The sequence below is a fragment of the Mus musculus genome, chromosome 6, assembly GCF_000001635.26.
Source record: "Mus musculus strain C57BL/6J chromosome 6, GRCm38.p6 C57BL/6J".
In the NCBI taxonomy this organism is placed as follows: Eukaryota; Metazoa; Chordata; class Mammalia; order Rodentia; family Muridae; genus Mus; species Mus musculus.
This window is the reverse complement of record NC_000072.6, coordinates 18,148,169-18,357,806: the sequence shown is the minus strand read 5'-3', so window position 1 is coordinate 18,357,806 and position 209,638 is coordinate 18,148,169. Positions and strand designations below refer to the sequence as shown.

The window sequence follows — 209,638 nt, the reverse complement described above, 5'->3', positions numbered from 1 at the left end:
CAGGATTGTACAGTCTTATCTTTAGCAAAGATATTTAAATTTTGATTATTGATCATAATGAAAAGATGTTGTTACCGTATATGTTAACTTATCATCAGCATATGTCTGTGTAACACAGTACTTCTGGGTATTGACAAAGAGGGCTACCTGGTCATAAAGGCTGAGCCACAGTAGTATTGATGAGAGTGTACTATCTGACTCATTCAGCTTTCCCTCTTTAGGGTTGAAGATACAGTTGGAATTCTAGGCGAGGTATACGGGGGCAAAGTAGAAAAGGTTTGGGATAGGGCTGGCCCTGGTGCATCAGGGCTTAGAGAGAAGTGCCTTGTCTCTCTAACACGTTGCTATGGCTACAGCATCCTCTTAAAGCCTCTGAGAAGAGTCAGAACAGCTAAACTTCCTTGAACTTACATTCATGGGAAATTCCCTTGACAGTTTCCCAACTCTATGCACTGAACTATTTACTGAATTACAAAGGTCTCCCCAGAAATAAAGAGGAAGGGAGGGATTAAGTTATCTAGGGCATGCCTTGAGAAAGGTTGCAGTTAAATTTGGAGATGAAGCAGCTAGTGTATTCCAGACTAACAAATTCAGGACCTTGGCCAAGCAGTACTTCCCTTCTGAGTTAGTTTGTAGGTGAGAAGGACACTTACACCTAAAAATAAGCCATTGGCCCAATGTCACAACCGATTTAGCAATCATAAGCAAATTTTTGAGGTGGTTGCAATTGTGAGCCACCCACAACCATGGGGGCATTCAACTACTCAAGTCTCCAATGTTTCCCTGCCAAGGCAGAAGGTAAACATTTGGCTCTATGTATTCACCTGGCATTTATCTAATGATTGTAAGTACTGTTTGGAAAATATTTTGGAAACAGCTGCCAAATATGGGTTCTGGAGGATTACTGAATCAAAAGTACAGTTCCTTGATGAAATAGGTCTCTGAATTGACACTGTCTACAGATTAACTGGCCAGAGACTGGGAATTTTAGACTTAAAACCTGAAAGGCCTGACTCAAAAGAAAGCAAGCTCCCTTCTCCAACTCTCAAAGGAAAACTAAAACAAAAATAAACAAACAAAAATACAGAAGTGCAAAGTAAATGCTTGGAGTTTGATCTCAGAAGAATGGACAGAGTTTTCTTATGAGTATTCTCATATGGAATTTTCCAGAACATCAAAAAGGAGAAGACGCTTTCCTCAGCAACCCTACGTCCTTGTAAATCATTCTTTATGACAGCAACTTCCCTGTCTAACCCAACACACTAGGTACTTGTTTTATAAGTAGACATCATAGCCTGCTGCACAATGATAGGTACATTTTCATAATCCTGAAGATAAATATTAGTAACACAAAGGATTACACTACAGCAAATCCACTCTGTTCTGTTCACTTTGACAAGACTTCATAAAAGGTGATATCTTTTTCTCTGTGAGAGTTACCTTAACAGAACCAAAGGTCAGAGCTTCAAGTAAAGATTGGCACTGATACTCCTGTCTCCCAAATTACTTCTAGAAAGAGAGCCGAAAGGATGGGAAATGACTAATTAAAAAATACCTAAGCACATAAGGAACTTTACCATGAAAGTCTCCTAGGGACATTGAGTACTGTTGGATAAAGGTTCTCTGATTTTTATTTCTTATTTTTACCTCTTTAATAGAGCATTAGAATACTGAAGCAAATGAATAGACCATGCAAGATTTTACATGCCTTATCTTGACCGAAGTTTGCTGTTTAACACCGATAATGAAGATAACAACATGGGGAACAGTTAAATAATGCAAAATGTAGAATTTGTGCAAAGGACTTAACAACTTGTTTTAATAACCTCATTAGACAATAGGCACATTTAACAGAATAACAAATAAGAGAAAGTATTTGTTGTGTAAACATGAAGATCTGAGTTAAAAATCCACTCTTCTCATTAAATAAATGAACAAACAAACAAACAAACAAACATGGACACGACCCTATAGGTCTGTTATTATAGTATTGGAGGTATAGGCACAGATAGGTTCCTAGAGCTTACTACACAGCCAGTCTAGCCAATTGGTAACTTCCAGGTTCTATTAAGAAACATTGGCTCAAAAGATAAAATAGAGGGCTAGAGAAATTGCTCAGTGGTTAAGAGCACTTGCTGCTCTTGCAGAGAATCTGAATTTGGTTCCAAGAACCAACTTTGGGCAATTCATAACCATCTGTAACACTAGTTCTAGACCCCCGATACTCGTTCTGGCCTCCATATAAATCTTTATGCATGTAGTACATACATAGACAAGCAGATGTGTATATATACACACATACACAAATAAAATTAACAATTAGGCTGGAAAACACCTGACATGGACCTCTGTCCTCTATGTAAAACTCCACCTGTACACGGTCACACCACACACACACACACACACACACACACACACAATCACACACATACACACATTGTAAATAATTTTATTTTATAAAATAAGTCTCTAGTTATGCAATGTGTCTTGTAATTCCAAGAAATTTTTTTCCTGTTAATGAAATGATAGAAGATAAACTCATTACTGATTCCTGAGAGATGAAAATATCATTCAAATAACTCCTTAAAAACCAATAAGGGAATTAAAGTTAGGAATCGGCATTTGGAATCAACTGCTTTATTGATCAAAGAGGAAAATAATATAGCATGGCTTTCTCCATCTCCAAGTCAAACCCCTGGCTGAGAATCTAATACCACTATGCACTAACATTACTATATACAAGCAGGTGTAAGTTTCTGCCCAAGATTATAACCTGGTAAGGAGATCACAGCTTAGCACAGGGAGGTACTTCAGTGCAATAGGTATCATGCTAATATGCTAACTCTGGGGATGTACAGACAGAGCAAACACGGTGGTATCAGTCATACCCAGGAAGAGAAATTCTTGGAAGTGTGTCACATGCACACTGTGATTTATTCAGCTGTGTTTATAAGTAAGCATGTGACAAAGCAAAGTCAGACCTTACCAGCCTAGGGAGGGCAGAAGCAGCAGCACTGTCTGATAGTATTTTATACAATGAAGATACCTGATTCATCACAGTTACCCCCTCCCTATAATAGCCCTCACCTCTGTGTTTGTCTCCTCCCCTCCCGAGGGCTGTATACTTTCTTTGAAGTTCTAGAGACTGCTCTTACACTGCCAATCACAGTTTCCCTTGAAGCATATTTATGGACTCAGAAGTTCAACCTGTTCAAAAAAAAAACCTTATATACCAATTTTGATTCTTCTTTCTTTTATTATATCCTGACTGAAGGTTCCCCGCCCTCTCCTCCCTCTCCTCTCTCTCCTCCCACCCTTCTCCTACTCTCCCATCCCCTCCAGATCCAACCATTCTGCTCTCAGAAAAAAAGCAGGCCTCCCAGGGACATTAACCAAACACTGCATAACAAGCTACAATGAGACCAGGCACTTACCATCACATCAAGGCTGGACAAGGGAACCCAGTAAGAGGAAAAGGCTCCCACAAGTAGGCACAAGAGTAAGAGACAGCCTCCGTTTCCACTGTTAGGATTTCCACAACACCACCAAGCCTCTCAGCCAAGATATATATGCAAAGGGTCTAGGTCAGATCCTTAACAAGCTCCCTGAGCTCTGTAAGTTCCCATGGTTCAGGTCATAGTCATGGTTAGTTGATCCTGTGGGCCATACTATATTCTCATAGCATATCCCTGACTCCTCTGGTTCCTCTGATTCTTCCTTCCCCTCTTCAAACTCTGCTTAATATATGGCTGTGGAACTCTACATATGCTCACATCAGTTGCTGGATGAAATTTCTCTGGTCTTTTTTGTTTTTTAATTGGATGTTTTCTTCATTTACATTTCAAATGTTATCCTCTTTCCCAGTTTCTTCCCAGAAACTCCCTATCCCATATACTCTCCCCCTGCTTCTATGAGGGTGTACCCCCACCCACTCACTCACTCACTCACTCACTCACTCACTCACTCACTCCTGCCCCTCTCCTACACTGCGTCATTGAACCTTCACAGAACCAAGGGCCTCTCCTCACATTGATGCCCAACAAGGCCAGCCTCTGCTATCTATGCGGCGGGAGCCATGGGTACTCTTTGGTTGGTGGTTTAGTCCCTGGTAGCTCGGGGGCTGGGGGTTGGGGGGCAGTCTGGTTGGTTGACATTGTTGCTCTTCCTATGGGATTACAAACCCCTTTAGCTCCTTCTGTTCTTTCTCTAACTCCTCCATTGAAGACCCCAAGCTCAGTCCCTTGACTGAGAGCGTCTACCTCTGTATTTGTCAGGCACTGGCAAAGCCTCTCAGAAGACAGCTATATCTGGCTCCTGTCATCAAGCACTTCTTGTCATCCGCAATAGTGTTTGGGTTTGGTGACTGTATATAGGATGGATCGCAAGGTGCAGCAGTCTCTGGATGGTCTTTTCTTCAGTCTCTACTCCACACTTTGTCTCTTTAATTCCCCCCATGAGTATTTTGTTCCCCCTTCTAAGAAGGACTGAAAAACTTACACTTTGGTCTTCCTTCTTGAGATTCATGTGGTCTGTGAATTGTATCTTGGGTATTCTGAGCTTTTGGGCTATCCGTTTACCAGTGTGTGCATATAATGTGTGTTGTTTTGTGACTGGGTTATCACACTCACGAAGCTATTTTCTAGTTCCATGCAATTGCCTACATGAAGCCATTGTTTTTTAATAGTTGAGTAGTACTCCACTGCGTAAATGTACCACATTTTTTGTATCCATTCCTCTGTTGAAGGACATCTAGGTTCTTTCCAGCATCTGGGATGATTCTGCTAGGCTCCTGCCCCAGCACACTCTGCAGGCAGGACAATCTGTAGGTTGAAGGTTTTGTGACTGGATTGCTGTTTCAACCCCTTGAGACCTTGCCTGTTTACAGAAGATGGTTATTCAGGCTCCATGTCCCCCACTACTAGGAGTCTTTGCTTGGGTTAATCTCAAAGCTTCCATGGAGTTTCCATAGCAGGAAGTTTTCACCTTCCCCCGGAAATGCCCCCAATGTCCATTTTTAAAAATTCTTTATATGTTTTATATATTAGACTCCTGTCAGGTGTGGAGTTGGTGAAAATATTTCCCATCCTGTAGGCCGCCATTTTGCCCTATTGACAGTGTCCTTTGCTTTACAGAAGCTTTTCAGTTTCATGAGGCCCTGTTTATTAATTGTTGATCTTAGTACTTGTGCTATTGATGTTCTCTTTGGGAAGTTGTTTCCTGTGGCTATGCATTTAAGGCTATTCCCCACTTTCAGTGTATTTGGTTTTATGTTGAGGTATTTTATCCACTTGGAGTTGACTTTTATGGTGGGTGATAGATATGGATCTATTTATATTTTTCTACATACAGGCATCCAGTTAGACCAGCACCACTTGTTGAAGATGCGTTCTTTTGTCCATTGTATATTTCTGGCTTCTTTGTAAAACAACAACAACAAAACAAACAAACAAAAAAACAACAAGTGTTTATAGAAAAGTGGACTTACATCTGGGTCTTCGGTTTTATTCCATTGATCAAAGTGACTGTTTTTATGCCAATACCATGCAGGTTTTATTAAATTGTTTTGTAGTACAGATTGTGATCAGGGACAGTGATATCTCCAGAAGTTCTTTTATTGGTAAGGATTGTTTTAGGTATCCTGGGATTTTGTTGTTGTTGTTTCCAGATGACATTGCATATTGTACTTTCAAGGTCTGTAAAGAATTACGTTGTAATTTTGATGGGGTTGGCACTGAATCTTTAGATTGACTTTGGTAGGATGGTGATTTTACTGTGTTAATCTTAAAAATCAATGAGCTTGGGAGATCTTCCCATCTTCTGACATGTTCTTCAATTTCCTCATTGAAAGACTTGAAATTCTTGTCATACAGATCTTTCACATGCTTAGTTAGAGTTGCCCCAATATAATTTATATTATTTGTGACGACTGTGAAGGGTGTTGTTTCCCTGATTTCTTTCTCAGTTTTTTGTCATTTATATGCAGGAGGGCTAGAGATTTGTATTTTTGAGTTAATCTTGTATCCAGCCACTTCACTGATGGTGTTTAGCAGTTGTAGGAATTCCCTGGTAATATTTTGGGGGTTGCTTACATATACTATCATATCATCTGCAAATAGAGATACTATGACTTCTTTCTTTCCACTTTGTACCCACTTGATCTCTTTTAGTTGTCTTATTGCTCTAGCTAGAACTTCAAACACTACATTGAGTAGATACAGAGAGAGAGAGAGAGAGAGAGAGAGAGAGAGAGAGGGAGAGAGAGAACAGCCTTGTCGTTTCCTCGATTTTAGTGGAATTGCTTTGGATTTCTTCTCCATTTAATTTAATGTTGGCTATAGGGTTGCTGTAAATTGCCATTATTATGTATAAGTATTTCCCTGCCTGATTCTTTCTATACATTTTCAAGAAATGTATTTTTGTATGTCCGTTTAATTAAAAGAGGCACAACTTGTTAGAGATTTCAGAATTATAAAATGGAGGCAGTCTTAGAACCAACAGTAGTGAGGATAATAAAACATCACTTATAAAACGTATCTCCTTTATTCTTGATATGTCCATCTGGAGGAAAGCCATGCCCATGCTAAGTTCTTGGTATGAATCTATCAGCATCCCTCACAGCTTCCAGTCTCAAGGACATCTAGTACAATATAAAGCTTCCCCCTTTGCCTCTGTTGTTTTAAGTCTCATAACTCAAGCCCTTCCTTATTGTTTTATGCTTTTTTATTCTCTTATCCTTCCCAGAATAACCCATAGTCCTTCTTGTTTCCAAGATAAGTGTGGCTATATCTCACAATCATGTGTTTTCCTTTAGATTTCTTCCTTGAGGTCAAAATACAGTGACATGTACATCACCATTTTCTGGAAATGTGTCACTCAGTTTCCTGATGTGGCAAACACGGTGGATGGCTCCAGCTACTCCCTACTGGGTCAGTTTCCACTCTTGTCTTCTTTCTGCATGCTGTTACCTGCCAATGACTGAACTTGGATGGTGACAGCTGAGACACTTTTAACCAGACTCTGGCACTCCATTGTGCTGGCCAAAATTTCTTTAGAACTATATTAATCCTCAAAATATAATGTACCTGGCCCTCCTTAATCCCCATTTCCTTCACAAGTTTCTACTTCCCACCTAGATCTGAAGGACACCCCTCTACACACACCACCACCACCAACATTGTTTATTGCTGTGCCTCCTTATCCTTCAAAATATTCTTCCCGAAGAAATCTGTAACATATCTGGCCAGATCTTGTATCTGCATCTTGGACATCACACATTTAAATCCTTGCCAGGCTTGATGGTACAAGCCAACAATCCCTTCATGAGGGAAAAACAAAAGGATTAAGAGTTCAAGGTCAGGCAGGATTACACAGCAAGCTCCAGGCCACTGTGAACTACATGGAAATCCCTGTTTCAGAAAAGAAAAGGTTACAACCACACAAAACCTGCTTATCATGAAAGATCTGAGTTTCCCTTTCATCTTTTTAATTACGCTAGGACTGCACCCTTCAATGGCTTGCACAACTTCATATCCCCCCCCCCACACACACACACTTTGATTCTTTCCATTAAGCCTATATGTAAGCTTAGAAAGTCCCAGTGGAAAAAATGAAAAGGATCCTAACCTTCTAAGAAGGGGCATTTCTTTCCATGTCCCTTCATATAGTCATTCTTTCCTCTCATTGATTCCTTAATTAGTAAAGTGTTCTCTGGGTACACGCTATTAACTCCTAACAAAGAACTTAAATGTGTTCCATATATTGTAAACTTAAAAGGGGAAAGGCTCTTTATCCTTTTCCACTTCTGGGCAGTGTAGAAATAGCATCTTTGCCTCTAATTTAGAGATGCATAGATTTCACCCAGAGTGTTTAATTCACAGATGCCAAACAAGTCTGTTTTGAAGGTGAAATGGTTACTGTTTTATATGTGACACTATGTCCAGCTACACAGAAAATGAGTAAATTCAAGGGAACTCATGTTTTGCAACAAAGGCCGTCCTTCAATCCTGGGACATAGAGCATTTAGAGAGAGAACTTCTTCTCATACCATGGAGCTCTCACAAGGTTCACCTCAAACTATCTGTGACAGCACAACACCTGAATAAACACATCAAGTGTAACTTAACCTCTCTATCTGTCACGTGAAAGAATGCTGCCTCCTCTATCTCCAGTGTGACAGGCCATTCATGGTGAGTCATCTCGCTGTCATCTACAAACATTTATGAGAATCTTTTTGCCAGAATTACTTCATTGCTACAGGGAAACTGGTGGAGGGATTGTTTGCTGCTTTGAGTTGACACAACAAAGCTCAGATAACTGCACACAAGCAGACAAAACATGGTGATTGTACTAGGATATTGGAGACAGGGTGCTGATTCTATTAAGAAATTCAGTTTTTCAAAGCTTATCAAGTCACAAGGTTGAGTTGTGAGATTGCCACATAGTCTAGACCTGCAACTCCTCAAAGAACAATATCTACACAAGTTGTGCAGATAAGCACACAACAATTTTCTTTAAGTTACTCAGAAGGTACTTTAGGTTAAAGGTGGAAACATCCAGAAAGATGAGAAGGAAACTTTGACCTGTTCAGTGGCACAGAAAACAAATTCTTCCTGATATTGGAAAGAGACATTGAACTGATCCACTTATGAGCCAAGGAATACAAAGCCACCCAAAGTAAAAAGTATAAGGGAAATTATTCACAAGGTACATGGTCCTGCTAATACTTAATTTAGTTTTGAGCTACTAGATCTATGAGAGGATACCTTTTTGATTATATGATCCTCTTAGTTTGTGGTTTTTTGTTATAGCAATATGTAGTGTACATAACAGTGAAAAGTTGTCGTGTGCTATCTAAGCTCACAATGAAGCTGACTCCCTCTCCAAGCTTGTGTGTCTCAAAGCACTCTCCAAGATTCTTTGCCTGGGGCTGGGCAAATCTAACACAGTGATTGGGAGGGAAGGGAAGAGTAAAATTTCTATGTTGAATCCAAAGTGAAGATCCTTCTTAGTGTGCTTAGCATTACTAAATAAGACCTATAGGCTTCGATTTTTCAAAACCTACTTTAATTGGGATTCTTAAATGCCTCAACCTTCCTTTTAGCCCACTGACCTGAGGTAGCAAAGAAAGGTTAATAGGGAAAGAGAGTTGTGGACCTGTTTAGAAGTAGTTTTTTGGGGGTAATTCCAAACCTTGTTGTCAGTATATTAGTAGTCCCATCTAATAGAAAACACCAAACTTGAATTAGTAGCAGTGGCTTGATCCAGCAGAAACCACAAGGCTCAACTGAACTGGCATGAGTCACCAGAAGTGGCAAGGATCAGTCAGAATACCACAAGAAGTTCTTTGGTGTGTTTCTTTCTATGAAGTGAAGACCAGCGAAGACCAGCAAAATGTTGCAAGGTGTAAGCAATGCAAGACAATCCTCTCACTCTCTGTGGGGTTATATTTACATTCTTTCTAAACCTGTGCCCTTCCATATGTCTGCTTCAGCAAAACATCCTTTCATGTGTCTACTACAACAAAACATCCTCTCACAAGACAGCTTCCTACAAAAAGTCAGGTTTGGAAACTGAGTTTCCAAAGAAACCAGAAATTTCTACTTCAAAGACCCTTGGGTTAACCATGGGTTAACTCTTTCCCCTTTCCATAGTGTTCTTGAGTGGGGGCACATCAAATCAAGCTAAGGTGACCATACTCCTCTAATTTTGTTTTCTCCAACTCATGTTATGGTTATTAAGATGTAGTCTCCCATAATGCTGACACTATTTTTGGAGGTTTGGGGAACTTTAGAAGTCAGGCCTCAGTGAAGGAAGTTGGTCTCTGTAAACATGCCTTTGTGAGCTACACACACACACACACACACACACACACACACACACACACACTGTTCTTTTTCTTATATATTGTAAGTGACATCTGCCACGTGCATACTATCAACATATTCTGCCTCATCACAGGCCAGAATCAGTTGACTCAACTATTATGGACCGAAAGCTCTAAAGCCATGAACCAAAGCCAGATCTCTACTACTCTAGGTTGTTTATGTCAGGTAGAGTGTCACAAAAAAATAAGGAAACATTTAAAACATCTTTGAAAACAGACAAGTCATATACCATGTTACTTTTACTTTATATTGTATGTATATAAGTGTTTTGTCTACATATATGTCTACATATATGTGTACCACGAGTAGTCCTGGGAGGCCAGGAGAGGGTATACACTCACTGTCTATTGGAGTTTCAGATGAATATGAGCTGCCAAGTGGATTTGGGAATAGATCTTTGAAGAGCCTATCAGCCAGTGCTCTTAACCACTGAACCAGCTCTCTGGCTCTATGTGATTTTTGTCTTTAATGCAATTGTTAGTTTACAGTATCGTTTTTATGAAGATGGCTTTTAGATCTTTGGAACATAATGGTTTCTTCCCCTCAAGCTCTTCTTCCACTAAAGTAAGCACAAACAGATGTCCCCGTCTACTTGGTGCAGCTCTCCACAGGCAGACAGCCTATCTAAGAAATCTCATTGTTACATATATTTGGTTAGCCCATACTGCCCTAAGCAAGGCAAAGTCTTGTTGTTGTATTTTTACTTGATGTAGGAATAATGTCATCGACATAGCTAGTTGTTGTGGCTGTTCACTTTTGTCTTCGGATCCAAGTATTGCTAGCAGTGACCCATTTGATATAAGGGAGTAAGAAGGCAACCTCCCATATGTCAAAAGGATGTGGATGACAATCTTATGGATGGGACTAACATCCACGAAGTAGCTACAACAGAGCTATTTCTTCTATATTTGTTACTAACACTCTGATAATCACTTAGTTTAGTATTACCTAGATGCTGAGCTACAGTATACAGATCTTGAAAGAAATACCAGTCATTCATACCCACAGCCAAACAGTGGATGGATCTTGGTGACTCTTATGGAAGAATAGGAGGAAGGATTGAGGGCCCCAAATGGGATAGGAACTCCTCAGGAAGACCAAAAGAGTCAATTCACCCAGACCCTTGGGGCTCTCAGAGTCTGAACCAGCAACCAAAGAACATACACGGGTAGGACCTCCTCGCTTATATGTAGCAGATGTGCAGCTTGACTTTCATGTGAGTACCAAACAACTGGATTGGGAGCTATTCCAAAAGCTGTTGCCTGTACTTGAGATATGGTCTACCAGATGGACTTCTGTTTCTGGGTTTAGTGAGACCGGAAGTGCCTAGTTTCACAGAGACTTAAAGTGCCAGAGTGGGGAGATACACAGAGGGGTCCCCTCCCTCACACTCAGAGGAGAACAGGAGAGAGGTTGGGGAAAGGATTGTGGGACAAGGTGACTGGGAGCGGGCCAGCGAACTAGGTGTAAAGTGAATAAGTAAAAACAAAAAATTAAATAATTAAATTTAAAAAGAAGAAAGGAATATCAGTTATTCTACAGGACCTCACCCAGGCCAGTTGACCTACTCTTTGATTCTTTCCCTAAGGCAAAGTTTCACTCTAACCAGGGCAATACACTTACAGGAAGCAAGAACCACAGAAAGACAATACAAAAGTAGGGGTGACTAGATTATTTAATGGAAGATGCTTTTCTAACAAAATAGGATGTATGTTCAAATAAAGTGAAAGAGCCAAACTTCCCTGAGGGGGGGAAAATAATGGCAATATAAAAGGCAAGACTCAAAGAAAAGCCAGAGTCTCTGTAAAATGTTAAGAGGATAGTTATTACGCCAGCTGGTTGTGTTTGATTAACCCTTGTCATACCTGCCATCTCCTGTTGTTTCAGTTAGACCTCATTTGAGCCTCTTCTAATCCCACAAGTAAAACATAATCACCAGGCATTATGTGTCCTTACTGGATTCTATTCCATGTTTATATGGGAACATTAAGATCTATATCTGCACATTACAGGATACTGGCCTCTCTTAACTTCAAAGGATTTAAAAAAAAAAGATTTATAAGTCTCTAGGCCTAGAAATGTAGATAATGCAAGGAAAAGTCATAAAGGCACTTTGGTTAAAAGAGAAAAGAGGAAAATTTATTTTTTAAACAGTTTAATCCTCTGAGATGTAAACAAGGGCATTCTCTTGCAAACCCTGTTTGAGATAGGCCCTAGGAGAATGAGAAACAGTCCTGGATTCTAGTGGACTTGAACAATGATCATCTCTGTTCTTAATGTCTTTGTCTCCAAAGCTGTAAGACTTGTGATATATTCTCATCACAATGTCTCTGAAGCTTTTCTTTGTTGACTAAGAAATAAATGTTGTTTCCTTAACTTAATTTGTGCAGCTGTTGCTATTTAGTTCCATTACACAATTAATTACATCAGGTTCAATTTGAATTCCATACTACAAATAGTCCATCAATCTCCTTTGCTTTTCTCCAACTCAGCACCTTAAGGCTCCAGCATCTACCTAGTTATAAAGGTCATTGACTTATATTAAAAAGCTGAAGGATGTGATATATATTAACTGACTTTAGTAAATAAGATACATTCATGTCGCCTATGTTACTTTAGTGTCTGGAAACTCTTTTGTTAGTGATGCTGGGCATTTGGTGTAATTTTGCTGTTGCGTGGGACTGAGTAACCCTTGCAAGCAAAGAGAAATGCACTGAAGGGGCTGGGATGTATCTATGTCGGTAGAGCATGAACAGAGTTCTAAGCACCCCATGAGCCAGGAGTGGTTGTGAATGCCTGAAATTGGATCAAAAGCTCAAGGTCACTGATGAAGCCAGGTTGAGACACATGAGACACTCAAAAACAAGTGAAGATCATTACAATCTGATCTCAAGCAGGCTTGGACAGAATCTTGGATATGTTTAACTCTTCTACAGCCTTCAGTATTTTTGTAAAGAATATTTGTCAAGAGGAGTTACAAACATATCAGGTCACTGAAGAGCCATAAAAAGAAACCTAACATATGGAAAGAACTTTTAGGAGACCTTCCATGACATATATAGAGTTAAGGTCACATATATCCATACCAAAGGCTCATGTTCTGACATGAAATATGAAGATGGAATGATGACAGCTTATTACTTAGAACAATGTTAAGGTCAGAAAAGGAGATTGACAGACTACTTTCGATGGGAGTGTCTTGCAGCGAATTTACCAAGGTAAGTTATCTCAACACACAGGATTAAGACTGGAGTCTCTAATTTCACTTCTTGATTTGATCGTTTTGTGGAAAGTCTCAGAAATGGTTAAGGAAAGGGCAAGGAGTTTTCCTGGCTAGATTATTGAGAAAATGCTTTCTGTGTCTAATGAAAAGGGTTCTGCTAACACCAAGGTCAGACAGCCCCAAGGTTTGTCTGGAGTTGTGCATGCACCACTAACCATAAGGACATCAATCATGGTTGACTCCTTCTTCTATTATATCCTGCTAATGAAAAGTTTACTCCCATGAGGATATTTTCTTCCTGGGAGGATATTTTCTCAAGTGGGTTGATTTCTTCCCACACATCCTGAACCACCAAAGCCTGGAGGTGGAAGATAATAGTCTGCGAGCTCCTCAACATCACTTGCAAACATTCAAGCTTCTCCACAATGCCCTCAAAGTTCTTACATCAGAATTGATCACTACGCTGTTAGCTTTGACTCTCTGAAATTGTCATGGACTATATAGATTTAGGCATCCACTTTTGTTCATATGTTAAAATTTTCATTTCCAAAGTTCATTGTCACCACCCAATCATATCATTTTTGGTGATTTTAACACCAGTGAGGATAACGCCTTCAAGAAATTCCTTTCCTGGGGCCTGCAAACCATCCATGACTTCAATTTGAAGCATTTTATTCTAGGATCATTTCCTTCTGATACCCTCAATGAATCAAACAGGCAGCAAATGATGGAAAGTACAGCCATCTATGCATCTCCATTGAACTCCACCATCCTCCCTTTCTTCCTGTTTCAGTTTCTCAGCATAATTCCAAAGCTAGTCAAATCCACTTTACTTGTTAGGTGACTATAATGATTAAACAACCAACCATTTTGGGCAGTCTCATCTTAGAAACAAGAGCTATATGTACATGGGTCCTTTCATCTTTCTACCTATCTCTGCTTCATTCAGTGACATTCCTTACTCCAAATTTCTCCAAACCATGTGCCAAGCAAAACCAGGATGATGATACTGATTTCTTCAGTTATGTATGCCCATAGGCAGAACCTATGTCAACCACACCCCTGTGCAGTTTCCAGTACAACAGCAACATTCTTCAACACACAAACATGCCTTTTGGAGACACAGTCTCTCTGTGTAGCCCTGGTTGTCCTGGAATTCACTATGTAGACCAGGCTAGACTTGAATTCACAGAGATCTGCCAGCCTATGCTTCTGAGCGCTGGCATTAAAGATGTGTACTACTGTACCCAGCTTCAGGTGCCCCTCTGCCAATCACATGGTCTTATTTCGTGTGTTGGTCATGGCTCTAAAATGTCGAATTTGTTAAAGATAGCAGACCCTATTTCCTTCTTAACTTAATGACTTCCTTCCATCCTTATTCTCAATTGATGACCTTTATGTTACTAATAAAAATCAATTCTAATCAGGGTAAACTTTTTAAAATGAGAAATCCTCATTATCTGTCACTTAACATAATTGTACCCAGCCTACCTTCTGTCCAACTTCCTCACTACAATTGATAGCCCTGCACCCTGTGTCCCTTCTAACCATCACAGTTATTCTGAACAGCTCTTGACTCTCTCAGCTCCATCAGCTTCCCTCTCCCTGTAGATGATTGTTCTCATATCCATTAAACAACTAAGATGTTAACTTTTTCCACCTTAAAACAAGTAAGTCACATTGGCCATTTTTCTATCCACTTCTTCCCATTTCTCTCCTTTCTTCCAGACAAAATTTATAAACACCTAAGTTGGCAGTCTTTAGGTTTTGTTTTTGTTTTTTCTTCCCTAAGTATCTTGAATTCCATTCAAGTGTTCTTAGAGAATAAGGGATGACACTCATATTGCTAAATCTAGGCAACAGTCCTTGCCTTATTTAATCAATCTACAACATTTAAAATTGGTCACTATTATTTTTCTTAAAACACATTCTTAAACTGGATTTGAACACCTTTAGAGTTTTCCTCTCTACAACACCCCATCTTCCCTCTCTTTCCAAGTTACATTGCTTCATACTTTCTCCACCATATTTACCCAAAGCCTCAATTATCTAATCTAGCTAGGCTTTCTAGGAATTTAAGTTGCCTACAGTACACTTAGGAATCAGGACAAAATATCAGTGCTGAGGGCTGGGGCTATATTCCAGTGGAAGAAAACTTGCTTAGTAGCCATGAGGCTTTTGGGTTCAATCCTTAGCACCACATCTGTGTATATCCATGTACCAATAGCTCATTTTGCATGCACCTGAACTGCACAAAGAGATATCTCAAAAACCAAACTGCCAAGGTTGAGTCAATGCTCTCCAACAAGCACCAGAAGTTGTCCTATAGTTCTCATTGGCTCCATGGTAAAACTAATAAATAAGACGTGCCTCATGCCTCCTGTGTTAAACACAATCTGTAGGTCTTCATTTTGGTAATTTATATTTGATGTTTTTGTATTTCTGGATTCCTCTCAACTTCAGGCTCATATGTCAACTGTCTGCTGTTCCTCTTTGAATTCCCAAACTTAATGTCTTTAAAACATTCCAAAATCTCAAACTGCAGCCATATTTTCTCCTCCATTCTTAACAGTCTCAACAAAACATTCAATATCTATAACTTTTTAGACCAAAATTGTGAATATCTTCCTTACATCCTCTTCTCTCTAGTCTGCAATGCATTGGCAGATTTTGCTGTTTTAGCCTCGGTATTGCTTCTATTTGTTGCGAGCTTCTGTGTTCCCTCATATCCAAGACTGGCATAGCCCTGATTAGCTTCCAAGACAAGTAGAGTTCAGTGCTATGGTTGTAGATTGCTGTCACTATAGACTATTACAGTACACCTGTCTCCCTGCTTTCAACACCCCATGGTGTCAGCCTGGTCTTCCAAATGGGGCTGCAAAAATGGGTCCTACTCTTGTCTCTATTCAAAATACTTATTTCTTTAATCACAGCGAGTAAAGCTACTGGTCCTACGGAGGGCCATGTCCTCTGAGGCTGCTTTACTCTCTGACCTCCTTGCTGGTCCTTCAGGACACCCAGCTTTTACATCAGGACATGCCTCACTCTCTCTTCTTTCCCACCCAGTGTCCAATTCATTAGAAAATTCTGACTAACCTCAGGTTATAATTTGTTATGTCAAATAATTAATTCCCTCGCTTTCCTTTTCTCTGGTGTGCTACAGAACATGCCTTAATTTTCTCCCACCTACATTCCCCCTCTCTCCATGAACTAGAGTGTGAGCTCTCTGAGATCAAGGACTCAGCTACTCTATTCCAGCCCCTAGAGCACAGAAATGGGAGTCAGTTCATTCACTGATTATTTGGTTTACAATTCCTGCTTGAAGTCACCATCACCCTTGGAAAGGAAGATCGTTAAAGCTCTTACCAGTGCAAAGCACTGGCCTATCTTCTTTGTGTCTGACCAGCTCCAGACTCACCAGTAAAATGATGGCTTTATTTACCAGTTGGAAGCATCAATAGCTCTTCCAGCCCATCTCTAGCCCAGCCTCTCACAAGCCTCGCAGGAAAATCTCCTCGGTGATTTTTCTGCTAGTCAGTAGGTCAGCCTCATCAACTTCACTGTCCCCCCACCCCCGAGAATTCTTTAACCAGTTTGGAATGGAGCCTTCCATCAGCATTTTCTCAACATGTCCTGGCTTCCTTATCATTCTTCTAGGCTTTAGCAACACTGTTGGGGTGATTATCTCCTTGGTATCAGAATGACAGCCTAGTTCAATGGAATTCAAATTTCTCTGTAAGACACACCTGGATGCCTGAACCCCCACTCCCTAGCAGAACTCTTGCTTAACAATCAGGGGGCCTCAGACTTGATCCTTAGCACCTGAAGAAAAGCGCCTGGAGATTTTTCCAGAAAAAGATTTCTGGGAAAAAGAGATTCTGATTAACTTTGGTAGGTTGAAAAAAAAGAGAACACAAATTTCTAAAAAAGGTCACAAGGGCTGTCTGATACCAAGGGTCCTAAGGCCACACTCAGAGCCACCTTTCTAGTTCTTCCCAGTTAGAAGTATCTCTGTGAAGGGCTCTTCTGCATCTCAGTATTAGGTGCTCTGAGTCAGGCAGCACTTTCTGTACTTACTGCTGTTCCCATCTTCTTATAATTAGCTTTTCCTATTCCATTTTCTTACATTATGCTGTATCAACATGGACATTTGTTAATATGTATATATATTGTGTGTGTGTGTGTGTGTGTGTGTATAAAATTGAATAGATACCACAAACAAGAGTAAACACACAGTTTTTTCCCTTTGAAAATGTGTAAACTCATTTAATATTATATGTTACAAATCTATCCATTTTTCTTGCAAAAATTTAACTAAATTGTTCTTTAGAGCTGAATAGTATTCAGTTTTGTATACACATATATGTGTATGTGTGTATGTGTACATACACCAAACCTTCATTACCCATCTTTTGAAGGAAAACTAGGTCGATTCCAATTCTTTGCTATAGTGAACAAAGTAGAAATGTTAAGCAAATGCTTAACAGCTTCAAATGTCATGGAACGACAATACATTTTCTCACCAATTATTTATCTTGTACAGTCACTTTTTAATGTCCTATGAAAGGTTATATTACCTGAACTCTGACATTTATACAGAGTATGAGTATTTAAGCATATTAAATACTTTTTTTCAAGTTGCAGTAATGCCAATGTGGGTATGGTTTTAAAAAGTCAGAAAGGATGCATTGAAACACACATGTGGTTTAAGTTTTTTTTTTTCCAAAAATAAAATAGGAAAGGGCTATAAAGAAATACATTGTCCTCAAATTTATAAGTCTGAAGCTCCATGGAAAGACCATGAACCTCCATGTCTGCTCTTGCAAATATTCAAAAAATGTTGAGGAATAAAAGTTTTAATTGATAATACAATGTAAAACAATGAAAGAGGCATCTTGGGCTCACTTTAAAGGGTTTTACTCTGGTGGATCTGATCCTCTCATTGAATGGAGAAAGAAAATAGATTTTTTTTCTATATAGGGATTACATATGATTACAAATTGGCTTATTTAACTTGTTTTTCAGAGTATTAATGAGATCCTGGCACCTACTAGCTAGCCTGAAGGTACAGAGGGGAAGAGAGATGGCTGGGTAGTTTACAGAACCTAGTCTAAAAGATGATGGCCAAAGAGTTGTAGTCATAAATATTGGTTCTTAATTTTCATAAAACAGGATATATTTCTTTATGTCACAGAACACAAGGAACAGCTAGACTCAAGGGACATCTGAAAGATAATACGGACAAAAAAGTATTGGTTCCTTATTTTAATAAAACAAGACTTATTTTTATACAGTACAATAAAATGTTTCCATAATTTCATAGGTTAATTCCAAGATGCCTTTTTTTGCTTTTCATTTTAAAAGCATTTTTGCTAATATTTATCAACCAATTTACAATTCAGTTTTGATTTCATTTATCAATCTACCTAGTATGTGGTAATAAAAAAAATCGTTCTTCTTAGTCCTATGTCAGTGACACAGAACATAAAGAGAAATTTATTACCCCCATAGCTATTCATGCTTTGTTCTCAATGAACAAGATGGCTCAGCAACAAGCCATGCTTCAAACTCATTGTACTATGTGTGAGAGATTCTTTATACACTTTTGAGCCTGGCATATACTCCTCTGTCTTTAACAATCGAACCAAATCTCCACTAGGGAGAAGTTCTGGAAGTTAGAACTGTACATTTTGTATAAATTTTGTAGCTTGATCAATAGAAGATGTATTTGACTTAGGTGGAAACCTTTGACCCAGAAACCATTTAAAATTATTGCTGCATTCCTCTATTCTTTTCCATGTATGAAAAGATTAACATTAGCACATTCATTTAAGAAAAAAAAATCTCATTTCTTCATGAGCAGTGTGCATGTTTCACAATGTGGGACACCACTTAACAAATAGAGAAAATGATCAAATGAAGAGTCCCAGTAAGGAATGAAGGATAAACTGAAAACTTTGCCAAGAAACACTTGCTCTAGTACCCAGCCAAGCTCCCTATCAAAGACAATGACTCTGGCCTCAGGTTTCTTACACTGAAATCAGTTCATTATACCCAACCCATGGCTTCAGAGTTCTCAAGACCAAATCTCTCTCTCTTAGACTTATATATGTTTTTTTTTTTCCTTTGCAGCTTTTGTAAGGGGTTAATTATCCACACCTTCCTTAACAGGTCAGACAGGTTTTCACACTGAGTTCTTTAGAAAGCTCACTCTAAATTGTCTCCCACATATTATTTGAGAATCTTTTTCTAGTCACCTACTAAAATATTTACTTTGGGGGTTTTATTAGTCTTTCACTCAAATGGGTAGCAATTTCCCAACCCTGGAATGCCCCTAGTTGCTGAAAGAAATGTATTAGTTTCAAATTCTCCCCCCACCCCCATAATGAGGATGGAGTGAATTTTAAAAATATACATTAGTAACAAAGTGAGCGAGTCAGCCAGAAACTCAACACTCAAGAGAAAGCAAATAGATAAAGCAAAAGCAAGTATACAATTAAAGTTTTATTTAAAATGAAAGAGAGAGGGGGACATTGAAACATTGAAACTGGCCTGGTAGAAATGAAATCTAAAGAAACACTTGAATCTTTTAGTATGACTGGCAGACTATTGAAACAATGGACTCCACGGGAATGAGAGTTTCCCTAGGAATCTCTTGAAGGAAGTCAGCCCAAAGGAACCATGTCTCCTATTCAGAGACTTCTTGTAAGATCTCCATACAGGCTGAGACTGAGACCCTGACAGCTCTGTGGTGGACAAGAGCATACTTCCACATGGAGTGCTAAGATGTGCCTATTCTCTATTTAACCTTTGATTTCACCTCCAAATCCCAAACATCAACTTGGGGTTTCGCTGGATCTCTTTGTCCCTCTTCTAGAACAGATTTTTTTAAAAAAGCATAATTTATACATAGTAGGAATGTTAAAAGAGAAAAAAGAGTATTCCTTGAAATTTAATAATGATTAAGAAGTTTCCTCAAAGAGGCCTTTGGTCCTGTGAAGGCTCTACGCCCTAGTGTAGGGGAATGCCAGGGCCAGGAAGCAGGAGTGGGCTGGGGAGCAGGGGAAGGGAGTTTTTGGAGGGGAAACCAGGAAAGGGGATAACATTTGAAATGTAAATAAATAAAATATCTAATAATATAAAAAAGTTCCCTCAAATTCATGTTAGATAGCAAGCCACAAATCCAAGAGGTTCAAATAATATAAAACAGGATAAACACTATTTTAAAAATCCCTCCAATTATACATAGCCATATCATCGTGGAACCACTGAAAGTGGGTGTTACAAACAGACAAACTTGAAAGACTCCAAAGGATTTAAAAAACAAAACAAAACAAAACTCATCTATGGGAAAGCAAAGAAAGGCTTGCACCTGGCTTCTCAGAAATCATTGCAGCAAAAAAGAGAGCAGTGTGACATTTTAGGGGGGGGGGGGAATCTTCATGTGGTTTTCTGTACCCTGTGAAATAATTCTTTAAAAGTCAAGAAGAAATGAAACTTTGGTCAAACAACTTATGAGAACACGTCAGTATGCTACTCTTGCAAAACATGTTAAATTAAAGATATTCTTTAGAGGGAAGGAAAGTGATAAAAGTCAGAACTTCATTTACTACATTATAAAGGAGCAAACCCATCAGAGAATCAGAGAATGAATGTTGAGGGCAAAATAAGAACTTTTACTTTTTCCAGTAAATTGTTTTTTTTTAAAGCATAGTGTATTCATATGTGTAAGTCTTTATGTATGTATAAATAAGAATTACAGTAATGGTAGTAGGGACAGAGAGGAGGAATTAGAACCACTTGGGGGTTGTTGTAAATACATACTTGTGTGTGAATGTGTGCAGGTGCAGGCATGTATGCATATATGTGTACATCGAGGCCAGAGATCAACATCATGTATCTTCCTCAGTCACTTTCCACTTTATATTGAGACAATCCAGCAATCTGCAGGGACCCTCCTGTCTCCACCTCCCCAGTGCAGAGATGATAGGTCCAGAGAAACCGACCTAGCTTTTTATGTGGGTGCTGGGAATCCAAACTCAGTACTCCATGCTTGCATGACAAGCACTTCTCACTGAGCCATCATCCCAGACACAGTGCTTTGCTATCTTAAGGAACTCACACCACAGGCACAGTGTTGTTTCAGTTGACATAGATTACATGTAAATGCTTGTGAAGTTTAGAGCAACAATGTTAAAACTTTAAGAAGAAACAATATAATTGCTCTGCTAAGGAGGGACAGCAATGGAAAAAATATAAAATGCTCAGTTTAACTTCAAAAGTCCAAAAGAATAAGGAGAGAAAGATGAAGAGGAGGGGAAGGGGAGGGGGAGAAGCCACAAGCAGAAAACAGAAACAAATGCAGTAGATATTAATTCAACTATATTAACAATCATGTCAAAAGTCAGTCATCTAAATATCCTCAGAACGATGGATTTTAGCGACGAATCAAACATCCACTTCAGTTCTGTGATCTTTCCAAGTAACACACTTTGAACCCACATACAGATTCATAACAGGTTGGCTATGATCATACCACGCTTACACTCACTCACCGGAAGAAAGTGGGAGCAGCTGCATGCATCTCAGACACAGGAGACTCAGATGAAGCTACAAAAACTCAAGCGGAGCATCGTACAATGAACAAGGGATGAGTCCTGTAAGGAAAACCACCATGAACAAGTATTCCCATGACAAGAGGTGAACTTCATGAGCACCTGAAGGGGCTGGAAAGGTGGACGGTTCCACTCTTTAGAGACTTAGGAGAGCAAAGTTAGAGGGCTAACAATTCTGACAGGATGACTAAAGCTTCTAGTTGACTTCACCCATCCAGGAGGCAGCAGATCCTCATCTGGGAACTGTCTGCAGTTTCCTTACTCTGTGATCTAAGAATCTTTCTAATCCTCTTCTTTCCTCCTTCCTCAAAGAACTGCTTCTCCTTTGTGCAGTGAAGAAGTCTCTATCTTGCCTTAGATTGGATTGCATCATCCCCATGGACCAGTGATCTTAAGACTGGATGGTTCTCCCTCCTGGACTCCCTACGCCCTGACCCTCACAGGCACATTTTGACCTTCCCTCCTTTGCATCAAATGGTTCCTTGCACTTGGAGGGTAGACACTGACAGTACCGGGAGGAAGCTAAAGCACACATCACTGCCCATATCATCAAAGTTTCTCATCCTGTCAGTCAGGCTAGGACTCAAGAATGTGAACTTTGTATAAATTCTCAAGTGAGGCAGAGACCACATGCTACGACCCAGTGAGCTATGAGGATTGCAGACTGCTCAATAGAAAATCTACTAGGATTTAAAAAATGTGCTTTACAGCCTTATTGTAAACTTGAAAGTTGGAATTAAATTACAGACCCCCATCTTCTTGTTCCTTTTTTCCCTCAGATATCTTCCAGTCCAATGGAAGCCTTGGCTGCTTCTCACCCCTCTACTTGTTTTAAGTCATTCAATTCCTTTCTCACTCTAACCCCTTCATCCATTAAAGGGCCCTTGAGGAGGCCAATTTTTCACCAATGAGCAGTATCTTTCTCTGTATTCCCACCTCTTTTTCAAGGACATGCCAAGTGCTTCCCCCCCCCCCCCCAAAAATTATAAAATACCCAAATGGAGAAAATACAGAGGTCATGATTTTCTGAGTGTTTAATGTTTACACTGTCTTATTTCATGGCACACTACTCCAAGGACATCCACATAAAACCAGATACACTGAAACTAGCAGAAATGAAAGTGGGAAAGAGCCTCGAGCACATAGGCACAGGGGAAATTTTCCTGAACACAACACCAATGGCTTATGCTCTAAGATCAAGAATTGACAAATGGGACCTCATGAAATTGCAAAGCTTCTGTAAGGCAAAGGATACTGTCAATAGGACAAAATGGCTACCAACACATTGGGAAAAGATCTTTAACAATCCTACATCTGACAGAGCGTTAATATCCAATATATACAAAGAACTCAAGAAGTTAGACTCCAGAGAACCAAATAACCCTATTAAAAATGGGGTACAGAGCTAAACAAAGAATCCTCAACAGAGGAATGCCGAATGGCTGAGAAACACCTGGAAAAATGTTCAACAGCCTTAGTCATCAGGGAAATGCAAATCTAAACAGCCCTGAGAGTCCACCTCACACCAGTCAGAATGGCTAAAATCAAAACCTCAAGTGACAGCAGATGCTGGCAAGGATGTGGAGAAAGAGGAACAATCCTTCATTGTTGGTGTGATTGCAAGCTGGTACAACCACTCTGGAAATCAGAGTGGAAATCAGTTCCTCAGAAAATTGGACATAGTACTACCTGAGAACCCAGCTATACCACTCCTAGGCATGTACCCAAAAGATGTTCCAACATGTAATAAGGACATATGCTCCACTATGTTCGTAGCAGCCTTATTTATAATAGCCAGGAGCTAGAAAGAACCCAGATGTCCCTCATCAGAAGAATGGATACAGAAAATGTGGTACATTTACACAATGGAGTACTACTCAGCTATTAAAAACAATGAATTTATGAATTTAGGCAAATGAATGGAACTAGAAAATATCATCCTGAATGAGGTAACTCAATCACAAAACATGTGCACACACATGGCATGCACTCACTGATAAGTGGATATTAGACCAGAAGCTCAGAATACCCAAGAAACAATTCACAGACCACATGAAACTCAAGAAGAAGGAAGACCAAAGTGTGGATACTTCGGTCCTTCTTAGAAAGGGGAACAAAATACCCATGGGAGGAGATACAGAGACAAAGTGTTGAGCAGAGATTGAAGGAAAGGCCATCCAGAGACTTCCCCACCTTGGGATCCATCCCATACACTGCTATCAAACCCAGAAACTATTGTGAATGCCAACAAGTGTTTGCCAACAGGAGACTGATATAGCTGTCTTCTGAGAGATTTTGCCAGTGCCTGACAAATAAAGAGGTGGATGCTCTTAGCCAACCATTGGACTAAGCACAGGATCCCCAATGGAGGAGCTAGAGAAAGAATCCAAGGAGCTGAAGGGGTCTGTAGCCCCATAGGAGGAACAACAGTATGAACCAACCAGCAACCCCAGAACTCCCAGGGAGTAAACCACCAACCAAAGAGTACCATGACTCCAGTCGCATATGTAGCAGAGAATGGCCTTGTTGGTCATCAATGGGAGGAGAGACCCTTGGTCTGTGAAGGCTCGATGGACCAGTATAGGGGAATGCCAAGACCAGGAAGCTGGAGTGTGGGTTGGTGAGCAGAGGAAGGAGGGAGAGGATAGGGGGTTTTCGGAGGGGAAACAAGGAAAGGGGATAACATTTGAAATATAAATAAAGAAAATATCTAATACAAATAAAAAAGAAAAAAAGAAATGCAGTGATCAGAATGTCTGCTCCCTCCGCAGTGAGACTTGAAGCTGAACCTTGACGACATTGAACAAGATACGCACAGAACACAGAGGGCAAACCCAAACTTCAAATGAAAGCGATGAAAATCCAAAGGAGCCAAGAGAACAGGCTTTGAAGGTGCCACAAAGGTCCAGAGAGCCCCAGACAACCTGTAGTCAATCACAGAGGAAATGAAGATGCTCAGCGCTTAACCTTAGGACAGGGGAGAAACCCCAAACTAACAAGGAAACACTTCCAGACAGATTTCAAGTACAGACTTCAGGGTACTTCACTCTTTTTCTCTGGAAATGGGTACTAAGAGTGTAAATATTTTATATTTTGTGAGGGGCAGGATTTTGTCTCTTTTTAAATGGTTATGAAACTACCCGTACAAGATGACATGCAGCACCTTGATGCTAAGGTATGTGCTAAGTTGAACTCATAGTGTGGCTAATACCACAGTACATCCACCTTAGCTCTTGCTCTCTCCCAAATGTTTCCTTTCAGATTGTCCTCCCGGAGCTCCCAGGGCTCATCCTTTCTGCCTTTGCCTTGTTCTTTTCTACCTCTCTGCTCTCCTTCCTCTCAAGTCTCATGTCTCCTCATGCCTCTCATCTTTCCTCTTTTCTAGTACCTTTCCTTCCTTATGATCTTCTTCTTTTCCCTCCTCCTAGCCTTCTCTCCTCCCCTCCCACGCTTTCTCTCCATCTCTCCCTCCCTATACTTTTAGCAGCTTTATTCAAGATTGTCACAATGAATAAGAATGAACCAAGGAAAAACATGAGGTCCTTCAGTAGGTGAATAAACGTCAATATATCCAGACAGGGGCATGTTATTCAACAACAAAAATCAATGAGCCATCATGCAGTAAAACCACATAGAGAAACAGTGCTTATTGCTATGGGAAAGAAGCTGGCCTTAAAGGACTGCATGCAGCTCAATGCTATCATCATCATACCTCGCAGAGCAAGGTCTAAAGCAGGAAGACACCAGAAGTTACCAGGTGTTGGGTGGGAGTGATGAAGCACACTGAGGACACAGAGAACTCTCAGGGCATAGAAAATAGCCAGTATGATGGCTGCACATCTCTTTACACATTGGCCAAAACTTGTAACAGTACCTGTCTTAGTCAGGGTTTCTTTTTTCTTTTCTTTTTTTATTAGATATTTTCTTTATTTACATTTCAAATGTTATCCCTTTTCCTAGTTTCCCCTTCGAAAATCCCCTACTCCATCCCCTCTCCCCCTGCTCCCCAACCCACCCACTCCCATTCCTGGTCCTGGCATTTCCATGCACTGGGGCATAGAGCCTTCACAGGACCAAGGGCCTATCCTCCCATGGATGACGGACTAGGCCATTCTCTGCTACAAATATAGCTAGAGCCACATATTCCACCATGTGTTTTCTTTGATTGGTGGTATAGTTCCAAGGAGCTCTGAGGGTACTGGTTAGTTCATATTGATGTACCTTCTATGGGGCTTCAGTCTCCTTCAGCTCCCTGAGTATTTCTCTGGCTCCTTCATTGGGGACCTTCTGCTCTCTCCAATGGATGACTTCTGTATTTGCCAGGCATGGCAGAGCCTCACAGGAGACAGCTATATCAGGGTTCTGTCAGCAGGCTCTTGTTGGCATCTGTCTAGTGTCTGGGTTTGGTTGCTGTTTATCGGGGGGGGGGGTCCCCAAGTGGGTCAGTCTCTGGATGGTCATTCATTCAGACTCTGCTCCAAACGTTGTCTCTGTAACTCCATTAATGGCTATTTTATTCCCCATTCTAAGAAGGGGCGAAGTATCCATACTTTGGTCTTCCTTCTTCTTGAGTTTCATGTGTTTTGCAAATTGTATCTTGGGTATTCTGTTTCTGGGCTAATATCCACTTATCTCTGAGTGCATATCATGTGTGTCCTTTTATGATTGGGTTACCTCACTCAGGATGATATCCTCCAGATCCATCCATTTGCCTAAGAATTTCATAAATTCATTGTTTTTAATAACTGAGTATTACTCTATTGTGTAAATGAACCACATTTTCTGTATCCATATTTTTCTGTTGAGGGACATCTGGGTTCTGTCCAGATTCTGGCTATTATATATAAGGCTACTATGAACATAGTGGACCATGTGTCCTTATTAACAGTTGGAACATCTTCTGGGTATATGCCCAGGAGTGGTATAGCTGGATCTTCCGGCACTACTATGTCCAATTTTCTGAGGAACCGCCAGACTGACTTCCAGAGTGGTTGTACCAGCTTGCAATCCCACCAGCAATGGAGGAGTGTTCCTCTTTCTCCACATCCTCACCAGCATCTGCTGTCACCTGAATTTTTGATCCTAAACATTCTGACTGGTGTGAGGTGGAATCTCAGGGTTGTTTTGATTTGCATTTCCTTAATGATTAAGGATGTTGAACATTTTTTCAGGTGCTCCTCAGCCATTCGGTATTCCTCAGTTGAGGATTCTTTGTTTAGCTCTGTACCCCATTTTTAATAGGGTTATTTGATTTTCTGGAGTCCAGCTTCTTGAGCTCTTTGTATATAATGGATATTAGTCCCCTATCAGATTTAGAATTGGTAAAGATCCTTTCCCAAACTGTTGGTGACCTTTTTGTCTTATTGACAGTGTATTTTGCCTTATAAAAAAGCTTTGCAGTTTTATTAGGTCCCATTTGCCAATTCTCAATCTTACAGCACAAGCCATTGTTGTTCTATTCAAGAATTTTTCCCCTGTGCCCATATCTTCGAGGCACTTCCCCACTTTCTCCTTTAGGGGTGTCAGAGTCTCTGGTTTTATATGGAGTTCCTTGATCCACGTAGAAAAAGAAAAAAAAGAATGGATCAATTCATATTCTTCTACATGATAAGCACCAGTTGAGCCAGCACCATTTGTTGAAAAATGCTGTCTTTTTTTCCACTGGATAGTTTTAGCTCCCTTGTCAGAGATCAAATGACCAGAGGTATATGCTTTCATTTCTGGGTCTTCAATTCTATTCCATTGATCTACCTGTTGGTCACTGTTACCAGTACCATACAGTTTTTATCACAATTGCTCTGTAGTACAGCTTGAGGTCAGGCATGGTGATTCCACCAGAGGTTCTTTTATTGTTGAAAGTAGTTTTTGCCATCCTTGGTCTTTTGTTATTCCAGATGAATTTGCAAATTGCACTATCTAACTGGTGAAGAATTAAGTTGGAATTTTGATGGGGATTGAATTGAATCTGTAGATTGCTTTTGGCAAGACAGCCATTTTTACTATATTGATCCTGCCAAAACATGAGCATGGGAGATCTTTCCATCTTCTGAGATCTACTTAAATTTCTTTCTTCAGAGACTTGAAGTTCTTTTTTTTTTCCATTTTTTATTAGGTATTTAGCTCATTTACATTTCCAATGCTATACCAAAAGTCCCCCATAGCCACCCACCCCCACTCCCCTACCCACCCACTCCCCTTTTTTGGCCCTGGCGTTCCCCTGTACTGGGGCATATAAAGTTTGCGTGTCCAATGGGCCTCTCTTTCCAGTGATGGCCGCCTAGGCCATCTTTTGATACATATGCAGCTAGAGTCAAGAGCTCTGGGGTACTGGTTAGTTCATAATGTTGTTCCACCTCTAGGGTTGCAGATCCCTTTAGCTTCTTGGGTACTTTCTCTAGCTCCTTCATTGGGGGCCATGTGATCCATCCAATAGCCGACTGTGAGCATCCACTTCTATGTTTGCTAGGCCCAGGCATACTCTGACAAGAGACAGCTATATCAGGGTCCTTTCAGCATAATCTTGCTAGTGTATGCAATGGTGTCAGCATTTGGAAGCTGATTATGGGATGGATCCCCGGTCCAGTCTCTACATGGTCCATCTTTTTATCTCAGCTCCAAACTTTGTCTCTGTACCTCCTTCCAAGGGTGTTTTGTTCCCACTTCTAAGGAGGGGCATAGTGTCCACACTTCAGTCTTCATTTTTCTTGAGTTTCATGTGTTTAGGAAATTGTATCTTATATCTTGAATATCCTAGGTTTTGGGCTAATATCCACTTATCAGTGAGTACATATTGTGTGAGTTCCTTTGTGAATGTGTTACCTCACTCAGGATGATGCCCTCCAGGTCCATCCATTTGGCTAGGAATTTCATAAATTCATTCTTTTTAATAGCTGAGTAGTACTCCATTGTGTAGATGTACCACATTTTCTGTATCCATTCCTCTGTTGAGGGGCATCTGGGTTCCTTCCAGCTTCTGGCTATTATAAATAAGGCTGCTATGAACATAGTGGAGCATGTGTCCTTCTTACAAGTTGGGGCATCTTCTGGATATATGCCCAGGAGAGGTATTGCTGGATCCTCCGGTAGTACTATATCCAGTTTTCTGAGAAACCGCCAGACTGATTTCCAGAGTGGTTGTACAAGCCTGCAATCCCACCAACAATGGAGGAGTGTTCCTCTTTCTCCACATCCTCGCCAGCATCTGCTGTCACCTGAGTTTTTGATCTTAGCCATTCTGACTGGTGTGAGGTGGAATCTCAGGGTTGTTTTGATTTGCATTTCCCTGATGATTAAGGATGTTGAACATTTTTTCAGGTGCTTCTCTGCCATTCGGTATTCCTCAGGTGAGAATTCTTTGTTCAGTTCTGAGCCCCATTTTTTAATGGGGTTAGTTGATTTTCTGAAGTCCACCTTCTTGAGTTCTTTATATATGTTGGATATTAGTCCCCTATCTGATTTAGGATAGGTAAAGATCCTTTCCCAATCTGTTGGTGGTCTTTTTGTCTTATTGACGGTGTCTTTTGCCTTGCAGAAACTTTGGAGTTTCATTAGGTCCCATTTGTCAATTCTTGATCTTACAGCACAAGCCATTGCTGTTCTGTTCAGGAATTTTTCCCCTGTGCCCATATCTTCAAGGCTTTTCCCCACTTTCTCCTCTATAAGTTTCAGTGTCTCTGGTTTTATGTGAAGTTCCTTGATCCACTTAGATTTGACCTTAGTACAAGGAGATAAGTATGGATCAATTCGCATTCTTCTACACGATAACAACCAGTTGTGCCAGCACCAATTGTTGAAAATGCTGTCTTTCTTCCACTGGATGGTTTTAGCTCCCTTGTCGAAGATCAAGTGATCATAGGTGTGTGGGTTCATTTCTGGGTCTTCACTTCTATTCCATTGGTCTACTTGTCTGTCTCTATACCAGTACCATGCAGTTTTTATCACAATTGCTCTGTAGTAAAGCTTTAGGTCAGGTATGGTGATTCCACCAGAGGTTCTTTTATCCTTGAGAAGAGTTTTTGCTATCCTAGGTTTTTTGTTATTCCAGATGAATTTGCAAATTGCTCCTTCTAATTCGTTGAAGAATTGTGTTGGAATTTTGATGGGGATTGCATTCAATCTGTTGATTGCTTTTGGCAAGATAGCCATTTTTACAATGTTGATCCTGCCAATCCATGAGCATGGGAGATCTTTCCATCTTCTGAGATCTTCTTTAATTTCTTTCTTCAGAGACTTGAAGTTTTTATCATATAGATCTTTCACTTTCTTAGTTAGAGTCACGCCGAGATATTTTATATTATTTGTGACTATTGAAAAGGGTGTTGTTTCCCTAATTTCTTTCTCAGCCTGTTTATTCTTTGTGTAGAGAAAGGCCATTGACTTGTTTGACTTAATTTTATAACCAGCTACTTCACCGAAGCTCTTTATCAGGTTTAGGAGTTCTCTGGTGGAATTTTTAGAGTCACTTATATATACTATCATATCATCTGCAAAAAGTGATATTTTGACTTCCTCTTTTCCAATTTGTATCCCCTTGATCTCCTTTTGTTGTCGAATTGCTCTGGCTAATACTTCAAGTACTATGTTGAAAAGGTAGGGAGAAAGTGGGCAGCCTTGTCTAGTCCCTGATTTTAGTGGGATTGCTTCCAGCTTCTCTCCATTTACTTTGATGTTAGCTACTGGTTTGCTGTATGTTGCTTTTGTTATGTTTAGGTATGGGCCTTGAATTCCTGATCTTTCCAAGCCTTTTATCATGATTTTGTGAAACGCTTTCTCAGCATCTAATGAGATGATCACGTGGTTTTTGTCTTTGAGCTTGTTTATGTAGTGGATTACATTGATGGATTTGTATATATTAAAGCATCCCTGGGATGAAGCCTACTTGATCATAATTCATGATCTTTTTTGATGTGTTCTTGGATTCTGTTAGCGAGAATTTTATTGAGTATCTTTGCATCAATATTCATAAGAGAAATTGGTCTGAAGTTCTCCTTCTGTGTTGGGTCTTTGTGTGGTTTAGGTATCAGAGTAATTGTGGCTTCATAGAATGAATTGGGGAGAGTACCTTCTGTTTCTGTTTTGTGGAATAGTTTGAGAAGAACTGGAATTAGATCTTCTTTGAAGGTCTGATAAAATTCTGCACTAAACCCATCTGGCCCTGGGCTTTTTTTGTTTGGGACACTATTAATAACTGCTTCTATTTCTTTAGGGGCTATGGGACTGTTTAGATAATTAATCTGATTAATCTGATCTTGATTTAATTTTGGTACCTGGTATCTGTCTAGGAATTTGTCCATTTCATCCACATTTTCCAGTTTTGTTGAGTATGGCCCTTAGTAGGATCTGATGATGTTTTGGATTTCCTCAGGTTCTTTTGCTGTGTCTCCCTTTTCATTTCTGATTTTGTTAATTAGGATACTGTCCCTGTGCCCTCTAGTTAGTCTAAGAGTTTATATATCTTGTTGATTTTCTCAAAGAACCAGCTCATAGTTTGGTTGATTTTTTTGAATAGTTCTTTATGTTTCCACTTGGTTGATTTCAGCCCTGAGTTTGATTATTTCCTACCTTATACTCCTTTTGGGTGAATTTGTTTCTTTTTGTTCTAGAGCTTTTAGGTGTCCTGTCAAGCTGTTAGTGTGTGCTCTCTCTAGTTTTTTTGGCAGCACTCAGGGCTATGAGTTTTCCTCTTAGTACTGCTTTCATTGTGTCCCATAAGTTTGGGTATGCTGTGGCTTCATTTTCATTAAACTCTAAAATGTCTAATTTCTTTCTTAATTTCTTCCTTGACAAGGGTATCATTGAGTAGATTGTTGTTCAGCTTCCACATGAATGTTGGCTTTCTATTATTTATGTTGTTATTGAATATCAGCCTTAGTCCGTGGTGATCTGATAGGATAGATGGGATCATTTCAATATTTTTGTATCTGCTGAGGCCTGTTTTGTGACTGATTATTGATCAGTTTTGGAGAAGGTACCAGGAATAAGGTATATCCTTTTGTTTTAGGATAAAATGTTCTGTAGATATTTGTTAAATCCATTTGTTTCATAACTTATTAGTTTGACTGTGTCTTTGTTTAGTTTCTGCTTCCAGGATCTGTAAATTGATGAGAGTGGTGTGTTGAAGTCTCCCACTATTATTGTGTGTGGTACAATGTGTGGTTTGATCTTTACCCAAGTTTCTTTAATGAAAGTGGATGCCTTTGCATTTGGAGCATACTCAGAATTGAGAGTTCATCTTGGAAGAGTTTACCTTTGATGAGTATTAAGTGCCCTTCCTTGTTTTGGATAACTTTGGGTTGGCAGTTGATTTTATTTCATATTAGAATGGCTACTCCAGTTTGTTTCTTCACACCATTTGCTTGGAAAATTGTTTTCCAGCTTTTACTCTGAAGTAGTGTCTGTCTTGTCCCTGAGGTGTATTTCCTGTATGCAGCAAAACATTGGGTCCTGTTTATGTAGCCAGTCTGTTAGTCTATGTCTTTTTATTGGAGAATTGAGTCCATTGATAGTAAGAGATATTAAGGAAAAGTAATTGTTGCTTCCTGTTTTTGTTGTTGTTGTTAGAGTTGGGATTCTGTTCTTGCAGCTGTCTTCTTTTAGGTTGGTTGAATGATTACTTTTGTGCTTTTTCCCTCCTTTTGTTGGAGTTTTCTCTTTATCCTTTGAAGGGCTGGATTCATGGAAAGATATTGTGTGAATATGGTTTTGTCATGGAATACTTTGGCTTCTCCATCTATGATAATTGAGAGTTTTGCTGGGCTGGCATTTGTTTTCTCGAAGGGTCTGTATAACATCTGTCCATGATCATTTGGCTTTCATAGTCTCTGGTGAGAAGTCTGGTGTAATTCTGATAGATATGCCTTTATATGTTACTTGACCTTTTTCTCTTACTGCTTTTAATATTCTATCCTTATTTAGTGCATTTGTTGTTCTGATTATTATGTGTCAGGAGGAATTTATTTTCTGGACCAGTCTATTTGGAGTTCTGTAGGCTTCTTGTATGTTCATGAGCATCTCTTTCTTCAGGTTAGGGAAGTTTTCGTCTATAATTTTGTTTGTAAGTATAAGATATTTACTGGCCCTTAAGTTTAAAATCTTCATTCTCATCTATACCTCCTATCCTTAGGCTTGGCCTTCTCATTGTGTCCTGGATTTCCTGGATGTTTTGAGTTAGGATCTTTTTGCATTTCGCATTGTCTTTGATTGTTGTGTCCATGTTTTCTATGGAATCTTCTGCCCCTTAGATTCTCTCTTCCATCTCTTGTATTCTGTGGCTGATGCACACATCTATGGTTCCTGCTTTCTTTCCTAGCGTTTCTATCTTCAGAGTTGTCTCCCTTTGTGTTTTCTTCATTGTTTCTACTTCCATTTTTAGCTCATGGAAGGTTTTGTTCAATTCTTTTACCTATTTGGTAGTGTTTTCCTGTAACTCTTTGAGAGCTTCTAGCTATTTACCTGTGTTTTTCTGTATTTCTTTCTTAAAGTCCTCCATCATCACCATGAGAAGTGACTTTAGAGCCATGTCTTGCTTTTCTGGTATGATGGTGTATCCAGGACTTGCTATGGTGGGAGAGTTTGGTTCTGATGATGCCAAGAAACCTTGGTTTTTGTTGCTTCTGTTCTTATGCTTGCCTCCCGCCATCTGATTATCTCAAGTGGTTGCTGCCCTTAATATATCTGATTGGAGCTTGTTCTTCCTATAATCCTGGTTGATTCAGGACTCCTCAGAGTCTAGCTTTTTCTGTGATCCTGTGATTCTGGGCTCCTGGGAACCTGAGATTCTGGCTGTGTCAGAGTTCTTGGCAGTTAAGCTTCTTCTGAGAACCTGAGATCCTGGTGTGATCAAGCTGCTGTTATCCTGGGATCCTGGAATCCTAAGATTCTGGGTGTGTTACAGCGCCTGGAAGAGGTGTCTCCTCTGAGGACTGTGGGGCTGTCTGGTGTGTTTGAAACCAAGGTGTACCAGTACTGATCAGAAGGAACCCAAGCCTCTGGTCAGGCAAGGCTCCCGTGTCTTTGCTCCTGCTGTCACAGACCTGTCACAATTGGTGTGGAACAGATGTTGTGTTCCACTCACCAGTGATCCTAAGATCTCATGGAGCGCCCTCTGGGGACTGTGGGACCTTCCCCCAAAGAGTTCCCGACCAAGGCGACCTGGAGCTGGTGCCAATGGGAAGGGACTAAGGCCCTGGTCAGGTGGGTTTTCTGCTTCCCTGCTTGCTGGCTCAGGTCCGGCATGATTGGATTGGAACCGATGATGTGTTCCATTCACCAGTGATCCTAAGATTGCATAGAGAGTCCTCTAGGGGCTGCGGGATCATCCAGCTGAGTTTGCGCCCAAGGTGACCCTTAGTCAGGGTTTCTATACCTGCAAAAAAACGTCATGACCAAGAAGCAAGTTGGGAGGAAAGGGGTTATCCAGCTGACACTTCCAAATTGCTGTTTATCATCAAAGGAAGTCAGGACAGGAATTCACACAGGGTAGAAACTTGGATGCAGAAGCCAGGGAGGAATGTTGTGTGCTGGCTTGCTTCCCCTGGCTTGCTCAGCTTGCTTTCTTATAGAATCCAAAACTACTAATCCCAGGGATGGCACCACCCACCAGGGGCTAGGCCCTTCCCCCTTTGAACACTAATTGAGAAAATGCTAGTGTATGCTTTACAGCTGGATCTCATGGAGGCATTTCCTCAAGAGAGGCTCCTTTTTCTGTGATAACTCCAGCTTGTGTTAAGTTGACACAGAAAAGCAGCCAGTACAGCACCCCATCAAGAATGAGCTCTGTTGTACACTGTGCTGGGTAAGTTTCTATTCTTATGATAAACATTGACAAAGAGCAAATTGGGAAGGAAAGGGTTTATTTCGGCTTACATTTTATAGTTCATCCTTGAGGGACTCAAAGCAGGAACTAAAATAGAGACTGTGGAGGAGATGCTGTTGGCTTGTTCCCCATGGCTTGCTCAGCCCAATTTCTTGCACCATCCAGGACTACCAATCTGGGTGTTGTAGCTCACAGTGATCTAGATCCTCCCACATGAATTTCAATCAAGAAAATGAACTCCAGATTCACCTACAGTGAACCTGTTGGAGGTATTTTGTTAACTGAGGTTCCCCTTCCTAGATAATTCTATCTTGCATCAAATTGACAAAAATAATCTAGTTGGGTTTAGAGACCCAACTTAATGTCTTGTGCTCTAATTCAACTGGGATTCTCAAAGAGATTATATCTAAAAGGAATGTTTGTGTTCTAAGAATCATAGAGAGTAGAGCTAGGAATTCCAGAGCTAGGAATCCCAATGAATATATCTGAAAACAGATGAGTTTCACACAAATAAAAGGATTTTATTGACACATGATATTCTATTACAGTAATAAATATAATACATTCCTCTAAAGCTTAGTTTGCAGTTCAGAAGTTGATGTGCCCATCAGGGGGCCGTCTTAACCTTTGGTACCATCTTCTTCAAAGCTGCATTAAAAGAGAGCATGTGTTGTCTGAGAACCACACAGATGGGTACAAGATTTACATCAGCTCGTCTTCACAACATGAAGTTGAATGATCCTTATCATCCCTGTCCTCCTCACTCCCCTGTTTTAAAATAGCTAGTGCTATAAAAAGTTAACATTTCAAATATAAAAATTATTTTATACAAATATAAGTCATTATGTAATCATTCTTAAAATACAGCATTGTTATATATGAGTTTGAAACATTATTACTAAAATAAATATTTCCCAGAGAAATTTTCATTTGCATCACAAATTATAAAACAAAGTATATAAAACTAATTCACAATTAATTCTTTTTCAGAGTGTCTCCCCAACAACTCTGTGGAGACAGTTTGAAGTACACACAGCTAGCTGAGAGCACATGAACATACTACTGCACATTTCCATGAGCATCTACCCACACAGTCCATGGCCTGTCTACATGTTAACTCCTGGACCTGGCACTGGGCTGCACTAGTTTGCACTAACACAACCTTCCTTCACTTCAGAAGTCTTAAAGATCTGTTGCTTTCTGGGAACATAAGTGTGTCGATTTCCATATCAAGGAAATTATCCAGGCCACTTTATGGGACTGAAACAGTTCTTTTCCTAGGTCTTATTCTGGTAATAAGAATGTTTAGCTGTACGGTAGTAAGGCTAGATGGTCTTAACCTTAATTTCCAAGACCTGGATATCCTTAATCCTGATGGGTTACTAGATCACCAGATGTCGGGCATCTTTCAATCAATACCACCCAGTATTTTGTATAATATTCTAACATTTGCTTGGAATGGGGCAGACAATGTATAGAAGGCAATACATATCTTAGAGGAAAGTAAGTTGGGCTTTGAGTTATATAAGACACTGTTTTTAGTTCTCTTTACTTTGTCCTATATCTAAGCACTATAATTTCAGTTCTTCAATAATGCAAATTAACCAGCTGTACTGAACAATAAGCCGAATGACTAACCTGGTTGGCATTTATAGCTGCTTTTTCAGCTACTATTAGGGGGCAAATGTTTTCAGAAAAATCTGCCTTGCAATACACAAGTGGTCATTATCAACTATCTGAAGTTCAAACAATTTGACTACTGCTGGAAAGTCAGTTACCCATACCCATATGAACGTTTTTGAACTCTCTTCCAAAACAGTCTCTTAAAGAGCAAGTCGCAGGCTTCACCCTTCTTTCAAAGGCACAGGTAGTAGAGTTCACCTCCTCTAAGTCCATGAGCAGACTCCATACATGATCGTTTTGCAATTATTTGCACTATTTTCTTCCCTCTTTCCTTCTTCTTTGCTTTTCTGTGTGTATGTCCACTAATGTGCATGCATGTGTATATGTACTTGCATGTGGAAGCAAGAGTATATCCACAGGTATTGTCCCTCAGGTGCCCAGCCTGGAACTCTCTTTGTGGGCTAGGATCACTTGCCACAGAGCCCCAGGGATCCACCTGTCTCTGTGTCCCCAGCACTGGGGTTAGAAGCATGGGAAATGCCTGGCTTTTTTCATTCTGCATGGGTTCTGGGAATGGACTCAGTGCACTGAGTTGCTTCCTCAGCATCCCAGCACTAGAGACGGGTTTCTTGAACTTCTTCTTCTGTCTCCTCTTTCAGAGCAGTAATTTGCGTCCGAGGCTTGTGCTTGCTGGAGTGGCGGCCCTGGAAGAACCTCATCTTTTCCGAGGAGCTAATGGCCTGCTGGAAGATACTCTTCTCACTCAGAAGTGCCTGAAGGGAGTCGTACTGCCAGACATTGCTCTCTTCTATGACCTAAGGGAGAGGGCATTAGTGAGACCTCTGAGTGAAGAGCAGGCCAGTGCTGACACATAAACTGAGCCAGGCCCAAAGAAGAACAAAAGTCCAAAGAAAGCACAGGATTCAGAGCTTGTACTTTTCTCTTAGCTTTCACATCCGGGAAAGTAGCGATAGGGATTTGAAAAATTAATGTAATACTAGCTGTTGCCATCCTTCAGAGAACAGTTGAGGAACTGAAGGAGCTTTGCAAAGCAAAATAATCAATGACCCACGCACTCTTAAACCGAGCTATATATAACCATTAACTTTGAGCTTCCTCATACCTGGGGTTGAGGCCGAAAGGTTTCAAATTGGCCAGGAATGACAGAGAATAACGCCTTCAGTGCATGTTAAACTGTTTGCAAGCTTGAGGTCAGAGAGTAGAGCCCCTTACCTAGTCCCTGTACTTGACCACCACAGAACAAGAGATGCATCTACTCTCTAGGCACTTGTAACTGGGCAATAACAATAGGATCAAAAGTGCTTCAGTAAAAAAGCATTTACCTCCAGAATATTCAAAAGCCTTGGGAAAGTAAAAATTTTACATGATCCTTGGAACTTCCCATGTCTAAACAGGAACAGTGACTTTTTTTTGGGGGCGGGGGGAGAATGAGAAGGTGTCTGACAGGGACACTACCCTGAGTTCCAGTAGTAATGGGGATGATGGAACAGGCTTCTCTCCTACTACATTGAACCACTAATGGTAAGGCCCACCCTTATCTTCCCCATGGGAAGCTGAGTTACTGTAAGAAACAGACATTTTTTTTTTCAATTGTACATTTTGTGACTTGTTCGCCACAAAAGATCTGAAAGCATAGTTACCTTATCTACAGTGTCGTTTAGTGATATGATACCAGAGAAGTGTGCTAAATTTCCTCACCACTTCATAGCTCAAGTCCAGGGAAAGAGACTGAGGGTAGGTGGTAAATGTGTGACATAAGTGTGAAGAAAGGGTGTGCAAATCCAGCTGTGCAGGATTATTTAAATAAATGGAGAATGAGATATCAATCAAGTGTAAATGACTTACCAAAAATCGCTGGCAATCCAACATCGCTTCTATCCTGTGTTCACAGAGGATGACTGTGCAACCAGCGAAGGCTTGTTTTAGAACTCGTCGAATGACTTGGTATGTTCTAGCAAAGCAAGAAAATACCACATAAGACATTATAGAGTGTGAATTTTCTGCCTTTATCTTTGACAATACGTATAGTATTCTATGGACTTAATTCTTTACTTAAAAATACTTTTAGGATAATGATGATACAGAATGAGCTACAATCAGCTTTTAAGCCATTCTAAGTATTTAATATAATTTCATACACTAATAAAGCAAATGCTTAGAAGAAAATTTCATAAAAATGAGACTACATTTTATGTAGATTCAGCATCAGTTATTTATTTTGTGCTGTTAATGTATTTATGATATAAATAGGATACAGAGGGAAGCCATAAGTGTGTGCATACCTAACTAAGTATTTATTATGTGTTAATGAGGTTGAAGGGTTTATAAATTCCAGACTCCAGTCAGGAGGAAAAACAAAGCTCTTGTTGAAAAAAAAAAAAGTACTTGTGCTCATGTTAAATAGTGATTTTTCCCCTGGAAAATTATTTTGTACCCCCTACTTGTAGGTGTGGTAGCTGAATGGGAATTTGTACCAATATGAGGTAACTTCAAGGACTCTACTTCTATTGCATGATTATCTAAAGATTTTTGGAACTTACATGGGGTCTAGATGGGCACTGGGCTCATCAAGCAGTATGATCTTGGCCTTACTGAGAACTGATCGGGCCAAGCACATTAATTGCTTATGGCCATGGCTTAGCACATAACCCCCATCCACAAGGGTAAAGTTGAGCTGTCCAGGAAACTGCTCTATTACAGACTTGAGTCCAACCTGTAGAAAATAAAGAAAAACACTGTGCTTAGAAGGGGCATAACTAAAATCACTTAAGAGGCTTGCATTCTAAAAGCAGACATGAGTTTGCACAGAATAAATTTCACATCACCCTCAACTCCCAACTCCTACTTAGTTTGAGTAACCAAAATCTGGCAATAATATCGGTAGCTCTAAACAGACTGGAGGATTTCTTTCAGCCCCACACTTGATTACAAAATCATTCAGTGTTCACCTTGTAAGTGTCATGTTCCCTAGCAGTGATAAACAATTATACCTATTCCTGTCACATTATATAGATGGATAGGTACAGATACAGATATAGATAGATGGATAGATGCAATTGCAATACAATTCAATATGGGCTTTAAAGATAACAGATAGAGAACACAGTTATTCACTCCATTATAACTGATGGCAAAGGATTCAAGAGCAGAAAGGGTAGAAAACATAGCATGACATGTTCATCTTCTATCTGTAATACAGGATGAGAAATATCATGAAAATTAGCTGAGGAGGCTTTAAAAAAATCATGCCATCATAATACTTATCTCCTTCACTTATAAAATCTGAGAAACTGATAACTTTCTCATAAAGTAAGAAGTTACTTAGTTAAAAATGGAACACGACTAAAATTTAAAGGCTCTTATTGTTAGGGTAGAATATGAAGATTATTTTAGAATTAATGGCTTATATTTTTAAACTGCAATTTTAAAGGGGGTTTAATAAAAAGATCAAAAAGTAGTCTGTCAAAATTAAGGCATAATTATAGATGTCTTGGTGGTTTTTCCTTATTCAATACATGTACATTGTGTCTTCTTTGCTAAGAACCACTAGGTGTATAAGAGTTAAATAAATACAGACAGGATTGTTTCTTGTGCTTCATGAATCTGGAATTTTGTATGTACAGGTAAGATATATACCCATATCACTCTAACATGTGCAGAGTTAGATAAGGCCTTAAGAAAGATTCATGATTTTGGAGATGAGTTCAGAAGTGGCTCATATCATTGTTAATGCCAGACTCTTATGTGCTCATTATGGAAGTTCAAACATGTGGCTTGTTAAAACTACCCTTTGTGTAAACTCGTTAATGTTTAAAAGGTTCCTGAGATAGTAGGGAATGTAGGCACAGAAGACAAGGAAGACTGCCTGGTGTATCACAGGGGATACTATACTATACAGCTTTGTCCCATCCATATCAGGTTTCAACACCAATGTCCCCTCCCCTCCTGTGTCCAGATTTTGGTTATGTACATGGCATCAATGTGTATGTTTAAGCTAATGGCTTTCAATGCCTCTCTCCAGCCTAGAAGTTCCCCCAGGGTTTCTGAAACCGTTCTTTTTGTCAGTTCTGGCACACTGATCCTCGTCTGGCCTTCTGTCATTTCTTAAACATCATACTGCAAGTATCAATGAGTCAAATTGTCAACATGTCACAGAAATATTTAAGAGCTCTCCCTAAAATGCAGGTTTGAACTTGGATCATTTCTCTGTTTTAAATCCTACAGAAGTTCTTTTACTGGAAAAATAAAATATAATTGTTCTCATGTGGCCCACAGGACATCCTGACCTCCTCCGCCCCCACACACACACCTACTACTGTGTCCAGCAGCATCAACTTTTAATTCTTTATACAGCTTAACATTCTCAGGGTTTGTCCTTCTGCTCAGTCTGATTACTCTCTTAAATATCCTTGCCTACCCACAGGACAGCCAGGCATCCTGTATTAGAATTGTGTATTTTTTCCCTGTTAGACCATACATTTCTTGAAAGCAAATATGTGTTTTTCAGTTAGGAACACTCTCAGCCTCAACAATTCATCATTCATTCATTCATTCATTCATTCATATATTTATTAATCCATTCATTCATTCATTCATCTTCCTTTCAGTCATTCATTTAATATGTACTATGAGTCTTTAAGCATTAGAACTTAAGAATGAATGAATTAGTGCTAGTTTTAGCTCAGAAATTATATACTGTACTCTGTAAATCTTTAACTCTATGACCATCCATCAAATAACAAAGTTAAAAGTATTCAAATATGTTTAGATAAATCAGTACTCTATACCAAACTACTCAGAAGTATTTGTAGGATTTTTGTTTTCTATGACAGTTTTTTTTTTTCAGTAAAAAAGGTGGATTATGCTTTGCCTGTAAGCACTAGTGGGCAATGTAAAAATGGATACCCTCAGCTCCTTGTGTTTCCATTCTGCAAACTTCTCAGGGAAATGTCCCACTTACAGGGTCCCTGTTTCTGCTATTTAAATTGTCTCTACAACAGTTCCCTTGACTATTAGGATGTAAAGATGATAAATTTAAAAATTATTCTAATAAGGAAACACAAACAAACAAACAAAGTCCCCACATCTAAGAGCCAGAGTCAAGGGGCCAAGATCACATAGCTTAGTAGGGCTAAAACAGCAGAGGGCCCCAAGTCAGGGCTGCAGTTCTTTTCAGAATCCGCCAGCCATCTTGCAAGACCTTTACTGAGATGAAGGTAGTAATGTCTATTGGGCATTAAGCATGAGGATATTTTCACAACATATTTTACATGAGTTAAAAGAATTCTTTACTTGCTCAGATCATTCAGTCAGTACTTATCAAAAACCACCCAGGGATCCAACTACTGCAGGAACAACAGAGAGCAGGGCATGATTCCATAATCATAGGAGATATGGAGTAGCCAAGAGGTGAATTTTGATTCAGTGTAGGAAATTTTGAGGAGCCGAGGCATAGCTATACCTAGGAAAGTCTCTTTTCCCAAAGCAGGAGGGTCAGGATGGAGTTCAGAACAAAGTGATGTGTGAAGGAAGGCTTGAATGGTGAGAAGGAGCAGGAGTAGTGCTCTGCAAGGGTTTCCCAGGTCCAGAAACCAGAAGGTAAAAAGCAGAAACAACTGCCCCAACCCGTACCATAGAACAGAGAGCAGCACACTGTGCTCTAAAGAAAATTAAAATTCACAGTAGTGGACTCACAGGACACATGGGGGCTGGGGCTGAAAGTAGAGCAGCAAAGACCAAATCATAAAGGTCCTTTAAGCAGTCAGTGTACAACAGGAACCCTGTCCAGCAGCAGCACAGGGAGGGGTGAGAAGTAGGCTAAAGATGCAGCCTTTAGAAAGCCATTGCATACACTAGCAAGATTTTATCGAAAGGACCCAGATGTAGCTGTCTCTTGTGAGACTATGCCGGGGCCTAGCAAACACAGAAGTGGATGCTCACAGTCAGCTATTGGATGGACCACAGGGCTCCCAATGGAGGAGCTAGAGAAAGTACCCAAGGAGCTAAAGGGATCTGCAACCCTATAGGTGGAACAACATTATGAACTAACCAGTACCCCGAAGCTCTTGACTCTAGCTGCATAGGTATCAAAAGATGGCCTAGTTGGCCATCACTGGAAAGAGAGGCCCATTGGACACGCAAACTGTATATGCCCCAGTACAGGGGAACGCCAGGGCCAAAAAAATGGGAATGGGTGGGTAGGGAAGTGGGGGGGGAGGGTATGGGGGACTTTTGGGATAGCTTTGGAAATGTAATTGAGGAAAATATGTAATAAAAAATATTTAAAAAATTGTTTTAAATAAAAAAATTAAAAAAAAAAAGAAAGATCCCCAGAGCTGAATAGGGCAGCAAGCTGCCATGAACCAGGGCAGGAAGGTTAGACTTTTGTCCTAGTGCCTTAGTAGGCTGACACACCTCAACGTGTTCCTATTTGACTATATTGGATCATCAACCATACAGGATTAAAGCCTAGGATTCCTGCCTTTAACCTAAATCTCCTGCCTGCTGCTGTAAGCTAGGGGTTGGTGTTTATGTTTCTTTGTGGACTCTTCAGCAAAAAATTTGTCACTCTTACTCAAACCATGGGACATTACGGTTAGCTCAGGAGCAGCATCTTTATGAACATAAATTTAAAAAGAGAATCCAATGAAAACGTACATCTAAAGATGGACTGGTAGACAAAATCTAATCACATAACTACCTGTATTATTCTGGAATCTAAAGTCTTCTAAACCTATCTCCTAACATTTTAGATGATTTTATGATCTCAGTTTCCTGCAAATTTTATGGAGACTTGGCAATACCTGGTAAGCTTTACAAAGGCTAATTCCTTCTTTCCCAAGCTCTCTCCCAGCACACTGTATTCTGACAGGTCACTCTGTAAAAGTACATCAAGGATCTTACAGTATATCACTAGCAATTTAGTTAATGTTTTCTTTAAAAACCTTGTGTTTGCTGGGTAATAAGGAAACCCTGATAATGAAAAACGGTTAATCTCAGTTCATTTTATTAGGAGAAGGTTAAGGTTGGTTACTCAAGGGGTTAGCATTTAGCACTCAGAGGCTTCAAAGCTCCTGGCAAGATCTGTTCTGGGGGAGGCCGAAGAGCGAACATCAAGGGAACAACAATGGGCAAAGTGCAGGGAATGGTGGAATGCCAACATGAAAAACCTAAAGTCCCAAGTCTCATGGTGGCTGAATTGAGACTTTGTGATTTCCAGTTGTACACTGACACCAAAATGTGTTAAGACTTTGGCATTTGTTTAAGTGGAGTAATCTATTTTCATAAGAACAAGACATAACTTGGAGGGGAGGAAAGGAGGGAGTTCTAGGTCCGCATGTCTTCAGAAACTCATGTTAACACCTGACTGTCCAAGGCAGTGCTACTGAGACATAAAATAAAATGTTTAGGAAGTGATTAGGTCATGGGCTCTGAGTACCCCATAGATGGAATTAACACTATAATGAAAAGAGGCTCCACAGCGCTCACTGACCACTTATACTGAGTGAGGTGCAGAAAAACACCTCGGGAGTGACAGCAAGTAGGGCCTTAGCAGATAGTAAATACTGTCTGCTGGCTCCTTAACCTTGGACTTCTCAGTCTTCAAAATAGTGAGAGAAACATACGTCGTCTAGGAGCAAGGGTCTATAGAACTTTAGTAAAGCACCACGAATAGAGTATATGGAAAGGAGCGACACTCCTGAAAGGGGGATGAGTCAAAGGTTCTGACAAGGATGTGCCAGTAAATGAGAGCACTGTGCTACAAGGTGAGTATACATGCATTTCTGTGTTCACACATGCACACACCAGTAGATGTGTAAAACTGCCTATCATCTATGGCAACCACACTTGTGTGTATGATCTACTTCTTTAAAACTACTTTATTTGTCATCCTTACCTCATCTGCAACTTTCCATATTTCTTCATCTTTCCATTTTCCATTGGGATCCAGGTTTTGTCTGAATGTTCCAGAAAAGATAAATACTTTCTGCAATGGTAAAGATAATTAGAAAGTATAAATAACCTATACATCTTTTAATGTTTTTCTCTTTATTCAAACCAATTTCAAGTAAGAAAAGGAACAAATGAGCATCCACTAGAGCACTGTGCTACAAGGTGAGTATACATGCATTTCTGTATTCACACATACACACACTGGTAGATGTGTAAAACTGCCTATCATCTATGGTACCCATTAGCTAGTCATACTTTTCTACATTTGCTTTACATCATTTTAAAGAAAAATAGGGCAACATTTAAAACTCTTTTTGGATTTTTTTTATTTCAATGCCCTTGAGATAAGGAAATTGAGGCCACTGTGCTCTGGGAAGAATTGAGACTCTTCTTCTACTAACATCCCTTTACACATCTTCTTACTTCTATGAACAAAGAGAAGCTGAAAGGACAACTCAGAAACCCATGTGATCATAGATCAACCGTTTGTTCAGGGGCATGTGTGCTAGGGAAGAGGCAGATGCTCTGGTGTGCAAATAGCACTGTATGACCATTGTCAAGATGCTCCACTTGCAGTAACACTTCCACTTAGGTGGACCATGTGCTTAAGAGAAAACCACTGTCTTAAGAGATCTCAGGTAATAATATTTTAAAAATAATATTTAGTACTCTTTATATATACAAGACTGGCAAAAAATTTTTGATGTCAATGTCTAAAATAATTTTCTTTCCTCTTATTGTTTTGGTTGCATCTCTGTAACTTTGAAAGAGTTATATATTTAGTTGAAATATACAATAGAAATATTTACTTGGGACAAACAGAATAATTTCATTATCCCGGAAGAATGAAAGGAATGGACAAGATGTTTTATCTTTAAAACAGACAGTTGCTCATAGGAACCCAGTCTCTTTCATCCCCATGCTTTGTAAAGCAGAGAAATGCCACCCTACTTTTGTCCTTTCTGCATCTCCATCTCAGTGCACATCAGGAACTGAGAGTCACTCATAATTCATCTTATTCCTCAGCTTATCTTAAAAATGAGTCATTGGTCATTTATATTATCCTCAAACTATATGTCAAATCAATTTCTTTCTCAATTTCTGTTCCCACTGAACATGCCAAACTATCACTAGTCCTTTTTGTGTCACTGCAGGAGCTTCCTAAATTGATCTTCTTCTTTATACTTTTGCTTCTCTTACAATATACCCAAGTAATTCATGAAAAATGTCAATGACTTTCCCCTTCACTAAGGGTACAATATCCTTACGATGGTCCCAAGATCTCAGGGCTCCTTTCCACTCCATTCTATTCTAAGCACACACTTTCTTAGCTTAGTCACCTAAGTTTTCTTCTCAGCTGGAAATCTTATCCTCCCTGATCTTCACACAACAATCTATATCCTTCAGGTTTCAAATCAAGCTTCATTTCCTAGGGGCACTGTTCCTTATCCTCAGACCAAACAAGCTCCCCAATTATTTCTTATACTTTCATTCCTTAAATAACACCAAGTTTAGTTGGTGGGGATGTGGCTCAGTTGGCAAAAAATGCTTACTTAATTTGCAAGAGGCCTTGGGTCTTATCCCAGAAGCATATAAACTTGGCACTGTAGTATGTGCCCTTAATTCCAACACACAGGAAATAGAAAAAAGAGGATTAGAGTTTCAGAGTTATTCTTTGTTACATATGAAGATGGAGCCCAATCTCGGTAGTGTGTATCAAAGAAAATTACTAAGTCCGTGGATATCTATGAGTGTCGAAGGCCATGTCTTTACTTTCTTTTTTAGATGCAAATTTTGAATAAGCTCAGCAAAAGTCCCAAATGAGTGAGCAGACGTGAAGAAGTAAAAGTAGAAAATAATAACAATCAGAGTAAATGCTGTTTTTCCTCAGATTTGAAAGTTAACTTCTATAAGGCTATTTTTCTGGCTAATAAAGTTCTCTCTCTCATCCTTCCCTCCCCTCCTCCTCTTTTTCTCTCCTCCCTCCCCCTCTCCGTGTGTGTGTGTGTGTGTGTGTGTGAGAGACAGAGAGACAGAGAGAGACAGAGACAGAGAGAGATCTCTAAATGTGACCCAAATGCTCACAGCTATCACAGTTCTTTAAGTGTAACACTAACAACCCAATACACCTGTGAAGATTCCTACGGGTGCTTCAGAAATTATTTAACTTTTAGTCATAAAATCTATAATGTATACTAGTTTACTAAATTTATGATGTTTTAACTAATTTATTTTAAGCAGATACACATTCAAAATTATGAAGGAAAGAAGCTGTCAGGAATCTAGAAGCTGTAGGTGTGGTAGATTTATCACAACTCAGAAATCTTGCAGGCTTTCCTTCATAATTTCATGTCTGGTAAAAGGTAATGGACAACATATCCAATTTTAAAGAAAAATCAACTAAAGAAACCGGTTCAGCTAGAATTCAATTGTATACCATCAATCAGACATTCCATTCCTTTAATTCAAAGAGAATCTGGCAGTCCCTTGCCTTCACGGTGCCAGCAGAGGTCTTACTTGTTTCCTAAGCTGTTTAATCATCCTCAAACTCCTCTGTCTAACCTAAAGGTCTTTGGAGGTCAACCTAAACCCTCTCTCTCTGGTTTACATATTCAAAATGAAGGCCCTGAGAAGTGGAATGATTTGGCCAGCATGGCACTCTCAGATCTGCTGTGCACCAATTAAAAAATGCACCTGAAGCTGTCACATCCCAGGGATCCCCTGTCGCCCTTAAAAGAAACTACTCACTAATAAGTCAGTTAGGGCAAGCAAATATTTGATATTTATTTAATGTCATGTATGCTATAATGAGCAGTTCTTGAGACTCTAAGCAGAACAAAGAGATCATCATTGTTCCCCACATGTCCCATCTCCTCCCTGCAGCTGCTGCCTCCACTCCTCAACTCTGTGGAAGTGGCTAAGCCTACATGGACTTCCCACAGCTGACCATATATCGTTGCAACAGCTAATATGCTTTATAGTACTAGATGTCAAATGAAAAAAAAGTAATCCAGCTTATGTGGTGATTGCACTTAATATAAAATAGATTAATAGGAGAAATGACTACCCCTGCTTATGTATGTATGTGTACATCATGAATAGTTCCCTTGAAATGTGGCCCAACTATAAAATTATGAATGACATATTTCTACTAAGAACTATTAACAGTTTGTAACAAATATAGATTGCTATACTACCAGTGTATATGCTATTGATTTAAATATAAAAGACTGCATACAGGATAGTTAAAGTTTAGTTTTCTAGAAATCCAGAGTGCTTCATTACAGGTTGTTTTTTCTTTGTTGTTTTTTTTTTTTTTTGAGACAAGGTTTCTATGTGCAGCCCTGGCTGTCCTAGAACTCACTCTGTAAACCAGGCTGGCCTCGAATTCAGAGATCTGACTGCCTCTGCCGAGGCATGCGCTGCCACTGCCCAGCTTCCTAACAGTTTTTATACTACAAAGTTTTAGTATAAACATTTCCAAAGATACATAAAAATGTTTTCTAACCAAAGCATATAATCAAAGGTTTCAAAGTTTAGTCTCTGAAATAGCTAAATTGTGTTATACTAATTTGAAAATTGGACATGACAGTTATTTTTCTGCCCTCCCTTGAATTCTACACTCTGTCCAACTGTCTACCTCAGTAAGTTCTAATTAACCACATCACAGTATAATCATTTGCTAGTTCATCATGTATATAGCAATGTGCCACCAAACGTTCTCCATTCCCTTCCTCAGCCCAGGAGAATTAGCCCCTTCCTACTGGACCATGCCATGACGTCTAATACCCTCTAAGCTGTGGTTCCCTCTGACCCTTCTCCCTTTCCCTTCACACTGACCTATCCTTTTGATTGTTCACAGTCTTCCTGCCTAGAACTCCATGTACCCAATCATTCTAAACCTATAAACTTTATGACACTCTATGGCATGTATTCATTACAACTTTCTTTGTGAAATTGTGCAAGCTCATTTATTCATACTTATTCATACTTATTCATAGAACATACCCCCAGTCCAGTAGAAAGACAGAGGAGACATGACTCCCCACCCCCACTGAATTAAAAATAATAACTACCATAACAGAGGATAATTATCAAGCCATGTGGGAAGTAAAAGTTTAAGTATTTCTCGTTCAATTTCCCCCAAAGTACAAATAATTGTTATTATTACTATACTCATTTTACAAACAAGGAAACTATGACAGAGAAATTATATAGCTGTCCTAAGATTATACAGATTAGGGTCCAAATGCTGAAAGAACCACACATGTGAGAGACAGCAACATTTAATGATTCAGCATAGAACACTGTCTTTTGAATTCTTCTCATCCAAGGTGTTATGTTAGATGTCTTACAACGGAGAAAACTCAGAAGAAAAGTATTTTACTATGTATTTCTATCCTTCTTTTTATAACTCTGCTTCCATTTTCTGGTCACTCTGTTTAAATCTTGCATAATTAAGGGAGATATGTGGATAATTTGAAAATGAGACATATTAGAACTACACGCAGAAATACATAAGCAAGGTTTGAGATCCCATCTGGGTTTGGGCAGTCAAGCAAAGTATTTGTGTTAAAAAAATACCCCCAAAACAAACAAAGAAAGAAAACCCCTCAATTCATAATGTCTAACCAGTAAACAGTTACATGTTTTCTGCAATCAGAGAGAAAACAAGAAAAGAAGGGAGACAAAACAGCAGGACAGGAAAGACACAGATGTACTGGCAGGAGTGACAGCTAGCTTAATCTGGACAGTTCTCTCTGCCTATATACTCCCTTGTTAGCCCACAGCTTACAGGCAGCTATGGTTTCATTACTAACTCTCAGCCACTCACTTTGGCTTTACTGTTTCTGTTTTTAATTTCTGTCACACGACTATGAACATCGTTTTGAGTTTCTCATTAGAAGTTTACAGGTTGGACTGGAACTTCTCTGGCATATTAATGGCAAGTAGTATCTCTACATTTGATATAAATAAAATGACTGTGATATTATAATTGTAAGCACAAGATGTAATTATTTTATATAGTGAATTTTAAGCTGTCACCACCAATTTCACTGTTTATATCTATACATGCTGTCTGATCTCTTTCAAAACAAAAGATGCCTCACCTCTGTCTGTGGTGAGAATGATGGGTGGATGGTGAGTATTTTCAATTCATTAAGAAAAGGAGCCAGTGAGATGGCTCAGTGGATAACTCACGCTTGCCACACAGCCCTGATGACCTGAATCCAGTGTCTAAATGCCATGCTGGAAGGGGAGAACTTGTTCCTGAAAGTTGTGTGCTGACCTCTCCAAGTGAGCCATGACGTGATGAATACCCCACCCATTCTCCCCTCCTCTCAGACACATACCACATACAATAGTAATCAACAAAAGGAAAAACTTCTAGTCCTTTACTCAGAAGAACTTACAGCCTTCCAAAATTGTAACTGAAGCTTTAAAATAGTTGCTTTTTATTAATTATCTGCCTAGCCAGGCGCAGCATTAGTGGGTGCTTTCTTCTTGGTGCTCTAATTGCCAAAGTAAATCAGATGCCATCTATCGGCTTCACTGCCTGCTCTGCTTGACTCAGAACAAATGAAAGAGGCTCTGTTTTGGAATGCACATGATAGTCTGAATTCTGGGCTGCACGTATTCTGAGATTGCTATGTAGTTACTAAACTATAAAAGGAGGGAAAAAATTGTTAAGAACCGTCCAAACCAACAGGACCTTTTGTGACTGCCCAGCAAATGCTTTTGGATCTCTGTATAAGAGGGTACTTTTCAAAATACCTGTTTCATGTATCTGAGAACCAGTGGCCAGTGAACCTTTAACATTACACTAGCTCAGTGTGGGACCTTCTGAAGTACATCCTTGTTAAAGGAGACAGAGGAGAAAAGAAAAGATGAAAAAGCAGACCAAACTAGTTAGTTTTCTGTGGATATTCACTTTTCTCCTTCTTTTATCTTTCTAAGGAAAGGAGAAGCATGCTGCAATCCTCACGTTCCAAGAAAAGATAGGAAAAGCAAAGTAACCCGTAGTTTAGACATCAAGCATATAAGGACTTGGTTTGCTCTCTCTCTCTCTCTCTCTCTCTCTCTCTCTCTCTCTCTCTCTCTCTCTCTCTCTCTCCTTCCTTCCTTAGGTTTCACATGACATTCAAAAATTGTCACTGAGACATGTTAACCATGCTGGCTGATGTTCCAGAGACCCTTCAGTATTTCTGAAGGATGCCCTGAACACACTTTTTTTTTTCCTTTTTTCTTTTTTTTTTTTTTAAATGTAAGCCTTGAATCCATAAAAGAGCAGACATGAATTGAGTCAAGTCTGAAGAGTCATTTAGGCAGAAAGGCAGGGGAGATTTTCCAGCTCTGGCCCACTGCAGTGTACTCTGTGCCTGGCATAAGTAAGCTCCTAAGCAGAGCTAGTGAGGAAGACGGAGCCCTTCTATTGTGTAGCAGCTACGATGATGAGCAAGAGGATAGAAGTTTTAGAGGTTGACGCTTCTTGTAGGCCAATGTGTTCGAACAAGAGCAACCAAGGCAAAGCCTACCCTGCTTTAGTTCAACTGGCAGCACAGGACCTGGGCAAGTCCAACAGCAGTGCTTCTCAGACAACCACACCCTTCCACTGGCCTTAGCATTTTTACTCGACTAGTGCTCTCACCTCAGGAACCTTGTACTCCTAGCGTTTCTTTTTCTTTAGGCCATCTGACAATCCCTTTTGTGTTTTTGAACACACAGTGTTTCCACAACTTCAGCCAAGATGAAGCATTTGAAAAAAATGGCACACCATAGAAACAAATTGAAAGCATCAGTTTGGTGGTTACAGTATCTATTGTCTCACCACTTGAAAGGAGCAAATGTTCTGTGAAGATCATTTATCAAGAAGTACAAGCATTTTCTTGGTCTAGCTTTGTAGTTGGTCTACCTGGTGATAGTCCCGGAATGTTAATTTTGTGTTAAAAATACAGAAGTGCTTCAAAGAGCCATCTTAGTGGGTTGGATTTAGTGTCTAGTAGCACAAAAGGAGGAAAAGTCTCAGAGAAAAGGGCCAACAGCAGCAGAAATACTGCAATTCTTCTGGCTTCAGCATCTCTTGGTTCACATTTGGGTCATGTTGCCCGCAACCATTGCCGTTTCTCCTCTACACAAGAAATCAGCATGTGCAGTAACACAGACAGAATAGCACTAAATGGCGATGTTCGAGATGCTGTACTGCCTGAATCAAACACTGCCCTTTATAAGAATCTAGATTGACCTGACATACTTCTTCCTACTCAGACTCCAAAGGGAAAACATCACTGCACTTCAACTTTCAATTCCACTATGTCCTGCTTCCGAGAGCTTATGATCTCAGAAGCATCTTCCACATCTTGCAAAGCATTTATCTACAGGCTGCTATCACTCCCTCGGAGATCAAGTACTTAAGCAAGACTAGGAAGCCTGCACAAGGAACTACCCAGGCTGCTGTTACAGATTGTGCTTTGGGAGAACACTATCAAAACACTTTAAGAAATATACACCACGCAGAATTCCAGACATTGGGAGGTACTCTCATTCCATATGCTACAGTTCTCTTGCACAGTAGACGAGATGGTAGGACCCACCAAATATATTTTGCAGAGTGATATGAATTTCTTAAGTATGTCAAATAATGATAAAAATGTTAATTCGTATTGCTTTTTACATTTTTGTGCTCACCTGTGTTATCACTCCGAAAGCTTTCCTCCATTCTTGTAAGGTCACTGAATTCCATGAGACACCATCAATCTCTATATCACCTTTAATGTTCAACATTCGTAAAAATGCTGAAAGCAAAGTACTTTTTCCTGATCCAGTTCTTCCTAAGAGCCCCACCTAGAAGGAGAAAGTGATGGCATTACTCTTGCACCAAGGATAGCACCTATTATCCAATCAGCACTGCTCCTTGGACAGAAAGCAGTGGAATGGGTTCTCTTCTCATGGAGCCACGTAAGCCTGTTTACACACTCCGAATTCTCATCACTATCTGGAACTGATCTGGAACTCATCATAATCTGCAACTGAAATCAGAAACTGGCCATACAGAACTGTATTCCTGATGTGGGCTTCATTGACCACTGACTTTTACTAATGAGAAAAAGGGAGAAAGTGTCCATTTAAAGTCAAGGAAGAGTAAAAACAGTCTATCTTGATGCACGTCAGCTCAAACCAGAAGCAGGGACCTGCTGCCCGATGTACTTTTGAATATGGATACAAACTTGAAGTTTACTCAAAATAGGCCTAACACTACTTACTGTCCCTGGACTAAACTTATTTCCTCATTGGTGGAGCATGTACAGTTGTCTAGCATGTACAAGGTCCAGGGATTGGGCCCCGGCATTGAAGAGGCAGATGGATTCTGCCCTTAAGGAATGAGCAGTGTCAAGTTCAGGCCTGATGATAAGATACAGGCATGTTCAGTAAAGTATACATTCTCACAGAATTCAGGTTGAGTCGAGAGCCAAGATCACTCAGCTTCTCAGCAATGTTTGAATCAAATGCTAACTAACATATGACTCTTCTGGCAAGAAGGAAACTCTAAGAAGCAAAAAGGATATTAAACTGTTCTCATTATGCAAAGACCACAGCTGCAAGAGCACAGCATCAGATTAAGGCTACTTCCCATTACAGAGATCAGTTGTCCAGGTAGCCCTCAAAGCTCACATTCTTTGTTATGATATAAGCTCAGTTCCTTGCAATGACTAACTGATCACAGAATAAGCTGCAGTATATATGCAACACTTAAATTTGTTTCATGCTGTTCACACTGCCCCTTTATTTCCTATTGTTTGACCTCTTTAAGGAGAAAATGGTCTTTTTGAAAAGTGTTCTTTACATATATGTGGTTGGTGAAAAACCATCTGTTTTTAATGAACTGCAAATCAGTACTTTAAATAAATTAAAAAATGAATTTCTAAATATTTACAGACTCTATACTTATTTCATTGTAGACTAGTAATAACTTATAAACTCCAATGGTGGCATGGGCCACAACCAATGGAAATAATAATAATTTACTGAGTAAATTACTTGGCAATAATGTAGGCCTTTGTGATAAGCTGGTAAAGGACAGTGACAAGAATAATTGCCTTCCTAACCCTCAAAAGAGCTCTACAAGGTAATTTATATAAATCATTGTTGTTGGGAAAATAAACAAATGTTATGAAGAAGAATTTTGTAATGATTTATTTTCTCCTTCTTGTAGCTTTGTATTTACATAAAGAATATAAATTCAACAAAGGTTGCATAGTTTATCCGTTTTGATTGTTTTTTCAGTTTCTCCATCTGGAATAATGGTGTACTTAAATAATAAATACTTGGATTAGCTGATAGTCAGATTGGAGGGTGAAAGGATGGGAAAGTGAGATGGCTGGAAGAATGGAGGAATAAAAGGACCCATGTGTACTTGGCTTTAAAAAGGTACTCAAGAAATATTGAGGTGGACTGAAAGACAGTCAGATAGGAGAGCAAATGAATGAGCATACATATTATTGTACCTTATAAATAAATAATACAATAATTTTGTTCAATGACTAGATAAAGCATTAATTTTAAAATCTGGAGGAATTTCACACTGCATGCTCCCATCTCTGTGCTAGACCATGCCATACAAATACACATTCACCATGTTAGGATTTTTCCAATACTGCAATGTTAAATAAGTTAAATAAGAAATCAGAATCGGTCAGTGCAGGTGATGTACAGGAGGAAAAAAGAAAGTGACAGTGGACCGATGGAAGAGTGCTAAGTTCATTACAGGATAGTTGGCAGAAAGGACCTTGAATGGACCTAGTAGGGGTAAATGAGTTCACTGCATTTCCTCCAGAAGGAAATACATTTTCAGAAAACTCAGTTCTTATGCTGGCATAATACTGGCCTGAGAGGCAATGAATAAATACTTTCTTTAGCTTGAAACCCTTTGTCTATTGCTCTAGTTTCCTCACATCAAAGTGCTGGCATGTATTAAGTCTGACCAGTTTTTCAACAGCAAGGAACTTAATTGATTTGTACCCTAACAAGGTTGTCTGGTTGAGTAATTGTCACATACTAATTATCTTCTTATTTCTAAGAGTACTTCCTGCAAACAAGCTTTAAAGATGTGTCCTAAGTATGAGTCAACGTTTTTATTAACCTCAATGCACCTCAGCTCTGCAAAATTTAGATCAACATAAATCAGACTACAATCTGGAGAGCTATTCAGTGCCAAACTAGGTAGGAGCAGGAATTCCATTGTGTCAAGAGTAGCGCAGTTGGGGCACAGTCCCTTTAAAGCACCTTCTCTGCACTTTAATGGCAGAGGGAAGTGCACTATAATTATCTTGTTTCCTTGTGGTCCCCAGAAACCAAGACAGACAATCAAATGAAACATCAGATTCATGGGTGATTATAACTGAGCCTCTCATATGTCGACACATCTGTTTATTGTTAATAAGACACATGGGCCACTCAGATTGTTAAATGAGTCAGCAGCCTCACGCCAGATTCTATAAAGGCAGAATGGGGTGCACTTTTAACAAATCCAGCACCTATTTAGATGTCTTCATTTGTAGAGAACATTGCTATTCTTTTTGGGTTGTGTTGTTGTTTGTTTTTGTTTTTTAAAGACAGGGTCTTTTGTGTAGCCTTGGTTGTTCTGGAACTTACTCTGTGAACCAGGCTGGCCTTGAATTCACAGGAATCTCAAGTGCTGGGATTAAAGGTATGTGCTACCACTAACTGAAAAGTCACTCCATCTTAAGTAAAAAGGTAAGCAACACATTTTCTGTCAGAAAGGTAAAACCATAGAACGAATGACTCTGCCCCTAGAGCCAGAGAGAAAGGCAAGCAGATACAGTCACAGAGACCAGCAGAAACCAGCAAGCAGACAGCTGGAGGGAGCAAGTACAAGCACTACACTGAGAAGATGACCTGGGCTCATTGTGGACCATGGAGAGGGAAACAATTCCTGTCAGCCTCCAGTGACCTCACAGGAAGACTAGAGGAAGTTTCCCTAGCTTTCAAGGACCCCACAAGACAGTGATCATTCTGTTAGGCCAGAGCACGGTCTCCCATTTAAGGCCCATCTTGAGTGAGACTATTTTATCATTTGTAACTTAGAGATTTTTTTTCCAAAAGCCCAGACTAACTGACTTTAGGAAACAGTAATATTTAGTGCTAACTCACTCTAACCAGTCTGTACTACCTAAAGTAACTAAGCTGGTGCCATTTAAAAGCTCACAGCCGAAAATGTAATTTCTCTAACATAACTATGCAGCTACAGAACTCTACAGTCCAACACAGCATAGCCAGTCTATTACTAACAGCCTATTATCACGGTCCCTTTCCCAAGCACGTCATCTATGTTCCCTCTCAAGAAAAAACAATGAGACATGTTGAAAGGGAAAAGAGGAAATAATAAGCAATACTAGGATAGAACAAAGCCAGATGTGACAATGACACTCTAATTCATACGTTGGGAATGCAAAACAACTATGACTAATGTGATAAGGATTTCATCATGAAAAAATTGGCATATAGTAACAGATGGATCCTTAGTAAACAGAAAGGCGTCATTCTAAAGCAAAATCAAAAGACTTCTACAAGTATAGCAAAAAAAAAAAAATCAAGCAGGTAAGCAAACAAACAAAAACCATGTACAACAAAGATGGAGGATGCCTTGAGGAGTTCAACAATAGTTTAGACATGTGTGAGGAAAGAACCCTGAGCTTGAGGATATGTTACTAAAAGCAGCCAACACCAACATGCCTCTGCACAACAAACAACCCCCTCCCCCAGCATATCCAAGAATCATGGCACAATTAGGAAAGGTGTAACTTGTATATAATGTAGATACCAGAAAGAGAAAGAAGACAGAAATGAAGAAGAAAGAAAAAGAGAAGAAAAGGATGCTGAGAAAGATAGAGGGGGATATTTCAAATAATAGTTACTAAGAGGGTTCCCTCAAAAATTAGTGTCATATACTCAATCCATACACAGAGAAAAATAACCAGAATGTTGCTTAAAGCTAAAAACCCATACCACAGCATATCATCTTAAAAGTACAAAAAATTTTTTAAAGAAATCCTCTTGAAGAAAGCCCAGTAAAAAATATATTATTTATTAAATATTGAGGGCCAGGCAGTCGTGGCACACACCTTTCTTTCTTTCTTTTTTTTTTAAGCTCTTTACACCATTTTAAATCAGCTATTTGATTATCTAAAGTCTAATTTCCTGAGTTCTTTATATATATTGACTATTAGCCTTCTATCATGTAGGATTGATAAAGATCTTTTCCAAATATGTTGGTTGCCATTTTGTCCTATTGACAGTGTCCCTTGCTTTACAGAATCTTTGCAATTTTATAAGGTCCAATTTGTTGATTCCTGATCTCAGAGCATAAGTTATGGCATTATGTTCAGGAAAATTTCCCCTAAAGTGGCACACACCTTTAATCCCAGCATTTGGGAGGCACAGGCAGGCGGATTTCTGAGTTTGAGGCCAGCCCGATCTACAGAGTGAGTTCCAGGATAGCCAGGGCTACACAGAGAAACCCTGTCTCAAAAAAACAAAACAAAACAATTTGAGATAAGAATGACTTATAACTTTATGGACACCACAAAGTCAGGAAACGAGTAGAAAAGAAGAGGAAAAGCAAAACTCTGCCAAACTAGGATCGTGAACCTTGTGCAGTTATCTTTTAAAACTTATGGCAAAGTAAGAAATTATCAAACCAACACAGAAGCTATGTGCTGTCAATGGGCTTATCTTGAAAGATATGTTAAGAGAACTTACTCAGAGAAAAGACACAACTCAGATCTACAAGGAGTTGCAAACTTGAAGCTAAATGAATAAAGGAAGCATTTTAGAAACTAAAATGCTTTTCTTACTCTTACTGGATCTAACAGGGAAGCTTACTTAAAGTCATTTTAATAACATCTATTTGCACATATTATCTGTGAATACACAAAATGACCCATAGGAAGAATATGACACACATGAGAGAGCAATTGGGACTACAGGGTGCTGATGCCTCTTATGTGATAACATTATTCTTTTAAAATGGACCTGGATTCATTGTGAATATATATTGTGACCTCTAGAGAAACTCATAAAAACCACAAAAGTAGAATCGCTATGTTAGGAAATGAGAAAGTCTTGGAATCATAAATACTAAGGAACAGCAACAGAAAGAAAAGGATTCAAGGTAAAAATAGGGATAAAGAGCAAAAGCAAGGAACAAAAAGCAGAACAAGTTATAATGCCTGAATGTGTGCCTACCACTCTAGATGCTCATGGTCTAAATGCACCACTTGAGAAACATGGACTGACAGAGTGGCCCAAAGAACTAAGATATAACTACCCATTGCCTGCAAGAAAATCACTCAAGTTTAAAGTTTCATCTAAGTTAATTAAGGGATGGATTAATTTATACTGTGCCAATCAACCAATTTGGTGCTACTGTTCATAGTGATGGTTGTATTTTTGGTGTCTGTGTGTATTTAAAGGCATCTGCAGTTGGAAAATCTTACATATTTGCAAGTATAGTCACATTCAAATACAATCACATTTACAATAACCTGTTGTGTAGAGTCTGTAATTCAAATTTCATATGAAACATAAAAACTTTGCACAGTCACACCTTCAACTATGTATAAGGGATACTGATTATATAATTATGTTACAAATGGTTTTTACGAACATATTGCTCTGGTAGTTGGGACCCACTAACAAAGCAAGTAATGCTGAAATCTCACCCTCTGTCCAGGACTTATTGAAAAAGAAATGTTCTCTAATACGGCATTTCCATCATCCATGTATTTCACAGTAAGGTCTTTGACAACCATTTCGCCTCCAGAGGGCCAGATATCACTTTTCTTCACATGCTCATTCTTAATGACTAAAACGTCAGATGATCCTTCTCTAGGTAGTTCTTTAATTATCTGTGTGTACATACTTTCTTCTGTTTGTATATCAATAAACTTAAACACTCTGCTCACAGATCGCATCTGAAATGAAAATAACAGTATGTTTGTTTGTTTGAAAACTCTAGACAGTGGCCATAATTAGTTTGACGTTGCCTAAAAAGATAACCTTTAAATTATGATGCAAGAAAACTGTCACTAGGTTATTTGACAGGGTTTTCAGTGAAGTAACAGGAAATAATTAGATATAATTAAATGTTTAGCCAGCGAAACAACTAAGACACATATAATTGGGTTCTGTAGAGACCTGTTTATTTTTGTGATTGCTTAAATCTCAGTTACGCAGTCCACACACAAATAACCAAAGTATTCTCAAGGGCATAGATGATGTCAAAGAGAACTCTTTTCCCCACTATGACAGTACTACATATTATGTTGTAAGATTGTAGCACTGCAGACAGTACTGCCTCTCCACTTTCTTTAACATCTATAATCCTGTATGTCAACTAAGTTATTTGTAGACACCTGATGCTTAGTCAATTTCTTTTTTTCTCCTTCTTTTTCGTTGGGGGGGGGGGTGTTTTTTCAAAACAGGGTTTTTCTTTTGTGTGTGTGTAGCTCTAGCTTTTCTGGAACTCATTCTGTAGACCAGGCTGCCCTTGAATGTATAGAGATCTGTCTGTCTCTACCTTCTGAGTACTGGAACTGAAGGCATATATCAATTTTTAGTGAATCCACAATGTTTAAGTTATTGCACAGATAGAAAGTGAAAAAGTTTACACTTCTAATAAATATTACTTTGAAATCAATTTGCATCATTAGCAAAAGGTGACTTTATATAAAGGTTATATTCTCAATTCCATGGAATTGTGGAAGAGTGGCTTGTTCTTTCCTCATCTTAGAGTGGAGATATGCTTGGGCCTGGTAGCCATGTGGCAAAATAGACAGGATAATATTCACTGACAGCTAGGTCTATAGTGATGCTCCATACTAGAAGGGAGGAGAGTAGAGTTCGGGACCCTCCTCTGGGACTCCAACCATCAGTCCCCTTCTGTTTCTCTTCCCTTTCAGCTGAAGTGATCTTGGGAGACCCTAAGAGAGGAAGTAGGGCACGTTGGAGCAGCTTCCACAAGGTCATCATCCATGCTAGAGTTGAACATTGTAGTGTGAAAGTGTTTTATGTTCGCTCACAGTCTGTAAGTGATCCGTCATCCATGCTTATTGTACTCTCAATAAACTCATTGTTCACCAAGTTAGACTTGGATGAAATTCTTACTTTTGCCCTTCTTCAGTGTCTGGTTGGGAGTGAAAATACATTTGTTCACCTTTCCTTGGAAAAAGTTAATGCAACAATCTGGTTTATAAATATTCCAATATGACATTTAATAAAGTACATATTTAGTGCACACAGAAATACAGGAACTTGGCAAATTTTCAACAACAAAAGAATGCTGCTTTAATTTTATTTTAATACTCTGATTTTAATAATCTGATTAACTTTGTTGTGATAATTTTAAAATATGATGACAACAGATATTATCTATTTGAACAATTAGTAAATGAATATATGATGGAGTATATATATATATATATATATATATACATATATATGTATATGTAGAGAGAGAGAGAGAGAGATGGGGGATTTTGGTCATTTGAAAAGTAATACACATTTCTTTGACTGAAGCACTGTAGCCTAACTTGATCAGTGATAGTCACCATTAAAGACAAATCCAGAACATTTAACATTCTATGTGCTAGACAGCACATACTTATTGAGTGTTAAAAATAAAAGTTTATAAGTTGTTTCTTACAATATCAATGCTTAAAATGAACCTCAAGTCTAACTATTCTCACCCTGGTGAAAATATCCCTAACCAACACTCGTTATAACAATATGAGCAAAGTGTAGTTCAATTCAATATCTGAGGACGTTTTCTGACAGTCAGATAAAGTAGCAACTACTGAAATGCCATTATGGAATAGACTAGTCACTAACCAATTTCTTGAACCAGGGGGCTGTCAGCATGTTGATTGCCTCTAGAAGGAGGAGTCACCCCCGAACCACAGCATTCTTTCAAGTCTCACAAACAGTCTTTTAAAAGTCAAGACATAGTAACAGTTCAGCATTTTGTAGTCATATGAACAATGACTTTTATGCTTCAAAGGCCAAGTCCCAAAGAGACATACAACTGTAGGTATTCATGTCTTCTAAGAAGTGGTCATTTGAGTTCAGGCTCAGATGTCAGCTTGGGCAAGAAAGCAAGACTGTTGCTTATAAAAATGAAAATCCACTGTCTGGAACACTGAAGACTTAGGAGTTTTAGAAAAAAATTTTGTCATTGATTAACTTAGGATGTCCGAGAACAGTCACCCTCCTCGACTCACGATATGAAGCATGAATATGGGCAAGGTGCAAGAAGGTGTCCTGTCCTGTATCCTAAGAAGCATGGAAGAAACCAAGAAGGTTCTGCAAAAAGAGAAGACAGAACAAGACCAAGTCTCCCAGATGATTCTTGTAGACAAGACAGGAACTTCGGTGAGTCATGGAAAGAGAACTCACAAAGGAGCCTGCGAAAGAGCTCAGCTCCACTACAAAACTAAGAGGGTCTCAATTAGCCAGAGTTCTTCCCTCCGTACAGCAAAAGCAACAATAATAAAAAACTAACTACAGGAAAGTTGAAGTCCTATTCATTGTACGCTTGATTTCCCTGTCAAAATTTCATATCCTCTATAAAAACGGATCTCAGCTTTGTGGAAAGCTCAAGCAATTTGGTAGGTCCTTCTTACAAAAATAGAATTCAAATTGTACATACCAAATTAACTATAGAGGTAATATCAAGTCAGAAAATAAGGAGCCCATCCTTCCCGGAAACAGGACTTGCAGGTAGCAGATTCCTAAATGGAGAAGGATAGAGACAGCCCCTGCCATGCTAGTCATGCTAATGACCCCCTCAGTGCCTGAATGATGATCCAACATATATCTCTCTTGAACCTACCCTTGTCCCTAAAACCTAGTAGTTATAAGTTGGATTGTAAATGTCACTCCAAGATAAAGGCTTGGTTCCAAGATGATGGGGCTTTTAGAGTATAGTAGAAACATTGGGAGGTATGGATAACTACTGAAAGTTGGCCCCTGAGAGTTTGTCCCCAATCCTAAATCCCTAACCCCACTTCCTGGCTGCCATGAGGTAAGCTGCCTTCTCTAACACATATTCCTGTTGCCATGATGTTCTGCCTCAGCAAAGGACTGAAGTCAAGGCAGGTAACCATGGACTGACACTTCGGGGACTGTGTAAGCCCAAAGAAACATTTCATTTCTTCATGGGGTTTACACCAGGTATTTTGTTGCAGTGACAGAAACCAGACTGACTCAAGGGCCTGTGGAAAGGTCGATCCAAGTCAAGACCTGAAGATTATGTCCCCTGGTGATGATCCTACTCACTATTGTAAATGTCCACAGTATTTCTTGTACTCGAAGAACGGAATCTTCAGAACATCTAGTGCTTAACCATACAAAGACATGTAAACCTTTTTCACTAACTAATAAAGCCATTGTTTTCTCTACTATGCAGTGATAATGGCAATGCTGTGAGGATGATAAGGTATGTCTTCAAGACTGGGAATTTATATCTCATTTTCTTAGTCTAAAACTGTATATTGCTAACTGGATTAGTCAGAGGTTATAACATAGAACACTAGTTTTATATAGCCATGGGCTTTTTCACCCATGTGCCAGTACCTGAATAAAAACGGAGAGGCTTAATATTATTAATAAATGCCTAGGCCATAGGCAGGGCTGGTTCCCCAAGTAACTCTGAACTTATTATCCCATTTATTCTTTTTTTTCAATGCATTTTGCTTTAAATCAGTGCTTCAGGTCTCATCCTAACACACCCACCTAAGTTTTAAAGTCATACATTTTAAAGTGCTTGCAATTTTATTTTCCTGCACTGCTGTAACCCCAGCCTGCATGTTGAAGAAATAGTGCAGCTTGATGAACACTTGTCAAATTTCCAGGGCTCCAGGGCTCCAGGGCTCCAGGGCTCCAGGGCTCCAGGGCTCCAGGGCTCCAGGGCTCCAGGGCTCCAGGGCTCCAGGGCTCCAGGGCTCCAGGGCTCCAGGGCTCCAGGGCTACGTGCAATGCTGAACAGTTTCTTTGTGGGATGAGGATACATCCCTCAGAGTACACACACCCACTCATGGCTTCCTGTGGTTTATTGCTGATGATCAGAAATTTTGGGGGAGGTAGAACCTCCCAATGGGTAGATAGATGGAAGTCAAGCTTGAGTTCTTCTCTTTCCTTCAGAGTCTTACTCCCAGAGAACACTGTTGGAGGACAAGGCAGATGAATCAGGCTGTGAGGAAGGCTGTCCATGGGCAGGCAGGAATCAGAAGCCTGGAGTCTGATCACAGGCTGGATGCCCCTCACTGAAGCCTTGAGCACCTTCCTGTCCTCTCTAGATCAAGGTCTTGCAGCAGAGGAGTGAGTGCATGCCCTGACTCTGGAGCCTCCTGGGCAAGTACTGCAGTACTCACTGGAAGACACATTCTTTTCTCTCTGGTGGCACTTCCCAGCCATTCACAAAGGACACATCACAGTTCATAAAGAAAGTCTCGAACGCATCCAGATCAGAGCCTTTCTTGCCAGAAGGTGCCAGGCCTGTAAGTCTGACCCAGCCACATTCCTTGTTGAGTCTGCTGGATCCAGGATCAGAGGCCTGTCGTTTTGGATCTCTCTGCGCAAGTAGTCAGAGATCTCATGTTTAAAATCATAACACCATGTCCAGTAGATTCAAAGACATGGATAGTTAGTGATCAGTTCTAAGACAGTTCAGAAGCACTGGGCTGTATGTAGTCCAGAGCTGTCTTGGAGCCTGCATTCCCAGGCATAGACTGTGAGCAGCTCCAGGGGATACTGTGGGGACAGTGGCTCCCTCAGCTTCTCCTTACACAGTTGATACCAGTGCTTGACCAGACAGAGGAGAGTCCATAGCCTGGGTGCACGATACCTCAGGAAGTTTTGATGGATGTCTGTGAAGCAGATCAAGAATTCATCCTTCTTCTTTAGCGTGATGCACTCATGGATGAGTTGGGTATAGATTTTGTTGTAGCTATTGGAGTCAAAGTTCTTGTAGTTTCTCATTTCATAAGGACATCATAGGCTGGCTGCACATCAAATTCCACTTCCTGCTAGCGCTGGGGGTGGGGGTGGGGCTCAGAGACCTGGAGTTGGGTTGCTCTGAGCTGTGGACCTTAAACTTCTTGCTTCAAATTGTTTTTCTTGCTGCAAATGGCACAGAGTTCTCAAATTTCCTCAATGAACTTTCTCTGCCACTTTAATTGATCCTTAAAGCAGGTGAGAGTGTTAAGAAACACCACCGGGTCAGCCTTGAGCATAGTGTGTTCATCATAGGAGCTGCCCATCACAACCCTGGAGACCCTCAAAGGGTGGGCGGCACCTTGGAAGCATCTCTCCATCAGGAAAGCACATATGACAGGTTATTCTTCCACATACTACAGCAGAGATTACCCCTGCAGAGATTACCCCTATCTGTTTTCATAAAACTTGCAAAACTCACTTAATCCTTTCTTAAAGGATTGTCTACTATATATTTCCACATGGTATGTAAAAACCTTGGTGTCTTAGCGCTAGACAGTCACTCAGCATTGGTAATTATCATTATAGCTGTAGACTGACATACTCCCCAGTCTCAAGCTGCTGTCTGCTGTGCTTAGAAGATTTAGGAAGGAAGGAGTATGGGCAGCCCTACCCAGGAAGGTTAGTCAGCCCCATGGATAGGAAAAATCTCTGTGTGGCTAGAGTTAAATTACAATGAAGTCAGGTAAGGAATTAACACCATGTTCTCATACTTTAAAGGCAAAGGACAAAAGGAGAGCCAGGTGAGCCAGGTGCTAAAACACTGAATCTGTTTTTTATTTATGGACAAGAAAACTTAACATAGCATAGGTTCTTATTCTTTCAAATTGGAATGTAGCCAAGATAAAGTGAAATGTTTGCTTGCGATTCGTGTGCTTGTAATTTCTGGTACATTAATTGTATTAAGAGCCAAAGCCTTCCCCTAAATATATTGAGGAAGAGGTAATCCTTAAAACTGTTATTATCCTTACAGTAATGCCTAAATGTACTAATCTAAGCACCAAGATGACAATGATGATGGCAAGAACAAAATGTAGTTCAATAGCTTCCTTTCAATGTTAATTTATAAAGGAGGCAACTCGGTTATCATGAAAACGACTCTAAATTTTCCTGTTCATCTTTTCTAGCTAATCACAGAAGTCATTACAGCATTTTCAGGAATCCAGAAATGTCTCATAAAAATATTTGCTAATTTTACTTAGTTCTTTAGAAGGCAGAATAACAAAATTATGCTTCAATGAATGACCAAGCACTCCAAAGTCATGGCAATAGTGACATTGTTTCCCATGCCCAAAATGTTCATCAATCCCAGACAAAAATGTCATTATGGGGGAGGATTGAGAGATAGTTCAGTGGTTAAGAGCACAGGCTATTCTTCTAGGGGACTTGGTTTTGGTTCTCAACATTCATAAAGTAGCTAACAACTGTCTATAACTCCAGTTCCAGAGGATCTAACACTGTCTCCTGTCCTCCATGGACATCAGATATACATATGGTGATCAGATGCAGGCAAACCCCCCACACACATAAAGTAATTACAAATCATTAATATCATCTAGCTACAAATCCAGAAACTATAATAGAAGTGCAATAGAGGCACAAGTATTATAGACTAACCAACAATTAGATAATTGGAGTTAAGACCTATTCCATGAGATAGGATACTTGACACATCTAAAGTGGGCAAAAACCTTATTAGGTAGGTCATGGGCTGTAGGGGAAAGCCTACTTCTATTATTCAGCCTAAAGAATATAACAGGAACATGTCTCTTAATGACCTAATGTTGTACCCATAGATTAGTGCCTCACTCAGCCACCATCAGAGAAGCCTTTCCTTACAGCAGAAACTAATGAACAAAACAATCCATGACTGGACAATGTGCAGAGAATGAGAGAACCACTCCTCTCAAAACTGAGAGATTTATAGGAAGGGGAGATAGCAAGTGGTGGTAGATGATTTCAAGGAAATAGTGTCATCCAGATACAACAGGATTGTACACAAGTGAACTCACAGAGACAGTGATAGCATTCACAAGGTTGCCACATGTTCAAAGCAGACAAAACTCTCAGGGCTGAGAAGGGAAAGGGGAATTGGACATGTCTCACCCTTAACTAATAAACTATTTGCAATTGATATTTGCTGGGAAAGAGAAAAATCAATCCTTTCAATGGAGTGTCACTGGTGTATGTACCACAGACCAAACCAGGCCTCTTGCATAGCATTAGTTGGTGAATACAATATATAAGCAGATGGAGTGGAGGAATATGACATAGTGGCCATATTTCTACTCATGCTTAGCCTACAGGGTATAGTTACTAGTAAATGGAAGGACCACTAGCAAACCATGTTTTGTGCTGTCAATGATGCTTACCTAAGTATTCATGTTACATACAGAAAATGAAGCTGACTGACAGAATGCTTTGGAGAAGTTAGAATATTTCAAAATATAGATGCTTAGAGGAAAATACTGAATTCTTGATAGGATATTTTGATTTGTTATTTTAGGTTCATTTATATTTTTTTTACGTATTTTGACTATATTCTTTCCTCTTCCCCCAGTTTCTTCCAGATTCTACTTACTATCTCTCTATCCTCTCAATTTCATATTTTCTCCCTATCTCTCAAACCCAAACCACTCAAAATTCAAATAAACTGAAAATAATAATTGCCAAAGTGAAATGAAACACACACACCACTCATGAACGTCTATGGCTGCTTTGTCATACAAAGGTTGAGTTGAGTTGCTGTCATGAGCCCATAAGCTTACAAAGCTGAAACTATTTTCATTTCAACCTTAATAGAAAAAATTTGCTAATCCTTGTAACGTGACTCACAGACATTCAAAGCAAAAAGGAATCTGCAGGACCACTTAATCCAGTGATTTAAAGGCCTCCATACACATTAGAATCACCTGGGCACATTTCAAAATACAGAAAACAGGCCCTGATACTTGCCCCAGCAGAAGAACTAATTTCCCTGGCCTCTGTGAACCTGAAAAAGCAGCTTTATTCATCTGTAGCCAGACTGAGAGAGCCCATGATCTAATCCATCCTTTCATTGTACATAGGACAAAACCTAAACCAGGAAGATAAAGTGGCAGGACCAAAGCCCTAGTCAATTTTCCAAGTTTATCACACAATTTTGTACACTCCAGCAATTCCTGAGGGGGCTGTTAAATTTCTTGTCTTAATTCAAGGTTCAAAAATATCATTCTATTAGTTACTTTTTCTTTGTTGGCTGTAGTAACATACTGAGTCAGCTGTAGTAACTACAGGCTAGTATTCAATGAATGTCAGCATTCAGGATAGGGTTGGTGTGTGGATTTCCTAAGAACTGAAATAATATCTACATGTAGGTTAAGAGTTTATATTTTTATATGGAAGGGTTCAGCAGAGAGAGAATGTCAAACATGCCAGCAATCTGAAAAATTCCTAACCAAACCATTTAATTTTACAGAGGAGGAAAATAAGGCCTTGGAAATGAGGAAAAATGACTTGTCTAAAGGCACTCAACTTTTTAGTGTCTGAGCCAGAAAGAAATGCAAGGCTCTTTGCGGTTGAATGCATAATGTCTTGAAAAATACACCACAAAGACTTGTAAGAACAACAACAAACCACAATCAAGCTACCATTAAAAGGAGGCAAAAGACAAAGAGGATGAATTAACTCATCCGTCAGATTGGTACAACAGGAACTGCTTTCAATACAAGGACATTTGGTGACGGCAGTCATGAAGGAAGGAGAAATTCTTTTTTGTCCTCCCACATTTCATGTTGCTCATTCTACAATTAGTCACCTGATCCTCAGTGGAACCCAAAATAAACACAGGTGATGAGAGCACAAAGGAGACACAGAGTGACTTTGTGCTGACAGAAAACTCTTCTCAGATTGCACCAACCATGCAAGAACTTTCTGGAACTTCACTAATAGTGATCTAAATGGAAGTCTTATAAGCTCATTGTTCTTAACTTTGCAACTTCCTTCTTTTTACTAGGGACATACAGTTCAGTTCAATAATCTAGTGGAAACAGGGATGCTTATTTGCTGGTCTTCTTGAAAAACGAAGGCAATGGCATTCACATATTAAGACTGCTCACTTTCTGTTCCTTCTGTGGTAGAAAGTTCTGGAAGGATATGAGTTATCAAATGAAGAAATTATGTGTGAGCAACCTCTTAGACACCAGATGGTTTAATACTGCCAAGTTTAAAATATCACCTTTTATACCTTTGTTGGCTCTCATTTATTTATTTGGCCTTTCAGGGAGTATAAACTTTGTATCATTTCGATGGCCACTTAAGATCATATGTGCACTCTGAGGTGATGTACAGGAACTCATATGCTTGCATGTCAAATCTACTAGAAAACAATCTAGCAGAATATTTTATAGATTCATGGAGGTATCAAGATGGTAGCTGGACATGTATAGAGAGGAATAGAGAGATGTACACTAAATATATGAATCTATAATTCATCAAGAGACAACTTTTGAACCATGGGGTTAGATACCAATAGCTATAGAGAATGCATGTGGAAAGAAGAAGTAATACAAATGATGATTTAAAGGATACATGAGATGAAGGCCCAGGAGGTAGCAGAAAAATGAAATAGTATAAGGATTCATCCATGTGAAATAGTGCTCAACAACTTCAGAAGACAAGGACATTGCTTTGTACATGATGTTTATTGTGACTCACATGGGTGATGAATATGGAAGAAACTGTGTAAAGAACAGAAGATATAACAGAGAAAGGCAATCTCTTTAGAAGTTTTGCTGTAAACAGGTCAAATAATTAGGGCAGAAACTGGAGACCAAATGAAAGTATTCACTGGTGAAAAGTCTCATAAAGGGCAGGCAACTACACAGGACTTGCCTCTAGATAGAAGCAAGGACATGGGTAAAGAGAGTACATATGACTAGAGATTCAATAAACCTGTACTCATACTCTAAGATGTCATGTCTACTGCAAGATTTTCTAGTAGTATGCTACATTAAGAAAGAGCTCTATAAGTTCCCTCTCCCTACTGTTGGGCATTTCATCTAAGGTCCCTCCCTTTGATTCCTGAGAGTCTCTTACCTCCCAGGCCTCTGGTGCATTCTGGAGGGTCGTCGTCCCCCCCCCCCCAACCTCCTATTTCCTGAGGTTGCCCTGTTTCCACTCTTCCTGCTGGCCCTCAGCTCCAGCAGTAAGACAGGACATCAAGTGAGGGATGGGGTTGTCATCCCACAGTCACATCTCTGACCCATAATTGTTCCTGTCTGAAAGAATTGCAGGGATTGGAATGGAGAGGAAACCTGAGGAAAAGAAGGTCCAGCAACAGGCCCAAAGTGGGATCCAGCTCAAAAGGCATTCCTGACACTATTACTGAGGCCATGGAGTGCTCACAAAAAGGGATCTATCATGACTGCCCTCTGAAAGACCCAACAAGCAGCTGAAAGAGATGCAGATATTTGCATTCAACCAATGGAAGCAGCTGACCCCTGTTGTTGAATTAGGGAAGGCTGAAAGAAGCTGAGAAGGGTGATCCTGTAGGAGGAGCAGCAGTCTCAATTAACCTTGAGATCTCTCAAACACTGGACCACCAAACAGGCAGCATACACCAGCTGATATGAGGCACCCAACACACATACAGCAGAGGACTTCCAGATCTGTGTTCATTCAGAGATGATGCACCTAACCCTTAAGAGACTGGAGGCCCCAGGGAGTTTAGAGATCAGGTGGGGGTGGAGGAGTGGGGGATGGGGGAGTGGGGAGGAAGTGTGTGATGTGGAGCAGTGGGAGAGTGGATGGGGGGGTGGGGAATGGAATATGGAGTGTAAAAAATTAATTAAAAAAATTTTAAAAAGACAAAAGAGAAAGAGATAGTAGAGAGATGTAAGGGAATTATTTCTGGTTATATGTATGTATTTCTGTGAGATATATAGAAAGGTCTTTGGCTAAGAGTTTAAAGAATAGAATTATTATAATGTCTAAAAGGATGTAGAAATAAAGGAAAGAGCTTGGGAGTAAATTTTATTATGAAAACATAATGAAAAGGTTGCTGGATAGTTCTGAGTATCAGCATTCCAGATATGTGATAATAAACACAACATAACTTGTGTTGTTGTGATATTGGATTTAATAGCTGAGAGATAAAGAAAGCTAGAGATATGTGGGTATGTAACAGGTAGAAAATAAAAACAAAGTTATACTGCTATATTCATAACTTCATAGTCAAATTGACTGTATTAATTTTTAAATTGGGACAGATGGGAAATGAAGTAATTATTCCAACTCTGAAGTTTTTCCTGAATAGCCTTGTACTTAGCTTTATAATATAGTAAAGAAAACATTGTATTTGTTCCATTTTAAACTCAGATCACTCTTGATGCAGTTTAAAGCACAGTAAGATAAAATTACATCACACTGAGTTTTTGCTTAGTGTTGTAAAACCTTGGGGTTACATCAGGTGGGTGTGAAATCTGAAAGCACTGACCAGACATTCTCCCTTCAGATTCCCAAGGAAGAGGTGGAAAGAAGAGCACTACTGGCCACTGATCAGACATTCTCCCTTCAGATTCCCAAGCAAGAGGTGGAAAGAAGAGCACTACCGGGTAGTTTTCGCAGCAGTGCAGGTGAGACCAGCACGATGGGAGGTAATAGCAGGAAGGGACCACCAACACCCAGGAAGGCCCGCCAGCATTGCTTGGCAAAGAGATGCAAACTAACATACGCTCTTTGATATTAAACAAAAGAGCATTACTTTTGAAAACGTAATCAACTGCAAATATTGATACATTTCATAGACCATGTCACAAACACAATAGGTCTGTAAAGGGTCCTTTCACACACCATGAAAGATACAATGTCAGACAACAAAGTCTAGCATAGCCATGGGAAAACCTGGAGAAATACTTTAAGTGTCTTTCATGGACACTAGATACATGAAGTAGAAATGTATTTAGCAACGGTTTTGTCAGCCTGTGCAAAGGCTATTCTAACAGGACTGTCCAATCCACAGTTCACAGGCCACATCCAGCTGCACAAACAGAGCTATGAAAGAAGCCCAACACAAATCAAAAACTTACTACTTACTGAAAATCTTAGGTTGAATGTGTGTGACTAAGTTTAGGAGCTTAACTGTACATATCTTGAGTGTGAACTCTGTAGGTGACAACATTGTGTTGCAATGTCAAAAGTTTGGCTATGTGATTAAGCCAGAAAATTAAGGTTGCAAAGGGAATTGTACATGTACAAGAAGAGAATTTTTATGTAAAGAAATATATAATGTGCACAAGGGTTTTGAATTATGAAGTCATAGTTTTAAAAATTTAAGTAAATAGAAACAGCATTTATATAATCTTCTTCAGCTAATTCCAACACAAAACCAAGAAGTGTGGAGAAGAGACTAGGGACTGGTCTAACTAAATAAAACCTAAGAAAACTGTATTTCAAGGAATTACTAAGCTGCCTCATGGAATGATGAAAATGAACAAACAAGAAGAGGCTTTAAAAGATTTTAGGTTTTTCCCTTGTGACATATTTATGAAAAAAATATACTGTATGTATTTATATATTATAACTATAGAAATTTTGCAATCACATGAATGGGTGTCTGAAAATGGAAGTAAAGGGAGTTGTATGGATTCTAGACCTCTTAGAAATGACATAAGGAATGGATGAATGTATGTCCAAAGCCTTAAGCTTCAGTGACAGGTCCGCAATGACAGATCAGCATGTGATGGCAACTGCTGCTAAGCCCGATGACTTGAGTTCAGCCCCTAGGACCCACATGGTGAAAAGAGGGAGGTGAGCCCCACCAGTTTCCCTTTGAACCCTCCACACTCATGCTGTGGTATGGACATTCCTTACTGACACAAATAACTGTAATCAAATATGTAAAAAGAAATCAGTTATGACATTCTCAGGCCAATTCTAAAGTCTAACTGATAATATGGCTTTTATTAAAATATAAATAGGGAAGTTTATGGAACCTCTTTTCATTTCTTGCCCTGGCCCTTGTGAATTAGTAGTCCTTTGTATCATTTTAGCACACAAATATCACTTCAGGCTCTCACTCTATGGAAGAATACACCAAATATGGTCTTTGAACACACAAAGTCCTCAAATGCAAGACAGCATCCGTTAAGCACAAAGGAACAGAGCAATGACAAACACTATGACCAGACATTTTCAAAATAAGACAAGAGGATTATGAAAAATGTCAGGCTGTTGAATGTGGAAACCTAATATACAGAAGGATTTCATAAACAAGACACCAAATGCACAAGCCATAAAGGTAAAGGAAAATAAACTACTCTCTATCAAATTCAATGTTTCCATTCATTAAGGTATACTGTGAGTAAAGCCACTGGCTCAAGGGCCATTGAAATGTATAGAACTGATGACTGATCCAGGACTTAAGAACACCTATAACATAAGGAAAAACAAACAAGCACATCAAACCTCATCAGGTTGCAAATAACAGAAACAAGCATTTAACAGAAATAAACAACAATAAAAATCCAAGTGGTCAACAATAGAGACTTACTAAGTTATCCAGAAATTTTAGTAGTTACTTCACATTCATCAAGCTGGCAAAATTGTAAAAGCCTGAATAAGAAATACTGCTGGAAACATTCACATGCTCTCTTGCTGGAAGTATATAGTGGCACAACAGACTGGAGTAATTTGGCGTTAGTGAAGCCAAGTTTGGGGAGATTCTAACCTCAGCAATGTCTTCCACTTCTAAGATTTGCTTTGGAAAACTCCAGGGCAAAGACACATAATAATGATAATCCATGAGGACGAAAGATAAATCATGCCACAGCTTAATGTGGAATACAGAATGTCCTTAAAGTAACCTGAATATTTTATTTCTTAAACTGAGTAATATATATATATATATTTCATATGTTAGTGCCTACTCTTTTTGTTTTGTTCTCTCAACTTTTCATAAAATTAAAAATAGTAACTTACCAAGCTATCTGTATCAATGCTTGAGTTCACAGCCCACTGCAAAGTACTCATGATATTCATAGCTAAAGTTAGAATAATACCAGCTGTTCCTTCTCCTTCACCTAGACATGGAAAAGGGTTTTGAACAAAGTATATGTTATTTCTCTCTTCTGTGAATTATTGTATTCATCTCTCTCTCATCGCTTGCCAATAAATTTATGTTTCAATTTAATGCAGTTTTAGTGACTCCTTTGAACAATAATGCCTTCATTGAGTAAGCTTTCATCCAGAATTTAAAATCAAATAGTGACTGAATATTGGGAACTGCTGCACTTTTAAATGATGCTTAGGTCTTGAAGGTAATGTTGGTAGTGAGTAATTGTCTACTCTTACTCTGTATGTAACAATATAAACAAATACTGATTGAATACCACACCATAAATGAGTGAATAGATAGATAGATAGATAGATAGATAGATAGATAGATAGATAGATAGGTAGATAGATAGATAAAAATAAATAGGAAATGAGATCCTGTACAGAACTCAAAGGAGGGCCACATCCATCCGAGTAGCACTAGCACATGTGCTGAGCACCTCTGTAAGGGTCATGGTCTCTGCTCATCAAAAGCTGTTTCTAAGAAAGGAGTCTTCACTTGTCACCAGGCAGTCAGAAAACTAATGCCAGCCATTTAAGGGAGAAGTTTGCACATTACATTAAAAGCAAGAAGAAAAATGCCCAATCTGCTTGAAAAGAACAGTGTTAATATGTTATTTTAGAGTAAATTTCATTTAGGATTAGAAAGGGCAACTAATTAAAATTTTAAAAAATGAGGATTATGACTACAAATATTTTTAAGATAAGTGTTCATAAATTATTTTAAAGTTAGGATATCATATCCCAAATGATAATGCTTAATCTACCATTAAATTACTATAAAGTTAAACATCAAGATGAACAAGTCATCCTATTAATAGCTGAAAAATTTCATGTTGACATTTTCTCCTTCTTAGGTACACCATAGATAACACATGTTATGCTGTGTTAATATCAAATAATATATTGAAAATTGTTAATAGTTCATTTTATATAGGTCCCTTATACATTTCTTATTCTGAGGGTTAAAAAAAAGTAAGGTAATATTTTAATACCAAGTAGTATTATTTAATAATCACTGGCCATTTATTACAAACAAGACTACACTGTATTACACAAAATATCACACAATATTATGAAAGTGTTATTAGTGTGCATCTGCCCACACGATTAGGGAATTAGGGAAGTTAATTAATGGCTGTAAATTAATGTAAGTTAATATCATCAATAAAATTAAGACCAATAGAGTTGGTTGGTTATGGCTGGGTTCCTGGGCTGTGCTGCTCATCACAGTTGGAGGTTCTACTGTGTTGACTAGTGAAGATTTTGAGTACTGGCCTTAGTAACCCAGGACTTAGTCATAATATACAGTCTGATACAGCATGTGATACATTGGCTTGAGTTAATTGTGAAGTCTTAATCCATGTAATTTAGTCATCTTTGATCCCCTCTGAATTACCTTATATACAAATAATCAATATTATACCTTCCAAAAATTATTTTAAGGTGTCAAAATGACTATATGTGTATCCACAAATATACCTACATATAGATTCATTTCATAGCCATGCATGAAGAAAGCAATATATGGGTAAGTTAACCATCCTCATAGCAGTTGTCAATCTGCAGTGGGCCCAAAGCCAGAAGGAATATGTTTTTTGCCTTCTCTAGGATTTAATAATTGGACACAGGATCCATACCATTAATTCAAGAAGAAGAATGAAGATGGCACATGAAGCTCATGTGTTATGGTCCTGTTAAATGAAGATAACTATTATTCTGAGAGAGGGCAGGGAGGAAGAGAGAGGGAGACACATACACAGATCTCTCTCTCTCATATATATATATATATATATATATATATATATATATATATATATATATATGTTATATGTGTATATATTATATATGTATTATACATGAAATATATACATAATATACATTTATTATATACAAATATATTATATAATATTATATATGTGTGTATATAGATATAGATATGACATAGAGAGACAGAGAAAGACAGAGAGATACAGAGAGACAGAGTGAGAAAGAAATGCATCATCCACAGAATGAAGAGAACAGAAACCAGTATCTACATGAGTCATACTTATGCCTGACTCTCCAGTGCCTGTGCTGGTTCCTTCAGGTAATCAAGTGTGATACCCACCCTGAGGCTGCATGACACAATTTGATAACTTGTCAAAGGCTGCTTCATTGGAGTTGAGCAATTCTGTTCTTATAATCAAATAATGTTGCAAATCTGGCATTGATGTGTCATTCGCTCTGAAATTTTGCTATAAATAATATACAATATTTTATATATAATAAAATGGTGTATATATAAGTAACATAGCATTTTGACTCAGAAATCCAGCACCTTAAAATACTCATTTATCTGTATAGATTTTAATTTTTCTTATTGTGACTTATTTTTTCCTTGAAGATCCTAAATTTCAGAACATTTATATTTGAAAAATAATGCACTTTTATGTCAGTTATTTTACTTCTATGCTAATTTTTATTTATTCAAATTCATATTAGACAAGAATTTTACCAATAAGTAGTTGTTAAGTGAAGAAATTTTACAGGAAGTGTGAAATGATAAGTGTGTGTACATGTGTGCATGTGTATACAAATATGTTTTTCTTTCCCCATATAGATTTCCAACATTGGCATGAAAAAGACATTTTTCTTGTTAGTCACATATTTGCTATCTGACTCAGTGTCTCATTATTCTTAAATAGTGAAACTAGTAACAATACCATATAAACCTTTAAATAAATTATTTAGAAACAAAACAACAGAAATGCAAAGAAATTACTTGTAAGCTCTACAAGTCTACTTAAAATCATCTAAATATTTTAATATAAACATATGGCATTTTAATCACTGACAAAAAAATAAGTTCAGATTACCTGTTGTTAAAATGGAGATGAAGGTAACAACAATGAAGAAGAGGACAAATATCATGTCTATTCTCATTTGGAACCAGCGCAAGGTTGCCAGATACATAAACCAGTTGGCAGTGTGCAAATTCAGAGCTTTGTGGAACAGAGTTTCAAAGTAAGTCTGGCGTCGGAAGGCTCGAAGTGTCCAGAGTCCTTTTAAGCTTGTCACAAGGTGGGTGAAAATTGGACTCCTGCCTGTAAATCATCCCATAGGAGATAATGTACAGCTTGCAATACAGAACAGAATTTCATACTACCATGTTTCTGACAAAGATGAACTCCAGAGTAACTTCACGATAAGCATCTATGGTGTGGGCTTCTCACTGAAACCGGAATTTACTTTTAAAGTGCATGGCCCTGCCCTTTTACCTGCTGACCATGGTAGATAGGTAGGTAGTGGACAGAACCACTTTCCTTGTTAACTCACATTTCCTTGTCTAAGAGTAGTCAATATTCTTGGCTAATCCTAAATTAGTAACTGCTGAGAAAATGGGTTTTGTCTTTTGAGACTCAATCTCTAAGTCTCTCAGTGTAGAATTTCTGTGAATTGATTTAGCTCCTAAGTTTCAAAGCAGAAACACACATTAAGTTTACTCTCTTAAAAATAAAAAGGAACTCACACAATATGTACTCACTGATAAGTGGATATTGGCTTAGAAACTTAGGATATCCAAGATATAAGATACAATTTGCTAAACGCATGAAACTCAAGAAGAACGAAGACCAAAGTGTGGACACTTTGCCCCTTCTTAGAATTGAGAACAAAACACCCATGGAAGGAGTTACAGAGACAAAGTTTGGAGCTGTGATGAAAGGATCGACCATCTAGAGACTGCCATATCCAGGTATCCATCCCATAATCAGCTTCCAAATGCTGACACCATTGCACACACTAGCAAGATTGTGCTGATAGGACCCTGATATAGCTGTCTCTAGTGAGACTATGCCGGGGCCTAACAAACACAGAAGTGGATGCTCACAGTCAGCTATTGGATGGACCACAGGGCCCCCAATGGAGGAGCTAGAGAAAGTACCCAAGGAGCTAAAGGGATCTGCAACCCTATAGGTGAAACAACATTATGAACTAACCAGTACCCCGGAGCTCTTGACTCTAGATGCATATGTATCAAAAGATGGCCTAGTCTGCCATCACTGCAAAGAGAGGCCCATTGGACTTGCAAACTTTATATGCCCCAGTACAGGGGAACGCCAGGGCCAAGAAGTGGGAGTGGGTGGGTAGGGGAGTGGGGGGGTATGGGGGGTTTTGGGATAGCATTGGAAGTGTAAATGAGGAAAATACCTAATAAAAAATATTAAAAAAATAATTGCCTCACACCAAGGTTCCTTCTGAAAGAGATGCTTCCTAAGGAGATGGAGCAAAGATTAACCAAGCCAGGCCAATAAGGAAAGGCCTGAAGACGATAAGCCAAATGGAAGAATTCCATCCAGTCTCACTTGAAATCTGGGAGAAACTCTGAGGAAAAATAGCATTGCTGGTTTTGACTTTGAGCAGTATAAGAACGTATGCATGTCTATGCATACACAATGGTAAGGGTATACACTTGTTTGAAAGCCAAAACAAAGCCATAGTAGTTAACAAAGTCAATCCTCACGTACTTTATAAGTTTCATTGTTGGGCCGGGAGAGTTCAGTCGGTAATATGTCTGCTACACAAACATAAGAACCTGAGGTCAGATTCCAAGCACACATGAAAAACTTTGGGCCTGTACTGAATGTCTGTAATGCTAGAGATGAAGACACATGGGTCCCGGGGCCTCCCTGGCCAGCCAGTCCAGCTGAACCAGCAAATGCCAGGTTCTGTGAGAAACTCATGAGAGAGAGAGAAGGGAAGGAAGAAAGGGAGGAAGGAAGAAAAGAGGGATGGTGGGGGGAGGGGGGAGAGAGGGAGAGGGAAGGGAGGGAGGGAGGGAACAGAGAAGGAGGAAGTAGAAAGAAGATGATAAGGGAAAAAAGAAGAGAAGCAATTGACAAAGGTAGCCTTTGGTTCCCACACATGCCTGCACGAGCAAGTATGCCCACACACATACTACTACTACTACTACTCAGACACAGACACAGACACACACACAGACACACACACAGACACACACACACCACTGTTATATAATTAGAGATTTAAAGCAGTATAGTGGTTAGTAAATGTGGTCCCCCTCACCCACTTCCAGGAACCCCTGCAATGCATTCCATGCTGTACCTTCAGATTCCAGTTGTTTGAGCTGCTGTGCTGTATGAAGGAAGTAGGCCCTCAGTAAAATAAAGACTACTAGCCCTGGCACCGTTGCTAGGAAGATGTAGGGTTGTAATGCCGAGACGACTATTATAGCTCCAATCACAATGAACACCAACTGCGGGGTCAAAGAGAACATGGTAGTGAGAGACATTTTCACTTTGTTAAGTGGACAGGGGCATTGCTGAGCTGTGTCTACACACGTTCTTAGACTGCACTATTCTCAGTGAGGAAACATGCATCCATGAATAAGGTGCCAGCTCGAAGGCAGTCTGCCGGCTGCAGAGAAACAATGTTCAAATTGTTTAGTTTGCTGATGTGATAGTTCAGCTGCTGAAGCTTTACACGGTGCTTTCTGTTCTTGGGATATTTTTATTTATCACACACTCTAAATTTTATAAGAAGTAAATGTGAAATGATTATGATTTTCTTCATCCTGTCCATTGAAAAATTAAAATTTCAAAATAATTTTAGTATAAATATTATCTTTTGTGATTTTGTTGGAGTCGTTTAAAATGAAACATTCTTAACAGAACATTTTAAATTACAAATATCTGTTTTAAACCTAGGTTTAGTCATGTTGACAAGTTCACTTTTCTGACTCTAATTTTTCATATGTAATATTGAAAGGAGTATTATTTAATAAGTGTTATTTATATCTCACCTCACCTATGCCTACTGTAATAACTGGAGATACTCCAGTAACTCAAAAGGTTTATAGTAGATGGATTTAATTTGAAATTAAGTATTTTTCTAGCCACACTATCAAAATGAATTCTGCCATGCAATGCAGACATCTTACTGTATTACACCCCAGAAAATTAGAATACTGTTTGCAACCTCACTACAGTTTACCAAATAAATGGTCCACATGACATCAAACATGTGCTAACTTTAAAACCAACTTAGTGTAACTTTCATACGCTAATTCTCCACTAGTTTCCATGGGCTTTCTGGCTGGTGTCCTGAAGGGAAATGGGCAGGGTAGATCTCAGCTCAAAAGAAAGCTCTGAGAGATTTGCTACCTCATGAAGCTTTAGCAGCTCTAGAACCTGAAATAAAAGTGTTTAAGATACATAAAAGGACTTGAAAGCCATCACAAATGTCAAATAACCTTTAATTTGTAAGATAAATATTTGAAAATTAGCTCTCCCAGATTTCTGAGATAAACTAAATAACAAGAGATACTTAGGAGACCATAAATATATATATCACTCAAGCACCATTTTTAAGACTTTTGTAGGCAGATTCAGATAGATATCCACATTCCAGTTTTTGACCATACTATATTATATTGCATTATATTATATTAGTATATAGTATTTAGTATACTTTTATTACGGACCTTTGGTTTATTTTCTGAGACTGGGAAACAAATGTCTCATGCTAAAGAAACACACATAAACTAACACTTTTGAGTACATAAATCAAAACTTGGGTTAAAAAAATTCCAGTAGGTGCTGCTACCGTAAAGTTATATCTTTAAACACAGCAATGAAGGAAATCCAAAACACAGTTCACTTAGTACAGTAAGTGTATTTAATTATGTCAATCATTTCAGAGGAGGTGAACCAACAGCTGCTTTCTCTGCATCTGCTGATGTGGCTTGTGTGTATACATACAGGGGCAATAGTTCCACATTTTTTCCAAGTTTTCAGAGATGCAGTACTATTTTAAAGAGAAGGGAAGGGACAAGCTATGAGACTGTGTCATTCCAACAAGGACCATGTTGTGTTACAACTACTTCTCCAAGTGCATTTGCTCTCTGAAGCTTCAGGAAGCCAACAGGGAGCTCAGAAAACTGCCTGATTCAACAGGCAAGAGTATCAGCTTACAACTCCTGTAAGTCCTTTGACATTGGAGTCCTAATGTGATGCTTTCATGGTCACTTTGGTCTCCACTCAATGGCCTTCTTTTGTTATTAAGTGACTTTCAGTCATCTCCATAGCATGGCTACCCTGGAGGTCTGTCACAGCAGTCACTAAGGGAGAGCCTCAGAGGCTCTAAATATTTCTTTTCCTTCACATTTTTTCAACAATCCATTTTTCATCCTTCCATTAAGTTATACTTTTGTGGGGAAACTGCTTAGCTAAATTTGTGTTTAAGTGTTCATGGGTATGGCTGGATTAGAGTGTAGCCTCTCCAGGAACTTCATTTTCATTTCAGTGTTGGACTTAAGAAATGTTCTATGAGTCAAATTTTATGGTCAATGATTGGGCGGAAAACTGTCTTTTGTACCTTTCAAACCAATTCAAGAGGATAGTATCATATCCAGGGCATGCCTGAAATAGATAGACATAGCTAGTTACTGAATTCACTAAATTTATGACTATTAAACATTGCTGTTCTTCATAAAACTTATTCACTAGCCAGGACTTCAACTAGTATGTGGAAAATTAGCAACAAATTCACTTGCTTCCTTTTGAAATTATTCACAAAACTTTATGGCAAATAGAAAAACTTGATAATAGTTATTCTTTACAAACCTGAATGAAGTCAAAAATGGTAAGAGGCAGAAAGTCATCCAAAATTGCTATATCTTTGGAGAATCTGTTAAGAATCCCACCTGTGATACAAATAAATATTCTCAAATATTAATCACTTTTAGAAGGACACCAATATATTTTATCCTAAATTCACAGCACAGCAAAATCATTTAAAATAAGAATTATCATCTAGTCAGAAATTCAAGAACTTACAAATATTAGCTTTGTTGAGAATTCTATGTATTTATTTAAGTTATTGCCTCCTACTTTTGAACTTTTATAAAACACATAGTCCCCTACGACTCAGCTCCAAGCAGTGTCTTTAATCAAGTTCTTACTATAATTAAGGGTAGGAATGTCTGGTCATCGTACCCCTTGGGCCTCACTTCTGCTGCTCTCGGTTTCAAGGTGTCTTAATGGCGGTGCTTTCATCAATTTTTTATGTTCAACTCCACCAAACAGGGCACATACACCCTCCCTGTGGAGTTTTCTGCCATTTAGATATGCTGATCCAAAACCCACAGCTGTCTCTCTCAGTACACACCAGACTTCCTTTTTTATTTTGTCTATCTTCTTCACTGGGAATATAAGCTTCAACCTGTATTCTAAATTCCAGATTCACCCCATTTGAGTCTTGATTGTTGTGTCAATGAACTAAAAATTCCATGTCTACTACATGCTTTGGTAATGCTGGCTACAGGGAGGTGATTAAGTCATTCTCCTTGTAGTGCAGGAATTCATCTTCTAAAAAAGGAGCTAAGCCAACAGATAAAGTGTAACACAACACTATGGCAACAATGTAATAGTGAACCTTATCACTCGTTCACTATTACCTACTGGATTAAAGTCCAAAATTCTTTAATATTTAATAGTTTCCCATAATTTGTCCTTAACTAACCTAGATCCTGCTATTCAAACCCACTGCTTCTGGTAAGTATGTCTTCTTTAGTCTACCTTTTCCTACTTTGCCTATGTGTTGTTCCTTTCTATCTAAAAGCCCTGTCTCCTCTTGTCAAATCTGTACCTCTTTCCTGGTTCAATTCAAATAGCCTGTCTGCAAGAGAGTAGGGTATTTACTGCATCTGGAAAAAAATCTCTTCCTGTCCTTGTCTGTATGCCTGAGTTGCAGAGACTACATACGTGCTGTATATCACAGCTGCTTGTGTGTGTACATATAACTTATCTCTTTTCCCAGATAGGAGATTTTTGAAGTCAATAGGATAGATAATTCCATGTCTATTTTATATGACCCACAGACAAAAGTAAAAAGTCTTATGCAGACATGTGATACATTAGAAAACATATTAATTTAGGATATTTTATGAATATATTATATGGATACCCATTATGGATATCCTTCCATAAATAAGTCAGAGAAATAATGTATATTCCATGACATTTGTAATAACTATTTAAAACTGAAAGTATGCTTGGGCAAAATAGTATACTCATAGTGATATTTATATTTCAAATTTTATTTCAACCAGGAGCATCTGTGTATTATAACCGCATTTTGCTGAGGACCTTTATTATGTGTCTGTATGATCGCAATTTGAGTATGACAAAGTGGGAGAAAGTAACAGGAAAAAAAAAGCCTGAGAAAATTACTGTCAAGGAAAAGCATGGTCAATGCACAATTCTGAAGAGCTCATCCAAGGGAAATTCCAAGTTGTTGCAAAGTATAGCAGAATAATTCAGTATCAGATGAGAATCATAAACCATGAATCTAATAACTTTTTTTAATTAAAAGCAAACTATATGTACCACAGCTACCAAATAATGAGTGCAGGCTGATTGGAAATCTCTTGAGGTCATCTTGCTGCTTAGGTCCAGGAGGTTGAATAAGGAGGAACACAGCATAAAGTGGTTAGGAACTAACCTGAGACACAGATGACATTTTGGGAAGACAAATGAGAAAAGAAGAATGTATGGTGATCACTGAGAGGGAAAACAGAGAGGGCGGAGAGGGCGCTGTGAGTGGATTTTGGGAGAAAGAGGATGGTTCACTTCCTTTGAGAGCAACAACCTCACAGAAAAGAATGGCAGAAATATGCTAATATTCATTTCACGTAGGCTGCTGACAGCCATTACTACCAATGGTGTGTGGCCAAACTAAGCCTAAGCCTCAAATGTCTGTGTCCTTTCCACGTGTCCATGTTCAATTCTGCCAGAAATGTGAGAGAACGCCTCTCTTAAAGAGTGAATTGCCCATTTCCTTAGTTTTAAGATTCTTAGACTAAAAGAGGATGACCAGGATCATATGCAAATGAGGCAACCCTTTGCCGAGGCATAAGGGCTCCAGGATAAATATAATCTTTTTCATACATCAACACTTAATTTTGTCACCTAAAAAAATCTGATGCACATTTGAGATTTTTAGACAGATTACAGTAAAAAGGTCTCAATACTGTAGCTTTCTCTACATTTAGTTGAATTTCTATGCCTGACATGAATGATACTTTAATTATTTGTATGCGCCAGGACTTCCCTGGCTTAGTGTCACACAGCAGGCTCTCCAGTGAAGGAGAACTTAGGAGGCTTATTATCTTCATGGTCTTTAAAGTAAGCTAACTCAGAGGCGAATCAATGCACCACATTTTCAAAGACCCTTCTTACCATAGGTTTTGAAATGTTTGGTTCTATTTTTCAAATTATCTTACTTTCTGTGACTGTAATTAAATCGGTGTCAAATGCATTATACAAGGATCATGTACTATAATTGTCTCATAATAATTAAAAACTATCCCCCTCCCCCCAAAGTCATCTAATGCATTCATATGACCACTCTTGAAGAGGCACAAGAAACAGTTATTTTTTTTCCCATCAAGATAAGTATGTGAGAAGGTCAAGTTATCCAAAAGAGGTTGCTTCAAGTGAGTCCACTGAACGCAAATCACATTGTAACAAGATAATTTACTCTACTAGGCTGATACAGAAATGCTGGGGAGCATGGGTATGCTTGCCTGCAGTATCTTAGAAATGCCAAACAAGGTAGTTGGATGAGGGGCAGATGCCTGTGTTCCCGCTCATGCTGCTACTGAAGGCAGGCAGGCCGATGAGCCACACAGATGGCAAGCGGGCAGCTCCACTTTATACCTAGTCACAAGTACCTGCTTTCAGCTTGCTGATGGTCGACATAGGGGCGTGAAGAATGGAGTGTAACATTTTCCTGTGCAAAATTTTTGATGCTGTGATTAACGTATGCACCAGCGGCAAACCTCTGAAGAGGCTCAGGGCAAGCAAAGTGTCAGCCACTCCCACGTAAATGTAAAAAATATAATAGAAACTGGTACTGGTGATGATCACAACATAGGAGCTATTGGAAATTTTAGTACCATTGTTTCCACTGTTAACAGGGTTGCTGTAAAACAAAAGAAAAGGATTATTTGACAACCAAACTTGCCAAGTGAATCACTAATAAAAATAAGTATAAGGAAACATGAAATGCTGACTTTAAAAGAGACTATACCCTTAGTTTTATAAATTTTGTATTGCCAAAAGGTGTTAAGGTTTCTCATAATTGAAATAGATGTAATTGATTCTTATTTGAACAAAATAATTAGTAGAAACTATTAAATATGAACTGTTGCTTCATATATTTTATTGCATTTCATGAAAACTGAAAACAACATATATTTTAGAAATGAAGAGATAAAGGCACTGAACAGCTTTCAACTTGAACAAATATAGCAAACCTTATGTATCTCCTGTGTATCTATGGATTCAGCCATCAGTTTACTGAGAAAATTATTCTTAAAATTGCATCTTTAGTGAACACGCACATACTTATTTTTCTTATCATCATTTCTCTAAAGGATATAACTACTTACATGAAAATTACATTATACTGGGCATCATATAAATCTAGAAATGTTTTAAAGTATATGTGGTGATATGCCTAGGCTATATGCAAAATACTATTGTATTGTATGTGTAAAAAACAGTTTTACACATGGAGCACGAGTGCAGAATTTGGTATCTTTGTTCTGGGACCCAGTCTCCTCAGAAATTGAAGAATTATTGAAACATGGTTTCTCCCCTCATAATCAGCAGGAATATGGAAGGGTGTAATGAACATAGTATATATTAAAATAGTTTATAACCTCTAAATATAAACAAAACACAATCCACATAAAGTGTGGCATACTCACTTTTTAAGCAACCATAACACAAATAAAGAAGCAGCCACCTGCAATGGAACAATCCACAGTTGATTTTTTTCTAGCGTCTTTATCTAAGCCTTCCACACCCATTTCTAAATTCAATATGACCAACATCGAAGTGCACACACTCTTAGTGTCTTGGCTTTACACCTCTGAAGTCACTTCAGCAATTGCTATTGGTTAAGAGCACATTAAGCTTATGGAATTCCACTCTCTCATTTTGCACATTCATTTTTCCACAAACACTATTTATTGAATCATACAGGAAAGGTAAGGGTTGTCTGTTTAAATAATATATTTTATTTTAGTTTATCTTATTAACTTCTATGATGAAGATCTAATGGTATTATTTTAATTGTCATGTTTTCTCAATGTACACATAGTCTCTGTGTACTGTCTCAGTAAGAAAGAAAAACTTCTGATGTCTTAAGACTCAAGTTAATGCAAAACTAGAAACCTGGTAATAATCTAAGCTTTTAAAATGTCTTTATTCTTATAGAAAAGTCTTCCTCAATCTTCAGACTAATCAAATGACTCTAGACCCTAGATGGGGCACATGTTCTGAGCCACTTCTCCATTACATCTCCTTTGATCCAAGAAGAGAAAAATCAGCAGCACCAGCACTGCCAACACACTCTGAATAGAAGCAATAAGAGAAATACGTAGTTACCAATGGAGGCCTAGATCCTAACAAAGTAGTTTCTTGTCTATCACATAGATTGACCAATCCAAGCTATATTTACTGACTACAGTAGATAAAAATTTTTTCAAATACTTGGTAGGAAGCCTTTAGGAAAAATATTTGGGAATTAAAGAGATAATGGAATACACACTATTATTTCACTTCAAAATGATTCAAGACTATATAAAGTTCATGTAATTTTTCAAAGAAGGGTACTCTTGGAGGATTACGCTGAAGCAGCAACAAAATAAGTAATAATCATTTTTATTCCTAAGGTGGGGAGGTAACACACGGTGCCATATCACATGGAATGTAATACACCATAATTTGCAGATTTTCACATATTTTGTGGGACAAATATAACCCTAAAATCCACATTCACAATAAAGATGATGTGCTAAAGGGACTCTAACACTGACTAGCAAAGGTAGTTTTATAGAAGTTCACTATAATCTCCATTTTATTACTGATGTAAAACAACTCCTTATTAACAAACAGACACAGCAGGCCTTTGACACAGTCTTAAAGACCACAAGACCAAGGAGCAAACAGGATCTTGAGATGCTGCACTCTACACACCATCAGGTTATTGTAAACATCCATTAATCCAGTGTTTACATTTTCCCTCTCTTGTCCATAATACACTGCCAAGAAGGGGCACTAGAAAGAGCAGCACAATAGAAATATTAGTCTATTTGTTCAGTGTTAAGAACTTAGAGACAACATTGCTTTTGAGGGAAAATACAAAATATACACTTTTTCAAAATAACACATGACTGAGAAATATTATTTCCCCCACCACTAATTTAAGTAGCTGTGAAGGAATAAGAAAAGACAGCGTGGGCCACAAAGTTTATTTCCTATTACAAAAGGGATCACACACAGAAGAGATGCTATAAAGTCATAAATCTAAATGGAAATACAGTCCTTATTAAGACTTAAAATTATCTAAATCACTTTAATGGAGGAGGATATGCATTTGGGAATTTCTTGTCACTTAGGACTTAAACAGTGCTTTAAAAACTAAACTGCCACTGTGGATTGGCACCTGTTCCATGATGGAATGTACCAAGAAACATTCCAGTAGCCAAAAGAAATCTACACATTGGCACTGACACAAAGAAAAAAAGTTTAGACTTAAACAAAGTCTATGTAAATTTTGATTGAAGGAAAACAACATAAACATTAGCAAATATGTTGTTTAGTTGTAAAATTGTGCATATCATTGCTTTCTTTTAATCTAGCATTTGAGAGCTATTTAACTGGACAATGCCTATAAGATACTGACAAAAATGAAAAGAAGGAAGGAAGGAAGGAAGGAAGGAAGGAGGGAAGGAAGGAAGGAAGGAAGGAAGACGAAAAGAAAGAAAAGCACACCATTAGATTGTTTTCTGACAAGTGCATCATTGAATTTTGTCCACTATGAACCCTGCCCCTGTCCCCTGACTTCCTTTCCCAAAATGTCTTTTTTTTCCCCTCAGGTGACTGTTGATGATTTGGATGTAAAATGTGCTAAAGACTCCTGTGTTTGAATACTTGGTCTCAAGCTACTGTGCTGTTTAGGAAGGCTATGGAATCCTTCGGTTCTTGAGCAGGCCTTCAGGTTTACAGCCTGGCCCCACTTTTTCACTATTTGCTTCCAAAGTGTGCTTGCAATATGACCTACCAACCTGCTACTTCTGCTATCATGCCTTCCCAGCCTCTGTGGAATATGTTCCCTCAAACAGAAAGCACATATATATCTCCTTTCCTTAACTTTTAGGTGCTTTATCATGGCAACAGGAAAAATAATAGAGTGACTAATACTGCATTCTTGTGCAGCAGGTCAGCACACAATGAAGTAATTACATCATTGTGAAAGCTTCCCTCGATGAACACTGCCTGAGACAAAGGTACAGCAGGCAAGTAAGGATCATTACCACATGAGTCACTGCCTGCCTCATTAGATCATCTAGATGGACATCTAGAATTCTTTTCAGTACTTAACTTCAACTCATATTCACTCTTTGTAGGTTGGGCTTCTGAATCTGTTAAAAACTAAATGTATGGAGGTGTAATAAATGATGTGAGGATTATAAATAACAAACTATTATTTTACTTGTTAGATGTGTGGATTTTAGGACCCCTTGTCACAAAAACAACAAAAAATGTTACTTGAGATGACATAGTTATGTTATTGATTTTGTTATAGTAATCTCTTTACAATACTTATGAATCAAAATATGCTGATTATAAAAAATATTCCCAATAAATTTTATTTTATGACAATTCATCATATATAGCATTTGTATTTATGCATATTTCCTTATGTCTGAAGTACTAAAATATCAATAGTAATTCTAACTGTGGATTTTAAAAAGTTTTAACTTATTTTTCTGTGTATGAATGTTTTGCCTGCACACATCTGTGTACTACACACATGTTGTACACACAGAGGCCAGAAAAGAGTACCAGGTTCCTGAGACTTCAGTTACAGATGCTGTAAACCACCATGTGGGGTCTGGGAATTTGGCTAGGTTGTCTGGGAAAGCAACCAGTGCCCTTAACCACATAGCTGCCTCGTCAGCTCCTCTTGGTTTTCAGAAGCGATGAACTTTACAGGAAACTACCGTTGTACACATGCACATACACATGTGTACATGCTCATATGAATACATACAGCTTTTTTATCCTAAATTTAAACTCACAGTGACAATTTCCAAACAAACATACTTACCTCAACCAGAAAAACCAGTACGCACCAAATCAGCACTAGCAGTAAGCCTTTATGGAGAGTAAAATATCGTAGGTATGTGTTCCATGTTGTCACCGGGGGTATCTTGATCACATCATCAAGAAAACACTCCTGAGAAAAGAAGTGTGATTCTGAGACAATCCTACTCCATGCTGCCACTGAGCTTTTATTATGAATTCAGGGAAATAAGGGAACAGTACCATTTACAGCCAAGGATCTTTAAAAAATAAAAGCCACTAAAAATGCCACGGGTGATGATGGCCACAGAGAATAGGATGTCTGCTCAAGCAATATAGTTTATAAAGTACCAAACACAGTGAGACTTCCCAAACCTTAGCATGTAAATGCTTTACAGCCCACACCTTTTGTCAAATGAGTGAAGCTCCCAAACTCTTCATGATTGAGCTTGATTCAGTGAGCCAGAGACAAGGGCAATGTAGAATTTGCTAGCTACTTGAGTCTTCTATTTTAGAAGCTGGCTTATATTTGTATAGTCCTTAGGCATTACATGGTTGCTTTTCTAGCTACAACTTAAGTTACAAAATCCAATTCCAAATACAGCCTCTAAAAGCCTTTGTCTTTTGGAAGCTACATTATAAAAATGTGAGAAAAAGAGAGTCTATATATTCTAAAGGGAAACGATGCCCTCATAAAATCCATGAAGTTCATTAAGTGCCATTAGACTCACAAAGAAGGAAGCCTATTAACCTGGAATAAGGTTTACTGATTAAAAATTAGATTGTTGAACTAAACTGCCCTTTATTTAAAATCAAGACCAAATGGTAACATCGTAGGATGTTTGAATGTATGAAGATACTGAATTTCTCAGAACTTTATTTTATTTCTTTGTTAATAGGGACAATGATGTCACAGTGAAGGAGACAAAAAGTGTGTTGCCTGGAAGGTGAAATAATTGATAACTTAGTAACAAAATCAGGTAAAGAAAGCATTCTTTAAAATGCACACAAACCAAAATGTATATACTTCAATTTGGTAATTTTATTTAGATGGATATTAAATCATATAGATGAATTATCTTTTAGCAAATCAGTTTTAGATTATAGAAATATCGAGCATATATTTTTGAGAATTACTTATTCCTTTATTTCACAACAGAGTGAACTCAGGCCCAGAGATACTAAATGAATTGCAACTGCCCAAAAGTTAACTTTATATTAAAGACAGTCACCATTAAATATATCATCCACTAGGACTCTGCTTTAACTTCATCTAAGGTACATCCACTGGTAAACAATCGCCCTCTTGTTTTCCACTGCTTTCTATTTTAAGAGAGGTCGTTTTGCTCCTTAACACATAGAGTTAAGAACTTTAATCTGACTACTGTCACTAATATATGCCGAGCTGCACATATCTTCCTTAGAGAAACCCTTTAAAAAACACAACACAAATCTGAAAGGTTAGAAAATATATGCTAACTAAATGCAGGCAGGAATGTGAATTTATCTTGTCAAGAAGCCAGGTGTGTGTAATCCTTATCAAGGCCATGCCTTAAAAACACTTTTTGGTGTCTACATAAATGCAAGTATTTGTTTATATAATACTCTATTCCGCCTTTTCCTAGAAAAACACTAAAGGAGACAATTATTAAGTTATAAAAGTGAATATCATTTCATGAGTCTAGTAGAAAAACTCAACACTGAGGCCCTGTTTTGGCTTACCACACATTTGTGGGGTGGGGATGATATTTCAATGATAACCAGAAATAGTTTTATGTTTCAAGTTGCTTACACAGGTAATGGACTTTGTATCCTTAGCCCATAGACCACAATGGGATGCCATGAAATACATAGTATGTGACAAAATTTACTCCAATTATGGGGTTAGGATGAGATGTATCTTAAGACTTGACGGGTATATACCTTTAAATCTTCTTCGTTAATTTCTTCAGTGATGTTCAGTGTGCTATCTTGCGATAATCTCCTTGAATATACATCCACTTCATTTAAGCTTATCTGAGGGACTAAGGAGATTTTTCGAATAGAAGTTCTGGTCCTCTGAAGATTGCTGGAGCCTGAGTTGGGTGTGAACGTCATCAGATCCAAAACAGACTGTCTTCTTCTGCCTGGAAATGTGGGGCCGGTGGCGATCATGTTGCTGCGCGGCAGAGCAGCCTCCCCCTGTTCAGAATCCGGAACTAGGGACAGTCTCTTTTCTTGGAGATCATCAGACTCTCCATCGATACATAATGGAGTCTTTTGCACAATGGAAATTTTCCTTACAGAGCTGAATGAATTTAGAATAGAGTTCTTCCTTTTTTCTCCCACCTCTCCAGTCTGTCTAAACGACTGTTTGGGTTTGCTCCACGGGGCAGAGGAATCGTCTACTGAGAACCTGCGTAAGGTCTCAGTTAGAATTGAACTTCTTCTTTCCTCAGTAAACTGGTCAAAAGTATCATACCCCATGAGTTTCGAACTGAAGTCTGGACGTAGACTTTGTAGCTCAGAAAATGTCCCATAAAAATAGCTACTGCCCTGATGCAAAATTAGTATTTTGTCAGCTTTCCTTAAGTGTTCCATTTTAGATGTAACCAAAATCCTAGTTTTGTTGGCCATCAATTTACAAACACAGCTTTGGAAATATAAAAAAGATATAAGATATTACTTCATAAATAGTGATGTATATTTAACTTCAGCATAAAGTTTCATTGCATAAAATCTATCATAGCATTTTATTGCTTTATTTAATACACTTATACAAATAACCACTCCATCATAACTCTTAGGTGCCTCATGAATTGCAGTATGAAATAGCATATCTTACTGTAAAGTAAATACTAGCAGACATAAAATCAAATACAATTTTAAATAATCAAGTATCTGATTTTAACCAAATCATTTTCTCTTTGGTCTTGATTTATTTTTCTAGAAAATAAAAGAATTATTATATGTTCCTAAAGTTTATATGTCCATATAACTTCTAAGATGTTAGAGATTTTCTATTTTTAGTTTTTAATGAATTTTCTCTTATATTTTATGTTGACTAATCTGTTTTCTTTAAGATAAAACATTACAACTGAGAAATACCTAATAAAGTTGACTGTCCTCCAATAACATTTTCCTACAGATCTCAGAAGATGGAAAGATCTCCCATGCTCATGGATTGGCAGGATCAACATTGCAAAAATGGCTATCTTGCCAAAAGCAATCTACAGATTCAATGCAATCCCCATCAAAATTCCAACTCAATTCTTCAACGAATTAGAAGGAGCAATTTGCAAATTCATCTGGAATAACAAAAAACCTAGGATAGCAAAAAGTCTTGTCAAGGATAAAAGAACCTCTGGTGGAATCACCATGCCTGACCTAAAGCTTTACTACAGAGCAATTGTGATAAAAACTGCATGGTACTGGTATAGAGACAGACAAGTAGACCAATGGAATAGAATTGAAGACCCAGAAATGAACCCACACACCTATGGTCACTTGATCTTCGACAAGGGAGCTAAAACCATCCAGTGGAAGAAAGACAGCATTTTCAACAATTGGTGCTGGCACAACTGGTTGTTATCATGTAGAAGAATGCGAATTGATCCATTCCTATCTCCTTGTACTAAGGTCAAATCTAAGTGGATCAAGGAACTTCACATAAAACCAGAGACACTGAAACTTATAGAGGAGAAAGTGGGGAAAAGCCTTGAAGATATGGGCACAGGGGAAAAATTCCTGAACAGAACAGCAATGGCTTGTGCTGTAAGATCGAGAATTGACAAATGGGACCTAATGAAACTCCAAAGTTTCTGCAAGGCAAAAGACACCGTCAATAAGACAAAAAGACCACCAACAGATTGGGAAAGGATCTTTACCTATCCTAAATCAGATAGGGGACTAATATCCAACATATATAAAGAACTCAAGAAGGTGGACTTCAGAAAATCAAATAACCCCATTAAAAAATGGGGCTCAGAACTGAACAAAGAATTCTCACCTGAAAAATACCGAATGGCAGAGAAGCACCTGAAAAAATGTTCAACATCCTTAATCATCAGGGAAATGCAAATCAAAACAACCCTGAGATTCCACCTCACACTAGTCAGAATGGCTAAGATCAAAAATTCAGGTGACAGCAGATGCTGGCGTGGATGTGGAGAAAGAGGAACACTCCTCCATTGTTGGTGGGATTGCAGGCTTGTACAACCACTCTGGAAATCAGTCTGGCGGTTCCTCAGAAAATTGGACATAGTACTACCGGAGGATCCAGCAATTCCGCTCCTGGGCATATATCCAGAAGATGCCCCAACTGGTAAGAAGGACACATGCTCCACTATGTTCATAGCAGCCTTATTTATAATAGCCAGAAGCTGGAAAGAACCTAGATGCCCCTCAACAGAGGAATGGATACAGAAAATGTGGTACATCTACACAATGGAGTACTACTCAGCTATTAAAAAGAATGAATTTATGAAATTCCTAGCCAAATGGATGGACCTGGAGGGCATCATCCTGAGTGAGGTAACACATTCACAAAGGAACTCACACAATATGTACTCACTGATAAGTGGATATTAGCCCCAAACCTAGGATACCCAAGATATAAGATATAATTTGCTAAACACATGAAACTCATGAAGAATGAAGACTGAAGTGTGGACACTATGCCCCTCCTTAGATTTGGGAACAAAACATCCATGGAAGGAGTTACAGAGACAAACTTTGGAGCTGAGATGAAAGGATGGACCATGTAGAGACTGCCATATCCAGGGATCCACCCCATAATCAGCATCCAAACGCTGACACCATTGCATACACTAGCAAGATTTTATCGAAAGGACCCAGATGTAGCTGTCTCTTGTGAGACTATGCCGGGGCCTAGCAAACACAGAAGTGGATGCTCACTGTCAGCTAATGGATGGATCATAGGGCTCCCAATGGAGGAGCTAGAGAAAGTAGCCAAGGAGCTAAAGGGATCTGCAACCCTATAGGTGGAACAACATTATGAACTAACCAGTACCCCGGAGCTCTTGACTCTAGCTGCATATATATCAAAAGATGGCCTAGGCGGCCATCAGTGGAAAGAGAGGCCCATTGGACTTGCAAACTTTATATGCCCCAGTACAGGGGAACACCAGGGCCAAAAAGGGGGAGTGGGTGGGCAGGGGAGTGGGGGTGGGTGGATATGGGGGACTTTTGGTATAGCATTGGAAATGTAAATGAGCTAAATACCTAATAAAAAATTGAAAAAAAAATGAATTTATGAAATTCCTAGGCAAATGGATGGACCTGGAGGGCATCATCCTGAGTGAGGTAACACATTCACAAAGGAACTCACACAATATGTACTCACCGATAAGTGGATATTAGCCCAAAACCTAGGATACCCAAGATATAAGATACAATTTCCTAAACACATGAAACTCAAGAAAAATGAAGACTGAAGTGTGGACACTATGCTCCTCCTTAGAAGTGGGAACAAAACACCCTTGGAAGGAGTTACAGAGACAAAGTTTGGAGCTGAGATGAAAGGATGGACCATGTAGAGACTGCCATATCCAGGGATCCACCCCATAATCAGCATCCAAACGCTGACACCATTGCATACACTAGCAAGATTTTATCGAAAGGACCCAGATGTAGCTGTCTCTTGTGAGACTATGCCGGGGCCTAGCAAACACAGAAGTGGATGCTCACAGTCAGCTAATGGATGGATCACAGGGCTCCCAATGGAGGAGCTAGAGAAAGTACCCAAGGAGCTAAAGGGATCTGCAACCCTATAGGTGGAACAACATTATGAACTAACCAGTACCCCGGAGCTCTTGACTCTAGCTGCATATGTATCAAAAGATGGCCTAGTCGGCCATCACTGGAAAGAGAGGCCCATTGGACACGCAAACTTTATATGCCCCAGTACAGGGGAACACCAGGGCCAAAAAGGGGGAGTGGGTGGGTAGGGGAGTGGGGGTGGGTGGGTATGGGGGACTTTTGGTATAGCATTGGAAATGTAAATGAGCTAAATACCTAATAAAAAATGGAAAAGGAAAAAAAAAGTTAAGTATTGCAGTGGATACTACAGGGAAAATCTGTTCCTTTTATCCATTAAAATATAAAAAAATAAGAACCATTAAATTCTCTTAAGTATAAATAATATAATTTTAGGTAAGTTTATGACAGTAAACATTGGCAACTATAGTCAGAGCATCATAAAAATAGCATTGGGGAAGGGGGGAATTTCATTTAATGGAATTTTCTCTTTGTCTTAAACTAGAGTCCTGCTGGAAACAGACTTCTGAAATGCATATGGCTACAGTGCTAGTTCATATTTCTGGCACTATGCAGGTTCTACAGATACAAAGGAGCTCCCCCCAAACAAGTGAAGCTAAAATTATTATATATAAAGGAAAACAACAACTGAACAAACAAAAACAGTACAGTGGCTCCTGGAAGATTTGAACAAGTAATTCAGACAAAGGTACTTTGTGCTCTGGACCACATAGAAAGACTCATGTAAAATTTTGTGGCAACCTTTCTGCTAAGAAGGCATCACACAGACTTTCAAAGAAGAGCCAACACTCCTCAAACTATTCCATAAAATAGAAACAGAAGGAATGCTACCTAATTCACTCTATGATGACATAATTACTCTGTTATCTAAACTATACACAGACCCAACAACAACAACAAAAGAACTTCAGAAAGTACTCATAAAGCAAACTGAATCTAAGCACACATTAAAACGGTCATTCACCACAATGAAGTAGGCTTCATTCCAGGGCTGCAAGGTTGGTTCAATATAAGAAAATACATTAATATAATCAACTATATCAACAAACTCAAAGAAAAAAATCACATGATCATCCCATTAGATGCTGAAAAAGTATTTGACAAAATATAACATGCCTTCATGTTAAAAGTATTGGAGAGATCATGAATTCAGGGCCCATATCTAAACATAATAAAAGCAATATACAGCAAACCAACAGAAAATATCAAATTAAATGGAGAGACACTTGAAGCAATCCCACTAAAATAAGGAACAAGACAAGGATGCTCACTCTCCCCATACCTATTCAATATAGTTTTCAAGGTTCTAGCCAGAGCAATAAGACAACAAAAGGAGATGAAGGGGATACAAACTGGCAAAGAAAAAGTCAAGGTATCACTATTTGGAGATGATATGATAGTATACATAAGTGACCCCAAAATCCTACCAGAGAACTTCTACAGCTGACAAACATCTTCAGCAAAGTGACTGAATGTAAAATTTACTCAAACAAATCAGTAGCCTTCCTTTATACTAAGGATAAACAGGGCTGAGAATGAAAATAGGGAAACACCAAAAAAAAAAAAAAAAAAGAAAAAAAAAAGAAAAAGAAAGAAAAAAAGAAAAAAGAAAAAAAGAGAGAATGAGAGAAAGAAACAAAGAAAGAAATAGAGAAGGAAAGAAAGGAAGAAAGAAAGGAAGGAAGGAAGGAAGGAAGGAAGGAAGGAAGGAAGGAAGAAAGAGAGAGAGAGAATATCTTGGGGAAACTAACCAAACAAGTGAAAGATCTGCATGACAAGAACTTCAAGTCTCTCAAGAAAGAAATCATCAGAAAATGGAAAGATCTTCCATGCTCATGGATTGGTAGGATTAACATAGTAAAAATGGCCATCCTACAAAAGGAGTCTACAGATTCAATGCAATACCCATTAAAATTCCAACACAATTCTTCAAAGACATGGAAAGAACAATTCTCAATTTCATCTGGAAAGAAACCAAAAAAACAGGAAAGCAAAAACAATTCATAACAATAAAAGAACTTCTGAGGAAATCATCACCCTGACCTCAAGCTATACTATACAGCAATAGTGATAAAAACAAAACAAAACAAAACAAAAAACAAAAAACAAACCTGAATGGTTTTGGTACAGAGACAGATCAGTTGATTAATGGAATTGAATTGAAGACCCAACAGTAAAAGCACATACTTATGGATACTTGATCTTTGACAAAGAAGCAAAAAATATACAAAGGTAAAAAAGAACCGTCAATAAATGGTGCTGATCTAACTGGGAGTCAGTTTGTAAATGAATTAAAATAGATTTATATTTGTCACCTTGCACAAAGCTCAAGTCCAAGTGGATCAAGAACCTTAACAAAAAAAGCCAGATAAGATAAATCTAACAGAAAAGAAAAATGGGAAAGAGCCTTGAACTCATGGCCATGGAGGTTGGGGAGAAATTTGGGGATTAGGGGGTGTGGGTGGGGATTTCCTATACAAAACTCCAATGACTCAGGCTCTAAGATCAAGAATTGATAAATGGGACTTCATGAAACTGTAAAGCTTCTGTAAGGCAATGGACATTGTCAATAGGACAAATTGGCAACCTACAGATTGGGGAAAAAATCTCCACTAATCCCACATCTCATAGTTGACTAATATCCAAAATATATAAAGAACTAAAGAAGCTAACTTCCACAAAAAAACTTCCAATAAAAAAAATGGGGTATAGAACTAAACAGAGAATTCACGGCAGAGAAATTTTGAATGGCAATTAAAGAAATGTTCAAAGTCCTTTTTGATCAGGGAAATGCAAATAAAATGACCTCGAGATTCCACCTTTACACCAATCAGAATGGTTAAGATCAAAACCTCAGGTCACAGCACATTTTGGCAAAAATGTGGAATAAGAGGAACACTCCTCTATTGCTGGTGGGATTGCTAGCTGGTACAACAACTTTGGAAATAAATCTGGAGGTTCCTCAGAAAATTAGAAATAATTGTAAATGAAGAGCCAGCTATACTGTTCCTAGGCATATACCAAAAAGATGTCCCACCATGCTACAAGTCCACTGTGTTTATAGTAGCCTTATTTTTGATATCCAGAAGCTGTAAACAACCCAGATGTCCCACAACAGAAGAATAGATACAGAAAATGTGGTACATTTACACAATGAATACTAGGCAGCTATTAAGAATGAGGACATCCATTTGCCTAAGAATTTCATAACATGTTCAGGTATTAGCAGGGTAGGAAACAGGAGTGAAGCACTGAGGGCAAGCAGAATGAATGAAAACAGGCAACTCAGGAGGTGGGATGTGGGGGGACCTTCTAGAATATACCAGAGACCTGAGAAGTGAGAGACTTTCAGGACTCAAAGGGACCTTAGGTAAAATACCCAACAGTGTTGAGAGAGCACTTATAGAGTCCACCTCCAGTAGAAAGACAGGGCATGGAGGGATGGGGTTGCCATTGTACAATCCAAAACTCAGACCTAGAATTATTCCTGTCTAAAAGAACTGCAGGGACAAAAATGGAGAAAAGAATGAGGGAAAGGAGGTCCACTGACTGGTCCAAACTGGGAGCCATCTCAGCGTGAGTCTCCAAGGTCTGATGCTATTACTGATGCTATGATGTACTTATAAACAGGAGCCTAGCATGGCTGCCCTCTGAGAGGCCCAACAAAGAGATGACTGAGACAGAAGCAGATCCAATGATCAGAAGTTGGGGACCCCTGTGGTTGAACTAGGGAAAGGCTGGAAGAATCTGACGAAGAGGGTGATCCAATAGAAAGACTAGCTGTCTCAACAAACCTGAACTTCCCCAAATCTCTCAGACACTGAGCCACCCACCAGGCAGCATACACTAGTTGGGAAACATATTTACATCTGAGGATGGCCTATTCTGGCATCAATGAGAGAAGATGCATGCACCTAACCCTTGAGAGGCCCCAGGGAATGGGGAGGTCTGGTGCGGTGTGGGCATGTGTGGGGGTGTAGAGACATCATCTTGGATATAGGGGAGGAGGAATGAGATGAAGAACTGTCAGAGGGCAGAACAGGAGGGGGATAACGACTGCACTTTAAAAAAATGATTACAGATAATAAAATATAAAAAAAAATACTAAAAAATATAGAGATTGAAGGAAGTTCACCAGTGTCTGGTCCAATTTGATACCTATCCCATGGGAGAGAGCCAACTCCCAACACTATTAATGATATTATGTTTGCACATAGAACCCTAGCAAATGTGTCTCTTTAGAGGCTTCATCCAGCAGGTGATGGAAACAGATGCAGAGATCCACAGCCAAGCATTAAGCAGATTTGGGGGAGTCTTTTGTAAGAGTAGGGGATAGGACTGAGGGAGGTAGAGGGGTTAAGGACACCACAAAGACCTACAGAGTATACTAACCTGGGCCCATGGGAGCTCAGAAAGACTGAAGCACCAACCAGAGAGCCTGCAGAGACTAAACCATATGTAGCAGTTGTGCTGTTTGGCCTTCATGTGGGTCCCCTAACAACTGCAGCGGGGCTGTCTCTGAATCTATTGCCTGCCACTGGAATTACCTTCCTCCAGCTGAGCTGCTTAGTCAGGCCTCATTGGGAAAGGATAGGCTTGTGCTGTGACTTGATGTCCCATGGCTGGCAGGTATCCAACGGCCAAGGGGACATCCTCTTCTCTGAGAAGACTCATGGGGGGGGGGGGGCAAATTTGTGAGGGTGATACTGGGAGGAGAGGAGTTTTGTAAAGTGAATAAATAAATGAATTAACAATTATCAAAGCCTTAATGATGTAGCTTTAGTAAATAAAATACAATGTTTAGGCTCTCTCTGATTATTAACCTCAAGTTGAAGAATAAATAATATTGAGAATCATCAGGGAAAAGAGAGCCAGCTTGCATCTAAAAAAAAGAAAAAAGAAAAAAAAAAGAAAGAGAAAAAAGAAAGAATAAAAGAAGAAAATGTTTGTCTTACAGAGTGTTATATGCTTAAAGTGGTCAGCATTCAGACTGTAATGGACACAGAGAACTTGATGCAATGGGAATTACAAAACAACTTTAGAGACTCAGAAGACAATGTTAATGCACAGCTGTAGTGAAGGAGATGCAAAAAGCTTTGCGGGAGGCAGAAATGTACTAGGACCTTCTACAGCCGTTTGCATTAGATTAGAATAAGCAAGAGAAGATGAAGGGAACTATGAAAATACATTGTCATATAAGGACTTCTTCACTATAGATTTGATCGGAAGCTTATGAGCAACAATGAGGACTGGGATCTGTGGGCTAGAGATGGCATTGTTGGGACTTGGCCCTTCATTCAGAGATCACGATGTTCTTGGGATTGTGGCCGGATAAACCATGCTAATAAACACCATGCAACAGAAACGTAAACGGAAAATGTCAAAACAAACATGCCATAGTATTCCACCTCTGAATAAAAGTAGCTTCAGGACTGAGACCTGCTGGCTTCATGTGTAAGTACAGTAAAGTCCATTAGTGAAACATGTTATTCCACATATTTTAAGACACAATAAGCAGGGCTCTAGAATATTTCAACCCTTTAGCACAATGTCCTAAAGTAAAAGTTTGAAATAAATCAATAAATAATCAAACCATCTTAACACACACACTACATTCTATCCTTAAAACAAAAACTCATTTGTTTCTAGAGTGCTATAATGTCTATTCTAATAAGCTACTTTGTTGCCCATAAAATTATTTTAACATTTGAAATCAAATGGTATAACTAATGTTACCTCTTAGAGATTTTACACCCATTTGGGCTCTAATAAAAACTTTAAGGAAATATCTATGTTCTCTGTGACCAAAGAGGGGCATCTAAAGAGGACTAAGACAGAGGTACAGTATGGGCATTTACCAATAAACATTATTTTCTTTCTAAAACAACATAAAATAAAAATACTAATACAGAATGGTAGGTGGAATTTTAAAAGTAAACTACTTAAAATACTGGAAGACTTTTCAAGATAGCAAAATATAAACGATTCTTAAATATCAACTGTTAGAACAGGATAGCAATCAAGAAATTGGCTTCAGATGTGATCATCAGAAAAGGGTGTGGCAGAAGCAACTTCACCCTTGACCATTAAGGGGATGCCAGGACTGAATAAGCACTGTGCTAGATCCTGATGTTTTGAGCAATAGAAATAGTGGATATTACTCTGGAGCTAATATGCTAATATGCAGCCTTTGGTGAAACAGACATTTATTATCTTTTAACATGAGCATTATAAGTAACTCAGTCATAGAACATACCTTTCAAATACTTGTTCTTCAGTAAAAACATCTAGATATCCAAAAGGGGAATCTAATAGGTACAAATCAGCATCTTTATATACTGCTCTATAAACAAAATGGAAAGAAAGTTAGGATCCCTCAAGATCTTTTACGTCATTGAGAATAGATATTTTAAACACAGAACTTGTGTTATACAATGGTCATCAAAACCATGTACTGAAAGCACACGTGTCACAGCACAGAGCACAGGGAGTACTGTTAGTAACTTCTGTACTGTGTGTTTGACGGTTTTTACCTACATGTATGTGTACCATGTGTGTTCAGTGCCTATGGAGACCAAAAGGAAATGTCAGGTGTGCTGGGTTACCAATTACAGATGATTGTGAAGCAGATTAGTACTGTGACTCAAGCCTGGAGCCTTTGGAAGACCAGCCAGCGCTCCTCACCAATGAGCTATCTCTCCCCAGCTCTTATTTCACTTGAAATTGAAACTAAAAACAATTTGAGTTGACTTACAATAGGAAAAATATAAAGGTATATTTTCCAAACTAACAAAAAGGAAATAATTTCTTTATACATCTTACTTTTTTCAAGTGTGATTACTAATAATGCTACCTCTATCCCAGTTACAGAGGACATGCTGTAGAAACTATTTATTGATACTTTTGTTTTTAAAATGTACTTAATCATCACAAATAAGAAAAACAATGAATAAAATAGAAATAGCAAAAAAAATTCCAGATTAAGTCATAATGCTCTTTTATGCTCAGGGTGGGGACATCCTCTTGGCGATGGAGGTTAGGGGTAGGGAGGAGGTATGGGATGGGGAGCAGTCGGGGGCAGACTGGGAGGGGGATGAATTCTGAACTGTAAAAAAGGATTAAAGAATAAAAATAAACAAACAAACAAACAAGCCCTTTATGCTATAAATTGTCTGGAAGGAAACAGAAGAGCTAATGGACTCCATAAAAATGAACTCTCCTGTCTTTATCAACATTTAGATTTTATTTATTTCTCTGTAATATAATCAAATATATTTGTCCATTCTGAAACTAATATAGATTTCATATCCATCAGAGGCAGGAAGAAGATGGAAACTTAGTCCAACAGCAAAGCTGTTGGTGGTCATTTTGCAAAATGATGAGGATTAAGTAAGATTATCAAGGTGGGGTTTCATGATTGGATAATGGTGGCTTCATGAGGAAAGGAATAACAGAGAACACACACACATTCCTTTTTTTTCTTGACATATGATTTTTTTGTGTGTGCTGTCTCAAGACTCTGCCAACAAGAAGCCATCACTGGATATGACTCCTTTACCTTAAACAGTAAGTGGGAATAAAAAGTGATTTTCTGTAAAATTTACTCTGAATATATTGGTAAATTATTAGTGCAAAACCAAGGTAAAAACTCTCATTCACATGTGTGGCCAGTTTCTCAAGATTAAAATGTGTATATTCTTCATATAAAAGTGGATGACATATTTATTGCATATGTAAATGAGAATAACATGTGCAACTATAAAAATAGTAGACAACTGTTTTGAGTAGTGCCATATATTGTACATAGCAAATATGACTAAATCTTAAACTAGTAAATGTTAATACTATACTGAAGTCACATACCATATTTTACTTAAAACTCAAATGGAATGCTTAAGATATGACTTTTGCCACACAGATAAGGGAATTAGCTTCCAATCATTTTGAAGCCATTGTCTGGAAATTCTATCTATTGATCTGATTTCGCAGTGTATTTTCCAGACCGAAGCATAGTTTAATGTAAGGAGTCAAGATGACCTTGATTAAATAGTGACTGTATCATTTCCTTGTGGCCTTTGGCAAGTTAATGTCTGACTACCTCAATTATCTTGTGATTTCTTCCATAAAATAAAGAAAACAATTTCTGCTTCTAGTCTTGTATGGGGATTGAGATCATAAACATACATTCAGAGACAGACAGACAGGCAGGCACACAGACAAAGGGAGGGGGAGAAGGAATGGTATCAAGGATCAGTTGTGATACTTAGTGTTTACTTTTCCAGGAGATGGAAGATAAATGGCCAAGATACCAAGATACCACTGAGCCAATGTAATTTCTCATTAACAGCTTTGGTAATGTAGTAAGAATTTTGTTTCAATAAAATTAGAGAGCATTTGAAATCCCATACCACCAATTGTCTTTAAACGGAAGCTACAATTTAAATAAAATACTTTCGTTCTGACAATAATTAAACATGACCATGAGGACAATCAGCATCACAAATGAAAGCATGTATTCAGTATAAAGCTTACCGGGTGTGGTGGCACACACTTTCATCCTAGTATACAGAAACAAACACAGAAAGATCCTAATTTCTAAATAGGGAGACCTTGTCCTTTGTCTGTAAACAAATGAGAAACCTTAGTGACATCATTTACCTTCCTATTTTTGTTATACTATCATAGATTATGTTCTAAAAATTAAAAATTGAAAATGTGTATATCTAAACTTAGAAGAATAAACAGAAATTCAAATCAGAGGCATCTGGGGACAGGGAAAAAGGGGGGATTAATAGAAACTTGTAATTTCCTTTTCTTTTTTTCTTTAGAATTCTATACTTTTCTCTTCATAACAATCCATGCACCATAACAACAAGTTTGGACAAATATAAATAAGAGTATACATTTTGAAAAGTATACATTTTGAAAAAAAAAAACCACCATCTTTACCAAATTTGAATATTATAATGTCTATAGTTCTTAAAGAAAAAGCATCAATTCCAGAGACAGAACAGGAAGCAGAAGAGAAATGTGTATGTATAATTAAAAACCCATAGTATTTACAGCAAGTGCTCACAAGACCAACAGTTAAATATTTACCTTGCTAAAGAAATCCTTGCACGCTGACCTCCACTCAGTGTGACTCCACCTTCTCCAAGAACTGTGTTGTCTTGTTCTGCAAACTTGGTGATGTCCTATTATCCAAAGCATAACACCAGAAATAAAATTTAGCATGCACAATCCAAAATTGAAAAGAACATTTTTCTTCAGATGCAACTATTTATTTGGGGAATGTTTATATTCAAAGACTACCCATAAGCCCATCATATAAACTCAAGTGCCATTCAAATATACTTTCAACTTAAAATCACTTTTAAAAAATGTCAAAAGACTGAATAAGCCTGTTAATAAGAAAAGCTAAAACAAAACTCTCCACACCCACAGAAACATGCAGGCAACTTCAGTGGCTAACAACAGGACATGTCAGTTTATTTCCACATTCTTCAGTGGCTAACAACAGGACATGTCAGTTTATTTCTGCATTCTTCAGTGGCTAACAACAGGACATGTCAGTTTATTTCTGCATTCTTCAGTGGCTAACAACAGGACATGTCAGTTTATTTCTGCATTCTTCAGTGGCTAACAACAGGACATGTCAGTTTATTTCCTCATTCTTCAGTGGCTAACAATGGGACATGTCAGTTTATTTCCGCATTCTTCAGTGGCTAACAACGGGACATGTCAGTTTATTTCTGCATTCTTCAGTGGCTAACAACGGGACATGTCAGTTTATTTCCGCATTCTTTCATTCATCTTCCCAAACAACAACACAAACATCCTCACCACTTCCATTATTTTTCTGTCCTTGTCCACTTACTACTCCTCTCCTGTCACATATGCCATTCCTTGCCCAATAATGATCTTTTCTGTAGTAACAACTATGAAGGCACAGTAAAAGACGACCTGGGTTTGTAAGAAATAGTCCAGGACTCCAGACAGTGTAAACCTAATTTAGAAGATAAGCTCTAATCCTGGAGCGAGAATTAAGTAACAATCTAACTTCTTAAAAAACAATTTTACAACGTATTATACAACAGTATACATGGCATGTTAATTATTTAGACGATAGGAATAAAGCACACACCACAGAGAGAATGTTCGAGGCCTTCCATGAAGAGCTTCACTTGAGTAGTTAAAATGTGATCAAGTTAGGTACCAATTTCCTTTAATATTCTCTCCTCCCAGCCCCCTCTCATGTTTTCTATCACCTCCTTAGATTGCCATGCTATTCACTTTTAACAAGGAACCCCGTCTAACAAGCATTCCTGACAGCGTGACCAAAGACTTGGGATAAATCAGTGACTTCCCACATACACCATTGCAGACATGGGGTCTTTGTTAGTTGTTTGTTTGTTACTGTGATAACAGAGGACCAAAAGCAACTTGGGGAAGAAAGGGTTTATTTCATTTTGCAACTTTTATGTCCATCACTGAGGGAAGCCAGTGCAGGAACTCAGGCAGGAATCTGGAAGCAGGGAGTGAAACACAGGCCATGGAGGAGTGCTACTTACTGATTTGCTCCATGTGGCTCCTTAGCCTGCTTTCTTATAGCACCCAGGACCACTGGCCTAGAGGTGGCACCAACCATCATGAACTGGGACCTCCCACAATCCTCAACCAAGAAAATTTCCCATAGGCTTGTCCACAGGCCAATCTGGTGAGGCATTTTCTCAATTGAACTTCTCTGTTCCCAAATTATTCTAGCTCATGTCATAAAACTCTACCTGTGGCATAAAAACTAGCTAGCACAGATTGTTGGTGATTTTATTTCACAAGAGTAAATACAATTTTATATTTATTTCCTCTGTTACCTTATTGCTTTTTTAAAAAGAAAGGAAAAAGGAAGGGGATTCAGGTTCACTACCATCACGTCTCTAAAACACTCCCTCCTGTTTTGAAGATGATGACGTAATGACAGATGTGAGATTTCCACTAGAACAAACAGTGTTTGTAATCCCCATACTCTTGGCTGAGTGACACACTATAAGGTGAGGCACTCAGAAAAATAAATGTTTCAGTACTTACAACACTGTGAGAACAGAATACTACAAGAGAGCTGATCCATGCAAGCTGCTTCCAGGTGGTTCATTTGAAGTCATTGGTTTCTCTTTGTAGTCCAGACTACATTAAAATGGTGAGGCATGCAATTCTTCCCTAGCAATTGCTCCCCACTTCCTCCCTACAAAGCCTACTATTAATATCACTGAATACATATATGCTTTTGTGATCTGTAGCTGGAAGATATATTCTCATGAGTAGGATGACTATATCAAATGCATATGTTCTACTTTCAAAAGTTACCACCAGATTGCTTTACAAAGCAACTAAAGAGTTAAATTACAATTTACTAAGTTGTACTAGTATGATTATGATAATTTTTGCTAATTTTCTCTTTTCATTTACATTTTTCTTAATCACAAAGATTTTAAATATTTGCTGTGTTGCATTTTCTTCTTTGAAGTGTCTAATATTTGTATGTAGTTTTTGCAACTTTATAGGCTGCATATAAAAAACTCCATTCGTTTCTCTTTTTTTCACTGTGCATATCACTTATCATGTGCAAAAAGATTTTGTGAAATAAATGTATCTACTCCCCACCAGCTAGCTATATGTGTTATCTTGAATACTATTTTCAAAATAAAATGTTCAAAACCCTTATGGCACAGTTTTCTATTTGTCTACCCTATCTTTCATTTGTTACAAGGCAACAATAATCATCAAATGAATGGTTTACTGATGCCTCTATCATCTGTCATGGTTCCTAGTTCTGGGTTCTCTTATTTTTCTGATCCATTTTTTTATTTCTATATTAATATTTTCTGGACTTTTGGGTCCTTGATTTTAAATAAAATTATATATCATTTAATATCTGATAAAATATAATCCTACCTCATGAAAGAGTTGGCTTTCTTAGTTTTTGACATAGTAGCCATGTCAACTATTGAAATAATATATCATTAAAAGATGAGCTAACATAGTCTCAAGTGCTGACTTGAACAATTTTAATGCAGTAATTCTTCCTCACTAACATTTCAAATATAAGAAGTACAAATACCATGATATCAAGTCTACATATGATGAAGCAAAAATTCCACCAAAATAATTTGTCAATAAATTACTTCTAAGATTTTATATTAAGTTTAGTTTAAGATAACCTTATTAGAATTTATTTGCAACTTTTAAATACCTTGCACTTACATAGAATTCTAGTTTGCAACACTAAATCAAAATGTTTTTTAATCCTGATTCAGATGTTGAATTCAATACTTCAATAAGATTTATCATTTTCTTCATATTCTGTAAATGTCCCATGAGAGCTATAACAATCACTAAATACTTTAAGGTTTGCCATTATTGTGAACTGAATAGTTGTTTCCCATTTATATCTTTAGATGACTTTTCTGTAAGGAAGAGCTAGTTATCTTAAATGTTTGTCTACAATTTGATCATAGAGCTAACATGCAAAGTCAATTTCTTTTTCAACAGAAACAGCAGTGGACTAAATTTCTTCAAAGTAGAGTAGATTTGTTCAAAGAAATCTAGAAATCTGTATTCTGACCACTTTGATCAGGATGAAGAAGAGTGATATTAAAAGTTTCTATGATTAAGATATATCACATTACTTTCCTAAATAGAAAAATCTCACTATTGAGCATGCCCTCCATCTAGTTAAACCACCCTTGGCTAATTCTAAGATATGAGTATTTACATATTTATGCATATGCATGTAACAACAATAAAGAGGACACCAATTTGAAAGAGAGGTGAAATGGAAGGGTTTGGAGAGAAGGGACATGAGAAGGAATGGAGGGAAGGAAGGGGAGCGGGAAAAGCAGCCATTATATTTTAATTAAGAGTGTAAAATGTCAACATAAAACTGCACACCATATAATTCTAATAACCCATATTCTTGATAAATGAAAATGTAAAACTATTAGGACAGAATGTCTTTATTTTTTGCTCTAACGAACATCTTTAAGAGAAGTCAGAAATGTCAAAACATAAAATGGCATTTAGATAAAATTGACTATATAAAATTATAAGAAAAACTATCACTACAGAAGATGATAATGTAATATATGCAGCTATCAGTCAAAATTCTCCAACCAGATTCCAACATGATATCAAATGTCCAAGAGTTTAATTGGGGGAGATACTGTGGAAAAGGAAACACATAGGATAGATGGGCAGTCTGAAGAGCCCACTGCAACTCTGATCCTAAAGTAGGATTGATGGTTGGTATGGGAGAATATTATACCAATTTAGTCCAAGGGAGAATTTGGCAAAGCAGCTTGGTGATTTTTATGTCAAAAATTAGCTAATAGTTCTTATGTTTTCAAAATAGAAATCTATTTTAGTAATCCTGCCGGAAACATTCATGAATGTAGAGGTAGTCTCAAGACAAACTCAGTTAAGGACTTCAAAACAAAACTGGACTCTTCATTCAATTGTTTCCTATAGCAGTGATCTATATAATACATATTTTATCCATCATTATATCTTACAAAAAGTGTTCAAGTTTAAATGTTAGGAAATCAAGATAGTTAATAAACATGAAAGTATATTTATAATCTCTTACATATTCATCTAAATAGAATAGAGACAAAATAATAGAAATTTTGATTTAGGAGTCAGAATGACCAAAAAGATTAAAGTCACTGATAGGAAGGTTTTTTTATTGGATATTTTTCTTTATTTACATTCCAAATGTTATCCCCTTTCCCGTTCCCCCCCCACGTACACCCCCTATACCACCCCCCCTTCTATGATAGTATCCCTCCCCCCACCCACCCACTCCCACCTCCCCCCACCTTGAATTCCCCTACACTGAGGCATCTATGGAGCCTTCACAGGACCAAGGACCTCTCCTCCCAGCAAACACTCATTAATGGCCGTCAAGGATGAAGGACTGACACTGCAGACCTCCATCTGAGCCGTCTGCCACATGTACACACTCACTCATCCCTAAATTAGTGTATAAACATGTATATAGGTATTGTTATATCTTAAAAAGATAACGGGAACTGAATAAGTTAGAGAATAATGTGTGCAAATTATACTGTATGTGAATTTTAAAGCTGAACTGCATATATGGGTGTAACTTGTATTAAATGGATTGGAAAAATACATATTTCATTATTCTATTTGCTGAATCTTAGAGTTTTGTGGCACAGTTTTGGTGATGCTATCCAGGCTTTTAACATTGAACAAAATAAGAACACTGAGACATACATGTTCTCTTCTATAACATATTATTTCTAGGAATTGACTTTCAATGGTATGAAAGTAGATCTGCCTACTGAGCCAAGGTTTGAACTGTTGTTTATGGACTGAATCCACTCGTGAAGAGAAATATGGGTAACTTTCACTCCGTGAGTGAAGATTTCATGCTGCTGAGAGTGAAATGAGGGACAGGCAGCGGGGATCTACTGAGATTGCACTCATTACAGCCTAATACATCAGCACGCCAATATCCTCCTTTAATCTGAGCACTTGGTTTGATTACTCAGTTTATGCCTCATCCGTCTGCAAATTTATGAGTACTTAACATTCTGTTTGATTTAAAACAAAGCACTCTGTTTTGCATGCATCGTTAAACATTGACCTTTGCTGACTACTAAGGATACTCAAATCTGGTAATATATTTATCTTAAGGGTGTTGGTTTCAGACTTCATAGATTTTCCCCACCTGTAAAAATCACAATTTAAAAACTGTTATATCACTCGTGCCTATCATGAGGATTTGTTTTTAATCTTTATTTTTATGTCTGAGACTATAACATAATTACATTTATCCATTCCCTCCCTCCCTGCAAACCCTCCTCATCCATCCCTTCCATTTTTTCCTGGTTTTTGTTAATGGCATAGATAATGCATAGATATTCTTTTTGAAATATATGTATATACATATATTCTTTTTGAAAACCCCACACATTTATACAATGCACTTTGATCATATAAATCCCACAGTTTCCTCCCTCTAACGCCCCCTTCTACACCTTACCCCATTCTTACTCAAACCTTGTCTTTTTATTTTTATCAATAATCCCCTTAGTTCAACTAGTGTTGCCCAGTATGAGCATGGGTACATGACCATCCATTAGGGTGTGTTGTGAGCTCTTTAGAATGCTGCACGAGCACACGTGGCTTTTAGAGGAAGCCTGGCACACAGCTACAGGGGCTACTTTTCTTTGTTAATACTGAAAATTCTCTGGAAATTTTTTTTGGGGGGTGAGGGGCATTTATCCATAAAACTCCTTGAAGAAATGCATCTATTGGAATAAGGGTCCTAGACAAGGGTATTAGATAATATTTGACGATAAAATTAGCTATAAAATATTCTATAAAATTAGCTGTTGGATTTTCGTTTAGGTTTTTTTTTTTTTTAAATTGGTGCTATGGATGAAATAGAGGCCCTTGCACATGCTTATTAAGTGTCCAGAAGAATTTTGTTTAATAAAAGAAAACTGTCTTATCCTGAAATATAAACTTATGTAATCAAAGACTACTCTTATAGAAGGAGAACATTATTAACTTTTCTTTCAAATTATTCTCTATTCCCAATTTTAATTTATTTTAATTTTTTGATATTTTATTTATTTTTTCGGTGTAGTTTATCTACAAATAACATCAAATATCTGCCAAACTAAGGTGAGGCTCTTGAGCTAATTCACAGAAACTTTATTTGTTTAAAATTGCTGCACCTGTGGTGACTCAAAGGCATCTGGAAGGAACCTGGGTTTCTGCACTTAACCCTGAACAGCGGTGCTCGCCAGGGCCTGAAATCCTCATCTGACACTTGTTCTCTCAGGTGGTTGACTTCCTTTATTACAGCCTCGTCAGAAAGGCAAATGTCAACTTCAAAGCAGACTGTGCACACAACACAATGTGTGTGTTTGAGGTTGTAAAACACTTGAAAACGCTGAGATAAGCACACTGGAGAGGGTCAAAGTAATACTATAATAAGTGTGCAATAAAGATTAACTTACTTTATCATTAAGGACTAGAGAACATACTTATTGTGGTATGTTCCATTTATTCACATTTACCACTGACTTCTCTTAGAAATTTAGAATTTATCATCTTGGTATCCTTCAACTATATCAAACAAGCCAGAAGTTATTAAGGAAACTTGTTAATATGAACCTCATTTGCTCTGACCTGATCACACAATAGAGCCATAATGATCTAGGCTGTTATACTAAGAAAGAAAAGGGAAAGATATAGAAGAGGAGGTGCTTTTTAGAAGGGTGGGGTGTTACATTTAATAGTCTTGTGTAATTGAGCAATATTTGCTGAGTTTATTTGAGCTTCCTGTAGCTTTGAAGATAGGAAAATACCATAAACTTTTATATGGCTGGCTTATCATTTTTAGAACAACCTTGACAATACAGACGCTTGTGGGAAGAAGAGGGTGGGCACAGTGAGAAGCCAGGGTTAAGGGAACATTAACTTCAGGGGAATGCTGCTCAATAAAGCATATCTCTAACGGTGAATCACTGGATAGTTAATGCCATTGTTAATAAGGCTTAAAAAGCACAAAACACTGCTTTGTTTTGTGCATACAGAAGATAGCCAATGGAAGAGAAAGGTAGGAAAAACAGGTAGGAAGAAGTCAGGATGGGAAAATGGGCAGCCAAGAAAGCACTGGAAAAAGAGAAAAATCTAGTGATCATTTCTACATAGCTTATTGTACATTTGAGTGTGGTAAGCAGATACCTAGTAGACTCTGACAGAGATCCACAGATGTAAGCCTCATAACAGAATGCAGACACTAAGGAGCTCATTTAAATTGGCTTATGTCTAATAAATAAGATAGGTTGTTGACATAAGTCAAACTTTATTACAAATAGCTGCATGAAGAAACATTTTCAAAAGACTAAGCTCTGCTAAAAAGGATGGTGGTGTAAGATTTTTCATCGATTTAAAGATAAAAAGATTTACCTTCACCAGTGAATAGTAACCAAGTTTATAGCAGAAAAAAAAAACACTTAACATCATCTTTATTATAACAAAGAAAAATATAAATATTGATGTTATAGTAGTTGCCATCAACACTAAAGGCTCTGGCCTGGAAAGATGGTGCAGTGGGATAAAGCACCTGCCTCACAGGCCCAACAATTTGAGTTTGGATCCCCAGGATCCACATTAAAACTAGACGCCCTGAGTGTCTGTAATCCCATTATGCCTGTACTGGAAGATGAAAAGTAGAGCAGGAGAACTGCCTGAGATCCAGTAGCTCACAAGCCAACTAGCCTAGTGTATATAGCAACAAAAGGAACAACTCTGCCTCAAACATGGTAGACAGTAAAGCTCAGTACCCAATGTTGCCATCTGACCTCTACACATTTACCATGATATGCACACATCCTCATACAGAAGAGAGCATATATATATATATATATATATATATATATATATATATATATGTGTGTGTGTGTGTGTGTGTGTGTGTGTGTGTGTGTGTGTATAAAATCATAACACAAACTAAACTGTTTTATAATCAGTTTTCATGTGTGTATGTATGAATATAAATATAGCTATTGCTATTGTGTACTTCCTTGTGTTATAGATCTGGGTTTATATTCAGAATGGATAGCTCAAGCATTCTTAAGAGAGGAACTGTAGAGTGCAGTGATTTTATGTGTGCAGGGAAAGAGTGTCCAGAAATAGAAAAGTGCTGGGATTCCTGAACTCCCCTACAGCTAGAGAATGATATGGGAACTGGATTTCTCTGGCTTTTACTAAATGAAACCAACCAACCAACCAGCCAGCCAGCCAGCCAAAAATCCTTTCAAATGCTATTCAGTGTCTGTAATCCTATTATGCCTCATTCAGACTCATTTAGTCATAGACTTCTGGATAGCACGAGCTCAGATGCAAGGAAACTCTCTAAATAACTCCTATGGCATTGGCAGTATGGATATTTAAGTGGTACAATTCCTTATTTTCTCCTCTAACTATACCTATCCCTAATGCTAGGACAACTCTAATGCCTGGGGGAAAGAATACCATACTTCAATAGAACATCTTGTGTTATCTAGACTATGTTCCCCAAATTATTTTCTGGTTCCTATTATGAAGTCTCTTATAACTCAGATTCTTAGAAGAGCTTCAAACCCCACTACCTTTGAAGTTCCCAACTAATCTCTTGTCTCTCAAGAGCTGCCTTCCTGTGAAAAGTCTATCTCCTTTGAGTAAAATGTAAGCTGAGAACAAAGATCCTTGTCTAAGTGTGTCCTTTGTTCTAAAGCAATGATGCCACAAGGAAACGTAGTAAAAACTTTCCAACGAATATGGAATTCTTTAATTTCCCACTACACTGACCTTATATTTTCATATGTAATATCTTATTTTCATTCTCTTAATTCTCCAAATGAAGGTGCCCTTCATGTACTGAGCTCAGACTAACAGCCTGCTCTATGGATTGGCCTTGTTGTGCTGTAAGTCATCTCTGCTCTTCTGCACTGAGCCTTTGGGAGATCCCCTCCGCGGAGCCTCCTATTGCCACTCAGTTGTGCTTATTCTCTTAATTATCAATTAGCTCGAGTATTACATGTTTAGTTGTTTTAGATATTTTAAACAAATATTCTACTTATATACCTTACCTACTTTTTGCCCTTCTTAGTTTCTATACATTTTGATAGAATGTATACATCACAATTCTACATCCCTTCCAGATTTCCATAATGAAGCACAATGCTTTTATTGTGTCAACTTGCTCAGCAAATAGCACCATCATAGAGAAGTATTCATAAGACAGAATGTCTCAGACAAGATGAATAGGTTCTAGAGATCTACCCTGTAGCATGGTGACTATAGTCACTATTACATCTTATATTTTATGCTCAGTGAATAGTTTTTAAATTTGTGTTTGTTTGTTTGTTTGTTTGTTTGTTTTAACAGTCTCACTGTGTAGCTCCAGCTTGCCTGGAACTCACTACACAGACAAGGTGGGCCCTGACTTGGAGAATCCTTCTGTCTCTGTCTCTCAGATAGATAACCGAAATTATCTATCTGCCAGCAGCTTTGCTAGTCATTTAATTGAGAGCATGATAACTATACATTATAACTGAAAACATCTTTGAAAAAGGTAATTGTGTGGCATTACCTCCTACTTTAAAGCCTTTGGTGAATCTCCTAAGCTTTAAAGTCTGAGTTCCTGAGTATAGCAGAATGGGTTCTGAGAATGTGACTACCTTTCCGTTCCCCAGTTCGCCCCTCTTCACACAGCCTTTCCTTTACAGATGCCCATGCTTACTCTACTATATGCACAAGGCTCCCCACGTTGCCGGGTACAGTATCTTCTTTTGGTTCTGCACCCTTGTACATTCTGTTCCCTTCCTAAAATGTTCTTCTGCTTCTTCATTCAGCTCTCACTTAGATGTCACTTCCTTGCGGGGAAACTTCCATCATCTTTTAGGAGAACATTGTTAACTTCCTAATGTATAAAAGAGCCCTAAGAAACATACGATACATTAACCTATGCTAATCTTTAATTGTTCTTTTCTATGAGGAAAAAAAAAAAAACCTCTTTTAGAGCAAGCATTGTGCCTTTCTTACCAGTGTAATTCCCAGAGTTTGGTATAATCATTAGCTTGATGCATATATTCAAAAATATTTACTGAATGAATATATGCCATCCTGCTATAAATTTTTGTAACAAAAATCTCACTATAGACAAGTTACTAGTTATACCTGCAGGCAACATCTACTGTGCTTATTGCACCATTGTGCTTATAGTGGGAGCTCAGTGAAAAGTTGCTGAGATTAACAACTTTCTTCTTCTTCTTCTTCTTCTTCTTCTTCTTCTTCTTCTTCTTCTTCTTCTTCTTCTTCTTCTTCTCCTTCTCCTTCTCCTCCTCCTCCTCCTCCTCCTCCTCTTCTTCTTCTCTCCTTTTTCTTCTCTCTCCCTCTCTCTTCTTTCTCTCCCTCTCTCTCTCCCTCACACACGCGCACACTTTCTCTTTCCTTTCCCTTCCTTTTCCTTCCTTCTTCCTTCCTTTGTTTCTTTCTTTCTTTCTTTCTTTCTTCCTTTCTTTCTCTCTCTCTCTCCCTCTCTCTCTCTCCCTCACACACAAGCACACTTTCTCTTTCCTTTCCCTTCCTTTCCTTTCCTTTTCCTTCCTTCTTCCTTCCTTTCTTTCTTTCTCTCTCTCTCTCCCTCTCTCTCTCCCTCACACACACGCACACTTTCTCTTTCCTTTCCCTTCCTTTCCTTTTCCCTCCTTCTTCCTTCCTTCCTTCCTTTTTTTCTTCCTTCCTTTCTCTCTCTCTTTCTCTCTTTCTCTCTTTCTCTCTTTCTTTCCTTTCTTTCCTTCCTTTCTTTCCTTCCTTTCTTTCCTTCCTTTCTTTCCTTCCTTTCTTTCCTTCCTTTTCTTTTCTTTTCTTCCTTCCTTTCTTCCTTTCTTCCTTTCTTTCCTTCCTTTCTTCCTTTCTTTCCTTCCTTCCTTTCTTTCCTTCCTTCCTTCCTTCCTTTCTTTCTTTCTTTCTTTCTTTTCTTTCTTTCTTTCTTTCTTTCTTTCTTTCTACAGGCTCCATCTGTGTTGTAGCCCTGGCTGTCCTGGAACTCGCTCTGTAAACCAGGCTGACCTCAAACTCAGAGACACGTCTGCCTCTATCTCCCACATGCTGGGATTAAGGCATGTGCCATCATACCCAGCTGATATCAATTTCTTTTTAATTCATCAATCTAAACCAAGAATAAGCAATATAAATAAAAGCACTTATCCTATCATCATGGAGTTACTTCTAATAGCTGTCAATGCTAGAACATTTCACCTATCTAGAGAAGACTTCACATTCAATTTAGCAAACACCAGGATTCCTTCTCTGGGTAAGCTTTTGTGAACATCTATAGAGTTACAAGTCTGGTAAAATGTCAAATTTTCCACGAATGTGAAGTTTAGCTAGGGTCTTCGGAGCACCATCCTGCATCTAAAATTATATTTTTTCTTGGTTTAAATAATATTATTCACCATCTAAATATGGAGAACTCTGAATCTGGGTTTCCTATACCTTAAAAAAGGTAGAAACTGGAAACACATAATAAGGATTTGTATAAAATTATTTTTATCTTTGTAAGTTTCCCTATTGTTTTTGTTTTAAATATGAAGGTCAGGCTTACATGTCATAGTTTCACAGTCTACTCATGAGGTAGTCTGTTCAGACAGTTATAATTATGTTCATAAGCTACTGCTCTGTTGACTTCAAATCTCACTAGGAGTGGCTATCCTGGTGCTATTTTGGTTTTTGTGACTTAAGAACTCTGATGTGTTAACCTGATAATTAGCACGGGAACTTCATGCGCTTAGGGCCTAAAGCCTAGCCTGCATTTTGAAGTCAGCATATTTTCACTCTACTGCAAACTCTTGGTGAAGCTATCACTAAATAAATCAGAAGAGACAACTCCATGGGCCAGTTCATGCGCGTGCTTAGCACAATGCTGCCATAGATACTCTTTCCCTAAATATTAGCTAGTACATATTTTTTAAGTTCCAAGGCTCAAATGCAGTGAAATACCAGTTCAGACTATAAAATATCATGGCATTCCCATTTAGTTCTGGTTCAGTAATTCTATAAGTATTCTTGGCTTCATGTTATAGTAAATAATATCTAGTGTTTCCTAATCACATATAATCAGTAAATTATAGGTAGTCCATGGTACGGTATAGTCAATGTGATTTATTCTGGTTGAAAGGGACATAGTTCAATGTGTTTCAAATATCTTCTTTAGATATACATTATGTCTGAGCTAGTACAATGCTGAGTCCTATGGCACTTATCTTCTCATTACTTCTAACTGTAAAGCTGTGAATTATCCAACTTGGTAAGTTGACTATTCAAAGGTTAAGTCTCACCTTCTCATAGGTTAGTCATGCAGAACATGGAGAGCCAGAGGTCAAATTCAAATTCAGTTAGTCATGTGGAATCTCTATGGTGGAATTTATTTTTTGGAACACCCTCATTTCTCAGCTTATTTCCCTCCCAACTTTTTAATAACTTCTTGCCAATTTCTCTCCCAAGATGGTTCTTCTTCTTTTTTTTAATCTTTTACTGAATTCTTGACAATTTTCTTCTCAGTATTTTCTCTAGCAAGTTAAATACAAAAACCACTAAGCAGCTATGAAAGAGAAAGACATGCACGATTCCTCCTTCTTCAGCTCACATAGTAATTTTTGCTGCAGTGCGTGTGTAATGGCTGTCATGACAGATACTTACTTGATGAGGATCATTTTGTGGTTTCAAAAGCATCACAATAATTTTGTGGAAACTGATTACATATCCTAAGCCCCTGACCTCCTTTGCACATTGCCCATCCTTACGCCCCACCATAAAGTATTATAAACTTTAATTACTTCTCCAAACCCAGGTACTTTTATAAGAAAATGAGTCACAGAATAAAGACCATCAAATCATTTATTGCTCAAACACTGGCCTGTCCAGAATTCTCTTGTCACTGGGGCTGTGTGAGGCAGAGAAGGTAGATGAGAGAACAGTGTAAGCCCTTGCTCTCTCTCAACACTGAAATAGGACTCTAATTTCATAAGACATGTTATTCTACTAGAGCTACATCACACTAGTTCTTCTCTCAAAGCTAGAACAGTCTCTAGTGCTGGGCCCTGAAAAGAAATGTGTCAAGGAAACCCTAATGGCCCGCAGAGGAAAATGAAGAGAGCCAATGGACACAAGGACGCAGAACAGTGTTTGCAAGTGACTCTCAATTCACCTAAAAGCCTGTTGTCTTAAAATCTAGACTCTAAAATTCATTTTTAAAAAGCAAAGCATGGAGATTTTTCCCAAAGGAGAGCTTAAAAGTAAAAAAAAAAACAAACAAAAAAAAACCCATAACATATTTATTTGAGACTTCATGCTAAAAATCATTCTATCAACAGAACCACCATGCCCTTCCCCCTTGAGCTGCCTCATCTAGTGAATAATTTCCAACAACAGACTGAAATCAGAAAACTATGTGAAATATGTTGTGCATGCTTTGCCCTTCCACACTCACATACTCCTGTGACACTGAGCATCACGACACACAGGGGACTTTGAAGATCTCGGAGTTGAACAAAATCACAAGCATGAGGAAGAGGATATCCCATCCCCATCTCTGATTCCAAGCCTTGATGCAGCACACTGAGAAACAGATCAACTTCAGCAGTCAGAATGCAAACAGAGTCATGAATGTCTGGGTTTCGCAAATGGGACCGTCCACAGATCATGCTGAGGGGTTCTTGTGTTGGTGCCAGCTCTTGAGCCACTGAGCTCTGTAGGTATACTGTGTTCCTGTGATCAAAATTCCTGCATTCTTAAATTGTCATTATACATACATACGTGTGTATGTATGTATGTATGTATGTGCATATGCACGTGTGTATGCGTATGTATATGTATATATGGTAAAAAGTGGCATAAAAAAGGAAAAAGACTTAGGGATTCTTTAAAATTTAAAAAAAGACGTTTTACTTAACATTTTATTTATCTAAGAAAACAAGGTATTTTAGTGTGTTGAAGTTCCTTATGTACCTGACCAAATGTGTGTTTATATAACAGAAACAAACATGGAAGTTTCAGTCACTGGACACAGGGGAGACTCCTGATGCTTTTCTTTGTAGTCAGACAAGCACAATCATCCCAAGCTTCCAAAAAGTGTGCTCATTCAAGAACCAATCTGCTCAGATTCTGAGACCACAACACTCACAGAACCTTTGCTGAGCAAAATTCTCCCAACCATCATGTTACCTCAAACCATTCCAAAACAGTCATCCAGTAAAAATGGACTATTCTATCAGTACACTAAATAGACTAAATTAAATTAACATTTTTAGAGTTGTTGTGTTCAGAACTTTACTCTGTAGTTCAAAAGATAATACCACAGCATATACATAGCTCATTGTAATACTACATTTGCCATTTTAAAGAGCAAAGGGATTTAAGAAAAAAGCCTTTCAAATGTTAACTAAAAGGTTCTAACTTGGTGGCAAAAAGCAGTGGCACAAAAGGAACAAAGACTTAGGGATTCTTTAAAATTAAAAAAATAGTTTTACTTCACATTTTATTTAACTAAGAAAAAGAAGGGTATTGCAAATTAAAGGGACAATCAACAACAATGACACCAATGGGCTTTTTAATGCAGAAGGGGAAAAGTTCAGGAGTCTCAGCCCTGGGCAAAGAACCACAGGCAGCTAAGGAAAGCTGAGGGTAGTCCAAGTAGCAACAGCTGAGGAAAAGGAGACCTTTAATTTCAACGAGAGCAAGATAGAGGGTGTGAGTGAGAGTGACAGAACAGTCTCAAAACTAAAACTAAAAGACAGAGCCTAGATAACACACAATGGAATGCATGAAAACAGAAACCCTGAGGGTTTGGAGACTAACTAGGCATATGATGACAGAGGTTCGGCAAGACCCTGAGTTCATTCTCCACTAGAGGAGGCTAGGCAGACACTGTCACACAGTTAATGGGAAGCTTTGGAGAGCAGTAAAAGTGAAATAATCTTTGAAAGCATAACAACAGGAAATGGTCTAGAAGTAATTGAAGATCTATGTATGCAATACGTTAAAAACGAAAATCTAGAGTGTATAACTATTTCATAACTATTTATTAAGCCCTTCCTAGTCCCCTCCATTGTTCCTTGTCAGCCACATCTGCGACCCTCTACTTTGTTCACTCTCTGTGTCCTTCTTGAGGCCATGACCTATACATGTCCATTTTTCTGACTGTTGTTTTAAAGATCTCAGATTTCTTAATCTTGAACCCATTTATACACTTTTAAAGACATTATTTGCAGAAATACCTTATTCTCCATGAATAACCATTTTTTTCACTGATGTCCTTTCCATTGAATAAAAATTACATAAATAACTTCCTATATTCCCACAATTCTTTTATATAACTGTTGTCTCTTGTACATCATGACCATAATCTGTGTAACTGAAATAGTTTCCTATTAGTCTCCCTTCTTCTAGTCACAACCGTGAACAGAGCACTATTGCCAATGATGATGACAGTAATAATAATAACTGGTGCTTTACTTATGGTGAACTTTCTATGTACTAGAGCACTTTACAAAAGCTATAGAATAGGCGATATTAGCTTCCTATTGCAGAGCAGAAAAGCCGAGTATTGGCACAAGTTAAATAACCTTATGACTCAGCTTTGTACGATTTCAAAGTCTATGCTATTTATGCTGTGCTAAGCTTCATGTGGTACCCACCTTAATTGTGCTCTCCATCATCCCAGAATGACAGGGACAGACTTCAAAGCTCTCACAGCACTCTTGCTAACAGTTCTCTAGGATAAACCTCCCAGGTCTGGTTCCCTAAATCCATTCCTGCTCATTCATTCTCTTTAATTGCACCGTGGCTCTATCAAGATGCTTATAATCCCTGCAATAGGTGGTTTCACACCTATTCATTTTCTTTTATACATAATGTTACCTTTCTTTTTGACCTGCTCTTCAAGAAGTCTTCTCTTAGAGAGGGGCTTCCTGAATTATCCAAGTAGGCTCAAATTTCACCACTGACTTTAACCCAACAACTGTCATAGCATATAGAAATTAGAACCTTAAGTTTGTTTCCCCCAAATTTATCATATAAATCCTTTATATGAGAGATGGTTAAGCTTTCATTTGCTATTCACCTTGACTCTCCTAAAGTAGACAGTTTTTATTGAAATTGGACAGAGTCACCTGGAAATAGAAATTTTTCCAGTGCAACTGGACTATTCATATCTGTGGGAAGTTGTCTTGATGGCTAATTGATGTGGGAGGGCCCAGACAACCTTTGGGTGGTGCCACTTCCTGGCAGGTATTCTACTTTGTAAGAGAAAGCTAGGTAAGTGTAAGCCTGCTAGCAAGACAAAGAACAGATGAGAATATAGCATTCTTTTTGGTTTCTGCTTCAAGTTCCCACCTTTAGTTCCTTACTCTGAGTTCACCAATGATCAACTGTGACCAGGAAGTGTAAGCCACATTATCCCTTTTCTCCCTGAAGATGTTTTTGGTCAAAATTATAGCACTGGAAATCAAACCAAAACAGTCGGACATAAAGGAATGACACATATAGTTTTGGGGGTCTGAAGATACACTAAAGTGGAGTGACTTCCAGCTCTCACCGACACTAAGCAGAAAGCCAGTGCATCCACATTCCAAACCTCCAGGCTCTGCTGTCATTTTCATTTCTTCCATAGATACCCAAATTTTGTTAACTATGTCACGTAGCCAAAAATTTAAAATGCCATTGTTATCATCTTCGCTATGACCAGTTTTGTCAATATTGATATCATATCAATGTCTTTTCATTATTCTTTGGTTTGGAGGCTCTTCTTGTCCTTAACAACTTTGTCTCTACAGAATTCACTTTCTAAGAACAACTGGCTCTCAAAGTATTTTCCTGCTTTTCTCTGTAGTGATATTATTCTATATTTCAAAAGAAGCAAAAATAACTTAGTGTTTACTGGAAGGATCTTATACCGAATGTTTCACTGGGCAACTATCAGTTACTCTAAACAACCAGACCCCATTTCCCTACTTCTTAAGTCCAGTCTGGCTCTCTTTTTTCATAGTTCCAATGTTCCTAATAAAGAACTCTTGGGCCGCTCGCTTTCCCTGTGAACCTCAGAATTCTACAAAGAATCACACCATCAGGAATATTATTACCCTTTTCTGCATGTGGAGGCTGCTATTTTTGGGTAGACCCTGATGGAGTCTCTCTGTTTCTTCTTTTTACTCCTAAAATATTCTCTTTTTTCCCCCATTTTTAACTAAATTCATTATTGGTCTGTTTCTATCACTCTTCAGGACACTGTATAAAGCACAGCAAGTCTAAGTCGATGAAAACTAATTGCTTTACATTAATTGCTTTACATTAAAATTTCCTTAGAGCTGCCAGCATAGCATGGGTACAAGGCCATATACTAGGATCACAGACTGAACTCTGAAGGTTAAGGCAGAGCACAGATGTGGGTGGGTGAAGTGGTTGAAGGGAGTATGAGAGAAGTTAAAGGAAAGATAGAGAGAGATGGATTAGATAAAACATACACTAGATATATGTATGAAATTCTCAATAAATTTCCTTTATGTAAAATGTGAAAAAGAAAAGGACCAGGAGAATTTATGGAGATAGATCAGTGGTTGCATAGAGTTACAGAGTCAAAGTTTGGAGCTGAGACAAAAGGATGGACCATCTAGAGACTGCCATACCCAGAGATCCATCCCATAATTAGCCTCCAAACGATGACATCATTGCATACACTAGCAAGATTTTGCTGAAAGGACCCTGATATAGCTGTCTCTTGTGAGACTAGGCCGGGGCCTGGCAAACACAGAAGTGGATGCTCACAGTCAGCTATTGGATGGATCACAGGGCCCCCAATGCAGGAGCTAGAGAAAGTAACCAAGGAGCTAAAGAGATCTGCAACCCTGTAGGTGCAACAACATTATGAACTAACCAGTACTCCGGAGCTCTTGACTCTAGCTGCATATGTATCAAAAGATGGCCTAATCGGCCATCACTGGAAAGAGAGGCCCATTGGACACACAAACTTTATATGCCCCAGTACAGGGGAATGCCAGGGCCAAAAAGTGGGAATGGGTGGGTAGGGAAGTGGGGGGGGAGGGTATGGGGGACTTTTGGGATAGCATTCTAAATGTAATTGATGAAAATATGTAATAATAAAAAATATTTTAAAAAAATAGGATTTGACTATTAATGAATATGGAGTTTCTTTTCAGGGGTTCTAAAAGGGTGGTCATCACTGTACCACTGTAACTATTCTAAAACACAATAAATCATACACTATAAAATAATTGTAATATGTCCTTGCATCCAAATGAAAGAACAATATATTTTGCTTCTCCTTCTCTCACTATTTTATTGATATATACTATACAAACCATATAATCCTCTATTATTAATATATACCATCCTACTATGAAGCTTTAACAATAAATACAATTTTCTTCATCTAAGCATTCCAATGATCTACCTGTGTCCAGAATGTTGTAAATACTTGTTGCATGGATGATCCACAGCTCTAAATTTATTAATAGTAATGTATAAATGCTATATTTGGATTATGTACATTTTGTAGATCGACTTTGATTACTCAAAATATCATCTGTGAAATCATTTATATGGGAAAATACATACTCAAGCAAAGCAAAATCTAAATCTAGCAAGAAAGTACCACCCTATCTCACCCCCACCACCCCCAAAATAAGCCAAGTAAGACTTATTACTCCCTCCAATTCTTGCCCAGAAAAACTCTTCTAAAAACAGATCTGGTAACAAGCCCAGAACACATCAACCCCCATGTTGTAGAAGAAGGACTTTTGGGAAAGTATGGCTATCTTCTTCAAGGTTAGCACAAGTTTCTAGGATAGCTTCTCTTTTCACTGTGGTCTCAAAGTGTACACAAAATACTCCTATTGAATTCATACAGACTTTTGGTTTGTTAGTTTTTAGCATGATCCTACCATGTGATCCAGACTGGCCTAGAACTCATTAGACAGCTAAGACTGGCTTCAACTTCATGACCTTTTTGCTTCAGTCTCTTGAGTATTAGGATTGCACTCATGAAGTACCACACCCCATGCATAAGGAATTTTTATTTTTACAACACCCAAACACACTTTAAAAATAAACTGCATCTATTTATAATTTTGTAAACTTAAAGTAGGAGCATGGTTTTATTCACTGACCCACCCACTCCAGCTTAATCCTAGGGGGTCCTTGACATGTTTACATTAACTCAATAGAGAACTAACTGTGTAATTTGGTTAGTCTGAAGACTGAATGAGCATAATCCATGTAGTGGTGTGAACGTGAAATACCTACAATGGGCTCATGTGTTTGAAAACATTATTTCCAGTTGGGGGTACACTGGGGTAGGACAGTGTTTACAACTTGGAGCTTTACTGGAGAAAGTAAGCTACTAGAATTAGGCCTTGAAGCCCCACTTCCTGCTGGCTGTCTGCTTCCTGACTATGGATATAACATGTCTCGCCATCTTCCCATTCCTGCCCCTCCTTTGCCAAGATGGACGGTATCATCCCTGAAAAGAATTTAAAATAAAACCCTTTTCAAGGTGAGTAGTCAAGCAATTTTATCACAACACTGACACAAGTAGCTAACACAATCAGCATTTTTCATAAATATGCTTACCTGCTGTAGTTGGCAAGCTTTGACAACACTCTTATATCTGTACTCATCATAGGAAACACCAAAGATGATATTTTCTTTGATAGTACCCGGCATAATCCAAGAAAATTGAGAGCAGAATGAAACTCTTCCACTGTGCTTAATAATTCCCTCTGAAGCTTCCAGTTCTCCCAAAATCAACATCAGGAGTGATGTCTACAAATAAAAACAACAGCTAAATTGTTTGATCAAATTACTTATCCCTTTCTTGCGTCCAATTATTCCAATCACAAGTCTCCCAATGTTTAAAGAGTGTAACTCATTTGATTAAAGATGTTTTAGTACTTCATGATACAGGGACTTTTCTAGGCATAAAAAATACAAAGGGGATGAAAGAGATCTGGGCAACATAGGACTAAGGTTCACAAAGAAGAGCGAGCCCCTACTTAAATTGCTGTGATCAGTTTGTAGTAAGAGACTGGTGACAGTGAGCACTTGCTGAAAGCTCTTGGGCTATGGGCTGCCCCTATGCTCTAACTACATGAGTGTGTTCATTATAATAAACTAACACAGATTCAGTCTTAGAAAGTACTTTCATTTTACTAGTATGAAAATTTGCTTTCATCTTTAAGAAATTATAAAAACATATGGGACTGAGCACAGGGTCCTCAATGGAGGAGCTAGAGAAAGGACCCAAGAAACTGAAGGGAAACAACAAAATGAACCAACCAGTACCCCCAGATCTCCCAGGGTCTAAACCACCAACCAGAGTATACAAGGCGGTACTCAAGGCTCTAGCCACATATATAGCAGAGGATGGCTTTGTGGGACATCAATGAGAGGAGAGGCCCTTGGTCCTGTAAAGGATCGATGCTCCATGTATGGGAATGCCAGGACAGAGAAGCAGGAGTGGGTGGGTGAGTGAGCAGGGAGAGGGGAGATGGGATAGGGGAGTTTTCACAGGGGAAACAAGGAAAGAGGATAACAGTTGAAATGTAAATAAAGAAAATATCCAATAAAAAACCTAATAAATGTTTTCTAAAAAAACTACAATAAAAAAAGAAATGATGGATGTCAAGTTTGTGTATACACACAGAGTGGGGGAGAGAGAGAGAGAGAGAGAGAGAGAGAGAGAGAGAGAGAGAGAGAGAGAGAGAGAGAGCTACAATGTGAACATGTGGACACCTGTACCCTTCTGTGTACATGTAGAGGCCAGAGCAGGATACTAGTATCTTCTATGTCTCTTTCCATTGCTTGAGGCAAACCAAGTGTCTCAATAAACTGAAGCTCACAGTCTCAGCTTCACTGGCTGCCTGTGAGCTCCTTTGATCCAACTGTCTGAGCCTCTCATTGTGGGGTTATGGATCCACCTAACATGTGAGCTTGGAATTCAAGCTTAGGTCCCCGTGCTTACACAGAAAGGGCTCCTAATGTACCATTTGGTAGAAAGAAAAACAGGTAGCAGGAGAAGGAAAAATATTGATTTTTTTATCCAAGCTCCTTATGAATGAAGAAACTGTTAAGAATAAGTGAAATATGAAGCATATATAGATATTATAAATGTATCCAGTAGAACAAAATATAGACTTTATGGAAAATAATAATATAGTTTAGTATCCTTGAGTACATTGTAGCATTACTATACAAAAATTTTGTTTTGCTTTTCTCACTTAACTACATATCTTGTAAATTTTTCTATAACCAAGGACTACAGAACTTCAAAATATAGCCATACTACTCCAAAGATACCTATACAAAAATCTCTGTAAATATATAAGGGTATAACATATAAGATTATTAGGTTATATTTAAGTCTTAAATAATAAACTATCAAATTGAGAGGTATAAAATTAACTTTAAATATTAATATTTTAAATCTTATATTATAGCTTCACATTTTTTCAATCAAATAATCGTTTTTCCTTCTTATTCTTACAAAACAGCAGTCTCTCTGAGTAAGTTGTCAGAAGGGAACCCAGATCTTTCTCTGCCTTCACAGCAATTTTCTGTGAGAGGCAAGAACAGTCCCAGATTTTAATTACTTATTCATTAAGGTTTCATAGAATTGCCTGATGGTTAACTACTGACAAGTTCAACAACTGTGCTTCCAAAGCTATTTTTATACCTCTTTCATGTATTGATCTTAAGTACATGAACAATTCATTTTTAAAATTCTGTGTAATGCTAGTAATACCCCCTCCTCAGCAGACAGTGTGTTTCTGGTCATCTGTGTCTTTTATAGCATTAGTTATGCAGATTCCTGTGCTACCATTTTCATTTAATCGTGAAAACTGTCTCTATTTCCATATCAGAAAATGAGGAAAGAAATAACACTCTGAGGAGCAAGCATTTCTGTAGGAAGAGAATATAAAATTATAGCTACTTTATTTAAGATGCCTATGCCATCTGTCTGGCCCCAGTGTGAGAAGATGCACCTAATCCTGTAGAGATTTGATGTCCCAGAGAAGAGAGATGCCCAGCCTTAGATACCCTCTCAGAGGCAAAGGGGAGGGTGAATAGGGTGAAGATTTCTGGGAGCATAGATGTAGATAAATAAAATAATTAATTAAAAATGAGCAATAAAGGTCATTCAGTCTTTAAATAAATAAAATAAAACAAAACAACATGTCTATGTCACAGATAAGAAAACAATTGGAGAGAAAAATAAGCAAAATGTACAGTGATTAGAAAATTTGTGCTATTTCCAAAATCTCATATAAAACTCTTTAAAATAAAATCCCTGTTTAAGATACTAGTATAAAATAGAAACAAATTACCTTTTAGAATGCTTTTTGTTTTCATTAATTAATTGGTTTATTAATTCACTTTACATCCTGGCTTCAGCCCCCTCTCCCAGTCGAATTCTCACAAATCCCTACCCCCATTACCACCTCCCCTTCTCCTCAGAGAAAGAGAAGCCCACCTTGGGTACCAGCCTGGTCTGGTACATCAAGTCTCAGTAGGATTAAATTTTTGCATCCTCTCCCAGTGAGGCCCCAACAAAGCATTCCTGCTAGGGGGTAGGGGATCCAACTGCAGGCAACAGAATCAGAGAGCCCTGGTCCAGTTACTAGGGGACTCACATGAAGACCAAGCTGCACATCTTCTATAAACGTGTAGCGAGCCTAGGAACAACTCCTGCCTGCTCTTTGTTTGCTTTGATCTCTGGGAGCACCCATCGGCCCAGCTTAGTTGACTCTGTAGGTCTTTTGTGGTGTGTTTGAGCCCTCTGGCTTGTTCAATCCTACCCCCAACCCTTCCACAAGGCTTCCTGAGCTCAGCCTGATGTTTGGCTGTGGGTCTTTGCATCTGGTTCCATCCACTGCTAGATGAAGCTTCTCAGGAGACATCTATGCTAGGCTCCTGTGATCCTTAATTTTCATTTTTATTTTATAACAACACTGCCTTGTCCTTATTTTTCTCCCACCTCTTTTTTCTTCCCACCCTTCCTCTCCCATTGCTTTATATTTTGAAATAGAATTTTAGAGATTAATAAATATATATTTGTATTACTGAAAGGTACTCTAAAACAACAATCTGATTGCAACAAGGATCTATTTTATGGATCCCCACAGCAAGTACTCTGCTGCTCAAAGCATTGGCTCAAGTACATTTCATTTCTTTGGTCCTTAATGATTTATCTAGGTAACTACCAAAAACCAAGTATCTATCATTATCTACATGACAGAACATATCTGAAACCGTGACAATCCCTGAGCGCTTTTCACTTCTAGCCAATTAGATTTTGTCAGATATCTCTCCAAATCATAATTGATTGTTCTTGGTACTGGGTGGGGAGTAACATAGCCACTGAATAAATTAAAATTTTTAACATTTTAACACTTACTTGACATATTTTAATAATATATAAAAAGCAAGCCTGGGTCTATTCAGTAAAAATCCACATATAGAGAGATGTCAAATATATAGAGAAATAGGTGAAATCTAAAGCAGGGTTTTTTTTGTACCAGTTTTGAAAATAGATCTGAAGTAAAGAACGGTTAAAAGGATGGTTTTCTTGAAAGCCATCTATATGTATGACAAGGCTAAATTATATACAAAAAAGTATAAAATTATGTGAAAAACCTGAAGGAAATCATTACTGAAGCAACTTATATACATTATACTCAAACATTCCTACATATTACATATATATATATATATATATATATATTTATTTATATATATATATATATTACACCAGATATTCCATACATATGTGATTTTCTCTGAAATATTACATATACTTCAAAGTACACAAAAAGGAGAAATGAATAGTAAATTAAATTCTTAATGATATGAAATAAATAGATTAAAAAACAAGCAAACAAAAAAAAAACCTGATGTCTTGGCAAAATACAACATCAATGGTACAACAGTGGTATCCTAGGGATACCTAACAGCTGCCTGATTAGACCTAAGACCAAATCATTAAGAGTATTCAATTCATACCTAGTAATCTTGTAATGTAGACCTAACTACTACCCATAGCTGGAGAGGTCATAGCTCTTACTACTGCCATTTTGTAAACTAATATAATTTCTAACTGGGTTCTAAATACTTCTCTTCATAGCCACAGGTAAGCATAGTTCTCACCACTTTTTGTAGACACATCTTTTTTTTTTGCACTGGATGCAAAGCATTGCAGAGATCTAGAGCTAGTCAAAGAAGAACTGACCATGTTGATACATCTACAATGCAAACTCTGTATTTAAGGCTCAGGGCTAATTGTGGAAGATGTGGCTAAAACATAGCCAGAAAACAGGCATGTCTACTGCTAGATAGTATCTCCTAGACAATGAGATGCTACACCTATGAAATATTCAAAACACTGTTAACTAAACAAGTCCTACAGGATGACATTACCAGTTGACATGACAATGCATATGAGGTTATCTCACAAGGCTCCATCCCCTAGATGAAAATTTACAGGCAAAATTGTTATGAGGGAGAATCAGTTTTCTTTAAAAATTAGCTCGCTGATAGGTTATCCAATCTTGAGTGATCAGTTCTAAACACGTGTATATATAAAACACAAAATAGATCAAGAACATTATATATAATAATCATAAACAAAAAGGTCTTGAATTTTAATGGAAGTGAGGAGGGGTACATGGAAGGAGTAAGATACTGGAAAGGGGGATAGAAATTACATAATTACAGTATTTGTGTACAAATTTCTCAGAAAATTAACAATTTAAAGAGACAGTACCTTTCCTGATCCAGTAGATCCAGTAATAGCCAACATCTCTCCTTTCTCTATATTCAAATTGATGTTTTTCAGCACAGGATTTCCCACAAGGCAGAGATGACTGAAACTGACATTGTTCTCATCACTGGAATGTTTTCTGTCACCATTGCTTTGTTGTACTTTCTCCAGTAATTCCCCAAATCCCTATTCATACACATTGAAGATAATAATGCTTTCAGATTTTCCATAGAAAACTTTATATGCAATCAGTTTAAGAAATACATGGTACAGGATCCATTAAAATACATACATAGTATTAATTAATTTATAATATATAACTATAAAGCACATGGTTTCTGGAGAGTATGGTTGAATGTGTTTGAGAAATAGTTATGTGTAATGAGAACAAAATTTCTCTTTATCAGACTTTTACTTATCATTGCCTCAGTCTCATATTATTGGCTAAAGTATGTGTGTGTGTGTGTGTGTGTGTGTATGTGTGAGTGTGTGTGTATGAGTGTGTGTGTGTACACCAAGACTATAAGGAAGTATACACATATACCCTTTTTCCTACAGACTTAGTAAATAAACATTAATTAATCTTCAATATAATATATAAGACCAATTTTTCAATCCTCCTCTTTTAAAACTGTAGACTTTGGCTCAGCAAAAAGTCAAAAACAAGTAGCTCACAAGGTAGATTTACAAGGCAATCCTCACTTCCAATCCTCTAAGACTTGCTCCAAACATTTATCATTGGCTACAAATACAAGTGACAAAGTTGCTAGTGGATTCAAAATAATTTTTCTGTACAAGAGTATGTATGGGGTGGAGAGAAATCCTCTTTTAAAAATTGCTTGCCTCTCTATTGCCCAATGGAAGCTCGGAGGTACTGTCTCCAAAGCAAAATATATATCATCAAATAGTGGTCATGAAGAAGCCTGGGAAACTTGTGTGCCTAGTTTTAAGTGAATCTATTTTTAGGTCCACACCATCCAACGATCCTCTTTCCTAAAGGTAACCTGCCTGAGAATTCATTGTCTGCTACTTCTTATGATCCACTTGCACCTCACAATTGTTCTTGCCTTGCTTTCTACAGAATCAACTCCCTTTTTTAATATTATGCCAATATCACTAAGGCTCCAGAATATGAAAACTCAGACCCAAACAATAGTATTAAAAGGAATGATGATGTCTTGAAACAAGAGAGAACCACAAAAGCAAAGGTTAAAATAGTAAGGGAAAAAAGGAAGTAACGTTGTATTTCATCTAGATTTCAAATGTATGGGTCTATCTTCACCTTTCATAAACAGTAGTTCTAAGTTCAACATTGAGGATTCAATTAGGAGTAAGGAGGAAGAATGGAAGTTGAACACGGTAAAAAGAAATATTTATCTAGTGAAAGTTTGGCATGTAATGCATCCTATCCTAGCTTGCCTCTCAGTGTGGCCAGGAAAGGAGATGGAGAACATGCTGGAGCACGAGGGCAGTAAAGCTTGAGGAGTGATGACTGTGAAGTTGATGAGGAGCATGCAAGCCTGAAATTAGGCCTAGAGATTTGCACTTGCATGTCATCAGCTCACTGATGTTGAGGCTGGATGAGGTCACCTACACCACATACAGAGTGAGTAAACTGCTGGAAGCTGCTCATGGGAACTCAGTGGCTCATCAATTCTGAGTGATAGGCAGGGAAGACTTAGGAGTCATGATTAGAGAAGTTAATCTTCACTGAAAGACCATTATTTGCAAAGTGCACTAATGAACAGACCATGTAAATCATCTTAGTCAGTAGGGAAATAATGTCTATTTTACACATGAAGACACTTGAGGCTTAATAACTTGAACATAATATGATTTAGATTACATGGAAAGTGTATTGCAGAGACAGGATTTAGATCTAGTATCGAAGGTAATCATCTTCCTGGCCCATTATATGAAATCAATTATATGACTTTAAAGAAATAAAGGCACTTTATGCTGCATTTAATATTCCTGGTTACCCACTTTTCACCTTATAAAAGAGGATAGCCCTCCTTACATCCCTATGAGATATAATATCTTTTGAATCTTATATGTTATTGAGTAGAAATTTAGGTGCAAGAAAAGGAAAAAGCACAATTGTTTACATATTTTAAAAATCGACCATATTTAGAAATCTCACCTCCTCCCAAAATGCTGTTACATTTTCCATGATTATGCCTGTGGTCATTAAGTTATACTCCAGTACTTTATACTCTTGTTTCTGCAGGAAATCCTAGTCAATGAAGACAAAAATCTTTCAATTGTAGAATCACAATAGCAAAAATGTATTGTTATATCTTCTTCCACTCTAACATTACAGTGTCTTGTATGGATTTTAACAATTAAATTAGAAATTGTTTCTTAATAAATTAACGTTACAATTGTCTTAAAGTTAAAGTACCAAGCAGTAGGACTCATCATAGTCAAAATATATTCTTTAAATATATTAATGTATGAAATTAGTTTTATACATTAGATATCAGTGCAATTGTTTCTTTCTTATACTGTTATATAGAATATGAATTTCTAATGAAACCCTGACAATTATTCATGTACCAGTTCAAGGCTAGTACAAGTGAAAAGAACAACAATTTTTTTTAACACTCTCTTTACGAGCAACATCATAATCATTGCTCCTTATATAAAGGGAAGGAGAAGGACTTCATAGAACTATTTCTCAGTTCTCTGAGAAAGGCCTCCATCAGAGAATTCCAGCCACATGGTTCTTAGGAAAGGTGGAGAGCATAAGACTTAAATCTGTGCACCTGGAATCTTTGCTCTGATCTTTCTTCCTTGTACCCCCCTCTCTTCCTCTATTGGTTTGTCTCATTTCCTTCTCTTTTTTTTTTTTAGATGTTTCTGTGTTACTGTTCATAGATACTCCCATTTCTCCTCTTACATCTCTCCCCTTCTCTCTGTCTTTCTTCTCTCATCCCTCCACCCAACTAGGGTGATGTCAGCAGGGAAATAAGATTTGTCATAGAGCCACTATGATTCTAAGTTTGAGTGACTGCTCTAGTCACACAACTCAAGTTGATTTAACCTTGGGGGTGAAACGCTGAATAGAAAAGGCTGTAAAAGATTTGATGAGCTGGGCAGGCTATACACATTTGAGGGCAGTTGCTGTAACTGTGGGAACCCAAATTACTACATAATCGCAAATCTCCAGAAGACACTCAATACACGTAAGTGAATACACATGGATGCCTGTGGACAGAGGTACACATGATAATCTCTCTACTTCTAATTTCTATTAATTAATTCAAAAGTTTCAAAGACCAAATAAAACAGATTTAAAAGCCAAAATTACATGTTTTCTGTCATTTGTGACATCAGTCCAAGGTAAACAATTGGAGAACCTCTTAAAAAGCAGTCTACCCTCGATCCCACATTTATTCTTCACAATGATTTACTTTCTGCACTGAATATTTAAATATACATTTTAAGGGATAATAAGACATTTTTTTTCTCAGAAGTTTATTCAACTTGCTCTGAATAAACTACTTCTTACCTAATGCTCAAAATAACCCTGTAAGTCCCACCTGGCCAGGGATCAGGTAACTTTCTGGTCTGCTGGAAGCTGAAGTTCTTGGAACATAGCAATGCTTCATGGGAAAGTACAGTGGCCTACAAGGTGAGCATTCCAGGGCTAGCTAGAACATTTTTTTAACTTCCTGCTGAAATTTATTTTCAATGTTTTTGGATATTTACAAGCTGCCTAGAAATGATCTATTCACAGATTTCTTGGATGGGATTTTCTAGATTATAGAAATAATTATTTTAAATTCATTTGACCTACAAAATCTCCTAGGATTTTATTTCATTAGATTTTCACTGTAAGCGCTCATGAAATTATGTATGAAAATGAAGAGTGGAAATCTAATCCATTAATAAATCCAAAATCAAGAAATTCATTTTAGAGATTTTCCCCACTATACAAATTCTAAAATGTTTCCAAAATCATGTAAGTATACCATCATGGAAGTTACCTGTATTTTTCTTATCATTCCAAAAGAATCATACCATATCTGTACGGCAGTGGGGAACTGCCGTGTGACTGACATACGTAGGACAATGCAGAATGAAATGGTTGTGAATATTTTTCGTAGGACGATTCCGTTGATGACTGTGTAGGGAAGCACAGATAGAAAGACTACAAAGAACCCTGAAAAGAAGAAGGCAGAGCTAGTGAAGAACCTCATATAGGCCGCCTTCCGGGTCATTTTCAGCTCCACCCTGTGCAAAACAGAAGAAGACGTGACACGTTATTTTCTTTCAATAATCAGGTGTCTTAGAATACAAAATCTGAATATACAGTCCAAAGTTTGGGCAAGTTACAAAACTTCTCTTGACCTTAATTAGCTTATATGACTCTTAAAGAATATACCATTTATTTACACAGAATGCTTGTTAACATAAAACAATTAAGAACTTCAATTGCTATCATAATTAAATTTATAATTATAATTAAAATTTATTTAAATTGTATTATCTAAATAGATTTACTTTTATATTATTTTTATATCTTTAGTAACTTCTTTATTAACGCTTGAAGTGATGTGTGGAAGGGAAAACAATGTTACAAGCTTTATGAACAAAAGGGACAGTTCTGTAGTTATCCATCATATTCTTAGTAGTTTTGAGATTCTAGCTTGGCTTTAAATAGCACTGGCGAGGTGTGTATATCAAAGAGCAGTGAGAAACACGTGACTGGGCATTGTCTCTCAGTCACATCTGCTGACATCTGCTGAGCTGCTGCCTGAGCTTCCCAGGAGCCACTCTGGAGTCAGAGGCCAAGTCACTCAGTTGCAGGGGGTCCTTCAAAGAGCAGGGAGTAGCTCCTCCCTCCTAGTCCCTCTCATTGTCATGTAATTATCTGCAGTCGCACCTCACTAGAGTTGCAGTCCTCTAGTCTGTTCTAGTCTGTACTTCAACTGGGAGGTATTTACTTTTTTAACATATACAGGAAGAGGTTAAATGCTTTAGTGACAAAAGGAAGATGGAGAACAATACTGCAGTCAACCTCGCCACTGTTCCAGGAGCCATAAACCTCAACCCAATTGTGATCATTTGTAAAAACAACCAGTTCTTGTGTGGGCAAAGGCCAATGGTGAACACAAAATGAAGGCTCTGTCGGAAAGGAACAGTATCTGATCTACAGCCTGGTGCAGGAAGGCACATGATATACAGGCACTATGCTTCCACTGTTCCTCTAATCCATAGAAGCAAGTGTTATTGTCAAGTGGTAGAACTAAAAAAAAAAAAAAATAAGTCCTCAAAGAAAACAATATACTATTGAGCTCACGGATAGAGGTCATGTGTATAGCCTATATTGTGATCAGCCTAGTGAGTTGTAGTGTTTCAATAAATTTGTACTGAAGATGGACTAGTCTTACTTATGTTTAAAGGAAGACACTCTTCCATCTAATTAAATGTGATTCTATCACTAAAAAAACCGTAATACTTCCCTTGTAGAGATGTAATTAAGCTTAGATGACAGCATAGCAGATGTAAAAGAGCAATGTGTATCCCTTTCTTCTAGAGATAAAAAAATACATTGATAAGCCTGGTATTTATAAAAGGAAAGAATGTTTACAAATGGTAGTAAAGTGTCAAAACTGTTCCAATATTTTAGAACAGCTCAGAAAAGGAAGAAGTCACATAGGAAAAAGAATAATTGATCCCAAACACGCAACAGAATCATCTATACACTAACATAAAATCCCTAACATTTTATGAGTCATAAAAAAATTCTATCAGTTTCGTATAAAAAATTGAAAGTACCTTAATGGCTAAAAAGCAATAAAAGGCAGATTTTTTTTTCAAGAACATTAACATAGCCTTTGGCCGAGTTCAACAGCTTTCTAGGCTGAGGTAATCCTAAGAACATCCAGTCAGTCTCCCCTAGAACATTGTATTTACTCTGCGGGGTAAAGCAATTCCTGCTTTCCTTTTTACGTCAGAACTCTCCAGCTTTTTCAGGTAACAATTTCATGATGTATCAAACAGGTTACAACCAGACAAATGCTAGCTATTAGAATTAACCAGCCTGAAATTCAGAATAGGAAAGATGGATTTTATTATGTGAGGAAAAGAGGGGTAAAATACCAATGTCAAAAAAAGAAAACCAACCCCAAAAAGGAAACAAAAACCCGTCAGCCACAGGAACGGCCTACTGCAAGCTGATTATGAAGCCTGAGAAAACTGGATTCTGTGATAACCAGCCCTGCCATGACTGTGTTTACAGGCAGTGCAGGGGAGCACTCAACCTGTTAACGTGAGAAACAACTCTTATCAACTCAACAATTCCCCAAGATCTTTAAGGATGTTTCTAGAAAGAAAATGCAATTCCTTTCCTAGATTTACCTTGAAAGGCATAACAAAAACAGGTGAGCAATAGTATTTGGAAAATAAACACTCTTTTTGCTATTTCTATTTACATGGCAAAGGACTTAACATTTAAGCATTTCCATTGTTGTTCCAATCACACAGCTGTGGCTCAGTTACCATTGTCTACAGGTCTCCAGCACCCTGAATATGAAATAATCAAATTCACACCATTGCAAAGAGCACTCTTTATTTCCTTTTCCCTGTGAAATACTCATATATCTCATGTCTTTAAATTAGTAGTATCTTTCGTGGTCCGCTCATCCCCAGAAGTCTAAAACATTTCCTTGACTGTAGTTGGTAGGACACGGAAGTCAACTAAATAAAAACGGTCCATGGCCACAGCAATGCTCATGGTTATTTTACCCAAAATTATCTTAGTAATGATGTATCAGCCTTGCTGTGCTTTTTTTTTTTTTTTTTTTTTTGGTCAGAGGTAATCTTTACTGATCTGCAAAAGGTTATCTGAGGTGAAAGAAGATAAGATACACACAGGTGCTAAGTAAAGATTCCATCTCAGGAGATGGCTTTTGTTACAAGGACTGACTTAGCCTCTTGTAAGCAATTTATATGAGTAGCCCTAAGGAAAATTTCCTTTGTCATTATTCCTCAGGCTCAGAATAACAGAAGTTGTCCAAATGTGGCTGTCACCCGCTCTTTGTGTCATAATACTTGAAGTACAGTGTCATACAAGATCACCCTTTCCTCTTACAATTATATATTTCAGTATTTCCATTTATGGTTTCAATTAGCCCCCCAGCATCTTCATCATTGTTTTAATTAAATTAAGGGTATGAAACAACTGTGAACTAGTATAGCAGAATCATTAGTAAGAGATAACTATCTATGCACTACAAAAAAACTGAATCAACTGTAAAACCATAAGCCAGGGACAGGTGTGGTGGCACATGCCTTTAAGGTCTAGATCTACATACAGAGGTCTATGCTAGCCAAGGGTATATTGAGAACCAGTCTCAAAAAACAAAAGAAAACATTTGCTCACCAAAATGATTATAGGCACTGACATATAAACCATGTAAAACTCAGGACATACATATATTTGAGTTTTAGATGAGTTGAGTTGAAAATCCACCTGAGTGGTCAGTTTTAAATGTTAAATATAAAATTGGACCAGTATTGTAATTATGTCAACTTACTCTCTCAAGTTTTCAATCATTTTCTCCATCGCTGATTCCCAACAATATGCCTTAACAGAATAGATATTATCAATAATTTCTGATGTGATCACGAGTCTTTCATTGATCTTTGCAGCTCTCTGATCTCTGTAAACCAATCAATTGATCAAACAATCAATAACAAAAACAAGTCAAATTATCTACTAATAACTATTCAAAATTTTGAAAAATTCCATATTTTTATTACATAGATAAACATTTTGTTATTAAACAGCTGGGAACAAACAAAATCATAGCCAGTGCACACTTTTAAATCCAGCACTCAGGAGGCAGAGGCAGGTAGACCTCTGAGTTCTAGATCAGCTACAGAGTGAGATCCAGGACAGCCAGGGATACAGAGAGACGCTCTGTCACAGAAAAACAGGAAGAGAAAAAATTTTTAAAAAGTGTCAGATACCCGCCATTAGATGAACTTTGGACAATATCTCTAATCCAATCCTTTACAAAGTCTCTAAGAGGAGATCACCTCCATTTTGTGAAGCAAATGAAAGCATATACAAACTAAAACAGAAACCTGTCTGTATAGCCCCAGATTTTCAACTTTCTATCACATTCAAACAGGCAAACTACAAATTCTCTGCAATAAGCACATCATATAACTCATATTACCAATAAAAGTAATAAATGCTTTGGTAGAATGGCCCTACTATATGGAGAGGAAGAGGCCAGTTTGTTCCATACAAAATTTAGGCATTCCTTCCAGTTCAAAGAAATACAATATCCATTTTACCTAAACTTTATGAATATAAAATGTACTGAACCTTACTTAGAACATGAATAAAGAAATTCTATAGACCAATAGGGAAAATAATTGCCTTTTTCTTATAGAAAAAATTATTTACAGAATTAAAATAATCCCTTCTAAGTGACATGGCATAGTTTTATTGTTAGGGCTTAGAGAAGCCCAATTCAAATTTCTTCAAGCTTTGAAAAAGACCACTACCTGTACTTCACCATCATCTTCCCTAGGATAGCTTGAAAAATAACCAGGATTATCAGTAAACCAAGGCCACAGAAGGCTGAGAACTGTAACAAGTCCCAGAGAAGCCCCATCAGAAGAGTCACTTGTAAAGGAGCAATCCATATAAAATGTGCCAAGGCAAGTCCCTGAAAAATAAAAGCACAGAGAAAATCAAGTGGTATATTACATTCCACAATCAAAACCAAGCAGAGAGACACATGTGGAAGAAAATGAACACTGAAGAGTTATCCAATCAATAAATTCATGGTTCTTAGCATATTACAATTTATGCATTATGTTTTTATTCAGTGGAATTAAGATTGTGTATCTTTGAAATTGCGCCTAGGTTTTATTAATACCTTTTTAAAATAAAGCTAGTGTTCTCACACAGAACACATGAGAACAAGGGACTCTCCAAAAAGGTTTTCCTCTCTCTCTCTCTCTCTCTCTCTCTCTCTCTGCTACTCAATTCAGCCGTAACACTTGCTCTATTAAATATTGAAAATGCAAAGATAAATAAAACATGGTATCTGTCCTCAAGGTCCTTGAATTTACTTGTGACATAAGACAGCACAGAACAAGAACTGCTCAGAGTATCATATTTAGTCAAAGTACATAACAATTTAAAGTATTATACTAAAAGGAAGCAAGCTAAGTCTGATAAGGATCAAGTTTTGAAAAACATTATTAAGAGCAAGCTGAGGTATGTTTGAGTTGGGCAATCGTACCTGACCTCAGAATGGTGCTCTGCTACAGGACTAGCTTTCCCAGTTTCCAGAAATAGCCAAACTAGCTATTGGTGGGACTTTGCTACTTATCACTGTTAGCTGATGCAGGATAAATCTTTCTTTAGAATTGTTTGATTTCTAATAAAATGCATAAAACATTAAGTCAATGGTACATACTTCATCAAATTTGTTCAGGTTGTTGGAAAGAAGACTAACAAGTTGTCCAATACTTATTTTATCAAGAACGCGGCTTGACAACTTTAAAGTCTAAAAGAAAAAGTGGCAAGTTAGGTGATGTCAACAAACAAATATAAAATGTATTCATCAATAACACATTAGTAAGATGTGACTGAATGTATCTTAACCTGAGAGGTCAACCTTGTTTCATATTTGTTACTGTTATACTTTTTCAGCTTTAAAAATATACAACTGAAAAACAAATATATTGAAATGCTTACATTTAGATATTTTCTGTCATATAGAAACTTTGTTGTCTTTGACAATAAGAATGATATTTTATTTCCACTTGCAAAATATAAGGTTGAATCTTTTGTGTTGTTGTTTTGAGTGGTTTTGTTTGAGTTTTGGGGATTTGTTTTTCTTTTATTTTTTTTAACAGAAATAAATATTACACTGAGTCAGGTAAGCCAGGCCCCAAAGGACAAATCTACCAGATCTTCCTCATGTGAGGATCTCAGCTTTTCATTTTTAGAATATCAAGTGTAATAATATGTTGACAAAAGTAAGAAAAATAGAGAGAGACAGTAGAGAAAGAGAGGAGGATAGTATTACACATTAGACATGAAAATGGAGGCCAGGGTTGAGGGCTACTTAAGGTAAAGACTTATGAAAGGAACATGGTGGGGAGACAGTAGACAGCAAGAAGAGTAGCAAGTAGTAGTTCACAGTGGAGAGTTCAATAAGGAGTAGGGTAGACAGTCATCTTCCCTCTACTTTGGGTGGCTGAGGCATTCTCTGTTGAGTGGCTTCAAAATGGCACTACCTAGTTTTAACTTAACTAGCTTTCTCAGAATGGAGTTCCACAGAGGACTATGTGGTGGGGATAGGATTTGCAATAATACAATCTATTTTTTAAGATTTATTAATTATTATATCTTCACATGCACCAGAAGAGGGTGTCAGTTCTCATTACGGATGGTTGTAAGCCACCATGTGGCTGCTGGGATTTGAACTCAGGACCTTCGGAAGAATAGTCAGTGTTATTAACTGCTGAGCCATCTCTCCAGCACCACAATAATACAATCTTATCAGCATACAGAAATACACTGGCAGAGACTCATTTACTCATCATCTGTCTCTGTCACCAATAATGCAAGAAAACATATGCTATCCTATGTAGTAATGAAGTGTGTCCCAAATTGCAATTATCAAGATGATTTAATATAGAGATTTGTAAACATTATTATTAGTGTTTGTCTTGCCAATAACATATATCATGCCTTGAGAAATTAGTTAATAATAGTTGAACCTGTTTAAAAACTATACATATTTGAGTTCAAATTTACCATTTTAGTAAACTATTCTACAGTTCTAAGAAATATATGTAATCTTTAAAAAGCTTAAATAGAGGTCTTCTTTTAGATGCTATTCCTCTCAGATACCATGAATAATCAAACAAAAGTCCCAGTGCTGGGTAGGGGATACCTCCCTATGAGTGACTGACAAGGGGGATCTCAGAGGTGCCCCAAACAACACAGGCTTTTCCCAGTGCTCTTGGATACCTACCAGAACTTGATGTTAAGTATTGTATGCTATGGTCACAGGTCATGGAGATGAAGTGTAAGCTTCCTGCTTACTGGTTCGTAGTGCCAGAGGCAGCATATGCAAGTCACTGGGGAAAGCATCATCAGCCTTACCCAGCTGGGACTATAAGCTATAGTAATCACATACCTTTGTAAAATGTGTCCTCTAGTAGAGCAGTAGTGTAATTCTTATGGTGATGACTACCTGCTTGCTGATTATATGTATGGCCTGTTCCACAAATGGGAACTTATATTTGGTTCTGTAACCCTAGTTAAGTCTCTGACTGGGGAGGTCTTTGACCACCAAGGTATGCAAGTAACTGTTATTCTGCTAAATGGTCATGTTATCAAGCTACCTTCTCACTACTCATGTTTATACCATAGATTAGAGCTTGCACCCAGCTGTTACTGTAAAAGTTTCTTACTACAATGGTTCCCGGTGACTGCAGAAACCTAACCAGTGGCAAATAAGTGGTAACAGAATATTTGGCATAAATGGGAAGGTTGTATCATTCCACCATGATTCAGAGAACATGGCAGAAGTGGGAGCATGAAGAATTTAAGAGCTGACCTATAGAAAGAGTAGACACACACCTTTGCTACAGGACATACCACTTACAGTCATGAACCCATTAGAGCTGGGGTTATCTGTACATGGTAAAACATTTTAGGATGGGTGAGGCAGGCTCATGGTTGTTAGAGAGGAGTTGTCCTATTCTGTTCTCATGTCTGCAACACATGTAAGCGTCCCTTGCTCCACTAAATATCATTGCACCCATGCTCTCATTAAACTTAATGAGCCACACGCAAAAAGGCATTAAAATAGACGAGTACTGCTACAATGAGTTCCAGAGAGGGAAGGCAAGGAATGAGAGAGAAACTGAGGATACAGATAACTAAAATTAATTATGTAACCATTTAAAGACGTCAAACAATAAAAAAATTGAAAGTTTAGAAATAAAAGATGGAACCTAAGGCAGTGAATCCTTGTCTTAATTTTTTCATAAAGTCCTTCACTAATTCTTTGGGATAAAAGTACTTAAATCCAACAAAAGTATGTTACTAATAACTGAATCAGTATTTTTATGTTAACAAAACAAAGTCTTCAAATATTACAAAGGAAAAACATGGAAGATCACTGATTAAAAACATTTATTTATCTATAAATTAATGTTTTAACTTATTAGATAAATTATGATCATGAAATAGAGTAATCCTTTGCCTGGTGAAATTTAGTAACTTATTTTCTGTTAGATGGCTTTGCAGCAAAGCACCCATTTTATATGTTTCAACTCATCACATATTTGTTGAGTATTTAATAGATGTAAACCATTGTTCTGTATGTATCAGGAATTAGCATTTATTAAGATACAATTCTTTCCTGGGAGTAACCTAGAAAAAATTCATATATATATACACAAACACACACTCACACATATGTGTGTGAGTGTGTGTTTATCATATAGATAATATGATAAATTAGTTAAGGAAGGCAGAATGTAGAGTGGGCTCAAAATTTGGATTAAAAATATGAAAGATTTTATAGAGATAAAATTATAAAATAGATATATTTAGAGAAGCAAAGATGAAGAAGGAATGAGTATAGGTAATTACAAAATATTATTAGAGAAATAAGAAGAGAGGGAGAACCCACTGTGGTAGATTACATATGTTTAGAAGGAATTTCAGTGTCAGATAAAGCAATGCACAGGCTAAAGCATGGAGCTTCATCCATAGCACATAGTTAATATTCAGTTATCTTGGTAATCTTCAAAATGATGGGCAAAGTTCAGCTTGTGTTAGTATTCATTATTTTGAGTATAACATGTTTGGTTTCAGAATTTAATGGGAGTGGATTTCTCTACTATAAATTGCAGATGTTGTTGGAAGGATCCTATGTGTCCTTGCCTTGAACCTGAAACAGTACGGATAGGGGAATGGATATAAGCTACGGGACAAGCCAAGACAAAGTGCAAGTAGGGACCAGCTAGAGAACCATGAAGATGTCCTCATACTCTTTGGTGATAAGCCAGTATCGGGAAGTTAAATGTGGTCTATAAGATAAACTAATTGATCAGCAATCACAGTAGGTGATGTTGTGAGGGAAATAAATATGCAGCAGCTTCAAATTCTTCACCAATATCTCTAAGGACTTGATTACCAATTAACCATCCCCTTCATTTTACTTCACATGTCCTTTGCCTCAATATTATGTTTCCATACTTCTGTTTTACCTAATTACTTGGAAACCATTTTCTAAGGCTGTTACTTATCTATTTTAAAGTTTTGAAATACCTTTTTTTTCAATGTTCTTTCTTTATAGGATTTGGGTTCCTTAAAAGAAGGATAATAGCAACTATAGTAGAAACTTGTGGGTAGATAAAATTAGATCACATTTAAATAATTCATTGGTGCAATATACATATGCTTAGTTATTATCTTTATTAGAAGTACTTTTAACAAATATTTATTAAAGTAAATTCAATTTTCTTTGATAGCAAGTTTATAGATTCTACATTCCAAATAATCTCTAAAATTTTTGTTTATTCATGTTTTCTTGGAACTTATGAATTGATGATTTTGTAGCATAAGAGATTGAATTAAACTCTGACTTCTTTTTGTTCTTCTCTGCCTTCATAAAACTGATTTTTTGTTGTTGTTGTTGTTTTTTTTTTTTTTTTTTTTTTTTTTTTTGAGACACGGTTTCTCTGTGTAGTCCTGGCTGTCCTGGAACTCACTTTGTAGACCAGGCTGGCCTTGAACTCAGAAATCTGCCTGTCTCTGCCTCCCAAGTGCTAGGATTAAAGGCGTGTGCCACCACGCCTGGCATAAAAGTGTTTTTTAAGCAATAAAGTATGGCTATCAAGATTTTATAACACAACTGACCTTGAGTATGTACTGTAGTGGTATAATGGATTACTTGTTAGAGGTCAATTTCAGACCCATAGCCCTTATAAGCCAAATATATATATAATGTGTTACTAAAGAAAGAAAATAGCAAAGATAAAGGTAATATCTAAATACCACCAATATATCTTTCTTTGATCACTTGGTAGAGCAATGAAGTCACATTGGTGCCACTGAAATAACTTGAGTTTTGTCAAAATTTAAGACAACATTTAGATGTGAGTTAAAAAGTGGGATCCCCAGACACTATTGCAGATGCCAACAAGAGCTTGCTGACAGGAAACTGATATAGCTGTCTCCTGAGAGGCTCTGCCAGTACCTGACTAATACAGAAGGGGATGCTCAGTTAGCTATTAGATGGAACACAGGGTCCCCAATGAAGGAGCTAGAGAAAGGACCCTAGGAGCTAAAGGGGTCTGCAGCTCCCTAGGAGGAACAACAATATGAACTAACCAGTAACCCCAGAGCTCCCTGGGACTAAACCACCAATCAAAGAAAACACATGGAGAGACTCATGGCTCTAGCTGCATATGTAGCTGTGGATGGCCTAGTCAGTCATCAATGAGAGGAGAGGCCCTTGGTCCTGTGAAGGTTCTATGCTTCAGAATAGGGGAATGCCTGGCCAGGAAGCCGGAATGGGTGGGATGGGGAGCAGGGGAGGGAGGAGAGGATAGGATAGGGGATTTTCAGGGGGGAAATTAGGAAAGGGGATAACATTTGAAATGTAAATAAAGAAAATATCTAATAAAAAAAAAAGTGGGATCCCACATCCTATCAGGGCTCGGGCCACTAGGCAAGGCAGATGCAGGGCGTTTAACTGCACACACCCACATGGCACCACTGGGCAGGCCTTCCACTGGGGGTTGTAGAAGAGCCAGTTCTGGGGTCCCTGGGCCACATGGAGGCTAGGAACGTCAAGTTCTCAGTCTTGAACACCTCAGATGCCTGTCACAGAAGAACTGAGAACAGAGTGGGAACCGGCGGGCAGACTCTACCCCGGGCAGAAGGGAAAAGGGCAGGAGGACGGGGCTCCAGGCTAGGTCCCACAGAGAGGAGAGTCTTTGTCTTGGTCAGAGGCCTGCTTGGTTTGGCAGGTGGCTGTGGCTGGAGTGCAGGGAGGTTTACTGTTCATTTCAATCTATTTAGATCCTACAAAGCCTTCTTATCTAGCTAATGAATGCAGAAAAGCAAAGTTAAGTTCACATGATCTCAACGTACATGCTATTTCAAAAATGTTATAAAGTTTCAGAATTCACTGGATGACAAAAAAATCAAACTCAAAGTAAGACAGTGGAGATGGATGAGTGTCACCACTGTGACACTGTCACCATCTGTGGCAGCTGGCTAAGGTGGGAATGTATTTCTTAGGTTATCATTAACAGTGATATATTATTGCTAGTAAAAATAGAATTTTATCATAGGATGATATTTTGTCAATGAGTCTTGTACTATTTGCCATTTTAACTGAAAAAAAGTGGATTAAAAAATCTGACATTGATTTAGCTTACTGCTCACTTGTCTATTTTGTGTGACAATTAAAAAAAACCACTAAACTATTCAAATACTTCCCCTAAAATATGACATCTGAAATATAGGTAATTTACAGAAGATATTTAATAACTGTCGACTGAATCACTTTGCATTATCAAGGATAGATAACTCAGAACAATACTTGCACCTGCCATATATTTCATAGGCACCTAAAACAGGAATAAGTATTCACACCTATTCTTGTACAAGCTCACATTTAGGGCACTGAAGACATGTCAGGTAGAATACCTGAGACTGTGCAGGGCAGCAAACTCAGCAAAGAACTTGCCTGGCATACAAGAAACCCTGAATTTAATATCCAGCACTGAAATAGTAAAACAAGACCAAATAACATCTTCCAAAAAGTATTACCTTCTTATAAATCAAGCTAAACATAGCTGTTCTCATCTGCATTCCAATGCGATGAAGGCCAAAAATAGCTGGGTGAAGAAGCAGTGTCCTGACAATGAAGAGAAGGCATAAGCCTATGCCAAGGTAAATGGCAATGGAACGTTCCACCTTGTTTTCTGGATCATAGGATGCTATGATTCTTCCTAGCAAGACAGGCTGGACAGCCTTGGTGACTTCCTGCAGGAGAAGGCAGTGATTAAATTTCATTTCTTGTTCACATTTTAATTATGAAAATTTCATCTTTACAATAATTTAAAATAATTTTACAGAGAAGGTTGGACAATTTATGAAACTGCTGATAGTGTCTTTGTGCATACTCTGAAATAAGACTTGGTTATTAGTTTACAGCAAAAGTCATTTAGAGACAAGTTTGTGTGAGGTGTTCACTAAAACCTGCATGAATAGCAACTATATTGTAAAGGGGTACTTGATGAAGTGGTACATTAACTAGTAACATGTACATGTCACAAACCATTCCTAAAATATGTCCCAGAGGATTTCACAACTCTCAGTCATGTACGAACTGTTTTCACTATGCAGGCAGGTGAAGAAATGGAGGCCAAGAAAAGCAAGACACTAAGAAATTTCAAAATGAACTTCTTTAAGGATTTTGAGCCATGGTATTATGATCAGAAGGAACAGCTTCTCAAGAGTACAACCATTGAGCGGAGCTGGATTCAGGAGGGAAGAGCATGCCAGCACCACTGGTATTATTTAAAGCCAGCCGCTTGGGTCCTGTTCCTTCCCTTTGCCAGTGTAGAGCTGGGTATGTGCATCAGTAAGGTGTGCACTAGAGCACTCTATCTTGAGCCAGTTTCCAATAAACCCATAAACTTCAATAATCCAAAACTGATTACCAACCAAGCCGTTCAACTGATTCATCAACCCTTCTAAATGTACATGGATGGATTTGAACCACAAATGGCCTTTGAATTACAAAAAGACATCATCTCCCAATTTTTATTTTATGATAACTTAGTAAAATAGAACTTAGGGCTAAATCTTGAAAGAAGATTAATATAGATGTGACATCAAATTTTTACTGTTAATTTGCTTTTCATTGTTCTCTATGATGGCTTTTCCAAATCCCAAGTGCCAACACTACCTGTCCCACCAGTCCCAGAATATGACCATGTTTTGTATCTCACCTTCATCTTCACAGGGAATTAACTACAACCTAACTGTCATTAATCATTGCCTTTATTGTAGATGCTCATTCTCTACTTTATATACAGCACTTCATATTAGTATAATTCAAAGCTCTGCATAGAAAAGAAGATTCAAGCCTTTGGAAAAGTTTCCAAGATAATCACAAAATGAGATATAATTCTTTCCTTTTACATGCAGGGTTGAAATGGATTTGAATTATGCCAAATAAAAAGGGAGGTATCAAAAAGAATTTCTAACCTCTTACCCAGATATAATATGCCAATTGTTTGAGACATCTAATAAATAAAACTTATTTTAAAAAGTATATAAAATATTTCTTATTGTACATCATCTTACATATGCATCATATTTTTATTACATAGCTAAACATCTTTAACATATTTAGATGTTGAATTATATTAGAGACTAAGCAGGCACATTCAGGGTGATATGGCCTATCTATAATTTATTTTATTGGGTATTTTATTTATTTACATTTCAAATTCTATCCCCTTTAACGAACTCCCTCTCTGGAGATTCCCTATCCCATCACCCATTCTCCTGCTTCTATGAGGGTGTGCCCCTATCCACCCACCCACCCACCCACTCCCTCTTTCCCACCTTCACATTTCCCGACACTGGGGCATCAAGCCTTCACAAGACCAAGGTCCTCTTCTCCCACTGATGCCAACAAGGTCATCCTCTGCTACATATGTGGCTGGAGCCATGGGTCCCTCCATGTGTGTGTGTTTTCTAGTTCCATCCATTTGCCTAAGAATTTCATGAACTCATTGTTTTTAATAGCTGAGTAGTACTCCATTGTGTAAATGTACCACATTTTCTGTATCCATTCCTCTATTGAGGGACATCTGGGTTCTTTCCAGCTTCTGGCTCTTATAAATACACAGATTTTTTTTCAAGTTGTAAGTTATAAGCTTAAATGTTTTTCTTCTGTTTACTAATGTTAGAACTCCATTACAGTTTTCAATAACCTACTTTATCATACTAGACTTATTTGCTTAATTATTTGATTACAATTTAATACAGTAATTATAGCTTTCAATACTTTAAATGGCATGCCTATTTTACATATTGCTACTAATGAGTTAGATCTCATCTTGCCTCAACTAGCAAGACATACTCATCTTTTCAACAATACACGTCATCTCATAAGGACACTGACAGTATTACTCTGGAGGAGCATATATTCACACAGTAAGATACAGCTTGTTTCTTTACTGGAAAATTTCAATAACAAGATGGTTTGTAGAGCACAGCATAAACCTTACTACCTCACAGTTCTCAAGGACAAAACCAGCACTTCTAGACTCTCTCCTTCTATCATTTCCCCTAATCTCTTTTATGTATCATGTTCTCTAATATTTACAATGGAACCATTCATAGATCCACATGACATTTTTTAAGTGTGAAGAAAAACTGTAACTGATACCTCAGTTAATCTATAAAGCACAGCCCCTTTTTAAAAATCAGCATTGGTGCATGCGAGTTGCATGTCCTCTGCTGCTCAGACTATTTTCCGAAAAAAAATTCCCTAATTTTCACCACATTGAAATACTACTCCAAATAGAATTGTATCCAATAGAAAAAATGCAAAACTATTTTAAATAAGATAATATTCAATGACGTATTTTAACAATTTTATCAGGCATAAATCAAAACGCAAGTTTCTTAATTGTTTTCCTTAGAAAATAAGCTTAATACTAATGTTTATGACAATAAGAACACTAAATTCAGAATCATAAAACTCAAATACCCATTTTTCCATTTATTTTTTGAGAATTTCATACATGAATACTTCACACACACAGAAACACTTTACCACTTTCTCACTTCCAACTCCATCCATGTCCCATCTGACTCCCTCACGAGTTCATGCCTTCTTCCTTACTATTCTTATTCCTGTATATTTATTCTGTGTCACCTCAGGCACTTCTGTTGTTTGGACAGTTCTCCTTATTGGCAAACTCTGGTTACCTACAAGGTTCGCTCCTATAACATCACCCCTGGAAGCATGACCTGAGTCTAGGAGTACTATGCAGAGGCCTGCCACATGAGTATAACCCTATCTAGGAAGGCTGCAAAAGGATTATTATGAATTCCAGGCCAGTCTATATATACTTCCTTCCCACTATAAGACCATGTGTCATCTGGGTAAGTGACCATGTAAAAACTAGCTAAAAGACTTGCACTCATGGTAGGAATAATTCAGTTCTCACTGCAGCCGACCAGGGGACACCTGAATGCACTTCCAGAACAAAGCTCTAAGTCACTGTAGATGCATACCCTTAAGCCATTTCCATTGTACCTGACAAATAATCAGATGTTTCTAGAGACAGACAGGTAAGTCTGTGTTGAGTGCATATGCAGACCATAGAGAAAAGTTCATACAAAAACAAGTGCAGACTCAGGCTTGCAGCTAAATTATATGGACTTTATCTTTATACTTAAAAAAAAATACTGCATTTTTACAGGCCTGCGGATTTAGTTCAGGAGTGCTTGCTTTGCTAGCATGTGAGGTTTAAGAGTTTCTTGCTATATCTTGTGCAGCTACTAAGTAATAGTATCACCTTCACTTGTTGCAAGCACATTTTGTATATTGTTACATTTAGAATATTAATGCTAGTGATACCAAGAAATCAACTAACAGAATACTAATATACTACTGAACAAGCTGTGAATATCACAGTAACAATGAAATAACTAATTTGATAAAAAGTATCAGTATCTGGTTAAAATTTCTACAAAGCTGAATCGCAACATTGCTTGTTAACCTAAGAAAGACTTTCTTCCAGAATCAGGAATAGTTGATAAACACAAGTGTGGGAGGCAGGAAAGCAAAAGAACCTTGACTACTATGACCACCTAACATTATTCTGAAATGTCTAGCTAAGATAATTTAATGAGAAAAATGATAGCTATGAATTATATAAAAAGTAAAAAGCACCTGTATTAGTATGATATGTGATTGATTCCAGAAACTACTAAGCACATTTTAAAAAAACTAACTGAACTAAAAAAATCTACATATTACAAAGATGATGTTTCACCTAATCCATTTTGTAAGATTAGTGTAATCACATAAAAATTTTAAGTATATTTTAAAAATGAATAAATTTGCACCAGGTTATTGGCTATATGTTTATATTGTCACAAGTGTTATGACATATATAATACATTCTTAGTGAGCATGCTTAACCAATAAATATTTGTTAAAACAACAAATAAAATTATTCTGAATTTAATTTAGGAATAAATTCTAATTGAAACTATTTGAAGAATAAAAATAATATGAACATTTAAGCTACTGGATATTAAACCATACATGTATACACTTCACAGGTCAAAGAAAGTATACTGATTTATCTAGAAATTCCAGTAAAAGACCCAAATATATATAACAATTTAACTTATAATGCATGGAACTTAATTCAGTGGAGAAGTAAATTCTAAGTGGCATAGATATGTAAGTGTAAAACATGACATAATAACACATATAGAGGGGCTAGAGAAATGGCTTAGGAAGAGTTCAGGTGTGAGTGAAGCTGAATCCAGAGAAGCAACCAGCTGTGGGTGTTCGCAGGGATGGGACAGAGATGAGAAGTGAATCCTAGATAGCAGGCCTCTAGAAGCTTTGCTGAGAGCATTCGTACTGAGGGGATGTATGAAGAAAAAGTACCCTAGGCAGAGCCTACTCATAAGCAGAATTACCGCAAATACTCTTGCTTCAGGAGCAGGAGGCTTGGATTCAAAAGCCTGTCTTTGTCTAAATATGAGAGACAGATCCTCTTTTATAACAGTCTGGGGAATATAAGAACTGTGGCATTGTGAGAACCAGGCTTTCTTCATGTCCGTTAGCTTTCTGGGACTTAAAAAAAAAGGTCTCGATTTAAGCTGAACTAATGATACTTACATGTAGTGATGGAAACATGGAATCGAAGATACGTGTGAGTATACACCTGTGACTTCTACAGTAACAAGCTCTCTCTGGTGATCACAGTCTGTCAGGAACATGCTTACAGATTCCCTTTATTTAGCTTCCCTTAGATTACCCTGAATTTTCTCCTGTGCCCATGTGCTCAAGGCTCTTCCTCACTTTCTTTTCTATTAGTTTCAGTTTATCTGCTTTTATGTGGTGATCCTTGGTCCATTTGGACTTGAGCTTTGTACAAGGAGATAAGAATGGATCGATTGGCATTCTTCTACATGATAACTGCCAGTTGAACCAGCACCATTTGGTGAAAATGCTGTCTTTTTTTCCACTGGATGGTTTTAGCTCCTTTGTCAAAGATCAGGTGACCATAGATGTGTGGGTTCATATCTGTGTCTTCAATTCTATTCCATTTATCTACCTGCCTGTCACCGTACCAATACCAGCGTCTCCAACACATAAGCACAGAGGAAATTTTTTTCTGAACAAAACACAAATAGTTTATGCTCTAAGATCAAGAATTGACAAATGGGACCTCATAAAATTTCAAAGCTTCTGTAAGGCAAAGGACACTGTCAATAGGACAAAATGGCAACCAACAGATTGGGAAAAGATCTTTACCAACCCTACATCCAATAGTGGGCTAATATCCAATATATACAAAAAACTCAAGAAGTGACTATAGAGAATCAAATAACGCTATTTTTAAATGGGGTGCAGAGCTAAACAAAGAATTCTCAACTAAGGAATATCGAGTGGCTGAGAAGCACCTAGAGAAATATTCAATATCCTTAGTCATCAGAGAAATGCAAATCAAAACAACCCTGAGAGTCTATCTCACACCAATCAGAATGGCTAAGATAAAAAACTCAGGTGACAGCAGATGCTGGCAAGGATGTGGAGAAAGAGGAACACTCATCCATTGCTAGTGGGATTGCACGCTGGTACTCTGGAAATCAATTTGGCAGTTGCTCAGAAAATTGGACATAGGACTACCAGAGGATCCAGCAATACCTCTCCTGGGCATATACCTAGAAGATGCTCCAACACGTAATAAGGACACTTATATCACTGTGTTCATAGCAGCCTTATTTATGATAGCCAGAAGCTGGAAAGAACCCAGATATCCTTCAACAGAGGAATGAATACAGAAAATGTGGCACATTTACACAATGGAGTACTACATAGCTATTAAAAATGATGAATTCATGAAGTTCTTAGGCAAATGGATGGAACTCATCCTGAGTGAGGTAACTCAATCACAAAAGAACACACATTCATTGATAAGTGGATATTAGCCCAGAAGTTCACAATACCCAAGATACAATTCACAGACCACATGAAGCTCAAGAAGAAGGAAGACCACAGTGAGGATACTTCAGTCCTTCTTAGGGGGAACAAAATACCCATTGTAGGAAATACAGAGGCAAAGTTTGAGCCAGAAACTGAAGGAAATGTCATCCAGTGACTGTCCCACCTGGGGATCCATCCCATATACAGTTATCAAACCCAGACACTATTATGGATGCCAACAAGTGCTTGCTGATAGGAGTCTGATTTAGCTGTCTCCTGAGAGGCTCTGCCAGTACCTGACAAATATAGAGGTGGATGCTCTCAGCCAACCATTAGACTAAGCACAGCATCCCCAGTAGAGGAGCCAGAGAAAAGACCCAAGGAGCGGAAGGGGTTTGTAGCCCTATAGGAGGAACAACAATATGAACTAACCAGTACCCCCAGAGCTCCCAGGGACTAAACCACCAACCAAAGAAAACACATGGAGGGACCCATGGCTCCAGCTGCATACATAGCAGATGATGACCTTGTGGGACATCAATGGGAGGAGAGGCCCTTGGTCTTGTGAAGGCTTGATGCCCCAGTGTAGGGGAATGCCAGGTCAGGGAAGTGGGAGTGGGTGGGTTAGTGAGCAAGGGGAGGGGAATGGGACAGGGGGGGTTTTGAGGGGAAATGAGAAAAGGGGACAAAATTAGCAATGTAAATAAAGAAAACATCTAGTTTAAAAATAAAATAAAATAAAAAAATGATTATCCTTAGTTGATTCTCCTACTTAGGTTTTCAGCAGCCTGTTGCTCTTCTCTGCTGGAAGTCTGAAATATTAAAGAGCATGCTATGTCTGGCTGCTGAATCAGATAAAGAAAAAACAAGTCCACAGTTAATGGGGATGTACTATAGCTAATATGATTTTAAAATTGCATCACTGTTGTAGAAATAAGGTCCTTTGTAATGGTATTTCCTTTGTCTTAACCTTTCATAGTTGAAGGCATTTTTAATAGTGTTTTTTTCTATCAATACTGAAAACAACTAAATAATTGTTATGCCACAATTATCATGGCCTACAGCGACCAAGAATATAAACACATTTTGAATGTATGTCCCGTTATCTTTATCTGTACAATTGTTATATCTGTCTCAGTAATGTTTGTTTATTTAACAGGAAGAAGAAAATGCTCAGAAAGAACACACAACAGTAAAGCAACGGCAGCGGTTACTTGACACAGTAGAAGCTTATTAAAATGGCTCAACTTTGTCCCATTTCCACTGTGAGTTGGAAGAGGAGTTAAGATAACAAAGACTAGTAAGGGTAGGAGGGACGAGGATGCTGGGAAAGCTCTGTTATCAGCAACAAATTCAAGTATTGAGGGAATACGTTCTGCTAGAGTGATTATAGTTAGCAACAGTATCTCAAAACAACCAGGAGAGTATTTTACTCTTCTCACCATAAAGAAATGGTAAATGACTGAGTGATCTGTATGTTAATTACCCTTATTTGATCATGAAAAATTGTATACATATATTGAAATATACACTGTATATTCTACAATGACAATTTATATTTGTCAAATAAATATTTTAAGATAAAACTTAAATTGAAATAAATAATAGATCTTGGAAATTATACTTACCTAAATAAGTGGGATCTAGATTTCAACAGTTTTACAACACTGAACTTTGTGATCTCAGTGAAACTGTGTATGGGGGATGGGGAGGGATAAAAGAGACCCTTCAACATCATTACACTGTGTCCTGCTCACTTTGTTTCTCGTGCCTTCTCACTCTGCACATTCATCTACTCTCTCCCATCAGGACCTTTCCTTACCCATTTTATTGGGTATTTGCAGAAATTTGATCTTCGGCTCCAAAGGCTGTGATGGGTCCAGAGATACATTCCAGCACTCCGTTTGTCTCAGAAGTACTTCTAATCACTATCCATAGATAATTAATACATTGTGAATGCTTTGTGATTTTTTTTTGCTATTTTTAATCTTCAAAATTTTAAATATTTTTTCATATTTACTGCATCTCCCTCTTCTTAATGTCTACTCACAAGGAGATCTTGACTGAAAATATCTTCAAATGCTTGGGTGTGCTCACTGATAAAAATGACCACAAAGATATCTTTAAACGATATCTCATTCTTCTGTCTATATCTTTATGTGTCTATATATGCATTTTATAACACATATTCTACTAGAAGAAATTATATTATCTTTTTTATAGTCTTTTCTTTCATATATAGAACTACCATTAAATAACAGATCTATAATATATAACACATTATTTATTATATGTGAATATAATATATGAATCTACATGGAAATATGTGATAATATAATATGCATGAATTTGCTTAAAAAGAAATTCAAATCTATACATCTATACATTTATGTTCATACATATATATGGATTAAGAAAGACCAGAAGAATTTCTTCTAGAAAATAATAGCACTAGAAAAGATTCTAGAGTAATTATAGTCAATTTTATCAAGATAAATTTTTAATGACTTTTTCTGGGACAGGATAAAATAAAATTATTTAAGTAGCACGGCTACATATTGTTCATACATCATTTGAGGAGAAACCAAAGCCCATGCAATCTGAGGATAAAGACCTGAAGAAATACAATGCAAGTCAACCCAGATGAAACATAACACCCCAAGGCAGTATTGTGCTGAGTTGATACATCAGACTCAACACACTTTCCACTTGTCACCCTTTTTACAGGCTATGATCAAGCTTCAAAGTGATGCTCGCATGACCCAGAAAACAATAACCACTTCTGAACACATCTGGGATATATCCAAAGTTCTTAAACAGCACAAAGCCCAGGTTCCCAGGCTGCTATTCTCTTTACAATGATGAAGACATAGGGTGCTGACAAAATACATTCTATGTGCACCTCACCACCTCATTTTAAATTTTTATTATCTTTTGTAAACAATTCAGTCTCTCTCTCTCTCCCTCTCTCTCTCTCTCTCCATATATGTGTGTGTGTTTTCAAAATATCATAAACATTAATCTACATTACTCTATATAATTCTATCTATATATCTATTTATACATATATACATATATATGTTTTCAAAATATAAACATTACATTACCTCTATCTATCTATCTATCTATCTATCTATCTATCTATCTATCTATCTATCTATCTATCTGAGCAGAAAATATCATAAACATTCCTTGGTATCACTGACTGAATGGAGTCTCATTCTTGGTATGAGATTGCCTTCTAACATTCTCTTTTTTAGCACAGAAAAGTAAAGGTGCCAGTAACCTCATATACTATTAAGTCATTATAATCTGGATTCATAAATGAGCATAATTTTGAAACAAGTAATTTGATTTTTGGACCCATTCTAATTTTGAACTATCAATTGAGATCTACATTTTAAGAATTTTCACTTATCTTTGATAGAATTTTCAGTCATTTGTGTTTGGACTTGTAATAAAATTCTATATAAAAAAATGAAAACAAATACTAAACAGAAAACAAAAGGCTTTGGTTACAAGATTGTCCTCACCCTTCTGTAATCACAAAACTATGATTATATCTTAATAATATATGACACCATATTTACACGTGAGATTCTTACCCCTAGGTATAGCAAAATTCCATAGAAGAGGAATCTCCAGAAAAAGCATCGCCGAAGGGCGTGGATAAGCTGGGGATTCTTTTTTGAAGCTTGTTCTCTGTCCCATTCTCTGCAAGGAATAAGAAAATGAAACCAGTGAACTGCAGGTGCAAATATATGAGCTGCTCTATCTCCCTTCATACTTTCTGTCCCATGAGTGTCAAAGAGATTAACTGTGATGTAAGTGATAAAACCTTGTGAAGTTGCTCCAGTACCAACTGCCCAATAGATATCTGTCATAATCTGATGGTCTTCCATGAAATCACTCTGTCCAGTTTCATTTATAAAAATACTAAGTTTTGTATGTTAAAGAACCATACTAGGTTTCTTAAAAGCAATGACAAGGGTGAGCAAATGATGGATAACACTGAGAATGCATTTGTGCTCAGAACAAGATGCAAAAATACATATTTTAAGCTTTTTTCCTGTTACCTCATGATATTTATGTGTTTTTAACTGTCACATACTTCACAATATGCAACTTTCAAACAACAAAATATCAGGTGAATTTTTTGTTTTAAATATATATATTTTAATTTTAACTACTATAATTTGCATCATTTTCTCTTTCATTGTTCACGTTCTAGCCCCTCCTATGTCTCTTCCCTTCAGCCCCTCCCCTGTCCCTCTTCCACATTCCTTCTCAAATTCATAGCCTCATGTCTTTGATTATAATATCTATTATTATTTTAAAATATTTACATACATAAATACATACATACAAACAACCTGGTGAGTCCTTTTAGTGCTGCTTGTATAAATATGATTCAGGGATGACTCCTTGGCATTTGATAACTAATTAGGGAGCTCACCTCTAGAAAAAAACATTTCTCTCTCAGTTGTCTATAGTTCTTTGTTTAGAAGTGGGGCTCTTGAAAGAAGGGGCTGAAGCACTGTAAGAGCCAGAAGGCCAGAAAGTCTACTTAAGATATGTCTCTTAGAAATGACAGTGAAGTGACAGCCATAATACAACCTGGTTGCCTAAAAGAGACCTGAACAATGACAATACCAACAGACATTCTAATGAAAGGGGAACATTTTGTGATTTAACACAAGAAAAACCCATTTGGAGTTTTAAAGAAAAACAATGAGAGAACCATCATTAAACTTCATATCCAACTACTGAATTCATTTAATAGTATCTAACTCTTTGAAAATAGAGCAAAATAAAAATATGTTTTATAGTAAGGATAGGTACTAAATAGTATTGAAAAAGTTTTATTTCAGTACTACCACTGCTTTTTATTTAAAAAAAAAACTATTTACAATTTTTGTAATGGAATAAAATATGTCTCAGTCTCACTTTCATCTCAATTTTCAAATTATCCTGAGATGAAAAAAAATTCCATAAACCACAGACCAGAACTGAATGATCAGATAAAGGCCTTGGATTTCTTTAATGGCTATTCTCATTATCATTAAGTTAGCATAACTAAATATGGTCCTATCTCACTTGATAGGAAGAGCATACAACTGATATTAATGAAAAGCTTGGAAGTCGCACTACATGGACCATGACTTCCCTAAGAAACATGCTAACGGCAGCTGATCTATAAAGCCTAGTCAACCTATGGTTCTCTTCTACTCTTTATTCACAAACAGAGAGCCAGTTTCTCCATCTGTAATATTTAGAGAGTCTAAGTGGGAGAGGATATACCTAGTCACCTAGTCCCACAGTGACTTGATATGCTAGAGTGGAGGGGTGGACACCCAAAGGGGGGCTTCCCATTCAGAAGAGTAATGGAGGAGAACTTGTGTCAGGGGGTACTGGGAGGAGAGGAAGGGCTGATATTGAGTTGTAAAGGGAATAAGTAAATAAATTTAATAAAAAAAATAAGGCACTAAAATACATAGTAGCAGTATAATCTCCACACAATAGGTCTCGTTAAAAATTTTCATCAATACTTCACTTATAATTTAATGATCTAGGAAATGCAGAGGAGAGAATGTCCATAAATCAAAGAAATGGTTTCAAGATGAAGATACCAATAACAGTAGGATAGTAAATACAAAAAAAAAGTGTCACATTTGACAGTAACAGGTCACTGTTATCCCTCATCTATGCAGTTTGAGGAACATAGTCTGATGAGAAACCATATTTCAGGCATTGATATATAAATGAATGATAAACAAGTGGAAACGAGAACAGCAAAGAATTGTCAGCTATGAAATGGAAGACATATAGACTTGAGGGGAAAAGAAGCTGTTATTTTTAATCATAGGACTTGAAAAATCTGTAGCTCTAGAGCAATTATCAATAAAAGTAGATGGTATTAATCCAGCAACACAGTAAAGAAACTTAATGAGGGAAAAGAGTTCCAGACTGGCAAAGCTCATAAGTTAGTTAGGAACACAGAGTGGGCTCATGGTTTTCACACTGCAGATTCAATCTCATGGTCACAAAATTGAAGCAGATGAGTCAATCAATGGATCTCAGCCACAGACTGAGAACTTCAGTCACTCCCCAAGTGGGTAAAGGAGTGGTTTTCATAAATATATAAGAAATAAGATAAAGAGATACAAAATTGTATCAAAGACAATATAGGTTAGAATTTATTTCTTACTAGAACTTATGTATCCAGTCTGAGACAGTGTTTGAATTAAAACACAATAGATAAATTTTAAAAACTCTATCAGAATAGGGGACATAAAACTAAGTCTAAATAATTCTATAAATTTGGTGATGAAATAAAAAGCAGAGAGGAAGGAAGGAAGGAAGGATGGAGGGAAGGAGGGAAGGAGGGAAGGAGAGAAGGGGGAAGGGGAAGGGGAAAGGAAGGGAAGGGAGGCTTATTATCTTCTGTGGAGCAGACAGGTATAAGCATAGAGTTCTGAGAGGTCAACCTGAGGAGAAAACTAATCTAAGAAAATAAGCCAACAGAGGGAAAATATCACAAGTAGAAATTTGAGTGCAGATATATTGGACCCACTGAGCCCTCAGGCTAGTCATCTATCTAGACACTCACATACTTTAGGCTTTGTGAGCTATTAAATGTCCTCTTCTTAATTGATGAACCTAGTTGATTAGGCTTCTGTCACTCACAATCACAATGGCCCCAACCAATAGTCAGAAAAGGGAACTATGATAAATTCACCAGGACTGAATTATTCATCATTCAGTGGTTGGCAAATTACATTATCTCTAAGCCATGATGTGTTTATCTGTAAGCTGAAGATAATTACGGTTTTTCTTCCAGAGTGGCCGAGATGAGAAATTATGGTTGAAATGTGAAAGATTCAAATTCATAAAGTATAATGGTTCCCATGAAGTATAATGGCATTCACACATTCAGCTCACATAAATTTTGCTCCAGATGCCTCAACTATGTATCTTTGTACAGGTAGCAGGAAAGCTGGCTACCCTTTCTTAGGCCATCTACTCAGACCCACATTCCCTCTAAAAGCACCACAGATGGAAATGGCATTCTCAACCCTACTGAGACCTAGTACTCTCATGGCCATTGTAGATGACTTCAGTGAAAGGCAGTGATGTGAATGAAAAGGAGAAGGAGGGAACTCAACAACTATTTGAGATGTACAAGTCTCAGCATAGAAAGGAAATAAACATGAAAAATCAAGATACCATGTTTCCTCAACAGATTACTAATCCTACAATAATAGCACCTAATAAAGTATGAGTATATTCAAACATCTGGAAAAAGGCATGAATGTATTAAAAAGAATAAAGGGATCAATGAAGTAAAGAAGTCATTAGAAGATAGGATAATAACCTTCAATTAAGAGAATTGTTGGACAATTTCAAACTAAAATGATTCTGGAAATGAAAAAACATCAATAATCCAAGTAAAAAATCTTATTGGGAAATCTAATCAGACAGGATCCTGTAGAAAACAGAGGGGGTAAGTTGAGAGGGAGGAGGAAGAAGAGGAGGAAGGGGAAGCTATGATCAGGATATAAAGTAAATTAATAAAAAAATTCCCAGTGCCAGGCAGTGATTATCTCTCTAGAGTTTTTGGTTACTGGGATCCCATAATCCCCCAAATATTACAGGCTTTACATATTGCCAATGTTTTTGGTAAGCTTCCAGAGTTTGATGGAAACACCCTACTGCTCAAGTAATTGGATACTTGAGCCAAAAAATGTAAAAAAAAAAAAAAAAAAAATCAATCAGGTAGCAAAAAGTAAGCTTCACCCATAGTGGCCGGTGGTCATAGTGCTGAAAATTCTATGCATGTGACTGGAGGAAAAAGTAACAGGCTTACATATAAACACTGCCATCTATAATGAAGACTGGCTTCAGAAAGACATGCCCATGAGTAGGACACAGAGACATGAATGATGTCAACTCACGTAATTAACCTTTTTCTGATTGGATTGAAGGCCCACTTCACAAGATAGGAGTTATGCTTGGTACCCAGGGGAGAACCTATTACTATTATCCTGATAAATAGACATAGTATTAACCTGCTGCCTAAGTTATCTATATTTACAGATTTGTGCATACCTCAACCTTCATCAGATAAGCTACTTTTTGCAGTAGATAGCAATTAATTTTGAGGTCTACAACTGATCAGTATATGAAGACATGACTGTGGAGTCCTCAGCTATAAATAAGATACCTATATGTTCAGGGATCATCATAGAAGTGGATGTAGGATGAGTTTAAGAGCTAAAGTTATTGGATACATGCAGAAATACAGTATGTGCTGAACATGACAGCACATATGAACTCATAACAGCTGCAACTGCATGTACAAGACCTGTATACAATCATGTCAAGAGAATCTCAGCATGGATGAGAGGGGCTTATGAAGTCCCACTACTACCTGAGGAGCTACTAGTAATTAATGGAGAGCTGGTTTTCAGAAATGCAGCTGGAGAGGCAACCCACAACACAGTAGATGGTCCTATATTATCCGCATATGGTAGCTCTAACTGTGATTTTTAAAAAGCACATGGAAGCTGGGAGGGTGAGGGGGGGGAGGATCAGATAGGCATTGAGTAGACTGGAATCAAAGATGGACTTGACAAAAACATATATGCTTGCATGAAATTATCAATATAATAAACCAAAATTAGAAAGAAAAAATACATAAGTTCTCATCTCAAAAATTCCAAATATATTTTGTTTTAATATCACAAAGCTAAACTACTCCTACTTATAATAATCATAAAAGAAACTACTATTTTAAGAATATTCAACTGGCTTATGTATTTTGACTAATATAATTGTTTTAGTTACTTTTATACTATTGTGCCAGGACACTGTGACTCAGACAACTTACAGAAGAATTAGTTTATTGGGAGCTTATACTTTGAGAGGGAGAGTTCATGATGGTGGGGAGTTTAGCAGTAGGCAGGCATGATCCTGGGGCAGCTGAGAGAGAGAGAGAGAGAGAGAGAGAGAGAGAGAGAGAGAGAGAGAGAGAGAGAGCTAATTGGGAACAGCATGGGCTTTTGAAACCTTAAAGGCAAGACTTCCCATTCCTTCCCAAACAGCCTCTCCAACTCAGTACCAAGTATTCAATATATAAGCTTATGGGGGCCATTCTCACTCAGACCACCATCATTATAAAAATCTTCAACTTAAAAATATTTTCAAAAAAGCCAGACTTGGTGGTATATGCCTTTAGTTCTTAGGAGGTTAATGCAAAAAGGAAGAGGTTTTGAGGCCATCCTGGTTATATAGTGAGTTTAGAGTTATCCTGGACTAATGATATTTTGTATCAAAAGGCCAAGGCTAAGAATGCACCTCATTGTTAAGAATGCTTGACAAAGAGTAAAAAAAGCATCAATTCCAACACTAGATAGAAATTCTCAGACTATGCATTATCTATTTTTGTAGAAGAGGCCATTTCTTAAGAAAGTTATTATCTTTAATTCATTGTTTCATTGTTTAATTCTTGAGTAGATCAAGATTCATCAAGAGTACGATTTTATTTAAATGCATCACTTTTAAATGGAACCTCTAATATTCCAGCTTTCTGTTCTTTAAAAGACATGAAAAACATCTTTCTTTTGCCAGTAAAGTCAATGATAAGATCATACCTTTCTAGTTTTTCAGACAAGTGGTCAGCTGAATCAGCAGAAGGGGCTTGGTATATGTCTGACAACTCCAAGTGGTGTCTGTACCCTTTCCTCAAAATTGGTGTGGTCCAGCTAAAAGAGAAGAGGGCAGACAGATTTATTCACTTGGTTGGGTCTCTAATGTAGACATGATTCTTATACCAACTGTATGCATACAAAAAGATGAAAGTTAAATAAGACAACTTACATAAATGCAGTAATTCATATCTTAGTTGATATACCCACATAAACACTAACATCTCTAAACTGATGCCATTGCTTAGTTCTAACAGACAAGAAATCTATTACAGTGTAGTCTTTCCTAAAAGTAGCCCATGGCAATTCAGCAATGTGTTAGCTATAACACTGTTACTGATGCTGTGGTGTGCTTGCAGACAGGAACCTAGCACGACTGCCCTCAGAAAGGCCCAACAAGCACCTGAAAGAGTTGGATGCAGATACTAGGACCCAACCAATATATGGAAGCTGGAGAAACCTGTGGTTGAATTGGGGAAAAGCTAGAGGAACCTGAGGAGTAGGGTGGCCCCATGGGAAGACCAGCAGTATCTAGAGACTTGAGGCCCCAGGGAGGTCTGGTGGAGTGGGGGTTGGGTTTGGGGTGGAAGATGGTGACATTCTCTTGGAGACAAGGGGAAGGTAGGGGACAGGGAGTGGTCAGTGGGAAGAGTGAGAGGGAGAGAAAGACTGGACTGTAAGAAAGGATTAAAGAATAAAATTTTTTAAAAGTTTTAAAAAATTAAAAAGTGAGTATAAACATTGAGTAGCTTATACCAGTTAGCTGATATAATTATCACTATATCATTGCTTGGAAATATGAATCATCACCATCTGTTCTCTTTACACTGTAGATATTTATTAGGAATTTAATATATAATTTATGATGGAAGAAATAAGCAGATTAGCCCTATTTGCTCAAACATGCTGCTTTAACTATTAAGGCAACAGGCAGGATAACCTTCACAATGACAAAAATCAGAAATTCTAACACACACACACACACACACACACACACACGGCCACACCTCTTAATCCTCCCCAAAGAGCTTCACCAACTGGTGACCAAGTATTAAAGTATTAGCCTTTGGAAATGTATGTATGTATGTATGTATGTATGTGTGTGTGTGTATTAGAGGAAGCCTGAAAAATATGAGAGGAAGACAGGCTGAGAAGAAAAGGAGAATTATATTTAAAAAAAATCAATCATATATCAAGAGAAAATTGTAAAATAAATTCAAAAGAATGAGATATTTCTCAGCTTAAATTTTTTGTTATTTTGAGACAGTATTTTCTGTGTAACCCTAGCTGTCCTGGAACTCACTCTGTAAACCATACTGACCTTGAACTCATAGAGATCCACCTATTTCTGCCTCTAGAGTGCTGAGATTAAAGACATGTGTGATTACTGCAAGTCGTTTTGTGTATTTGCTTAAGGAAGAAATTCATCTGGATTTAGTGGTTTACAAAACTGGTTTCTCCCTCAGCACCTTTTTGTAACTCAGAGATGTCTAAGATTTATCGTTATTGAGACTTCTTAATGATGTAAAAAAAAAAAAAAAAGAAGAAGAAATATGCACACTAAACCACCAAAAGTCAGTATCTGAGAAGCAAGATAAACATGTAACAGAAAAACATACTCTATCTATGATGGTTTGTATATTCTTGGGCCAGGAAGTGGCACCATTTGGAGGTGTGACCTAGTTGGAATAGGTGTGACCTGGTTGGAGTAGGTGTGTCACTGTGGGTGTGGGTTTAAGATTCTCACCCTAGTTGCCTGGAAGTCAGTCTTCCACTAGTCGCCTTTAGATGAAGACATAGAACTCTCAGCTCCTGCTGTGCCAAGTCTGCCTGGATACTGCCATGCTCCCACCTTGATGATAATGAACTGAACCTCTGAACCTGTAAGCCAGCCCCAATTAAATGTTGTTTTTTATAAGACTTGCCTTGGTCATGGTGTCTGTTCACAGCAGTAAAACCCTAACTAAGACACTATCAAAGTCATTTGAGAGAGCAAAGAAATGTCTTGCCAAATGTCAACATTTTGATACCTCTCTAGGACACAATGTTCCAGGTGGCCTTCATGATTACCCTCCTCCCTCCCTTATAAGGGTCCATATTCTTTACACTACTTCCATCTCTGGCTTGATCACTAGCACCAGCCCTATGTCCTTAATTGTTCTGTAAGTTGCCTTTAAGGCTAATCTAAATTTAGGTCAATCCATAAGACTAAGTAAACTTATTATCTATTCCTTGCTAAGACATTAGTGATTGACTATGGTTTAGTGTGTCACTTTCTCCCTTTAACTTGAAAGCTTACACTTTAACAAAAGCCTTCTTTGACAAAGGTTAACTAGATATCTTCACAGCTCACTGTGATTCACTGGTCATTTTGTGAGAGGGAAAAAGTAGTGAATATTTATGAAAGTGGTCTGGATGCATGAGGAAAATGGTGCCACAATGGTGTAGTGCCTCTAGTGGCATCATCTAAGAAAGGGTACTACACGTGTTTTGCAAATTGTATCTTGAATATCCTAGGTTTCTGGGCTAATACCAGATTATCAGTGAGTGCATATCATGTATGTTCTTTTGTGATTAGGTTACCTCACTCAGGATGATATCCACCAGATCGATCCATTTGCCTAAGAATTTTTGCTGACAGGACCCTGATATAGCTCTCCGTTGTGAGGCTATGCCAGTGCCTGGCAAATACAGAAGTGGATGCTCACAGTCAGCTATTGGATGGAACACAGGGCCCCTAATGAAGGAACTAGAGAAAGTACCCAAGGAGCTAAAGGGGTTTGCAACCCTATAGGTGGAACAACAATATGAACTAACCAGTACCCCCTAGAGCTATGTCTCTAGTTGCATATGTAGCAGAGGATGGCCTAGTCAGCCATCAATGGGAGGAGAGGCCCTTGGTCTTGGGAAGAGCATATGCCCCAGTACAGGGGATTTCCAGGGCCAGGAAGCAAGAGTGGGTGGGTTGGAGAGCAGGGCAGGGGGAGGGTATAGGGGACTTTGGGGATAGCATTTTAAATGTAAATGAAGAAAATATCTAATAAAAAATTAAGAAAGAAAGAAAGAAAGAAAGAAAGAAAGAAAGAAAGAAAGAAAGAAAGGAAGGAAGGAAGGAAGGAAGGAAGGAAGGAAGGAAGGAAGGAAGGAAGGAAAAAGAAAATATCTAATAAATTTAGAAAGAAGAAAGAAAGAGAGAGAGAGAGAGAGAGAGAGAGAAAGGAAGGAAGGAAGGAAGGAAGGAAGGAAGGAAGGAAGGAAGAAATAAAGAAAGAAAGAAAGAAAGAAAGAAAGAAAGAAAGAAAGAAAGAAAGAAAGAAAGAAAGAAAGTTAGTTCTACAGCTAGGTACTTATTGCCCAGCATCTCACAGAAGGAAAGTGACACTGAAAAGTATCTGGCAATAAGTATAGGAGGTAAAAGGAAGATGGCCTTGTGGGATGTTGTGATTTGGGCTATTATTCTCCATAAACTTAAAGCAAGAGTTTACTACAATTTTTTTAAAGTATCTATTTAGCAATTGCCAAAGAAATTCCACACCATTAGCACTTTATTTGCATCTTAAGTTCCTGTTAGGCAAACAGGACAAAAGGGCTGTTGCTTTATTACCAGGGTTAGGAAATGGTACTCAGAGGCACAAAACTTTTCTGAATTACTAACATCAAAGATTTCTTCACATTCTTCTGAATTCATTTAACCATGTTCAGCTTTACAAAAGTAGGTAGAGTGAGTTGTATTAAAATAAGACACAAACTTAGATTAAAGTAAGGGAACTGAAAACTACTAGGCTGAGGGTGGGGGTGTGATCTGTAAACAAATAATAAACCCCTTTCCAGAAAACAAAAGCAAACCTGACTCATGACCTTCAGCAGTCACTGCTTTATAAGGACTCTTTCCATGATCAGCTTCTAGCTACTACAGATGAGAACTGGGAAGAGGACTAACCTGCATAAAATAGTAGTATGCCTACCTCCTCAGAGACAGCAAGCACAAATGCCCTTAATACCATAACAGCAAGGTACAAAATAAATGCAAAGTGACAACCTCTTTAACCTTTGTTTACCATATCATAATTTAGGTTCTACAATCTGAAATTTAAAAACGGCTGTGCTTAGCAGCTAGTTCACAGTTCAATTCAGCTAGAAAGATTCACGTGTGTTGACGACTGGCCGAGATTGGAAATCTCAGACGGCTGATGGGATGGGACAGGAAGGATGGTGGTCCTTAGAACACAGTTTAAAGATGAATTCCACCTACCAGAAGCCTTGTGCTCGCAATAGATTTGAAAATATTAAAATGACACATCACATTTTATGTTATTTTTCAATTTTTATTAGATATATTCTTCATTTACATTTCAAATGCTATCATGAAAGTCCCCTATACCCTCCCCCTGCCCTGCTCCTCTACCCACCCACTCCCACTTCTTGGCCCTGGCATTCCCCCATACTGAGGCATATAAAGTTTGCAAGACCAAGGAGCCTCTTTTCCCATTGATGGCCGACTAGGCCATCTTCTGATACATATGCAGATAGAGACACAAGCTCTGGGGGTACTGGTTAGTTCATATTGTTGTTCACCTATAGGGTTGCAGACCCCTTCAGCTCTTGGGTAATTTCTCTAGTTCCTCCATTGGGGGCCCTGTGTTCCATCCAATAGATGGCAATGAGCATCCACTTCTGTATTTGCCAGAAACTGGTATAGCCTCACAAGAGACAGCTATATCAGGGTCTTTTCCACAAAAATCTTGCTGGCATATGCAATAGTGTCTGCGTTTGGTGGCTGATTATGGGATGGATCCCAGGGTGAGGCAGTCTCTGGATGGTCCATCCTTTTGTTTCAGTTCCAAACATTGTCTCTGTTAACTCCTTCCATGGGTATTTTGTTCCCTAAGGAGGAATGAAGTATGCATGCGTTGGTCTTCCTTCTTCTTGATTTTCTTGGACACATCACCTTTTAAGTAAGTAGAATTTTACTGTCCTCCAAACCCATGCCTCAAAAAGCATTTAGAGGCAAATTTGAAATCATCTTATCCCCTTGAAAAAATATAACTATGATTCTTTTGGCTCATGTATAAAATATAGTGGCCATCCCCATAAATGAGCTTCCAGCTCATTTCAAAGTAACACAATGTGTGAGATGCTTTTATAAAAACCTTCTTTGCTATCTCAGAATTTTTAAGATATTATGTTATACAGTGACATCTAGTTTTAACAAGAGAACCTTAGATCAACGACTGAAGGCAAAATAAAATTCGGTGATATAATATACCCACACATCACACAGCTCACCACCTGTATTTTATTATTAGTTAGCATTTCTTTTTGGAAGTTACAATAAAATGAACCTATATTTATGCTCCCAAGTTGAAACTGGTTCAAAGTAAATTATAAAAACTAAAATATAGGGACAGGAGGGATGATCAGTGGTTTAGAGCATTTGCTGCTCTTACAGAGAACCAGGGTTTGATTCTCAGCACCGACATGGTGACTCACATCTGGGACTCCAGGGCCAGGGGATCAGATGTCTTGTTTTGACCTCTGAGGGCTCCAAGCGCATGTGCAGTACACATATTTACATACAGGCAAAACACTCATCATATACTTTATAAGTCTAAAAAGAATTTTTAAAAACTAAAATCTATTAGCTCTATGCAATCACCAGAGAGTCATCTTCGAGAAAGATTTTATATCTTGAGATTAAACCAATAAATCAAACCAAATGTCTCCTACCAGTGAGTTCTCTCTGTCAACTGCAGGTCAGTCTAAGAAATATAAAACAAAAGTAAAAAAAAATTAAAAAATTAAAAGACAGGCATTCAAGTTTTAGACACTTTGCAATAATGATATGAAATTCAAGCCATTCTTCTTTTCAGTGATTCTGATTATATTCAGTGAACTTGTGTAAATTCAGTAATGTTCAGGCAAGGAATTTATAGTCAGTCAGGCATTTCATGAGTCTCGGTGGTTCGCTTGGAACAACGGGAGGCAATGCATTGAGGATCTCCTTTTCTGTCTTTCCATTATCCCTGATAGCTCTTCACCTCATATCCAAGTGACTTTATGCATCTTGATTCATGCCCAGCCATGTATATACTCAATGGACTTATAAAATGGTATTCCTCAAAAATATAGTGGTCTCCAAAATTTTGGCTACTTCTAACAGAAACTAGCTAATCAACTATAAGTTAGCAGACTCGTGTGTATTTTTAAGAGTTCACTAACATTCACAGGAAAAAAAAAAAAAACCTAGTATCTTCGATATACTGTTCTGTTCACTTAACCATGAAAAGCTTCAGATTTTATTATGAAAAATGCTAGTATTTTAGTTTTTAAACAAGCACATATTAACCCGACTGTTTAGCTTAGTTCATTCCATTTCTTTGTGAAAACTCTAATTTTTTATAGGATGACATCTCATTTCTAATAATGAAATGATGTGTTGCCAGAGATTGAGGGTGGAAGTCCCTGCTCCACAATTGCTAAATACAAGGCTCAGCCACCTGTCCAAATAAGCCAATTAAGGAGATGAGCAGTGACTAGGGGTATGGCCTTGTTGAAGTAGGTGTGTCACTGTGGGGGTAGGAATTTATTTTAATATTTACAACTCGGTATTGACATTTTTAAGTCATCAAAATAATCTATAATTGCAAAATGCCTCTTAAATATACACGATATCATCTGAAGCTAAAAGTAATATGCACTCAGCCAGTCTTAAAAAAATCTATTTGTAACATTAAATATGATAAAAATGGAAAAAATCTCTTATGAAGTCCTTATAGTCTTATGAAATTGTGACCGGTTCCTGATTAGACAGAAACCATTCCATCTCCAAGGGAGTATAACTGTGGCTTCATAGAATGAATTGGGTAGTGTTCCTTCTGTTTCTATTTTGTGGAACAGTTTGAAGAGTATTGTTATTAGGTCTTCTTTGAAGGTCTGATAGAATTCTGCACTAAACCCATCTGGTCCTAGGCTTCTTTCTGTTGAGAAACTTTTAATGGCTGCTTCTATTTCTTTAGGGGTTATGGGACTATTTAGATGGTTTATCTGATCCTGATTTAATTTAGGTATTTAGCATCTCTCTAGAAAATTATCCATTTCATCCATATTTTCCAGTATAGTTGAATATAGGCTTTTGTAGTAGGATCTGATTTTTTTTAATTTCCTCAGTTTCAGTTTTTTATATCACTTTTCATTTCTGATTTTGTTAATTTGGATGCTGTCTCTGCGACATCTGGTTAGTCTGGCTAAGAGTTCATCTATATTGTTGATTTTTTTTCAAAGAACCAGCTCCTGATTTTGTTCTTTGTATAGTTCTTTTTGTTTCTACTTGGTTGATTTCAGCCCTGAGTTTGATTATTTCCTGCCGTCTACTCCTCTTGGGTGTGTTTGCTTCTTTTTGTTCTAGAGCTTTCAGGTGTGCTGTCAAGCCGCTAGTGTATGCTCTCTCCAGTTTCTTTTAAAAGGGACTGGGGGCTGAGTTTTTCTCTTAGCACTGCTTTCACTGTGTCCCATAAGTTTGGGTATGTTGTGCCTTCATTTTCATTACACTCTAAAAAGTCTTTAATTTTTTTTTCTTTACTTCTTCCTTGACCAAGTTATCATTGACTAGAACATTCAGATTCCATTTGGATGTGGGTTTTCTGTTATTTTTGTTGCTGTTGAAAATCTGATAGGATGCACAGGATTATTTCACTCTTCTTGTATATGTTGAGGCCTGTTTTGTGACCAATTATATGGTCAGTTTTGGAGACAGTACCACGAGGTGCTGAGAAGAAAGTATATTCTTTTGTTTTAGGGTGAAATGTTCTATAGATATCTGTTAGATCCATTTGGTTCATAACTTCTGTTAGTTTCACTGTGTCTCTGTTTAGTTTCTGTTCCCATGATCTGTCCATTGCTGAGAGCAGGTTGTTGAAGTCTCCCACTATTAATGTGTGGGGTGCAATGAGTACTTTGAGCTGTAGTACAAAGTTTCTTTTATGAATGTGGGTGCCCTTGCATTTGGAGCATAGATGTTCAGAATGGAGAGATCTTCTTGGTTGATTTTTCCTTTGATGCATATGGGGTGTCCTTCCTTATTCTTTTTGATAACTATTTGCTGAAAGTTGATCTTATTTAATATTAGAATGGCTACTCCAGCTTGTTTCTTGGGACCATTTGCTTGGAAAATTGGTTTCAGCCCTTTACTCTGAGGTAATTTCTGTCTTTGTCTCTGATGTGGGTTTCCTGTATGCAGCAAAATGCTGGGTTCTGTGTATGTATCCAGTCTGTTATTCTATGTCTTTTTATTGGGAAACTGAGTCCATTGATGTTAAGAGATACTAAAGAATAGTGATTGTTGCTTCCTGTTATTCTTTATATTATTTTTATGATTGTGTGGATCCTCTTTTGGATCTGTTGAAAGAAGATTACTTTCATGCTTTTTCTACGGTGTAGTTTCCCTCCTTGTGTTGGAGTTTTCCATCTATTACCCTTTATAGTACTGGATTTGTGGAGAGAGATTGTGTAAGTTTATTTTTGTCATGGAATATCTTGGTTTCTCCATCTATGGTAAATGAGAGTTTTGTTGGGTATAGTAACCTGGGCTGGCATTTGCGTTCTCTTAGGCTCTGTATAACATCTGCCCAGAATCTTCTAGATTTCATAGTCTCTGGTGAGAAGTCTGGTGTAATTCTGATAGATCAGCCTGTATATGTTACTTGACCTTTTTCCCTTACTGCTTTTAATATTCTTTCTTTGTTTTGTGCATTTGGTGTTTTGACTATTATGTGATGGGAGGAATTTCTTTTCTGATCTAATATATTTGGAGTTCTGTAGGCTTCTTGTATGCTTATGGGTATCTCTTCCTTTAGGTTAGGGAAGTTTCCTTCTATAATTTTGTTGAAGATATTTACTGGCCCTTAAGTTGGGATTCTTCACTTTCTTCTACACCTATTATTCTTAGGTTTGTTCTTCTCATTGTGTCCTGGATTTCCTGGATGTTTTGGGTTAGATTTTTATATTTTGCATTTTCTTTGACTGTTGTGTCAATGTTTTCTCTGGTATCTTCTGCACCTGAGATTCTCTTTTCTGTCTCTTGTGTTCTGTTGGTGATGCTTGCATCTAACTCCTGATCTTTTTCCTAGGTTTTCTATCTCCAGGCTGGTCTCCCTTTGTGATTTCTTTATTATTTCTATTTCCATTTTTAGATCCTGGAAGGTTTTGTTCAATTCCTTGACCTGTTTGTGTTTTTCTGTAATTCTTTAAGGAATTTTTGTGTTTCCTCTTTAAGGCTTCTAGCTGTTAACCTGTTTTCCCCTGTACTTCTTTACAGAGTTATTTATATCCTTCTTAACATCGCTTATCATCATCATGAGATATGATTTTAATTCAGAGTCTTACTTTTCTGGTTTGTTGGAGTATCCAGGGATAGCTGTGGTGGGAGAACTGGTTTCTGATGATGCCAAGTAGCCTTGGTTTCTGTTGCTTATGTTCTTGCCCTTGCCTCTTGCCATCTTGATATCTCTGCTGTTAGCTGGCCTTCCTGTCTCTGACTGTGGCTTGTCCCTCCTTCAAACCTGTGTGTCTGTACTCCTGGGAGTTCCCTCCTGGAGTAATTTGGTTATGGAGAGCTGTGGCACAAGGTAAGCTCCAGAATACAGACAGAAACTGAAGGATCCTGTCCCCAGCTGTTCCTTGGTTCCTGTGTCCTGATGGCTCTGGGCGAGACCCTTTTGGGCCAGGAATTTAATCAAAAGTGGTGGTCTTACCTGTGTTCACATGTGTGTTGGCACTCCTGGGAGACCAGCTCTCTCCGGACAGTATTTGGGTACAGAGCACTGTGGCACTGGACCAGCTCTGGGCACAGACCTTACATATCCATGTTATAGATATGAAACTGGATCTAGTGATGCTTAAGCAATTTGTTAATGTGAAGTTAGAATTTAAAAATAGGCATGTAATATCAAAGCTTATTTGTCTAATTTGCCATATTTCATAATTAATTTGAAAAAGTAGCACATAATTAAATATAATACCAGAAGCATAAACAACAATAACCAAAATGGATAAAATGAATAAAACTTCTTATCCTTTAAAATATACAATAAAGAAAATAGTGTATAGTCTATATAATTTCTGCAAGTCAAATATCTGCTAAGTGGTTTTAATATCAGATATATAAAAGACTTCTAACTCAGTAATAGACATAAACCAAAATTTAAAATTACATGAGCTGGATAAAAATTTATCTAAAATAGAAATTACATAAATGACCAGTAAGCACATGAAATGGTCATTACAAAGTAGGAAAATGCAATTCAAAACTACAGCTAGATTCCATTTTATACCCATTAGAATCGCTGTAATAACAACAAACTAAACATACAAATCGTTGCAAATGTATGGAAAATTGTAACCCTGTGTTCTGCTAGAGGAATATAAATTTGTGTATATATTTTGGAAAATAATCAGTAAGATATTTAAAATATTAAGCATAAATTTACAGCATGACTTACCCATTCCACTCTTAGGTATATACCCCAAAGGATAAAAACATACATCTACATAAAAACTAATACCCAAATGATATTCATATGAGTATCATTTACAACAGGCAAATGGTTAAAAAACATTAACTGTCAAGTAAAAACTTAACAACATATATATCCCTAAACCAAGTGATGAACCATGTAATAATAGTGTCAACTTTTTGAACCATTGAACAAGACCAGTCACAAAACACTGAATTGTTTCATTTTTATGAAGCAACAAGATAAAGGCAGAAGTAGACTAACAGTTGCCTAGAACAAGAAGTGGGAGGCAAAATATAGAGCTTGTTTCTCTGCTACTGTGTTAAGACACTGACCAAAAGCAACTTGAGGAAGAAAAGCTTACACTTGTGCATCACAATTTATCATGAATGGAAGTCAGGGCAGTAACTAACTTAAACAGCAACCTAAAGACAGGAATCGAAGCAGAGGACCTAAGGAGGAGTATGTTTATGGGTTTGTTCTCTATGGCTTATAGGATTTCCTTTCTTATATATTGTAAGGTCACCTACTAATGAATGGCATTGTCTACAGTGGGCTTGCTTCTTCCACATGAATCATTAATCAAACAAACAAACAAACAAAAACCACTAAATAAATAAATAAATAAATAAATAAATAAAACCAATGACCTTGCTTCTGGGCTAGTCTGATGAAGCCAGTTTCTCAGTGTAGGCTCTTCCCAGGTGGCTCTATCTGCTTCAAGTACACAAGGCCCTTGAAACAGATCTGCAGATAGGCATGAGAAAGCTGAATAGTTTTCTTTCTTTCTTTCTTTCTTTCTTTCTTTCTTTCTTTCTTTCTTTCTTTCTTTGTATGAATAAAGGTTCCTACATTTATTTTGTGATATTTAACAAAATTATAAATATGCTTAAAATTCATTATTTTGTATATTGTAAATGGGTAAAGTGTTTGATGTGTAAATTCTACCTCAATAAAGCTATAAGTTAGAAAAGCAGTGTGAAGGGTTGAGAAATCAACGTTGGTGCTGGAAGGGTTTTCTAAGTGAGATAGATATGCTTGTAGAACTGGTGAAACTTTCCAGTGGTGATTTTCAAACTCTAATCCTTTTCACATACGCAGTTGTTCTGATGGCTCCTGACAATGATATCACAGTGTGTAAAAAACTCATGGGACCAGTTAACGGTTGATGACAAGCAACATGAATGTTATACATTGTTTATTTCCGGTCTCTCAAAGCCAGAAACTTAGATTTTGGAACTACTATGAATTCTGAGGGGAAAAAATGGCATTGTGATATCATATTGTATAGAAATGAAGAAGTGTTTGTTGGCAGTGAGAGGACACGAGCATTTCTAAAATCTAAAGACAACAAGCAACGCTACAAGAAAAAAATAGAAAAGGAAATAGGAAAGGGAAGGGAAGAGGAGGGAAGGGGGGAGGGAAAAGGAGGGGAGGGGAGGGGAGGGGAGGGGAGGGGAGAGGAGGGGAGAGGAGGTTGGAAGGGAGGTCAGAGGGGAGAGGAGGGGAAGGGAGAGGAAGGGAAGGGAGGGGAGGAATCCTGCTCATCTTAGGAGGTAACATAAGACACAAAGGATGTCATTTACTGTCAAGTACCAATGTCCTCTGAAAAAGCAGCCTAAGTGCCTTTCTGTGAAGCTACAGATATCACTGTACCTACACCAAATCCAAGAAAATAGTACTAATTGCCCCATGAAGCTGCCTATTTCCTACATGCGAGTTTCCTTTTAGGAGACTTCTGAGGAAACAATGGCTTTCAAATTACTGAGCGATATTTTCATCATCAATAAGAAATATATTTGAAACCAAAAGAACAAGGAAGACAGGAAACAGCCTGGTGTTGCAGTTTTACCGTAGCAATGCTCCTGAGTTATGGACAGGCATGTGTGCAAGCTTTCAGATGGAAACCTCTGTGCTATCAGGGAACTGACCCTCTGTGCAGTGTTGAATCATCTCCTGGAACACAGAGGTCAGAAGCACTCTCACCGCATCCTCACGGAAGTGTGAAAGTGGAAGATGGGCATAAGCTCCTCCCGGCTTCTGACTAGGCAACTGAAAGACTTGACTGTGCACAAGTGGCATTCATGACATCTCCTATATGGGAGATACGCATTTCCTTGCTGCTTTTTTAAAAATAATTATTCGATTTATTTCAGTGTTTTCTCCCCTTCTCTAGAACTTTGTATCCTTTATTGTGGTTCTTTGTTCATTTTGCTTTATCAGATGGCATCACAAAGACCCAAATTCAATACTTTTCATTTATCACGGAAATAAGCATGTCCTTTACTGAGCCATGACTGTCATTCTGACAGTGACTAAATATTTGGAAGCATACCTACTTGACTCTCCAAGGTTTTCCCCAAATGTATAAAGAACATAATTATTTCTTAGAGACAAAGAACTTCTATGAGGTTCTGGACAGGTGGTAGATTCCTACAGATATCATCTGGCATGAGCCATGGCACATAAAACACAAAGTACAACTTCTCGTGATCTTCAATATCTAAATCATTTAATAGCTCCTCACTATGTGTACAAAGAAGTTCTTTTTGTCTTTTGATAGATGTTTGTCATTCATTACATCAAAATGACTTCTATATATTCCAGGACCAGCAGATGGCTTAGGAGGTAGTTGGTGTCAAGTTTGATGACCTAAGCTCAACACATAGAAACTATATGGTAGAAAGAGAGGACTGACTTACAAGTTGTCCTCTGACCTCCATACATTAGTACACAGCAGTGTGTGTGTGCATGTGTATATGTGCACACACACACACAAAGACACAAATGTAATTTTAAAATGCATCTGCCCACATCATTTGAGATCATTTTCTCATTTGATAGATTTGCTTGGCAGATAAAATGATACAGCAGAGATTAGAGGCATCTATATCATTTTTTAAATGAAAATAGTAACAGGATTAAGCCAGTCAAAACCCCAGCATGGACTAGGAAGGGACTCATGAAGTCTTAGCTCTATCTGAGAAGTTATTGGGAATCCGTAGCTGCTGGGGAAGGGAGAATCAGTATTCAGGGATGCCCATTCCTGAAAGGGTGGATACGTATGTTTAGTAGATGGTCTCCATGCACATATAGTCATATAAGGCAGTACTGAATGGCTTCAGTGGGTATTAAATTTAAATAAATAAGAGCACATGAAGTTGGGAGGCAAAAGTAGTAGGAAGAAGAGGATATATGAGAGGGAAAGAGATAGGAGGAGGATTTAATCAAAACACATTCCATGTATACACAATAAGAATGTTAATGTTTTCTAGAAGAAGTAATTTGGTACCAGGAAGACAAGGTTAAACTTCAGTTTGTGGTAAACATAGTTTCCATAGTTCTCCATGCAATCAACTAGTCTGATAAGTCAGTCTGAAATTTTCCTCATTGTCTTAACCTCCTCTTCCCCAAGTTTGTTTAAGTATGATGCCACTTTTAAGGCACTGATACCCACTGTGAATCCCCAGTGGGATTAGAAGAGTGGTGTGGCATTTGATTTGGGCTTCTCATCTGTGGATATTTTCCTACCTCCCAGTTAAATATGAAATTTGTTTATTAATGTCATTTTAATCCTTTTTACCTTCTATTATGCAACAAATTGAAATGGAAGTTTCAAATCTTTATGCCTTTTCCCTTTTAGTGCTGAGGAGGATGTAAGTAGGCACAGTTCATGACTCGGACTATAAGGTTCATATCCTGTTCCTGAATTTGGGAGGCGAAGTATTTCTATTTGCATTGTCCAAAAACCTTGGCATCACTAAGAACAAACACTGAAGCTCCCCAGAGCTGCAGGAGAGGAAAACAGAGGCTCGTCCTCACCCTTTCTCACCACGTATTCCTTTGGAAAATTGAGATTCAGCAGGGAATGGAGTTGTTGACCAGATTAGTCCAGGATTTGCCATGAAAGAAAACTACTCCAAGGCCTTACTTTAAGTCTCTACTTAATATTTTTATGTTCATTTAAGCATAGCAATGCATGTTAATACAAACCTTTTAAGATCTGTCAAAAATTAAAATTGCTGATTTTTTCAAGACTATAACATATATAAATAATAGTGATTAATTCATTGTTTCTAATAAGCAATTTAAGAGATCAAGTTAGCCATCTTAGCAATCAGGTACTTAAAAGGATAGCTCCTAACACAAACCATGGTAGATTAATAAAAATTATTTTTATAACTATTTAAAGGTTTTGTTTTCCTTTTTTCCTCAAGATGTCATGATCTTTTGTTTCCATTTAGGTTTTAAGAAAATGAACTTTAAAGGAAACATTGAGCCAGACTCTCCAGCTTTTGAACTCTGCAGGAGTTCAACTGGATGAAAACACTGATAATAGGGTGGCTCTTAATATTTAAAAAGATTTTCCTATCACCATCACTGAGCAAGCTAATCTCTGATTTTGCTGAGTTACACTGAATAAAAACTGACAGCTTCCTTGAAACAAAGCCTGACTTCTATTTCTAAGAAGGTTTAGTGCATTGATATTGGTCAGGAAGAGCCTCTCTCTCTCCAGTCTGGTTAATCAGTCTCCTGTGTACACTGTCCTACCCTACCCCACCTTTCTCTATTCCTCCCTTTATCAACCACAGGTCCCCAAGTACACTAAACTGTATACCACATTGCATAAAGAGCTCTGTTTAAGCTGCACTGTCTACTCTGCACTGTCCACTGAACATGGCACATAATTCTCACTTAATATTTTAAATTTTTGAATTTAAAAGTTAAGATATTTCACTCTGCTTATTTTTCCTCACAAGATTAAATTCATAAGGACAACATAGTGTATAATTTATCTTCCTATGTTCATTGTCCTGTTCATTGCACTGAGCAAATTAGAAACTTGGTGAATTGATCTGTTAGTAATTAATTCCACAAACATAGTATGTTTATGGCACCCTAAGGACACTGATTGCAAGGACGTTTTGCTTATTCATTACTTCTGGTCAAGGCACCGAAAGGAGAAAAGAAAAACCAACTCTACAAGAATGTAATATAAACATTGAGGATTTGTACTTGGTCAGAGATAACATGTTCATTTTACATATCATTAATGGCCCACAATACTAAATATTCAACCAAGAATTTATTTAATTTTGTTGAATAAAATTTTATGAAATATTTTTCATTATCTAAACCTTCTCAATATTTGATCTTCATTAATGTTTTAGTACAGATATACTAAAGATATACTAAAGATTCATGAACTACTCCCTAGATAGTTCCCTTATCCCGTCTTACAGTGTCCTCTGTAGTGTCTCCATATTTTTAAGGATATATATGTATTTACTTTTTTATTGGATATATTATTTATTTACATTTTAAATGTTAGCCCCTTTCCTGGTTTCCCTGCTGGAAACCCCCTATCCCATCCTCCTCCCCCTGCTTCTATGAAGGTGCTCATCCACCCACCCACCCCCTCTAACCTATGACCCTCAAAACATGTGGAGTAAACACATTTAGTAGGTTCCAGACAACATGACTGTTTTCCTTACAAAGGAATTGATTTTGGACATTTATCTGAAGATACAAGGAGAAATCTGTGAAAAGGGTGCCTCTGGAGGTGATACCTCTACAGATCTCAAAATGCTAAGGATCCCCACCAGCATGCTGACAAACGCTAGGCCAGAAAGCACAGAATAGATTCTCACTCACATCCTTGGGAAAAAACAATTAACTAACACCTTGATGTCAGCCTTGTAGCATTTAGAACTATAACGATAAATTTTGAGTGTCTAATCCATTCAGTTTATATACTATGTGATAGCAGCCTCTGCAAACACATGGGCCCCAAACAGAAAGGAAATATGTCGGAGCAAAAAGAGTAGCCTGAATGCTTAAAATAAACTTAAAATTTAAGATGAGGGTTGGAAGTGTAACTCAGTGCCTCAGAGCATTTGCTTAGTATGCTGCATTTACCCAGGAGTTCAAACCCAGCAATGAACACACACACACACAATTGAGGATGAAAGTCTATGGTAAACAAAACTTGTAGACTGGGCAAGGGATTTTGGGAAAGAGAATTATAATTCAGTGACATGTTGTGCCTACTTTCTAGGAGAGGAATGTTAGATGTAGGAAAGAGCGAGCTAGTCTGTTACACACTGGAAAGGTGTTAAGTGCCTTAGTGTTCATAAGACTGTTACCATTTACTTATTAAAGAGGCATTCTGTATCTTGCACTACTTATCACTGAAGACACAGAAAGTCCTCACAGGGGTGATGGCTATGGCAATTGATAAGATACTTGGAGGTCAGACTAACATTAAATGAGAGCATTTAGGTTAGAGCAGGTTGAGCTCCTGTTATGGATTGTTCTATTATTTGTGTTAATTCTGTTCCGGAAATCACAAGGGAAGCCAGATGTCTGTGCACCACTACATGCTCTCTAATGTAAGCTGTCTTCCCTAATCCACTGAAAACATGAGTCTGACAAAAAAAAAGACCAGCCTCCCCAAATGACACCGAACTCCTGGCGACTGCTTTTGAACTCAAACCTGAATATTAGCTTTCCCAGTCTCCACTTTGAAAACAACCCTGCAAGTATTGAACTTGACAGTTTTCTTAGTCACGGAAGCTAATTCTTTATAAATAATCTTATATATTAAATAGATTTACTATTGATTCTTATTCTCAGGAGAACTCTAATATACAGAGTAAGTACTCAGAGAATATTGAATATTATTATATTCTTAGGCCAGGTTGAAATGAAAGTAACTCATTATCCCAGTGAGAATAATTGAGTATCAGAAAGATTAAGTGCCTAAGAACACACGTTAATAAGTCACAGAATGAGGACTCCAGCTAAGCCTGATTCCAAAGTGCACATTTCTTCCGCTACACGCTGGTTCCTAAGAACTGACAGAGAAGCTAAATGTGAGACTTTTCTAAAAGCATGGGGAGATGAAGCATGGGACTCAAAAATTGCCAGGCACAATCAAGATAAGCATAATCTACCTTCAATGTCTTTGAAATCTTGAATCCTAATATCTGCCACTCTCCAGACACACCCCACAAAATTTTGATCTGAAATGTATATCTTTTAAAGTGACTGAGTTGGTTTCATTTTTTTTTTTTAGGAATAAAAGGAATAAAAAATTACATATTCTTAAATATATGATAATTTTAGTCCCATAATAGTCCTACAAATAGGAAAACTTCACCGGACATTTCTTTTTTGGTGAATATTGAAACTTACTGTGATATTTACTGTTATCTCTACAGTGCATAAGTGAGCATGTCCCTATAGGACATATGAGCCAAACTCAGTTAACAGCCTAGCATGCCTGCAGTACACCTGTTGACACAAGATCACAGCATAACCCAGGGCAACAAAACCCCTAGGAAGTGATAAGTGACAAACCATAGGTGACATTATCATGTTTTTAAAATAAAGTGGTTATGTTCATTCTAAGGTGACACTGATTATGAGATTCACTATTAAACCAACACTTCCACTGTCAAAATGTACATGACATACTGTTTTTAGAAATTAAAATTATATAATCATTTATATAAGTACTTATTACTTTTGGAACCATAATTAAAGTTTTAGCCTAAGCCATTTTCATACTCAAGTAAAAATTAGTTTTCTGAATCACTCTTGCCCTTTAGAATCTATGAATAGGTTTATAGTGTAAATCTGCCTTCAGAACCCCTTCACCTCTGGGACAGGTGTACAATTTCAAGTTAAGGTAGAGTACTAAACTTGGTGAATGTCTACTGTAATTACAATGCCTAGCATGCCAGACAAGCATCCAAGTACACATTACCTGATACTTCCAAAACTGGATCATAAAGTACTCTTTCTCAAGGAATATCAAGCAATCAAAGTTAAAAGTCAACATTGTTGGGTGAAATTAATGCCAAAAGTAAAAAAAAAAAATCACTTGAAGTCACAGGATACAGGAAATATGCAACTTTTATGTGTTGATAATAATTTATTCCTGGATCTGATGGCCAGAAAGAAGTTTGGGAAAAAAATCAATTATAAGACAATTCAATTTCAGAAGTATATAATTGTGTAAAACACAGAAAAGGGAATCAAGAAAATAATGCTTAAAATATTATATAAATGTTTTGCTTTTATTTGGGACTTTATATCTTTTTGTTTGTGGAAAAGCAATTCTTTTATTGCCATACATACATGTTTACACTAGAAATTTCATGAAGTATTTAAATTCCATGAAGACTTACTGATAAAAGCACTTTCTAAAAGAACTATAGATACTACCATATGAAGAAAATCTGAAATTTGTATATATAAAGTGACAAGTATAAAATTGAAGAACCATCTATCAGGTGTCTCTACCACTTCCTGCAACCTTAGCAGGTGGATAAGAAGAAAGACCAATAGAAAAATCAGATGACATGAATGATGAGAACAAGTACTGGGTGGTAATGCTGGCATAGATGCCAAAGATGGCTGTGATGTGCTTAGAGAGTGAAGGGAAGTAGGGTTAGGAGGTGAAAACTCAAAGTCCCAGCTTGGTATCCTAGAGAGAAAATGGAAAGTAGGAAAGTGGGGCTGAGTAAAAGGCACTGCCTAGTACTTAGCTACCTTATTCAGGACAGGAAGCACAGCTGGAATCACACTCACTGTAACTGAGCTGTTACTGTGACAATGTTTAGCTACTGCCACGTTTTCTGGCCTGCTATATTGTCTGTTTTTATTGTTTTGTTTTGTTTTGTTTTCAAATAATACTGAAAGTAAACTATAAGGATATTGTTATTTTTAGGAAAGTTCCATCCTGCCTCCTGTGGATGTCATAAAGACCTATGCTAAGAAACAGACTGAATAAATGGGCTGAAGAGATGGCTCAGAGAAGAGATGGGCTTAAGAGCTGCTCTTCCAGAGGCCCTCACCTCAGTTTTCAGCATCTTCAGATGTCTCTCCACTACCTGCAACTCCAGTCTATTCAGCACCCTCTTCTGGCTTCCACTGGCAGAATGTGCACAAACAAACAAGCTGGAAAAACTACTGTACACATAAAATAAAGTAATTCTTTGTTGTTGTTAAAGCAACAAGCCCTTCCAAGAAGACTAACTGATGGCCTGTTTAATGTTGTCTATAAACAAATGCAGTAAAAAATTATTTCAGACCCAAGAAAAAACATTAAAGTATATATAAAGCCATGTGAAATAATTGATCAATTCTATTCTAGGTGTGTGATGTATTGATTAAAATTTTATGTCTGGATTTACACCAATCTAAAGATACATCTGACATCACATCTCTTAGCTTGGTGGCTGCTAAACTGCAGTCCCCTAAAACCACATTTCTTATATGTGCAATTATCAAAGACAGATTAAAAACTTCACTGAGATAATGTATGTAATCTCTTGAGTGTACTTAATAAGGGCTGGAAGATAGAGGCAAAACTACAGAATTCCGAGTTGACCTATTTTTGTGTCTTTATTGTTAATTTACTGAAGAGGAGGAGGAGGAGGAAGAGGGGGAGGAGGAGGAGGAGGAGGATGTTAGCCCAATGAAGACCTGTTGGGTTATCCAAACCTGTTTTATCGTTGAGTTGATGATTTTAGATGTTAGCAAAAAGAAGAATTACCTTAGCATTTGTTAAAGGAGATCATAGAAGTTGTTCTTTCCCATAAATTTAATTAACAGGTACACATGGGATCTAGGACTTGGCATATTTAATATATTTTCCATTTTATGTGTGTGCTATATTCCACAGAGAACCTATATAGATACTTAGTATTTGTCAGAGTAAAGAAAAGCTATAGAAATGGCTGTTGTTTGTGAAGTAGAAGGTTCTAATTTCAAGAATCTCCTCATCCTGTTTTAATTTTGATTTATAAAATCACTGACTATGTAAAGTAGTTGATACATAATAAAATATTACAACTTACAGCTGGGTTCCATCTTACCACACCACTAACCCTGAACAAGTTTCCATTAAGTGCAGAGCCCTGACATACTGCTTTACTAATGAGTTGTAAATCCACTGGACTGTGTCTGATGTCACTCTGCAGAAGCAGTGGTCACAATGGTGACAAAAGGAGAGTGAACCACAAGAGACTGCTTCTGCTCCCCTTCTGTGGCAGCAAAGCACCTGGCTCTCAAGGCTCCGATGACACCTGTGCCAACAAGTCAGCAGTTTCATACTCCAGGGAATCCATGGGCCGGCTGAGTAAAGGACTACTAACACATTACACATTTCTAAATGAAGTTACATTTTGCTAACAACACAGGTGAAAGATTTCATTAATTTTTTTAAATATTCAATAATTTTTGTTTTCAAGAAAGTCCATTTTTAACTGTAATATTTTATTATATATCAACTACTTTAAACAGTCAATGATTTTATGAATCAAAATTAATGCCTAGTCTAATTAAACTAAGTAATATAATTACAGAACCTATAAATGAATGTGATAGCCATCTTATTACAAAGAAAAAAAGGTTGCGTTATTAAAAATAATACAATGAAACTTTAGGCAGAATAAACAGAATTTTTAATAAATTCTTATATAGAGTCTAAGACTGTTAACTGTTAGAAACCTGGTAAGTATAGAGGCTCACTAGTAATGATAAATAAATGCGCATACACAGGCTTGCATAAATAAATAATTAACACATCACTAAAAAGTCACATTTATATTTCAAGGTTATTATCCTCACCATAATGAACTCATCTTATAGTGCCTATCTGGTTCATCAAATTCTGTTGCAAAAATCCTTGGCCCTGCTATTGGGATTGCTATCTCGGACTCTTAAATTCAACAGGTCTATAAACTCTTAAAAGAGTGAATAATTTTTTAGGTCTCATTGTAATTATGTACTTGATGCACTGAATTATGGGAATACCTAATGTCTTACTCGATCACTGACACTGATCCATGATGGCTTTTAATTGTGTGTGTGTGTGTGAGAGAGAGAGAGAGAGAGAAAGAGAAAGAGAGAGAGAGACAGACAGACAGACAGAGACAGAGACAGAGAGACAGAGAGACAGAGAGAGGGAGAGACCAATATTTTTATGTAAAGAAAACAGTGACTATTAAATGTCAGGTGTAATGGAGTAGAAAAGCAAATGTTAGTTGGCAAATCTGTCTGAACTAAGTGCTAGGAATTTCTCTGCTAAGAAGTAATTACTTGGGGCTGGGGTGCAGTTTAGTAGGAGAATGCTTTAATATAGACATGGGTCTGGGTTTGGTGCCTAGCACTACCAAATAAAATATTAGTTCTGACTAATTATTATTTGTTGAAAAACAGTATTGACAAGACAAAGAATTCATTCAAACTGTATAACCCACCTCAAGCCAGTTGCACTTTCTTTTAGAGACTGCAGTCTTGCATAGGCATCTAACCTCACACCAGGCCTCTGCCTCTAATAGAAGGACCCCACTTCATAGTATGTATCACCTACCATTCTACCACCCAAACTGACCCATCCAAGCCCTCTTATTTTTTCCTCACTCTCACCTTCCACCTCTAATTTAAAAATATGATTATTTTGCTTCCCAAACATCTTTCAGGCATCTTTCTCTATCCCTTCTGTCAGTCTTTAAAAAAAACAAAAAAACAAAAAAACAAAAAAAAAAACGCCAACAATCTTGAAATAATCACATCTCTGCCTGCTTAAAATTTCCCACCTTTCATTTCATGAGCAGTGCAATAAAGCCCTAAGAAATATATAAGGTACCCAGGGGTCTAGCCCTTGCTAGTTTCCAGATCTACCTCCCAAGTTCTGTCACATGCTTTCAGGACAGACTCCAGACCTTCTCTGAACCACTGCTGTTCTCTCACTTGTTCTTGCAGTTCCTATACAACACTTCTCTATCAAACCTTGCTAGACAGCCATGAGTATGGGATAGGGATCTCTGTGGCTTGAGATCATCAGTTTTAAGGTATTCATTCATTCAGAGGGCAGCGCCTCTACCACCTTAATGCCAAGCATGGAGTACGGTGGTGGTGAAAAGGGAGTGAATGAAATTGCCCTCCAAACATTGCTCTGAGTCATCATGACCTACAGGAAATACTGGGGAAATACCCCTTTGACTTGGGTGGGGAGGACAGCTAATCTTATGATATCAAGAGAATATCTTCCAAGCTAAGAAGTCTAACAATGCTAAAGACTTCAAAAATCTCCAAACCATTCCCTTACCCTAGCGCAGTGGTCCTCAACCTTTCTATTGCTGGAACTCTTTAATACAGTTTCTCATGTTATGGTGAATCCAAATTATAAGATAATTTTTGTTGCTACTTCATGAGTCTAATTCTTCTATTGTTATTCATTGTATGGTGAAGAGCTGATATGTAGGATAGCTTATATGCAACACATGTGTAAGGGTCATTTAACCCTTGAAACACACAGGTTGAGAACTACTGCCCTAGAACAAGGAGTCATAAAGTAGACTGCCTTCTGAAGAGTTTATATGATAAACATCACAAGGAAAATGTGAAGGAATACTTACTCTATTAAAAAATGTGTCAACAGTTGTTTCCCCTCACCCATTGTATCAAAATGATTGTCCCATTATTTTGAGGGTAGAGTATGTATGTATACTGCATATAGATGATGTTTAGCATTGTGAGACAATTTCAACAAGAAACAGGTATTATAATCATGTAATCCTGGAGTCATGAAATGATGTGAATACTAAACACAAAAGTAGTTTACAATTTCAAATAGTCATTAATGTCAAAAGATAATTAATGGCTTATACTGAAATTGACATTTTGACAAGCCTCATCTGAACTACTAGAGTATTCTTGCTAAAAGCCTAAGTTCTCTGACAATCAAGTCCATGAAGAGGCCACTTTGTAATGCTGATTTTACAAAGAAAACCCTACATGGTGCATCCATTCCATTCTTAAGAGCTGAAGGGAAGCCATTAAAATGTTTCCCTTACTGATGATGAAAAATGTATTTATGAAATCCCTCTGTTAGTATCTCCAAATAAGTGGACCTCTTTCATAGTTTTCGCCTCTTATACTCACTGCTTTGCAGACTTGGCTCTGAGGAAATGCACAAGATGCATGGTGAAGAGCAAATCAAAACGGCCCAAACTCTGCTGACTCAGATGTGTTTTTAAAGTCTCAACAAATAATATCTCACTGCATGCTAAATGGTTACCGCCCTTCCCTTATGGTTTGGCAATCCTATACTTATCTATAGTGCTACCGCAGTGAAATTACAGGTTCCTATGAAAGGGCATTAACAGTAATAACATACTTTATGGTGATATTTATTTGTGGACCTCTTAAACATGTTTTAACACTTAGGAATTATCACAGTTAAGTCAAACTTCCATAAAGAAAACAAAAAGCCTTGATTTCCCTTGTATATCAGTGTGCACTGAGTAGTATTTCATCGTATATCAAACAAAATGTTGAAGAAGTTATTTTTAAGATAATAGCTTCCTCTGCTCTGAGGAATTGACTATCAAAATATATTGTGTAGTAATGTGCTATAAAACCTTAAAATAAATTTTAATAATTGTGATATCAACTAAAATAAATTTCACTGTATAGAGATATTTATTATACACATATATATGCACATACACAAAATCATGATTTCATCATGTCCTGTACAAGAGGTGCTCTTAGAACTGTTGATTAAACTAAACAAAACTGACATGAACCTAACATAAATCCCAAGTTGAAATTTCTGAGCTGTGTAACAACCAAACATTATCAGTGAAAAGAAAATAAACAGAAGGGAGTCCTAAGTTGCTGGCACAGAGCCAGTATCGGGCAGTGCTTGTACACTGTCCAAACAGAGGGTCTCTCCATCCTAGATGTGGCTTCTTCCCATTTCTATTAAAGAAAAGCCAAATGAAATCTGGAGCTGTGGCCACTGTATGACATCCATCAACTGAAGGGACAGCAATTCTTGGTTTTCTAAATACCATATCCTCAGTATATCAAAAGTGGCCTTCAGATTTGGATAACCTTAAGTTTTGTCAAGTATAATCTCTGTAATATGGATCACAAACAGAATGGAAATGTTGCTACCCAATTTCTTGGGACTGTTCATAACCCAGTCAGAGAAGAACTTCACATGAATGAAGAACCGAGCTCAATCCCAAGCTCCTAGGTGAAAAGGCGGGCAGAGTGACACAAGATTGTAATCCCAGTGCTGAGAAGGTAGAGTCAGGGAAAGCCCTTGGGTTCACTGGCAAGTCTGTCTAACATAACTGGTGAGATTCAGGCCAATGAGAGACATGACTCAAGAGATGATAGCTTATACTGCACTCTATGGTCATACAAACATGCATACGCGCACATACACACACACACACACACTAACAGGTACACGTTAGGCATAATCTTTTTTCTTAAATCTCTATGAAAGTGTAAAGTTCAAACATTTCTACAAATCAAAGGTTTTTAGGAATTAATTCCACTAATATGTCAATCATAAATTCTGTATAAATATATCACCACTTGTTTTGAAACAACTTATTTCATAAATGTTATCATTACACCTTCAAGTTAATGCATTTATTTTCCATGAAAGTAAAAAAAATTACTTGAAATTTTCATGGTAAAATTATCTTCTGTGTTAGACCAATTCCAATGTCTTTCCATTTTTTTACTTACTGAAAACTTAAAAAAATAAAAAGTACTTAAATTATTATTAAACTTGTTTTGGTTTCTCAGTAACATAATCTAAATAATTAAAATGTTAATTAATATAATCCAAAACCAAGACCATAATAGTAGACACATAGAAGTCAGCTTTTAGGAGTCTTTTATAACCCTAAGCTTGATGGGATAGGTTAAATTCTAAGGCACTGAAGGAGATCTGATGTAAGAGCATGGCTTTCATCTAAGTATCTAACAAGCCCATGCTACGTGAGGCTATCTATCCCCTATGCTAACTTCTCAAGCAAATGGCATAGATACAGGCTATAGTCACAAAAGTGCACCCAGCAGAAATAAACTCACTGTCCTTTACAGTGAGGATCCCAGCACTTCGAGGAATGTAAACATGTAAACAACAGTAAGGGCAGCTAACATGTCCTCAAAGCACAGCATATATTCCTCAACAGACTAACCCATTACATTATGTGTCACACTGACAGACTCCAAGTTGTAGCACTGAAGTCATGCAGAGACACCAAAGGGCTTGCCTACTAAGCAGTAGATCTGCAGCCTGAGTCCAGGCCATGGGAATCCAGGGCCCACTGCCCTGGTCACTAGGCGGCACTGCCTAGTCCAGTGGAGAAAAGGGTTTTACTCTTTGAAAATTAAAGTCCAGAAGGAAGTTTATAATCACTGACTAGTACTTAGCTAAATGTCAGTTCCTATAAATAGTAGGAACTAAACTCTTAAAAACACACCTATTCTTAAAGCAACTGATTATGAAATCATTTGGAGGGCAGAAATGAGTATGTTCTTAACAAATTTCACAGCCATTATAATACATTTCCTTTCCAAATCAGCCTAAGAACATTTGTAAAGCACACTACAATTTATTAGGTGGGTTATAAAAACGGGAAATTTTTGAAACACTTTGATAAGTGAAAAATTTTGAAGTTTCTTACTACTTAGTGGGAAAACCACACAAGAGATATTCATTCTCCTGAAAACTTGCCTTTACAGACACATTGACATTTAGGTTCCTCAATAGGCTTTCATAAAAGCCTCACATGTATGTCAAGTGACATTCTGATTTTGTAAGTAATAAGAAAATAGATCCAGACCGATAAGCTAGATTTATAGATGAAGTAACAAAAGGCACCACAAATATTCATTCTAAAGAAGAAAGCCCTTCCTTCTCTCCCAACCACCGGGGGGAGCTCTCCTGCAGAAGCACTTGTCTTTCCTCAGCCTTGAGCTCTAGACCGGCTGAAAAAGGAACATCAGGAAGACTAAGGCTGAGCCTTGCCCCCTACCCACAGCATAGGGCAGGTTGAGAACATATTCGACACTTATGATACTTCAGTGTGCTGACTCATTGGTGTGTGTGTGGGGGGGGGGGGGTGAGTCAGCTGAGGACCCATGAGCGCTGCTCTTTTCATTCATTCACACTACAGGATCAGAGCAGACGAAGCTCCACGGAGCACTTCAAATACAAAGCGCTTAATTCTTGCCTAGGTCTTCCAACTTAAATTCTAATTTAAAAATCCTATTAGATTGAGGGTTTGGTTTTTTGACAATGTAGGATAAGAGAACAATGTCCTAATTGTCAATTGAATATAGCTTCAGTGGCTAAAACTCTAGTTTCATATCCCCATGGTAACTCACTTTTTTAATGCATTGCTTATATTATTTCTTTTTAAAGTTAGATATTTTAACTGACTTGCTCATTTTTAAAAAGAATAATGTAACTGTGATGAGCATGTTAGACTTACTCAATATTACAACGGCAAAAAGTAAATACAATATAATTCCTGGACTTTTAAAAAAATTCAGTCAACAAATGTTTTCAGAGCACCTATTACACAGGCACTGCACTTGCGGTCAGCTTTTCTTGGAGAAAATAACAGACCAATCTTAGGAATGTTCTATTAAGTACACTTATGAAGTATAACTTTTTTCAGGAAATTAAAAAAATATATATCTATTGCTCCGTAGCATATTTGGCTGTTGCAAGTCTGATTCACAGTTGCAAGTATATTTTGTTCTCTATTCAATCAGCTTCATTTTATTGTACAAAAATGCTTATTTCCTTTAAAGCACTGAATGACAACACACCTTTTAAAACAAAACAAACACAACAAAAATCTCTTCCTGTTTTCCCAAAGTCTGCCCATATTCATTCCCTTCTCCTGCATAGGCACATGTGTCCGTGCAAAGATCCGCTGAGTACCCTCTCACCTGAAGAAGAGTTTGGAGATAAAGCTGGCTTTCTCCAAAGGCGACTTCTGCATGATGTCTCCGTGAGGCAATGAGGTCTGTGTTCGGCTAAATTCAGGTTGGACTCGACATCTGGATATCCAGGACCAGGTCAATGCTTTTGGCTCGTCCCTTTTACTCAGACCTGAGGTGATGTCATTTGCTTCCAATTCCCCCCACCCACTCGGGTCCCACACACCTCCCCTTCCTCAGCCTTCTTCCCCACGCCTCCGCCGCCCAGGTTAAAGCCAGCGCTGCCTAGCCCAGCCTCACAGTCGCTGCTCTCCACGCCCCGCGCCCGCGCCCGCCCCGCGCGCTCCTTGCGCTCCTTCCTCCAGCGCGCCCCGCGCCCGCCCGCCCGCCCGCCGGCGCCACCTTTTCCCTGGCCCTCGGCCTTAGCGCCCGCCCTCCAGATCCCCCCGCGTGCCTACCTTCAGGCAGCCACAGCAACACCGGCTCAGACTGCGGGCCCGACCCTGGGCCCGGGTAAACCGTGGCCAATCTGCGGGACTTAGAACCCTTTTTTCGTGGAAATAAAGACCACTCACTGATCTCCTTGGCTTCCTGGAACCTTTCTCTTCCTTCTCCCTTTCCCTCTCCCTCGTCCTCTCCCCCTTCCTCTTCTCCTCTTTCTCCTTTATCTCTTTCTCCCCCGTCTGTTCCTCTCTCTTTTCTTCCCATTCCTCCCCTGCCTTCATCTCTTTCCTCTTCATCTCTTCCTCTTCCTCCTCCACCTTCATCTCTTTCTCCTTCATTTCGCTCTCCTCTTTCCTCTCTTTCTTCCTCTTTTCTTCCCCTTCCTCTTTCCCTTTCACTCCTCTCTCCTCGTTTTTCTTCTCTTTCACTCCCTCTTTCTCCTGTCTCCTTAGCTCCTGGCTTAGTTACAGATAACTTTTCAAGATCCATTTTGAAAAGGAGATGAAAATGTGGCTCTTTTGTATCAAAGAACACTCAGGAAGCAGCAAGTTCCACAGTACTCTGAGGTGTCCACCTCAGTAAGCCCTTCAAGAGCTGGACAAGACCTAAGCTCTGTTGACTGAAGGCTCTAGAGTAGCCATAGTGGCACAAATACCTATGAGGTATATGTGTGTCATACACATATGTCACAATTCCCTGATATGTCATAATTACAGCAAAGGTCCTACCAAGGAAAGGGAAGCTACTACTTTCCCTTATGAGGTACATGTGTGTCGTACATATATGTCACAATGCCCTGCTGTGTCATAATTACAGCCAAAGTCCTCAAGGACAAAGAGAGCAAAGAGGGCCCTTTACCTCCGGGCCCTGCTCAGTGTGCAGTGTGGTATTTCATGTGTGTGTGCTAAAAAACAACAGGTGGACAGTCTAAACTAAATGACCCTCCTTTCCTTTCCCTAGTCTGCTAAGCAAAATATCTTGACTGAGACACTAAAAGGGCCTCTGAGTCACTGAAGCAAAAGTGTCCTAGTCACTCAAGCTCACAGAGAGAAAAACCTGAGTCTTTAGCTCCCTGGAGGCTTTGGAAGTTTCCCAAGCTGTGCACCTTCCTTCCAAGGTTTTTGGTGTGAGAAATGTGTGTCCAACACAAAACCCTGCTGGGTTGTAAAGAGTCAACACTTAAATATCTAAACCCTGTTTTGCCAAAGCAAGTTAAAATAGAGTTGAATTTTTTTTTTCTTTATTGAAAATTGAACGTTCTTTCTATCCCGGCAGTGGTGACGCACATTTTCAATCCCAGAACTCAACACTCAGGAGTCATAGGCAAGCAGATCTCTGAGTTCGAGGCCAGTCTGGTCTACAGAGCAAATTCCAGGACAACCATGGCAACACAAAGAAACTACGTCTTGAAAAACCAAAATCTGTCGCCATCTTGGTTCCGGGACTCAGCAGAACTTAGGAAATTAGTCTGAACAGGTTAGAGGGTGCGCCAGAGAACCTGACAGCTTCTGGGACGGGCAGAAGCACAGAGCCGCTGAGGCAGCAGCCTGGGCGGGCCGCAGACAACCGGCCACCATCCGGACCAGAGGACAGGTGTCCGCCTGGCTTGGGAGGCGACCTCAGCCTCAGCAGCAGCGGTCGCCATCTGGGTTCCGGGACTCCGCGGGACCTAGGAAATTAGTCTGAACAGGTTAGAGGGTGCACCAGAGAACCGGACAGCTTCTGGGACGGGCGGAAGCACAGAGCCGCTGAGGCAGCAGCCGGGGCGGGCCGCAGATAACCGGCCACCATCCGGACCAGAGGACAGGTGTCCGCCTGGCTTGGGAGGCGACCTCAGCCTCAGCAGCAGCGGTCGCCATCTTGGTTCCGGGACTCAGCAGAATTTAGGAAATTAGTCTGAACAGGTTAGAGGGTGTGCCAGAGAACCGGACAGCTTCTGGAACGGGCAGAAGCACAGAGCCGCTGAGGCAGCAGCCTGGGCGGGCCGCAGATAACCGGCCACCATCCGGACCAGAGGACAGGTGTCCGCCTGGCTCGGGAGACGGCCTCGGCCTCAGGAGCAGCGGTCACCATCTTGGTTCCAGGACTCCCTGGAACTTAGGATTTTAGTCTGCACAGGTGAGAGTCTGCACCACAGAAGCTGACAGCTTCTGGGAACTGCCAAAGCAACACAGTGTCTGAGAAAGGTCCTGTTTTGGGCCTTCTTCTTCGGCCAGGAGGAGGTCCAAATACAAGATATCTGCGCACCTTCCCTATAAGAGAGCTTGCCAGCAGAGAGTGCTCTGAGCACTGAAACTCAGAGGAGAGAATCTGTCTCCCAGGTCTGCTGAGAGACGGTAACAGAATCACCAGAAGAACAATCTCTAAACAGAGTCAACTATAACTACTAACTCCAGAGATTACCAGATGGCGAAAGGTAAACGGAGGAATCCTACTAACAGGAACCAAGACCACTCACCATCATCAGAACCCAGTACTCCCACTTCGCCCAGTCCAGGGCACCCCAACACACCCGAAAACCTAGACCTAGATTTAAAAGCATATCTCATGATGATGGTAGAGGACATCAAGAAGGACTTTAATAAATCACTTAAAGAAATACAGGAGAACACTGCTAAAGAGTTACAAGTCCTTAAAGAAAAACAGGAAAACACAATCAAACAGGTAGAAGTCCTTACAGAAAAAGAGGAAAAAACATACAAACAGGTGATGGAAATGAACAAAACCATACTAGACCTAAAAAGGGAAGTAGAAACAATAAAGAAAACTCAAAGTGAGGCAACACTGGAGATAGAAACCCTAGGAAAGAAATCTGGAACCATAGATTTGAGCATCAGCAACAGAATACAAGAGATGGAAGAGAGAATCTCAGGTGCAGAAGATTCCATAGAGAACATCGGCACAACAATCAAAGAAAATGGAAAATGCAAAAAGATCCTAACTCAAAATATCCAGGAAATCCAGGACACAATGAGAAGACCAAACCTACGGATAATAGGAGTGGATGAGAATGAAGATTTTCAACTTAAAGGGCCAGCAAACATCTTCAACAAAATTATTGAAGAAAACTTCCCAAATATAAAGAAAGAGATACCTATGAACATACAAGAAGCCTACAGAACTCCAAATAGACTGGACCAGAAAAGAAATTCCTCCCGACACATAATAATCAGAACAACAAATGCACTAAATAAAGATAGAATACTAAAAGCGGTAAGGGAAAAAGGTCAAGTAACATACAAAGGCAAGCCTATCAGAATTACACCAGATTTTTCACCAGAGACTATGAAAGCCAGAAGAGCCTGGACAGATGTTATACAGACACTAAAAGAACACAAATTCCAGCCCAGGCTACTATACCCTGCCAAACTCTCAATTACCATAGATGGAGAAACCAAAGTATTCCACGACAAAACCAAATTCTCACATTATCTCTCCACGAATCCAGCCCTTCAAAGGGTAATAACAGAAAAAAACCAATACAAGAACGGGAACAATGCCCTAGAAAAAACAAGAAGGTAATCCCTCAACAAACCTAAAAGAAGACAGCCACAAGAACAGAATGCCAACTTTAACAACAAAAATAACAGGAAGCAACAATTACTTTTCCTTAATATCTCTTAACATCAATGGTCTCAACTCCCCAATAAAAAGACATAGACTAACAAACTGGCTACACAAACAAGACCCAACATTTTGCTGTTTACAGGAGACACATCTCAGAGAAAAAGATAGACACTACCTCAGAATAAAAGGCTGGAAAACAATTTTCCAAGCAAATGGTATGAAGAAACAAGCTGGAGTAGCCATCCTAATATCTGATAAGATTGACTTCCAACCCAAAGTCATCAAAAAAGACAAGGAGGGGCACTTTGTTCTCATCAAAGGTAAAATCCTCCAAGAGGAACTCTCAATTCTGAATATCTATGCGCCAAATACAAGGGCAGCCACATTCATTAAAGAAACTTTAGTAAAGCTCAAAGCACACATTGCACCTCACACAATAATAGTGGGAGACTTCAACACACCACTTTCACCAATGGACAGATCATGGAAACAGAAACTAAACAGGGACACACTGAAACTAACAGAAGTGATGAAACAAATGGATCTGACAGATATCTACAGAACATTTTATCCTAAAACCAAAGGATATACCTTCTTCTCAGCACCTCATGGTACCTTCTCCAAAATTGACCACATAATAGGCCACAAAACAGGCCTCAACAGATTCAAAAATATTGAAATTGTCCCATGTATCCTATCAGATCACCATGCACTAAGGCTGATCTTCAATAACAAAAAAAATAACAGAAAGCCAACACTCACGTGGAAACTGAACAACACTCTTCTCAATGATACCTTGGTCAAGGAAGGAATAAAGAAAGAAATTAAAGACTTTTTAGAGTTTAATGAAAATGAAGCCACAACGTACCCAAACCTTTGGGACACAATGAAAGCATTTCTAAGAGGGAAACTCATAGCTCTGAGTGCCTCCATGAAGAAACGGGAGAGAGCACATACTAGCAGCTTGACAACACATCTAAAAGCTCTAGAAAAAAAGGAAGCAAATTCACCCAAGAGGAGTAGACGGCAGGAAATAATCAAACTCAGGGGTGAAATCAACCAAGTGGAAACAAGAAGAACTATTCAAAGAATTAACCAAACGAGGAGTTGGTTCTTTGAGAAAATCAACAAGATAGATAAACCCTTAGCTAGACTCACTAGAGGGCACAGAGACAAAATCCTAATTAACAAAATCAGAACTGAAAAGGGAGACATAACAACAGATCCTGAAGAAATCCAAAACACCATCAGATCCTTCTACAAAAGGCTATACTCAACAAAACTGGAAAACCTGGACGAAATGGACAAATTTCTGGACAGATACCAGGTACCAAAGTTGAATCAGGATCAAGTTGACCTTCTAAACAGTCCCATATCCCCTAAAGAAATAGAAGCAGTTATAAATAGTCTCCCAGCCAAAAAAAGCCCAGGACCAGACGGGTTTAGTGCAGAGTTCTATCAGACCTTCAAAGAAGATCTAATTCCAGTTCTGCACAAACTTTTTCACAAGATAGAAGTAGAAAGTACTCTACCCAACTCATTTTATGAAGCCACTATTACTCTGATACCTAAACCACAGAAAGATCCAACAAAGATAGAGAACTTCAGACCAATTTCTCTTATGAATATCGATGCAAAAATCCTCAATAAAATTCTCGCTAACCGAATCCAAGATCACATTAAAGCAATCATCCATCCTGACCAAGTAGGTTTTATTCCAGGAATGCAGGGATGGTTTAATATACGAAAATCCATCAATGTAATCCACTATATAAACAAACTCAAAGACAAAAACCACATGATCATCTCGTTGGATGCAGAAAAAGCATTTGACAAGATCCAACACCCATTCATGATAAAAGTTCTGGAAAGATCAGGAATTCAAGGCCCATACCTAAACATGATAAAAGCAATCTACAGCAAACCAGTAGCCAACATCAAAGTAAATGGAGAGAAGCTGGAAGCAATCCCACTAAAATCAGGGACTAGACAAGGCTGCCCACTTTCTCCCTACCTTTTCAACATAGTACTTGAAGTATTAGCCAGAGCAATTCGACAACAAAAGGAGATCAAGGGGATACAAATTGGAAAAGAGGAAGTCAAAATATCACTTTTTGCAGATGATATGATAGTATATATAAGTGACCCTAAAAATTCCACCAGAGAACTCCTAAACCTGATAAACAGCTTCGGTGAAGTAGCTGGATATAAAATTAACTCAAACAAGTCAATGGCCTTTCTCTACACAAAGAATAAACAGGCTGAGAAAGAAATTAGGGAAACAACACCCTTCTCAATAGTCACAAATAATATAAAATATCTCGGCGTGACTCTAACTAAGGAAGTGAAAGATCTGTATGATAAAAACTTCAAGTCTCTGAAGAAAGAAATTAAAGAAGATCTCAGAAGATGGAAAGATCTCCCATGCTCATGGATTGGCAGGATCAATATTGTAAAAATGGCTATCTTGCCAAAAGCAATCTACAGATTCAATGCAATCCCCATCAAAATTCCAACTCAATTCTTCAATGAATTAGAAGGAGCAATTTGCAAATTCATCTGGAATAACAAAAAACCTAGGATAGCAAAAACTCTTCTCAAGGATAAAAGAACCTCTGGTGGAATCACCATGCCGGACCTAAAGCTTTACTACAGAGCAATTGTGGTAAAAACTGCATGGTACTGGTATAGAGACAGACAAGTAGACCAATGGAATAGAATTGAAGACCCAGAAATGAACCCACACACCTATGGTCACTTGATCTTCGACAAGGGAGCTAAAACCATCCAGTGGAAGAAAGACAGCATTTTCAACAAATGGTGCTGGCACAACTGGTTGTTATCATGTAGAAGAATGCGAATCGATCCATACTTATCTCCTTGTACTAAGGTCAAATCTAAATGGATCAAAGAACTTCACATAAAACCAGAGACACTGAAACTTATAGAGGAGAAAGTGGGGAAAAGCCTTGAAGATATGGGCACAGGGGAAAAATTCCTGAACAGAACAGCAATGGCTTGTGCTGTAAGATCGAGAATTGACAAATGGGACCTAATGAAACTCCAAAGTTTCTGCAAGGCAAAAGACACCGTCAATAAGACAAAGAGACCACCAACAGATTGGGAAAGGATCTTTACCTATCCTAAATCAGATAGGGGACTAATATCCAACATATATAAAGAACTCAAGAAGGTGGACTTCAGAAAATCAAACAACCCCATTAAAAAATGGGGCTCAGAACTGAACAAAGAATTCTCACCTGAGGAATACAGAATGGCAGAGAAGCACCTGAAAAAATGTTCAACATCCTTAATCATCAGGGAAATGCAAATCAAAACAACCCTAAGATTCCACCTCACACCAGTCAGAATGTCTAAGATCAAAAATTCAGGTGACAGCAGATGCTGGCGTGGATGTGGAGAAAGAGGAACACTCCTCCATTGTTGGTGGGATTGCAGGCTTGTACAACCACTCTGGAAATCCGTCTGGCGGTTCCTCAGAAAATTGGACATAGTACTACCGGAGGATCCAGCAATACCTCTCTTGGGCATATATCCAGAAGATGCCCCAACTGGTAAGAAGGACACATGCTCCACTATGTTCATAGCAGCATTATTTATAATAGCCAGAAGCTGGAAAGAACCCAGATGCCCCTCAACAGAGGAATGGATACAGAAAATGTGGTACATCTACACAATGGAGTACTACTCAACTATTAAAAAGAATGAATTTATGAAATTCCTAGCCAAATGGATGGACCTGGAGGGCATCATCCTGAGTGAGGTAACACATTCACAAAGGAACTCACACAATATGTACTCACTGATAAGTGGATATTAGCCCAAAACCTAGGATACCCAAGATATAAGATACAATTTCCTAAACACATGAAACTCAAGAAAAATGAAGACTGAAGTGTAGACACTATGCCCCTCCTTAGAAGTGGGAACAAAACACCCTTGGAAGGAGTTACAGAGACAAAGTTTGGAGCTGAGATTAAAGGGTGGACCATGTAGAGACTGCCTTATCCAGGGATCCACCCCATAATCAGCATCCAAACGCTGACACCATTGCATACACTAGCAAGATTTTATCGAAAGGACCCAGATGTAGCTGTCTCTTGTGAGACTATGCCGGGGCCTAGCAAACACAGAAGTGGATGCCCACAGTCAGCTAATGGACGGATCACAGGGCTCCCAATGGAGGAGCTAGAGAAAGTACCCAAGGAGCTAAAGGGATCTGCAACCCTATAGGTGGATCAACATTATGAACTAACCAGTACCCCGGAGCTCTTGACTCTAGCTGCATATGTATCAAAAGATGACCTAGTCGGCCATCACTGGAAAGAGAGGCCCATTGGACACACAAACTTTATATGCCCCAGAACAGGGGAACGCCAGGGCCAAAAAGGGGGAGTGGGCGGGTAGGGGAGTGGGGGTGGGTGGGTATGGGGGGGACTTTTGGTATAGCATTGGAAATGTAAATAAGCTAAATACCTAATAAAAAATGGAAAGAAAAAAAAAAAAAAAAAAAAAAAAAAAAAAAAAAAAAAAAAAAAAAAAAAAAAAAAAAAAAAAAAAAAGAAAAACCAAAATCAAACAAACACATAAAGAAAGCATTTTTTTTCATATAATATATCCTGATTACTATTTACCCTCCCTCCATTCCTCTTAGTTCCTTCCCATCTCCAGTGTCATCTGGATCGCTCCCTTTCTATCCATCATTAGGAAACAAACAGGCTTCTAAAGGATAATAATAAAATAAAATAAAATAAAAGTTAAAAACACATTAGACTTGGACAAAACAATCAGAAAGGAGCCCATAAGAAACAGAGCCCAATGGAGGAGCTAGAGACAATACCCAAGGAGCTAAAGGGATCTGCAACCCTATAGGTGGAACAACAATATGAACTAACCAGTACCCCGGAGCTCTTGACTCTAGCTGCATATGTATCAAAAGATGGCCTAGTCGGCCATCACTGGAAAGAGAGGCCCATTGGACTTGCAAACTTTATATGCCCCAGTACAGGGGAACGCCAGGGCCAAAAAGTGGGAGGGGGGGAGGGGATGGGAGGGAGGGGATGGGGGACTTTTGGGATAGCATTGGAAATGTAAATGAGGAAAATACCTAATTAAAAAAGAGAGAGAGAGAGAGAGAGAGAGAGAGAGAGAGAGAGAGAGAGAGAAAAGAAACAGAGCCCATAAGAAACAGGGGCATAAGAAAGAGAGTGACTTGTTCGAACACTCAGTAATCCCACAAATAATGCTAAACTGGAAACTATAATATACACACAAAGGATCTGGTGTCATAACGGCTCCATGCATGCTTCCTCAGTGTCTACATTCATATGGGCTATGACCATGTTGATTTAGAGGGCCTTGTCTTCATGATTTTCTCCATCTTCTCTGGTTTAGACTCTTTCTGCCTCTTCTGAAGGGTTCCCTGACCCCCGAAGGCAGGGATTTGATAGATCCCATTTAGGGCTGACTGTTTGATAGATTTGATAGAGATATCCCATTTAGGGCTGACTGTTCCAAAATTAGAGTTTGAAAGTTTTGAGGCCTGATTCTTGCCAGACCGTAGCATTTGAAATGTAAATGAAGAAAATATCTAATACAAAATTGAAAAACCAAAACAAACAAAAAAAAGCAAGGGTATTTACTTGTGAATTATCTAATTTTTGACTTGTGGGCATCAAATTATGACACAAGTAAAATATATAGTTCATAATACTTCTAAGATAAGAAAATAAATTTAAATTAATGAATCTTGTGGCCAAGAGGCTTTATAGCTCTAGTTCCTGTATCTACACCAGCTTTTTCCTTACCTTGAAATAGCTGTAAAGACATTTAATTTTTAGTAGCCAAATTTGATTTAAAAAGAAAAAATAACACAAAGATGAAGTTGTTACAGATAGACACTACAGGAAAGTTTCTATGTCTTCTGACTTATCATTTTCAAGTACTCTCCTTGTGTGTTTTTCTCTCTCCAGTATGACAAGATTGAAACTTGGTTCTCACGGTTGACTTTTCACATCCCTGTGACTGAACTTGATTTATCCTTTCCCCACCCTCACCTTTGTTTGTAAATGCTAGTGTGACCCATCACATATGATACACAGATTCTGAAACAAATTTGTTATCAGTTCTTCCTTGTTTTCACCATCACGTGACACTAACTGAAGAATTAAGTTTCAGAGCCCATCAAACTGGCCAAGCTGCACGACTGCAGGGGATCTCACGCTGCTTCCTCTAGCAAGGACAGTGAAAAGTCCTTGCAGTTTCCAGGAACCATTCACTCAATAACTGTGCCTATACTACTATGCCTATTATGCCATTTCTAGGTAATGAAGCATTGAAGTACATGTTCACATTAGTGGATTCAAACTCAGATGTGGTCCCAAACCTTCAGCCCCATCAGTGTGAAAGATTACTTCTAATCAAATCTCCCACCATGCATTCCTATTCTCTCACAACCCCTTTCTCCTCGTATTAGTCTCATGAAGTCAAAACTTACACAGCTGTTCAATAAGATGGAAAAGCAGAAACCTACAGACCAAGAAGCCACAAGGGTTATATATCTTTGATAAATGTTCTGTAAGCAGTATAATCCGTTCTAAGAGTATATATCCACCCTAGATTTTTATCGTAAAACATCACAGTCCAAACTTGTTTGGACAGATTTCAGCAAATTAGACAAGTCCAAGTGAAATAATTAAGAAATGATATACAGAATTTATATCTATATACATGCCTGATACAAATGTGAAAATATATCAGGAAATACATTCAGATATAGGTAAGATTCTGACTGAAGCTCTAAATGAGAACCTCAAAAGAAACCAACAGATTAGGATAAACAAAAAGGGTGATTCCAAGATATGCTGATTTTTCTCTTTAAGATATTCAAATACCAGTCATATCATCATATAATATTATAATAACTTCCATTCATTAGATATTTACCATATGTCTTGAGTAAATTACAGTGTAGTTTGCCTCTTTTAATCCTTATGACATGCTCATGTAAAGCTAACTAATATCACATACTGCAGAGGAAGAACTTGAGAAATAATGGTTTATTAATTTTCAAATTAAGTTGCTTGGCAGATTGGTAATAACACAGGTGGCTTGGGATGCTTTTCAGGGCAGAGCATTGAGTAGCTTGTCCCACACTCTCAGTCCTAGCCACAGTGTGATCAGTCAGTAATAATGAAAGAGCAGAATGCAATGTGGAGCTAAGCAGCCTTTGTCTGCCCTAGCACTTAATAGTTGCACATTCATCTGCAGGGTTGACTGGTATTTTAGGGAGAGCTGTTCTTTAGTATAGATGAGTAATATTCACTCTCATGTCATACTTTTGAAAGTATACTGAGAGGACTGAAAGAGAAAAAGAGGAAGGAATGAAGTGGGAAAGGTTGATGAAAAGAAAGAAAGGAGGACAAAAGTAGCCCATGTCTACTTGGCACCTCTTAAAATGTGCCAGCAGTGTGCCAGGTGCTTTCCACAAATGACCTAAGCTTCCTGTCACATGCTTCTTGACCTGCTAGAAAGTGGCTCAGGTGCTCCCCATTAGAGATCAGAAGAGTGTACTTATACTACATCTCACTCTGATCCATCACGTTCAACTTAATTTGAGTGTATCAGAATCTTTCCTGAAGGATCTTTATCATAAATGGGTAGCAATCGTGGATATACTGAAATCTAGGCAAGTAGAAGGATGAAAAAGTTTCTTCATAGGAAGACAAAATTCCTAAAGAGAGAAAGCAGACCTCATTAGTTTCACATGGACAGGATGGCTATGCTTAAAAACTTATTAAAAGTAGGAGGTAGGGGCAGTCACAGCTTTTCCATACCTTGCCCCGGGGATCCCTCAGTGCAAATACATATCCCAGTCTTACGAAGCTGTTTTAAGGCAAGAGGGGCCTTGTTACATAGTCAGATCAGTTGGGCATGTTTTCTGATGCCAACAGTACAGCTAGTCTGACAAATCTGTTTATAAACACTCATGAAAACACACACACACACACACACATTTGGTATTCATATAGAACTTCCACAGAAATGGAGACAGAAATAATGTCTTCTGGGGTGTTCATTTGATTGTTTGTTTTTAACTCATTTTAAGTAATGCAGCAAGAACAACTAAGCAATCATTCTGTGTTGTAGTTACTGATCCAGTAGATGAAATGACATCCTAAAGAGGGAATCTAAAGCCACTCAGGTATGAGTAGCTGCTGTTTAAGCTTTCAGAAAATAGGAGCCTGATAGTATGGCTGATATACAGAATAAGATAGTATTTCCATTGAAACACAGAATTTACTCATAGTTACCAATTTTTCTCTGGAAACTGTACTAGAGTATATAAAAGTCACTTGAGTTTTAAGGCAACAAAAGCTAAGTTTGAAAGGTAAACCTGGTGCCATCAATTACTTAGCTGTGTGACTTTAGATAAGTCTACTCTATTCTTTGTTTGTTTGTTTTTGAGATAGGCTTTCTCTGTAGCCCTGGCTGTCCTAGAACTCATAGAAGTCCACCTGCCTCTGCCTCCCAAGTGCTAAAATTAAAGCCTGCACCTCTTATGTAAAGCTTTTCTTCCCTCCAAATTAGATTAAACACTCCCATCAAATAGTTATTTATTTTGTGGACTAGAAATGTCTCTATTTCTGTGCCATTACACATGCAGTTGAATTATTCTTTGATATGAGGATGCTCTGTGTATTATACCAAGATGTTTAATAGCATCTCAAGCCTCTTCACAAAGCTGTTACTAGAACCAGTCTGTAGTCCCGAAACCATGACAAACAGCATCTCAAAAGATTACCAGATATGTGAGAAAGACAGGCTGAAAATAAGCCCTTAGTTGAGATGAAAGTCAATAAATATGATACATGAATATATAGGATTGAGAACTTTATAAACATCCAAGAAATGTTCAAAATTATCTTTATGTACAGTGGTTATGCATCAGAAACTCAGGTTAACTTGCAAAAAAAAATACTACAGACTGTTGAGCCTTCTATCAGAGTTCTCAGAAACTTTGGCTTCCTGCTTCTTTTGATATTATTTAGCTGGATAAACTGACAGGAAAATGAGTAAATCAAATACTCTTACAAGGGTAAGATAATTTTGATTTATATGCAAAGTTGCATTTTATAGACAAGCTTCTGACCTTGCACACTGAAGCCTTTTCCAGGTCTGTTTCCTGTTGCCTCTGATTTTCAGCTCATCTATGGTAGTATATTTGTAACAACTGGGACCAGATGAAATTTGGTACTCTGGTGGATCTTCTGAATATTAAAGGTAGTTCCTTAGGCAGAAATTCTAAAAGCTCCTCCAGCTATGCAAAACAGGAATGTTATTAATGTTACTAATGAGCTGGAAAAATTAGAGTATATACAGAATATAGCTTTGTCATGAAGACAGACACTAATGAATCTTCTGGGGTTTCCTAAAATTTTGATCCTGAAATGTTCTATTATTTATATCTATTCTCTTTTTATTTTCCCACTGAAGTTTTTCTACATACAAGAGAATTCTTAACATCAAGTTAAATTTTCATTGATAGTGTCATGCTGAAAGCCAGATGTTAGCTACAGAGCTAAAATAATAGTTTAATAAATTTGAACTCCGAAAAGGACTACCCTTTCCCGTCCCGGGCTGAATGAGGCAGGCTCGTGGACCAGTGACATCCAGAAATTAAGAGTTTTTTGAGACCCGGGAGGTCGCAGACCGGTGCTCCGCGGCTGTCATCATGCCACAAAATGAATATATTGAATTGCACCGCAAACGATATGGATATCGTTTGGACTACCATGAGAAAAAGAGAAAGAAAGAAGGTTGGGAGGCCCATGAACGTTCAAAGAAGGCAAAAAAAAATGATTGGCCTGAAGGCTAAGCTCTACCATAAACAGCGCCATGCTGAGAAAATACAAATGAAAAAGACTATTAAGATGCATGAGAAGAGAAACCCCAAGCAGAAGGATGAAGAGAAGATTCCGCAGGGAGCAGTCTCCGCCTATCTGCTGGACAGAGAGGGCCAGTCGAGAGCAAAAGTACTTCCCAACAGGATTAAGCAGAAACGGAAAGAAAAGGCGGGAAAATGGGAGGTCCCTCTACCCAAAGTTCGTGCCCAAGGAGAAACAGAAGTATTGAAAGTTATTCGATCAGGAAAAAGGAAAAAGAAGGCATGAAAGAGAATGGAAACTAAAGTCTGCTCTGTTGGCGATGGCTTTACAAGAAAACCACCTAAATATGAAAGGTTCATTAGGCCTATGGGTCTACGTTTCAAAAAAGCCCATGTCACACACCCTGAGCTGAAAGCTACCTTTTGCCTGCCTATTCTCGGTGTGAAAAAGAATCCATCATCCCCATTATATACAACCCTGGGTGTGATCACCAAAGGTACAGTTATTGAAGTGAATGTGAGCGAGCTGGGCCTTGTGACACAAGGAGGCAAGGTTATTTGGGGAAAGTACGCCCAAGTTACCAACAATCCTGAGAACGATGGGTGCATAAATGCGGTCTTGCTGGTCTGACAGTGACGTCACTCATACACGTCATTCCACTCACTACTGAAGACCACACCCTGTCAGGAAAACACCGTCCCTGGGGTCTTTCTGAACCACCGAGCAGCCTTACCCCACGTGCAGTCATCAAGTATTTACTAAGTTGTAAAGGAATATAAAACTGCCCAGTTTGACAGTTAAAAAAAAAAAAATTGAACTCCACTGGGGGAAATAGTAAAACTTTGCCCATAAGTTCTGTGGAATTTCTGTGTTACATTTAACAAGTCAGTGAAGTACAGGGACCACAAGAGCAGATGATTCACTTATTTCTAGCTCTTCTCTAAGTGGATGGTTTACAATAAAGCAGGTCACATGGTGATTTTAAAATGTAGATTATGAACATAGATTGATGGGAATATTACTGCACATGGGTACTCACAGTGATCTTTAAAGTCTTGGATTATCAAAGTCCAGTCCAATATATGATCCTCAATCTAATGTCTAAAAGACAACATACATTTAACTTCAAGGAAACATTGCCCCCACAACTCAATTATGAAAGAGCTTGTACTCAGAAACTTACAGTTATCATTCACTGTCTTTATGGTCAACAACTCCAACTAAAGTTTTAAAAATTCACTTTATAATCATTTTTGTACTCATTTATAATTTTAAAAGGTAAGGTATGAGGGACAGAATGTAAGGCTGATTACCAATTAATTTGGAGGGTGGTCTGGAAGGCTAAAATTTAAGAATTAATAGTCTTATATTCTCTGTCTTGGTTTAGTTATTCTGCACAGACAATCTAAATGTTATTGTTATTTCAGAGCTCTTTGATGGTTACTTATTGATCTCCATGTTCGTTGCAATTGGTGCAGCTATGGTGATTAATCCAAATGGTCAAAAGGACAAGCCACTCCTGCTCAGCGACCAGGGCCTCTATGCATTGTGGGAGCTGACAGCGACTGTGATTTCTTGCTTGCCTGTACAGCTGTTGTCCAGCAGCAAGCCTGACAGAGGGTAGCAGCATTTGGAGTTTATATGCCAAAACTTGTATTTAAAGACATATGAATGTTTACATTCTTTCTGGAAGCCTAGTGGTTCTAATGAAGTAAAATCAGATTAACAAATTTACATCATTTTCATTTAAGCAGATTTGACCACTGCAAAGTTTTACCTTCGAATACAGATTCGATTATTAGTGAACAAATCTTTGTAAGAAAGTACTTATACAATGTATATATATTTTGCTATATAAATGCCATTTTATCTCAGGAAAAATATAAAATTAGTATGTTTAAGTAACAAAAATATATCAGTTTTCAAATAAATAAACTTAGTTACAAAAGGTGAACACTACATAAATTCAAGAGGGATCATCAGAATTTGAATAAACCTGATGGCGTGCCCTCATAGGTGAATGTGTAGTCACTGTGCTCTGCGTACAGCTAGACCAGAGAGAACAGTCTTGATTAGCTGAGAGGATCTGCACTGTACATTTTGTTCTCTTGCTTCTCTGTGTGGGTGAAAACAGGACATATCACAAAGGGAGTGTTTCTTTTCTTTTTCTTTGGCCTTCATTGAGTGCATCCAGTTAGTCTGTGGATGGAAATGGGGATGGGACCCAGGATGGAATAGTTTATAAGGTAATGCCGACTGAGACTAATAATGGGAATGCAAGAGCCTTCTGAGGCCTGTATGCTATGCTAATAAGACAACAGTAGATGAAGAAACTGAAAGGGCCTCATTTGTTCACTGACATCTTCATATATTTATATGATGCATTTTTCTATCTTCTCATTTCTTCCCCTCTTCTAGTGAAGTTCTAAGCAAGCCCAAGAACTACCTTCACCAGGCAAATGTTGCTGTGACAGAAGCCAACAGCAGAAAGAGCCTAGCCTGGTCAGACTACACTCACACTCTTCTGTTGTATAGAAATGAGAATATGCCATTGTAACAAGTAAATCCTGGTCCTGGACAGGTAGAGTGGAAGACAAACTTAAAAGGGGACTTCCGGATCTCTCAAGAACCTCAATATTTAATATGTATTGAGTCCTAGGACCATATTTGTACTCCAAGAAGTGAAAGATGGCATATATGTTCCATTGATAGATAGATAGATAGATAGATAGATAGATAGATAGATAGATAGATAGGTAGATAGAGCATACACATATACATCATTACATAAACATGGCAAAAGGCATAGATGTACAACATTATAATCATGAGACAAATTCTAACCTTTTTTTTTTTTCAAAGCAAGGAAAAGAAATGAATCCCTCCAATAAGGATACTTTCTAGTTCCACCAATGTTTCTGAAAAGCCTATCGGCTATTTGTCTTGTTGAGGATGCAGGGGGGAAAAAAGGCAGACGCTGGTGCAACATCTAATATCTTAGAATTAAGTTTGACTAAAACTTGGACAAAGCAAAGTATTAGCTTTTGGATCCTAAAGTAAGTGGTGAGCATTAATATCCTTCTCAAAATCTATTGTAGTCTTAAATCTCCACTTCTTTATCCCTACCCCAGGACTGCATGACTACCCCACTTGTGGATTAGTGTCAAAAACAAGATGTTCTCTACAGCTATTAGATACAGTCACAAAAAAATACCTGTTGAGAATAAGAAAATATTTCCCTCAGATAACTTTGAACCAGTTGTATAACTACATTCTTTCACTACTAGCACTAATTTATCATCAGTTATTCTTTTTAAAAAGTGTGTACAATCTCGATTGCATTTAATTTTTACTTATTAACAATACTAATTATAAATATAAAACAAAAGCAAACAAATAAACAAACAAAATCCAGAAGCTTCAAGAATGGGAAATATCACAGCCAAGTTTCTCTCAAAAGATCCTGGATATTTCTCACTCCTATCAAAGACAGGCTGAGGAATATGAAGAGTTATATCAGGTTCTGGAACTTATTCAATGCACAGATCTTCCCTTCCTTCCCTCAAAACAGAGCAGGAATTCCACCCCACCATCCTTCAAGTTAGAGGAACTGCATGCCCTCAATTCTAATGGGGAACAGAAACCTTGAACCTTTTTGCACCTGCCTTGTGCTCAGCACTGTGGGAACCCAGATACTGACAGCTCCCTGGAGGAGAGCCAGAGACATGGTAGAACATCCAGTCCCGTGCTACAGGCTCATCGCCAGCCATAGAGCTAGCCACAGCTGCGATTGCACTGCTATGTTTTCAAGACCTGATTTGACCACGACTCTTGCTGTCTTTTAGAATTCTTATCATGCTTGCTTTCAAGAAAATGACAATGAGAAATCACATGAAAGATCAATACAGAGGTGGATACAAGCAGTCAATCATTTGAGTAAGCACGGGTCCCCAATGGAGGAGTTAGGGAATGGATTGAAGGAGCTGAAGGGGTTTGCAACCCCATAGGAAGAACAGGAGTATCAACAAACCAGACCACTCAGAGATGCTAGGGACTAGACCACCAACAAAGGAGTACATGTGGAGGGACCCATGGCTCCAGCTGCATATGTAGCAGTGGATGGTTTTGTCAGATATCAATAGAAGGAGAGGCCCTTGGTCCTGGGAAGGCTCGATGCCCCAGTGTAGGGGAATACCAAGGCAAGGGGGCAGGAGTGGGTGGGTGGAAGGGTGAGCACACTCATAAAAGCAGGGAGAGAGGGATGCGATAGGGGGTTCCAGAGGGAAAACCAGGAAAGGGGAGAACATTTGAAATGTAAATAAATAAAATATCCAATAAAAAATTTAAAACATTAAAAAAAATCAATAGCACCTGCAAAAACTAAGAACTTTACTGGTTCACTTCAATGTGTTCTCATACAAACCCAAATGCGTTCAATGCTTAAGACAACCATAATAATCTTGATACACCGCTTTCTATAATGTGTTTTGTATTTACTCAATACATGTAAAATACTCTTTCCTGTGGCTATGCAGGTAGCAAGCATTAGATCATCTCTTTCCTAAAATATACTATCTTTTTCTTATGGTTAGTTTAGGTAACATAGTGAAATCCTATCTAAATAAATGTATGCAGGAGTTTGGAGAGATGGCTTAGAGGTTAAGAGCAGTTCATACTCTTCTAGAGGACCTAGATTTGATTCCCAGTGGAGACATAGTAGTTCATACACCTGTTTGACTGCAGATCCAGGCTATTCAATGCCCTCTTCTGGAGTCTACAGGCTGCAGTTGCACATGAAGGCCAACATTCAAATACCTAAAATTATATATATATATGTATATATGTATATATGTATATATATATACATATATATATACATTACTAAATATATTAAGCATACACACACACACATATATATGGTGTTTCCTCCGTTGCTAAAGTGAGGGAATCAAGAGCTTCTATTACTAAAGGTTGTATTAAGAATTAAATGATTTGACCTAAAAATTAAAATTTTAGCACAATAACAAACGTAAGTAGTCAGTAGTATACATTTGTATCCCAATGTTTACATCCTCTAATGATTTAGCGATTGCTGACCTTAGTCTCTTAGTCTCATGGTTATTTTTACATGGAAAAAGAAAAGTGAAATGGGTACTGTACACTTCTTTAGGACTTTTAAAAAAGCATATTTTCTCAACAATCTTTTATTTACTTACTTCAAAAGTAAAGAAAAATAAAACTCAACAACAAGAAAAAAATCCAATTAAAAAGAAAGCAAAACACCTGGACACTACAGCAATGAAGATGCATATAAAATATAGGAGCATATGGAAAGTTATGTATCCTTGTTTGCTGTTGTGAACTTGCAACTTAAAACAACCCTGGCATACTATCAGGCTGAAATTTTAAAACCTGTGATAACAAATTCTAGAGAGATTAGAATATAATGTTATTGGTAAAATTAAATATGGTCCTACTATATAATCCAACAGTCATGCTCCTAAGTATTTACTCAACTGATCTGAAAACATTATGTATACACAGAGGGGGCAGAGAGACACAGGGAGACAGAGACATATCTGAATCCCAATGTATGTAATAGCTTCATTCATAATTGCTGAAAGCTAGAACAAGTGTTGTTCAATCACTTAGTACACAAACAAACCCCTATATCTACATAACAGAATACTGATTAGCAAAAAAAAAAAAAAAGAATGAGTTATGAAGCCAGAAAAGTGCATTATTAAACTTACAAATTGCTAATCATAATTTTAAAAAACACTGGCATGAAAAGTTTATATAAGTATATGATTTATATTATATGCCTATTAGAAAATTCATGATTGTTAAGATGCTAAATGAAAAAATAATGGTTGACAGGATCTAGGTGTGGAGAGCAAATATACAGAATAGCTGAAGCACAAGAGGATGTTTATAGAGCAGAGAAAGTATTCAGCATGGCTCTACTAATGTCTATACAGCATTATGCATTTGTTTCAACCCTTTGAATTTAACAGTGCAAACAATGTATCTTAATGAGAGTAAAAAGTGTCATTTAGAAGACAGAGAGAGACAGGACCCCTGTATGAAAAGCAGAATACAACAAAGGAAATAATTAGAAGCAGGAAATTACCTCATATAAGAAAAAGATTGGGATAGGGGCCAAAGTAACTTTGGAAATGAGTAAATTTTATACAAAATGAGAGCTATGAAAACCAACATAGGTACTATTCTCCTCAAGGAATTTCCATCTGTCAGTAATACATTTGATATTCATGAAGCCACTAAATACATATTCTGGAAAAGAAAACTGAAATCAGGAGATACTGGGTAGTGAAAGCCAGGTTTCTCACTGTTGGAATGGGAAGTTATAGGCAAGCAAAGGGAAGAGACTATAATGATGAATGTGGTAATCGATTAGAATTCAAGATATATCATGAACTTAGCTAAGGGGCTCTAAAATCAATGACACCTCATCAGTAGGTACAGTATACCACAATGTCCTGATCATAGTTTCACATTCCATTCTCCAATAAAAAGTGCAATTACTCATTTTAGGACAGAGGTAGGAATATGCAAATTGACCCTAGAATATATTGTGAGGAAGTGAGGAATGAAAATAAAAAACCAATTCATAATGTCAAGAGTATCTCAAAGAGAACCCAAGAATACAAACAAAACCTTCTAGCCACCAAAGCCAGAATACTTTGGCAATAAGTCAAGTAGCCTTTAATTATGATCAAAAGTGTACAATAAATACCCATGAGTCAACACTAGCATAAACCAATGATTAAATAAATAATTAGCTGAGAATAAGCTAACTTCTGGTAGAAAATCCCAAACAACTAATTAGCAACTTTATTAGGAAGGTGGAACTTACTTCCTCATTCCAAAAGCACGGGATACTTACAATGACTTCCTTCCAAACAATACAGTAGCGGTGGCAGAAGGGGAAGGAATGACTTTATAGTGGAGGAATCTAACAATACCACCGCATCTAGGCCATCCAGGGCAACATCAATAGCAAAGCTTAACCTGACAGTCCTCATGGGACAAGATGAAAAGAGCACTTTATTTCTCTGTCTTCCTCCCAAATCCCAACACTTCCAGGACAATCAGGAGAAAAAACAGACAAATCCAAATATAAATATATACTCTACAAAATATCTGAGCAGTACACCTCAAATTGTCAAGGTCATGGGAATAAGAAAATTCTGAGAAAGCATGGGGACCCCAATGGAAGAGTTAGGGGAAGGACTAAGGAGTTGAAGAAGTTTTCAACCCCATAGGAAGAAAAACAGTATCAACCAGCCAGATTGCCCAGTGCTCCCAGGGACTAAAAAAAAAAAAAAAAAAAAACACCAACCAAAGAATACACATGGAAGGATCCATGGGTCTAGCTCCATATGTAGCAGAGGATGGCCTTATCTGGCATTAATGGGAGAGGAGGCCCTTGGCCCTGTGAAGGCTCGATGCCCCAGCGTAAGGGAATGCTAGGGCAGTGAGGCAGGAGTGAATGAGTGGGTAGGGGAGCACCCTCATAGAAGTGCAGGAGTGAGATAGGGGGGATTTGCAGAGGGGGATGGGGAAGGGGGAATAACATTTGAAATGTAAATTAAAAATGATCAATTAATAAAAGAATATATAAGGAGATATAAGGACTAACTACAATGTAGAATCCTGAATAAGATCATGGAATAGAAAATATCCTCAGTCATCAGAGAAAGGCAAATCAAAACGGCCCTGAGATTCCACCTCTCACCAATCAGAATGGCTAAGATCAAAAACTCAGGTGACAGCAGGTGCTGGCAAGGATGTGGTGAAAGAGAAAAACTCCTTCATGGGATTGCAAGCTGGTATAACCCCTCTAGAAATCATTCTGGCAGTTCTTCAGAAATCTGAACATAGTATTATTGGTATTCAATACCTCCACTTAAAACATTGGCTCTTTACTAATTTCTCTCATTTTTTTTATTGTAACATAATGTTTTTTTATTAGATTTTTCTCTTTATTTACATTTCAAATGTAATCCCCTTTCCTGGTTTCCCCTCTGAAAACCCCCTATTCTCTCCCCCAACCCCCTGCTCACCACCCACCCACCCACGCTTCCCTGTCCTGGCATTTTCCTATACTGGGACATTAAGTCTTCTCAGGACCAAGCGCCTCTCCTCCCATTGATGTCCAATAAGACCATCCTCTGCTACATGTGCAGCTGGAGTCATGAGTCCCACCATGCATACTCTCTGGTTGGTGGTTTACTCCCTGGGAGCTCTGGAGGTACTGGTTGGTTCATATTGTTGTTCCTCCTATGGGGCTGCAAGCTCCTTCAGCTCCTTTGGTCCTTTCTCTAGCTTCTCCACTGGAGGCCTTGTGCTCAGAGAGAGCATCCATCTCTGTATTTGTCAGGCACTGGCAAGAGCCTCTCAAGGAGACAGCTATATCAGGCTCCTGTCAGAAAGCACTGGTTGGCATCCACAATACTGTCTGGGTTTGGTGACTGTATATGGGATGGATCTCTAGGTGGGGAAGTCTCTCAATGGCCTTTCCTTCAGTCTCTGCTCCACACGCTGTCTCTGTAACTCCTCCCATGGGTATTTTGTTTCCCCTTCTAAGAAGGACCAAAGTATCCATACTTTGGTCTTCCTTCTTCTTGAGCTTCATTTTGTCTTTAAATTGTATCTTGGGTATTCTGAACTTCTGGGCTAGTATCCACTTATCAGTGAGTGTATACCATGTGTGTTCTTTTGTGATTGGGTAACCTCACTAAGGATATTTTCTAATTCCATCCATTTGCCTA

At 38.0% G+C, this 209,638-nt stretch overlaps 1 protein-coding gene and 2 pseudogenes across 1 annotated transcript, besides 8 other annotated features; 1 reads left to right on the top strand and 2 right to left on the bottom strand.

The window, feature by feature from the left end:
• Positions 1–35,036: 35,036 nt before the first annotated feature.
• Positions 35,037–187,120, bottom strand: Cftr (cystic fibrosis transmembrane conductance regulator). Its single transcript, NM_021050.2, has 27 exons — positions 186,931–187,120; positions 159,575–159,685; positions 153,527–153,635; positions 143,492–143,707; positions 137,097–137,186; positions 136,174–136,337; positions 135,192–135,317; positions 131,637–131,883; positions 129,788–129,880; positions 127,648–127,830; positions 122,460–122,651; positions 102,333–102,427; positions 99,490–99,576; positions 89,379–90,087; positions 87,481–87,609; positions 84,071–84,108; positions 83,030–83,280; positions 79,920–79,999; positions 77,401–77,551; positions 75,153–75,380; positions 72,160–72,260; positions 57,873–58,124; positions 51,820–51,975; positions 44,078–44,167; positions 38,721–38,893; positions 38,026–38,131; positions 35,037–36,974 (listed from the first exon to the last, which is right to left on the bottom strand). Exons 1-27 carry the CDS (start codon positions 186,981–186,983, stop codon positions 36,774–36,776), a joined length of 4,431 nt encoding a protein of 1,476 aa, NP_066388.1. The 5' UTR covers positions 186,984–187,120; the 3' UTR covers positions 35,037–36,773.
• Positions 62,609–63,537, bottom strand: Gm15595 (predicted gene 15595; annotated as a pseudogene).
• Positions 186,679–186,919: a silencer, noted in NCBI's record as "ISE; +64/+304". NCBI's record gives the evidence for it as "EXISTENCE:reporter gene assay evidence [ECO:0000049][PMID:7526924]".
• Positions 186,679–188,105: a biological region, named in NCBI's record as "Cftr promoter region". NCBI's record gives its function as "regulatory_interactions: Cftr".
• Positions 186,969–187,202: a promoter, noted in NCBI's record as "-219 core promoter". NCBI's record gives the evidence for it as "EXISTENCE:reporter gene assay evidence [ECO:0000049][PMID:7526924]".
• Positions 186,969–188,105: a promoter, noted in NCBI's record as "-1122/+15 promoter". NCBI's record gives the evidence for it as "EXISTENCE:reporter gene assay evidence [ECO:0000049][PMID:7526924]".
• Positions 187,073–187,112: a protein binding site, noted in NCBI's record as "CREcf; GS1 probe". NCBI's record gives the evidence for it as "EXISTENCE:protein binding evidence [ECO:0000024][PMID:9581539]".
• Positions 187,099–187,132: a conserved region, noted in NCBI's record as "conserved_region; human-rodent conserved". NCBI's record gives the evidence for it as "COORDINATES:sequence similarity evidence [ECO:0000044][PMID:7526924]".
• Positions 187,469–187,839: a silencer, noted in NCBI's record as "Pu.Py region; -856/-486". NCBI's record gives the evidence for it as "EXISTENCE:reporter gene assay evidence [ECO:0000049][PMID:7526924]".
• Positions 187,519–187,815: a nucleotide motif, noted in NCBI's record as "nucleotide_motif; Pu.Py region; may form single-stranded structure (PMID:9581539)". NCBI's record gives the evidence for it as "COORDINATES:motif similarity evidence [ECO:0000028][PMID:7526924]".
• On the top strand, positions 200,567–201,639 carry Gm15596 (predicted gene 15596; annotated as a pseudogene).

Excerpts from the sequence above, each read along its gene's own strand:
- Cftr (NM_021050.2), bottom strand. The coding sequence starts at position 186,983 with ATGCAGAAGTCGCCTTTGGAGAAAGCCAGCTTTATCTCCAAACTCTTC. Across the intron at positions 135,318-136,173 it reads AAGATGATGGTGAAGTACAG|AGATCAGAGAGCTGCAAAGA; the intron begins GTAGTGGTCTTT and ends ATTGGTTTACAG. Across the intron at positions 84,109-87,480 it reads TACTGGTTTTTCTGGTTGAG|GTGGCTGCTTCTTTATTTGT; the intron begins GTAAGTATGTTT and ends GTTCCATTGCAG.